Source organism: Anolis carolinensis, chromosome 5 (assembly GCF_035594765.1).
Source record: "Anolis carolinensis isolate JA03-04 chromosome 5, rAnoCar3.1.pri, whole genome shotgun sequence".
NCBI classification, from domain to species: Eukaryota; Metazoa; Chordata; class Lepidosauria; order Squamata; family Dactyloidae; genus Anolis; species Anolis carolinensis.
The window spans coordinates 189,810,577-190,098,934 of record NC_085845.1 but is presented as its reverse complement, the minus strand read 5'-3'; the positions used below and the strand labels follow the sequence as shown (position 1 = coordinate 190,098,934).

The 288,358-nt window shown below is 40.3% G+C and overlaps 3 protein-coding genes and 2 long non-coding RNA genes across 16 annotated transcripts in view; 2 read left to right on the top strand and 3 right to left on the bottom strand.

Annotated features, from left to right (window-relative positions):
* The window catches only part of LOC134299658 (uncharacterized), a 74,348-nt gene extending 63,763 nt beyond the window's left edge, over positions 1-10,585 (bottom strand). For both annotated transcript variants that reach the window (XR_010006915.1, XR_010006914.1), the window contains exon 1: positions 7,711-10,585. This is a non-coding gene — a long non-coding RNA (uncharacterized LOC134299658). The remainder of the gene's footprint in view (positions 1-7,710) is intronic.
* Positions 5,388-93,271, top strand: lmo3 (LIM domain only 3). Of its 4 annotated transcripts, none has more exons than XM_003225955.4 (4): positions 5,388-6,228; positions 30,589-30,802; positions 80,866-80,991; positions 91,542-93,271. In XM_003225955.4, exons 2-4 carry the CDS (start codon positions 30,597-30,599, stop codon positions 91,645-91,647), a joined length of 438 nt encoding a protein of 145 aa, XP_003226003.1. In that variant the 5' UTR covers positions 5,388-6,228; positions 30,589-30,596; the 3' UTR covers positions 91,648-93,271. The 4 variants fall into 4 exon arrangements, with proteins under 4 accessions (XP_003226003.1, XP_008116821.1, XP_008116820.1 ...); XM_008118614.2 differs by lacking the exon at positions 5,388-6,228 and adding an exon at positions 12,477-12,714; XM_008118613.3 differs by lacking the exon at positions 5,388-6,228 and adding an exon at positions 12,815-13,102.
* Positions 93,272-167,169: 73,898 nt separating this feature from the next.
* Positions 167,170-178,690, bottom strand: mgst1 (microsomal glutathione S-transferase 1). 3 transcript variants are annotated; one of them, XM_008118616.3, is made up of 5 exons: positions 178,470-178,685; positions 172,892-173,152; positions 171,192-171,339; positions 169,960-170,054; positions 167,170-168,782 (listed from the first exon to the last, which is right to left on the bottom strand). In XM_008118616.3, exons 3-5 carry the CDS (start codon positions 171,315-171,317, stop codon positions 168,533-168,535), a joined length of 471 nt encoding a protein of 156 aa, XP_008116823.1. In that variant the 5' UTR covers positions 171,318-171,339; positions 172,892-173,152; positions 178,470-178,685; the 3' UTR covers positions 167,170-168,532. The 3 variants fall into 3 exon arrangements, with proteins under 3 accessions (XP_008116823.1, XP_003226004.1, XP_062839206.1); XM_003225956.4 differs by lacking the exon at positions 172,892-173,152 and having other exon boundaries at positions 178,470-178,679; XM_062983136.1 differs by lacking the exons at positions 167,170-168,782; positions 172,892-173,152 and having other exon boundaries at positions 169,956-170,054; positions 178,470-178,690.
* An 18,610-nt stretch (positions 178,691-197,300) lies between these two features.
* Positions 197,301-260,694, top strand: slc15a5 (solute carrier family 15 member 5). 6 transcript variants are annotated; one of them, XM_008118618.3, is made up of 11 exons: positions 197,301-197,556; positions 219,117-219,288; positions 221,551-221,987; positions 223,267-223,489; positions 233,392-233,561; positions 237,459-237,679; positions 239,938-240,124; positions 250,006-250,194; positions 251,560-251,691; positions 259,641-259,749; positions 260,340-260,694. In XM_008118618.3, the coding sequence occupies exons 3-11, from the start codon at positions 221,630-221,632 to the stop codon at positions 260,485-260,487; spliced, it is 1,737 nt and encodes a 578-aa protein (XP_008116825.2). In that variant the 5' UTR covers positions 197,301-197,556; positions 219,117-219,288; positions 221,551-221,629; the 3' UTR covers positions 260,488-260,694. The 6 variants fall into 6 exon arrangements, with proteins under 6 accessions (XP_008116825.2, XP_008116824.2, XP_008116832.2 ...); XM_008118617.3 differs by lacking the exon at positions 197,301-197,556 and adding an exon at positions 197,564-197,742; XM_008118619.3 differs by lacking the exon at positions 197,301-197,556 and adding an exon at positions 216,798-216,912.
* A 4,439-nt stretch (positions 260,695-265,133) lies between these two features.
* On the bottom strand, positions 265,134-285,841 carry LOC134299657 (uncharacterized). The gene is made up of 3 exons (XR_010006913.1): positions 285,729-285,841; positions 267,486-267,654; positions 265,134-267,305 (listed from the first exon to the last, which is right to left on the bottom strand). It is a non-coding gene; the product is annotated as an uncharacterized LOC134299657 (long non-coding RNA).
* Between the last annotated feature and the right edge of the window lie 2,517 nt (positions 285,842-288,358).

Genomic DNA, 288,358 nt, shown 5'->3' with positions numbered 1-288,358 from the left:
GGAATATATAAAGTCAATAAAAACAAGTGAAGAATATAGTTCAGAAGTAGACCTTTCAGGAAAGGTCAAATATAATCCAGGAAAACAATGTCCAATATGAGATATTAAAGTCCAAAGTTATAATCCACTTCACCGAAACACACACTATTTGACAAGCAATAGTGTGGGGAACTGCGCTCCAATTCTGGCTGAAACGGTGGGAAACCCAAGTTTTCCTCTTCATCTGCCTCAATAGTACCAGGAACGGGACTACATGGCCCATGAGTCATCACATTGGTGCACAAAGTCCTTCCTGGCCACCACCGATACCTGGGACTCCAGGTTTAATGCCAAGTCCATAAAAAAAAACCAAACTGTGGACCTATATCTTCAGGGGGAGTGTGACTCCATCCAGCACAGGCTGAATTCCTATTCCCTAGTCTGCCTTCTGACAGACCAGGAGTACCTCTGCATTATCTGGATTAAATTTCAATTTGTTTGCCCTCATCCAGTCCATTACTGATGACAGGCCCTCGTTTAGGGTCAGGACAGCTTCCATGGCATTTTATGGAAAGGAGTAGTAGAGATGGGTGTTGCCCGCATACATGTAGCACTATACTCCAAAACTCTGGATGACTTCTCCCAGCAGTTTCATGTGTGAGTTGAACAGAATGGGGGACAAAATGGAGCCCTGATGAACCCCACAGATAAATGGACAGGGGTTTGAACAAGAGTCCCCCAGCACCACCTTCTGGGTACGGCCCTCCATGAAGGCCCAGAGACTTTATCTCCCAGTCCCATCCTGGCGAGACAACCCAGAAGGATATCATGGCCAATAGTATTGGAAGCCAACAGGGTCAAACTCCCCCTGTCTAGCTCTCTTTGAAGGTCATCCATCAAAGCAACCAAAGCTGTCTCTGTTCCATAGCCAGGCCTGAAGCCAGACTGAAATGGATCTAGATAATCTGTTTAATTCAGAAATCCCTGGAGTTGGTAGGTCACCAAACACTTCAGAATCCTGCTCAGAAATGGAAGGTTGGACACTGGCCGATAGTTGTCCATTATAGAGGGGTTCAGGGATGGCTTTTTAAATATAAGTCTCACAACTGCCTCCTTTAGGCAAGTTGGAACTTTGCCTTGTTCCAAGTAGTCATTGATCACCACCTTCACCCACTCTGCCAGTCCCCCTCTGGCCTGTTTGATCAACCAGGAAGGGCAAGAATCTAGAAAACATGTGGTAGTTCTCACCTCTCTAAGAATCCTGTCCACATCCTCAGACTGCACCAACTGAAAAATATCCATCAACACTGGACAAGCAGGAGCCAAAGTTACATCCATCAGAACTGTGTCAATAACAGCATCCAAGTTGGAATGGATCTGAGTGACTTTATCTGCAAAGTGCCTTACAAATTCTTCACTGCGGGCTCCTGAGTGGACAGGGATTTCTCCTTGAGGACCAGTATGTAATAGCCCCCTGACCACTTGAGACAGCTCAGCTGGACAGTTCCTTGCAGATGCAATGGTAGCAGCAAGGAGCAATTTTTCTGCTGTCTCCATTGACGCGGAGTAGACTTTCAAATATGCTGTAGCCCATGCTTGGTCAGATTCACTTTGAGTTCTCCACCAATGTCACTCTAGTCTCCATCTCACTTGCTTCATTGCCACCAACTCCTTGGAAAACCAAGGGGCTAGTTTGGCTCTACTCAGTGAGTGGGGACATTCAGGGGCTATTGTGTCCACCGACCTGGCCATTTCCCCATTCCAGAGGTCAGCCAGAGCTATGACAGAATCACCTGTCAAGGTGACAGGAAAATCCCCAAGAGTCAGCTTTTAGCATGTGTATTCACATCGATGGGCAATGCATAATCCACCAAAATGAATAGAACTATATGCATGCAATTGTGCATCCGCCAAGCTATTGCTCAACTGAAACATAGAATAAATGGTTTGCAACAGAGAATCTAAATACAGCTGTAAATAGTGCCATCTAAATACATGGTGACACTGGGCAGTTGCCCAGAACCCCCACAAGCATAGAGGCACCGTGCCATAATGTCAAAGCAATTATTTTATTTGAGACACCAATGAATATAAATATATTTTATTGATATAGGTTTATTTTATTGATATTTTAAAATTTTATTCTTGTGTGTGGTTGTGTAGGCAGTGCACTGCTTTGCCCAGGGGCCTATAATGCTGTTATTAAGACAGCCCTAGTTTTAAGTGCAGGTTTATTCTATCTTAAGTAAGGGTCTGGGCCCTCTTTTCTTGACCTCAAGGTGAAGGCACAGGATTTCATGTTGAGGATGTTTAAACTATATGTCTGCATATATTGTCCTCATCAGGAAAACTCAGTATTTTTGTTTCATTAGCCTGCTCCATGCCCACTGCTTCAATGACATCATCAAAGTCTAAAGATTATGAAACCTCAGAGCTACCACCTCGCAATCCAGTACAGTTTGTCAAAGTTGCCAAGTCACTACTGCAAGCCACATGTGGTGGGAAAATCCCACCAAGCTAACAAAATTGATAGACATTTTGACTATAGCCTAGGCATCATTCGTCAAGTATGGGCTCTTTTGAGTCCCTTGGCCTCTAAGAGAATGAGGTATAGTGTTCCCTCACTACTTCGTGGTTCACTTTTCGCGGATTCGCTGTTTCACAGTTTTTCAATAAACTCTAAAAGACTATTATAAATCATATAAAATTACAATTTACAGCCAAAGGAAAGGAGGAAGGAGAAGCCAAAGGGAGAGAAAAGGAGCCCAAGCAGCAAAAGGAGGAGAAAGAGGCGGTTTATCAGCACATGATTGGTTGATAAAGACTTAAAATAGTGCATAACTACTAAAATAATGTATAAATATTAAAATAAATATAGTTTCCCTACTTTGTGGATTTTCACTTATTGCAGGTGGTCCTGGAACCTAACCCCAGTGATAAGTGAGGGAACACTGTATACTATTTAACCTTTACAGTGGCAATTCATTATTTTGGAGGAAGACCAAGGCAATACAGAAGCATTTTTCTGGGTTAGCCCATGAGAAACCACATTATTTTCCTATCAAGAGAGTGGCCAATGCAGGTGATCAAATGGTCAAAACTTCTTCAGTGCTCCAAACCCAGTGAAACTCTCCAGTTTTAGGCTAATGAAGAAAATGCAAGGTAAAATCAGATGGCTGTCTCAGAGCACATCTACACCAGACAGCCTGGTGTAAATCAGCCCTCAGATATACATGCTGAATCCAAAACCATTGTCTAAATGGCCCAGTGCTCATTTGCTTCACTGAACTGTCTCTTCCTCCCTGTCACTGCCTCCGCTAAAGAGCTCCATCCTCTGCTGATGTCTGAATGGGTCACCTGCCAAACTAGCAAGGAGGAGGTGGTCAATCTTCCCTCCTTCTTGCTGATTGCATGTGTTCCGTATCCTGAATTCACAGAAACAACAGAGGATGGTCAGGAGAAAAGGTGGGACTCCATTGCTGGCTAAGTGTGGCAGTGGTGGTGACACAGATATGATCCCTACCCTTTCACTGAGTGGACAGAAGATCTGGCCAAACTGAACCCAATCCAGCTGTCCACTGTTCTGAAGTCCTGAGATACTTTGGAATATTCTCTACCTTTACTTAAAATGGGGGCAAAGTCAGAGTACAAACAAAACATCTGGGATACTTGCTTGAACCACTGTGTACCAGGAAGACTGCCAGCAGTCCAGATATTTTGGTTACTGCAGATAAGCCCTATATCAAACAGATTGCAAATAGCAGACTAATCTGAAGTTGGAGTCATAGTAGTCTCTACAGGGCCACATTAAGGTGTTTGAGACCCTGGAGTGGTGAAATTTGTTGTCAAGATACATTTTTCATGGTGTGGCAGATCATGAATCAGAACACGGTAAGGGTAGGAGGAGACAAGAAAGGAAGGAAAATCTTGCCCTTCCCAGGAGGCTCTGGCAAAAGCAAAGAACTGCAGTTTCTCTTAGCTTGTATGTCCTTTGATCATTTTTGCCATCTTGGCTACATTCTGATGTTGCTTGCAGACATGTGCCCCAGTTTTAATCTCTGAAATCATGGTGTGCATGTGCTAGTAGGCCGCCATATGCTCGCTCAGGTACCATGACCCCAGCCTGCTCTTAATCAAGAGCAGAGCAGAAGCAGAACTCTTTTTTTTCTTCTTTTAACAACAACCGGGTGAATGAAACTTGTTCTATCCGCAAATTTGGTCCCAAGAGCCCTCTTTCTAGCAGAGCCAGTCTGGGTCCAGTTTCCATCTGAAGAGAAATGAAAGTTAGCAAACAGCCCAGAGAAGCAAGGAGGAGGAGGTGCTCTCCAATTCCAAACACAGGCTTCCAAACTTTTGTTTGCCTGATGGCCTTGGGCTTTTTTTTCATGTTGTAGCTTTCAAATCCGTTGGCAAACAGCTCACTGCAGCTCTGCTCACAGTCCTTGGGGGGGTTCAAAATAAAGGTAGCTTGTGAACTCTGTTCTCCTTCAAAACTAATGGACTATTTTTTATTTGCCCCCTTCCACCGTCTCCCCTCTTGCAGAGCCTCCCTGGCTGGTAGGCACATGCACTGGTGTGCCTGTGTGTATTTTACACCCTGGCGGCCCCCTCCCCTCCTTTCTCCCCAAATAGCCCCCTTTGTCCACTTTTATGAATTGAAACATGCACTCCCAATGTGCTCACGCGGGGAATCCTGCCCATTAATTAAAGGACTTGTCAGCCCCAATCCTGGATTCTTACAGTGTAGGCAATGTCTCCCCTTTTAAGTGCAAAACCATAACATTACCATTTCCCCAAGTGCACTCTGTTTTAGGCTGCTTTCCTAATTAGAGGAATGATAACAGCCTTGCTGATTGGCATTATAAAAGCACTAGTTTGGCTTCATCTGTCCCAGGTGTGCTGTGTAATTTTTTTTTCCTCCCCTCTTCTCACCGTACCTCTCTTCTTCATTGTTCCTTAAAGTTTTCATCTGAGGAATTAATTCAGATAAAAAGACATTAGAAAAGAACCTCTACTGCCAAAGCCCATCAGCGAAACCTTTTATCAAAAGTACAAACTATACAAGCTGGAGATTCTTTCTTTTCTTTCCCTTTTCTTTTCTTTTTTCTTCTTTCTTTCTTCCTTTTTACCCTTTTGTTTCTGAGGGTGAAAAAAAGAAGAAGGAGAAAGAGGAGGAGGAAGAAAGAAGGGAGGGAGGGAGGAAAAGTGTGGTGGTGGTGGTGGTGGGGAGGGAGGGGGAGAACCCACTAGAGTTCTGTCAATGGGCTGAATGCGCCATTAAAACTGGCGTCACTACAAAGGTTAGCGTAGATCTAACTGTCAATACAGTGAGTGGAGTGGAGTCCAGTAAAGGGAGGGAGGAGAGCTTTGGTGAGAAAGAGATACTTTGATATTTTGGGATGTTAGAAGGGTGAATGTGAAAAATTGGAGGTTGGGGATCTAATTACCCAACCATAATTGGGGGCTAGGGAATAAGTTGCAGTCCTCTCAACTCACCGCAGATCAATTATGTTAAGAGAACATCTGTAAGTAGAACTTAATGAGGTCCATTAGAGCAACATGTACAGCCTCCTCTAACCGTACTTGTCAGCTTCTTGGATGAGCCAAAGAGAGCTGCTAACTAGGGACCTGGTGGAGGTGTTTAAATACTGAAGGAGGCGAGGCTGGCCCACTCAGGTTTTTGTGTTCAGCTGGGGAAGAAGAAAGTAGAGGGGGAAAGAGGGGGGAGCAGAGAGAGAGGGAGAGAGAGAGAAAGAAAGAGAGAGAGAGAAAGAGCAGACAGGCGGCAGGCAAGCAAAAAACTGGGATTTGCTCCCATTTGATGCTACTGAAACTCAAGCTGGGGAAAGAAGGGAGGTGGTACGAGGATCAAGTACAGTTTTTCCTCTTGAACTGAGGGTGTGTGCCAGGCTCTTGTGTGTTTTGCCACAATTCTTGAAAGGGGACCAATTGGATATATTTTTTTTAAAAAAATTAAAAAAATCAACCTCTTCCTCCCCTTGTATACATTCACTCTCTTATTTATTTTGGGCTCCAAACTCAAACTCTGGGACTATACAGCAATCTTTCTGATCAGAGGGGGGGAGGGCCAAATAGAGAGATCAGACCAGCAACTTCACAAACGGGAGAGCATCTCTCAATTTATTTAATTTTTTCTGGAAAGGACCAAAGTGTCCCATCTGCGAGAAACTTGAAGACTTCTTTGAGCTTCAGCTATTATTTTCTGCAGAAAGCTTTTCTTGCACAAAGGTAAGTCCTTTTTTAAAAGACCTATTTCTTCTTCTCATGAAACCCTTGCAAATATTTAAAACCTTACAAGGAAATTAAATGGAAGGGGAGTGATACTGAGAGAGATCAGGTTCTGATTCGGAGTGGGGTTGAAAAACAGCCCATGTTGTTGAGCCAGTGGAGGAAGTGGAAGTTGCTTCCCTCTTTCCCGCTGTCCAGCAGCTTCGCAAAAAGGGGGACAATAATAGATAATAGTGACATGAATTGCTTTGGCTTGGGGTGAGAACCGGAAAGGGGTTTTGGAGGAACAGAGGCGGAGAATTCGGGTCGGATTTGGGATGCGATGCGAATCCGGAGTGTTGGGAAAAGCGGGAGCAGTGGATTGTATCCCTTTTTGCCCTTGTCTGGAGGGAGGAAACCCCACTTCTTGGCCCCCAAATCCCTTAGATGTCCCTATTCCTTGGTGTCCCGTGGGCTTTTTTTTCCCAGCGGTCTTGAAAGTCCACTTCATCTTCACTTTCGCTGCTTTGGTTCCCCTCTTTCTAACCCTTGTGCCCGAATAACACCTTCCCATGCAAGAAACTGGGTTCCCCCACCATTAGCCTTATTTTATTTTGCAATTGTGTATGTGTGTGTGTGATTGAGATATATATATATCTCACCACACACACACACACACACACACATATATGCTGTAAATTGCATGATTGGGGAAAGAGCCTGCTTTCCAATAATTTAATTCATGGCCAAACCTAATTACTGTCAGGTAATACCCTGTCAGCTTTAATGCATTTCATCAGTCATAATGAAAAGAAGAGCATTTTATGACCCATCTAATTATCATTACATTTTAGGGGGGAAATGAATGGCGTGGCGCTGAATGTTAACTATTCTATTTTATTCCTTGACACATGTGGTTTGGCATATCGTTCACCAAGAACCCCCCCCCTTCCCCCTTTTTCCCCCTTTCTGCCGTTCTTTTTTAAAGCCTTGATTGGTAAGAAGGGGGGGGGGGTAATGATTGCAATGAGGAGGCGCGGGCGCGGTGTGTTCCACGCGCGAAAGTGGCCCAAGTGTCGCGCGTGGCTCTTTCCCTCCCTCTTTCTCTCCCTCGGTTCGGGTCTGACACCGGGTCTCTTCTCCTTCCTTCCTTCCTTCCTTCCTCGCCGGCGTCCAAACACAGGACTAATTACCGCGCATGATGTCACCCTCGGCAGAGGCATCATCCCATCATTTAATTAGTGGAATGATTTAAACAAAGATTTGCATAGATGCACTAATCAGTTGCCATGAATTACGGAGGGAGCCGTTGCCAGCGAGGGGTAACAGATCATACATGGAGAGGTGTTTTTTTTTTTTTTTCCCTTCATCATCATCTTCTTTCTGCGTGGGGGAGAAAGATGGCACGCGAGGATTTCATCTCCTTTCCCCTAATTAATTTAATTGTCCTCATTAGCGGTACCATTTGTTCTGGTTTGATTTCTCCCGTTCTGCGCGCCTCACCTCTCTCCCTCGCAGGCTCTGCTGCTGCTGCTGCTGCTCCTCTCCCTTGCCCCCCTCTCGCTGAACGCGTGGGTTCCGAGGAACACGCGTGACAAGGTCCCTTTGGAGCCGGAGAGGGTAAAGGGCTGCCTGGCTGGAAACAGAAGGAGATGCCACTTTCCTAGACTGGCCCTTTGCCCTGTCTCTTGAGTCCAACCCTGGTTTGGATTGGGAGGGGTCTCTATGTGTACACACCAAGGATGCATCCACATCTACATCCACATTGTAGAACTAATGCAGCTTTGACACCACTTTAACCTCCATGGAATGGAGGTTGCTATGGAATCCTGGGAGTTGTAGTTTCAAAAGGCCTTTAGCCTTCTCTCTACCAAATAATGCTGCTGCCTCAATGAGCTACAACTCCTGCGATTCCATAGCATTGAGGCTTTGCAGTTCAATAGGTCTCGAACTGCATTCATACTCTTGTCGAAGGCTTTCATGGCCGGATCAATGGGTTGTTGTGAGTTTTCAGAGCTTCATGGCCATGTTCCACAAGCATTCTCTCCTGACGTTTCGTCCGCATCTGTGGCAGGCATTCTCAAAGGTTGTGAGGTCTGTTGGAAACTGGGCAAGATTAGCCATTCAATGCGAATCAAAGTGGCCAACTGCTACATTCACACAAACAGACAAGAGTTCTTTATCCCACCCTGGATTTTCCACAGATATATAAACCCCTCTTGCCCAGTTTTCCTCAAAACTTCTGAGGATGCAGGTGAAACGTTAAGACAAAATGTTTCTGGAACATGGCTATAGTAAAGGTAAAGGTTTTCCCCTGACGTTAAGTCCAGTCATGACTGACTGGGGTTGGTGCTCATCTCCATTTCTAAGCCGAAGAGCCGGCGTTGTCCGTAGACACCTCCAAGGTCATGTGGCCGGCATGACTGCATGGAGCACCGTACCTTCCCGCCGGAGCGGTACCTATTGATCTACTCACATTGGCATGTTTTCGAACTGCTAGGTTGGCAGGAGCTGGAGCTAACAGCGGCCGCTCACGCCGTTCCCAGGGTTTGAACCTGGGACCTTTCGGTCTCCAGCTCAGTGCTTTAACGCACTTCGCCACCGGGGTTCGAACATGGCTATACAGCCCGGAAAACTCACAGCAACCCAATGCATTCATACTACAACAACCCAGTGCATTCATACATTCAACCTAGATGCAGCCCTGATGGAAAGGGAACTGGAGGTGGAAGGGTGTGTCACTACTTGCCCTTTCTCTTGAGCCGAACTCGGATAAACAGAGGGGGAGGGAGGTGTTGTGGTGATAGTGTGTGTGTGTGGAATGAATGGCACTGCTTTAACTGCCATGGTTCCATGCTATGCAATCCTGGGAGTTGTAGTTTGGTGGAACACCGGCAGCACTCTTTGGCAAAGAAAACTAAAGAACTTATAAAACTACAACTCCCAAGATTCCATAGCATTGAGAAATGGAGGTTAAAGTGGTCTAGAACTACATTAATTCTGCAGTGTAGATGCACCCCAAGTCCTGCCTGAGTGGCTCAGCCATAGCAGAGCACTTGATGAACCAACCTGGACACAGGATATTATTTGAGAAGACAGAAATGCTGGACCACTCTCACAACCACCACGTCAGGCTACACAGAGAAGCCACTGAAATCCACAAGCATGTGGACAATTTCAACAGAAAGGAGGAAACCATGAAAATGAACACAATCTGGAAACCAGTATTTTTTAAAAAAAAAAAAAAACTCTAAAATCAGGACAGTAAAGAAAGAACACTCTGAAAACAGGGGATTTCCAGACAAGAAACAATCAGGGCCAGCTAATACCTCCCAACAAAGGATTCCCCCAGGCAGAAAGCAGACAGGCTTTGAAGCTGCAAGGCCATTCAATTCTAATCAAGGTGGCCAAATGCAGCATTCACACTTGCCTCCAACAGACAAAAGTTCTTTCTCCCACCCTGGACATTATTCCACAGATATATAAACCTCACTTGCCTAGTTTCCAACACACCTCACAACCTCTGAGGATGCCTGCCATAGATGTGGGCGAAACGTCAGGAGAGAATGCTCCTGGAACATGGCCATACAGCCCGGAAAACTCAAAGCAACCCAGTTATTCCGGCCATGAAATCCTTCGATAACATATTGGCTAATTTATACTGTTTACTCTCAAATTTTCTGGTTTGGTAATGTAAAGTGAGACATCCAAGGGAAGAGGACATTTGGACATTTGGACATGTCCTCTTGGACATTTGTGCCTTCCATTTCTTACTGCTTGTTATTATTGTTATTACTATTATTGTTATGTGATTATTATTATTATTACTATTATTATTATTATTAGGATTGGTGCATTCTCTGGCTTGGGGAGAGCCAGCTGATGTCAAATCCCTCCTAGGCTTCAAAAGCTTTGCAAAGTACCTTCTTCTCATAATGGGTGTCATTCATTTTCTTTTTAAGGGGTGGGGGATTCTGACATCTTGAAAGGGGGGGGGGGAAACCTTTGTGGCAATCTTGGTGTGAGGCTCTTAATGGCAGACAAGCGAGGACGGCTTTGAAGTCTGGCAAACGGCGTTGGCAAATTCTTAATCGGTTTCTTCCCCCTCTTTTTTCTCTCCCAGCTGTAGGTTGACTCTTTTAAAAAGGGATGGCGCCTGGGGGGGGGGGGGGAATGTGGGGGTTATATTTACACCATAAGGAGCCTCGACGTGGGGTCGGAGTGGGGGGAGAGATAGGAAGCCCCATCTCCTAATATTTAGTGAGAGGGAGAGCAAACACTCGAGCAGCCTCCAGCACCGCATTGAAATGTTTATGCTTTCAATACTGGGTCTGAAACTCAACTCAGGTTGAGAGCAGTATATCTAGACCAGGCATGGGCAAACTTCGGCCCTCCAGGTGTTTTGGACTTCAACTCCCACAATTCCTGGCCTCAGGCCCCTTCCTTTCCCCCTCAGCCGCTTAAGTGGCTGAGGGGGGAAAGGAAAGGGCCTGAGGCCAGCAGAGGCTTGGAGGGCCATCTGTCAGGAGTGCTTTGGTTGTGTTTTCCTGAATGGGGGAGAGATGAACTGGGTGATCCTAGTGCCTCTTCCAACTCTGTACTTCTAGTTTTCCAAGGATGGGAGAGTGGGGAACGCCTTAGAATCATACCGTGTTTCCCCGAAAATAAGACAGTGTCTTATATTATTTTTTGCTCTCAAAGATGCGCTAGGTCTTATTTTCAGGGGATGTCTTATTTTTCCATGAAGAAGAATTAACATTTATCGTTGAACAAAAAAAATGAACATTTATTATATACTGTACAGTGGTTTTCATCACAAACCAACATAACCAAACCAGACAAACTGTGACTCCTGTCAAGAATTTCTTATTATTACCATTATTTCCATGTACAACTGGTATGTACATTTACCAATCCTGCATGCTCTGGTGTTTTGTTTGGCGGGCGCTGGGCATACTTCCAAACAAAAACTTTGCTAGGTCTTACTTTTGGGGGAGGCCTTATATTTAGCAATTCAGCAAAAACTCTACTAGGTCTTATTTTTTGGGGATGTCTTATTTTCAGGGAAACAGGGTAGAGTTGGATGAGACCTCATGGGCCATCCAGTCCAACCCCCTGCCAAGAAGCATTCAAAGCACCTCTGACAGATGGCCATCCAGGCTTTGTTTAAAAGAAGGAGCTCCACCACACTCCTGCGCAGAGAGTTCCACTGCTGAGCAGCTCTCACAGTAAGGAAGTTCTTCCTAATGTTCAGGTGGAATCTCCTTTCCTGTAGCTTGAAGCCCTTGTTCCACGTCCTAGTCTGCAGGGCAGCTGAAAACAAGCTTGCTCCCTCCTCCCTATGACTTCTTCTCACATATTTATACATGGCCCTTATCATGTCTCCTCTCAGCCTTCTCTTCTGTAGGCTAAACATGCCTAGCTCTTTAAGCCGCTCCTCATAGGGCTTGCTCTCCATTTGAGTCACCTTCCAGCTTGTGAACATCTCCCTTAAGTTGCAGTGCCCAAAATTGGACATGGTATGATTCCAGGTGTGGTCTGACCAAGGCAGTATAGAGGGGTAGCATGACTTCCCTGGATCTAGAAACCAGACTCCTATTTATGCAGGCCTAAATCCCATTGGCTTTTTTTGCAGCGGCATCACATTGTAGGCTCATGCTTAACTTGTTGTCCACGAGGACTCCAAGATCTTTTTCACACCTACTACTATAGAGCCAGGCATCCCCAGGGATCCCTTTCCACACTCCATTGCCTCCAGCACCCCATCTTCAAGCCTTCCCTTCCTATGAAGCCCAATGATCTCTCTTCCCAAAGGGGAACCCGGCATTCAGTGGTTTCTTGCGCGGGGTGGGGGCTCCACGTGGGAAGGAAGTGACAGGCGCCACGAAGGGGCTCTTGGGCTCCTAACTTTGTGGGGAAAGCGGCCCTCTCGACTCCTGGAAAAGTGGCAGAGAAACGGGGATTTTCTTTGGGGGGGGGGGGGCTTCTGTGTCCTCCTCCATCCCAGCTTGGTGGCTCGTGCCTGGCGCCTGCAGCTGCTTTCCGCTGACTTGAACTCGCCGCCTCGTAAACTGTTCACGGGGGGGATGAGCGACAAAGCCCAATCTGTCTCCGGGCTGCTTTTGCGCGGTGGCGAGCGGGCTTTGCGGCTTACGAGAGGGAGGCGGGGGGGCAAGGAGGAGGGGAAGGAGGCGGGAGGGGGCCGGGGAGAGAGAGAGAGAGGAGGGGGGCTGTGTGTGTGCCTGCTTGGGAGAGAGAGAGAGAGAGAGAGAGAGAGAGAGAGAGAGGAAGGAAGGAGGTAAATAGCCTCCCGCCGGCCGCCAGCCTCAGCTTCTCTCCTCTGCTGCTTCTCCCTCCAAAGCCCACTCCACGCCGTCGCCCCACGAACACGAGTGACCCTTTTCCCTTTGCTGTATTATGTCTGGCTGGCTAAGGGATTGCGTCCTGCAGTTGCTTCAGCCCCTGACTACTTCTTCCAGCTCGGCTCCAAGCACGCTGCTGCTTTAGGTAAGTTCTTTCTCTCCTCCCTCCTTCCTTCCCCCTCTTCTTTCCTTCTCTCTCTCTCTCTCTTTCTCTCTCTAAGCAGCACTTCTGGGGTCTCGCTTTCCAAGGCTTCCCTTGGCTTGAGCCTAAACCCACGGGCATTCTTGTCCCCTCCACCTGTAGCTGTGGCTCCATTTCTTGGCAGGTCTTTAGTTTTTTGGGGGAAAGAGAGGCGAGACCCCTCTTTTTTTTTTTTGCTTGCTTGCTTCCTTCCTTCTTTCCTTTCCTCGCCTCTTTCCCTTCTTTCCCCGCCGACCATGCTGCGCGCAATTTCTGACCTTCCCCAAGGAGAGCACCTCGAGAGTGGCATCTAGGGGTCCCGAAGTGACTTTGCCCGGGTCGCGTGGAGAAGGTAAGTTGGGGGCAAGTGGGCGCTTAAGGCGTGGACTCCGGGTCAGGATGTGGGGCTTGGGGCTTGAGGCTTTCTCTCTTCTCCCTTAGGGTCCCCACCACTCTCTCTTCCTCAGGTTTCCCACCACTCTCTCCTCCTTGCTTCCTCTTTTCTCCCTGCCCTACAACTTTGGGCTTGGAGCGCCTTGCGTGTCCGTGTGCGTGTACCCTTGGCGTTCTTCTCCTCTGGGGCAGGAGCTCCTTGGCTTTGGGCGAGAGTCCCGGCTCGGACTTCGGAGAGGAGCGGCCCGCTCGGCGTGGCTTGGAACCAAGTCAAACAATGGAGCCCAGGCCGGCCTTTTCCTGCCCCGGAGCGGCGTGCGCGCCTCCAACGCCGCTTCCCTTTCCTTTCTTCGCCTTCCTTCCTTCCATCCCTCTCTCCCCTCCTCCATATAGGGTGCCTTTTCCCTTCTTTCTACCCCCCTCCCCTGTTTCTAAAGAGCCTCGAAATGACACTGAGGGACAGTGCTCCCTTGTTAACCCTTCGTGCCCTCTCCAAGCGCGCATTTGTTATCCAAGATCGTTCGGAGCTAGGAAACCAACCTCGCCGGCTTTTGTGACCGAGAGCTCTTCCTACTCTCTACTTGCGCCTCTTCTTTTTCTTAGTTCGCTCTCCACCACCACCACCACCCCCCCTCTCTCTCTCTTCAGCCCCAATCCTGGGATGTTTCCTCCTACTATTGTTGCCTGGCTCGCTTGAATGCTGCCTGTTTCTCCCAAACCCAAGAAGAGAGACCGCAGGGCGGAGAGTTCAGGGAGGGAGCCACCGGGATCTGTCCTTCTTTCGCCGTCCCCACCACACACTCAGGATTTCCCTGAGACGACTCCACGCTGGCAAACGCGTCCTGCGTGTGTGTGTCTGTGTGAGAGAGAGAGAGAGAGGGAGAGAGAGCGCGGCTTTTCCCTCGCAGCCCAAGCATCGCCTTCTTCCCAAGTGCTCTTTCCTGCACAATAGCCCTTCTCTCCCTCCTCTCTCTTCTCTCGCTCTCTCTTCTCTCTCTCTCTCTCGCCTCCTTCCTTCCTCCGTGTCCAGCACTCTCCTCTTCCACTGAACCCAAACAGGGAGGAAGGGGGGTGAGGCTGGCCTTCTTGCCCATTTCCTTGCCTGGGCTCAAAGCGGAGGAGCTCCCCGGGAAGTCCCTGCCATCCCCTCATGCAGAAAAAGGAGAAAAGTTTTGGTAAGGTTGTCAACGCGTCCTCGGGTGTGTGAGTTGTGTGTCCGTCCCTCCCTCTGGCTTCCCTGTTTACAACATCACCGTGTCTTGTATGTGTGTATATAATAATATATATACCTGGGCTATTTGGAGGGAGGAACAGGGGGAAAGTAAAGCCATATCCTTTGGCCAACCAGCCATGCCTGTCCTGAACTGTTAGGCAGGCTAGTGTTTTCTGGAAACGCGTCCTTCCTTGGGTGGAGAATCTCCAAACCCAATTCGTCCTGATCTGATTTTTGTCATATCTCTTGAATTTCTATTGATCCTTTTCTTTCCCCCCTTCTCCCTGCCGCATTACTAATACTAATAACTGGGACAACAAAGCCAAGCCACACGCTGTCCTTGCATGGCTCTGACAGGGGTGAGAAGAGCACTGAATGCCAGAATTGTGTTAGATATACACAAGAGGGGGAGTGTGTCTTTGTTGAAGTGTGTGTTTCCTCTGTCCTGCTCCTGTGTCTGTATGTGTGCATATGTGGGTGAGAGTGTGTGTATTAATTTTCCCCCTTTTTTCTTTTTTTTTGCATGTGAACTGCATCAAAATTGAGCTCACTCTTGCAAATCTCTTGTTGGCCTTTGCCAACCACTAGCACTTTGCTGCCATGGTAACTGTAATTAAACTGATAAGAGTGGAAAAATGTCAGTATCTCTCTGAGTCTTACAGCTGCATTGGAAGAAAGGAGGGGAGGAGAGAATAAAATTGGCTTCCAGCAGCACCGCATTCAGTTTGGGGGGTTGGGGGGAGGTAGAAGGAAAATGAGAGGGGGAAAAGTGTTGTGTTAAACAGTTTATGGGTGATAGACTTTAAAGAAAATAGCCACACTTGAGTTCTTGGTGTGGGATGGAGATATATATATATATATTTATATATATGAGGAAGACAGAGAGAGATGTTTGCACTTCCTATCCCTCAGAGAGCTGGAGGATATAGAGAAGATGTGGGCCAATGAACAGAGAAACAAGCTTTTAGGCCCGAAACCAAATGGCTTTTCAGAAATAGAGGAGGTGACAAGGAGAGGAGGGTGGAAAGTGAGGAGGAAGCCTTTTGTCATTCTTGGCAGCACCAATTTCTTTCTTCTGAGCTGGTGCTAGTTATGTGACAACATATCAAGCTGCCCCCCCTCCAAATAAATACCACCTTACCTTACTCTGTATTAGTCTCCCTCCTTTTTCTTCACCCAAAGTTCCTAGCAAGTATTGCAGAAATGTGGTGGTCTTGTGTTGTCTGTGTGCATGTGTGTGGTTTGTCCTTGTTTGAGGAAGGCAGCAATTAGCGCAAAGGAGACAAAATGTCCCATGTTCCGAATGGCAAAGGTGGCAGGGTGAAGTCCTGGGTGTTACGGAGTTGCAGTCACTTTGTTGTGTTAACTGTAGGATTCGTATCTGGATGTGTGGGGAGGGTATGGGGGGAGATGAATGGCACAGGACAAGGGAACATAATGGAGGCGATCGAGCATTGGGGTGGTACACAATGCAATCCAGGCAATTAAAAACTCACCAGAGTTTTTGAAATGAAATGGCTCCTGCTTCTTCTTTGCTTGCCATGCTGCATGGCTATTATTCCGTATGTGTCTGTCTCCATCTCTCTCCCTCTTTAATTATGATTTCCCTTAACCTGTCAAACAATTCAAATGTAACAGGGGCCTCTGAGGCAATAGGATTTTTTCCCCCACAAAGCAATTTGCATGCCAATCTGAAGGACTCCTGAGGTGTTGGGAGGCATTTAAGAACGTGCCTGTTTATCAAAATGGCTTTTTGTCAAAATAGGCATTCCTTCCTTGAATAACTGTGTGTTACGAGGGAGTTCCAGCAGCTACTTTTTGTGTATTGGATTAGCACTCCCCCTAACTTCAGCGCTCAGATACTTCTGTTGTGTTCTGCACGTCCAACAGCCTTTATGTTGGAGTATCCTAGCTTTAGAAAGAGTCTTAAATTGTTAAGGTTGCTGCCTTATGCACGTTTATGCAGAGAGCCCAAGTCCCTCTGAAATCAATTTTATCCGCTTCTCAGTAAATATGCACAATGTTATGTCTTGTTCATAGATATTTAGCAGGCACTGTGCAGTTTTGTCTCGCAACTCAACCCTATATATTTCTGTTTGCAAGTCAGTCTTACTGGAGATAATGTGATATATTCACAATTCATGGCCACCTTTTGCGTTTCAATGACTAACAGAAGCAAACTTCGAAGGTCTTGGTTGGCGTGGAAATATTATACACCAGGAACTGGGTATGCTCTTTTGCTTATGGATTTTCCTAGGTTGAAAATAATAACTACACTCAGTGGCCCCAATTAAGGTTTCTTGTAATCTGGGATGGGCGTTGTGAAAGGAAGAATTAGGAAATGGAGAAAGAGAGAGCTGTTTTGAATTCTCTACCTGGCTCAAGTGTTTTTTCACCTCTATGGAGATTCATTTTTGAGGAGAAAGATGAAGACATAGTCTGGCCAAACTGAATAAACCTTCATTCTGATTTCCTATGAGCGGCCTTAAATTGACATCAGTGGGTCTGGAACATGCTTGGTTGGAGTGTCTTAACCAAAGTGTCTTTAATCTCTATTTACTAATACATCTGCTTGCAGACTCAGCTTGGCATGCAGGTTCTTCATGCAGTAAGTCCCGAACCCTAAAGACTTGAAGAAGTTTCAGGCTTGCTGCATTGCGAAAGTGAAATAGAGTTGTCTGTGTGCATGGGAGTCCATGTCAGAATATTATTGAAGTGCAAAAGTCCCCCTTAAATTGAGCAACTCTAAAGGTAGTTGTTTCTCGTTTGAAAACTTGGCAAGCTGTTGAACTGCAACTGCATTAGTGTCAAAGCCACAGTCCTCCTTATTTAATGAACACTAGTTCATTTAGGGATATTTAGCTTTGATTTAGAGCATTCTCGTGGCAAATTGGAGGCAATATTGGTGTTTTGCGTTGTTGGCTTCACTTCATGGATGGGATGTCTGTCTGAAAGAGGGGGATGATACATCTGTGCCAGAGCAAGAGAGCATGTACACATTGGCAAAGCTGGGCATTTAAATGTACACTCTATAGTGCTGTGAATTTGCTAAGTGGCCATAAACAATGTTCTTGTGCTCTCGTTCTGTTAGCTCCAACCCCCAGTTCATTATGGGGTTAATAGTAGCATATAGGACCACTGCAAAATGAGATGAGACAATATGCAAAGTTCTTTGAATTATTGAGATGCAATATAGAAAATGCCAGAAACATTTTGCTTGGGATCATTGCTGTTAATGTGCCATTAAGTCAGCTTTGAGTTTGCCTCACCTAATTCTTCTAATATTTGATAGCTTTAGTATACTCAGGAATTGAAGTTTTGTCTATTTTGTAGTAAGTCTCTACTTTTTCGTGCATTCTCCTATTTCAGTTTTGGAGGCCCTATGAATGGGGAACTCCAAGGTTCTTGGTTATCAACTATCCTGTCTTACAAATTAAGGACCATAATTTCTTTGTTTAGTTAAATCTATGTATAATGTCGTTTCACTCTTTTCCTATTGCGATCCTTACATGTGTGCCTTCAAGTTGTCTGTCATCTTTGTGTAACCCCATCAATTTCACATGATTTTCTTAGGCAAGAAATGCTGAAGTGCGGTTTTGCCACTTTCTTTATCTGAAAAAGAGCCTACAGCACCTGGTATTCATTGTCAATCTCCCATCCATGTATTAACCAGGACTGGCTTTGCTTAGCTTCCCAAATCAAACTGAATCAGGTACCTTTAGAATTTTTAGTCTTGCTGAAATAAAGTGATCTGTGATTATTTATGAAATATGAGTGTACCAGAACATTGAAAGTGATTTAAAAAGTAATTCAGGTTTAAATAGTAACAATTTTGAAAAGTAATAATAATAATAATAATAATAATAATAATAATAATAATAATAATGCTTTATTTATATCTCACCTCCTCTCTTTCAATACTACTAAAATAATTTAATATTAAAAAATTTGTTTAACTTCCCCTGACCCGTTGTACAAAACACACTTTTGGTGTCACCTCAACACCCACAACAGAACATAAAGCATAGCATAGGTCAGCAATTGAATCATGTGATATTTCTCCTCAACTATTTAGTTAAGTCACAAGCCCCAGATTTATGAAAGGACAGGATGATCCCCCTTATCCGTGGGTGATACTTTCCCAAAAACCACGGATAATAATAAGCACAATTCTACAGCCCAAGAATACTATAGTGTTACACTGGAAAATCTAGAAGATGCCTGGAGAGCCCATATTTTGTTGGACGTGGATAAATGAAACCAAAAGGTACTGGTTCCAGGTACTATAATGAAAAAGGTATTGAGTCACACGGCAAAGTGGCTGAAGTTCTTAAGTTACTGTTGTAATGTGATTTTGGTCTGGCTTATTTATCATTAGGACACTTCCTGGATAATTAATTAGTTACTTGTAATTAGTTGCTTGCAAAAGGTAGATTTTACTGTAGCATAATGCAGATAATGGCAAGCAGCAGCTGTAAGTTATCACATCAGCCATGCTTCCCTCAATTTCTTCTTTTTTCCCCACACTTTTGGATGCTAAGGCTGCACATGGGAGATCATTTTTATGATTGCCAGAGGGAAAAAATAAATCCTGCTTGATCCTTACCTATCTCATTCATTTCTCAGCAAAACAGTGGTCCCTCTAGCTCAGCTTCAGTACGTAAGCATTAGTTATAAGTCTTATGGATCCTACATTGCTTTACTGCATTTCATTCTGCTCTGCTAGATGCTGCCTGAACCCAGCTGAGAACAGAGATGCAGATCTTGGTAGATTTCATTCTTGTGAGCAGAAACTAATAATTTAAGCATTTTTCTTGAGGACTACTTGTTGTTGGGGGATTTATTCTGGGCGTACACTTTCTGTGCAGAAAATTCTGTCTTCTGTGCAAAATATCCACAATCTTTTTAAAAATGCAGAATACACCCTGAGCTGTGATTCGCCTCATCAACATTTCCCCAAACTCAAAAACCTAGTTTTTCATCTAAAATTCAAATATTCATGAATATTCATTTGAACAATAGTGAGAAGACATTAAAAATGTGGCGAGTTACAAATAAAGTTATTATTATTATTGTTATTATTAAGTATAAGGGGACAACATGACTAATCTATCAATACAATTGGTATATTAAAAATGCACACCACAGATTAATATTAGGGGTGTTAGCACATCTTGCAAAGAAATAGTAAATCGAAGTCAGTAGCTCTTTAGACCACCTCTTTCCATAGAAAGCAGCATATAGAATATTGTGGGAAGAAAGAGCGATACATCTTGTTGTGTTCCTGGATGTTAAAACTAATGTATGTCTGTTTACTTCCACTAGCTTCCCAAAAGTGTGCAGGCTACAAAGAGTTTTCTAAATTGTTTGGAACATCTACTCAAACATTTGTGTTGAGATATGCCCTTCTCAAATTTGCAGATTTATTAAATCTCATTAAAGCATCGATTTGGCCCATCCCTACCTATAGGAAGGTCCCACCATTGTATAGAGCTTCCATTTGGAAAAGTCAACATGTGTTGAAGAGGCATAAGACTGTATGATTTGATGACTATTATGACTTAATTCTTCTTTGGGAGGCATTACAAGCTGTTGTGAAGCACTGACAGGAGAGTCTGTGTTCCATACCACACTTTGCTGACTCCAGTGGCTGAAATAAGTTCTCCACCATTTAGGGATCTCTCTAAGTCCACTGAGATTCAGGATGTAATGCTTTGCTAATTTTGTTCTCAAAGAAAGTAATAAGTAACCCTAACAAATTCCTGCATGCTGCAAGAAAATCTTCGAAAGTGCGGGTTTTGAAGACAATATGCAGTTTGGGATTCAATTCTGTGCAAACTTTGCATGTGGTTTTCCTCTAGAAGAAACAGAATTTTTTGCACACAAATATTATGTGCTCAAAGAATTGTTTTCTGAGCAAAATGAAATGCATATGAATTTTACAGGTAAATCCCAAACTGTGAAGAGTCTCACCATTCAAGAAATCCTGGAGAAAAGGGGTTTATTAAAAATAAAATAAAAATCTTTTAAAATTGGGGTTCCTTCTCTACCCTTCTCACCTAAGAATAGTGCCCTCTGGTGGGTATCGTATTTCAGTATTTAATATGGGTGCATTTACACAGAAGAATTAATGCAGTTTGATGTCACTTTGGATCTCATCATAAAGGCTCATGGATTCGCCCCATATTGTGGTGAAGCCCCATATTGTGGTGAATCCGTGGGCTCCAGGCGGAAGGCATGGAGAACCCATCACTCCATGCCCCACATCACCTACCTTACCATTGCTGCCCAGTTCCCCTCCATTGCTGAGAAGGCAACACAGAAAGTCTCCCAAGTTGCCTCTGCCATGGCATGCACTGCTTCCTCTCCTCTTTCAGCTCAGACCCCAGCCGGAAGTTGATGTGCATGCTGAAAGTGAAGGGGAAAGCAGTGTATGATGGGCAAACCAGCCTGTGTGATAAGGTGGTATAATTGTCATGTTTAAGTGCTATGGTACCATAGAATTGTAGTTTTCAAAGGTCTTTACCCTTTCTGCCTCACCAAACTGCAAATCCCATGATTTCATAGCATTGTGCCATGACAGTTAAAATGGTGTCAAACTGCATTAATTCTGGAATGCAGATGCATCCTCTGAGTATTGTTGGTTTACTAGATAGCAGGAAATGGAGCTCCACAGTAACTCAGTGCAGCTCAATGTGACTTCTCACTCACTGAATCCTTGAAAAAAGAAGATCCAGATCTGTAATGCCCTAACACAATATGGGCAACTGCAATGCTTCGGGAAACTGCATTTTCAGTCACCACCCTGGATCACAAACCCAAAGCCACAAACGTGACTAAAAAGTTGATTTTGGTTTTTTTAAAAAATGTTGTTTCAGGTGGAAGAGGAGCAAGAAATCATTTAAATGAAAAATCACATCCTCCTGAAGTTTTCTAGAGTGGCGCCTCTTCTTTTTAGATCAGGGAGTCTAAAAGACTCATTCTTTATTTATATCCCGCTTTCCACCTGGATGGGATTCAGAACACCTTCATGATTCTTACAATGGCTTATCGGCTTCTGAGAATGTGCAAATATAAGTTGTGTGTATGAGAGAGAAAGTTATGATGACGTGGGTAGGGTTGCTGTGTGGAGCTTTCCTCCCATATTGTGCTCTTCCATTCCAACAAGGTCATTAGTTTGGTAGATAAGACTTGCATGAAATGATCCCCACCAGTGTCTTACTCATGGACTCTTGAACGATAGAACAACTAGGAAATAACTTATTTGCACGACAGAAGAGGCAGGCTGAACTAACTGCTGTGGGAATATCTGACCTAAAAGTTAGTTAGTCCTAACTAGAGTAGAACTGTTGAATCCGTTAGATTTACATATGTGTTGGTTCATTGTTCCATTCTGTATTCAATGAGCCTTTTCTAGTTGGGATTACTCAACAAAATTCCAGGCTCTGCATGCATTTTTTTCTACAAACTGCATCATATCTTCATATCATATCCAAAATATGAAAGACCAGAACTCTAGTTTGTATTGCAGTGTATCTCCAGATGTGGCTGAAAGATGGGGAAGACCTCTCAATAGTTGTTCAGGCAGACTCTGTTAGGCTGGCCTTTGCAGAGCTTGAGACCTTTTGGATCCTGTGGAAGAGCTGCTTTTAGAAATGGATGAATTACATACATTTTCCACTTTCCCATTTTAGAACATTTTTAACCACAAGATACTTTCATGGAATCTATAAACAAATTTTGAAGAAATTTATCATGTTCTTGCAAGATTAAGATCAACAAAATTCACAGCCATTTGTACCATACAAATTCAGTTACTATTTCTATTCCGCATTAGGGTCTTAATATAACCTCTTTTGGGTGTAAAAATGGTTAGATCTGTTCCTAATGTATAAAAGGTAGGTAAAGGTTTTCCCCTGACATTAAGTCGAGTCATGTCCAACTCTGGGGGTTGGTGCTCATCTCATTTCAAAGCCAAAGAGCCGGCATTGTCCGTACACACCTCCAAAGTCATGTGGCTGGCATGACTGCATGGAGCGCCGTTACCTTCCCACTGGAGAAGAACCTATTGATCTACTCAGATTTGCATGTTTTCAAACTGCTAGATTGGCAGAAGCTGGGGCTAAGAGCAAGTGCTCACTCTGCTCCCCAAATTCGAACCTGCGACCTTTTGGTCCACAAGTTCAGTAGCTCAGCGCTTTAACACACTGCACCACCGGAGGCTCCTCCTAATGTATAGCATACTTGAATTTGCTCAACAAGCATTCTCCACATGTCCCAAAAGACAACCAGTAAATTATTACTCTAATTTCCTTGTTGTCAAACCTAGTACGATGCATAACATCGTTCTAGAGTCACCTGTGATCCACAGTGGTACACCACATACTCCACAGCAAAACACCACATTTCCATCAAGACTTTGTGTTATCTATGATACATTCCTACCAGGTGCTATAGATTTTGGTCTTACTGATGTCAAAAGATTTTGCTGCTTTGATTTCAGTAGGACTCTTCTCTTTCAGTATTCTGAATACACACCTTCTCCGAGTTTTCTGTTAAGAGCCATTCAAATGTTACTGTTTTGGTTTCTTTGTATCCTAAGTTGCCCATCGAGGTTCACGAATGATGTACATGGCTGCTGAGCCAGTCAGATGTCTGCCAGTATCGGCATCAGATCCTTCATTTGTGCCTCTTGTAATATCTGTGTCTTTTTAAACAGAGAGCATTGTGAAGTTGTGGTGTTTATGTTGGCTGCTTATTGTTTTATGTTATTGTTATTGAACTTCTTGTATTTTGCATGTTGCACCTTGAGTGCTTTGTGAGCCACCCCAAGTCCCTCTGGGAGATGGTGGTGGGGCATAAATAAAGTTTGTTTGTTTATTTATTTATTTATTTTATTTGCTTGGTCCTTTGTAGACAGAATCAAATAAACAAGCACTTACTGTCCCCACAGTTTTGAGGGAAAGCATTGTTTCTTACCATCATACCACAAATGGCACAGGACACTTCTTTGTCCCTATTCATTACATTATTAAGGGCAAAATGTATGGCAGTGTAAAATACAAGAAATAATTTGGATGTCTTTTGTACTGATGATGATGATGATGGTGATGATTATTATTATTATTATTATTATTATTTAAAAGTATTAATAAGAGGTGGCTGAAAGCTGAAGCCATTGTACAAAACTTATAAAGGGACAATGTCATTAAAATATCAATCTTCTGTGTGAGTTCTGCAACAAAATGTGGTTAATGAAAGCCTTAAACCTTCATCAAAGGCACTGTTTTCTGTTCTACCGGCACCCAAGATGTCTTGGGTAGGAACACAAACAATTCCAACTGGACATGTTTTTTATCTAGAGAAAGAAAGCTATTGTCTTCCCTTTCAGTCTCTTTACGCCCAGCCAAAAATCACTGGACATCATATGTGTGCTTAAACTGACTTATCTGTAATCAATATTTTTTTAAATATATATATATCGGCTAATCATTTCAAACTGCTTTTATTACCTTGATTGCGATTTGGTTGGTTTTTTATATTTTTATTGCAGTTATTAATTGCCCTGAAGCTCCTATTAGGATCATAGATCATGGGGTTTTCTTGGCAAGATTTGTTCAAAGGGGGTTTGCTTTTGGCTTCCTCTGAGGCTGACAAATTGTGACTTGCCAAATCCCCGCTCATCTAATGGGTTTCCACTGCCGAGCAGAGATCCAAACCCTGATTTCCAGAGCTGTAGTCCATGACTCAAACCATGTTACCACACTGGCTCTCAGTGGCAACCATTCTGGACTCAGTTGTCACAAAAGAATACTTATTCATGGATTCAATCACTATCTTTTCACTTATCTATGCTCTAAAACAAATTCCTGCATTGGAAATGTTGTTTGGTCTCTCTCTGGTATGCTTCTGGGCAAAGTATTAATCAAACTACAGAATTCATTATTATAATAAATAATAATGAAATAATAAAAGTTTATTTTTAACCCATCCTATCTCCCCGAAGGGACTCAGGGTGGCTTCCAAATATAAAACATAAAAACTGGCAAACATGCAATGCCATTTCAACATTGTAATACATTTATACAAATAAGTTAAAATAGCTTAAAAATGATGGCTAATAATCTGGCAGCCAGGCATCATGGAACATACAGTCGAGTAGTTAGGTTGTATGAAGTATAAGGTAAAGGTAAAGGTTTCCCCTGACGTTAAATCCAGTCTTGTCTGACTCTGGGGTCTTTCTAAGCCGAAGAGCCGGTGTTGTCCGTAGACACCTCCAAGGTCATGTGGCGGCATGACTGCATGGAGCGCTGTTACCTTCCCGCCGGAGCGGTACCTATTGATCTACTCACATTGGCATGTTTTCGAACTGCTAGGTTGGCAGAAGCTGGAGCTAACAGCGACCGCTCCCGCCGCTCCCGGGGCTTGAACCTGGGACCTTTCGGTCTACAAGTTCAGCAGCTCAGTGCTTTAACGCACTTCGCCACCGGGGCTGAAGTATACAAATATATAAAAATATAGCTCTTCAATAAATTACAGTAAAATCATTATTGTCAACTTCAGTCATCTTAAAGTGTCAGTGGAGTTACTCATCCCTCTCACCATAGGCAAGTGAGCAAAGGTGGGTTTTTAGCTCTTTCTTAAAGGAGAGTAATGTGAGGCTGTTCTAATTTCTTTTGAGAAGGAGTTCCAGAGGGATGGGATAACCACAGAGAAGGCTCCCTCTTTCGTTCCCACCAGCCATACTTGAGATGGGGTCGGGACCAAGAGAAGGGGCTCCTCCGATTATCGCAAAGTCCGAACAGATTTATATGCAGGAATGTGGAATGTCAAATAGTCGGGGCCCGAACTGTTTAGGGCTTTATAGGTAATGACCAGCACTTTTTATTTAGCCCGGAAGCAGACCGGCACCCAGTGGAGCTGCTGCAACATGAGAGTCGTCCTCTCACAGTACAGTGCTCCAGTTAGTAACCTGGCCACCAATCTCTGAACTAGTTGCAGCTTCCAAACTATCTTTAAAGGCAGCCCCACATAGAGAGTGTTGCAGTAGTTCAAGCGGGATGTGACTAAAGTATGGACAACCATGACCAGATCTGGTGTCCCAAGGTACAGGCGCAGCTGGTGCGCAAGCTTTAATTGTCCAAAGGCACTCCTGGCCACCACCAAAACCTGTGGCTCAAGTGTCAGAGCTGAGTCCAGGAGCACCCCCAGACTGCGCATCTGTGTCTTCAAGGGGAGTGTGACCCCATCCAACACAGGCTGTAATCCTGCACCCAGGTCCGCCTTACAATTGACCAAGAGTACCTCTGTCTTGTCTGGATTTAATTTCAACTTCTTGGCCTTCATCCAGTCCATTACTGATGACAGGCACCAATTCAGGACCAGGATGGAATCTGTATTATCCATGATTTTGGATATCTACCAAGGATCTTGGGATATATTCCCTGTGGAAGTGTACTCCAAACCTTTAAAAGCACAAAGCTTTTTAACAATACATCCATTTGTTGTATTCATACTGGTGGTGCACACTAGAACTTTAGCATGTGGAAAGTTGCTTTCGAGGCCAGTTGAAAGTCATATATCCCACACAACCAAGCAACTTCTGAACTCAATTTTATTTGTTGTAATGGCATGCTGCTCTCAAACTACCTTTCTGCTAACAGGCATTTAATATTGTAGACATGGGGTTCAAACTAGCTGCAATTGATTCTCTTACCATAGCAGCTGAAAAAGGATAAATCTTAAATGCTCTCAGACTTAACAGTGGGTGGGAAGGCATTTGTTCTGTAGAAGATTCTTGTCTGAATTCTTTTTTCTCCTCTTTTGCTGTGGCAGATGCCAATCTGACCTTTAGCAAAGCTCATCTATTTTTCCAATACTTTTTTGCCTCTAAGGAATGGGAATAGTAGATGTGGCTAATATTTGAATCATGATAGTCCTTTGTTTTTGGCTACTTTTTTGGCTGTAAGTTGTTACAATACTGTAAGCTTTCTTCTTAAACGAGAACAAAGTTAATTCCTCTTATATAAGTAAAATACCCAGTACCACTCTTACACATTTGAATATTTTTGAGGGATGCAAATCTTACATATTTCAGCTGAATTTTGTTTCTAGTAAATGGACCTTAGGTCAAAAATTAAGTTCTGAAAGACGTAGTTCTAGTTAGCTAAAATACTAGAGCTTTTTTTCAAAAGTAGTCTATTTCTATTGGAATTTTAGAGATATATTTTCCTGATGGAAAGAAAGCCAGTGTGTGTAAATTTCACACATTGGCAAACCCTGTTTCCCACTCCATATTTTTTCTGTTTGTGCGATTCAGTATTTAATCTGTTTGGCACAAAGAGTGTTAACTTTGTTTGCTTTATAAAGCTATGTGTGGTGGGCCTCTATTACTAGATTACACTGAGTGTAATTTTAAATTTGATAAATCATTGCCTTAAAAAAACAAGATCCAAAATCCATTCTGTGGATAATACCTTTATTGGGCTACCCAAAAGGGACAAAAGCCATGCAGCTTTTGAAGTTTCACTGCTTTCTTCATTATGCAATGATAATAAAATAGGATTCAGGAGAAATAAATTAATGGTGTCTTGATCCTAACTGCAGTTACACTCTGCTTTGAATGTTATAGGAAATGTGTTTAGATGACAAGCAATCACCCTCCCTCCTATCACCCTAAACCGATTGGGAAGAAAGGTGGAAAAAAAACCCCCAGAATTTAAAACATGATGCATTGCAATCCTTGGTGCTATTTGACAAATAGATTAAATAATCTAGTCTAGTTGCATCCAAATTTTAGGCTGAGAAATGTGAAAGAACCACTGTTTGTGTATGTATAATGCCAACCCAGTGTGGTATAGTAGTTTGAGCATTGGATTATGATTCTGGAGACCAGTGTTTGAATCCCTGCTTGGCCATGAAAGAGTGTAGGGTGACCTTGGTCAAGACGCAATCCCTCAGCCCTTCTGAAGATATTTAGTCTAGAAAACCCTGTGATAGGTTTGCCTTAGAGTTGCCATAAGTTGGAAATGACTTGAGGGCACACAACAACAATAGCTAAGTTATGAAACTTATAAAGCTGCTTTTTCAGTCAGTCAGTGAGCGCCATTTTATTATCTTGCTATCTGCTCTACTCTAAGGGAGATACTTGCAAATCCCTGTTCTTTCAGGAATAGTTGAAATGGTGGACCATGTTCTGCTATATTGCCTGTATTATAGGGATATCCATTTTCAATTAATTCTCCAAATTATGAAGATTTTGTCAGGCACACATGAAAATTTTTATATCTCACCTCTTTCAAATTCTTCCATAGAATCACTTCTGAAAGCATTTTCTACAAGAAGTAACCCCATTAGAGTGTTCCTCAGCTCTGCGATTCCACTGAACAATATTACTCATGAGTTGATACTGGTTGTTGTATATCTTCCTGTGTATATCAAGGGTTTTTTGTATTTGTGAAGTGTCTTTTCTTTTTCCCCTGGTTTTCTATTGTCTTGCAACCATTTGGCTTGCATCTGACCATAATAGTGTAATTTGTTCTCTCATTCACTCAATCCTGTTATTGCTACATTTAGTTCTGACTGATCGAGGTTTGGATGGATTTCATCCCTTTATGATTTCTAACTGGAATTAAATCTGGGCTCTTTTATCAGCAAAGCAGGATCTCTCCCAAAGAATTCCAGTTGTTTCCATTTCTATGACTGTTTTCCAGATTTTTTTCTTCGCTTGTTGTGAGATACCAATAATTCTATCTCTCTCATGACTGTATGTATGTTGTGAAGAATCATCTTCCACATTGAAACTGAAAATGGTTTGCTCCATTGTCTTTGTCTTCTGCTAAAACAGAGACACAGCAACACAGAATGGTTTTCTTTCATCTTTCCCTCTCTCCTATGCCATTCCTGTTTTTTTGCAGTAGATCATACATTTTCTCCAATGCTCGCTGCCTCTTTAGGGACCCATTCCTAGCAGTCAGAGAATTCTGGCAATATTTCCAGACCAGAGAAAATTGTAATGCCAGGGGTCTGGATGACACATGTATGCTCATCAATTATTTTATTTATTTGAAGAAAGTATATACTGCCATATTGCATTCAGGGCCTCAGGGAGCTGAGACTTGCATGTATATGTGAAATAAAAGCAATCACTCTTAATTATAGCAATCATTTCAGAGAATTACTCCTAACTTGCCTGCGAGAAAGAGCATTGCATTTGTTTTTAGCATATATTGTTGTATTTGGTTTAGACTGTTAAAAACATCCTCCTTCCAAGGAGGCAAACTTGGGAGCCAAACCATTTTAATTTCAAGTGAAGATGGTAAGTTATCTGAAATGAAAGGTTTAGAACAAGTATGTACTGAAGGCAATGTCAACCTTTGTTACTGTGGATATCGTTATTTGCTATTTTTTTTCTTGAAGGAAACAATGAGCAATTTTCACCTTTTTCTTCCTGGTGCTATGAACTATTTGCAGTTCAGGAGTCATTCTGCACAAAATTCATACATGATATCTTTGAGCAGAAAACACAATGCTGTTTTCTGACCAGAAAATATTTTAATTGGACCTATTCTGCCTTGGATCTCATGTGAGGAGAGAGGTGGGGATATAAATTAAATAAATACATTGAGACTGATTCTGTACAAAATGTGCACATTTTTATGTAGTAAATGGCATTTTCTGTGCAGATAATAATATTTCAGCTTATGCATCTAAATACTTTTGAGGGAGCGGTAAAGAGGTCTATTATTTTTCAAAGGAAATAATCACTATATGCCTAACTAGAAGCTAAGCAAACATGGAAATAGTTTTTAGCCAAACCTGCACCGTTTTTGGGGTTTCAATTGGGCTGGATAGTACAGTGAATTAGTTTGGAAAAGGGGTCACTTTTATTTGTACTATAATTTAGATTTATAAAATTATGATTTTTGTCAAGCAGGAATTTCAATTGGTTCAAAATTCTTGATTTAAGTATCTATGTCTTAAGACTATTGCAAGAAAAAGGATAATGTATACCTAAAATCCACGTACTTTGGTTCCAAATTCATGATTTGTGAGGCCTGTTTTGAAGAAATGACATAGGGACAAAATGTGTACGTCTGGAACAATTAAAAGTGCATGCACTTGAAGTATATGGATCAACATGCTTTGGTATAAGGGTAGGGATTATACAGCTTTCCAAATATTGTTAGATGGCAATTCCTATCAGCCCTAGGTAGCTGATGGGAGGTGCACTCAGTGACATCTGAGGGACCACATGACTCCCACCCCTGCTTTAACAAATGGAAAAAATATGCACATTAAAATATGTTAAAAAGGAAAATATTTTTAAAATGCTTGAATTTCCTTACAAGAAAATGGAGCAAAGCCTTGTAGCTTGATACAGTGTGAACCAAGGATAGGACAAGAATACAGGTGTGATTGAGTAGAATGCAACGAAATCCAAGAAATGTTCATGTTTCTTGTGTAGCAAGCAGACAGAGAACAGCAATTCCAAGTCTTGTAACACAAGAACTCAATGCAAATTTATGTGCATTGGATTCAGGAAGAACAAAGAGAAAGATCTGCTTCATAGAACACATAATTAAGCTGTGTGAGATTTATGACTATATGATAAGGTGATGGCTATTGGTTTTGATGGTTTAAACAGGTATTAGGCAAACTACCATAATGTCCCTCAGTAGCCATGATGAATATGTAGAACATCCTAGTTCAGAAGTGTAAAGCCAATGGGCAGAAGTCTGGGGAATGTACAGAGTCAAGTGTAATAATAATAATAATAATAATAATAATAATAATAATAATAACAACAACAACAACAACAACAACAACAACAACTTTATTTTTATACCCCGCCCATCTCCCCGAAGGGACTCGGAGCGGCTTACATGGGGCCTTGCCCGACACAACAATGTCTTTATCTTTAGAAGCTTCTTGGGTACATTAGGTTAGCCACTATGGGAAGATGCTAGTCTGATTTAACTATTGGTCTTCTAAGTTTTGGACACAAACTGTTGCTGAGTCTTACTTTTTTAACTTGGAAATAACTTCCCCACATTCTGGTTGATGGGAGTTGCAGTGCCTCACTGGAGCAAGCTGATCCGAGGAAATACCTTCAAAGAAACCAGAAAGCTTGGTGTTACTACCAACATTCTTCTTGCAGGCAAAGGAACATGCTGTTTCTGCATTCCTAGAGTGAAAACTGAACTTTTTTCCCACCCCTTTGCTTATTCCAGGTATACAAATGCTCTCTGTCCAGCCAGACACCAAACCGAAAGGTTGTGCTGGCTGCAACCGCAAGATCAAAGACCGGTACCTCCTAAAAGCCCTGGACAAATACTGGCATGAAGACTGCCTGAAGTGCGCCTGCTGCGACTGCCGCTTGGGGGAGGTCGGCTCCACCTTGTACACCAAAGCCAACCTTATCCTGTGTCGCAGAGACTACCTGAGGTAGGACTTTTCCCTCCTGCATGTATGGTATATGCACACCCCACACTTCATGTCCCATTTCTTCCCTCTCATAGAGTGTGGTGTAATCCAAACAAAGCAGGTCATATAGGATGGTATCTGCAGATCCCTTGCCACATAGATTCACCAAACAAGAAATAGATGGTGCTTGGAGTCGGTAAAAATGGTACATGGTGAATAAACCAGATCTTAGCCTTTGTACATAATAATAATAATAATAATAATAATAATAATAATAATAATAATAATAATAATCACAAAATCACAAGTCGAACACTTCCCAAGTGTCTAGGACTGTGTGATGTATTTTCGGATGATGCGTGCAGATCCCAGTAGGGTGGCCTTTTGTGATACGAAATCCAGCATATCTATCTTGTTTGCTGTGTCATAATAAAATAATAATTATTATTTTATTTTATACCCCGCCTCCATCTCCCCAGCTTACAAATGTAAGTCCCCAGGGACTCGGGCAGCTTACAAATATAAAACAAGCATACAATGGTATCAAATACAGAAAAACACACAAATAAAATTAAAAGGCATAAAATAAAATCACAATCATCGTAAAACACAGGTTAAAACACAGTGATGAAATCATAAGATGAACTGGGCAAAGTTCACTGAGTGAAACTTGTAAACATGAAGGAAGTTAAGGTGCTATAAGATCATGGGGAGAACCTTAAACTGGGGTGAACCCTGTGGTTATATCAAAGAGTCAACCAACAGATACAACCGGTCAGAAGTAACCGCTAGTATAAGGGTTTAACGTACAAAGGGCGGTACTTATTCAAAAGCCTGTACATCTTCAACTAAATATGGGGCAGTTTTTCTTTATAAGCTTAGTCTTATTCTTTCAGATCTTCTGTTTTCTGGCTCTGTTTAAAATTAAGGTGGCCTGAAACACCTTTCTTCATAAACAAGTGGTTTATCACATAGTGAAGCTGGTTGTGAACTCATTCACACCGAAAAGGGGTGGGTTTTTTTTCCTAGAGGGAAGAATCTGACATATAGAAAATGGGTAGGTGAGAAGACAAAGTTTTAAATCTTTATACTAGTCTGTCTTAGAGGTGCACTGAGCCAAGCTTAATGTGAAACCTCTCATTTAAACTGAAGTACGTGTTTTAAAATAATTGAAGTTTATATTTAAGAAGTTGAGCCTTCTGAAAACTAATTTGGAGCTTTCAATAAAGTGGAGCCTCTTTCTCTTTACCCCTCAACCTCAGTTACAAGTGTTCCAGTATAGTTTTTTTTACTACAACTCTCAGAATTCTGGAGAAATCTGGGATTCATACTCCAAAATATGGGGAGACTATGGGGACTGTATTTCTTGAGAATTCATACCTGTACCAAAATTGATACTGATATTCTTGTCCCTACTCTACTCTTTCTTCCAATAATTCTAACTGATTCAGAGAGCTGTAGATAGAGTTGCCATTGGCCAGTAGAGTTCAGTTCCTAGTAATTCCTACTGAACTTCAGTTGGATCTACTCAGTGTAGTGTCCATACACTACAATGCAATGCACCATTGAAATCAGTGCCTTGCTCAAGCTGTGTTGTATAGGAGTGAGATTATATATTTTTTTCTACACAGCTGCCGTGTGACATCACTTAACAATAAATAAATTGGGTCCATTGGGTTCTGTTGGCTCTTCTTCAGACTTCTTTAATTTCCCATTCCATATTACATCAAGTTTGGCCTTTCCTTATAGTACTTGGTTTCCATAGTAGAAACCCATTGTGGTATAACAGTTAATGGGCTGAACTGCAGTTTAGGACATAATACCAGCACCCAGTGAGCCATAAAACTCTCAGGGTAGACCTAAGCCAGCATTTCTCTTTCTCTCTTTCTCAATGTACCCTACCTCCCAAGCTTGTGAAGATGAAAAAGGAATGAAGTCATGTACACTAGTTTGAGCTCCTGAGAAGGAAAGTTTGATAAAGAAATGTAACCAACTAATGTCCAACCATCTTCACTGTCATTCTCTGAGCCATTTGTCTGCCATCCTGTAGTACTCCAGAAAAAGTCTGACCAGCAGCCAACCTGTTTTGATAAATGGTTTCTAGGTTCAGTTTTCCCTTTTTCCTGATCTTGCTAGGGATTTCCTTCAGTCTGATCTCTTGCTTATCCTTAAATGTGCTATTTATGTTAAACTTCAAGTTGATGCACTTAATGTAATTGCAGACAGTCATTTGCCTCATTGCATCTGTATGTACTTAGCTATGCAGTGAACCTGTAAAAGGAAATCTCAATTTTTATGCTAATTCTGAAGGTAGTTAAATGTGCTCCCTTTTGTAGGCAAATAAGCTTTCATATTTAGCCACTGGCTTGATAGGAATATGAAGAATAAATTGGAAATACGAATAATTAGAGAGTTAATATGGTTGAGGATTGGACTAGGACTTCGGAAAATAGGATTCATATTTTCTTTTGGCCAAGAAAATTTAATTGGTGACCAGTCACACTTTCAATCTCAGAGGAAATCTTTCCAAGAAAACCCTGTGATGTGTACACTTACAGGGTACCCAGAACTCAGAAAAAACTTGAAGGTACACGACATCAGACACAATCAAATTAGGGTTAAGTTGTATCTTCAAGCTCTTTTTAATGGGCTTTATAAGGGCCCATTTCCTTATTTGAAGTATCTTGGAAAATTGTGCTTCAAATAAGGGAATACTTTACAACTTTTCTGTTTGTCGCACTACCCAAAAGATACACCTGTTGAGAGCACAGGAGAAGGCCTTTTCTGTGGCTTATCTCAGAATCTGAAACTCTCTCTTTCTATCTTTCCAAGTGAAGACCTTTTTATTTTAGCAGGCCTTTGAGAATTTACTTTTGTGTGAACCAGGCTGTGTATAACAGTTGGATTTTACTTGATTATTTTGAATGCTTCCTGCTTTAAGTTCCAATTTTAATTTTTTAGATAGCTCAATTTTTTGACATTGTTGTGCTGTGAATTTTTAATGATGTTTATTAACATTGACATTAGCCATTCCATAACAGAAAGGTAAAGGGATTCATTAGCATCTACTCACTGAAAGAAACTGATTAAATTTATTCATTCATTTGTTAAATCCTTCTAAAGAATCAGATGAAGTTGCTAAAAGTGACCCAAGTGTCCCTCAAATTATCTCAAAATTGCTTCTCAAATTACTTCAAGAACAGTAACATACTAAAATAATAAGGAACATTAATTGCTACTCAGAAATAACACTGTTGACATTTAACCTGTGGCAGCTAATAGTTTTCTTTTAAGAGAATGATGAAATCACTTTGGGTTTTACTCTGAACTTTGAAGGAGTTATCCAAGGTGCTTAACTCTAACTCCAAAATAGATTCAGAATCCTGGATAGTTCTTTTGAAGTTCAGATTAAAACATCTCCAATGACATGAAAGCCACCACTGCATCTAACAACTTAAATAACTCATTTCAAAACATTGCTGGATAAATGAGTTTAGGGTAATGAACTGATTTTAAAGGAATCATTGCTATTGCCTGGGAAGGAAAAAAATAGGGTGAATTTGAAAGTTTTTGATACTTTGTGATGAGTTTCTTTTTAAAAAAAATCAATGTGTGTTTATTATTATTATTTGCCATGAGCAACGAATATATCTGCAGAATGAATTCTAATGATAGCACTTTCGTGCTCTACTCGCCAAGAAAGTGTACTCTTTTATCTAACAATTGGGAGGTGTTTTTAAAAAGTTAATTGATGTGTGTTCAAAGTTTTTTGAACCAGAAAGATTTATTTTAAAATATCTGGGTATGATTAATGTGTATGAGAGGAAGGTCTGCCCTTATAACTCATAGTGCTGGGCATATTAGTTGGCTATAAGTCCCTCTACAGCAGTAATTTTATTTTTTTTCTTTGTTTGGGGAAGTGTGTCTAACTAAAAAGTAATACCTACTGTGAAATTTCAATATGTTAACAAAGGGTTCTGAGACAGTATCCTAGATTGAACATTTGTTTAATGTGAATTGATTCTGTTGATCTGTCTTTTTTTATGGAGGAAGACAAGACGACAGAAATCATTCCTGGTCACTGCAGTATTTCTGTGACCGCAATGTCCATGAGCTCTTTTAAGAATATCCAGTGAAGGAAGCCCCACCACCATCCAAGGCACTCTGTTTCCTTTTTGAACAACTGTTACTATTAGGAAGAATCTCCTACGGTCCAACTTACCTCTACTTTTGTGCAATTGCTAGGCATTGTTTAGAGTCCTGCCTTTACATCTCTTCCATCTTTGTCATGGCAGCCATTTGGATGTTTTGAAGGTAGCTTTCATATCCCTCTTTTAATCTTATCTTCTCCAGATACTCAAGGTTTCCAGTCATTCCTCTTTGCTTTGTTTGAGCTTAGAGTGTGATCGGAAATATATGCAGGACTCTCCAATATGTGGCTTTCAGGAACAGCTCTCTTCCAAAAAGTACATCTACCAGCATGATTTTCCCATTGAATGATCTTCCATGATTAGCTTCTCAGAAACTCCAAAATGCATCCGAATATATTTTAAGACATATACATTAGGAGAGGGTAAAGTGTAACCCTGGAGCTGCCTGTGGCCTTCCAAAGCTACTTCTTTGTCACTCAAACCATTCAGAAAAGTCACCCTTTTGGAGAGCAAAGAAATGGCAAATTTCCTTTCCTAGAAACCAGAAGCACAAATTCACCTATTTAATAGACTAGAGGGTTAACAGTCATTATACTTTTAAACATCAAAACCAGGCATAAACTTTGGCGCCCTTCTTTAATGTTTTGTTTGGGAGGTTCTGCAGCAGTTTTGTCAGGCTCCTTAACAATCTCTGACTTAGTCAGTTGAATCCCAGATCCTCTGCAGTTGCTACCTCGATGTATGTGAATCAAGAGCAGATGAGAGGTTAAGCTGTTCCATTATCAGTTAATGCAATGAGAGGGAGTAATGTGTTTGTGTTGCAAAATTCTACATACAATTTACACAGAAGAATTTGGGTAATGTTTCAAATATGGTAAATATAACAACAAATTTGTGAAGATGATGTGTAATTTGGATAGATGTGAGTTGATTTGCTTGTTTCATTCTCATTTCAAAGCTTCCTTCAGTGAGTAGCTAGCAACATTAATTTTGTAAAAACACGTTGAGAAAGAATACACCAAAGTGGCTGTTCTTTATTCAAAAGGTTGATTAGGGAAGGGATATGGCACCACCCTTGCTCTGCAAAATTCCAGTGGTAATCCATTTCTGTGTGCAGACATCATAATATTTAATTTATAAAATGCCATACTAATACCAGTACATCTTTCCCTTAAAGATGAGGAATGGTTGCTTAGCGTGCTGATCTTCTGCAATCATTCAGATTGGCAGCATGCTCTCTTACTAGAATGACATTTTCACTTTGTACAATATGTTACCCCTGACTAATGGTCGGTTATAGTAACAATTCTGCAGGCTGTTGAATGGAAGATTCTTTTGACGTAAAAGAAGTACCGAGAAGCTATATGAGATGTAGCTGTAACTATGTATCATGGGCTGCAAGCATGCCTTCATGTTCCTCTTTTAAATATGTGTATGAAAGTGAAAACTATACATGCAAATGTACACTTGAATGTGAAAGCTATGAATGTGGCAGATAAGATAACTGAAAATAAAGGGGTAGATAAAACAAATGCTTCGCATGGCCCCAGCCATTGTTTTACAACTGCCTGAGTTCCCTAGAAGACCTCAAAGCTAAAAGAACTCCACTGTTTTTTCTCTTCATTTGGGGGTATGATGATGGTGATGATGATTTAATATGTACTTCTAACCCACCTGTCCCTATGGATCAAGACGTGGGACAATAATACTGTAGATTAAACATATCACCTACAAGTTGCTCCCACAAGTTCTAAAAAACACAACAAATTTTGGGGTGAAAATGGCTTCCAGTTTTGTTTCAGTTTTATTTTTGGCATTGGTGTAGCCTACTCAGAGTCAAGATTGGCTTTGGTTCCTTGTTGAGCCTGGTGGAAAATCAGAGTATATTGTTCTGTAATGTTTGGCAGTGGCTCTAATTTCATCCATTCAGTGCCCCTCAAGTGTTCAGTAGCATCTGGCCTTCATACTTTGTGTACTTTAATACCATCAAGCATTGAAAAAGAGAAGAGGGGATGACATTGGGTGGGCAGTGAGCCTAAACCAGGGAATTCTCTTGTATCCATTGCTTACATTTGAACCCTTTCTAGAGAATGCTATTCCCATTTGACATTTTTTTCATGTCACATCTGCAAACAGTAATATACACAGCGTACATATTTTTGCTTAGTAAAATGTAAATCTTCCCCCAGGTTTGAGTTTGTAGGGCCACTTCAATGGTGTGCATTAACCTTGGCTTCCAAGCTGACTGTTGTCATAAATAAAATGTTATGCAATCCCAAAAATCCTAGAGAATTGCTTCCACGCTACAAACTATTGAGCAAGATAAAATAGAAAGCAGCTTCATGTGTCTAGGATCATTTCCAACTACAACAATTGTGATAATTTTGAGTTGGTGAAAGCACTATCTCTCATAAAAATGTCATGTCCAGGGGTTCTTTATAATGAAGGGGAATTCCAATAAGTCTACTTTGAAGGAACATCTAAAGAATTAGCGAACCTTTCTGCATACATCATTCCCTCATAGTTCTCCCAGAAGATAAGGCTTGGAGGAAGACAATCTCATGACATTGGGTGTGTATGTGCCTTAAAGTCGTCTGTCAACTTATGGCAATCCCGTGTACTTCATAGGGATCACTTAGGAATGTAATACTAATAGATACCGTAGAGTCTCACTTATCCAACATAAACGGGCCGGCAGAACATTGGGATAAGCGAATATGTTGGATAATAAGCAGAGATTAAGGAAAAGCCTATTAAACATCAAATTAGGTTATGATTTTACAAATTAAGCATCAAAACATCATGTTATACAACAAATTTGACAGAAAAGGTAGTTCAATACGCAGTAATGCTATGTAGTAATTACTGTATTTACGAATTTAGCACCAAAATATCATGAAGTATTGAAAACATTGACTACAAAAATGCATTGGATAATCCAGAACTTTGGATAAGCAAGTGTTGGATAAGTGACACTCTACTGTAGTTAGAAATAGAGCCTAAAGTACCATCTAATACTAACAAGAGCTGATTCTGCTTAACTTCCAAGATCAGACCAGACCTGGTGCCTCTAAGATATGTGGTCTTTAGCATAAGGACTTGTCAGCACCAACATTCAGCTGAACTGTTTTGTCTGCCTATAGATTGAGAACTGCTCCTGGGACATTCTCCTGTCTATTTCTGTTACATATTCACAGAGCAGGAGCGGATAATATTTCCCAGGCAGCTGCATGGCAAAGTGCTGTGTATCGCTGCTTCTAAAGCTTTGTATCTGGCCATGTGGTGTGAAAAGAAATGAATGCCTGGCAAGTATAGGTAATTCAGTTGCATTAACTAATGAGCTTCATCACATGCCGTGAAAATATGCGAAGTGCAGCTGCACGAATGAAGCTAGTAGCAACGTTAGGTCAATCACCCTTTCACTTTGGGTTTTTAACTAGGCATATCCCGCTGAACACCCAATGACTACAAAGTGCCATTTCGTTTCCGATTTAATTTTGCCAACATTTTACTGAAGACTAGCTATTCACATCTTGCGCTAAATTATCTTTGCTGTTTAAGACTTGAACTCCTCCAACTCTGTGATGCTAAATGTCAGAGCATGTATATCTCAGTAAATGCAAAAATTATGGTGCCTTCATAAAATATTTTGAAAGTCATTTTCTGCATAGAAATTGAATTAGTACGTTTTCTGTAACTGTCAAAATAAATATTCAAGCCAGGCAAATAGCTCGTGTAGAGAGGATTATCAAAATCAATGTGAGAGTTTTAGAACCCTTTAAACACATCTCAGAGCTTAGTGACCTCTTCCTCTCTCTTTTTGCTACTCCTTTTAATTTTTTTTTCTTTTATAGGCTTGGTAATTAGACTTGTAAATTTATTGCATGTCTTAATGGTTTGCCCAGAAAGAATCTTCCCTGTGGCTGATATAGTGCTAAACCTGAAGTCTAGCAATTTTCACCAGAATAGAGAGAATGCGTATAGCTGAATTTCAGGGACACACATTTCACCCTGTCCCACAGCTCATACAGCTCAATATGATGAGATGGATTAAATTTCTTTGAGATGGATTAAATTCCCAAATTAGGTTTTTCCTTTTTCTTGTTTTTCCACCCTAACATTTAATTCACCCAGTTTTCACATCAGTTGGCAGTGTTTTCTTTGAAATACCAGCTGAAAATTTATATGCATTTCCATGCATGCCTTTCAAGTTCTAAAAGTTGATGCTTCAATCTCCTTCTTCTTTTCCCTCTATGTCATACAGCCACCCAGTTGAGCATTTCGCATGGGGTTTTCCCATTCCTTTTTAGTGAGACTTTGTCTGGGAGAAAATATTGAGAAATTAATTCCTGGACTGTTCCAAGCTGTTCTAGTTCAAATGCCCTGAGGGGCCCATACAGTGACACAATGACCTGCTGATACGCAGATTTGACATAGATTCAGCACACGTGACCCCAACATATAAGACTCCAGGAAAGCTCTAGAACCTGTTAGGTTCCTCTTGCCAGAACCCCAAAGTTTAGAATTTTGTATAACCTAGAACATCATCTAGAACAGTTTGTGAAGAGATATGACATGTGGTATGTTCTCCCCTTTTTAAATTTCAATGGATTAGAACTGTATTGGTTTGACATACTTCATTACAGAAAGTCTTGGATTCATTCTAAATCCTCCAGGGTGACTTCATGGTAACTTTCAGCAGAAGTCATTCATTTCAATGTGGTTTGCTATGATCTACAGTTTCATGTTTCCATTGTAAATTTACTCATATATCCCCTGTAGATATGGGGGTCATATGGTATTCTTTTTTTAAAAAAACACTCATTTGGGGTTCCATTAAAACTCTATGCCATTGTTGTTAGTAGTGATCATTTTGCTAGCTCCCTGTATTGTATCAAAGAACTGATTACAAGCACTGCCAAATTTCCCTCTAAGCAGAACATTCCTAAATAGTTTGTAGCTGTAATGGGAGCAGAATGTTCTTTTAGTAGGGCTGTGTGCTACAATCTGTTTGGTATGAATGCTGCAGTTCCCAAATTTAAGCTGTGGGATTTTACTGCAGAATGTAAGCAATTGACAAAAGACAAACCAGTATCTTCTGGCTACTCCCAAAATATGGATGCTCTAAGCAGCCTCTGTCTAGCCACTGCTTATCTTGTGTTTTTCTCTAAACCGATGCTTCAGGCAGCCAACGGGTCCACATTGTACCCTGGTACCTGAAACACACATGCTGCTGCCCACTAATAAAATACAGTAGAGTCTCACTTATCCAACATAAACGGGCAGGCAGAACGTAGGATAAGCGAATATGTTGGATAATAAGGAGAGATTAAGGAGAAGCCTATTAAACATCAAATTAGGTTATGATTTTACAAATTAAGCACCAAAACATCATGTTATATAACAAATTTGACAGAAAAAGTAGTTCAATATGCAGTAATGCTACATAGTAATTACTGTATTTATGAATTTAGCACCAAAATATCAAGATGTATTGAAAACATTGACTACAAAAATGCATTGGATAATCCAGAATGTTGGATAAGTGAATGTTGGATAAGTGAGACTCTACTGTATAGACAACGGTGCATAGAAGATCTCTACAGAGCAGTCATTAATGGACCTGAACTAGTGGGTTTTGTTCACTTATACATTTCTTATATATTCCACTTACAATTTTCCCTTTCTCCTAAGAGGTAAAGAAGAGTGAAAGTCTTACATGAAATCATAGTTAACATTAAAATTGCCTAAAATATCGAAATCCAAAAATCTAAAACCAAATTAATTACATAGGCAAATTACCACCAATACTCACGTATACATCGGCGGCTGGTTTTGAACCAAAATTATGGATTTTAAAATGACCTATGGATAAACCAGGGTCATGTCACAAAGCCCATCAATTCCACACCCAGGTGTTTTAAAAGGCCACCACAGCAGAAAGAGTGGAAAGGCCAGTGTTTATTTTAGGTTCTCCACAGATAGACTAAACCCTCGCCTTTCCCCAATCTACTCAGTGGTTCCTTTCTTATGGGGAGGGGATTAAGAACTAAGGTAAAGTGCTTACGTTGACTCATGGATAAATTGTCCCAGGTTTTTGGAGTCAATGTTTTGCCTAAAATTTCTGTACTTATACATGAGCATTTTTGCCACAAATTTCTAGACTTATACATGAACATATACAATAATCACTTACATTACTCCAGAAAAGCTTTTTACAAGAAATGACAAGAACATCTTTCTAATGTTTGGAGCTATTCAACAATGAAATAAACTGTCTTGGAGGCTCTCATCTGCAGAGAGATTTTCAAACAGAGTTGGTAGGCCATCTCTTGAAGATGCTTAGCCTATGGATTACCTGCATTAGTTGGAAGCTTGATTTGATGATTTTTGGATTACCTTTCAACTCAACAAATCTAAGATTCCAGATAATATAGGTTTAGATCATGGATCTGCACTAACAGGTTCAAAGTTATTTTATGGATGCAAATCATAGAATTGGCAGGAATTTTGTAGACCTTATGAGATTACTCTCCAATGACAGAGGACCTCTTCAATTATTTTCAGTTTAATGATTTCTGATTCTTGACCATGACCTCTGTAGCTGTTGCATCATTTGATAAAAATAAATCTGAACAACAATTTATGCATTTTATTCTGTTACAATCAGCAAAATAATTCCATCCTTATCCTACTTATGAAAGAATTGGCTTTCCTTTCGTGCATGCAAAAATACTGCTTAAAATATGATATGCAATAAAACATTGCTGAATTAGAGTGATTCATGTAATTTCATGTGCTCTGTTTCCTAAAGGGCATATTCAATTATAATGTAAGATGCTATGTATTTAATGGTTAACAGGAAATGTTAATTTAAGGCAACTTTAAAAAATGGCTGTAAATTAGTATGGTGGTGATCTGTTTCTTCTCATAAACACAGTAAAGACTGGATTTTTGCTGTTAGCTGTGTTCACGTTGACTGACATATGGTGACGCTATGAAGGAGACATCCAAAAAGTCCCACTATCCAAACTGGTGCACTTAGGTCTTTCAGACTCAGGGTTGAGGCTTCCCTGATTGAGGGAATCTGGAATGTGGTCTTCCTCTTTTCCTATTATCTTCTACCTTACCAAATGATATTATCTTTTCTTGTGAGTCATGTCTTCTCAATATCGGGCCAAAGTACAACAGCATCTGACCAAAGTACAATAGTCATCTTGGCTTCTAGGGAGAATTCAGGGTTTTCCCCCTTGAAGACCCATTTATTTATCTTTTTAGCCACCCACAGTAGCCTCAAAACTATTCTCCAGCACCACTTCTCAAATTAGTTGTTTTCTTCCTGTTGGCCTTCTTTACTATATAGCTTTTACAACCATACATAGAAATGGGAAATACAATGGCATGGACATTCCTAATTTAGTATTCAGTGATATGTCTTTGCACTCAAGAATTTTGTCTAGTTCTTGCCTAACTGTGTTTTGCACAGCTTAGGCCTTGTTTTTGTTGTGTGAGCTGTTATTATTACTAGAGTTGTATTTAATTTAAATTATTTATAGCTCAGCTTTTCCTCGGAACTGGGATTCAAGATGGCTTACGAAAATTAAACCACGCCAAGATAAAAACATTAATAATTAGTATTAAAATATATTTTATTAACTATAGAACTGAGAACAATTTAAAGCTTATCCCTCAAAAGGGCAAGAAATAATAATAGTATCACACACTATTAAAAGTTCCTTTTTTCTTTAGTCATGGCTGCTTCATAGTGGATAGCACCAGGGTTCTGGAAAAAGCTTCACATAGGAAACTCAGGCCTTATATTAGTTTGAGACACTGGCTGTAAACTTTTTATTTATATAATCTCTTAGCAATTTCCTATTCATAAATGATTATTTTCAAGCTGGTGTCCTGATTTTCTCAAAACCTCTTCTGTGGAGTAAAAATATATCCCTTCAAGGGATTCTGCTTATTGGTTTCTCTTCAATAATAGAAGTTCAGGAGAGCTTGTAATAAAGTTAACCAGTGTTCTTTGGTATCCCCTGAGGTTTGGTTTCAAGATGCCCCATAAATACCAAAATTCTGTGGATGTTTGAGTTACATTATATGATGATGATGATGATGATGATGATGATATAATAACTTTATTTTTATACCCTGCCTCCATCTCCCCAAAGGGCCTCAGGGCGACTTACATGGGGCCAGGCCTGGGTAATTACAATAGTCAGAAAATAAAAACACATCAATTGTACACATTAAACATAATAAAAATAAAACTAGAATCAAAGTATAATTTGACATAATTTAAGAAACCCGAGCAAGTTCATAAAAACGAACTGGGCCAAAGTGTGCAGAGTGTATATTGTAAACTAGAAAGTAAGTAAATGACCAGGGTACTGCAATTAATAAGAGACTTGGGATGAGGTAGATGCTGAAAATATTTCTAACTGATGGAATATATGCAATGGCATAGTAAAATGGTGTCCCTTGTGCAAAACGTTAAAAAAAAACTCAATGGTTTGCTTTGGGGATTGAGTTGTGGCTGGTTGAATCCATTGGTGCAGAACCCATGGATATGGTGGGCCAACTGTATTGATTCATTGTATACCAATGGGTATTAGTCTTGCTCCTCAATGCTATCTAAAATGATATTTTGAGGCAGCTTCTGAGGTTCCTAGTATGGTGAAACATTCAAGGAATGATGAGAACCCCAACATTTCAGTAAAATAAATGAACCTTCATTGTATATTCCTGGAAGAAGAAGGAATACTTCATCTTGGAATCATTTTTGAAGAAATTGTTCTAGTTCTTTTGATAATGAAGCCTAAGTGCTCCAGCTTATGAAATGATGAAATTCATTCTATGAATAGCTCCAAACTAAAGGAATTTGTGAGGGGGGGGGGGGCAGGGCAGAAGGGTGTAGGTCAGATGTGCAGAAATCAGTGAACTTGTAAATCCTATTTTCAGTTTGTTTGGGATCTCTTATCAAATCTAAAGTGAGCAGAAGGGCAAAACATCTCTGGCAAATACATGCCAAGGTTGTATGGAGGAACACGGCAGATTTTGGAGAACTGGAAAAACTGTTTTCTTATGAGCAAGGACTATTATATGTATTGAATTAGGAACCATGATATGGCCTCTTGAGATTAAAGGTGCCAGGTGAAGATCAGCATTGGTGTGTTGTGCCTTTTAGGGGTGTGTGAAAGAAGGAATTCCTGCAGGTGTTACTTATCACCTACACACAGCTCTAGCATAATATGTGGTAAACAGCATGTTGGGATACTTCCAGTTGCCATACATTTTATCTCCTATATAGAAAAAATAATGCAAGGTTGTTGCTGCTTTGGTTTAACTTTTTCAACTTGTAGGGTGCATCTACATCAGAAAATTAAATGCAATTTGGCACTGCTTTAACTGTCATGGAATCATGGGATCTGTAGTTTTACAAGCTCTTTATCCTTCTTTGCTGATTCCTCACCAAACTGCAGCTGCCCAGATTTCAATGCATTGAGCCATGGCAGTTAAAGTGGTTTCATTATACAATGTAATTTTACCCATAGTGACTTAGTCAAAAGGGAAGTCAATAACACAGCTGTTGTCCATAGAGACATATATTAGAAATTGTGAGCTCTTGAGGCTACAGCTGCCAGTATGCTTCTAGAAGTATCTCTAGCAATATTCCCACTACTGATATGATTTCTATTGCTGATAGGATCTTAAATTATACATTTCAAGGTGATTCCGGGATATCCATGGATTTACAACATCTGAAGTGCTTAATCCTTGTTGCCTAGGTATACCTCTATATATTTGGGAGGCTTGGGCCTGGCATGGTTATTTTTAATCGTGTCAGAAGCAAATTGCACTTCTGGTGTGAAAGAATCAGCCGTCTACAAAGACGTTGCCCAGGGAACGCCCGAATGTGTTACCATCCTGCTGGAAGGTTTCTCTCATGTCCCCGCATGGGAAGTTAGGGCTGACAGATGGAAGCTCACCCCATCTCATGGATTCAAATCTTCAACCTTCAGGTCAACAGTCCAGCTAACACAAGAATTTAACCCATTGCACCACCGCAGCCCCTTATTTATTAGTGACAGTGAAAGAAAAGACTTTCAAAAACACTTTTTGGCAATAAATGGAATGGGACTTTTTGGCAATAAATAATGCTACATTGTTTTCTGGTCTCATTGAACTTAAGATTGGTGGACTTTCCATCACAACTCTGCTTCCTATAGTGTTAAGTTGTCAAGTGGTTACACTTTTCAAAGAATCAGACTCCATGTATTTAATTTTTCAGGGTGAGGGGTGTATTCTGTTTTATAAGTCACCTTTGTATTTCAATCAAAGTAAATGTTTTGATTATTGGTCTTTGACTCTTGCATATGTTGAACATTGCAGAAAAGTGCTTTAAAAACAAACAACCAAGGTCCCGAAGAACAAGTGAGATGTCATGGCCAGTGTTGTTAATGTGCAACACCAAAATAGTCGGGCTTGTATAACTTCGTAAGAATGCAGCCTTGTCGCTTTCATTGTAGGTAAAAGCAATCTACAATATGAAAAATGTAATGCGGATATTGTTTTGCTTAAAGAGCGTTAGATGAAATGTTGTGCCTTAAAGCAAGTGATACAAAATCTCAATAATGTTTTATAGTTTAACCAGTGAGGTAAATCATCACTTGCAGAGGACCTCAGCCAAACTGAAGAGGTGCGACATACCAAAAGTGGTTTGCGAATTGAATTCTTGGCTTCAGGGGAGAGAGAAAACTATAAACTTCTTACTTTTACAAATTAGCTGCTTTTGTTGCTTGAAGGGGGAAGGGACTATGAAGCTTGCTTGTTTTTTCTGTCTCTTTTTTCTTTTAGGAAGTATATGTCCTTTGTTCAGTGAAATGATTAAATCATAGAGAGGAAATTTTTTTAAATGTGCCACCAATTTCTTGCATTCAGTACTCTGTATCCAAGGATTCTGCATCCATGGATTCAATCATCCATGACTTGAAAATGAGGAAACCTTGAACTTGCCCTTTTACTGCACCATTGTATATAATTGGGACTTGTACATCCACAAATTTTGGTATCCACGGGGTCCTGGAACCAAACTCCAGCAGACACCCAGGACACCCTGTACTCAGAACAGAGAGCCAATGCAGTGTTGTGTCTTAAGTAATGGGTTAAGATTCTGAATTTCTGCTCAACCATGGACACTAGCAATGGGTGCATCCACATTGGAATTAATGCACTTTGACACAACTTTAACAGCCATGGCTCAATGCTATGGAATTGTGGGATCAGTAGTTTGATGAGGCACTAGCACTCTTTGGCAAAGAAAGTTAAGTCCTTGTAAAACTACAGTTCCCATGTTTTTATATCATTGAACCATGGAAAATTGCTTTAATTCCTACTGTGTAGTTGCACACTATGTGACCTTGTGCAAATCATGCTCTCTCAGTCTCAGAGGAAAGCAGTGGCAAACCCTCTCTGAACAAATCTTGCCAGGAAATGGTTGTGATGGATTTTTCTAAGGGTAACCATAAGTGAGGAATGACTTGAAGGTGCCCAAAAAACTTTGATCCTATTAATACCCATGCTCAATCTGCCAGCATTCTGGGTAGTTGTTTTCCAGAGAGCTAATACCTCTATACAACAAATGAAAGCATTTTACTCTCACTAGCTTAGTACGGATCCATTAAATCAGTGTAAAAATATAAAGCGTTGAGGGAGGGATGCTGTGTTAGTATGCCTGCCATGTCAGTCGGTGTGTTTGTTGGATTGCTACAAGTACATGGAATATTTGTAGGGATCAACCAGTTTGTCCAGGACTAGGTCTGTAACACCACAATACTTCAAAGTCATTCAAACTGAAAATTACACAAGTAAGCATGCTTGGTATCAGACTAGCAAAATTTAACTTGTGAATCTATTGAGTTAGAGGCTGTTGTGAGCATAATGGAAAGCGACAACCTGGACACTGATGGAACTTCTGTTCATTTTAATAGAAATCGTGCTGAGGTATGTTGGCACAACTGGATATACTCATTCGCTGCATGAAACTCTATCTAGAAACGTCAGTAAAATAACATGTTTCATAGCTATAGCTGAAGCAAGAAACCTGTGACCCTTGAGATACTGGTCTGTAATTCCCATCAGCCCTAGCTAGCACTTGGGAGATGTAGTCCAAGAATATTTGGAGAGCTATAGTTGTAAATTCCTGAAACATAAGTAAACATAAGTAAGAGCATATAATAGATATTATATCTTCAGTTTTGAAGACAATTTTCATTTGGTTTCTCAGAAAACCAATCTGATTCATACTTCCTTGACAAATACCCAGATTGAACACTTCTCCAAATTGCATACATTAAGGAAATGGCATACAAAATAAATGTAAATTTGGAAGCATTTTTTCTGGTTACAGACTTGTAATGGAAATTCCACAATATAGTCACATAATTAAATATAAGTGAAGCTGAAACAAGCCCAGAAAGAGGTTGATCTATCCCTGATGTGTGTAGGTTGTTGGTCGAAGACTAATAGTCTCATTATTTAAAACATCTGTATTTTTATCCCTTTCTAAAGAAGGTTACACTAAAGTGAAGCAAACCTTGCAACCATAAACTTGAAACAATAGAAAAAAGAACAAGAGTACGGTTTTACAAGAATATAAGGAACAAAAGCAGATCGCAATAGCTGGAGGCTTTTCAGGAATGAACTCATTCTGAAACACCACAAAGGATAAAGAGCTCCATATATTTCCAGAAAAGAAGCTGACAGCAGAGAAATTCCCACATTGATTGGAGGCACATTGGGTTACAGGACATTTGTCTCAATAGTTTGGATCCAGTAGTTTTGCTGCAGCTCTCCTAAGTCCTAAGACCTTTATGAGCAGGGCCAGCCTTAGACCATAGGAAGACACACAGTGATCCAGAATGTAAGGCTTCACATCAGATCATCCAACCTTGTATTGTCTGCTCTAGCAGAAGTATTTTTGAGTCCCCAGCAAAGAGAGATCTTTCCTGTCATCTGCATAGGACTGGCCTATGATCCCTGTAGGTTCATGGATCTTTTGCATAGTAGAAGAACCTATTTATAGTCTACCCCATTCTTACCGATAAGAAGTAAATGCTTGGGTGGTGGAACTCCCCAAAATTATCTTGGATGATGGAAGCATCAACTCCGTTTTATCTGTGGGCATAGACTCAGGATCATGACAGTCCAAAACTAGAATCTTCCACCATCCCCTTCATTTTGTGTATAACTCTGGCCAAAAAAATTACATCAATATGCTTCTATTCAAACAAATAGTGGTACTGTAATTGGTTGTCTTCAGTGATATACAGTCATATTTAGCGATGTTGTAACCCGCCTTGAGCCACGAGGAGAGGCAGGTAAGAATTATTATTATTATTGTTATTGTTATTAACCCTATTAAGAGCCCCGGTGGCGAAGTGCGTTAAAGCGCTGAGCTGCTGAACTTGGAGACCGAAAGGTCCCAGGTTCAAATCCCAGGAGCAAAGTGAGCACCCGCTATTAGCTCCAGCTCTTGCCAACCTAGCAGTTCGAAAACATGCAAATGGGAGTAGATCAATAGGTACCGCTCCGGCAGGAAGGTAACGGCGCCCCATGCAGTCATGCTGGCCACATGACCTTGGAGATGTCTACGGACAATGCCGGCTCTTCGGCTTAGAAATGGAGATGAGCACCAATCCCCAGAGTCAGACATGACTGGACTTATGTCAGGGGAAACCTTTACCTTTACCTTATTGTTGTTGTTATTATTATTATTATTATTATTATTATTATTATTATTATTATTATTGCATAGACTCTCTAAGCACTTCTGGAAACCTAGAAGAAAGTGATATGGAAATCTGTGTTATATCAGGTGAGACAAAATGTGGCTCAAGGGCTGCATATTGCATCAAAAGTTGGGTTTTTTTGTGACCCCGATCCTCCTCTTTCAGGCAAAAACTAATGCTTGCTTTGTCTCTCTTGAACACTTCCTGATTGATTGTTTCACATTTTTGGCAGCTCACCAGTCCCTGGGTAGAAAAGCTTGCTCTGAAGTATTTGAAATTAAAATACTTTAATTTGAAAGCATTTTAACAAAGTAAACCAATATATCATACCTTCCACCAGTTTTGATTTGGCAGCTACAGTCCCAATTATCCTCTGTTATCCCACCTTTTTAACAGCTTTTGCTCCCTGTAGTTGGGCTTGGTTTAGGCTCCCTGTGTACAATCATATGGTACTCCTGCTAGGTTTGTTAATGCTGTACATTGTTTGAACCTCTTGCAAACCACATTGAGTCCTATAAGATATAAATTTAATTAATTGGTTAATTAATTAAAACTGAGAAGGATCAGAATATTTTTACTCACATTCTATAAACTGGCTGCAGCAGTGGTTAGAAAGTAAAGGTGCCACACTGGGTAGAGTCTGAAAATGGAGAAAGCAAGCAAGCGATATCCAAGAACCCACTTGGATATCTGGGCATAAAGTACCCCAAATAGCTAGCCCCTTTTCTACTCAAGCTGGCTCTTTGAGCTGACCAGTTTGTAAAATCTACTATTTCGTGGTAAATTTCTTATGAATGCATAAGATACTGGATGTGGCAAGGAAACACTCTATATGAGCCCAGGTAGGTTTTTGCTCTCTTAGCACATCAATACACAGAAAGGAGGTAAAGATGCGGAGATCTCCTTTAACTCCATTCCAATTTAAAAAGCATCCTTAGAAAGTACCAAGGCTTTCCCCTCCCCAGCCCAGTCCGCCAACATCTATACATCTGGTTTTCTCAGTCCTTTGACACTCTGTATCCCAGCCACGCAAATTTCTACAGAACAAAGTCGAATGGCTTTCATTCCTATTAAATGTGATGCCATTCCCAAGGCAGCAATTGCGGCCAATTAGAATGGGTAATGCAAGGCACAAGCTCTACTAGCACCGGGCATCTTTGTAGATTGTTAAAACGACTTGCACTGTCAAATTCTTGCCTCCTACCTCGTTCTCCTTTTAGGCTAGCTGGATTGAAGAGGATCTTTAGCTTTACAAACCTCTCTCCTTTCTCAGGTGGAGGGATTTGTGTAAATGCAGGAATTCCACTCTTGGGGAAAATAACTTGATTCATGGTGTGAGAACCTTGGAGAGTTCTTCCCGATCCCCTCGATACCAGGGGTGGGGAACTGTCAGTTGATGGGGGTGCATTTTCCCCATAGGGCTACACCTCTGTTGCACCTTCCACATAAAATCAACATTTTGCCCCACAGATGCCCTCAAACAGCCTTTATGCATTCTGGTTCACCTCCGGTTCACTTCCCATTTTTTTGCGAACACATTTCCTGGGAATAAAAATATGGCACAATATATTCCATTCTTCCTAGAGCCTATTTCAGGGCAACTTTGACAAAAAGGTTTTCGGGGGTCCTAAACCCTATTTAGTCAGTTGTTGCAAGTTGCCCTCTCATCCTCCATCTCTTTCAAGTAAATCAGTCTCCAAACTGTGTTTCCTGTCTTATCTTTATTGTTGCCATTAACTGCCTTCAAAAGTGGATTTCGACTTACGGCAACCCTATGCAAGAGAGACCTGTAAGTCAACCTGTCTTCAAAAGCTCTCTTCGGGTCTTGCAGACTCAGAGCCATGGCTTCCCTGATTGAGTGAGTCTATCCACCCTGAATGTGATCTTCCTTTTTACCTACTTCTCTCCACTTTGCTAAGCATCATCATCCTTTCTAGTGAGTCATCTGTTCTCATGAAACGGCCAAAGTATAACAGCCTCAGTTTTATCATCTTGGCTGCTACAGATAGTTCAGGTCTGATTTGTTCTGGGGAAGGATAACTATGAAGTCACCCTGGATGACCTAGAGATTGCAGATATGTGTTCTCTTGGGTTCTTTTAAAATTAAAAATGCAGTTTTCCCATATTCACAGGGGTCCTGTGGTCCATTTGTTAATTGACAGCCTACTCTACAACAGCTGAGCTGTGTGAGGCCCTGTGTAAGAATATAGCAGGTGTATCCACATGGTAGAATTAATGCAGTTTGATACTACTTTAACAGCCATGATTCAATGCTTTGGAATCATGGAAATTGCAGTTTGTTGAGGCACCAGAATTATTTGGTAGAGGCGGCTAAAGACTGTGTAAAACTACAGTTCCCATGAATCCATAGCATTGAATCTATGAATCTATTAAACCTTTGTTTTAACTTCTGATTTATCATCTTCTTGTGTTTTAAACTGTGTATATTGTTTAATGTATTTGTGCTGTTACTTTTGTAACGTTGTGAGCCGCTCCGAGTCCCCACGGGGAGATGGTGGCGGGGTATAAATAAAGTATTATTATTATTATTATTATTATTATTATTGAGGGTAGGGTAGTTAAAGTGGTGTCAAACTACAATAATTCCATAGTGTACATCAGTGGTTTTCAACCTATGAGTCACCAGATGTTTTGGCCTGCAACTCCCAGAAATCCTAACAGCTGGTAAACTGGCTGGGATTTCTGGGAGTTATAGGCCAAAACACCTGGGGACCCACAGGTTGAGAACCACTGGTGGAGATGCATCCAGCATAAGCCTGTTGTATAAAAGTAGACAGCTACTCAAACTGATTTTCACAACAATAGATCAGATGCCTAGATGGCGAGGGTCCTGGAGGCAACAGCCATCTCAGACTATTTCTCCCCAGCATCTACTCTTCATCAATATGGTTCTTCTGAAGATATGCATTCTCACATCTATTACAGTATCTGTTGATAGAGGAAACATCTGTACATGGAATGAGTTCTTTATCTGGTAGTTCCTATTGCTTCTATCTAACATGGTCAGGGGTGAACCATGATGGGGATTGCAGTCCACACCCCCACCTTTGCTGTATTAACACACATATAAACCCTGTTTTTCTATATGGCTATCGTGAAAAAAAAGGAGTCTGGACAGAAATTGTCTTTAGACAAAAGAGATGGAAATGGCACAGGGGATAGAAAACTTGTTGGGTCATATAATTTAATGACTTTTATTTATTTATTTAGCCTGTACATTTTTAACCACGGCACATTCCTCTTCACTCTTTTTCTACATCAGACATTTCCTCCCCTCCCTTCTTCCCTCTCCCCTTTTTTCCTGGTTTGAATGGTAGAAATACATTTCTAAGAATTACTTGTTCTGTTTATCAGTAAGAAGAAAGTATACTTTTTTGTTTTTTTATTTTAAAACCCACAATATTTTCCCCCTTTTTTCTTTTTTTCCCACCTTCTTTTTTTAAATACACCCTAATCTACCTTGCTTGAGTTTTCGACACTCTCGCATAATAGTCAATCAAGCTCTTGTTTGTGAAAAATGTGACAGTACGTTGTTGGCACTTTACAAAGCTCCAGCCTTCGGCAATCATTAATGAGGCAAGGTTCCCTCCACCCATCCGCCCCCCATCCGGGATGCAATGAGATTTTTTAGACAGATGAATACTTGGAGAACCCTATGTACCAAAGGCAATGTTTACTGCATGTAATACATATCATTGTTTGTCTCCTGTAGTGAAAAATAGTTGTGTCGTGCTGTTAAAATGTACTCCTGACAGAACAGTGCTTGCTGTGATAGGGTCTATTGCTTTTATTTTTTTATTTTTTTAGTGGTGGAAAAATGATATACTGACAGAAAATACAATTTAAGAAAATTTAACGCCAAGGGTAGTCAACCATGTAGGCTACTATTAAGGGGCCAAAAACTCAAGGCCGAGGTTTTTATTGAAAAAGAAAGTGTGTGTACATTTGCTGCTAGCGGTAAAACTTAGTGGGAGAAAAAAAATAAACATCTAAAGAATGGCTAAACTCAAACTTCCACCCATAGGAAATGAGGGGAAATAGCAGTTTTGGGAAGGATTTATTGCAGAAAGCTTTCACGGGAAGGTACAGAACTTCTCTTTAAAAGGGCTATGGTTCAGAGGCTTACATCACTCTTTAATTCTTGAATTGGCGCTTCTGCAAACTGGGCACAGTTTTGTTACAAATGGGGAAATGAGACCTTCCAGTATAAGAGACAGCATGTCACTGAATACCAGTTGCTAAGGAACAAGACCAGGATGGTGCTGTAAGGTTTTTATCCTGGTTGCGGGTTTCCCGTGGGCAACTGGTTGACCATTTTGTGGTCTTTTTAACCTGATTCAGAATGGTTCTTCTTAGGTTTATAAGCTAGGAAAGTCCAATAGCTTAGTGGCTGAGCAAATACTTTCCATGTATAAAATTTTAGATTCAGGTTAGGGTTCTAAATTCAGACTTGCCACACATCTACACTGACCACTTAAGTTGGCTGAGAACTGGTTTGGAAGAAACTAATTTTGCTCTGTAGATGATTAGATTGACAGGTCTGGAACAGAAAGGAGATGCCAGAAAGGAGATTACATTTACCACCAAGAATCCACAGTATTTTTCCCATTTCTGGTCGTGATGTGCACCAGCGCTCTGGAAGCATGAGGTGGGGAAAAGTCAAAGGTAAAGTGCTAGTTAGTAGTAGAATACGTGTCCCAGTGGGTCAGTTATCCCTGGCTGCACATATATGCCCTTGGGACATTTTTGGCAGCCCCCGCCTCCTTGTTCCAGATTTAAAATGTGCTCCAGCACAAGTAGCTGACAACAATGCACTTCACATCTGCGGAGCTGATTTCACTGTGCTATGTGGTTTACATTGAGAGTTTACTGAAGCACATTCAGCAGTTTAATTCAGACTTTCCCTCAGTTTTGCTTGGTGTGCTCTGAGATGCAGTTTGCTTTGATGGGACACATTTTCTAGCAGCTGCTGCAGCTTGGAGTCAAGTTGAAGTGCATTAAATGATCAGTGTAGATGTGCCCTTGGTTTCTTCTGGCTTCTTAGAGATAATACAATTCTAGAGCTCTAGCTCCCTGTCTCTCTGCCTATCTAATCTAATCTTATCTATCTATCATCTCATCACTGTGACATATCTATATAGGCATGTTTGGTCAGGTATTTTGCATGTTTTTTCTGTGACAGTGTTATCTATGTGCACTTCTGTAAAATTGCTTATGTAAGCAAAGATCCAGTGATGACTAGCAACTCTTTGGAGCTCTATGGCCATCTGTTGCAATAGTGGAAAGAGTGACTTGAGTCTGCTCTATCCTCTTTTTCCAGCACCATTGAACAAAGGGAAAAGGGACTGGTGACACCAGCCCATGTGTACAGTGGAGTGGTTTGACATGCAGGGAGTATTTCCTGACTTTGCTTTATTATTATTATTATTATTATTATTATTATTATTATTATTATTATTATTATTATTTTATTTCATGACACAGCAAACAAGATAGATATGCTGGACTTCGTATCACAAAATCACAAGTCGGACACTTCCCAAGCGTCTAGGACTGTGTGATGTATTTTCGGATGATGTGCGCGGATCCCAGTAGGGTGGCCTATTATTATTATTATTATTATTATTATTATTATTAATTAAGCCCAAACTCTGATATTGGCTCTTTTGCCCTATGAAATCTGAGGAGTATGACGAATCTATAGTTTGAAGGCATAAATATGAGATTTAGCTATTGTTTGCCTTACTGGCTCCTGATGAGTCCCCTGTTTCCATAGTTATTTGCTATTTTAAGGAGTACTTGATGTTATTAAACCAGGGGTTTGGGTATCATACATACTCTACGTGTGTGTATGTTTTCAAGTTGTCTGTCAACCTGAATTTCAAAGGCTTTTCTTAGCAAGGAATATTCAGGTGATTTTGCCAGTTCCTTCCTCTGAAATATAGCCTGCAGCCCCAGGTATTCTTTGATGGTCACCTATCCAAATACTGATTAGGGCTGACCCTGCTTAGCTTCCAAGATTAGACAGGATCAGTTGCCTTTAGGGTATTGACTAGGCTGTTTTGTTCATACTCTAGCCTTATGTTAGTTTTAGTAATGTGGAATAATTCAAAATAAAATCAACAAAGCTGTAAGGCTGAGAGAGGGTATGAACTCCAGTCTCTTTTCTAGTGCCAGTGATGGCTACTGCATCACTTTGATCTGTAATTTATAATTGGAGGAACTGGCATCTTATTAGTGTTCCTTCGTTCCTGCTTTTCTTATTCTCATTGTTTTAGCTCTTTGGTTTTTTTTAATTGCAACTCTTTAAAATCCCCTTTTATCTTATTTCTTACATGATTAATATTGCCTTCTGAGCCAAGGTTAATAAAGATCAAGAAATGTACTTTTAAGTAATAGTTTCAACAATAAGATTTTTGTTTTGCTTCGTGTAAAGTTCAGCAAGAAAGCACTTCTGGCAGTGTCACTGCAGGGATGAACCTTTAAGGAGGTTGTACAATTGGTATAGCAAACCTTTGACAACAAAACCTCTTTTTTTCTCCTAATAACTGACTCCAGCTTCTCTATAATTGGCAAATGCAGATTAATTACTAAAGTACTTCCTCCCGTATCCATGGAGGATATGTTCCTGAATGAGAAACGGCAAACTGTGGGTAACAGTGAACTCTTCTGAAGTTCATGACTTCTGCCAGAAGTTACCATAGGTTCACTCTGGAGGACCAAGCAAATTCATAGAGAGGATCCTCCAAGGCAACACTATAGTAATTTCCAAATTTCCATCAGAAACATATCATAAGACCCCCATGTGACGCTATGGGTTATACCCTTGTCCCGGCAAGACTGCTGACTGAATGGTCAGCAGTTCGAATCCAGGAAGCGGGGTAAGCTCTGGTCTGTCAGCTCCAGTTTCCCATGTGAGGACATGAGAGAAGCCTCCCACGGGATGGTAAAACATCTAGGCATCCCTTGGGCAACGTCCTTGCAGACAGCCAATTCTCTCACACCAGAAGCCAATTCTCTCACACCAGAAGAGACTTACAGTTTCTCAATCACCTGGAGGATCTTGGAAATTCCTAGAGAGGAATTTCCAAGATGCAGATGCAGGTAGATAAAACTATGAGTTCTGGTCCTTCAGGTAAATGAACCATACTGTAATAACAAATGTACTGTATGATGGAGATAAAACAAGACATTTCATCACCACCATATAAATCAGCAGGCTACTTGACAGAACATCAAATACAATTATTTCTGTACAAGAAAACTTCACTAAATTCCTATAAAAATAAATATACAAGAAACTAAGCATTTAATTAATTTTTGAAAGGTTGCTAACAGAAAAATTGGATATATAAAACCAAAAAATACATCAAATTAAGACTAACAGAGCATAACCTATCCTTTACTTACCAAATGCTTTCCTATAAGTATATAGACTGTTCTACAGCTTATGATGAATCTGAGAAAATATATTTAACATATATTTTTATAATATAAGTTTTTCCTATATACAGTAACAGTGAACCCTATTGAAGTTAATGACGTCTGCTGGATGTTGCCATAGAGGAGTCATCCTGGAGGACCTATAAATATATATACTACTCTACAGTTTATGATAAATCTGAGAAAATATATTTGCCATATATTTTTATAATATTATAATTTTTATTTTATGACTCTTGATGCCAAGACTTTAACTCTGCAGCTCTGTTTATAGTGCAGTTCTTCTATATGTCAATTCAGACATAAATCATACTGAGTTCAAAGTAGTTTGATAACTGATAAGTTTTTATACAATCACAGCCTCCGTTCCCATTTTTTTATTCATTCCTTCTTTCGCTGCTACTGATGGTATGGAATATTACAGTATTGCAATAAAGCAAAGAGAAGGAAACCTTTTAAGCACAAAACCAATTTCAGTTGCAGAAAAGATCTTGGCGAGGGCTACATTCCAGTCCTTGATTATTAGCCAAACTCCTTAAATGGTCCCCGTTCCCCAGTAAGTGTTTTTCATCCTTTGTTAGCCAACGAATCCCAATTAGCAATAATCATCATCAGTGGGTTATCCTGTGTACAAAGCTATAGTCCGTAGTACATAGCAGCTGCGTTGCAGCAAGCATCTCTTCAGAATCCCAGTGTGCGTTCTTTCGACTCTCCATCATTAGAGAGAATTTTCTTCACCTGGCCTGGCCTTCCAGAATGGTTAGCCAATTTCCGGAGATGAATAAACTTTCACCACAGGAAGAACATGAAGCACAGGCAAAAAACTATCGCAGCACGTTCAGTGACCCAGCCAACCTTTTCTGCCTCCTTCCTGTACATACATACATACATACATACATACGTGTGTGTGTGTGTTAAAGTCTCTCTAGATGTAAATTATTTATATTCCACTTATCTTTCACCCTATATTATAAGGCTAAATGCTTTAGTCTTTTTGGCAAGGGGTAGAGTGTGCAACCCTATTTCCACGTGCAAATGTAATTATTCTGTATCTTGTTATTATTGGGTTCTTTGAACACTGTAAAGCATAAACTTATTTGTTCTGTATGAATGCATGAAAAATTTGCCTGAGTTCCTCCTACCAACCTTCACTATGCTATGAATAAGATGTTGCTGTTGTCGATGATGATGATGATGATTTTGTAAGCATTTTCCTTAATAAAGCTCTTTCCATTGCCAGAATTGCTTAACCTATTTCTGCAGTTCCAGTTAAGACATTATGGGCATTCTTCAATATAAGACACTAACTATCTTGTCAAAAGTGCCATCGGAATAATCACAGATTGGGTTGCTGCAGATCGCTGTGATCCTGGCAGCGCCTGCCCAGGAGATATGGGGACCTATTGCCCCATGCACCACATCCTGGCTCCCTTCCTACCTCATCACATGGGAAGAAGTGTCCACCAACTGGCTTGCTCCATTGAGGGCAATGCAACACGAGAAGCCTCTTGTGTTGCTGGTGGCACCTCTTTGCAGCTGCAACTCCAGTTCTGCACCAGTTTTGCCCCGGAGCCACCCCAGAAGTACTTCTACCATGTGTGGTGGGAGCCAACAGACTACGTGACAAAGCTGGTGCAGAACTGGAATTGCCACTGAAATTTGCCCTGTATTAAGAGGTCATTAATCAAACTTAAAGTCCCATTCAGACTGGTGCAGGAAAGGAAAATTGTACTCATCGAAAACCAGCATGGTGTCGTGGTTTGGGCATTGGACTGTGATTCTGAAGATTAGGGTTTGATTCCATGCTTGGTGATGGGAACCTACTGGGTGACCTTGGTCAAGTGATATATTCTCAGTTCTAGAAAATCAATAGTTTCATTTTAGGGTCTCCATAAGTCAGAAACAACTTGAAGGTCCACGATATCAATAACAACAATGTGGTAAAGTGCTCCCTTGTCTCTGTTTCATTCAGCTTCCCCTTCCAACTGAGCCACTTCTCTTTTAACCCCAATTAAAGCAGACCTGTTGAATCAACTGAGTGTGTTATCAATATATTAAAAAATACTAAAATATTTACATCCCATCTTACATCCAAGAATACGGTAGAATTTGAACAATTTAAAATATAACAGTAGCCAATATTTTATATGACAGCCTATGCTTTGTAATTTTATGAAGCAATAGTTGCGTTGCAGGGTGGCAATAAAAGCCTGTTAATGTATTGAAAAGATGTGCATCTGGATAATGTCTCCTATGTCCATCACAATAGGCACATCTGAGATTCTGATATGATGGTCTTCTAAAGATGGTATAAATGTGAATGAAAAGAAAGTTTGGCACTTCTGGTATAAATTCCCTGTAACTACCACTGAGATGTGTCCACAGAATCAATATATAGTTGGCCCTCCGTATCTGTGGATTCTGCATCCACAGATTCAACCATTCACAGCTTGAAAGTATTTTTTTAAACATTCCCAAAAACATTTTGTATAGGGGACACCATTTTATACATCATAGAAACTGAGCATCCATAGATTTTGATAGTCACGGGTGCTCCTGGTTCCCCAGCAGATACCAACGGCCCACTGTAAATATGTGCACCTTCCATTGCCTGAGTTGTAAAATGTGTGATTTGGAAACCTATCATCAGAGATAATTGTTGATTTTGTTTTTCTATCTTGTATTAATAGCTTCTATATGTTGCATTAATAGCTTCTACATGTTGCATCTTTTGAACATTCTGTGGGGATTACACTGTTTAGGATCATAAATTAAAAAATGCACCTACCATCTTTTCTGTTTGCATCACAGACCTGCTGAAGCAGACTATTGGCTCTGAAACCTCATGCTGTAATAAACCACTTAGTCTGTAAGCAGCCACAGTGCTCTTTGTCCTTGCGACCCTATCAGAAAGGTGCTGCTCCATATCCTTTTGACAATCCATATTAAAGTAATGGAGGTTGCCTCTTGACATGGCAAATGCTAGCCACTCAAGCCTTCTCCCAGTGCATTAGCAATGTAATCCAAGCAGCAGTTTTTGACCTCCTGCTGATGTACGTCAAGGGAAATGCAATGCTGTAATCATGTTGCACTCCCCCTGACCTGCATAAGAGGCAGGTCAAAAACCACTGGTTGGATTATATTTCTGACAGACTTGAATGCAGCCTGTGTGAACTGTTGCTATGTGTTTGCCATGCGCTAGGAGGTAACCTGTCTTATCGAGGACTACTGACAGGCCATGGAAAAGAAGCCAGAAAACTTTATTTTAACAACTCCAGATGGACCTGCTTGGGAATACTTTCAGATACCTCCGTTGTTTTCTCTAATCAGCAATTTATCAAATAGATACTAGCCACTGAATAACTTTGTCACTTTCTTTGCAAGTACATGGACTAAATTAACTTTATTGCTGGATTGATGGTTTCCAAGGCCTATTTCAATATTCCCCACTAGGTTCTTTAACCAGCATCTGATTTGGAAGTGTTTTTCAAGAACAATTGGGTTTTCCACAGCCTTGGTTTGTAAATCTGCAGAAGATAAAGAACTCTCAATTTTCTAGAGAAAAAGGGAATGAGAAAGAAAGACTAAATACATATGAATTCTTGGGATCTTAACTAGTCAACATGTTTCTGAGTTTCTCCCCAAGTCAACTGGTTAGATTATACAGTATGATCCCCATGGTTTTTACCTATCAATATCTGACAAAACATGTCATTTCTAGGAATTATCTAGGTCTTCTAGGTGATTCTATGGTATGCTCCTGCCAAAGTTTACCAAAGAATCACCCTGGGGGATCTTGAAAATTGCTGCAGAAAATAATTCTCTAGGAACTTTCTAGATCCTCCATTGTGACTCCATGGTTACATCATGCAGAAGTCATTCATTTCCATAGGATATGCTTTAGTCACAGTTTCCTATTTCCAGGATAAGTTCAGAAATATATCCACCATGAATATGTGGGGTGTACTGTATTAAGAATGCCTGTCCACCGCTTCCCCTAGAGCCAACCGGCCTTCTAGTTAATGGCATCTTTCTTGAAGCATTTGCTCCGCTGCAATTGGCTTGAGCACTTCAGAGCATTGACATGTATCTTGTCTTTGAATGGTGGCTGATTGTCCTAAATGCTTGTCTGCCCCCTGATTAGGACCTCTTGAGTGGCAATTAAAATCTAGTGTGAGAAGATTCTGCTTCACTTGCTCCCTTTATATGTCTGTGCTCATAATGAACGTGATTCCCTTTTCATCTTGGAAATCAAACCCAATCCAGGCACCAAAATTCACTTTTCTTTTTAATAAGAACAAAACGTTGATTGGGGCAAAAGAATAAAACTTCATAGGTTCCTCTCTGACATTCCTTCCCACTCTCCTGTATATTATATCTTCAGAATAATTAGGGCTTGCATCTGTGAAGTACTCTCAGATAGATGGTTGATCTGTCCTCATTTGTGCAAGAATGCTTGTGTAGTTGCATTGAGAGGGGTGGAAAGTTTGATTTTTACACACAACTGGTAACTGGAGACAAGCTGGGGATTTTAACCAAGCAAATAAGTTGTAGCAAGCCAAACTATTGTCACTTGAACTCTCTTCAAGGCCAATGGTGTTTAATATTTTTTTTAAAAGATTATATCCTGCCTAATGTCATCCAAAAAGACAAATAAGGAAGAACTATAAAATATTGTGAACATAAAGCAACAGCAAGAATTAAATTGTGAGACTTTTTATTGTGTGTATGTACTGTCATCTTTACTAATGATCAGTTCATTCTTCAAATGTGGATCGTTATGCTACCCAATAATAATAATACACTCTATTTATATTCCACTTTATCTCCCCAGAGGGACTCAAAGCAGATTACAAAACACATATGAGGCAAACATTCGATGCCTTGTACACAACAACGTACAATAACACAGACAAAGGTAAAGGTCTTCCCCTTTTTCATTTCTGGCGTCTGGAGGTGATGCTCAACTTCCGGACATGGGGAGGTGCTCTTATTCCATCCTTCCATGCCTAGGCGCCTGTTATACATGGATATCTCCAATTTGTTGTTGGCATGTTTTGCATATCTGAACAGGGCGACCTTTTAACCTACCCAACGAGGCTGTACCTATTGATTTACTCTCATTGCATGCTTTCAGACTGCTAGGTTGGCAGAAGCTAGGGTTGACAGTTGGGAGCGCACCCCGACTCATGGCTTTGAACTGCCAACCCTCCAGTCCACAGATTTTCTGCTGCTAGCATCTTCAGCAACAGCAGGCTTTGAGGACTTTCATGTTTGAAGATGTTCATAAATGTCTTTACGGGGAAGTGTTTCCCTGTACAGTGGGCTCTTGGTATCAACTAGGATTTGGTTCCACATGGGTACCAAAATCTCAAGTCCCATGATATAAAATGGCAAAATCAAGGATTTCATTTTTAATTTTAATTAAAAATATTTTCAAGCCATTGATTGTTGAATCCATGGATACGAAGGGCTGACTGTATGTTCAGTGAGAATTGAACTGATGGTGGTTGGAGAATTAAAGGAATACAATGGCATATACTGAAAAGGATATACCTATGGCTTGAACCCTGCGCTTTCTGTTCTGTAATACTCTGAGTTGGTTCCATGATGTGGTGAGATCTGTGTGTGTTGGGCTATAGTTATCCCCTCCCTCTATGGTTACTGGAATTAAGATATAGAAAACTGATTGGACTGTGGGCTTATTATACTGTATGTATGGGTAAGTGTGTACGTTTTGTATGTTTCACATGTTTTGATATGGTCAAAATTGACTAATCAATAAAGTGTTGTTGTTGTATACCAAGTTTCTCCTTCAAATTGTGAAGTTCTCCTTGCTTGGAGTAAAGGAGTGGAATAGATAATGGCACTATTTTGATGCATGAGTAGGATCTGATACTTCTAAGGGACTTAACGCTCTGGCAATTAAGCTCGTCCAAGGAACGTTCTTAAGGGGCTGGGGCTCCAGTGCTGTAATCCATTCCTTTCTTAATGCAACTTGATGTAGATGGAGTGAAGGTCTATCAGGTGTGAAAAACCCTGCTGCTCCTGGCTTGGAGTGGCCTCCAGACAGCGATTTGGTGGTGTCAATCCGGTCATGCTTGATTTCGACACTTAACGTGGTAAGGCAAGGACCCTTCTCCCTCCGATCAGCTTCTCAATTAGCAAGCTGCCTTGTGTAACAAGCCTTGTTCCACAATCCCTGTGGACTCTGTTGTGTGTGTGTGTGTGTACATGTGTGGGTCATTAGGGTGAGAAAACTGTATCAGCAGACATAGGGTGCATGTGGAAAGAAACTGGGGGAGGCGGGAGACAAGAAGATGAGAGATTTCCTAATAACCCCCTTTCTTTCTTTCAAGTTCTTTGCTTTCATGGGTTTCATTCATTAAGAAGCTTAAGGCATCAGTATCTTCTTTTAAATTGCTCATCTTATCACCTTGGCACCTGACAGTTTTCTTACCGTTTGAATATAAGCAGAGATAACTAGAAGGTTCAGGAGGTGCGGAGGGGGAGAAACTGTCTCTTTGTGTTGTGTGTTTTGCTTGTGTTACTCCAAAGCACCATCCATGTACGGTGCATAAATAACATCATATCTTTAATTCTGGGGGGAGGGGGGATATGTGTGTTGAAGGAGGAAAATGGAATTTACTTCCTTCTAGTTGGTGCTGGCTATTTGGCTATTTATTCCAGAGGTTTGCAAAAAAATGTAGCAGCTGAAAGACATAAGCAGCATAAATAAAAAAAAACACACAAGCAAAGATAGGTGCATAATGTGTATATCTTGAGGTCCAAATTTCCTCTCCCTGTTAGGAAGCCAACTATTGCTGCATTAAATATTCAAGCCATGCTAAATCTCAAGGGTCTTTTCTTTCCTGCAATGTGTTACTAATATTCATACATGTGAAGAATTGCGACGCATATACAAATAGCACCTTTTTTTAATGAGCAATATATGTCAACATGACACCTGCTTTTTTTTAGGTTGTGCCTTTATGGATGTAATAATTGAGATGTTTACTAATGTATGTGCCTGAGGGGGAGGGGGGTTGTTTTTCCAAGACTTCATTTGCACGAGTTTGTTCAACATAACAAAACTTTCAGAAAGAAATCCCTAGCATTTCTTTACGAGTAGCTGTTCCATTAAAGTTCCCAATATCTTGCTATATTTTTTCAAGAACTGTTTTTTTTCCTCCCAAACTATAGAGAAAAGGACTAACCAGATAATATAGGAAAATGTATACATACATGGCTCTGCAACTTTATTTGAACCAAGAAATAAGCTAACCTCTCATTCTAGGTTATGAACAATTTCAATTAATGAAATTGCTGGATCACACATTTAATTATTGCTGTGATCTTTGGTCATATAAATATTTAAAAGAGGAAAGGTTTTAATATTGTTCAATAATATTTTATTTGCAGTGCTATAAAAATAATCCTTGTATGATTAGACTGTATTTATTATTTATTTACTTCTTTACTGTACTTAGTTGTTTACTTATTTATTGTACTCACCCCAAAAGGCGAACTCAGGGCGGCTTACATATCCTGTATAACCTGTTTGGTCCAGAAACTACATCGATATGTCTAGATTTCCCCCAAAAAACTCTCAATTTGGTTAAACAAAGCAAGCTGTGATCCTGTGTACACTTTTCCCAGCAAGTGTGCTGTTGAACTCACTGAGACTTACCGTATTTCTTCTCTCGTAAGACACTATCGACTGTAAAACTCACAGTAATTTTAGCACCACTGACAAAAAATTATATATATATATATATATATATATATCCTGTAATTCTAAGATGGACCCCATTTTTAGAGATGTTTATATGGGGAGTGCATCTTGGAATAGAAAAAATACAATATTTCTCGTTATTAGTACAGGTGAATATCTCAAGAATATGTATTCTTGTTTCCAGCATTTATTCAAATCATTCTATACACTGAGCCTCACCTATTCCTGTTTACATACCATTTTCTTCTTTAAAAGCTGGTTCCAAGTAACATTTTTGTTCTACCGCGTAATTTGGGTCTTTTTATTATTGCTGTTGTTGTTTTCTTTAGAGCCACAGAGTTACTGTACTTCAAGGTTAGCATTGACATTATGTAGATTTAACCGCAATGGCCCTACCAACAGCTTCAAGACATATTGATATGCCTTCCGTACATTATGTGCATAGCGGGTTGAAGTCTTCAGGATAGCCTGATTCTTTGATTGTTGTAACTGTTTAAGTTTTTACTTAAAATTCTGAACACTCAGTGTTGCTGAGCCATTTCAATGCAATACTTCAAAAAGCAAGTCCTAAAGGTGACACAACAAAGGCAAAAACCTTGGATACTTCTTCCTTTTATTTATGAAAGGAAGCATGCGATCACCAGCTGAAGATGGGAGGGAAAAATAACTTAACCTATTTCTTTTTCCTATGAAAAGCACAAGTTGCATTATTATGAAATAGCTTTTCTAGAAGAATTTCTTTCTTTTTGTGTATATTTTGTCAAGCCGTCTAAAGCGACTTTGTATTTATCCAGTGAGGAAATGTTCAAAATCTTGTTTGCTTTATCATTACTACAAGGGAGGCAGTGACGTTTCAGATGCGGTTGAATGTAATTATAGGATGTAGTAATGAATGTGTCTCTTTTCTTCTGTCTTAAATCTATTTTTAATTCTATTCAGCACTCCTCACATCTTCATAGACAAAGCATTGCCCTATTTCTACCTTGGAAAACAACACCTATATGTAAGACATTTTGGATTATTGTGGTTGTATGCCTGAAAGTCAACCTGACACAAATTCACACCGACACACACCCTAAAGAAGGGTTGCAATTCTAAAAGACTTCTCAGTTGGAATGCTTTTAAGAATTTAATATTCAATGTGTTTATAAGTCCATCAAGTGTTCCTTTTTGCTAGGAGATACATCGAAGAATGGAGCTTGAGATCTTCTTCAGGGATGTTCTCAAAGAATAGCATTTTATTAGTGTAGCTAGGTTGAGAACAGTGTGTTAAAATGTAGTGGAGTTGAAAACATTTTAAAAAATTAAATTGAAGCTCCGGGTGATAATTTTGGATGCTACCAAGTGATGTTTGCATTTCCATTTTCTGAAGAAGACCACACACATGGTGGTCCCTCAAGAACAATTATTTGCTTCAAAGCATCTGAATAAACCTGCAGTCTTAAGAAAAGGGGAGAATGGGATAAACCATTTGCAAAAATATACATGTTTCCAAAGGTGATGGTGTTACTGTCACTCTTGTGCAGTACAAAAGAAAAGCCATTTTGACAAATGTTCTTTTAAATTTTCGTTGAAGCTGGAAATCCCAGAATTCTTGCTAATAATCCTGTCACTCTCTCTCCTGAAATAGGAAATTATGCTTCTGGATGCAAAACTTAATTGGAGCTGTTTTGAATTCTGCACCTCCTTTGACACCTGTCAAAATCCTATGTTTGCTGTTTTCAGACACAAGCGGGAAAATAGTAACTTTTGGTAGATATGTGAATCGTTGATTATGAGTGTTACATGATAGCTGTAATTTGCAAAGAAGGCTTCAAACAGTTGCTAGAATCATAACATTGATACTATTGGAAAAGCAATAAGGTTGTGCAGAATCAACCTAGTCGTATGATATAACGCAATGTCTTTTGACAAAATTCATTCTTCAAGACTCATTATCAAATATACAAAAGGATATGCTTGTTTGGGACTTCTGTAATGCAAAAAACAGTGTTAGGCTATTGTGTCTGTGTGTAACAAATATTAAAATATACAATATTAAATAGTAAATTGTTTAGTGATGTCGAGTCAAATCTTACAACTATCATTAAGAGTGAAATTATATATTATAATATTTGCTATACACATCAAATTCATTTTTATATTCAACTTCTATTGATTTTCTGTAGTTTGCTTCTATAGTGTAACACCTTTTTGAAGTCAAGATTCAAGATTCTAAATGTTCTAAGAAAGAAAGATTTGAAAGAACCAGAGATCTTTTAGCAAGTTAATGAAATTAGATATGAAAAAGTTTCCTGACTATAATAATATAAAATACACTTTATTTATATTCCACCCTTCTCCTCTAAGGGACTCAGAATACAGCATTTACATACATAGGCAAACAATCAGTGCCTTTACAATCACAAATGACACACAAACACAAACATAGCCAAGGCTTCTCCTTTCATTTCCGGCATTTGGAGTCGATGCTCATCTCTGGCTCTGAGAGGTACTGGCCTTCATTGTCACCTCCTGATCATGTGGCCGGCAAGATTGCTTGGAGCATCTCTTTCCCTTTTCCCGCTGAAGTGGTACCTATTCATCTACTCACATTTGCATGTTTTTCAACTGCTAGGTTGTCAGGAAGTAGGGCTGACAGATGAGAGCTCACCCTGTCTTGTGGATTTCAACTGCCACCTTCAGGTCAGGAATTCAGCAGCACAAGGGTTTAACCCATTGTGCCACCGCTTAAAGATTTTATAACTTCTGCATATTGCAAGTAAATAGGTCTTCCCCCATGCCCTTTACCTACAACTACAGAAGAATGTGATTTATTTCTCCGAATCACCCCCTCCTTATTCCTTTTCTCCCCTTCCTTCTCCTCCTCCTGCTGTTCCTCTTTTAAAAAAAAAACTTAAAGGAGATGAAGACCGAAAAGCTAGATTTCAGCTTTGTGTTTTTAGGTTGTCCCACTAGATATATTTTCATAGAATCATAGAGTTGGACGAGAGCTCATGGGCCATCCAGTCCAACCCCCTGCCAAGAAGTAGGAAAATCACATTCAAAGCACTCTCCCCCCCCCCCCCCCATAGATGACCATCCAACCTCTGCTTAAAAGCCAGTGAAATTGCATATATCAGTTCCATGGATGTAGGGGAGTCTCATATTATACTTCTCTTACTAAATCTGTTAAATTTCTGGCTCTGGTCTGTCTGCTCTGTGTGCCATTCCTTAATTCAGGCAAGATCGTGGAGGTGTTTCTTCCTATGAATGACCATGACAAATGTCACCTGATGTTTTGGTGTCCTGTTTTGGTCCTTCACTTGCTTACACATTTTGTGCTTTATATGACAATTGGAGCCTTGGAAACTTGATGGGAAACAATTTGTGTCTTTATTCTTCCACTTTGCCTATAAGCTTTGACAAAATTTGTTGGTAACTTCTACATTTCTTTTTGTTAATGGAGGTTATTTTTCAGAATATGCTGAGCACCCTGTAATGACCTATGTATTTGAATTCAAGAGGTCCTCTGAAAGCAATTTCATCCGTGGCACATAGTTTCTTCCTCTTCCCCCACCCTTCTTCCTCCGTCTCGTAAAAGCCCTTTATTAGTGGAGAACTGCTTAAGGCATTCTTCAATTAGCATTTGCTGTATTGTGGCTGAAACAGCTGTTTACCATTTAATAAAGCATTGCATAATTTATTTCAAAGCCTAGCAGCTATCCTGGCTGTTATACCAATGGGAGAGATTCAGCTGCAGCATTATTTGCAGTTGTGCCTGGAATTAGGCTCCTTGAAATAAAATTTAACCTATCTCCTCACTTCCCTCTGTTTCAATATCACATTTGTTTCATAATAATTCTAGATATCTCTCCAGTGGCTTTATACCTGTCTCCTTGTTTTTGATTTTTAATCTGCATGGGGGGAAATGCTATAGTGATCTTCCATTTCTGTTAGGAAATTGTGTAATTTATCTTAATTTCTTTGCTCTAAATGAAGAACAGAATCTATAATTAGCTACTATTCTGTTCCAACTGGGAAACCCTGTTTGTCAGTATCAGAACAAGCCAAGATCTCAAACCATTGTTGGGAATTGGTTTGAGAAGTTGATGTGTTTCAAAGCTGGTAACTAACTATAGTTTTCAGGTTGGGCTTATCTTGGTCTATATTAAGCAGAGATAAGGTTGTCTGAATGCAATCTCTGATTGTCTTCAGCTCATGAAATAACTACACAAATAGCTTAATTTATATGAGCTACTATGATGATGGTATATAAAAGTACATCTGTCTTGAGGCATACATGAAAATGAATGAAGAAATAATAAATATTTGATCCATGACTCTTTGGACCAAATCTAAGTTTCCAATATGTAGACACTATTTACAATGAGTTTTTTCCCCTCTTATTCTGTTTTGTGGTTTTAATGTGTATTTCTCATGCACTCTGTGGTAGTCTAGATATCTGCATTCTTTAGACATAGTGCTTGTATGTCTGTGTGTGATGTTTTGAGTACAACAAAATGAAATCCTTGTTTTGCTTGAACTTAAAAACCTATCCCTCACTCACCCTGCTGCCTTTTAATATAATTATTAAAGCATTACCTGAATATTGTCTAAAGTTTTGAAGTGAATTTGGAGTTTCCTGTATAGGCAAGCTGTTGGGTGCTTTGAAGAAGGCAAAAAGAGAGGACTTGTACCAAGAGGAAACACTTTGTACCATTGGATAAAATAAAATGTAATCCCTGAAAGCTCACAGTATTAATAAATACATTACAATTTTATAAAATGACACAAATCTTAGTTGTTTTCTTTAAAGGTAAAAGGGATTTCTCAGGGAGATTCCACACATCTCTGTTAGAGAACCCCAGAAAACAGAGATGCAGTTTGTTCAAGCTGTGCCTATAACTTACTGCTGTGCCTTCAGGTTTGCTTTGACCTATAGCAAGTGAGCATATTTTAGAGTTTTCTACGGCAAGACTTGTTCAAAGAAAGTTTGGTGTTGCTTTCATCCAAGGTTAATTTATTTCATGTCAAAGCATTACATAAATTAGTATAAAACTGATAAAAAAAATAGAAGGAGCACAAGCAGCTAAACCTATTTTGACCAAAAACAGGCAACAGTGACTGCATTGTCCATAGCCTCAAACAATTCCTCCTCTGTACATGAGGCAGGACATTGCGGACAAGCATCAGATGCAGAGTTGTCTGTTTTGCTCCATAGTCGCATAAGGTGGAGGATGCTTTTAGGTAGTGCTATTTTTCCAGGTTGTCTTTTGATCTGCCCACTCCGCTTCTGAGTCTGTTCAGGGACTTCCAAGTTGCCCATTCTTGGTTTGCCCCTGGAGACAGACCCTCATGGGGGGCCATCCAATTGAGATTTCCTGGTTTAGCTGCCCAGAGGGATACTCTTGCCGTTGCTAAGGGAATGTTAAGAAGAGTAGTGGTTCTCATGAAGCTTTTCCTTGATTTGAGTCTACTGGGAGGAGGCTGGTAGTCATGCAGTGCATGGCTTTCACCATGTTCAACCTTAGTTCTCTCACAGCAGCAACTTCCTGTCGCACATGAGGGTGGGCAATGCCAGCTAGCTTGTAAAGACTATCAACAGATGTAGGTTTGAGACATCCTATGATTATTCTGCATGTTTCATTCAATGCTATGTTTACCTGCTTCACCTGGGCAGACTTAAGGCGAAGGGAGTGGGATTTCCAAATGTCATCTAGAGGATTTCTGTGGTTGAGCAGGGATTCTATAGGTAGCGATGTGTAAATCTGTTAATTTCATTGGTTTTCTCAATTTTACACCGGCATTGTCATTCTATCACATTTTATTAGCTGGTTGCAGGACCTTGTCTTTTTTCTATATAGAAATTCATCTTTTATGCATATTTTTTCCAAAATGGAGACATTTTGTGCAGATGAGCACATTGGAAGCCTTCAGATAAAATGCATTCCAATCTATTATAGCCCAGAGGATTTCTGAACAGTAGCATGAATACAGTTATATTTGCTCCCTCCGTCTAACCAATGAAGATGTTCTCAATATATGGAGACTTCTATGTACGTCATTGCTATGCTCTTTCCTTTTTGTTTCTATTCTATCTTGGATGGCGGACTTAAAAGAAATGGGTCATGAAATGTTAGTGGACCCATCCTCCTATCTAATAGGTGAAGTAGCCAGGAATGATCAGGATTGAAGTCTAATAACATGTGAAGGATTCACCACTAGTAACTGCTAAGTAAGATAATTAATCAGAGGTATTTATTTGTTTGCAGAGCTCCAGTGGCACAGCGGGTTAAACCGCTGAGCTGTTGAACTTGCTGACCAAAAGATCAGCAGTTCGAATCCGGGGAGTGGAGTGAGTTCCCTCTATTAGCCCCGGTTTCTGCCAACTTAGCAGTTCGAAAACATGCAAATGTGAGTAGATCAATAGGTACCGCATCTGTGGGAAGGTGACGGCACTCTATGTAGTCATGCTGGCCACATGACCTAGGAAGTGTCTACAGACAATGCCGGTTCTTCGGCTTAGAAATAGAGATAGACACCAACCCTCAAGAGTCGGACACGACTAGACTTACTGTCAGGGGAAACCTTTGCCTTTACCTTATTTATTTGTTTATATTGTTGTCAGTTGTTTGTTTGCTAAGCTTCTGCTTTGTTTTCTAGAGTCCTGCCTTGGAATACCACTGGATTTATAAATGGGTCTTTTCTTGATTTTCATTTTACTCCCCAGTTTTCTTCTTTATCTTCTCCCTGGCTTTCTTGCTTCAGCCCTAGCATCTGAATAGGAGGAGAAGTGGATGGAGGATAGAAAATCCAAATATTTTTGGAGCTGGAATATTGGGGTCCTGGTTCTTATGCCTTTAAAATCAAACAAGGAACCTGTTCATCTGTGGGCCAAGAGCATGCAGTGGTACTTAATAGGTATTGATGAAAGATATTGAACACACCTTTATCGAACACACAGTTTAATTTGGAGAGGTTGTGAAAGATGCTATTGGTTGCTGCTGCATGCTAAAACCCATATTGGGATAATTTCAGTATTACTGTGAAGTGTGAAGAAAATGCGTGGTATGGATTACTATCTTCTCCTGAAGGTAGAAAAAGCCAGATATGCCCAAGAGCAATATCACATTATCTTAAATTTCAAATTCATTCCTTCATTAATATCATTCTATTACCCAAGAATTCCCATTTGAAATCCAAAATTCTACATGTGTGTAGAGAGTATTTTTATGTGTTCCCAGGCAGACGATAGCATAAAATAATAAAATAATTGTGCCTCTTTTGATTTCAAATACAAAGCTTGACCAAACTGTTGGCTGAATTGTGTTTCACCACTTGAAAAGGAAAATTGTACTCATTTGCAATGGAAGGACAGCACATTAGCTTAGAGGAAACAACACACAACATAAAAAGTGGTTACAATTCTGGCTACTTCCTTCCCAAGTAACCACAACCAGCCTTCATACTCCAGTCTTGGCTTAAAACAGTGATGTTTAAGCACAGTGAGGGACTAACATTTTTACCTGGAGCAGTACCATATTTTTGACCACTTACTACATTTTCTCTTTCCTGGAAGCTCTCTAGGGATAAGTAGGTGGTGTTTTAGGTTCAAACAATGCTTCACTGTCTACCACTTGGAGAAACACCACTTTAAACTCTGTCCTAGTGTGTCATGGCCCTTCCAAATAGGCATACAGGGTTCTTTAAAGGACTTATGGGATGCTTCAACAGCCACAGAATTGACATCCAGGGACTACTTGTGAATTTTCCCTGTCCTAGTGTAACAGTTGTTAAATAGCTTCTAGAGGCATATACAACCTCATTCACAGGCTAACATATGAACCAAATCTGTGTTGTTTCAATCAATGTCTTTGCTGCTGCTACTTTAACCTGAAAAGGGGCCTGGATAGTATTTTTAGTCAGTCCATCAGACTGGTAAAACTGCTTTTGTGGGTAATTGGTATTGGATCTGAAAAGACAATAAACTCTGCATTTCTGCTGTTACCTTCCAGATCCTGCCAGCCTTTTTCACTTAACTTTTGGATTGGCCTGATCTGTCCTCAATTTGCCAAATTCTGTTCCAATTCTACTAACTCTTGTCAACTTCATCTCCAAAGTCCTTCATGAGCAGAATCAAAAGTTGGCAAATCATGGCAGGATGAAAGTGGGGGTTGGACAGTAGTGTAGGAAGGCAAGGGTTGGAACAGAAGTTGTGTCTTTCTACCAGAATATTTCAACTGTGACCATGCCCTTTTGGAGAAACCTATTGTTTCATTTAAAAGAGAGCTGTTACTTTCCTATCAAAACAGAAACTTGCCTACTGTTACTTTGAGCTTCCTGAAGATGTAAAAAGATGTCATCTACTCCCACTCTGGCTTCGAAGTAAGCATTGGTGGTGGCTTGGGCTGAGCTCTTGATCCTTGGACAAAACCAGTGGAGGAAAGTCTAACAAGCGCATCGTTTTGCAGTAAATTAGATCAGATTTCTGCATCTCCACACTCAGTCTGTGAGCTTGACAGTTCAGTAAAATGTTCCCTTGTAAGGTTCGCCCTCTTAGGAAAAGGGGCAATAATTCATCATTAGGATTTCAGAGTCCAGGTGCAGATGAAAACTGATGGAGCCTCCAGCGAGGCAGGGAAAGTGCGCGGAAGAAGAAAATTTTATCTGAAGCCCTAATTCCCTGGTTACGGTAGAGAATAATTAAGATAATATTGCTCCGAGAGTCCTTTAATGATTAAAAATCACATATGTAAAATCCATAAATGGGAGAGTAACAAATTGGGAAAGATATAGTATTGGGAGATGCAATTCTTTCTTACTGTCCTTCTGGCTCCCTTCCTTTTTTTTCTTTTTTTGTTCTTTCTTTAGAAAAATGCACATTATACAGCAAAAGTACACCCATGGCAGAGCATAGCTGGTCGAGGAAGCCACAGGAGACCAGCCCCGTTCCAAGGACTTTGTTTAGATGCAACAAATCATTTGTCTGTTATTAACCTAGAGCTTGTAATTATGCAGATTGCCATAGATTTTCCTGGGCCTGGAAGTGAGATTGAGGGTTGTTCACACTATCGCAGGCAGCTCGGGGCTGGCCATGCATTACTGAACTTGCCACATTTATCATGTTGACTGATGGCAGGAGAAGCAGGTCTCAGGTCCCAGTGGTTAATGTAGTGGGTAATTAACTGTCATTTGCCTAGTAATAGGCTGATGATCAATGGTTTGTGTGGAAACAAATTCTAATCAGGTAGCTGATAAATGCTCAGGGAAAGAAAGCAATTGAAATTGGGGACGGTGGAAGAGAAGAACTCGGTCTAGAATTTCAACATGGCATTGTGGCGTTATATTAATAAATAATATTAGTAACAGTAATAAGGAATCATAGTAGTAGGATGGGAAACTAGGTTTTCTGCATAAACAAAAAGCTAATTTCAGAATGAACACTAGGTATACCTACATTCTGGTCATTTGAGCAGAGGTGGGATCATAACTGCAAAGAATCTCATGCATAGATTAGAACACCTTGGGTTTTAAGCCTCTTAAGGCTTCCAACTTTTGAGCAGGTTGTATGAATATTTGTGGAGTCCTACAATACTGGGCAAAGAGAGGCGGTTCCCTTAATCATCTAAATTTATTATATATTTCCCTGCCTCAGTAAAGAAGAATCTCTGACCATTGGTTTTAAGGTGTTCTGAATAGCTAGGTTCTTTCAGTTTCCTTCTGTTCCTGTTGCACATACTCGTAGAAATTGCTCTGTCAGCAGCCATATCAGCTGGTAGATTCTGAAAGTAGTATTCAATAATAAAACTTCCAAACTCAACTCAGTAAAGCCCCCAGGTTCAAATTCAGTCTACTTTTCAGCACTAACTACCAAGACACACACATGGCAAGGCTAATGCTTTTTTTGTCGACTTACTGAAACTCCCCAAGCCATGTACCCCTCTGTTTGAAAGGTCTGATAGTATCTTAAGACATTCTGAAGAGACTCTCTTGTATCTACTCTTATTAAAGGAAGTCCATTACGTGGCACAAGAGAAAGAGTTTTTTGTCTTATTGGAACTCCAACTTTAGAATATCTCTTCCTTAGGAATGTAATGTTGCCATCTCTTCATTGCCTAGTTAAAGGAAAAATTATTTGATGAGGCACTTTAAAGTGAGTATATTCTGGCATGCGTTCTGATGGTGTCAAATACACATGCTAGTTCTTTTACACAAGTGCATGTACTTTTGAAGCAAGATGAAGTTGCATAGTTATCTGTACCCTTCTCCACGGTACCATTTGATTAACTAGAATTGTAGAAAACAGCCATTACACCTTCCCTATTGCACAATAGGTCAATAAGCAAGCACACTGCCAGATACAGAGGTGGTTGCATAATATCCGTTTTCAGCAGAAGGATTCTTTTCTGGTCATGACAGCAGTTCCACAATTGCAAAGGAGAATATGAAACAATTGCAGTATCCTAAGTCAAATTTGAAATGTCATAACTCACATAATAAGGTACCAGTCATTGTGTTATAGGTAACACTGTTGCTTGTAACATATTAATTCTGGAGTAGAAATAGTTGGCCCTTTGGGTTTTGTTAGACCACAGATTCTAAAAATCCTACCTAATATAGCTAATGATGAGGAATGCTGGGAATTGCAATTCATCCATATATAGAAGGCCACAGAGTTCTTGCCTTGTGGTTCATTCCAATTTCGGAACTTTCTTGGGTAGCTATTTCAAGAACACCTGAATACTTCCTTTCTTTTTTGGATGCTCTTTTGCCTACTTCATTTTTATCAATCAATAAAGGTTTCAACCTTTAAAGAGCTTCCAGGTGATTAAACAAAGTTCCACCTTTACCCAGGGGACAGGGGAAGACCCCCTGTCCCCTGGGTTGGCACCTATTATTTCACTCATCCCAACTGGTTTGGGCAGAGAGGAGAGAAGAGCAAGCCAGTTACCTCTAAGGCCCCTTCTATACTGCCATACAATCCACATTGTCTGCTTTGAACTAGATTATATGAGTCTATAATTCAGATCAAAGCAGATAATCTGAATTTTATATGGCAGTGTAGAAGGAGCCTAAGATTTTTTATGATCAAATGATAATCCATATTCTAGATTGGGAACTGGTGGTGGCGGCAGTTCTGGCTATGTTGTTGATAGCCACCTTTATTTCTTCTTCCTTGATAGGACCTTATCATATTCGCTGCCAGAATTGCCATGGATCATGGCGAATCTGGCAGTGCCTGGTGTGAGGAACCCATCACCCCACAGCCCGCATTGCCCGACTTACCCGAATCCCCATCTCATGGGGGATGTGTCTGCTGCTTGGTTTGCCCACATTTTTGCTGCTGCAGCATGGGAAACCTCCTGCGTTGCCGCCATCACAGCATATACCTGTTCCGCTGTAGTTTAGCCATGGAGCCATTCCAGAAGTAGCTGTATATCATGGGATGGGAGCTGGTGAGCTCTGTGGCTGAACTACAGTGGAACTGGCACATGCCACCGAAAAAAAAGCCTTGTCTGATGAGGTCGTTCTTAGTGATTAAAGGTAAAGGTTTCCCCTGATGTTAAGTCCAGTCGTGACCAAGTCTGGGGGTTGGTGCTCATCTCCATTTCTAAGCCGAAGAGCTGGCGTTGTCCATAGACCTCTCCAAGGTCATGTGGCCAGCATGACTGCATGGAGCGCCATTACCTTCCTGCCGGAGCGGTACCTATTGATCTACTCACATTGGCATGTTTTCGAACTGCTAGGTTGGCAGGAGCTGGAGCTATTAGTGATTACCCTACTCAAATCTCATTATACTTCTTAGAACATAACAATAGTGTGATATTTTGAGTTTACTTCTTGTACCTCAGTGGTTCTCAACCTTTGGTCCCCCTGGAGTTTTGGACCAGTTCCCAAAATTTCTGACAGTTGGCCAAGATGGCTGGGACTTTGGGGGATTGAAATCCCCAAACACTTGGAGGGTAACCACTTGGATATCAAACAAAAAGTTCATCATCAAAAAAAGGTGGATGGGCAAAATAATATATTATCATCTGTTACCAGGCATCTAGCTGTGCTAGCTGAAATCTATAGGTGGAGGCCAACATCCTGTATGATAGATATAGCTATGATGACATAGCTGTGGTCCATCTCCCAATCCAGCTATTCAAGAGTCACATTAATAGCCATGAAGCCATCACATCTACTTGTCTCACCAAAACCCTTTGGCAACAGGGGACAGGACATGCCATCCTATCTCATCATGCTTGTCAGTACTGCAGAACTGGTTGGTTTGGCTGCCAGACTTTTAAGGTGGGTCTTGGGGGGAGGGATTGCAATAATGGCGATGGTTATACAATCATAAATGTGAGTAGCATAATTCCAAAAGTTGTAAGTCTAGTTAACATCATAAAAATTGAATAGGATGCTACTCAAAATGTTGCAACTATTTTTTTTATTCAGTGATTTTATCCATAATGGCAAAATCAGGCCAGATGACCTGTGTGCCTGATCAAGGCTGTGGATAGGCCACTACTGACCTAAGGGATTCTGATTGGACAGCCCTTCAAACAGAGTAGTGTGGTTTTGACTTCAGCTCCCAGAATTCCTAATTGTTGGCAAAGCTAGCTGTGGCATGTGGGAGTTGAAGTCCAAAGTAACTGGAGAACCAAAGTTTGGGAATCATTGTAATGAGGATCAATTTCTGTAGTGTACACCAACTGGCAATTCTAGATAAGTGCAAAGAAGAATCAAAGATGGATGTAAGGATGAACTGAAATCTCCAGTGTTAGATGCAAGTCATATCTTTTCTAGCACTATTTCTGGTTTCTTTATGAGCAACAGTTTCACCTTGTCTTTAATAGAATTGAGTCCTAATGAGGCCTGTTTCAGCACTTTGCTTCTTACCTGGTAGAAGACCATTGGTGAATCTACACAGTAGAATTAATGCAATTCGACATCACTTTGGCTGATATATCTCAATGCTATAGGATCCTGGGATTTGTAGTTTGGTGAGATTCCAGCTGTATTTCTCAGAGAAGGATCTTGTAAAAGTACAACTTCTATGATTCCATAACATCGAGCTACAGCAGTTAAAGTAGTATCAAACTGCATTAATTCTACAGTATGGATGCACCCCATGTCTGAGAACATTTGCAACAAAAATATGGAATAAGAAAGAATTCTCAATTTGAGTCTCTCTCTCTGTGAATGTATGTATAATTTTAATCATCAGTCTTCACAATTAGGAAAATGAAGTTGACATGAGCTTGAATAATAAATCTAACAGGAGAGAATGAATATAGAAACACTGATGATTAAAACTGGTTTTTTTTAGTTTGTCTCTGAACTTTAAAAAAATCAGCACATCACACAATCAGTAGAAAATGGTTCAAAACTTTAAAAAATAAGCATGCCACATGTATTATGAAAACGTGCATATTGAGTTGATATCAGAGCACAACTCTGGTGTAGCTGGTTCAGGTCTACAGAATGGGAAGGTTTGCATTCATTTGTATTTGTTGCCAAACCAAGGTTTCTACTGTAGTACCTTTGGATTCATTAGCTTAGAACTGCTTTTAATTTAGTGTTTCCCTTGAGAGCCATTATATTTTTCTGCTGTCAGCCTGATGTTGAAGAGCAAAGAGGAAAGCAGCAGATGTGGCATTTTCATCTATTTTCTATCATACTTGAAAATGGCATTAACTGCTATACACAGAAAAGAGCATTGCTTTATTTTTTGCAAAAAAAACCCCATTTGCATGTATTAAGAAGCTTACATTAAAGTTGGTTTCAAAGATTGGTAGTGTGTGCAGTTAAAAACACACACACGAAGTTTATAATCCCACCATATTAGAATTATTTCTCTAGATGTATGTAAGATTATTTTATTATGTGTAACAGACCAGTTTAGGGAGGAAATGCCTTAAACAAGTGTGTGGCTGGTGTGGATGTGTGTGCGCGTGTGTGTGTTCAGAGTTATGCACACCTGTTCTGCAAAGAGAAAAAAATGTTAACACCAAAGTTAAAAACATTTTCGAAAAGATTTGAAATTGTTCCTGCAGTATAATGTACTCCTAATGTGGCTATATATAGTTGACTGCCTCATTTACTTTAATAGGCTACTTGAATAACATAATCATAGCTATAACCATGGTGCAGGGTGGTAAGGTGCATGAACCACTAATGCTTTCTGACGCTTTAAATGACTTTTTCATAAAATGTTCTTTAATAATGGTAAAGCTTTTAGCACTAGGTGTCAAAAATGACTAGAATAGTTGCTTCTCTCCACCAGAACCAAAGTATTATTTCCTCTTACACTAAAGCATGTGTGTTATAAATAAATAGCACTGAGGCCAAGGTTTTACATCAGGTGCCTATATTTACAGTAAAATCGGAGGAGCCATTTTCATCATATACAAGCAGACACAGCTACGCTTGAATCCATACCATTTTTGAACAGCTAACACAAATCGAGGTTTTTCTTCATGTTTCTCCCCACATCCAAGGTGAATCATCTTTTCCGCATATGTTGTCACTCAAAGTACAGTACGGCCTCATATCAATGGAGGATATGATCCAAGTCACCCCTTCCATTGATAACTGACACCATGGATAATTTCAAACCCTATATTTTGACTGTAGTTGTATTGGAAGATTAGCAAAGATTCACACTGGAGGAACTAAAGATGTCTACAAATGCTTTGGGTGGGATTTCTTAAAGGGGCGCAGATAAGTGGAACCATTGATATCAAAAACATGGATAAAGAGGCAGTACCATAATTAACAACCAGTTTTGTCTTTTTTTTTCTCAAAATGTGTACACGTTAACCCAATTTTTGAGGAATTGTGTGATTCACCATTGGAGAAACTTATGTGAATGTAGAATTGCCTACAGCAGAGGAGAAAAGAAAGACCTGGGTTGGATGGCCCTCCATCCCTTTCTCGGTCTCTCTCATTCTTCCTCCTTTCCTTTTCTGATGGATTCTGTGTGAGGCCACAACCAATTCGCCTTTTCTCCTCTTCCTTACCTTTTCCTGGAAGTTTGTGTTTCTGTGGCAAAACCAGGAAAGTTTTGGGCTTGCTTCTGCTCCTGCTTTTGTTGTTGCTGAAGAGGGTGGCTGGGAGTGAATCAAAGCACCTGCCAGTTGGCAGAGGGAGAATGCAGCAAGACATCTCATTTTCTGTCCACAAAATACATAGTTTGGTAACCCCAACAACATTTAACTACTTGTTTGAATAAACTGGGGTGAACCAGCTAAGTGGCACCACTGCTAGTACGATAACCATGTTGAGTTTCCTCTCATGACAAGTTTCAGCTCTATCAAAACAGCCAAGGCTACTATTTTGGACAGTTTGACTGTTGAGAGATGTGAAATGCCTTATCACATATCCCTTATCACTGTTGGATCACCTACTCAACTTTTTGTATTATCTCCAGAATTTGAAAATATTCCTTTTTTGAAATCTATTTACCAAGCTCCCTCCTAGTACAGAGGGAAAAGAGAAGAACGAAACCCAGAATGCCATATTCTAGAAGCAGTGGTGATACTTAGCTGGTTCACCCCAGTGAACCAGCTAAGTGAAACCTAGACTTATATGCTAAGAACTTGTTTTATGTATATATTTCATGCTTAGGGAGAAAAGGCACATACCAAATTATGTTTCATAAGGCCTTATTACAAAGCCTGGCATCTGGGAGAAAAGAGAAGGGCAGCGGGACAAATCAGTCACTCTGTGAGCAGCTCCTTCTTAGCAATGTTTTCCCCATCACATGGGGAAAGCATCGCCTTCCAGGCAAGGACTCATCCTGGCTCCATTGGAGCCAGCACACCACGGGAAGCCTCCCATGTTGGTGGGAAAGTGTCCGGTGATGTTTTCACCCCAGTTGGGGGTGGCGCCTTTGTCAGAAGTCATACAATGTTGTATGATGGCCAGCGTGGGGCTCCATCCTGAAGATGGTGTAGAAGCATCCTAGGATGCTGATTTTATTAAGATAGGGTCCATAGACCCATATATTTCAGGTAACTTGTTCAAAGCTTTATGACCGTAGAAGCACTAGGGTGTTTTATTTCTACCTTAACATAGAATTACCTCAATATGTCCAGGGGTACTATATTCTCATCATGAAATCAAATGTTGGGCATCCTGTTAGCGGAACATATGCCCATTAAGTATGATTTATGCATTCATATGCATCTTTTTGAATGGGGCACAAGGACCTATTCCATTGCCTAATGCAGTTTATAATAATAATAATAATAATAATAATAATAATAATAATAATAATAATAATAATAATTTTATTTTTATACCCCACCCCATCTCCCCGAAGGGACTCGGGGCGGCTTACATGGGGCCTAGCCCGATAAAACAATCAATATCAGTAACACGACTATAAAACAATTATACTGTACCAGTAAAACATCAATAGCAATAAAACAATTGTTAAAATCGTTTATCCAAAATCTGCCCTCATACACAGCTGCAAAGTCCTGGGAGGGTGTATAGTTTTCTGACTTATCATTGGGGAGGGGGAGAACAGGAAGGACAAAGAAGTGGAAGCAATTGAAATTATGGAGATGCAACTGCTCTGGTCTCCCAAGAAAAGGGAAAAGAGGCTGCACTCAATCAATGAGTACGTCCTTGTTTCTTTCCTTCTTTAAGCTAAGATCAGCTGCTTCATTGCCTTAATTTCTTCTCTTTCCTCCTTTCTCCACCCCACTAATAGCAGCAGTTTGAAAGATGCTGGTGTGAGGGACACTGAAGACAATAGGCAGAATGTTACACTCTGGGTGCTTGAAGTAGACTCTCAGCTAGTGCTATACATCTTGAAAAGATATAATGTAAGAGTGACTACTGGATGATCTGTTTATGTAAAAAAAAACTATATCTTCAAATAATATGTACATTAATCCCAACCAAACTTCTCTTTCCCCTCTTCTTTGTGTGTGTATGTCTCCCCTTCCCTCCTTTTAGGTTATTTGGTGTTACAGGAAACTGTGCTGCTTGCAGCAAACTCATCCCTGCTTTCGAGATGGTGATGAGAGCCAAGGACAATGTTTACCACCTGGACTGCTTTGCGTGTCAACTTTGTAATCAGAGGTAAGAGGGTTTCTTGGACCCCTTCCATGTGCAAAACCAACTTGGCACAGACCTGGAATAGAGGGCAATGGGCACAATTTCTTGCTCTCATCCTCCAGGTACAACCAGATTGGACTGATAATGGCCCTAAATGGTTTAGGCCATTTGGGGCCAATGTCACATGTGCCATTGTGATCATTACAAAATGTTAAGCTGTATGATTTAATGTAATAAATGTGAACCATGAGTTGTTTGCTCCCTTTTTCTCTTCTCACATGATGCTGAAATACTTTTTGCTCCTGGTTCAAGGAGTAAATCCAACGAACATTGGTTAGCAACAGTTTCACTAAACTATGTTTGAGCCTCATGTAAGCTTGTAATGATGTGTGATCAGTATGTATGGGAGAGTGAAAGAAAATTTGAGCAATAACCATGTTGAGTTTCCTGTCATGGCAACTTTCAGCTTTATCAAAACAGCCGGATCTACTGTTTTGACTGTTGAAAAATGTGAAATATCTTATCACATGTCCCTTATCACTGTTGGATCAGCTATGACTCAGTACTTTTCTCTTACTCAACTTTTTTTATTATCTCCAGAATTTGAAATTTTTGGAAATCTGTTTACCAAGTTCCCTCCCTTTTCCCTCCTAGTACAGAGGGAAAAGGGAAAAACCAAAATTGGAATGCCACATTCTTTAGCAGATAGTGTCAACTTAAAATGTTTGCCTCTTAAAGCAAAATCTGAAGCTTTCCTTGCACTCTCTGTGTTGTACTATCAAGTCAGCTTCACTTTAGGACAACCCTATGAATGAAAGGTCTCCATGACCTCCAGGTATCACTAGCCCTGCTTAGGTCTTGCAAACATGAGTCATATTTCCTCGAATGAGCCAATCCCCTTATAATGCAACTTTCCTTTTCCCCATTTTGCTTTCAGTTTTACTGAATATTGTCATCTTTTTCAGTAAGCCATGCAGTCTTCTGATTTGGTCAATGTAACCATTTTGGCTTCTAGTAAGAATAGCTCTGAATTGATTTGTTCTCAAATCCAGCAGTATCAGTTTCCATCTTCATCTGCTCCACCTTGTTTCATGTCAAAAATGACTGGCCGTGCCTTCCAACTCAATATGGGAAATGCTATTTTCTGCACAAAACACATAACTCTAGACTTTAAGAGTCTTGTGAATTGATCCCATAATACAATTACTGTATATACTCATGTATACGTCTAGAAAGCTTAGTCAAAAATGGACCCTCAAAAATGGATCAGCTTAACAATGGGTCAAGGTAAGCACTGCACCTTTCCATTTATGAAAAAAAGAATCATCCCCTTCTGTAAATAGAAGTGAGAGCTTGGTCTATCCTGGGAGAACCTTAAAAAGTCACTCCTTTTTCTCCACTTTTGGCTTTTTAGGGAAATGGCAGCAGTGGGCAGGAGTAACTGGCATTTGTGCTTTCCTCTCTCCATGGAATGACTCTCAGCTTATCCATGGCTCATATCAAAAATCCATAATTTTGGCCCCAAATCTGCTCTCAACTTTTACATGAGACTACCTTACATACAAGTATATATGGTAACTTGTGAGAGTAGGGATGTTTGAAGAACACCATCTTTGCAAAATCAATGAATCCGCAGTTCTTTGCCTGCTTTATAGGTTCAACAGAACAGTTAGCCCCCTGATTTTACAGTTCTCTAGATAATGCATTTAGGTATTATTTTAAGAAAAAATGAATATTTCAAATAAAGGCAGAGAATAATCAGTTAAACTTGAAAAGAGAACTAAATTAAGGGTGAAAAATATGAACAACTGACAGGGATTAGAAAGATACATATTTGTCCTTCTCCAAAGGGAGTCAGTAAAATAATAGAAGCAGCCCCTGCTGTTCTACTTTGTTCAGCAACAAGATAGTAAGTTTTTTTCATAGTCAAGTGTTCCTCGTGCAATGCGAATTGTGCAGCTGCCATAATTATAGCTTTCTGCAATTACATTCTAAAACAAAGCCAAATTGACCTTTTTCATCACGTTGTGCAGAAAATTAAAATATCAGACAAGTAATAACCACTGTTTAAACTATGTAATAATGCTAAGCAATTAGAAGTTACAGGACCATTTACAGTCGCTATACATCAGTCTTGTTTTGGTGCAGAACTAAAGAGCCTGCATTCAAAATAAGGTCAGTCGTACCCTTCCAGAGGAATCCATTCAAGTAAGAAATAGTTTAACACTCTTTTGAATTGAAACTCGAAAGCTTTTTCTATCCTCATTGCTCCAAACCACTTTTCTAGTGTCATTATTAAAAGTGCCTAATACGTTCTTGTTGTTCGCTTCATTTATTGTATGCCGTAATGGGGCTGCATATCTTTAGCATTGGTTATGCACAATTAGCACTTAGTTATTGTCTTGTCACTTCATCCCGTATAAGACAAACTTCTTTAATGCAAGAAGTCAGCTAATCTTTATCAGTCAACCAAGGCAGGTAATTTTTGTTACCAACAGCACATCAGAAGGTGATAGGAAAGAGATTTAGTTAGAGTGCTGTACTTGTGTGTCTTGAAATTTGCTTCAAAAGCAACCCCTCTTTATAAAGCAGAAGTGGCTACTGTTTCTGTGACTAAGAATGCATCTACATTGGAAAATTAATCAAGTTTGAGACCACTTTAACTGCCATAGCTAAGTGCTGTGGAATCATGGAAGTTATAATTTTGCAAGGTATTCAGCTTTCTCTACCAAAGAGTGCTGATACCTCACCAAACTACAATTCCCAGCATTGAACCAAGTACCAGTATGAATGTATACTCACTAGTAGAGATGATTTTATGGTGCTAATGTAGATGTTTGCCCCATGAAATAATCAGAAATATTGCTAACATCCTAAGCATAATGTTAACAACAATTCAGAAAATATACGTACATAGAGGTGACATATGTATGCCACACTCCGCCTTACCACAACAGGAAATAAGTATGATGAAGGGCAAGGTGTAAGCAGGAAGGACAGAATGCCAAGCAGGGAATGAGAGAGAATGCAGGAGACACAAGCCAAAGAGCAGGGCAACGAAAGTGCCAGATGAAGCTACAAAGCAAAGAGGAGAAAGGAGAGAAATGAGAAACAAGTGGGGACAACATGGAAGAAATCACTATGATGAGATAGGTGTAGGTAAAGGTAAAGGTAAAGGTTTCCCCTGACGTTTAGTCCAGTCATGTCTGACTCTGGGGGTTGGTGCTCATCTCCATTTCTAAGCCGAAGAGCCAACGTCGTCCGTAGACACCTCCAAGGTCATGTGGCTGGCATGACTGCATGGAGCGCCATTACCTTCCCGCTGGAGCGGTATCTATTGATCTACTCACATTGGCATGTTTTTGAACTGTTAGGTTGGCAGAAACTGGAGCTAACATCGGGGCTCACTCTGCTCCCGGGATCTGAACCTGGGACCTTTCGGTCTGCAAGTTCAGCAGCTCGGTGCTTTAACACACTTTGCCACCAGGGCTCCATAGGTGTAGGAAGAGAAGCAAAAAATAGGTAACCAAGTAGGCTGGAATTCACTATTGCAGTTCCAGATGTGTAACCTACAGTTACACATCTGTAACTATTTCATATCAATGGTTCCTACATATTCACAATTGTGGCACTATTGCCAGAATCCAAAAGCCCCCCAATTCTGCTTTACCAGTCAGCAACCACTACAAACAATGCAGATCTTCTGTAATCTCCAATGCAAGCAGGATTGTAACCGGAATCCTGCTTCTGATTATCACACTGGAGATCACTAGGACGAAGGAGTGGAAGTGTCAGTACTCTGCAAATCCTTTTGACAGAAGAACATTACTCTCAATAGCTGCTGCTAAGTAAGGCAAGATTGGGAGCAGAAGTAGAAGATGCTGCATTTAAAGCATAGTTAGTAACTGATCTAGCATCCCAGCTGTGGATTGTAGGGCATATTTGGTAATGTGGAATTATATCTTGGAATTATATCATTACTAGTTACCTGTACTAGTTTTTTTTATTCTCCCCAGCCATGTATATATCCAAATCTAATATAATAGACTGGAGCCCTTGGTGGTGCAATGGGTTAAACCCTTGTGCTGATAGGACTGCTGACTGAAAGGTCGGGGGTTCGAATCTGGGGAGTGGGGTGAGCTCCTGTCTGATAGCTCTAGCTATCCATTCAGGGACGCGAGAAAAGCCTCCCACAAGATGGTAAAACATCAAACATCTGGGCGTCCCCTGGACAACGTCCTTGCAGACAGTCAATTCTCTCACACCAGAAGCAACTAGCAGTTTCTCAAGTTGCTCCTGACACACACTCCTGGATTGTATTTGGATGCAGAATGTGCTGTGTTTCTTTGCCAGTAAATAACCAATTACATGGAGAAGCATGCATAAGGAACCCTGACAAGTGACATGCAGCTTGCAGGTCATAAAGATCCTATCCTACAATAATTGATATGTGTTTACAAGTACCAATTGCCTGTAACTGGACTGGGGGAGAGAGGGAGAGAAAGACTAAAAGAGGTGGTGGAGAGAACAAGAAAAGCTATTGAATACTTCCAAGTCCCTCATTTTTCCCCATTTGGTCCCACCCACCACCAGCTGTAGACACTGATTGACATTTCTCATCCATCTGTAGCCTTTTCAATGGAAAAGTACTACTCACACAAGCTCAGACAAAAAACAAAACCATGGCTTGCAGCATCTCTGTTAGCACTCTTTCCCATTACTGGACTTTGCAATTACCTGGTTTCATTGAGCAGTTGCACCTGCACTGAAAAGGAATGCATGAAGCAATGCTCACACTATTTGCAAGATATATAGGTCCCCCAGCAGCTTCCCCATGGAATTAACATTAATGAGACATGACTCTGGGAATATGGGCAGATCTAGAATGGGCTATAGAATAATCTGTCTTCTTTTCTCTCTCTCCTCCAGCAACAACACTGTACACATAATTATGAATAGTTTTTCCCAGGTTCCCAGGTCAGGACTACCCCAGACCCCAAAGTTTCAGGGTCAACACCTTATAAAGACACCAAGGGGATAGGTTGCAGTGATGTTATAATTTGTGTGTTATGAACACCAAGTCTTGGTAATATCATTATGGATGAGAGCTTTGGTCTCAATCATTTTTGCATGGCAAATTAAAAGGAAAAACACGTTTAAATAGATGACACAAACACACACACATTTCAAGGCCATACTCTTGCACAAATTCCTTCCCATGTAAGAACAACAACAACAACAACAACAACAACAACAACAGCTTTATTTTTGTACCCCACCTCCATCTCCCTGAAGGGACTCGGGGTGACTTACATGGGGACAAGCCCAATCAACACAGTTAAAATAACAGTATCATAAAACAATAAATCAACAACATTATAACAGAGTACAGTAGAGTGTCACTTATCCAAGACTCGCTTATCCAATGCTCTGGATTATCCAACGCATTTTTGTAGTCAATGTTTTCAATACGTCGTGATATTTTGGTGCTAAATTTGTAAATACAGTAATTACTACATAACATTACTGTGTATTGAACTACTTTTTCTGTCAAATTTGTTGTTAAACATGATGCTTTGGTGCTTAATTTGTAAAATCATAACCTAATTTGATGTTTACTAGGCTTTTCCTTAATCCCTCCTTATTATCCAACATATTCGCTTATCCAACGTTCTGCCGGCCCGTTCATGTTGGATAAGTGAGACTCTACTGTATAAGGAAACCATTGAACCAACAACCAATGAACCTGAAATAAATCTTTTTCTGGGTATGGGTGCATGGACTGGTGCAAATCAATTTTGAGGATAGGGCTGATGGAGTGCGTAAGTCAGATGGCAAAATTAGGGATGGAGGGCAATGTAAAATGGAACATAATATCTTTGGGTAGAGAACAGTAGTATAGTGCCAGGGTGAGATTTTATGTCCTAGTTGAGGCCAAGTTATCGAGGGATTGTCTAATCAAAAGCACAGCGGAAGACTGGACAAAAGAAGTCAGGCTCTGATAGCTGATGCCCAAGTTAGCACTGTTTTTTTTACTGTAGATGCCTGACTTATGGCAAATTTAAGATGAACCTTTCTTTGTACAATTTGTTCAGAGGTTTTCCTTGGCCTTCCTCTGAGGCCGGGAGAGTGTGACTTCCCAAGATCACCCAGACTTTCCATGGCTAAAGAAGGATTTCAACCCTGGCCTCCTGGATACTTAGCCCAATACCCAGATCTATGCATTATGCTTCCTCTTTTTAAAATATAACTAATGATATTTATATATGTGGAAAGGAAACATAATATTGTGCAATTCGAGCAAATTCAAACTAAATTGGGATTTTAGGGGGGGGGGGGGAACCTGGAAAAGATATCATTTTCTTCTTCAGCCTTCTATTTCCAAATAATCAATTCAATAAAATGCAGGCAGAATAAAAAGAAATATTTTTTAAAAAAATAAGCTGAGAGTGAGGGGGGGGGGGTCTGGAATTGGAAGCGTTTGAGCATTTTCTATGAAGCTGGCTTGACCATAAATAACATTTTCAAGACCTTTCTATAATCTGCATTTTCAGTCAGACCCCATGAGTGGGCATTAATCCAGAGATGTGGGAGAGAGAGAAAGAGAAAGGAGTGGGGGAGTCCGGGGAGGGTTGCAGCGGAGGAGCGTCCACAAATAAACAGCCCAATTTTCCTTCAGGAGCCAAGCTAATTCTTTTCAATCCACTTTTTTATTACACTATTTTCCCTCACTCTATTTAGTGAACATAAGGATAAATTTCCAAAGCTACCCGGTTGGAAAATAAATGGGTTCGCTGTTTGTCTAGCATTCCAATCTTTACAAATGTAAATCAGTCCAACTGCTGCTCCATTTAAAACCTCACAACTTCACAAAACATTAAAGGCCTCCTTTCAATACACAATTTACTCTGTGACAATTCCCTCCGATTTGGGCTTCAAACGTTGTTAGAAACTGACTGACTGGTGCAGCGGAGGGGGGGCAGCTATCAAAGGTTGGCGAGGTCAACCTGTGTAATTATATGTACTTTTACTGGGTCAACTACACCAGACACTGCTATTTGAAGGTTAAATTGTTACAATTAAGTACATATACAGCCTATTCCCATAGCTACTCTGTTGTTAAATCTACCGTAAACAACGCACGCATTTATTTCTGCTCCTAATTGTGTCCGAGATGTCTCTGCTTGGAAAATTATATGACAAAAAAGAACATTGTAATCCATTACCAAATTAAACAATACTTTCTCGGCGAAAGCGGGCAATTAGCTGGGGGAAACTAGTTTTCATCTATCCGCATCAATGCTAAGAAGTTCATTTGGGTTACTCTGTTTAGGTTTAATTGGAACGCTCTACGTCGCTCCTCCCAAGTATGTTTTTATGGATGGAGCATTTGCCACAAACAGAATATGACCTCCTGCCCAATGGAAAATCATTCATTAGTGAAACACTTCTTTGTGCCCCCGAAGACCAGGAGGAGGCTGTGCTCCCCTCTTTCTCTAAGCTCCATTTAAAGGGGACTCTCATCTTTATTTTCTGAGACCGTTACAGAAGCAGTCCAATATATACTCATGCCACAACTAGTGTGAAATTAGTTTGGTGGTATAAAAAGACTGATTCACATGACCTCTCTAGGGTCTGAAATGTAGACTGGGAGAGCTGTAGATTCAGTTGGGTTCTGTGCTACAACTAACAGCTGCAGCTTTTGTTGTATCTAATATTCTATGGGAAACTACAAGCAGATGGGCACCAGTACCCTGAGCGTATTTATTTTATTTTATTTCATTTATTTTGGTTATTTATATCCCGCCTTTTTCTCAATAATGTGACTCAAGGCGGCTAACAACATATTAAAGCAAAACAAATTAAGAACAATACAGTCAGTAACAGGATGAACATAAAATTTCAAAAACCATTAAACATTGTATAAGTTAAAAGCAGTAAACAATAACAATGAATTAAAATCAACTCTACACAAACCCTTAAAAATTTAATACCAACACCATGCAGCATTACAAGTCCAACCAAAAATGACTTATGGTCAACTTCTGCTGGAACAAAACCATAGAACCATACTGAAAGATCTGCAGACTGCTTAAAGAGAATTTTTTAAAGACATTTGTGAGTGAAACCATGGGTACTGGCCTGTGAATATGTGGGTCAACATTAGTTCATATTACTTGCCTACTATTGTCCCTGGTAAAATGTAGGCTGTAATTCACAGTCGTTCCCACAATGTCACATGGTTTGCATTGCCAAATACTTGGAAGGGTCACCATGCAGTAGAGAAACACACAATGATTCTGGTGCCACAATTGCCAACACTGGTGCCATATTATGAAAATCATATACTCTAAGCCAGGCTACTAAAAGGACCTCTTGAAATCCAGAAAGTTCAAGTACACATCATAAAAGTCTTCTGTCTAAAGATAAAGGGATACTTTTAAAAGCTTAGACCAATGGGGAAAGGTGTCCATCCTCCTCCATCCCACCTTTCCCCTAAGAAAATCCAAGCAAAGGTGGGGGCATTTGTATTTGGAAATAAACATGAATATGGAATGACTTTAGAAACAAAGACTCAAAAGTCGCATTGTCTCATCCTCCATACCCTTCCCTGTACAAAAAACACATTAGGTTCTGCAACTCAAATGCACACAGAACATCTTTATGGAACTGAGTCCAACAAAGTGCACACCGTTAAACCTCTGGAGCAATGGTTCCCAACCTGGTCTGTGGACCACCAGTGGTCCCCAAGAACTAAAATATGGTCCGCAGCCTCACTGTTACTACACTGTTGCAACTAGAGCGACTGGTCTCGTGAAACCCTCTTATAGTGCTGAGGCAATGGGGATGTCGGGAGGGAAGGGGCTGACTACCCATGAAAGGTGCGACACCAAGTCTCCTGACTGCTGTTTCTCCTCCTCCTTCCCTCCTCCTGAGCGGAGCCATTCCATGCAATGCCTCGAAGCAGGGGCACCTTGATGTCTTCATTTTTAGGCTTGTTCCTGGGGTTATTTGGAGTGCTGATTCAGAAAATTGCATTGGATAGATCACACTAGCTCTAAATTATTAATTACGGCTTTCTGTAGGTGAGCAGATGGAGACTACTGGATGGCATATGTTCTGTATCAGAAACTAGACCTGATGTGGTTTATCCAATGCAATTTTCTTAATCAGCACTCCAAATAACCAAACCGAATCTAAAGCTGACCAAAACCTGATTCGTAACCCCTTTGTGTTAAAGCACTGAACTGCTGAACTTTCAGACTGAAAGGTCCCAGGTTCAAACCCCGGGAGTGGTGGGAGCAGCCGCTGTTAGCTCCAGCTTCTGCCAACCTAGCAGTTCGAAAACATGCCAATGTGAGTAGATCAATAGGTACCGCTCCGGCGGGAAGGTAACGGCGCTCCATGCAGTCATGCCGGCCATATGACCTTGGAGGTGTCTACGGACAACACCGGCCCTTCAGCTTAGAAATGGAGATGAGCACCAACCCCCAGAGTCAGACATGACTGGACTTAACGTCAGGGGAAATCTTTACCTTTACCTTAACCCCTTTGATACTAATGTTGGAGAGTGGTCTCTGATCAAAGTGGTCCCTGGTCAAAAAAAGGTTGGGAACCACTGCTCTGGAGTTTGTAAATAGAAGGGATGTTGGCAAAAGCAAGGTTTCTCAAATGTTTATTGTGGGTCTTTTAATTACATGGTTTGTAAGGGTCCATAAGGCCAACCAAAAGTCTGATGATAATACTTTTACCAATCAATACTGAAACATGAACAAAAATGCTATGCAAAATAGCAATCTTGCACTAAATGTAGTAACTTTGTTAATTTTATACAACATTTTTGTTCAATATTGCTATTTTCTATATTTTAAAAAAACTGCCTGAAACTGTGTTCTTTTTTGCTCCAAAAGCTGCATATATTTCAGGGAAGGCTGTACCGTTCTCAGTGAAGTTAAATTATTGCTGGAAAATAAATTTCAAAGTGTCTCAAAGCTACAGGACAAAAACTGTTATATTATCCTAAAATTTTGTAAAGATTTGGGACATTTCTATTTATAATTATAAAAATAAAACTTTATTTATATTCTGCCCTATCTCCCCGGGAGGACTCAGGGTGGTAAATCCACAAAAAAATAAAATAAAATAAAAATAAAAATAAAAATCCAACGGTTTACGGAAATATTAGTTTCTACACTAAAAAATACTATTGGACAGAAAAGTCTGTTTTCTGTACAAAAATGCCCCATTTGAATTTTCCACAGAATAATTCTTGAACTATTAATAGTTTTCAAAACTTCTGTAGTTTCCAAAGACTGTTGCAGCAGGGAGGAACGTGCTAAAATTACTCATTGCTTCCTTCGAGAACAAAATGAGTGAAGCATTACATTTGTAGCTCAAAAACAACATGCTTCGAAGGATCTGCTAATTCATGGCAGTGATTTCCTCCATGAGGAATGATGGAAGTAGTACTCTTTAGAATGCTTTATCTATTTGGGATTTCTTTGATAATATGCACAAAGCAAATTAGTTCCTCTGCTTTTCATTTAATTTCTCTTTCTCCTTTGCATTTCCAGATTTTGTGTGGGAGACAAATTTTTCCTAAAGAACAACATGATTCTCTGCCAGACGGACTATGAGGAGGGTTTAATGAAAGAAGGTTATGCGCCCCAAGTTCGCTGATCCGATCCTCACTCCTAAGAATACTGAAGCACTACATTCTTATCTTTTCTGTTCTTCTCTTTCTGTTCAACATGTATATAAGAAATAATGGCGGAATCTACTGAATAGCATAGATATAGGGAGACAGAAGGATCATGTGGAATAAAAAGCGAACTGCAGATATACGTAGTGGAAATTGCACCAGTTCACAGTTGAATGTTTATTAAAAGATAATGTACATACTGCTGAAAGGGTCTGGGGTTTGGTTTTGGGATTTTTTGGCTTGCTGTTTTGGGGATTTTTTTCTTTTTGTGTCATTGGGCATGAGATGCTTATTTTGGACTAATGTATATAATGCATTGTTATATTTGAAGCACAAATGTAATACAGTTTTATTGTGTTACCATTTGTGTTCCCGTTTGCTTATTTGTATTGTTGCATTTAGTACAATCGGTGTCCAAACTTTATTGTATATTTATTCTTTCTTGTATCTACCAGCTATTTTGAAAAAGCTGTATCTTTGTAGTAAAAACAAAAAAAAGAACAAAAAGAGAATTTTAAGAGCCAATCCCATGCATTATTCTCCATGCTTCAGAGATGCTTATCAACACTTGAACTATTTAACCGAAAAATGTCAGGCAAGATCTCGCCACAGTTAAGTACTTAGTTCCATTGACTTGTATAGTGTGTGCTTAACTCTCCCATTGAAATCAATGGGATTTATGAGTGCTTAACTTCTGACTGGATTATAATGCTAACAACACTGTTAAAGTTGCCACCATTCATGAAGTCACTATTGCATCTTTCTTCATCTTTTTTTGTTGTAACGGAATGAGGCTTAGGGATTTTATTTCACACATTTCATGGGAAAGTATGTTCTGTTTTGCTACAGAAATTGGTGTTTTAATTTTATTGACAGGTGTTTTCAACTTTATGGAGCAGGTGTTTCATTATTTTGGGGGCTACTGTGCTCTGTACCCACCCCGAAGGAAGGAAAAGAAAGATGTTGGAATGCCATGTTTCCAACATAACTGGGAATGAGGAGCTGAGCCCCAATGCAACTCAGTGCCTTTGGGTGTCATATAAAATTTTTATATGTACATATATATATATATATTTCTCTGAAATTATTTTACTGTAGCATAGTGATTTCTGCTCCTGTACAGAAATGTTATTTTAATGAAATGAGTGTTTTTCCTGAACTTTATCTGGTTTGGGTCCGGCATACCTAAGAGACTATCTGGTTTGGGTCCAGCATACCTCTCCCTATGGTCAGTTCCATCCATAACATTGACCAGGAGTGCCCTCTTCAGGTGATCTTCTGCGTACCAACTCAAGACAACGGGGCCTTTCAGCAAGGCATCTTGGGTGGTTCCATGGAAACTCCACCCCAGCGGGACTGTCAAAAGCTGCATAATCTTTCACAAGTGTCCAGCTTTCTGATTGGGAGCTACCATTTGGGAGAATAGAAATGAAGCACTTCCCACAGAGTGCTAAGCATCTGTTAGCATCTGTTACTTTGTAGATGTGATTGATCACAATTTAACTGGCTATTGTATTTTTGTTTTGTTTCTTAATTTATTGTTCTCCATTCCAAATTGTTGGGGTGGGGCAGTATACAAATAAATAAAATCTAAGAATTGGATGGCTGTATCTCTAACTTGCTTCTCAACTGCCACCATTCCTCAAAGGTTGTGAAATGACCAATTGTTAGTAGACCAATAAACCCAACACCATTGCTATGTTCTGAACAACTATAGTTGCTCCTTCTGCTTTATTTATTTATTTATTTATTTCCAGCATTTATACCCCGCCCTTCTCACCCAAGGGGACTCAGGGCGGCTTACAACAGTTGGCAACATTTAATGCCAAGAACATAATAATAAACAAAAACACTACATATAATCTATTAAAACTATAAAAATACATCATTAAAATACATTATAACAATTAAAACATATGTAAATTAGATCCATTTGCCTTCAATCAGACCATGTCAATGTTATTGTATTACTCATTAAAAGCTTGTGCACACAGCCATGTTTTCACAGCCTTTCTGAAACCCAGAAGGGTTGGGGCTTGTTGGATATTTCTGGGGAGGGTGTTCCACAGCCGGGGAGCCACCACCGAGAAGGCCCTGGTTAGATGGTTATTTGAACCATCTAACCAGAAACTGTTATTATGTTTTCCATATCTACCTAGCCAATTAGTGCAAGGGTTATGAAGGAACTAACTAAGATCCTGAAGTATAAAGTTATATCATTGACTACTAAAGTAAAGGTTGTCCATGTTAAGGTGACTTGGAGGTCTCAAATTCATGGGCTCAACATAAGTTAAAGTTGACTTGATGGCAGTTAACAACAAGCAAATGCACCACCATGCATAGATACAAGAGCCCACATTCTATTCTAATATAAAATGAAGAGTTGACTATTAGCACTGAAAGTTACATTCAACTTGTGTATAGAATGACAGACAGTAAGAGAATATTGTTGCTTTTCTACATTCCCTTTGAGCTTGTCTGTCTTCATCCATACCTTGGGAGATTTTTCTCCTTTACATAAGGAATGATTCAGACGATTGGACACTAAACCCACAAGAGCAGCAATTCTATTTTAAATACATTGTAGGGGATTCTGTTCTATGAGGCTTGCAACATCACCTTCTTCCAATGATCATAAAAATCCCTAAGGGGGAAAACTGTGGTTGCCTGGACTCCAAAATCTTGGGAAAAATAGAAACATGTTAAAACAAATAGGGAATGACATGTCAGTGGCACATCTAGATTGGAGTCTGAAAATTGCTATCCTGGTTTAAGTGAAGGTATGTGATTGCATCCTGGACACAAATGGCAAATGTGTCCACAATAAGCTCTGCGTACATCCACCTCTAAAAAGTTTGTCTGCAGCATTAATAATCTATTTACTCTTTGGCATCAATGTGGTGTATTAATGAGTTTTACTATTTCCTCTTAGCATTATTAATATTTCAAGTGTTGACCTGGCATTTGTCACCAGAGGGGTATGGGTGGGAGATGTCTGCTTTACAGACTCAGAACACTATTCAAAGGTGTTAGTGGGCATAGAAAGGGTCAAAATTCACTCACTGTAGAAGTTCAGCCTCTTGATTACTTGTAGAACAGTGGTTCTCAACTTATGAGTCCCCATAAGTTTCAACTCCCAGAAATCTCAACAGCTGGCTGGGATTTCTAAGAGTTGTAGACCAAAACACCTGGAGGCCCACAGGATGTGAACCACTGTTGTAGAAGGTCATGAAAGTCAGCTGGAAGCCTAATCTTTCATGCAAGCTGGTAGGAGCAATCAGACATAATGGTCAGAAGCCTAGCTATATCAATAACCCACAAGGATGTTATGAGAGACTATTCCCTAGAGAGTTGTCACATACAAGGGACCAACATCATTTTGTTCTTATTAGAAGCTTTCCGTACCTTCTGAAAGGTCACACATCGATGAACTGAGAAAAAAAGGCAGATTCTGGGGCACTTCAAGCCATAGAAAGCATACTAACACAACTGGTGGAAGGAGATACAGGGCTTCTAACTCATGGCTTGTAGTATCCTAATATGATGGCATTCAGATATTCCCTTACTCTGCTGCAAATATCATATCCATGAATTGTTGACTATATCTTGTATCCAATGAGATTAGTTCAGTGTAATCATTTCCAAACCTGTTTTGGTGTGGTAACGTTGATCAGACCTCAATCTATGACAGAAGTCTTCCAAATATTGGACAGTGAACCATAGCTTTTTCTCAATTGCCAGTGCTGGCTTGGGCTGATTGGACTGAACGCTTTGTTTTCCCTAACCAAAGCACAAAAAGACTCTCATCCAGAAACCCTGGTGAATGGCTGCTGATCAACTTGGTGTGTTTCAATGTGATATTTTTGTTTTTCCTTGACGAGACAAGGCAAGGTGAGCATTATTTAAAGATCTGTTCTAAATCAAGGAAGTTGGGTTGCAAGTCATTCATCACTCATTAGTATTTTCTAGAAAGGGTGGTGTTTACATAAAGAAAAAGGATTGAAAACCAAGATGTATATATATAATGAATTGCCCAGCAATTATGCATTGGAAATGTCCTTCAGTTGATTTTGCTCTCATGCAACTGCTGCTAAGGAAGAATGCTTACCACCTTCCCTTTCGCTCTCTCTCTCTCTCTTTCGTCAGTATGTCATTGGGATGAAAGCTCTCAGAAAATATCTCATGTAATCAATGTGTTCAGAGAGTTATCCAGCACAAATTACTCATTAACTCAATAGCACATAATAAAAAAGAACAATTAATTAATGAGTCACCCTCAGATCACTTTGATTACAACACTGCTAGTAGGAATGGCAGTTATAAATGAAGCTGCCTCTCTATTCATTGACGTGTGTGTGTGTGTGTGTGTGTGTGTGTGTGTGTGCATGAAATGTGTGCCTTGGCCCATGTCATATTTATTAATACACGTCTGCAGGTAATTGCAAGATTAGGTTAATAAAGGAAGGATTTGCCTGAAAGAGAGGAAAGCAAGTGTTCAGTGCTATTTGATTTTCAAGGAGTTTTACTACATTTATCTTTTTCTCCCTGACATGAACCCCCATCATTGTTATTCCCAATTTACAAATAAGAAGCTGTGTGAAAATGTATTTTAACAAAAATAAAATTAAAAATGCTTTTTTTAAGTACTGTAAATAGCGTCAATGTAATCGGTCACAATTATTGCTATCACGGCAGGCACAGAAGTTAAATTAACCTGACTGGGAATGGGAGGAACTCTACCATCACTACCAAGAAAATACCAGTGGACACATTTCCCCCAGGAACAGGCCAGAAAAAGGGTTAAATTCCTTTGTGATGTCTGCTATGATCCTAATAATTTGACTAGCATTCAGTATCACAGTTACAAAATCGTAACCTAGACTTATACATCCATAACTGTGCTCTAGTCAGTAAAACAACTGAAGACTCTGTAAACTGAACCCCAGACCACATTAAGCTGCAGGATTGGGCAAAGGAGGTTCATTTAGCTTCAGTTGAGTGTAAGGAGGAGGATGTTTGCATGCATTTCCTGCATGTTGCCATGTCAAAAATAAGCCTACACAACCACAGTTCTTCTCCCTGAGCTTTCAACATACAGGATGCTGCCTTTTGTCTAAGCATGTGAACTTACTTTTAGTGCAAAATGGTGCAGCCTCAGATTTGCTAACTCAAAGCTGAAAATAGGGAACATTAGCCTAACAAAAAGCTGTCATTTATCAGAAGAAACTCCCATATAATGAGTCTATTATGGGTTTTGACCCAAATATTTATGGAGCCACCCAAAGTACTGAACTTATTTTAAGGGTAGAGTTCAACACCTTGGGCTTTTAAATACAGACTGAAACACAGAGTAGATTCACTATAATTAGGTTATTAGGACAGATATGATTGGAGTGTATGTGCATTAGAAGGTTCAAAAATGAAATTACCATAGAGGTTTAGCTTTGTAGATATATACGTAAGCTGAGTATCCAAAAATATTTATATAATTTGAGCTAAATACAGGGATTTTTTTTTTGCAAAGAATACATTTCGGCTGAAACGCTGCACAAAAATATTATAGTCATTTTGATCTTACTTTCTCTGATGGTGTCACCTCATGTAGCCCACATGCACACACTTCCGCGCCCCTTAGTGATGCCACTGTTTGGTCAAGATAGCAAAGGTGATTGAAAAGAAAGAACACATAAGCAAGGGCTGGCTGAAGCAGTTTTCTTTTGCCTGAGTCTACAGAGAAAGGCAAGATTATGCCTACTATTCTCCTCTCTCCCTTGCTAAATTAACTGACTCCAAATTGGGTTGTTGTGTGTTTTCCAGGTGGTATGGCCATGTTCCAAAAGTATTCTCTCCTGACGCATCCTTCTGCCATAGATGTGGGTGAAACGTCAGGAGAGAATACTTCTGGAACATGGACATGCAGCCCAGAAAACACACAACGACCCTGTGATTCCGGACATGAAAGCCTTCGATGACTCCAAACTACTTTTGCACTTTGAACTCATTTCATAGCAATTGAGTAAAGCTAAGACTAAAAGGAAAAGTGGGAGGTGTGGAAAGAAACAAAGGCATTTTAAATGCAGCTGAAAGAAATTGGATTCATCTGGACCATCCTTGCCAAATCAGGATAGTTAAAAAGCAAGTGATTATGCCAATACCAACGATTAGTAAAGCCAGCAAGGCATACATTTGGACCACAGGCTGAATGCTTGCCATCCCGAACTTAGTGAATGGAAGGAAATGCATGGTGCACCTACCTTTAAGAGCTAAACCTCAAATGTTTGCAGCACTCCATACAATGATAGGACTAGTGCAACTTGTTCATTGTCATTTTCCAATCCTAGTCCTAAAATGAAACTATCAGGTTATGGCAAGTGAAGTTATCCTACTTAGAGTTGTATTACTGGATCAAACTGGCAAGCTGAGATGATGATGGTGGTTATGGTGATGGTGATGGTGATGATCATGATCATGATCATGATGAAAGATGATAACATCATCACCACCTCCACCACCATCATCTTACACATTGCTAGAAAAGCCATCATGTCTTCAGCAACAGATTCTAAAGCTACAGATTGTGAAATATGGTTGATAGGAACATACTTTTGTAAATTCCTTGCTACCTCACATTTCCCCTCCCCTCCCCCCCAAACCCCCAAGAGAAAAACCTAATAAAAGAACACAAAGTCACCACCTAAAGTTCTTACTCTACCTTGGTTAAATGCCATTCCACAAAGCTTATAGTGTAATTATAACAGTTCCCTTAGGTAAGTAAGAAACATCTGTTAGTAACACATAGCAGGTGTTAGCAATTACACATACTGATTTTTTAAACCAAAAAAATGGTTTTAATTAAAAAGAATTCTGTTGTCTGAAAAGCAGGGCATGCTAAGTCCAAACACACGTTTGTCAGTGTGTCTCCACATAATATGATCTGCAAAATTTAGATAAAGGTGTGGGGGTTTTCCTAAAAAGAGATGCAAAGAAAGAGGAAGAAATCACATGAAACTAGGAAGGCGCTTACATTTTATACTGGATGCCAATTCACTGAAATCCAAATGGCATTGAGATTCAGTGCAGTTCATTCCTCCTTTCATCTAAAAACCCATGCCCAATCTGTATTCCAGGATGGAGCTTGGCTGAATTCCTAAAATCTATACCGTTCATCCGATCAGTGAATATCCAAGCAAATATATTTGATCACAAGGAGCATGAAATATACACTTTAGAAACAAATGTAAAAAAACAGGATGTTAAAAACAGGCACCAATGATGTGACTGCTTATTTTGTGAAGGATCAAGGGCTATAAAGCTTATTGTCTTCTGCAATGTTCACCAGAAATATTCAAACTGGGTTTTTAATTACTAGCATCCTCACAGTGATGGAACATTGATCTTTACTAAGCCTGTTTAAGTGCTAATATAGGCACAGTAAGATCCACCACCACCCCATATCCATGGGACCAGTGCCCTCGGTCTCACCTCCACACATACAGCCAAGTATGTCCTCTCTAGGAATTTTCTAAGTCCTCCCAGGTGACTCTATAGTAACTGCTGGCAGAGTTTATTTTGATAGCACTGCATCCAAGATGAGGTATTCTGGAGAATAGAAAAATATCACTATTGTCCATGCTTTCTTGTTTCCTCGGTAAATTCAAGCATGCATCTGGATATGAAGGTTATACTATATCTCAGATTGTCATTGTTCTCCAGTTTATCATAGAAGATAAGGAGATCTCTGCTCAATCAAGCAGACCATCTTATCATAGAAGTAGAAATTGTTTCAGGGAAGCCCATGCATGAAGCATGAATGCTACCATTATTTCCACCCTCATCTGCTATTTTTAGTCAGAGACTTCCAATAAGGTTACTGGTTATAGTGTACTGAGCAGATGCCATGGAGCTAATCCTATAGTTTGATCAAACAGGGAGCTGCAGCAACAATAAGGATGAGATGCAGATCAATAATGCTATTTTATACGATCCTAACAGTGACATTGGAAACGAAGGCCCAAATCGTACATTGCCTACTTCTGGCCTGGCGTCCCCAAACCAACTTAACAGCCAGCAGCTGCTCACAGCAATAGAAGTCTGTTCTGTTGCAATCATGGCACAGCAAGAAGACATTTACACACACCACCAGTGATCTGTGGTGAGGTTAAGAACTGTGACAGGGGTCCTGCTTCTGATTGTTACAGGCCGATTCTCTGTTGGGAAGGAGACAACTACATCATCCTGCAGTGCCCCTTGATGTTTCTACTCAAATGTCGTATTATGTGCAACTACAGTTAATGCTAAAGCATCATGCTTAAAGACAGCACCAAGGGCTTCCTCTTGCAACATCAGTCTTATAGTATCACCAGTGCCCAAGCCCATGACATCCCATGGAATTGTTCCTCGGAGCCTGAGATAGTCCTGGCCTAGCAATTCATTTTCTTTACTAGTCTCACATACTAGCAATGAGTTATTGAATACCTGCAGAGGGCAATGACACTTACAACGCAACTTCCATAACAATCTGTATCAGTGCTTTGGGGAGTCAGATAGAAGTCCATAGGTAATGCTCTATACAACCATCCCCCTGAGATACTGCTGATCTAATCAATACTGTTTTTCCATCAAATTTTGTTTCAACCAAGCAAGAATAATCTCAAATTGCTTCTCACGGCACATCAGGAGTGATGTTTTAAGTGTGTTACTGTTTGCCAGCTCTCTCTCTCTCTCTCTCTCTCTCTCTCTCTCTCTCTCTCTCTCTCCCTCCCTCTCTCTCTCTCTAAGTTTTCAAATGATACAAGGAGTAGGATTTAGGTAAAGTGGAACACACATAAATTGGCATCCTGTTGTTGACATAAATTATGATGTCATAAATGTCACACGTGTGGAGTATAGGGAGGGGGCAAGACAGTGTGTAATAGTGATCCATTACAGATTGCTCTGCCCCCTCTTCATCACTGCTGTAAGCATACTTTTCATTATTTATGCAACATAGCTGGGGAGGGAATGGTCTTTTTTATTTATCTCTGGGTTGGATACAGCAGTGGTCAATGGGATCGCTCTGGACACATCCTCACGATCCAGCTTCGCCATGTTGTCACCATTGGCTGGAAGGAACATGGAAATGTCTGAGATATTTGATATTTGCAGCTGGCAGCAAACAAAGAAAAATCGGTTTCAGTAGTATTTCAGATTTTGGTTTTCCAATAAGTGAGACGCACCCTGTACTACCAAACATATCAATAAAGATTCAGATATAGTCTATATCAGGCACAGGCAAACTTTGGCCCTCCAGGTGTTTTGGACTTCAACTCTCACAATTCCTGACAGCCAGTAAGCTGGCTGAGATTTCTGGGAGTTGAAGTCCGAAACGCTTGGAAAGCCAAAGTTTTCCCATGCCTGGTCTATATCCATGGATTGAGTGATCCAGGGCTTGAAAAAATACGTCATGTAAAAACCAAAAGCAAACTTTTATTTTGCCATTTTATAAAAAGGACACTATTTCAGTTATTAACAGTGCCTGGAAAGTGTTTAAGTAAATTATAATTTTTAAATAAATATGAGTTGTGTTATATATTTTTGAACTGATTTTATATTGTTCAAAGTATCAGTTAAAAGTATCAATTTATATTTTTTAATCTAGTAATTTGTTTTTTAAAAACAAGGTTCCCGTATCCACAGAATAGAGCCGGCCCTAGGTATTTTTCAAGTGTAGGCGAACAGAATTTTGCCCCCCCCCCCAAACCAATCACTGAAAAATAAAAGCGTTGGATAAGCGAAAATGTTGGATAATAAGGAGGGATTAAGGAAAGCCTATTAAACATCAAATTACATTAAGCACCAAAACATCATGTTTTACAAGAAATCAATAGAAAAAGCAGTCTCAACTGCGCCTCCGTATGTTTTGCGCCCCAAGCTACCGCTTAATTCGCCTCATTGTTGGACCGGCTCTGCCATGGAAGATATGTTTCTGGTCAGACTGCAGTTACTTAAAACCACAAATACATTCAAATACCCTTAAATTACCTAATTTCTGATCCCAGAATATCATAGAGTCACTTTAGAGGGCCTAGAAAATCCTACAGAAGTATTTTTCCTAGGAATTCAGGGCACTCTTAGAGTAACTTTTGTGTGAAACATATTGTAGTATCATCTGGAGGACCAAGTGAATTCCTAAGTTGACCATAGATTTGGGTACCATTATTATGGGGTTCTACCATTTTGTGCATCAGCTTAGTTATGTATGTGCAATTAAGAAATATCTCCTGGCCTGACTTCCCCACATGCTCATTTGAACAGCCAGCAGCTGCACTGAACAAAAGAAATCTATTCAGCTGCCAATTGGGATGCAAGGAGAATGACATTTCCAAACTACTCCCATCAGCAAGAGAGACAGCAACAAGGAATTGCAACAGAGGTCTTGCTTCCGATTATTTCAGCCTCACCTTCTCATGAGAAGAGGATGGAAATGTCATTCTTCTTGTGTGCTGAGCCAGCCTCCTTGGCCTGATGTGGCTGCTGGCTGTTAAGGTGGGCTTGAAAGCACGTTTATGTTGTTTTACTGAATTTGGAACAGTAACACATCCCCAATTCTCCACAACACTAATCTACAAAATCGTAGCAGCAAGACAGAATGTCAACCTTTTAATATTAGGTTTTGATTCTTGTTTTGAGTTACCATGAACCCCTTTGGGAGAAAGGCATATTATCTACTGTTGACTATCCAGTTATCTGGCACTCATATGGATTGGAAGATGCCAGATAAAGGTAGTTTCAGGTTGCTTGTGAGTTACTATTAAAAATAGGCCTAACTAATAATATATCCCATACTATATTTTCCCATAAAGCAGAGGTCCCCAAACTAAGACCCGTGGGCTGGATACAGCCCTCCAAGGTTATTTACTTGCCTCCCTTTAAATTTTAGTCTTAGGATCATCCTAAATCTGAAACGACTTGAAGGCACATGGCAACAATAATCCTAATCAACTTGACTATCTCATTAACCAAAAACAGGCCCACATTTCCCATTGAAATATTGGTAAGTTTATGTTGGTTAACATTGTCCTTCATTTTTAAAATTGCATTGCTCTTTCATTTTTTGTACTAGAAATAGGTTTCATAGTGTTCACAGAAATTTGTTCATGTTTTTTTCAAACTATAGCTCGCCCCTCCAACAGTCTGAGGGGCTGTGAACCAGCCCTCTGCTTAAAAGGTTTGAGGACCCCTGCCATAAAGTCTGCATTGAGAATCTCTCTCTGTGTGTACATAGCAACTTTTAGCTGCTCAACATTCTTTCCATTTCTCTCCTTTAATTTCACAAGATTATCAAATATTTGCCAATTGTTTGTTTCAACCAGATTCTTTCTTTATTGTCTCCTTTGATGAACTCAACATTTCTGGATATAAAGTCCACTTCACTTACTAGTGCAAACTTGTGTACACAGCTCGCTTCTTTCCTCTACAGGTATGAAAATAAGTCAGCAGGGAACCCACACAGCCTGTCTGAACTCAATAATTTTAAAGGTGAAGCTAGGGTATTATTCAGCATTTACTAGCCTCGGAGCATCTTAGGCTTGGTGTGAGAGATCCAGCAAGGCAGCCTAAGATTACTGCTCCCTCTGTATTGAATAAGAGGCCTTCTCCGCTTTTCTTAAGCCTCCAGGGGTTTCTACTTACAAAACAACAACAGTACTTTCTTGAGAGAGGTTGGAGAGGGGGGTTGCAGAAGAGAAATTTCAGTAAACAAGTATTTCTTTTAGTGCTGTCAGAAGTCAGATAACAAGCAACTCCCCACTCCCCTTTTTGCAGAGTTGATTTCAATTCGTCCAGGATTTTTCAGATCAACTCTTTAAAAACCACATGCTGAGGAAAAGTCCAAATATCTGTCAAAAGGCAGTTTAAAAACCTCAGCTATGCTAGTTTTATTACAACCCATTCTTGTTCAAAAGGTTGTATTTTTGCCACACTAAAAATCTGAATCCTTCAAAATAGTAACATATTGTACAAAGGTAACATTTTTTTCTTTTAATATATGTTTGAAATTAAATGTTTTTGATAGTTTCGTTACAATTCAATGATAATATTTTGTATAATGTTTTGATATTTTGTCATTTTAAATTCCCCTGAATCTGGGGAAGAAAGTGACTAACAAGAACAACACAAAACACACTCTTCTCCCACTCACAATACATAATCTCCAAAATTTCAAAGAGGAAAATGAAGACATATGTGGCCAAAAAACACGAAGGTGTGCCTAGTGTAAATGAAGTCCTCTTCTCCCTCTTTTCTTTCCCTTGTAAGGGCTCCTTTAGGAAAAAAATAGTGGGTGCAACACTGAAAGAGATGCCCAAAGTCCTTCATTTCCTAAGGCTCTGGCCCCAGGAGGCCTTTTTGTGGCATGGCATGGCATGGCATGGCATGGCATGGCATGGCATGGCATGGCATGGCATGGCAGCCAACCCTGATCTGTCACATCATGAAACTGGAACTCCAACGGCAGAATTCAGCTTGGTTTGGGGATTGTCCCAGGAACTTATTAATTTGGTCATGAAGTGAACCAAAATCCTTTGAATTTGCACCTCTATGAATTTTGCAATATTAGTCCCTCAATCAATTCCTGAAGAAGTAATTTTTAAATTACTGTAAAAGCTTCATGCAAGAGGATTAATGGTGTGAGAAAGAACATTGAGGCACATTTTGAGACCGCCTATAGCAGTGGTTCTCAACCTGTGGGTCCCCAGATGTTTTGGCCTTCAACTCCCAGAAATCTTAACAGCTGGTAAACTGGCTGGGACTTCTGGGAGTTGTAGGCCAAAACATCTGAGGACCCACAGGTTGAGAACCACTGGCTTTGATAAATCCCTACAATGGATGACTGAGCAAATGGGGGAAAGATTTAGACAATGTATATAGAGTGGAGGTATGCAGGGAACCATTATTGTCTAAAGCAGTGCTTCTCAACTTGTGGGTCCCTAGATGTTTTGGCCTTCAAGTCCCAGAAATCCTAACAGCTGGTAAACTGGCTGGGACTTCTGGGAGTTGTAGGCCAAAACACCTGGGGACCCACAGGTTGAAAACTACTGGCCTATAGGAACAGCCAAACTTTAATGTAACTACAGCGATCTAACAAGAGGGAATATGACCATTCCCATCCCACATTAAAATAAGCACTTTAGCCATTTTTGTGCGAATCTGAAACTCTGAAGACTATTACTCCCTGACTCTTAAACCTCCATTTCTACACACTTTAAAAACAGTTTAAAGATGGAGCTCCATGGGGAACTGCTGAAAGTAGTCTTGTGTCATATAATGGGCTCCATGGGACTCTTTAAACAGTTTTTAAAGTATGTAGAAAGAGGAGGGTGTCCCTGTATCTGATGAGGTCCAGTGATGAACAATTTGCTAATTTTAAAAGTAGCATCTGGTAGCTACCAGCCAACATAGGTTTTTAAGAAGAATAAAAAGATAGTATTTGCATTAAATTTCTTCTCGCAAATAGTACTTGTTCTATGGTGTGAGCTTAAAACATGGATCTAGTTATACCATGTTTCTTATTACCGAGAGATTCATCGTCTCCCAGCCTCAAGAAACTTATGTTAAGATTGAGGTCTTTTTAAAGAAATCAAAATAAATATGGCTCTTATTGATTAGTGGTACTGATAAGTAATTCTAGCTTTTACATTTCATAGCCTTGAGAGGGTGCTTTAAAGTTTCTTGTGTACTACTTCATTTATTTCCAAGTCTTGAATCTTGATGGTGTCATGCATCTGTGTGTGTTCCCTTGTACTTTCCTGGCCATTGCACATATTGAGTTCATGGTTGCATAAGCAGAATTTCACAAGTTAATCATTTCATGTAGTCCCAAATCCTATTGCTAGTCTTGACTACAGTAGAAACATTAAATCAAATGGATTTACCTGCCTGTTGATTCAACAATTATCAATCATGTCTATTCTAGTTGAAACTAATCATAACAGCCATGCAATTGAGCATTATGTAATTGTTTATAACTATTTGTCATTGCCTTTGATATACCACTGGATTAACACGAATTGTAGGAAGTATGTACTCTCCATTGCATGATCGGATAATAATCAGGGACACTGATAAATATACAATGGGTTGACCATCATCAGCATTCATCAATAGAGTGCTGGGGAACAATCAACATGTGAAGATTTACAATACTTACAATATGCAGTCTCAGCCAACGTGTCTTAAACAAGCTTTTCTGTCTTTGGGGACATTTCTGCTCATGCTTTCAAGTTACCATATGCCCTACTTTACAGAGGTCAGTTCTCTCTTTAAAAGATAGTGAAAGGACAGCCCTTTTTTTGGCTGGCTACTCAGTCTAAGTCTTGTTTAACGGTTCAAAATACTTCAAGAAGAAAGAGTTGAACTTTCAGTAGAGTGGAACCATCAATAGTTAGAAATTGAAAAGGCAGTTTTCGACAGTGTGAGACACACATTTTGATTTCAGTTCTACTAATTTTTTTCTAAATTTTTCATGTGGCCTGCCCTGGTTTTTATTGCTTTTTCTGAATTTTGGGTTGTAATGTATGTTATTATTTATTGTATTGTTAAATTGTGTTATGATATGTTGTTTTATATTCTGTCATATTGTATGGTTTTGGGCATGGCCCCATATAAGCCGCCCCGAGTCCCCGTTGGGGAGATGGTGGCGGGATATAAATAAAGTATTATTATTATTATTATTATTATTATTATTATTATTATTATTATATGTGCCATATCTAGGCAATTGTATGCATGTACCCTCTTTTGTAGGAAATTGTATGCATGTACCCTCTTTTGTTACTGATGTGTTGTTCTTGTTTTTGTGATGTATAATTAACTATACTATTTCTACTGCTGAGTGAGACCGTGGACTTCTGTCTCCCAGTCTACCATATCTATATGCCACAGGATGCACCATATAACAAATGACCCATGTCATTACCTTGTATATGGATATGAAAAGGTATATGCAACCACACCCTGCAGTGCTGTGTGGAATTGTATTTTGTTCCTAATGCCTAGATACGCATCCAATTCCTTATCTCCATCTACTCTGCTTTCAATTCCCAGTCCTGCAATTAGTTCTGTTACTAGGTCGGAATGTCAGTCAACCAGCCAGCCAATTATTGTGTTTAGCCAATGGCCATTAGAATAAAAATCACAATATATATGATAGCTAACAAAAAATAACCTCAGAACAATTAATTGCCCCCCTAAGTGAACACAAAAATCCAGAAATACAAGTCACCTTTAAAAAACAACATTTATTTGATAACAGTTAAAACTACACTGAATCAAATCATAGTTTTGAAATTTATCTGTTGGTGCATGTAAAACTATCCTATATTGGGATTGAAATCTTGCCTGCACCATAATTTCAAATACTTACAACTGTAACAACTGGCTTTCCACTTTGCTGGTTTTTCATACTTTGGGGCTCTTTTGCACAATATTCCTTTGAATAAAAAATTGTGTAGAAAATAGTATTTTGTAAAAATAATTGTTTCGGTACAAATGTATTCTTTACATAAATGACATTGAGCAACACCCTTTATCCCCAAAGTGGAAAAAAGTATATATCACAGTGTTTAGTCATTTTGTCAATGAAGTATCTTGATTCAAATAATCAAAGATAAAAAAATTAGTGAGTGTTCTGTTAATTCCTCTCTGTAAGTGTCAGATTTATTTATATTGGACTAAAAACAGGAAGTCAGGAAGTAAATGTAATAAATAAATAAATGGGATACAAAACAGTGTAATTTTCAAGTCGTATTTTGTTTTACGTTCAAAAATATCTGGAATAGAAAAAAGTTCTGAAAAGAAAACAGACACCAGTATTATTGTTCTTCTTGTTATTGTTTTTAGAAGATCAACACTGATGACTTAATCATGAGTGTGTAACTTCAGTATCATAAGGTAAAGGTAAAGGTTTCCCCTGACGTTAAGTCCAGTCGTGACTGACTCTGGGGGTTGGTGCTCATCTCCATTTCTAAGCCGAAGAGCCGGCATTGTCCATAGACACCTCCAAGGTCATGTGGCTGGCATGACTGCATGGAGCGCCGTTACCTTCCCGCCGGAGCGGTACCTATTGATCTACTCACATTTGCATCTCCAGGTCTAAATCCCCCATCTACCTTAACAACCAGCGGTCATTCATTGAAATAGAGTCCTGTCCTGCTGGTGATCAGGGTATACCACAGGATCACCACAGTGATCTACAGTGCAATTAAATGCAATGGGGCCATGCTTCTAATTATCGCAGCCTCACTTACTGGCAGGAGGAACTTGAAACAACATCCTTCTGCACCCTGATCAACAACAAAACAGGCCTTTGTTGCTCAGAGCAACTTCCTGGAGTTTGTGGGATTGGGAGACATTTAAAATCATGGTATTAGTGCCATAATCCTGAATAGATAGTATAACTAAAAATGGAACAGTTACAGATATATATACATATATCTAGGTTTTTAGTTTGTCACTCTAATATAGGGGTCACCAAACTAAGGCCCGTGGGCCAGATATGTCCATCCAAGGTAATTAACTTTCCCTCCATCCTAAACTTCAGACTTAGGGTTGTCCAAAGTCTAAAATAACTTGAGGACACAAAGCAACAACAATCCTAATAAACATGACTATGTCATCAGACCAAAGCAAGCCCAAACTTCCCATTGAAATACTGGTAAGTTTATGTTGGTTAAAATTGTTCTTCATTGTAAATATTTCATGATTTTTTTGCACTATAAATAAGATATATGCAATGGAATTCATTCTTGGGGGGGGGGTTCAAACATCTGCCCCCCAATAATCTGAAAGACCGTGAACTGGCCCTGTTTAAAAAGTTTGAGGACCCCTGCTCTAATAAAGGCTGCTACCCATGATTGTGTTGTTGATATTGTTGTTGTTGTTGTCGTTGTCATTGTCTCCATATATATCTTGACTTTTCACCAATATGCTCGAACACTATATGAAAGGCAGTGCAAAATGTAACATACAAAATCTTTTGACATGAGTCATTCAGTGAGATCCAAGGGACTTGATGACTAGTCAAGTCTTCACTTGATGCTTAGATGAAATAATTTTCAGTGCTAATCAGATCCGAGGAGAGGACATTTCACAGTTGAGATGCCATGATTGTGAAGGCACATTCCCAAAAAGTGTATCGACTTCATTGATGGGTCACAGAGGAGCCAGGCCATTAGCAGACCTCAATCTTTGAGCAAGCTCATATAAGGAGAGGTGCATGATTAGGGGCATAAATATAACAAAAATGCTTACTGAAACAATATAGAATCCAAACTGGCCTGGTTCACATACAAGTTTAGAATGTCAGAATATGATCCACTCCTCCAAAGGGCTTTGTAGTTTGCACTAGTGCCAAAAAGTGCATCAACCAAACCTATGTGCTTTCTATGTGACAAATCAGTACTGCACTGCTTCCTTGCAGTTTTAAAAATGTATCATTGACTGTTAACAAATGCAACTACATATTGGAGCACGGAAGACGACATTTCAGCAATAACAGCTTTGAAAACCAGACACGTAGTGGATGAGTTCTCAAAGGGGGGGAGGGGGGAGAGGAGAAAAGGAAAAAAGTGATGGCAGGCAATCCAGAAAGGGTTAATGGCAAGGCCCTGAGTTAAAGGTGTCCTCACATCTCGGCAGTTCATCAAGCAATGGAGTCAGGAAACAAGGGAGAATAGATGAAGGTGCTCGGGATAATAATAATGGCAAGTAATGATTTCCCTAGAGATAATCTGATCTATGGCCACAAGCAAAGAAAAAGAGGCTAGAAAGTGCTGTAACACTACCTCAAAGTGCTTAACAGACTCTGAAGCAGCCAGCCGGTGTCGGAGGGAGGGGAGGGCGAGAGGGAGCCCATCAACCCGCTCATTTTCAGGGGGAAAGAGTTATGCCAAGTGCAGGAGGGGAGTGCAAAAATCACCTCCAAAATTAAACAGCTGAAAGGTATGATTTAACAATGCTCAAAACTCAATAAGCCAAAGATAAACAGCAAATTAGATGGCTCAATGTCAGGAGGTAAGGGTGGAGGGAATCATCTTCCATCGATCCCGTCGTCAAAAATTAATCTGCTTGCGAATGCCCTCTGCTCCAATCGCAGTCCTGATGGCAAGTGCAGGAAGAGAAGGAGGGGTGTGTGTGTGTGTGTGTGTGTGTGTGTGTGTGTGTGTGTGTGTGTGTATATATATATATATATTAAAAAAACCCTCTTCTGTATCTGTGCTTCACCTTCAGGCTAGAGGCTGATTACAATCTCCTGCGAGACACTTCAGCGGGAAGCACTACTCATGTCGGGACTGCAAAATTAAATTGCAATCAATACTTTACAAAAATAATTGGGGGGAAAATGTTTCAGAAGTCAGAGATGTACTATGCAGCCGACAAACATATGAAAGTTGGGGCCTTTTCCCCCCTCTGCCTTCCCCCATTAACCCCCCCTCCCTTGCCTCTGCTGCTTACTGCTTACCTTTCTGGAGGTTATTCTTCAGGACAGATGAGTTCAAAGGTGTCTCTTGATAATATGGTTCTTAGACTGGTTTCACTCACCTTGTTAGGGAATTGCCAGGGCAGGTGATCATATACAGTGTTCCAAATAAATCACATGCTGTATATCTTCGTCTTTTTCTCCGTAAGCTCCCATAACCAGATATATGCATTATTGTGTGGCTGTCACCGTATACAGGTTTGGTTTTATTTGCTAGTTCAGGCAGGGAATTTTTTTAATGTGCAAATCTATCCATCTTAAAAAAGGAAGACAGAATGGTGGATGGATACTTTGTTTTGATTTGAGTTTGGTTTGAATTGCAAAGAGCAACTGCATTCAAAACTTTTGAAGGCTTAAAATGAGAGGCCTCTTATTAAATTCAAAGCAAAAGTTTTTTTAAAAAATACAATCCCCCTTTTTGCCTTCAGCCACACTATTCTGCCACAATGGTTCTGCTGAATTTCCTGATTTAAAATAGCTCACTGGGTTAAAGAGCTTTGTATAATTCACATTCAGACAAACTGCAGGGAACCAGAGGGGAGTCATCTCCTACTTTATAGTCAATTAGAAATAATACCATGTGTTAAGCCTTGTATACACTGGCCTAAATCCTAGTCCCCACTGGAGGAAAACTTTGCATCAGATGGATTTGCTCATGTGTTTACTCGCTATTTGACCATTAATTTAATGGCTCTACTCCACTTGGAATTGGCCCAAAGGATTCCAGATACATCCATGTGTAAGTTCAAAAGGTGGGATCACAATTATGAATGTAATTTTCTACTAATTTTCTTCTTCAAAGAAGAAATGAGTAATTTTAATAATTTTTCCCACTGTAAGAGAGAGTGTTTGAAAACTATTTGATTTTTTTTTGAAATACTATTTAAATTTCAAGTCTTCGACAAAACAAAAATATTGCATATTGTGTTTTTGTACAGAAAAAAACATTGTCCTATGCAGAATATGATTTTCTATGCTGAATTAGCTGCTTGCTGATTCTGTTCAATATCACACATTTTAACGGCAAAAAACGGCAGTTTCTACACAAGTGACAATATTTTATGCATAGAAAATGTTGTTCTCTCCACAAAACTATTATATGTTAATTTTGCACATAGTAAGTCCTAAATTGTGAAGATTCTCATCACAGCAAAATTCTTCTTATTGGGGATTTTCACGATTTGATACTCCAATACTTGTGTAGAATTGTCACTAGTTATTGACCATGTCAGTGAGACGGTCAAGCAAGATAAATAATATTTGAGCTGTATGCCTATTTACTGATGGTTAGTATCTTATTTCTATATACAAAATACAATATTCATGCTTTGTTACCTTTCTATTTTGCAAGCACTCTTGTGTTATTTAATGTTACTTATGTGCATTTTTGGCATTTTGGCATGGTGTTATTTATATAATAGTCCTGCTTGTGAGAAAATTGTTCCCATTAAATGATTAGTGGAGGTTTATGCATTACTGAGATAAAAGTTTGCTGTAAATTTTTTCCATACTTTGAAGAAGATATTTTGGGTTGAAACAGATATTATCTAGAAATCCATCTGTATATCATATTATTATTATTATTTTATTATACACAGCAAACAAGATAGATATGCTGGATTTCGTATCAAAAATCACAAGTCGAACACTTCCCAAGTGTCTAGGACTGTGTGATGTATTTTTGGATGATGCGTGCAGATCCCAGCAGGGTGGCCTTTTGCAGGTGGCAGATAGTAATTTTGTCAATGTCTATTGTTTCCAAATGCCGGCTGAGATCTTTTGGCACCGCACCCAATGTGCCAATCACCACCAGGACCACCTGCACTGGTTTCTGCCAGAGTCTTTGAAGTTCAATAATAATAATAATAATAATAATAATAATAATTAGAATTCCTGTTATTGCACCCCACCTATCTCCCACCAAGGTGACCAAAGGCAGATAAAAAATATTTAAGAACAGTAAGATCAAAAACTATACTAAATATTTAGGAAAAATAGAAATATAAAATTATTTAAAACTTGTTAAAATTTTAAACATTAAAACATTAACATTCATTAGAAAACAATATAAAGCATAACACAGGGCCAGATATCATTGAAAGCTCATTTGATTAACATTTTAAGTTTAGTGGCACAAGAATGTTTTCAGCTGTTGATCAGAGGAGTACAAGGATGGGACCATACTGGATTCTCTAGGGAGGGAATTTCAAATACTAAGGGCAGCCACCAAGAAGGCCCTTTCCTTTGTTCCCACTAAACAAACCTGAGAAGTTGGTGGGGCAAAGAAAGAGTACCTCCAGGTGGTCTTAGAGCTCTAATAGTTTCATAAAGGTAAACATGATCCTTCAAATAGCCTGGACCCAAGCCATATAGACCATCCTCATCAGAAATTGTTCTCAGAAACAGACTGGTAACCTCTGGAGGGCTTGCAACAAGAGAGGTGTATATTTTCTAGAACCAGCCCCAGTTAACAATCTGGCTACAGTTCGTTGTATTAATTGAAATGCCACTTTTCAAAGGCAGACCTAGACAACATGGATTGCAGTACTCCAAATGGGATGCAATAAAGGCATCTGTTACCATACCCTGATCTAGCTTGTCTAGAAATAGGTATACCTAGTACGCTAGCTTTAACTGTTCAAATTGACTCCTGGTTACCACTCACCTAGGTCTCCAAATTCAAGGCTGAGATCAGAAGTATCCCTCCATTTTGACCCTCTCTTTTCATGAGGATTGCAACCCCAAGTAACACAGGCTGAATCTCAATCTCCATTTTGAGATCTGTCTTTCTAATGTCTAGGAGCATCTCTGTCTTTGTCTAAATTTAAAGTGCATCTACAGGTGGAATTAATACAGCTTGACAGCATGCTAAAGCTGTATTTTAATGATAAAACATGTGCTTGACATGGAAATCATCTTATGTTCAGTCCTTAGGATCTCCAGTAAAAGAACCTCAGTGAAAGAATGCCATTTTGCCTGAAACAATCAGTGCTGGATTTAGGACAAATGAGGCCCCATACTGGTTAAGTTATGAGGCCCTTTCTTTGGGCCTTGAAGGAAGTAAGCTCAGTAGGCCTACACTACCTACTTTGTGGCACACTCCCATAGTCTATCAACTCTATCATTATGTCTGGAATTGTGTTGAAACAAAACACTTTCAAATTTAGAATTGCACCCCATAAGCAAAACCCATCATTAAAAAATTGCAGGAAGATGGCTAACAGAACCCTGTGCTTAAGGACACCTAGGTACAATGGTATATCTGGCACCAGGACCAATGCAACTTCTGTTTTAATTACACACACTGGCATACTGTATACATATGGGCAAGTGTGTGTTGCAGATGCAAAGGTTATAAAAGTTACATTTTTCACCCCACAAGTCCAATTTTAAACTGTTTTAGTGATTCTAGAAGCTGTAGTCCAAGGATGCGACTGTTCCATATTCTGTACTGGTTTATTTATTTATCATGTCAGAAGCGAACCTTGTTTGTTTGGTTGCATGTTGCAAGTCGCTTCTAGTTGTGAGAGAATCAGCTGTCTACAAAGACATTGCCCAGGGGACGCCCGGATGTGTCACAATCCTGTGTGGGGGCTTCTCTCATGTCCCCCTTCTGTACTGGTGATTTGGGAGGAGAGGCAGAAAATACATCTTTGCTCTGTGCCTTTGACATTCTCATGCATGTTTTGTCAGCTATTATTATTATTATTATTATTATTATTATTATTATTATTATTATTGTATGACACAGCAAACAAGATAGATATGCTGGATTTCGTATCACAAAATCACAAGTCGAACACTTCCCAAGTGTCTAGGACTGTGTAAAGTATTTTCGGATGATGCGTGCAGATCCCAGTAGGGTGGCCTTTATTATTATTATTATTATTATTATTATTATTATTATTATTATTATTATTATTATGTTGTTGTTGTTGTTGTTGTTGTTGTTGTTGTTGTTGTTTGTTTATACCTTGCTTTTTCTCTCCACAAAGGAGACTATGACATTTAAAACACTGTAACATGCTGAGAAAATCTCCATATTTCTTTGGTAATCCATTAAGTAGATGAAGGTAGTATTGCGACTCTAGCTTGGGGCCTTCATCCATCACTAGAATGACCAGTAATATACTTCAGAAAACCCGCTTGGTGTGGTAGTTTGAGCACTGGACTATCCAATGGGCAGCTCTGGGCAAACCTTAGATGAATCTTGCCAAGAAAACCAACTACAATGATTATGTTTCAATCACATGCTGTAGACAACTGTGCCCTCCAATCTCAAAAGCCTATTGGAACATGCCTGGGGAAGGCCTGCAGCTCAATTTTGGAAGGGCTTCACTTTGCATGCAGATGGTCCCAAGTTCAATGCTTGGTGCATCCACATAGGACTGCAGGGTCTGCCTGAATAGGGAGCTTATCGCAATCAACAAAGGCAGTGCTGAAAAAAAGAAAGAAATATATGTGTTACATACAACAATGTATAGTTTACATCAGACATGGCATGTATCACCAGACAAGTTGAATTCACCTCTGTGAAGTTTCTCTATATGAAAAGGAAAGGTCAGACTACTTCATTTGTGTTGGGGACAGAAAAGGATACTGGGACACTAAGGAATAAGCAGCAGTAATGCACTTCTTTTTATATGTTGTTGGAAATGAGTATTCCTTTAAATCTGAGCCCCAGCAATCCATTTGTTAGTTAAAACATTCAATGAGGTGAAGTAAAATAAAGCCCAAAGTGTAAATGGTGTTTGTACGCAGTAACGGCATAGATTGTATTTTCCAAATCATAAAACACAGCAGGGGAGTATGGTTATCTTTAAGTGGGGGAGGGAAAAAAATCAATCCTTTGGGATCTTATAAATCATAGCCAGATGCCTATAATCCCCCAGAGGTGTGATTATCTCATGACAGCCACTTTCATTGAAGCTGTCTTATTGCAAGCACTAACAGAAAAAAGAATCTTTATTGTGCGGGAGCCATGAATTGTCTGCTGTAAGGTGGCAGTGGGGAATGAATTCAGAATAGTCAGCAGTTATACTAACCAGACCTTTCCACATTCACAGAGTGATCTGTCCCCTTTCTGTCAGTAACCCAAACATTGCAAAAATGCAACACATCTTGACAGTTGTCCGCATACAGAATTTTGAGCAAGAGAACCAACAGCTCAGGCATTTTGTGATATACACATACAGTGGGGAAAGCTGCATCATTTTAACTGCAGAAGAGATGGGTTGAAAGCTGCCTTGAATAACACATGTACACACTTCAATCGTAGTACAGACTCTGAGAAAATAACCATGTCAATCTGGAAAGGTTCCAGGATGTTGGAGGAAACCCAGCATTTCAAGCAACCCCCTCAAAAGTAAAGCTTCTTCAGCTACAGGAATGCATGGAAAATAAACCTTTCTCATATACATTTCCTCTTAAATAGCACAAACGGTCAATTGGCGGAATAAGGAGGTCAGTTCAGGCAACAAATACTGGAGAGGAAAATCATAGCATCCCCTTGGTTATTCCCTACTTTTGTGGGACAGAGATGAGTCTGCCTCTGAGCCTACGTAGGGAAGAAGCAGGGCTTCAAAATAGTTACCTTTTGGATGCAGTCTTTCAGAACACTCCAATCAGGATAGCTCATAAGCATATTGTCTGGGGATTCTGGGAGTTGTCATTCAAAAAGTAACTTTTTTTCAACTTGTGAGAAAATGACACAATCCCATCACTTTAACTAAAGTAAGCATCACCTACAAGTCCTCCAGTTGTAGTGGTAGTAAGATGGCAAATCCATTCAGGGATCTTGCCTGAACTTTGAAGGAACTAGTCAAAGTGATGAACCTCTTTGCAGAATATGGTTCAGCACTTTGGGTAACTCCTTTAACAGTAGAGACTAAAAGTGAATTCACAGATGGTAGTCACCAGATGCCACTGTGCAGGTGGAACAGCAGGTGGACCTATGCAAGTGGCTTGTCATTTGTCTCTTAGGCAGCAGGGCATCATGGACCAACCCTAACATTTCTCCCCTCCTTGCAACCCTTATAAGAAAGTGATGAGTGAGTGAATGTACCAGAAGACACCTTCAAAATCAGACTCAAAAAGAACCCTTAGATAGGACACCATCCAAGTCCTGCATCACAGATGGAATTATGAACGTGTAACCATGTATCATCTCCCGACCCAACTCCTCAAACCTACCATAACAGCCAACAGCTGTCTTGAGCAATGGGTTGTTCTGCTGGTGATCAGGATGCTCCAAGATTATGTTTCCAACCCTCTCTTGACAGCAAGCTGTGATGGTTCAAGCCCAGGCTATTGGGCTGACTGCATCCCTTTCCATGAACCTGCTTGAGCCCTGAGATCTTCAGGAGAGTCCCTTCTCTCAGTCCCACCTCCATCTCAAGCTCAGTTGGTGGGAATGAGAGAACAGGCCTCTTTGGTGGCTACTCCACGACTCTGGAACTCCCTGCCCAAGGAAGCCAGAATGGCCCCCTCCCTGCTGTCTTTCCAATGATAGGCTAAAACCTTTTTATTCAGACAAGCTTTAAAAGATTAATGTGTTTAAGATCTAGTCAGGGGGTGCTGTGGTTTTTAACTGTTTTGATGGATTTTAACTGGGAATTTTTTAGTGCTGGTTGTGTTTAATTCTATTTTAATTTTCACATATTTTAATATTTAAAATTGTATACTAATGCTTTTATATCCAGCCGGTTTGAGTCCCCTTTGGGGAGATAAAATGGAGTAATAATAATAACAATAGCAATAATGATAATAATGATAATAATATAGGTAAAAGGTAAAGGTTTCCCCTGACGTTAAGTCCAGTCGTAACCGACTCTGGGGGTTGGTGCTCATCTCCATTTCTAAGCTGAAGAGCCGGCATTGTCCATAGACATCTCCAGGTCATGTGACCGGCATGACTGCATGAAGTGCCGTTACCTATACACAATATTATATATACACAATATACACAATATTATTGTGTATATTGACTTTTATGACTGTTTTTAATCATGTTGAAGTTTTACTGCTCGGTTTAATGTTTTATCTGATTTGTGCTGTCGTGTCTGGGCATGGCCCCATGTAAGCCGCCCCGAGTCCCTCCGGGGAGATGGGGCGGGATATAAGAATAAAATTATTATTATTATTATTATTATTATTACCTTCCTACTGGAGCGGTACCTATTGATCTACTCACATTTGCATGTTTTCGAACTTCTAGGTTGGCAGGAGCTGGAGCTAACAGCGGGTGCTCATTCTGCTCCCAGGATTTGAACCTAGGACCTTTTGATCCACAAGTTCAGCAGCTCAGCGCTTTAACACACTGTGCCACCAGAGGCCCCAATAATATAATGACAAGGGAAAAAACATGGATGTGGCTCACAAATTGAACTTTGAAAAAAAGGAGACTGAGGTTCTGATCTTTGTAGCCCAAGTACAAGCAATTAGAACAAATGCCATAAAAGCCAGAATTGAAAAGTCAACTACAGATTCCAAATGTAGACTCTGCAAGGAAGCGGATGAAACTATGGATCATATCCTCAGCTGCTGCAAGAAGATTGCACAGACGGACTACAAGCAGAGGCATAATACCATTGCTAAGATGATCCATTGGAACTTATGCCACAAATACCATCTGCCTGTGACAAAGAACTAGTGGGATCACAAGCCTGAAAAGGTTACAGAAAATGAACACTTCAAACTACTCTGAGACTTCCAAATTCAGACAGACAGAGTTTTGGAGCACAATACTCATGATTTCATAATTATAGGAAAAAAAAAACCAAAGTATGGATTGTCAATATTGCAATCCCAGGTGACAGCAGAACTGCTGAGAAGCACTGGAAAAGCTTACATGATATGGGGATTTAAAGATCAAACTGCAAAGACTCTGCCACAAGCTAGTAAAGCTGGTCCCAGTGGTAATCGGCACACTGAGTACAGTGCCTAAAGTCCTTGGCCAGTACTTGAAAACAATTGGCGCTGACAAAATTACCATCTGTCAGCTGCAAAAGGCCACCCTACTCCGATCTGCACACATTATCCACCGATACATCACATAGTCCTAGACACTTGGGAAGTATCCGACGTGTGATCCAATACAGAAGCCAGTATAGTGTTGTTGTTGGCTGTGTACTAATCTTGTTGTGTATCGAATAATAATAATAATAATAATAATAATAATTATTATTATTATTATTATTATTATTTTTAAAAAATTAATAAATTTCTTAAATAATAATAATTATTATTATTATTATTATTATTATTATTTAAGAAATTTATTAATTTTTTTATATTACACCGAAAGAGTGAGAACAACCAAGGTATAGAAAAGTAGGAAAAAGAGAGAAGATAAAAGTCTACATTCTCCAAAACTATACCAACACACACTAAAAAAAAATGTGGAGAGAAAAAAAAGACTTCCATTCCATCTTCTTGGATAATATTTTCTTATTATTCAGTAATATTTTTTCTTGCTAAGAGAAAAAAAAATAGCAAAATTGTCTCCCGTAATCTTCATTTTCTCAAATTATCCAGATAGTCCTGAAGATCATCCCAATTTGTTCTTTTCATTATCTTGCCTATATTTTTCTTCAACAAAAAAGTCAATTCATCCATGTCCTTTATTTCTCTTATCTTCTCCACCCACTCCTCAATTGGTGGGGCTGATTGCTGTTTCCATTCTCTAGCGAAAACAATTCTGGCGGAAGTTGTAATATAATAAAAAGTTTATCTTCTTGTTCCGTCAATTGTAAGTCTAAATCTGTAAATCCTAATAGATAATACTCTGGTTTTCTTATAAATGTTCTTTTTAAAATCTTTTGTGATTCTTCATGAATCTTCATCCAAAACTTTGTTGCTTCTTTGCAAGTCCACCACATGTGATAGAAGGAGCCAACTTGTTCTTTACATTTCCAGCACTTATCAGAAAGTGTATTATACATTTTAGCTAATTGTTTTGGTGTAGTATACCATCTGTGGAACATTTTTATCCAATTCTCTTTCAAATCCATTGCATATGTATATTTTAATTTTTTGTTCCACATTTGTTCCCATTCTTTCATTTGAACTGGTCTTCTTAAATTTTGGGCCCATTTTATCATACAATTTTTAACCTGTTCCATTTCAGTCCGCCAGGTAAGTAATATATTATAAATATTTGATATTACTTTCTTTTCTAATTTTAAAATCCTATCCCAAGTCACCTCTTCCCAACTAAAACCTAATTTTTTATCTTGATTATAATAATCTTTGATTTGCAAATAATGTAACCAAGTTATATTAGGGAATTTTTGTTTTAGTTCCTCATACGTTTTAATATTATTTGTACTTTTATTTAACAAATCTCTATAGGTTGGCCATTTTCTCCATCCTAAAAGTCTTCTTTGGTGCGCTTCCATAGGGGAGATCCATAAAGATGTTTTAGAATAAAGTCGTTTTTTATATTTTTGCCAAACTCTTAATAGGGATGCTCTCACAAAATGATTGCCATTTTTTTTTCCTTTTTTTCTCTTTCATACCATAAATAGGCATGCCATCCTACTCTTAAGTCATTCCCTTCTATATTTAAAAAGTCTTCTTTATTCAATAATATCCAATCTTTTATCCATGTCATAGCACATGCATCGTGATATGCATTAAAGTCTTGTTATTATTATTATTATTATTATTATTATTATTATTATTATTATTACCCAGACTTTAATGAATAATAATAATAATAATAATAATAATAATAATAATAATAATAATAATAATAATAATAATATGACTAGGAATTGCCAGAGGGGTCCTGCTTCTGATTGTCATGCTGCAGCTTGCTGTCAAGAGAGGGTTGGAAACATTATCCTGCAGCAGCCCATTCACCAGCAGAACAGACCTCTATTGCTCAAGGCAGCTGTTGGTTGTTATGGTAGGTTTGGGGAGCTGGGTCAGGAGATGATACATAGTTAAAGGTAAAGGTTTCCCCTTACGTTAACTCCAGTCATGTCTGATTCTGGGGGTTGGTGCTCATCTACATTTCTAAGCTGAAGAGCCGGCGTTTTCCATAGACACCTCCAAGCTAATGTGGCCAGCATGACTGCATGGAGCGCCGTTATCTTCCCGCCGGAGCGGTACCAATTGATCCACTCACATTGGCATGTTTTCCAACTGCTAGGTTGGCAGAAGCTGGAGCTAACAGCGACGGCTCATGCCGCTCCCGGGGTTTGAACCTGGAACCTTTCGATCTGCAAGTTCAGCTCAGTGCTTTAACACACTTTGCCACCGCATTCATAATTCCATCTGTGATGCAGAACAGGGCTGTGTTGCTTGCTACCAGCTCTTAAAGTAGATTCAAGGGGGCATTTCTGATTACAGCAATACTAACCCAATCATATAACCATGAATATCAAGCAACTACAAATTCTTAAGCCTCACACATTCATAACTTCTCAACAAGACGCCACCTTACATCAGAAACTTCATTAAATGAAAAATAGATTCTTGAATTTTAATTTTAACTGTTTTTTTACTTTAACCACAAGCTTTTCTCCATCTCCTGACTTCAGCAAAGTGCCCGTTGACAAATCATCAATGTTTAGTATAGACCTAATTGTCAAATCAGCCAGGTCACAGGTTAATACCAAATAGTCTGCATTTTTGCCTCTTAAGCTATCTATCTTCCAGTTGTGTCTGACCTGTGAAGTGCTTTGAAATGCTGCTCAAAGTGATACTAAGGAAAAAGAAGGCGGAGGTAGGAGCGCTGCACTATGTTTTTTCCTAAGAATTACCTCAGAGTCAAATATTAGCCATTAACTCCCTTGACCTGATCATCTTTGAAAGACAGGTGAAAAGCGGAAGGCAGACCTAAGACTCTCTTTATCTTCAGTTCTGACATAATCTTAATTGTTTTTTTCAGCATTTTTATTAAGAAAAAATGAGAGAGAAGACATAAGTGGATTGTAAGGTGTATGCTGCAGAGAAAATGATAGTTTTAGGATAAGCTTAGTGAATGGCCAAGCATCAAAAATCCATCTGTGAGTAAAAATGATTTTCAAATGGAACAATCTTTTTTTTTTCACTTTAATCTCTGAGAAGAACCACACAAACTAGAATCTCAAATACATAAATGGACCAGTTGGCAGAACAAGTCTTCATATCTTCATTTAGGAAGGAAAATGCCGGTGTTGATATAAGAATTTATGAAACCAAAGCTAGGGTGTATAACTGTATACCATCCTTGGGAGAATACAAAACCCTGGAGGCATATCAAAGAAAGAATGAGTTATTATACTTCAAAAATATTGCCCCTCCACTTCAGAAAGAATTAGTCTGTATCAACATGGGGCAAGTTATTCTGGGGTATTTCTGTCTCAGAGCTATCCCAGATCCAACATACTCCAAGCTGACCAATACGCTGATAAGCTCAGAGAAAAGATGATGGTGAAGTTTATCTGGACAATGCATTGGGCTAAAATGAGCTGGATCCAACTGTCCAGATGGTGATAAAATCCCAGGACACTACAGAGTTTCCTGCAAACTCTGAGGTATCTCCAAATTTTGCCTAAAACAGAAAAAAGTCGGGTTGAAAGGGCAGAATTTGTTGATGACAGGGTATCCTGATATAATTCTCAGCTGTGTGAACCAGCTTGGAATTGAAAAAGACTAGGATTGTCAGGTAAAGATCTTGTGGTACCTTTCTGGTCTATGGAGAAGATCTTTTCACTCACATCTCTCTCAACAATCTACTGACCTTTCCTCAGCAGCTGTTTATTATCTATAAATATGTTTAATAGGTCTGGTAGAGATTGGGGTGTGTGAGAGAGAGAGCAAATGCTTTTACTTGCAGGAATAAAAGTTTCCCTTAAATGGCTTGATTTGATATTTTTAAAGAAAAAACCATTTTCTATACAGCGGGGTTCATATATTAATTCCTTTTATCAGGGATAACTGATGCTATCTTCCCCTTTGCTACAAAAATTAAAGCCATTCTTAAAGTGACCCGAGTCACTGCATAGCGGAAAGGCATCTATTAGATAAAGTTAAAATGAAAAGCAAGAAAGAGTCCTCCGTCTAATCCTTCCTCTTACCAATGACTCAGATAGATCTTTTCAAACAGAAAAATGAAAGGACCTGCGGTTTCTGAGGTTTTTCTTCTTCTTCGTCGTCTTCTTCTTTTTTAAAGGTTCAAGCTGCAGTACCTGGGAGAGAGAGAGAGAAAAAGCCAAAGTCGAAGGGTATCTAAAAAGGAGAAAGACTCAGAATTTATTGTCTGACACAATGACTCTTTTTTTATATTTTATTTGCTATTGGCCATAAAAGCAAAAGAAACAAAATTCCAACAAAATATCTAAAGGCTTCATAAACTGTTCCTTCATTTCAGAAGATTCTTTTTTTTCCTGTTGTTTCTCGGTTGCTCTCATTTCTTAAAGAAGACAAATTGAAACCGGTTAGACCATGCTGCCTAAAGTGAACAGCTGAATGTGAATTTGGGGCTGGTTTCTCTTTTTAAAAATCTGTTACAATTTGATTTGTGGACACGTCTGTTCCTCTTTCCCCTCCTTACACCAGGAGAGCATTTTTCTGCTAACCTCATTTAGCTGAATCCTATCTCAGCCGTGACTTTAAGAAGTTTCATTTTCCCACTTGATCCGCAGAAAGACAAATCAAATGAACATTGCAATTCTGGAATAAAATTTGACCCTGATATGAAACACAAAAACTGAATTATGTTATGTGTAGAGCATCCAAAAAACCCAGCCCTTCATTTATCTGCTATTTGAACAGACAAAACCTTAATATATGCAGTATTACGATGCTGCACATGAAGTTACCTTGCATTTGTTGATAGCTACTATTTAGATGATTGATTTATCTATTTTTTTAGGTTTATGGTATCTACAAGCAGATGTAGAAAGTAGAAAAGGAAACCAAGTTTCGGAACGTTACAGTTCTGAGGGACTTTTAAAATGCAACAGTGGAGCAATTGTGGAGCAATAAGTAGAATTCAAGGACATAGCTGTGTTAGTCTGAATCAATATGCAAAAGCAATATTCAAACTGAGAAAGTGCTTCATAGCATAAGCTGTCATAGAATTAGGTTGTACTCGTACTACAGAAAGACAGCAGTTTGACACCACATTGATTGCCATGGGACAATGCTATGGAATTCTGGGAGTTGTAGTTTGGGATGATATTTATTCTTCTGTGTCTGAGAACTCTGGTGCTACAACAAACTAGAAATCCCGGGATTACATAGGATGGAGCTATGGCAGTTAAAGTGGTATTAACTGCATTAATTCTGCAGTACATAATGAAACATACTAAGGCTGTGATGTAAACCTGTCGTCTTCAAAATGTCCAGGAACTTCAAAATTGTCCAGGGTAAACAATCCAGTTCAAAAACATGCAAGTGTGAGTAGATCAATAGGTACTGCTCCGGCGGGAAGATGCAGTCATGCCGGCCACATGACCTTGGAGGTGTCTACGGACAATGCCGGATTTTCAGTTTAGAAATGGAGATGAGCACCAACCCTCAGAGTCAGACACGACTAGACTTAACGTCAGGGGAAAACCTTTACCTTTTAAACTGGGTGGATCCAATTTAGCTCTATGCAAAGGATAGTTGATGAATGCTCTAGAGCAGTGGTTCTCAACCTGGGATCCCCAGATGTTTTTGGCCTTCAACTCCCAGGAATCCCAGCAAGTTTACCAGCTGCTAGGATTTCTGGGAGTTGGAGGCCAAAAACATCTGGGGACTCATAGGCTGAGAACCACTGCTCTAGAGATTTGGTGAAACTCCAAAGCAGCCTCACACTTCAGGGAGAATATGCACAGCAGACTGGTTATGATATGAAATGGTCATACAGGCCAGCACTACCATCCCTTCTTATTTCTTACACATTACAGTAAAGGTATGCCCAAATTCAACAGCCTCCTAATAGAACTGGTTGTGTATATAAAATATTAGCATTTATTCAGTTCTGCTAGAGACACGGGGCCCCAAAGGCATTCTAGTGCAACTGTGCACATGCTCACACACTTTTAAAAACAGTAACATCTTGCCTTAAAATGTGTATCCAAATGTCTCTCAGGATCAAAACAGGAACATTGATTTATCTGAGACAAGTAGTCAAAAATCAAGATGATTCTAAACAGGAATACTCAAGGTGATATGAAATATGGTTTCTACTAGTGGTCACCATCATATATTAGGGGCCGTCTTACCTAACCTTTACCCATTTTTAAACATCATCTAGCACATACCTTTGATATGGCCATGTGTCCTGCCAGGTTTCATGATTTTCAGTTACAGGAAAATAGATTTCAATTGAACCTTAGAAGAAACTTCTTGACAGCAGTTCAGTAATGGAACCAATTGCCTAGGGAGATGGTGGGGTCTTCTTCTCTGGATGTATAGACTCATAGAATCATAGAGTTGGAAGAGACCTCATAGGCCATCCTGTCCAACCCCCTGCCAAGAAGCAGGAAAAAAGAGGAATGTCTTCAAAATGATGCTGGATAAAGCTCTAGCTGGAGATCATGCATTGAGCAGCAAGTTGAACTAGATGCTGCATCGAACCCTCTCCAACTCTATGCTTCTATGATTTTAAGTCCTCTTTTCAACCAGGTGGCTTTTTACATCATTATTTGCCAACTTGCAAGGTTCTCTTCTTTACAGGTGACTACAGGTGACTTCTTTACAGGTGACTACAAGTCCACACACTCTTTCATCTCATCTTTCCAGCAGTTTCTTCATAAGATCTTTGCCTGAGATGATAAAAAAACAACAACTTGACAACAGAACCAATTGCCAGAGAAGCAGTGGAGTCGCCTTCTCTGGGTGTCTTCAAAAAGAGACTGAGGACTTTCTAGTTGGAGACCCTGTATTGAGCAATGGGTTCACAGTACCCTGTAAAATCAATAAGACCATTAAACATGAGATATAAGCAACATTAAGACATTAAAACAAGAATTAAAACACCTAATATAAACATTAAAATCGTATGATCCGAAATTGTAGACCGGGGCCATTCTAATTGTCAATTACACATATTCCCTATTTATTTCTTGAACTGCATTACTTTACTGGCCAAAAGCTTGGTCCCACAACCATATATTTGTTTTTTTTTTCTGAAAGCCAGGAGGGAGGACACTGTTCTAATCTCACTGGGGAGAGAATTCCAGAGCCAAGGAGCCATCTCTGAGAAGGCCCTGTCTCCCATCCCCACCAACCACACTTGCAAAGAAGGTGGGATTGAGAGCAGGGTCTCCCCAGAAGATCTTAACCTCCATGATGGTTCATGGAGGGAGATACTTTCAGATAGGTAAGCTGGGCCAGAACCATTTAGGACTTTATAGGCTAAAGCCAGCACTTTGAATTGTGCTCGGTAGCAGACCATTCGGCCATTTGTGGGCATGGCGGGGGAAGAAAAGGATTGCATTTATTGACGGGAGCAATGACATATTCCCATAGGCAGCTATTTTTGAAGAGCAACAAAGATTGGTAACACCCAAAGAAAGTAATGTAGACAAAAGGCAAATATTGTGTCTACAATTCCCAGACTAATCCAAGTAAAAGTGCTTCAAAGCTGGCCACCACCTCACCACCATCAAACAGCTCCCTGATAGCTTTTCTGATCACATGAGTGGGTACCCTGGACATCACCAGAAATGTGGTGTTGCCAGTAAGTCTCTGCCATGGAGCTGTTTGCTGTTGGCAGCAATAGAGCAGTGGATCCATTGGAGGTGTAGGCAGTAAATCAGGCCAGCCCCAGCCCAATCCAACTGTCCATACCTCCAGAATGCCTGCATTATTCCAGAGCTTCCTGAAAGCTGTGAAGCAAACCATGTGTTCCCTTGACCTAAATTAATGGCTGGGTTCAGTTTTTCTGCAGCAAATCTAGCTGGACATTGTGTGCTCAACTGCAGTGGTCTTCCTTATTTTGTCTGTATAAACACTGACAAAGTCGCAAAGATGCTGACGCTGGCAAAGATCATTTTATTCTTCTTATTTGCCCAACACGTTTCAGCATAGTACTATTCAATAGACTTCTTCAGGGGTTAATAAACAATAAAAAAGGGAACAATACATAAAACAAGAAATATTATAACAAGAGACAAGTCACAATCTGCTTTATTGATTATACATACATATATCTTACATCAAAATGCATGTAAAATGGCTCAGTTTTAAAAAACACCTACTAACTCAGATAAATTTATACAAGAGCAAAATATAACTTACAATGCAACTTTAAACTGCCTGCAGGGTTTTTTAAAAAGTGTTTTCCAAGCTTATGCCTGGCAACTGATAGTTTGAGAAGTGGGAGGCAGTGCATTATACTGTTCCATCTGAGTTAATAAGTGTTTTCAAAATTGAACCATTTTACATGCATTTTGATATAAGATATATATACATCTAGTTGAAATAGGAGATTGTAACTTCTCTCTTGTTATATATATATATTTGCTGTTTACATCTTGCCCCCTTTCTTTCTTTTATTTGCCACGAAATAAGTTCACTAAATATTAGTAGGTTAATCAAAAGAATGAAATCATAGTTTTCAACACTCTGAGGTCCCTTCCACACAGTTGAATAAAATCCTACATTTTCTGCTTTCAACTGTAATATATGACAGTGTGGACTCAGATAACCCAGTTCAAAGCAGATATCGTGGGATTTTCTGCCCTGATATTCTGGGTTATATGGTTGTCTGGAAGAGCTGTGAGACCTTGGGCCTTTCCACAAGCCCAATATCCCAGAATATCAAGGAAGAAAATCCCACAATATCTGCTTTGAACTGGGTTATCTGAGTCCACACTCAGATAATGTGGGATTTTCTACCTTGATATTCTGGGATATAGGGATGTGTAGAAGGGCCCCCAGTCTCTTTTCTAAATCCCTGCTATTTTTAAAGAACTTAAATTTTCCTACAGAGTTATAAAAAGGTAAAAGTTTCCCCTGATGTTAAGTCCAGTCATGTCTGGCGGTTGGTGCTCATCTCCATTTCTAAGCCGAAGAGCCGGCGTTGTCCGTAGACACCTCCAAGGTCATGTGGCCGGCATGACTGCATGGAGCGCCATTACCTTCCCGCCGGAGCGGTGTGCATATTAGTATGTTTTCAAACTGCTAGGTTGGCAGAAGCTGGAGTAACAGCAGGTGCTCACTCCGCTTGCGGGATTTGAACCTGGGACCTTTCGGTCTGCAAGTTCAGCAGCTCAGTGCTTTAACACACTTCTCCATCAGGGCTCCATATACAGAGTTATAGATTTTGCTTATTTACTTTGACAATGTATATGCTGCCTGCTATTAAAAAAAAGAAAGAGAAAAGGGAAAAAAGAAAGGTGGCAACACTTGTATGACTGTTTTTGTTTTGAATTTTAGTTTTTCACTTTGTGAGATGCAGGCTCTGGGTTGGTAATATGAAGTTAGATAAATCACTTTTCCACTATGGAACAACTCTTCCAGTCAGGAGGTTCTTCTTACTGTTTACTCTGGATCTCCCTTCTAGTCATTTGAATCCATTACTTTGGACCCTATCCACTGGAGCAGCTGAAAACTAGCCTGTGCAATCTTCCACCTAACAGCTTATCAGATGCCTAAAGATAGCTATTCAATCACCCCGGGGGACCTAGAGATACCTAGAAGAGTGTTCCCTCAGGTTAAAAAATGTGGGGGGTTTATATGTGGTCTTCCCACTTTCACAATGGTTCTGTGCCCCTAACCCCAGCAAATGCACTTGTTCAAATGTAAGCTAACACGCTACAAACGTCAGAGCCCGTTGTTACTATTGTTGATGTTGATGCTTATTTTACTGTTCCAAATAGGGTACATCATTGTTCTAGATGGCACAGTACACCCCATTACCAACACCATGGCCCTGTTACACAACTGCTTTTTGCCCTGTTGCTTAAAGAAGAACAAATAAGGCAGCCTTTTTTCTCAGCCACCTTCATTGAGCTTCATTGTTGTCTCTGCGATCCGCCAAGCTCTTATTGCCGTGCTCTTTGTTCCCTCTTTACAGTAGCAACTCCTCAAGTGAATTGTTTTCAAATTTAGACTAGTTTTGAGGCGCTTGTTCTCCGAGTGCATTAGCTCTCTGCCCAGCTTGATTAGCAAAGCTCTCTCTCTCCTTCCCTCTCTCGCTCTGAGTGGTATATTTACTCCCATGGGGACATTATCATTTATCATACTTATGTTCATTTTACCCTTATTCTAATCACAGCCGCTTTCATGTAAGACGAAAAGTGGAGGGAGGGAGGAATACAAGATTAATACCTCGTTAGCACACCTTTATTGCTGCACACGCTCTCTTTCAGAAGCAAACACGGTGCCCTATATTCCTTTTTCTTTTTTCAATGTCTGGCCTCTTCAGCCTCTTCGTCAGCATTATCTGAATGTAAATATTAGACAGAGCTGTGGGGAAATAGAAAGCAACCCATAAATCTGCATATTCACCAGAGAAGCAAAAAATGAGGAATGAAAATGCAAGCCAACCATCTGGCTTTAAACAATGCTCCATTTCAAAGGTAACTATTTATAAAACAACATATACTGATGGTTTGGTAGATTAGCATAAGCCCTTGTTAAGAATGCCATGGCTTTGGGCGCATGCCATACACCCACATGATTACTGCAAAAACAAAGCAGGATTCCTTCTTGCCTCCATCCTCCTTTCCATTTAGCCATTCCTCTGTGTTCATGTCAGAAAGGATATTACCAGGCCTCTAGGAGTTACATCCTGAGTGGGCAACGTACCCACTACATGCTGGAGATAGGCCTTGACCACCATTTTTGTGGCACACAGAGCTTCTAGCATGTTCCGCATAGGACTTCCTGCTCAGGCTGAAAAAAGGGGGTACTTTGAAATCATAGGTCCTTTCCACCACCATAGGGTGGCCATTTGACACCACTTCATCTGTCATAGCTCAATGCTATGGAATCATGGGAGTTGCAGTTTTACAAGGTCTTTAGCCTTCCCTGCCAAAGAGTGCTGGTGCCTTATTAAACTATATGTCTCACAATTCCATAGCATTGAGCCATAACAATTACAATGGTGTCAAATTGCATTGTAGATGCATCATGGTTGATGTAGTACTGAAAGTTGCTGAGTTGGGCCACCAGAACCAAAAGTGGCATACTGCCTGGTTACATTCCCAGTGTAGATGACCAAAGTTAGAATCATACAATCATTGAGGTGGAAGAGACCTTGTGGGCCATCCAGTCCAACCCCCCGCCAAGAAGCAAGAAAATCACATTCAAACCACCCCCGTTAGATGGCCATCCAGCCTCAGTTTAAAAGCCTCCAAAGAAGGAACCTCCACAAGACTCTGGGGTAGAGTTCCACTGCCGAATAGCTCTCATGGTTAGGAAGGTCTTCCTAATGTTCCTTTCCTGTAGCTTGAAGCCATTGCTCCACGTCCTGGTCTCCAGGGTAGCAGAAAACAAGCATGCTCCCTCCTCTTTATGACTTTCCCTCACATCTTGATGTATGGCCCTCATCATGTCTCCCCTCAGCCTTCTCTTCTGCAGGATAAACATGCCATTCCCAGAACTGGACACAATATTCCAAGGCAGAAAAGAGGGGTAGCATGACTTCCCTGGATCTTGACACTACTTACCTCTGGCTCATAGTGAGACCTGAACCCAGAAGGAAATGGATGTACATAATCCATCTCATCCAAAACCCCTGGAGTTTGGAGGTTGCAGTGTACTCCAGAACCTTGCCCAAAGAAGGGATATTGGGTGCACTGTCCCCTCAACCAGGCAAGAAGGGTTATCAGTTTAGAGAAGTGAATGCATAACCCTGAAATGTTCCGCAGAAGAATCCAAACAGCAGAAAACTCTAGTATCATGACAAAATGCCTACAATGACCTTCAGGTACCTAAAAATGGGAAAGAATGGTGCAGTATGCATATTTAAATAAATAAGGATAACACATCTGCCTAAATACCCTAAAGGCACCAGATTCTGTCTGATCTTAGAATCTGAGCAAGGTCAGCCCTGGGTTGTACTTGGATGGGAAGCTGCCAATAAACACTAGGTGCTGTTTGCTATATTTCAGAAGGAACTTACAAAACCATCTCTGAGTATTTCTTGCCTAAGAAAATTCTATGAAATTCATGGGGTCACCATAAGTCTACAGGTAACCTGAAGCGTGGATAAACCAGACATCAGTTTCATTTTTGCCATTGCAGCAGACAAGTTAAAATTATATGCTGGGAAGTCTCACTGAATCAAACACCATGTGTTGTATATCTGCATTGAATTTACTCTCGGGCTGGATTTAAGAAACTCAAGCTGTTTTTATGATTTGCAGTAGGCCCCAAAGGTTATGTGGATGTTGTTTTTTTTGTCCCTGATTTGATGAGTGGATAGAAATTTAAGAGTCAAGGTTGTTGTTGGGTGTTTTTCCCTGCCTCATGCAAATACTTACATGAGCAAATTCCTATTTGCTTTCTGAGAATATTCCTTCGCTTCTGCTTGAGCATTCAATGCCAGTAAACACAATCACGGGAATCATTGCTGAAAACAAACACAAAAGGAATGCAAGTGAAGGCAAAGGGAGTGATTTTATTTTATTTCAAAAGAGGGAAGGAGGGAGGGAAGGAGGGAGAATAAATATGTGCTGAGATTGTGTTGCAATTTGTACTTTATTCATGTCACATAAAGCATGTTGAGAGACAGCAAAACCCAACTGAAGAAAAGTTAGTAGGGACTTGATTAAGGTATTCAAATGCATAAAAAGGCACAGTGAAAACTAATCAGTCACTCTTCCTCCCTCCTCCTTCCCCTGACTTTCGCATCTGAGGGTATGGTCACTCCAAATGAAAGGGCAATAACAACAGTGGAAATTAGAGCTGCTTCTTTATGCCACTTTACTCAGCCAAAAGAATTCATGTGCACACAGTATTATCCAGTTGAGTGCATTGGCTTGATTGAAAGGAAAAATCTGGCTGATTTTCTGAATACAGTTATTAAAGATAGGCTAAGAATCCTTCTTTCAAATCCCTTGATCGGCATCTCCTCCTGTTGTTTTGGTTATGCGCTGAATCTGCATGCAAGAAGGAGCCTGATTGGTGCGTCCAAATCAGAGGAGGCAACAGACTCTGGGAAAAAAGGGCTCCTGATGAAATAATTTCAGACTGCGAGGGAATAATTTCAGACTCCTATATGGGCAGGCTGAGCCACGTGATGATGGTTGGACTCGGTTTTCAATGTTGTGGAGTCAGCCCAAGTTCAACTGGGGAAGTTAACACAATCAGGAAAAAGGCAATCGTTACATGCCATAGAGACCATTCCACTGAATATACAATTGAAAAAACAGCCACAAGTCATGGGAAACATAAAGATGAACAAATTTATAGTATGAACACATGCTAAATTAATACATTTTATCCTATGATATATCTATGCTGTAGAATAAATGCAATTTGATATATTTTAACTGCCTAGGCCCTAGGCTCAATGCTATGCAATCATGGAAGTTGTGTTTTTTTTTAACAAGATCACTCCTTGGTCATTTCTTTTGACCAAGGAATGTTGGGCCTTACCAAACTACAATTCCTAGGATTTCTTAGCCATGGCAGCTCAAGTGATGTCAAGCTGCATTAATTTTACAGTGTAGGTGCACCCTCACTCTGAGATTTCAACATCTATAGCTCATTTCATCAGATGTGTATAATATTATTTTAAAAATCATTTATATAAGTAATACACATGAATGGTGATTGTAGATGGGAAGGTCAAAGGAAATTAGCATGTACACCACTACATATATGATTGAAATTCTGCACAATATTCCTTGCATCTGATTTTTTTTCCTTGTCAGGAGCGACTTGAGAAACTGCAAGTCACTTCTGGTGTGAGAAAATTGGCCGTCTGCAAGACATTGTCCAGGGGACGCCCGGATGTTTTGATGTTTTTACCATCCTTGTATTTGAACTGGCAACATTCAGATCAGCAACCAAACCTTTAAGTCATCAGTCCTGCCGGCACAAGGATTTAACCCACTGTGCTCCGGGGGGCTCCTACCTTGCATCTGATGAAGCGGACTTATAGTCAAATCAGCATCTATACTAGAATGCTTTCATTTTAGTTGCCAGAAAGCTTTCCTCCCAGTAGTACAACAATATTTGGAAAACAGAAGGCAATTGTTCAAATTCTCAGCAGTTCCATTTCTGAGTTAGCTCAATTTAGTTCAGTTCAGTTCAAGAATTTTAGATGGTGGAGCTGGGAAAGGCCTTTGCTTGAAGTCTTGGAAAGAACTTCCAGGTGAAACATTCACTCAATCATGAATTCACTCACCAAGAATTTTGCTATCAACAAAATTAATCTTGGGAACCATAGTATGACGTGATGCTATGCCTTACGATAACATTTGATGTTACATTAGGTTAATGATTGGATGTTTTCACTTGCCCTAACATTTACACTTTGTACGTGTAATGGAGACTGTGCCCAAACGCTAATGCTACAAGAGCTGTAAGTTGGAGCTGTCGGAAAGGCAGCAAACATGATGGCGATAATTGTCAAATATAATTAGCTAGTTAGAAGACATGAAATCCAAACTTCTACCTTGATTGATTTGGAAAAGAATTACTGAAAGCTTAAAGTAACAGAAAACCAGAGCCACTTCACAAGTATGGACACTGCAAACAGAACACTGCCTTTCTTCAGCATGAGAAGTGCAGAACTCTACCGAAATAATCAAGTTCAGGTACTTAGGGTTCATATAGACTGTAGAATTAGTGTAGTTTGACACCACTTTAACTGCCATGGCATAGAGCTATGAAACAATGAAAATTGTAGTTTTACAAGATCTGTAGCCTTTTCTGCCAAATAATGCTGGTATAAGTTGAAAAACCAGCATTATTTGACAACAACAACAAAGAGTCCAGTGGAACTGTCAGAATCCTTCCCAAATTTCGCAATTTCGGGAAGGAAGAAGAATGGCAAGAAGGGCCAAAGTTTCATTGTTGTGGCTGTGATACAAACCTCACAGGCACAGCTGGAGCTTATAACATGTTTTTTTTTAAGGCAGAGGAGGAGAAGTAAAAGAAAAGAACAAAAGATGGTGCTGGGAAGACCATCTTGCCAAAACGGCAAAGTCCATACCCTCCCTTGAATTGTTTTAGCCTATCCACTCCCCATCACCCCAATCATCCTGTCTCACTCCTACTCGAGAGGTCAGACAAAATACCCCTTTCTCCAAACGCCAAGACAAAATGAAAAACGACAAGCCTTAGTTGACAGCAACTGTTGGGAAGCTGAGAGAGGCTGGTAATTTGCCAGAATGACTCACTGCCCGGTTTATCAGCAATTATCAGTGGGTGTAAATTTTTATGTGTTATGGGGTTTGTATTGTTTTTAATGAATTCCTGCCTTCTGTTACAATTTGATTTCGGGTGAGCAATAAGCATTTCAATCAATTGAATAGCTAGTTTCCGGTGGGTGACTGTACAGTCCCGGTTAACAATCTACATTTGTTTTCCTGGTGAAAAAAACTGGCTGATAAAAAATAAGGATGAATGCACACAATTGTTGTGTGCAACCAAGGTGCTACTTCTTGATATAAACACATATATAAACCCCACTCGCTATATGCAAACAGATCTTTTGAATTGTTTGTCAGTAGTACAAACAATCCACAATTGCACATCCTGCTGCTTAATCCACATGTAGGCAGTTGGTAAAAACCTCTCCTGTTTTGTTGTGTGCATGGAGATTGCCTTTGAGCATTCAAGAAGTTGCATGTACCTATCTGAAATGAGTGAAGGTTACATTTTGTCATTGCTGAAGTCTTCTCTCTTTTCCATTCCATCAAAAGCAAGAACCAGGCAGTACATGGACTGAATGTGACTGCAAATAATTTTTCTTGGCCCAAATGATGTTGCCAGGTCACGACTGATACAGGATCTGAGATTTCAGAGCCAAAACCCGACATCTAGAGATGATCCCTTGTGTTATTACAGGTGGTAGGTCCTGTTAAGCCATTAAGTGTGAAACAATAAGCATCTTCCACAGTTGCAATTCAAGGGGATGCCATTCAAATTAAAAACACAGAGTCTCAAAAAATGAAAGAGTTATACACACATATTTTTCAGTTATAGATACACACTTTTCAATTTTTACGCACACACCTTGAGATTATTTGACTTCACCCTGGGAACTGGAGGAGAGGATCCATGACCTGAGACTTGCATACAGCCTCTGAGACCTGGGAACTCTAGGCCTGGGTCATTGTCTTCTTAGACAGACAGTGTGACCTGTCCAATGTTACTTAGTAGGTTTCTGTGGCTGAGAAAGACAATAGCTAACGTCCTCTGAATAAATCTTGCCAAGAAAATGTCAGTTTGAAGGAGCATAACAAAATCAGTTACAACAAGAAGTGTCAAATACAATTATTTAGGTAAAAAGAAATATTACCAAGGCTTATCTCTTCCCCATTTGGTTCTGCCTGGGTTTCTCATAACAACCAGTTAGCACACTAAAAACTTTATTACTCAAAACTGCTATTCCACTGCAGTCGCTCAAGCAGCAGTGGCCTGTACATATCAGCATCAGCACCCTTTTTATGGCACCTCTCATCATTCACATAATATCAGTGATTCGCTGATGTGTGGCCCCACAGCTATAGTTTGAAAACATGCAAATGTGAGTAGATAAATAGGTACCACTTTAGGCAGGAAAAGGCCAGAGACACTCCAAGAAATCTTGCCAGCCACACAATCAGAAAGTAACAATGCAGGCTCCTTGGCTTGAAAATGGAGAAAAGCACATCCCAGAAGCTAGAAATGAGCACCGCCACCAGAAGCCGGAAATGAAAGGAGAAGCCTTGCCTGTGTTTGTGTGTCTCACTGTATCTGTGATTGTAAGGGCACTGAATGTTTGCCTATGTATGTAGATACTGTAATCTGTTTTGAGAAGGGCGGAATATAAATAAAGTGTATTATTATTATTATTTTATTATGACACAGCAAACAAGATAGATATGCTGGATTTCGTATCACAAAATCACAAGTCGAACACTTCCCAAGGACTGTGTGATGTATTTTCGGATGATGCGTGCAGATCCCAGTAGGGTGGCCTTTTGCAGTTGGCAGATTGTGATTTTGTCAATGTCTATTGTTTCCAAATGCCGGCTGAGATCTTTTGGCATGGCACCCAATGTGCCGATCACCACCGGGACCACCTGCAGTGGTTTCTGCCAGAGTCTTTGCAGTTCAATCTTGAGGTTCTGATAGTGGCTGAGTTTTTCCTGTTGTTTTTCGTCAATGTGACTGTCACCTGGGATGGTGACATCAATGATCCAAACCTTTTTCTTTTCCACAACTGTGATGTCTGGTGTGTTGTGTTCCAGAACTTTGTCAGTCTAGATTCGGAAGTCCCACAGTATCTTTGCGTGCTCATTTTCCAATACTTTTGCAGGTTTGTGATTATTATTATTATTACTATTATACCTCAGGAGTGGAATGGCCCCAATGCCCATAGAATGGCAGCATTGTGTGAAAGGGACCATCACCAGAAGTGTGCAATTATTGCACACATGTGCAATAATGTCCTATATATATATATATATATATATATATATATATCTTTTACCAAATGGCCAATCAAATTCAATTGATCAGCAAGCACTTTTACTATCAGAAATGTTGATAGAAATATATAATGTTACTCTTTTTTTCTTTTTGTAGTATCTAAAATCTGACAAACAATCCGGACTGCCCTGAGTTATTTGCTTCCCAAGGCAAAAAAGCAGATAGAACTACACATAACCCCACATCAATTCAAGATGCATAAGACCCAAGGCCAGCCAAGTTATTTTGCTACCTGTGATAGAAAAGTCACAGGTAGCTCTAAAAGATACAATAATCAATTAGCAGCTAAGCATTCTCTGACTCTTCGCATAAAAATGCCTTAGGTAGCCACATGACTGCTTAAACAGTAGGGATGGCCCTGAAAACAATAGAAAAAGACTCAAGGATTTTACAGTTTCACTTTGCTTCTGCAGTTCTTTTCACAGATCAAAATGATGGTCGTAATTAAAGTGAGAAGGCCAAGAAAGTACAGGCGGCTGGTTGGTGCCATTCTTGAAAGTAACATGTTCCTACAGTGAAATGACAGCAGTTATATAGAACGTACCTTTTTAACTGTGCTCTTCCATTATAACGATAAATGGCTATTTAAATACCTGCAAGTTTAAATTACTCTGCTGGAAAATGTAGCCGGGAGAAGTATCAAAGACAAAGAACTTTAAAATAAATCTCCACCTGCAATCTGAAGCAATTTTTGTGCCAGATGGCAGATGTTTATGATGGTGCTTAAAACAAGTAAAAATTAAATGGATCTCAAAACTTAATTGTTTCAGTGTAAAAGAGCTCCCAATAAAAGCTTTTGGGGGAGTTTCCCCTTCCCCCACTCCATTTGGTTAGAACTCCATTTAGAAATGTCCTAAAAAACTAGTAGAGAGAAAAATCTCTAAAAATACAGAAGGAAGTGTTTTGCCTCTATTTAATTCAGTATACAGGGAGTTTCATGAAGTCATAATTCCAAGGAATCCAAAAAAGGCTTGGAATGTAGATTCCAGAAATTCAGCCTATATTTTCAGCCAAAGCACCAAATATCTGGCCCATATTGGAAGTAAAGACATGCCAGCTAGAACACTGGCCTTCCCAGATAAAGGCTATGTTGAAAGACTAGTTTAAATTTTAACCATTACTACCAACCTGAAGTAGCCAGAGGTCTATTTCTGGTTTTGAAATAGCCCTAATTGAAGAGCTGCTAGTTTGAAACTATGCAATTGGGGCATCATAGTTTAGAACAGTGGTTCCCAACCTTTTTTTGACCAGGGGCCACTTGACCAGAGATCACTTTGACCAGGGACCACATGACCAGGGACCACTTTGACCTAGGACCACTTGATCAGGTACCACTTTGACCAGGGACCACTTTGACCAGGGACCACTCTCCAATATTAGTACCAAAAGGGTTAAGAATCAGATGTTGGTCAACTTTAGATTGGTTTGGTTATTTGGGGTGCTGATTCAGAAAATTGCTTTGGATAGACCACATCAGTTCTAGTTTCTGAAACAGAACATATACTATCCAGTTGTCGCCATCTGCTCGCCCACAGAAAACCATATTTAATAATCTAGAGCTGATGTGGTCTATCCAGTGCAATTTTCTAAATCAGCACCCCAAAAAAAACCCAGGAACAGGCCTAAAAACAAAGACACCAAGACGCCCCCGCTTCCAGGTGCCACATGGAACGGCTCCGCACAGGGGGAGGGAGGAGGAGGAGAAGCAGCAGTCAGGAGGCTTGTTGTCGCACCTTTCGTGGGTAGTCAGCCTGTCGCCTCCCAACATCCCTGTTGTCAAAGCACAGTCGCTCTTGTTGCAATGGTATAGTAATGGTGAAGCCGCGGACCATATTTTAGTTGTTGAGGACCACTGGTGGTCCATGGACCACAGGTTGGAAACCAACATCATGTTAGTTCTCAAGCTAGTGCTTTAGTGATAGATTCCAGCACAGACGGACTACATGGCCCTGGGAGTTCCTCCTGTTCCATAATTCAGTTATTCAAATTTACCCACTTCATGTTAAGGGACTTGGTATTGGTATGGAGTTCTCATCGTGTTGGGCAGCATCTTCAGTGAAGCCATGGATAAGGAGAAGCAGCAGGCCCCACAAAATGATATATGAGCAACTGGCTGCTATTGGCTTGCCGAAAATCACTTAAATTGCAGCCCCTGAGCAATCGATGGTCCTGCAGAGGTGAAGGCTGAATTAGGGCAAACCTTAATGCTAAGAGTTTACACTGAAAGTCTTGAATTATTTCCAAGGCAATAGGAGGGGGCAAGCCATAACCACAAGCAGCAAGGTCAATCGGTACTACCACCATTGTGCTTTCCTCCCCCGCCTAAAGATTTTTACAATATAAAGTTAGTTTTCCAGATCATAGTTTGTGAGGAAGAGGAGGACTAGACCAATTCATTAGACAAACAAAAGCAATGCTTTTGCCCCCGACAACAGAGAGTCATTGATAAAACAATGAAGTGAACGCAACACCCTTCCTAAATAAAGTTTCACCAATAGTGCTGTATGTTAATGGAGCTATTTCATTGTTAACGTGACTGACTGCTTATTGATTCTCCCAGTAATCCAGCAAGGGCTTCAGAGTACAATTTAGTTTGGAGAGCCATGGGCCCAACATCTAGGCTCAATTACAACTTTCAGAAGGTGGGATCGATAAAATTTAAATTGCTTATGGTAATCACAACTTCAAATCATTGCGATCAGCATAAGCAATCTGCTGACCCCAGCCAAGCTCCTAAATTGAAACTTGTAATGAGTGGTCATTTAGTTTGGGTCCATTCATATTATTTGGGAGGCAGGTGATGAACAATTAAAGATCAGCCCGCGCCTCCGCCTATCCAGCATTCCCATCTGAGTTTCCAAAGTACTAATATACATTTACCCGGAGGTACAAGCCTTTACACTTCCTTAATGGGTATTCTGTATGAATAAGCAATTATATTTTCTATTAAACTATTTCAGTGTAATTGAATTAGCAACTATAATATTGCTAGGGCAAGCGGAAACCTTTCCTAGGGAAAAATTAAACAAGATTGGGTAATTCAAATTAAAATATAAGATAGGAGAAGGAAGGTGGGGGGGAGAAACACGAAACCATTAAAGAGAATTGCAGAGCCCAGATGACAATTAGGAAGAGTATTGCTTCGCAACAGCCTAATACTTTGGGGAGCTTGGTGGTGGGGTGGGTCATAACAGACATTTCCTATTTCATTATCAAATTCCATACTAATGAAGATTTAATCATTTGTTTTCTTTGACAAAGTAGGTTGCACATTTAAGCCAAGATAGCCCACAGATTTCATTTTATGATACAGACTCACCCGCAGATTACATTTTAATAAATCATTGACAATAAATCTTCAGTGATGTTACACAAGGTTTTTACGTGGGAGGTGAAGAGGGGGGAGAAAGGGTGAATACATTAAAGGAAATGATCAATGAAAATCTCCTTATGCCAATAGGAGAACAGGCTGCCCATCCCAAATGCAAACTTTGCTTCAAAGAAAAAGAGCCCCAAACCTTAATTTAAAGTAGATGCAGGCAAGACAAATATCAATAAAATCGTTAGACAGAAATGGGATGGAATCACAGTTATTTATATTCACGCAAGACCTTTGGCAAACAGAGGAGGCCCTTCTGCAATTTAAAATTGTTGGGCTAAATCCTAAAGTCCTCCTTATTCAAGATTAGACTTGGCTGCGAATTGTTAAAACATTGATTTTCTGAATATTTTCATTAATAAAAGTGCCAAGTTAGTTTCCCCTTAGTATCTATAACTGACTATCCATGAATATTTGGATTCCATAAAGGTGTTATGGTAAAATGTTGAAGAGTCACAAAAAATGCAATTTGAATTACAATATAAATACAACTTTTTTCATTTTTCAAAAGTGTCAGTCTGTTTGATTCATTTTTGCTCTTGTTATAAAATGTCTCTGGCAAGTAAGCATCAGAGGTGAACTTAGTCCAGACATGCCCTTCTTACAGATGGAAATACTTAAGAATTTTGGGATTTTTAGTTTTGGGAGCTATTTAGCTTTCTCTGTCACAGAGCTTTCTGACATAAATATCTCCCAAATCTACAAGCCTCAGAATTCTATAGAATTGAGCCACTGCCATTCAAGTAGTGCAGTGGTTCTCAACCTGTAGGTCCCCAGGTGTTTTGGCCTTCAACTCCCAGAAATCCCAACAGCTGGTAAACTGGCTGGGATGTCTGGGAGTTGTAGGCCAAAACACATGGGAACCCACAGGTTGAGAACTACTACATACATCCTACAACCCTGGAGACCTGCAATCCCTGCTCACCATGAAAATTCATTAGGTGATTGTGAATAGGTCACACACTCTCACCATAAGTTGGAAATGACGAGCAGGCATCCAACAGCAGCAACAACAAATTTGGGTCTTCTTGACTCCCAGCTGCCATCTTTGGACAGAGATGCACATGTTTGTTCACACCACATTCCAGAATTGTTTTAATGACAAAACTTCAAAATACTTTGATGTCTCATAATCACCAAGAACATATACAAAGCTGTCATCAGAGTCTTAAGGTCCCCAGGGGAGGAATTTCTTGTGGTCCCACCATGATGACATGCTCATCTAGTGAGGACAGAGGAGAAAGCCTTCATAGTGACTGATCCCAGGCTGTGGCATTCAATTCCACAGGAGACTGGGCTGGCTGCCTCTCTGCTCTCTTCTTGCCAGCTGGAAAAAAATTTAACCATTCAGACAGGCATGTAATGATTAATTGATTGGAGAGAGTCATTTTTGTGGGAGAGAGGTTGCTATATTTGTAACTTTGACATGTTTCCATTGTGGTTGTTCTGGCCTCTGAGGGAGAGAAGAGTAGCAAGACACAGCTCCATTGTACCTTAGCACAGTGAAAGTACCTTCATTTCCCAAGTATCATTGTTCTGGTCTTAGAGGGAGAGAAGAGCAGCCAGGCACAGCTCTATTGTGCTTTGACCCAACAGGTAATGAGACACCCTCTCTCTTCCTCCAAGGACAGGGCAGTGGCAGTTGGGATGGAACAAGGGCCTTTCATCAGCTTCTGCACCTAGGCATGGTCGAACCCTTAGGATTACAACCCTGCCTCTTCTTCATTCTCTCCAAGACCAACTGCAGTAGCAGTTGGGGTGTAGGTAGGTCCTTTCATCTACAACAGGGATCCTCAAACTTTTTAAGTGGAGGGCCGATTCACAGCCCCTCAGACTACTGGGGGGCTAGACTATGATGAAATAGTCCAAAATTAGGATTGTTTTTGTGTGCCTTCAAGTCATTTCAGACTTAGGTCAACCCTAAGTCTAAAGTTTAGGACAGAGGCCAGGTAAGTGACCTTGGAGGGCCGCATCTGGCCCATGGGCTTAGTTTGGGGACCCCTGATCTAGACGATATCATAAGACCATAGGTAAGCAAAGAGACATCCAAAGACCATTGGTAAGGAAAGGGACCTTCAAAGGCCATCTAGATGATCTCATAAAGCCATCAGAAGACCATAGATAAGGAAAGGGACCCTCAAAGACCATCCAGGTGGTTTCATAAGACCGTAGATAAGGAAAGGGACCCTCAAATACCATCTAGATGATCTCATCAGGCCATCAAAAGACCATAGATAAGGAAAGGGACCCTCAAAGACCATCCAGATGGTTTCATAAGACCCTAGGTAAGGAAAGGGGTCCCCAAAGGCCATCTAGACAATCTCATAAAACCATAGATAAGGAAGGGGACCCTCAAAAGCCATCTAGATGGTCTCATAGGACCATAGGTAAGGAAAGTGACCTCCAAAAGCCATCTAGATGGTCTCATATGGCTGTAGCTAAGCAAAGAGACCTTCAAAGAACATCTAGATGATCTCATGAGGCCATAAGTAAGCAAAGAAACCTCCAAAGACCAGGTAGACTTAGGTCAACCCTAAGTCTGAAGTTTAGGACAGGGGCCAGGTAAATGACCTTGGAGGGCTGCATCTGGCCCCCGGGCCTTAGTCTGGGGACCCCTGATCTACAAAAACAGTTCAGTTCCAGTTCCAAGGCTTTTAAATAGGGCACTCAGTTATTTTCATAGATGCTACATTTTTCAAAAACCAATCTTTGTTGAGAACTAATTAGATTACCCTTTTGAATTAAAATTGGAAAAATGCTACAAGATTCTGCTTTATTGGGAGGGCATAGTTAAATATGGAAGTCATTTACACAGTAACTCTACGAGGCTTCAGTTAACAAGAAAGCTAATAATAATAAGAAACAGATTAGAAACTAGGGGTTGTCATGTAGGAGACAAATCAAGCTTGTTTTCTGTTTCTACAAAGGATAGGACTTACACCAATGGATTCAAATTATGAGAAAGGAGATTCTAACTAAATATTAAGTCTTGCTGGTTGTTAGATCTGTTTAACAGTGGAAGACGCTACCTCAGAAGAAGGCGGATTCTCCTTTTTCCTACAATGAACTCGATGGTCCTTGGATACTCTCCAAATTTATGATTCTATAGCCCTAAATTGAAAACACTGCCCTAAAAACAAATTTCTCCTCAAATTGATACAAGGATACAGTGAAAGCACTAAGAGAAGAAATCAATAGTTAAAAGGCTTAGATTAGTTACTGTATATTTCCAGAGAAAACAAGATGTTTTATCTCTAGCTTTTAACCAAAGGACAGACTGAATCAAGTTACTGTTTTGAAGAAGGCCATGTAAGTTTTGGGATTCTGGAAGTTATAGTCCAAAAAAGTAACTTTTCCAAGTTATGCATATGAAAACTTAATTCTTTTGAACTTGATAAAAGAAAGGAACAAGCGCAGAAATTAAAATCTAATTCAAATCTTGATTAAGCTACACACAACCATAAAACAGGGCTTCTTTCTGCTCACGTTTCCAAAAACCTTATGTGCCAACCTAGCTAGTTTATTCCTCCTGCTGTGCTTGTCATTTCACATGTAATGTAAGATTGCTTTGGAATATCAATCTTTTATCTTCCCTCCTCCCTCCAAGTAGGACGATGTTTTATAGCCACTCTTGCTTTGCAATACAAATGACATAATTACTTGTTTTTGTCTGGAGGCGGTCCAACCCTCGAGTTCATTTTTTAAATGCAAATATTTTAAGTATTTTATCCTAAAATGGGAAATGCAAAAAGGAAAGCCTGAGACTAAGATGGACAACCTATCACCCAAAATAAATATGGTGCAAGTAATGGAACTTGCATTCCAATAGCATACTGCAAGCCAAATTGATTACTTATTGAAATATGTTAACATAGTGTAATGGGGAACTGCCAGAGTCAGACGGACAATAATCGTACATGAATCATTGGAAGGAACCTGCCCAGCTTTATAAATAACAAATAATGAAGCAATAAAACATCTTGTTTTCTCTGGAAATATACAGTAACTAATCTGTGACCACCTAGGAGTTTACACACAATATTTTTAGGCTCTGGTGAGCAGTTAACATGGAAGACCCAATGGAATTTCGCTGTTTAGAAATATCCAACAGCATTGCAATTTAGGCAAAACAATCTTTAAAAAGAAGAACATGCTTCTAGTCCTCATTGCTATCATTTCATGCAAAAGCTTCTAAGAGAATCAGGAAAGTATTTCTCCACCAATGTGGTGCTTTCTGTTATATTTGTAGACTTTGTATTGAAATGCTTTTAATGTAAGATGCTTTGAATCTCCTTGTTGGAGAGAAATGTAGGATATAAATAAAAACAACAACAACAACAACAACAACAACAACAACAACAACAACAAGATTTGTGTTAGTAGCATAGCAAATTTGATGTGTGATGTTAGGCATGCAGGTGCTCCTTTTGCCAAATATGCACATGAAAGACCCAGTGATCAAACTACTGAATGACTTCCCATTGACCAACCATGGAGAAATGCAATCATATAAGATGGTCTAACCTCTTCATTCCTGCCTTGAGTTGCTGAAACAAATTCAGGCACCTGGATGATCAGGAGGGAGGGAGAAGACAATGGGCTGCATTTGGGTAGCAATTTGAACAGGATCAAGATGGATGATTAGGACAGCACTTCCCAGCCAGGTGCTTCTTGATGAGTTGGACTACAGCTATGAAAACAGTGTGATGGCTATCTTGGCTAGGAATGATGTGGGTTCAGTTTCTATGAAAAGCACCCAGATAGAGAAGGCAGAATTTGGATGAAGTGCAGGCAGACCAAATCAGGCTCTGAAAAAGCCATTCAAGTTCTGCTAAGACTAGATGTTTTTATTCTAGGGAACTCTGAGTTAGGATCTTCAAAGTCTGCATCCCATCCAGAAGTTGTACATCACCAAGGATGTGCCATGCCCTTCCAGAAGAAGGCCTCTTCATAAAAGGAAAAGGAAGAGACAAGCTAAGAAACAATTGGAAACAGAATTTAGTCCTTGCCATGTAGTATTGAGGACCAAGAGCCATATACTGGACCCTTTCATTCCTCTGAATGCTGAAGACTAATCAAACTCTGATCCCCAAAGTCTCCAGAACTACATTGGTTCTAACTCTTCCCCCAGATGATTACACCCCAAGTACAAATATCCAGGTTCATTTTCAATTTTTACTCTAAATCAAAAGTATGTGGACTATTTTCATCAAAACTCTTTACCAGGCTGCTGTCCCATGCAATGCTGCCATACAAAATGTGCTTGCAGGTTGCAGGAAGCATCCCAATCTGAGCACAACCTTGCTCACTCTCGCACTACAATTGTCCCCTTTTGAATAACAAGTGGTTTTGAATATTTGAAATACTTAAACGATTAGATGAAGCCACAAATAACATGCCTTCTCTCCCCCAGATAAATATTTATGGCATTTCTGAGTTGAAAAGCAACCTGACAATTTATAAATTTGTGATGTTCTTGAAAGAAATCTGCAAAATTGGTTTGACAAATCCCTAATCCATTTATCCATAAAACGCAAACATTACCTGACTGCTCTTAAAGAACTGTGCATAAGTTATCAGTCTCTTCGGGTGTGATTGAAACACTGATACTGGAAGGCAGCTTCGAATCTCAATGATGCTGGTAAAAGTTTATAGAGTATTTGTTGTGTAGCCACTTTGGATTTCGCTTACTGCAGTTCAGAAGTCTAGCTTCAGTATGGATGTTGTTTACACACATAACTAGGAATGCTGGTGAAATCTGCCATAGAAACTACTGATACCAGCTTTTCCCATTCCTATGATCCAGCAACTTTGTGATGCTAAACTGCGCTGTCTCAATGGGATCTCTGCCTGGGTGGGAATGATTTGCTGTCCTTGACATTTACAGAGATATTTATGTATATAAAAGACCACTGAACCAATGCGATTTCCATGCATGTTATTGCAGCAATTGATCCACTGGGCAATTAGGACTAACCAATAGGATTCAGTCCATTTGAAAATTATAGATGTTTATTTATTGTGTCAGAAGCAAATTTGAGAAGACAGTTAAAAACTTGGCATTATACTAAATTTCCTTGGACCGGAAGCTGACCACTTGCCTCTGATATCACTGTGAGAAGGTCCTCCATTGTGCATGTGGTAGGGCTCAGGCTGAGTTGTAGTAAGTGGTCTGTGATTTGCTCTTCTCTTGTCATAGACTCCACTTTGTGGCCCCATTTCCAAAGATTGGCTCTGCTTCTTGTCGTGCCAGAGTGCAGTCTGTCCAGCACCTTCCAAGTTTCCCTGTCTTCTGTGTGCCTAGGAGAGCGTCTCTCATCCTGTCTCACCCACTGATTGAGGTTCCGGGTTTTAGCCTGCCACTTTTGGACTCTTGTTTGCTGAGGTGTTCCGGCAAGCATCTCTGTAGATCTTAGGAAGCTGTTTCTTGATTTAAGGCATTAGCATGCTGACTGATATTTGAACAGAAGATGGGCCATAGGTTGTCAATGCCGTGGTTCTTTCATTACAGGCTGCTACTTTCAGACAGATGTCAGGTGGTGCAATACCAGCTAAACAGTATAATTTCTCCAGTGGTGTAGGGCGTAGACATCCTGTGATAATGAAGCATGTCTCATTAAGGGCTACATCCACTGTTTTGACATGGTGAGATGTATTCCACACTGGGCATGCATATTCAACAGCAGACTAGCAAAGCATAAGGGTAGATGTCTTCACTGTATCTGGTATGAAAAGGATGCAAATAAAAGAAGTTTGAAGCAGGACAATTTTGCATATACTGCTGCACAGAAATGAGTTTGGATGGGCCCACCTTGTGAAAAAAATTGTATTCTATTTTATATTATTTTCAACCTCAAGTCTGCCTAGCAGGAACACAAAATCCAGAAAAAAGAACCTGTGAGAGGTGGGGTTGCCAAGAAAAATGTGACCTGGAACACATGCAGTGAAACACTACTTAGAACTTCTTCAGGGCACGCAATTTTTTCATGACATGTTACATGAAACACAGTTCTCTGCATCAAAGTACCTTTTTAAAGACAAGGGTCTAAAAGTTTACACTGAACACAACGAGTGGGAGCAAAATGACTTTACTGGTTTAACAAGCTTCATTTTGTAGTTGCTCGCCTCTCAACACTGCATTTAAAGTGCATTCACAAAAGCTTTTCAACCAATTTTTTTTTGTTCTAGTCTATCTATTCTCAGGTGTGCATTTTGTTCAAAAGTGATAAAAAGTCATGAAGCAACAACACTGGAATGAAGGGGTGATCTACTTTTTCAAAAGCCCTATAACAAGCAATGGCAACAGAGCACTTTCTTAGACATTATAATGAATGATAGGAATGCCATAGGGGAGAAAAGTAACTTTTTCCAGGTTGTATATTTGCCCAGCTGTGTTAAGTGCTCTATGATGTCTGTTATCTTAAACCAGAACAAGGAAGAGCAAGTGTGGGTTGTGTCCAACTTGTGGCCCCAAAGCTATTTTGGGATTCCCATGGGCTCCCAGATTCCCAATTTCCAGTTTACTTCCTGGTTTTTAAAAAAGCCCTCTCCAGGAATTAAAAAAAATATTTCAGAAAGGGCAAAACTCTGCAGCAAAATTGACTCTCCTTAACCATTTGGCTGAACTATCCAAACTCTTAATATCTGCCACAATCCTCCTCTATTTCTAGAGACAGGAGGTGTCACTGGGGGTAGTATGGGACTTTGGGGTACATTTAGGGCCATGGAGATAGTTTCATAGTTTGCATTTGGGGACTTTGTGGATAGTTTGGGATGGTCAGTGCTCTAAAAGCATGCTGAATTTTTAAAAACCAAATTTGGGGAGGTGGGGGCATTGGAGTTTTGGTGGGGCTTAGTGGGATTTGGGGGTCATACGTGGGCCATGGGTCACATTTTTCCCACCTTTGCCTATGGGTCAAAATATCAGTAATTGATAGGTAAATAGATATTGAGAAGGTGGAGCCCTACCATGTTAGAACAAGTCCTCCACATTCTATCCATAATCCACAGTTCTAACCACACAGGTAAATAACAAGCTTTTATTTGTTATATTTTATATATTTGTTTTATTTGTTTTAAATGCATGCTATTCCTGCTGGAACCCAGCAGCTTCTGTCACTTAACATTCTTTTATTCTCACCAATGTCCCTGGTCCAGATATGAAGATAAAAAGAAAACTTGGCAGATTTGCCGTAAAGTGGCAAAATCTGAATACTGCCTTACAAGAGAGCCTGGGGGAGAGAGAAAACACACTGGGTTGCTGTGAGTTTTCTGGGCTCTATGGCCATGTTCCAGAAGCATTCTCTCCTGACGTTTCACCCGCATCTATGGCAGGCATCCTCAGAGATTGTGAGGTCTCTTGGAAACTAGGCAAGTGAGGTGTATATATCTGTGGAATGTCCAGGGTGGGAGAAAGAATGTTGCAATTGGCCACCTTGATTAGCATTGAATGTCCTTGCAGCTTCAGAGCCTGGCTCCTTCCTGCCTGGATGAATCCTTTGTTGGGAGGTGTTAGCTGGCCCTTCAACAACACAAAATACACACTCTTTTTTGGACTACAGATCCCAGACTTACTCAAGGACCAGGTTAGCTGTGGGATTCTAGGAGATGTAGTCCAAAAAAAGAATTTTGGGGAAGCTGCAAAACAAAAATAATATCTCTGCCTCTCCAAGGTGTGGGTCTTACCACTTCAACTGTTCTGTGTCTGTGTGTCTGAGAGAAAGAGACCTGCAAGCGCAAAATACAACGCACATACCACCTAAACATTCCATTGAAACAAGGTCCTGGATCAACAACTCTTCTGGCTTTCCAAGCAGTGGCTTTCCCAATTACTTTCAGCCTTGACACCCTCTTGTTGCATTTGACAAAGCTGAACTGGATGTGCCACCGTTAAATATGGGCAGCGTAAATTGAAGAAGCAAACCTGCTCAGAAGGATCAGTTAAGAGATTACCCCCAAACCTTTATTCTTCTTTTGTGCACAGAAAGTAATCAACAGCCAGCATTTTAAGAGAGGCATCAAAGCACATCTGTTGCTTCATGTGGATGTAGCTCCCTCTCTTTTGAGCATTGCATTTTCTTAGTTCAGAGATAAGCTGTTCAAACAGCCCCACTCCTTTTTCTTTAGCCCTTTGGCCCCATAAAGGAGTAGAAATGTGGAAAGCACGATGCACTATAAGAAGATGAATAGATAGCACAGAAATCCATGTAAGATTTAATAACCAAACTGCAGGAGGGCGGGGGAACTTTTAATATTTTCATGGTGGAGAAGGTATGGATTTACCCTTTTGTGACTATTTAAACTTTTATTTTAAGTGCAACATACAAACATATTAAAGAAAAGGTAAAATGTACCCGTTGGGTTGAGAGAGCGTTGTTAAAGATCCCAAGACTCCCCAATGCTTTAAAAGAAAAAAAATATTATTTTAATGTCAAATGTTCATCTAGCATGGTGAGCGATTTTGCCTTGTTTTAGGGACAGGGCAACATTACTTCAAAATGAGGCTGATTGTTATCTTGCTTTCTAGACAGAGAAAAGAGAACAAGGCCGCACATACTGCTTAAGGACAAAGAATCAAAGGGCTTGAGAGATATTTTGAAAGGGCTTAATTGACTGAGGTCACATAAGGTCCACAAGCTATTCTTTCTCATCATTTGCCCTGAAGTATGATACCTTTCAATTGTCCTAATGTAGCAAGGACAGCAACAAGTAATCTTCTGTCTCCCTAGTTGTTTGGCTGAGCTGGTCATTGACCATAATAAAAGTTTACATTACATTACATTACATTACTAGTTGTTTGGCAGATCTTAAAATGCTGCAGTTTCTCACTCTTCCTTCCCTTTGTCCCCAGCTTACTTCAATTGCTTCAAATTGAATTCAAAGTGTAAAAGTGCTTGCACTCAATTAAGTCAGCTGGGCGGCGGAGGGTAGGACGAGGTAGAATTGTGTCTTTCCCTGTAGACAAGTATGTTGTTGTAGCCATCTTGTTGCTTGGCCACACACACATCCTCTTAACTGCAAACAAGGTTCATAGTTCCTGATTTAGTAAGCCGTGAAAGCAAGAGATCTCCAGTGTCAAAAGGAATTACAGTAGTCAAGCCATTAAAGAGTCAAGGGCACATAAACGCAATGAGTTGTCAGGAGAAAGACTGAAGCTGTACTCAGCAAGGTAGGTGGTGGTTGTAACTTCCTTTCATAAGTAGCATGTTCAGCCAACATTCAGATTCCAGACAGAATTTTAGAAGAATGTTCCATAGCTATTCTTCTCCAAATGCTTTTATTACAGCCTCTTGCCTCGTCTATAGGTAATGGTCTTGGACAGATGTCGGAACCAACACCTTTCTCTAGGACTGGAGAGTTTGTCCTCTATCTCCTCTTCCTATTCTGAACTCAACCCAATCTGCTGAGTAAAAAAAAAAAAAAACATGGCTGGCTATCAGGTGTCTGTTGTGACTCATTCAATTCTAAGTCTGGTTCATCTTCTAATGGGGACAAACCTTCAAGGTGGGTCACAACAACATATGCCACTCTTGGGAGACATAACAGCACATCTGATTTTTCATCTGTGAAAATATTGAAATGTGCTGTAGATCATTTTCATTATGAAGAAATAAGCTTTTAGAATTATGGATAATGTCAGACTTTTGGACCCCTGGATGGAGAGCCATCCAACTCTGATCTGCCCAATAGTTCACAGGTAAAGGTGAAGGTTTCCCCTGACATTAATGTCTGACTCTGGGGGTTGGTGCTCATCTCCATTTCTAAGCCGAAGAGCCGGTGTTGTCCATAGACACGGCAAGGTCATGTGGCCAGCATGACTGCATGGAGCGCCGTTACCTTCCCGCCGGAGCGGTACCTATTGATCTACTCACATTGGCATGTTTTCGAACTACTAGGTTGGCAGAAGCTGGAGCAATTGCGGGCCCTCATTCCGCTCCCGGGATTTGAACCTGGTACCTTTTGGTCTGCAAGTTCAGCAGCTCAGTGCTTTAACACACTTCGCCACCGGGGCTCCTCAATAGTGCATAGCCCTCAGTTTTTCTGCTTCATTCTTTGCATGGTTCCAGTTCCCTTCCTGTGGTCTTTATTTCCTGTCTGAACCTCTGTACTGAAATCGGGAATTGGTGACTTCCAGCTCAGAGCATGCTCTGACAGAGAGCCTTCTTGGAGAAGGCTTCATACATTACACAGCATCTCACCACCTTGTAGTGCCCGCATTTTGAACGCTTAAAGGAAGAAGATCTTCCAGCGCTGAGGATATATTCCCCGTCTCTTCTACAAAAATGATATGTTGTCCAGGAGAATTGTCTGCTAATTCTTCATATTGCAGATCTTGCCTGCCCGCCATAAGCCTCTGCTAACTACCCTGTAAGCCACTCAATTCATTTCAGAAGTCCCCCTCCCTTTCCCCTAGGACAAGAAGTACCTCCTTCAAACTGATAACCTCTTTTTGGAGAGATCATTCGGAAAGCTAATTCTTCCTTTTGATTGTGAATAATGAATAGTTGGAGAAGAAGGGGGGAAGAGAAAGAGAGAGCATGCACGCTTGTGTGTCATTTTCCTTTTTGTAGAAGATGTTCCTTCCAATTGCCATTCTCATTAAGAAAATTACCACAAGGGTGGGCTTGTAAAGGAGCATGTGTGTCACCAATACTCAAAGCGAGTAATGAAAAAAGAAGCCCAGGCACTCCAACGGCCGTTCATCAAAGCATTTAAGCACAGTCCTAATTTGCAACAACAGCAGCAACTGCTAAGATGGCACGCACGGGGGAAAGTACCAGCTTGAGAGAGAGTTTAAGAGTCACCATCCCTGAAGCATGTGTGCTCAACCCCTCTAGAAGCAAGTTGCTCCTCCATTAGGCTTAGTTCTACCATCTGAGGCAGAAGAGAACAAGTCTGCCCAATATCCTTCAGAGCAGCCCTTGAAGTGTTCAAAGAGGATCTTCTCTTTATCAAGCTGAATATGCCCAGCTCCTCCAACCTTTCTGTTGAGTTCTCCATACTTCTTTTCATCCTTCTTGCCCTTCTATGAACCTGCTCCAATGTGTATAGGTAAAGGTAAAGGTTTCCCCTGACGTTAAGTCCAGTCATGTCTGACTCTGGGGGTTGGTGCTCATCACCATTTCTAAGCTGAAGAGCCGGCGTTGTCCGTAGACACCTCCAAGGACACGTGGCCGGCATGACTGCATGGAGCGCCGTTACCTTCCCGCTGGAGCGGTACCTATTGATCTACTCACATTTGCATGTTTTTGAACTGCTAGGTTGGTAGGAGCTGGAGCGAACAGCGGGCGCTCAAGCTGTTCCTGGGATTTGAACCTGGGACCTTTCAGTCTGCAAGTTCAGCAGCTCAGTATAGCCATCTTAAAAAGATCCACCCACAACTGAATGCAGTACTCCACGTGAAGCCTGACCAGCACAGAATATAGGCGGTAGAGATCTGCACGAAAAATTTTCCTTCGTTTCCTTCGTGCTGTCATTTTGTTTTGACCGTTCATCTACACAAAATGAAGGGCGACATTTTCGTAGGAAACGAGGAAATGACACGAAAATGAAAGCCACAATAATCGTGTTTGCTTTCGTTTTTCTTTCGTACTGACAGAGGGCTGCTGCTTTCCCACTATAGCTGATGTGTACCAATGGTCTTAATAATGTGCATTGCCCGACTTACTGGGCAAGGGCTGTTGTGGCTCATCATAGCGCTGCAGGGGGCTTCTTCTTCCCAGAAGCACCCTGTGTGGCGGGAAATTCTCCCACCGCCTGGCCTCCTGGCCAATCCATGCTGGGCTGGCCCAGGCAGCCCTCTTTAAGGTCACCCGGAGGGCCAGAGCAGGCATCAGGTCTGCTTTTTGTTGTTGGGACAGAGGCAGCGGAACCAAGCAGCGGTGGATCCAAGCGGTGGTGGAACAAGCGGCGGCATCTCCGGCGCGGTATTTCTGTGGCTCCAGGAGAGTGCTTTGCCCTTCCGGGGCCTTGCTCAAGCCTTTTTTTCCTTTTTTTCTTTAGGCTACTTTGGGACCTACCTCCCCTTCTCAAGGGCCGCTTGGGTCTTCCCGGGCTTTGAGTGGGCCCCCCTTTTTGTTAGCGGGCTTCCTCCCACCCCCGGCCCTTTCTAGGGCACTTCCTGCCTTCCAGCTACATTGGGAGGGTTGATTTGGCCTTACAGGGCTTTTAAAATAAATAAATAATAAAATATTAATATATAAATAAATAATAAATAAGCCTTGCTTTTCTCTTGAGGCCTATTCGGAGCCTCTGGCCCAGGCCTCCTCTCTCTCCCGGTGGGAGGGCTTCACCCAGCCCCCGTTAGGGCTCTTGCCCCTGAGGCCTGCTTTGGCATCCTCCGACTCGAGGCCTCACTTCCCCAGGCCTTCTATTGCCCCACTTGCCCTTGGCGTGGGCCTAAATGCCCTCTATGTGTGGTGATTTTCACCCCTCTAGCCCAAAAACTTTGTGGGGAGGGGGGATGAGCCGAAGAAGCCCTCCCATTGCAGCCAATGGTCTGAAAATTTTCGGTTTTTTCGTTAGCCAGACAAACATTTGTGTCGTATAGGCGGCCCATTTTCGAGCTGGACACGAATACGAAAATGAGACGACACAAATGAAACTACATAAAACAAACACCAATTCCACACAAATGCACAACTTTAATAGGTGGACTGTTTTATCCTTTGATGTGGAAACAATGCTTCTATTAATGCAGGCTGAGGTGGAGTCTCACGGCAAGAGAGCTGCCTTGAAAAGTGTTTGTGTACATGTATATTTCTCATTGGTTACATCTGGTGGATTCTTATTATTTTAATAGGCTACTGTAACCAACTATCCTTGATATTGGTTACAGGGACTTCAACTTGTACCATCGCCTTGAATGTAACATAGATTCAGAAGAGTTGGAAGAGATAGTATGGACCATGTAGTCCAATCCCATTCTGCCATGCAGGAAAATCATATTCAAAGCACCCACGACAGATGGCCACCCAGCCTCTGTTTAAAAGCTTCCAAAGAAGGAGCCTCCACCACATTCCAGAGCAGAGAGTTCCACTGCTGAACAGCTCTTACAGTCAGGAAGTTCTTCCTAATGTTCAGGTGGAATCTCCTTTCCTGTAATTTGAACTCATTGCTCTGAGTTCTATTATCCAGGGCAGCAGTAAACAGGCCTGCTCCCTCTTCCTTATGACAGCATTTCACATATTTATACATGGTGATCATATCTCATTTCAACCTTCTCTCCTGGAGGTTAAGCATCACCAGCTCTTTAAGCTGCTCCTCATAGGACATGGTCTCCAGGCCCTTGATCATTTTAGTCACCCTCCTCTGGACACTTTCCAGCTTGTCAATAACCTGGGATTGTTCCTCTCTGTGACATCACAAACCGTCAGAACTAAGTCTCAAGATTGGGCCCTTAAAATCCAGATTCTGGAATAAACCTATCTTAATAACATTTTCAAAGTCTCTAAAAAAGTGGAATGGAAGAAGAATAGAGACTGACTGTCCTTTCCAAACTGGATAAGTACTGTACGATTGCCCCAAGAGAATGGAGTCAATTTTGCCCTCCCATAAACAGTTTTATGGCACAGAAAGGCCTTTAAAAATAAAAACCAGGAGGTAAACTGGTTTGCAAAAAGGTAAAGGTTTCCCTGACGTTAAGTCCAGTCATGTCTGACTCTGGGGGTTGGTGCTCATCTCCATTTCTAAGCCAAAGAGCCGGCATTGTCCGTAGACACCTCCAAGGTCATGTGGCTGGCATGATTGCATGGAGTGCCGTTACCTTCTCGCCGGAGCAGTACCTATTGATCTACTCACATTGGCATGTTTTCGAACTGCTAGGTTGGCAAGAGATGGAGCAACAATGGGCGCTCACTCTGCTCCTGGGATTTGAACCTGGTACCTTTTGGTCTGCAAGTTCAGCAGCTCAGCGCTTTAACACACTTCGCCACCGGGGCTGGTTTGTAGGGCACTTAAAACCAGTCCTAGAGCCACATGTGGCTCTGAGACCACATGACCCCTAAAGCTATATTTGAGTGAGAGCATGGGCAATTTTTCATTCACACAGTCCATTTGGCTCACTTTATGCCCAGGAAAGAGTGCCCCCCATACAGTCTGAGTGATTCTTGGTTCACTTCCTGTTGCCAATAAAAAGCCTCTTCTTAAAAGCCTCCTTCTTTGGAGGCTTTTAAGCAGAGGCTGGATGGCCATCTGTCAGGGGTGCTTTGAATGTGATTTCCTGCTTCTTAGCAGGGGGTTGGACTGGATGGCCCATGAGGTCTCTTCCAACTCTATGATTCTATGATCCTATGAAACCTCTCTTCTGGGACTAAAATGGCATTAAGGCATTCCAAAATGGAGCAGAATTCCCCCTTTCTGTATTGGGGATGTTAGAGGGCATATTTTCCAAAGGTTTATCTTCCAGGGATGTGGGGTAACTAGAGTTATATGGCCCTCCAACATCCCCTGGGGGCTCATTATAATAATAATATAATAATAATAACAACTTTATTTTTATACCCCGCCCCATCTCCCCGAAGGGACTCGGGGCGGCTCACATGGGGCCATGCCCAATACAACAATCAAATATCAATCACAAAGCCATAACACAATTAACCCAATAAAAACATCAACATCAGTAAAAACAATCATTAAAATGAACATGAATCATGCAATATTAAAATCAGGGGACTAAATTCATAGATCCCGGGCAAAGTGCAGAAAATACCAAAATGGAGAAAGGTAATTTCACAGTTAAAATGGGCAATAAAGTGCAGTGTAATAATGGTAAGACATCAGGGATGGGTCAATTATAGAACGGGCAGACAGGTCAATCCAACAACAATTAAATGTCAAAGGCCTTTTGGAAGACCCCCTAACCCTGACCGTTAACAGCCCTTGCCTTAAAAGTTGAGTTGCCCACACTGAATGAGGCCTAGACCCTCAATATAAGCCACCAGCCCACATCTATTTGTTATTCAAACAAGACTTGGACAAAATAAATGTTCTCAGAAGACCATTATCATGAAAAACTTATGAACACATTGCTTGGATAAGACCCAGGGAACGCCAAGTCCACCAAGGTCAAGGAGGTCCAGTGCCACCTAGTGATTAAACTGCATAATGACACTATCCACGGGGATGGAGCTCCAGCTAGCGTCCAATGTGGCCTTTGTAAAACAACGTCAGGAGAGATTATTTTTTTTTTAAAGGCTTCAATTAGCATACTGCCAAATTGTTCTACTGTAACAGTTCTTTGAAGTCTGGCTTGCTGAGTGATTCCCCAAAGGAAGTCAAGCACTCTGAAAACAATTAAGAACAAAGAGGGAGGAGGAGGGTGAGGCAGAAAGCGAGAGAATACTGTAGTTAAATTAAGCAGAGCGCGAGCAAGTGTGTGTGTTGAAATAGTCTGGGGATTAAACACACCATTGAATCATTTAACAGCACTTCCTCGGAACTGGAGATAGCAAATACCAACCAGATTGTTAAATTGGGGCGGTGGGGGGGGGGGGATTTAAGACTGAGAATAATAAATAAAAATAAATAACTGAAAGGAAATGACTTTGGAATGTAATCAAAGGTAATAATACCCCAGACCTGCCACTTAGAGTAGTTTATTCTGTGTGTATATAAAATGTATCTATTTCTATTGCCCCCTTCCCCATTTATACATTTTAAAAACGATAAACATAACAATTGCTTCTGCTTTAAACGATATACTGATCTGATGTTAAAAGCCATTTTTTCTTCTCTGATAAATATCAAAATGTTTAAATCCCAAGGATATTATTTATTATGATACAGGAGAATATGTATTTTAAATGGATTATTATAACATATTTATTTCAGTTACATTATACTTTAATATGTTTAGGCAGGAATGACTGAATAGCTGCTGGCAGGTATAGCTTCCACAAGCAGGGCATCTATTGATTCTTTGTTCCCATAACGTTTTGACACAGCCCAACATCTTCTGTACTGAGCTGGAAAAGGCATCCTTAGATGGCCATAGACAAAAGACGAGACCTCCATAAAGCCCTACATAAATATAGGTTGGCCCCAAATTTGGGATGCATCGCCAAACTGTGAATCATTTTGCCCGGTGGCGAAAGTGTGTTAAAGCACTGAACTGCTGAACTTATGGACCGAAAGGTCCCAGGTTCAAATCCTGGGAGCGGAATGAGCACCTGCTGTTAGCCCCAGCTCCTGCCAACCTCGCAGTTCGAAAACATGCAAATGTGAGTAGATCAATAGGTACCGCTCCGGCAGGAAGGTAACAGCGCTCCGTGCAGTCATGCCGGCCACATGACCTTGGAGGTGTCTATGGACAACGCCGGCTCTTCGGCTTAGAAATGGAGATGAGCACCAACCCCCAGAGTCAGACATGACTGGACTTAACGTCAAGGGAAAACCTTTACCTTTTTTACTATAGGACTACTGCAGAATTGGGGACCCTGCTGAATGGGGTGGATTGTGGAGGGATGGGGTACGTTCCCAAACTGGATTTTGGCAAGAGAGGGCCTTCTGCAACTTTAGCAAAATAAAGCCCTCCAGAAAGTACTGGGTGCAGCTACTAGCAATCCTCATCATAGTCTGATAGGAGCTTTAATCCTACAAAATCTGAGCAAAGGGTCAAACAGGAATTTCCCACAACCACCTTTTGGGCTCTCTTTGATAGAAAGAACAATGTCACTATAAAACAATGCATCCACGTCCCATCTCACTGAGGCAGACCAGAAGAATGCCTTAGTCAATAGTACTGAAAGCCTTTCAGAGATTTACGACCTTGTCCCAGGCCCATGGATTAGCCATGCATCACGGCAAGGGGTGTGGAGAACCTGTTGCTCCACACCCTGCATCACCCACCTTACTCAGCCCCCATCCCACTGGGGGGAGTGTTGCCGCCCGGTTTCCTCCATTGTTCATAAGGCAACACAGGAAGTGTCCTGTGTTGCCGCTATATGCCTCTTGCTTTCCTCTTTCAGCACAGAGCCCAGCCAGAAGTACACATGTGTCGTGTAATGGGCTCCGTGCTGAAAGGGACGTACAATGGGGAAAGTAGCCTGTATGATGAGGTTGTTAGCAGAATCAACAAGGACACACTCCCCCATCTGATTCCCAGTGCAGCTTATCCAACACGACAGCCCAAGTCATCTCTATCCATTAACCAGTTCTAAGGTAAAGGTAAAGGTTTCTCCTGACGTTTCCAGTCATGTCTGACTCTGGGGGTTGGTGCTCATCTCCATTTCTAAGCCGAAGAGCCAGCGTTGTCCGTAGGCACCTCCAAGGTCATGTGGCCGGCATGACTGCATGGAGCGCCGTTACCTTCCCGCCAGAGCGGTACCTATTGATCTACTCACATTGGCATGTTTTCACTAGGTTGGCAGAAGCTGGAGCTAACAGCGGGTGCTCACTCCGCTCCTGGGATTTGAACCTGGGACCTTTCGGTCTGCAAGTTCAGCAGCTCAGAGCTTTAACACACTTCGCCACCGGGGCTCCTTCAACCAGTTCTAAAGCCAGGGTGAGATGGACGTAGTAATCAATCTCGTCTAGGAAACCTTGGCTATCAGATGCCACCACAAACTCCATGGGAAAATAGAATATTGGAGACCAGCCAATATATCAGTATCCAGGGAAGGATTTGTTGTGAGGGAAGAGTGGTCTTACAACAGGGATTTACTACTTTCCAATTGGCCAGCCCCTCTGTGGCGGTAAGAATTAAGGGTCTAAAACATATGTGGTGGTTTTCTCCTCTCCTGTTCCCATAATGAGCTGCACAAAGTGGAAAATATCAATTAGCATTGTATAGTTAGGGACTAAAGTTATACCCTATATACTAGACCTTTCTAGCATCCAGACTGAAATGAATCCAAATGATTTCATTCACAAAGTGTTGGACCAGTTCTTGTTGTGTCCAGGTTCTGTTGTAAACCAGGCTGTAAAAGAACCACAGTTACTTGCACAGATTTTCAAAGTGGATTTAGTTCAGTGATCCCCTAAACTAGTCCTCTGGGTGCTTTGGACTTCAGCTTTCAGAAATCTCAGCTACTTTGGTCAACAATCATAGTCCTGAAGTTCAGTGGAACTGAAGTTCAAAGGGCAGGAGGAACAGAGTTTGGGATACTTATTTGAATGTTAAAACCCCTGCTTGGCCATGGAAGCTTGCTTTGGACCTTGAGCAAGTCACATTCTCTCAGGTTCACAGGAAGGCAGGGGCAAACTCCCTCTGAGCAATATTTTTGCAGGAAAACCCCATGATAGATTAGCCTTAGGGTCACCATAACTCAGAAATAATTTTCCCATGCAGGACCTCCAGAAGCAGTAACTTAGGGCAAGTTCATTTCAAGCATACCCCAAATTAGAGTAAGTGAGAACTGGAGACTTAGGAGGGCAGACAGATAGATGAGAGAGAAGAGAGAGAAAAAGAGAGGATTGAAGCTGAGGTTTTAATTTGTAGGGTGAGTAGGGAAACCAACAGAGTTTAAATAAAAGTTTTGGAAAGCCAAAACAAATAGTTTCATAGTCCGTGTTTGTAAAACTGTTTCTCTTCTGCCATGAAAATATAGGAGATTTTGAACACTTTCTTTCAAGCAGACAGGAATAAAATGCCCTTTAAGTAATCAAGCCTCCCTGCGCAAATTAAAAATACCTTTTCCATATGTTCCTGTCTCAAAGCAAAGTCATACTAAATACCTACTAGAAAGTTCAGGTAGGAACAGCAAATGATTAAAACAATGTCCCTTGGGTTGCAACTCAACCGAGGAGGACATAGATAAAGTAGCAAGGAAAGGAGATGAAAAATAAATAGGGATGAGCTGGAGTGTCCAAATGAGAAACATTACTTTTAAAAGGGAGCTGCATCATTAACAATTCCATCACTGGGCTGCGCCATGGACTCTTGATTGCTTACTCAAGCCCTCCTTAAACTATGATCTAATCTCCAGTGTGTGCCGGCCTTTTCAACAAAACTTCAAACTGCAACAAAAATAACAGATGATAATGCTGAAGAGCCTCATGTTTCTTTCACTAAGGCCACACTGCAAGCTTAAATCAGTTATTTTGGCAGGTTTAGAGTGCCTTTTAGGCAATGAAGCATTCTTTACCTATGCTGCATTGATGTCCTGAAACAAGAAAATACAGTGAGTCCTTGGTATCTACCGAAGTTTGGTTTCCGAGCCTTCTTATCAACACCAAAATCAGTGGGTGCTCAAGACCCATTATAAACAATGACATAGTAAAATGAATGAAATGGATGGTTAAATCCATGAATCTATGGACATGGAGGGCCGACTGTATGATAGTAGCATGGATCTTTGATATGGGGTCAAAAACACATTTGTGTAATTTTCAGCATCTACAGGCATGTAACTCCTAGAGCCATTTCACACTATGAAGTTGTAGTACTATGACTACACATGAACTGCCATAGCAACAACCTATGGCATCCTAGGATTTATAGTTTAGGTAGGGATAAGCCCAAAAGGCACCAAATCCCATCTCAGATCTAAAGCCATAGCAACATCCTATGGCATCCTAGGATTTATAGTTTAGGTAGGGATAACCCAAAAGGCACCAAATCCCAACTCAGATCTAAAGCAGTGCCAGACTGGGATGGAGGGCTTCCAGGGAATACTAGGGAATAAGCTAGAGAGCTCCTATGCTTCCTAAATTCAAAAATCAAGATCCCATAAGATGCTGCCACGGCACTTAGAGTATTGTCATGATGTAGTGTGAAAAGACCCAAAGTATTCTCAAGCTTGGCTCCATTACAGTATTTAAAATATGGCAAATTTAAGTATCTCACCTTGCTAAGCAGAATAGCAAATCAGACTGGGCACCAAGCAAGAGCTTGAAAGTAATTTGTCAAAAAAAATCTCTATAGTTTTAAGGAGATTTAAAGCTGCCATTTTGGAGCCATCAAAGGTTTTGTGGAGAAGTAGCTTCTTATTTTCCATCATGGATAATCCAAGGGCTAGATGGATCCACACAATATTAGGAGTGCAAAATGATTAAGGGTTAGTCAAGGAAACAGACTTTGGACCCTGTGGGGATGTGATCCAGAAATCAAGACAGAAACTAATTAAAAAGGAAATTTATTTATTTGAATTAACTAGTTATGAGGGCTGAGCTATGTGCAATAGCCAAATGTGAAGAAAAGAAGAATTGAAGGAAAAAGCCCTTCTCTTTGACCAATCTGAGATGCCAGGTGAGATAAGGGACAAGCCTAGTACAGAAGAAGGAATTTCGGCAACTGAAATTCCCTCTTCTTTGCAACCATTAAGCCAGACTCTCCAACATTTCACGGATGAAAACTGGAACATGTATGGCCAAACAAAATACGAGTGTGATCAAGATGACAAAAGCTATCAATGAGGAAGAGCACATAAGCTAAGAGAGGCTGCATAAGTTCACTTTTGCCTGAATCTACAAAGAAGGGAAAGATTTTGCCCAGCTCTTTAAGCCGCTCCTCATAGGGCTTGTTCTCCAGACCCTTAATCATTTTAGTCGCCCTCCTCTGGACGCTTTCCAGCTTGTCAACATCTCCCTTCAACTGCGGTGCCCAAAATTGGGCACAGTATTCCAGGTGTGGTCTGATCAAGGCAGAATAGAGGGGGAGCATAACTTCCCTGGATCTAGACGCTATTCCCCTATTGATGCAGGCCAGAATCCCAAAAAGCCAATGGGATTCTGGCCTGCATCAATAGGGTAATAGCGTCTAGATCCAGGGAAGTCATGCTCCCCCTCTATTCTGCCTTGGTCAGACCACACCTGGAATACTGTGTCCAATTTTGGGCACCGCAGTTGAAGGGAGATGTTGACAAGCTGGAAAGCGTCCAGAGGAGGGCAACTAAAATGATCAAAGGTCTGGAGAACAAGCCCTATGAGGAGAGGCTTAAAGAACTGGGCATGTTTAGCCTGCAGAAGAGAAGGCTGAGAGGAGACATGATAGCCATGTACAAATATGTGAGGGGAAGTCATAGGGAGGAGGGAGCAAGCTTGTTTTCTGCTGCCCTGCAGACTAGGACACGGAACAATGGCTTCAAACTATAGGAAAGGAGATTCCACCTGAACATTAGGAAGAACTTCCTCACTGTGAGAGCTGTTCGACAGTGGAACTTCCTCCCCGGGGCCGTGGTGGAGGCTCCTTCTTTGGAGGCTTTTAAGCAGAGGCTGGATGGCCATCTGTCGGGGGTGCTTTGAATGCGATTTCCTGCTTCTTAGCAGGGGGTTGGACTGGATGGCCCATGTGGTCTCTTCCAACTCTACTATTCTATGATTCTATGATTCTATGATTCCTCTTCTCACTGCCGAATTAAATGGGTGTGAACTACGTTTGCATTTTAAACTCAATTTGCAGCTACTGAAGTAAGCTGAGGACAAAGGGAGAAAAAATAGGAGGGAGAAACCGGGACATTATAAAAGCAACTGAGACAACAGGACAGCAGAGGATTAAACAGCAGGATTGGAGAGTATGTTAAGGGGATAGAAACCCTGCCTGTACATCAAATGGAAATTGAGAACAAATAGAAAGAAGGATCACAAAATACTTAGTACATGGAAAGACATAATTATTTTAAAAAGACTTAACCGAAAATAGGAAAGCCTCTTGCACATCTTCCTGTCCAGGAGGGTCCAATAATCAGGCCAAACAGACAAAATCAAATGAGGACTGGAAGGGAAAGCAAAGAAAGAAAATGGAGGAAAGGGCAGATGGATAGACAGAAAGATAGACAAAAAAAAGGCATGCAGGCACAAAGGGAGGGAAGAAAGAGAAAGTAAAGAAAGGATTCTCTGTCTCAGGACTCATTCAACTCCTGTTCTCCAAAAGACTTGTGAAATGTGGTTAGTGAGCTCAAACTCCAGTTGTCTTGATGCGACATTGGGAAGCCAAAGTGTAGTTTGCTCTGCTCACAATAGTTCGGAGAAATGTTGGCGCTTCACCTTCTTAAAAAGAAAAAGCCAAAGGAGGACATCTAGTGGTGACTCTAAATCATTCTTTTGAACACAAAGCAATGGTGTAATTAGCCGGTAAAGGTGGGCAGGCAGGAGGTGGAGGTGGCGTTGAGCGGTGGCAGCTGGTTAACATCCTACAACAACTATGAGTAATAAAAGCTAAGAGTGTGCGATATTTGAATATTGTAGTAAGTGCAACTAACAGGGATAAAAGTGTGTTACATAACACACATAGGGAGAAAATTAGGATTTACAGTTGCTGTTCAGGCTCAAGAAATTGTTATTTTTGTCGCCCTGTTTAGTGGACAAAGTGCTTTACAAGGTTTAGCACCACATCACCATTGTCAGCACTCTGACCTGCAGCAGCTCTCCACAATTTTGGATAGGGCTGGCCCTGCTACTACCCTGTTTCCCTGAAAATAAGACATCCCCAAAAAATAAGACCTAGTAGAGGTTTTACTGAATTGCTAAATATAAGGCCTCCCCCAAAAGTAAGACCTAGCAAAGTTTTTGTTTGGAAGCATGCCCGGCGTCTGCCAAACAAACCACCATAGCATGCAGGATTGGTAAATGTACATACCACTTGTATATGGAAATAATGGTAGTAACAAGAAATTCTTGACAGGAGTCACAGTTTGTGTTGGTTTGTGATGACAACTAATGTACAGTATAGAATAAATGTTCATTTTTTTTTGTTCAACAATAAATGTGAATTCTTCTTCATGGAAAAATAAGACATTCCCTGAAAATACGACCTAGTGCATCTTTGGGAGTAAAAAATAATATAAGACACTCTCTTATTTTCGGGGAAACACGGTAGGCAGAGAGAGGCAGCGGATTCAAGCAGCAGGTGATAGGAGGCAGCAGTGACATCCTCTTGGCTATTTCCATGAACAGCATCTAATGAGGTTTGGTTTCAAGATCCCCATGAACACCAAAATCTGTGGATACTCAAGTCCCCTTATATACAATAATATAGTAAAATAATATGTCTTATCTAAAATGGAAAAATCAGAGTTTACAGAATCCATAGGCATAGAGGCCAGTTGTACTCAACTTAGGAAAATAGAACTATGTATCTCTTGCCCTGGGCCCATGAAATCAGCCTGCTGCCTCAGATGTGCTGAATTCAATGTGCACTGTAATCAACTACAGACTTGGAAGTGCTATCTTCTTAATACTAGTCAACAAAATGTGTTCAACCAAACCCAATCAGGGATCTTCTCCTACCTGGACATTCCAGGGCAAGTACTTTCTACATGCAAAGCATGTCCATGATCATTAACTCATTCCCAAAAGGTAGCAAAGAATCAAACACACACTTCATTACACATCCACACCCTTCTGCTGTATTTAACTTACACGTGGTCACAAGAAGAGTGTATGGCGATATAGCACATGCTTGGCATGGAAGCCACCACAGGTTCAATCCCTAGCATCTCTTAAGTAGCGCTGCAAAAGATTACTGCCAGAAATTGTAGAGATGTCATTGACAATATTATTTATTAGGCAGCTTCATGCACATGAATCTTCAGTTAAATAAATATGTTAACACTAAATCCCAGACTGCAAACAAGAGTCACCTACTAAAGCTGTGCTGAATTCAAACTGCTTAGGCTAGGAGTGTTGGAAATGGCATAGGAGTACCATAGGCCTGGCCTAACTCTATGTCTGTACTATAGGAGAGGTTTTCCTCTAGTGTAATCCTGCTGCTTGTTTGCCTTACCCCTTCTCCTCCTCTTCCATAGCACAGCAGTTCTAGTAATTCTTACGCTCGAATTACATTTTTAGAGGATTGCACTGCCCATCTTGAAGGTGCCATGGGATTTGTTTCATGTAACACTCTTGCAATGGAATGTCATGACCACATCTTGGGAGCACCAGTTTATACCTTCCTGCTTGGATATGTGTGACAAGCTTGGTGATACAATGGTCATTGGTCTAATGAAAACTGTTTTATGTTACAGGGTTTGTAAAAAAAAAATGTAGGTAATAACTTTTTAGATGATGGCCCACATAATCAGATGATTTTCCTTCCTTCTTCCTGGTTCTCCTCTGATCTTCCACATGATCAGAGGCGGAAATAAAGTGTCCACTGCTCCAGGCTGGGCTCCCTGGACATGTAAATAATGGTCAGGGAGTACAGCCTTTAGCACAAAGGTTGTTCTGGAGCACATTTATGTGGTCTGACTCAAAAGAAATGAGAATTGTTTTATTGTGCAACACAGAAGCACCAGGAAAGTGGAGCGGGAACCTAGACATATAGTTTGATCTTCCTCAGTTGAGTCCACACTTTTATAACAGTCAATATATTAGCAAAGTGCATAGTGGTTTTTGTAGGTTGTCACGGGCAAAAGCGCAGGAGTTTGGAGCAGTGTCCTTCAACTTCAAGAACTGAGAACAATGTGGCTCATGTGAAAGCTGTTCTGAATGCTTCCACAACCACCATACAGCCCTGACTTGGCTTTGTGCAATTTCTTTCCTGAAACTCAAAACCCATCACAAAGGACATCATTTTGGGACAGCTGAGAACATCTAGGCAGCTGGAATGAGAGCTTTGAACATCTCAAGTGAAAGCTTCCTACACTATGAAAAATGGCAGCAACACTGGAACGCTATATTCAGTCACAAGTAGACTACTTTCAAGGGGATAAATTGTAATTGCATGTATGTATGTCTAATAATTTTTTAAAAATAATAATAATTCTCATTACTTTTGAGACAGATTAAATTTCCTGGTGTTGCCGAGTCTAGCTTCATCTAGTAAAACAAGATTTTTAAAAGAACACTGAATACAAACAACAGGAGTTCTGTGTAGATGTCTACTAAGTTAGTAGAATAATTTAGATCAGGCATGGACAAATTTCGCCCCTCCAGGTGTTTTGGACTTCAACTCCCACAATTCTAAACAGCCGGGAGTTGAAGTCCAAAACACCTGAAGGGTTGAGGTTTGCCCATGCCTGGTTTAGATGCATCTGCTAACATCTGAACTCCAATTATTCCGATCTTCTCAAGAACTTGGGTTACAGAAGCAATGTCCCTTACATCAAGGTTATCACAAAGGCTAAGGATGATAGGAGTTAATAACCAACACATCGGAAAGCAGGTTGGCTTCCTTTATCAACCAGAGCTCTGCAGATCCTTAATGACTCCACTGGGAGCAAGTGTGGCCTTGCAAACTTCGAACATTAATGATTCAGCTTGATAACCATGTTCCCTTCACTTCAAAGCTTTGCTTTTTCCTGACACAAAAGGTAGATGCTAAGAGTTGCCCCAGCAGGAACTTTAGGCATGTTGTGAAATGTAGTTTTTCAAATCTTGCTATGAATATAGACTATAGTACACATGCTTGCAAATTAAATTATTAAATCTTGCTTTTCCTCTTGTGCATCAGGTGGTCTTTTTAAGGAATACTTTAAAAGTCACTGTTCTACATGTTTGTGCACATGCTCATTTTAAACATTACCAAAAATTGTACAAAACCTTTCTGTCCTTCAGACTGAAATGAAGGTGTGTTCACAACAGCACAAACTCTTGCCAGGACTTCTAGCTCTTACCTGTTCAGACTGAACAATGTTAAAAAAATCTGCCAACTGTTTCTTTTATCAGCGCTATCTTGATCACTCATAAATTAAATCTCTCGTTGCCCTCACTTTTAATGAAAACTACTAGAGGAGAACTATCCAAATAACTTGGGGACAACCCAAAGGCATTTAAATTCCTGATCTTACAAAGCAAGTCATCTCCAACCTAAAACGGAACACTATATCTCATCATCATTGTTTTTAAGTTAGGACTTTAATTTAAAAAGAGAGAAAGCCAAACTATTGCTGAATGGTAGAGAAAAAGAGAATGGATATACAGGTTTTTAATATAGTCTAAAATAAAGTCTTAGACTGTATTAAAAACCATTCCCTTTTCTAAAATAGTCTGGAGCCCCTGATGGTGCAGCGGATTAAACTACTGAGCTGCTGAACTTGACCGAAAGGTTGGCGGTTTAAATTCAGGGAGCAAAGTGAGCTCCCACTGTTAGCCCCAGCTTCTGCCAACCTAGCAGTTCAAAAACATGCAAATCTGAGATCAATAGGTACCACTTTGGTGGGAAGGTAAGGGCGCTCCATGCCAGCCATGTGACCTTGGAGGTGTCTATGGATAACACCAGCTCTTCAGTTTAGAAATGGAGATCAGCACCAACCCCCAGAGTCAGACACAACTAGACTTATTGTCAAGGGAAAACCTGTACCTTTACTAAAATACAGTCTAAACTATGAGTTGGATTAAAAGCAAGTCTCTGATTTGAAGACTGCTAAGTGTATTCCATAAGTCATCACGGAGGGAGCAGGGGGATATTTTAAAAACCTTCCACGTTCACATGCTTAACTTCTGTGGATTTGACAATTTGTGAAGTCTCTCTAGAAATATCTACGTTCTCCAGTGGAATTCTATGATCAATTTGTGGGATAAGCAAAACTGTCATTTCCTAGGAATATTCTGATATGCATATTCCCATCTGTTGCCCACCTGATATACAAAAGTGAAGTCCCTCCAACACACTTCTATTTGAAAACAAATAGGACACCTACAATGGAGTATAAAATGTTGTTGTTGTGCAACCAAGGAAACATATAAACACAGGCAGCATGTCTAAGCAATTTGGAAGACAATTACAGTATATATGTTAATTGTAAAAACTTCAGGCAGAGCTGTTTTGGACATGTATTAAGTCAGTACTGCAATGAGATTTGAATAACACAGAGCATCATAATGCCAATTTGACTTTATAAAAAAGAAAATCGTTCCACAGGCAAAATCTTCTAATTCTGTGATAAATGTTACTCAAAACATTCATTTTTAAAAGAAAAATTGTGCTCCCTGTGTTTTTTCTAGCAGTTGGTTACAAACACCTATTTGCATCAAAGTCTCCTTTACAACCAGGCTTGGCATTGTTCGAGATACCTTATTATTTAGGTAAATATTCTTCAAAGAATTCCATGATTTGAAACACTGATTCATTGTGACATCCTATTTGCTGACTGCAGATATGGAAAGGGAAAGGGAGGGCAAAACAGCCCCAAAAATTCAAACACATTTCTTCTTCTTTTTGCTGTTGTCTTTATTATATGGGCTTCAAAAAGAGATATCCCAAAATAACATCCATAGAAAAAAAAATCACATACATGCCATCAATAGACAGTTGTTGGATTGCTGCACATTACAATTCTTGAAAGCTTGTACAAATCGCTCCAAACGTGTGGAGCTTAGCCTATAGGTGAAGGTAACAGGGAAACATTTTGTCTCTTCAACAGGATTATACAAAATGGTTCATAATATCCAAAGTTAACAACCAGAAACTAGAATAAGATCCAACCTAAATTCAGCCTAAACACCTGGAAAGCTAAATGGGAGGCAAGGAATGTAACAAAGCGAAGACCTTAACATTTTTATACTTTTCTGAATTGTTTTTACTTGTTTATCTCTGAGTGACTTTTGCAATCACCTCAAAAGTGCACATCGACCCAAGTTGGACTTAATAAAATGAGTTTGACACCATTTGTTCAACAAGTTTGAGGAGCTCATACTCTAAAAGCATGGGTTTTGAGCTTTGTTAAGAGGATGATTGTGAACACGTGAAGTGGAAAGGGCCACAGATCTGGAATCAAGAGCATGCCCTGCATCCATCCAATGTGTTCATTCCCAAATATCATCCATTGAACCATCTCAGGAATCATGTAACCACACCATTAGATGTAAGCCATAATAACATATTTGTTATCATGGCCTAAATCCCAATGAGTCCATTGTATATGAATCCAGTCTAGCTGGGATGAGCAATTGAATCAGAGTCCATACTTGCACGTTTGTTATAGATATTAGATTTTCTCTATACAGTTGGCCCTTCACATTTGGAGGTTTAACTTCTGCATACGTCAGGGATCAAATCTGGGATCTTCTGTATGAAAGGTAAGTGTTCCACCCAGTGATAGATTATAAGGAAACACCAGTGAATAAATTGTCCTGGAAGGCCATTTGCTTTCCATTTACCAATCTATTTTTGGAATGTGCTGCTACAGTGTGGTTTCAGATGTGTTCTGGTTCACACGTTCAGCTCAAGTGAGGAATAGTGAGGTCCAAAATGGTTGACCAGCACTGAGCATGCTCCTCAAAACTACAGTATCCCCAACTGTGTGTTCCCCAGTTGTTGATGGAATTCAGCTCCCAGAATTCCTATTCATTCCCCATGCTAATAAGGGCTTCTGAGATCAGAAGTCCATCAAGACCTGGGGACCTAGGATTGAGGACCCCTGATCTAGAATATGTTTCACAACGCTTAGCACGCCTTTGGCGGATCTGACACAATAATCAGTAAGAAAGGTTTTCCCAAGGGTAGAAAGTTTGAAAATCACAGTGAAATGATCATTTGTATAGGTTGGTTTGAGGTTTCTTCGTTTTTTTATGACATGCTCAGACTCACCATCACCAGCTTGTACACCATTGAAAAGGTAGCTAAGTACCCTACAAACCAAGCCAAACCCCTGCTGGGTTGGGGAAGGGGGATAAGGTAGGAAACAGTGTGGAAGATCCTAGAAGCAAAGAATATTCTATAATGCAGCAAGGCAGTGGAGAGGGAAACGCCACTGAAGGAGTAGAAGAATCCAATGAAAAGGAACGGGACAATGTTTTCAAGGTCGTTGAGATGGATTCTGGAGAAATAAGGAAAGATGAATCAGACCATGACGTTATCCATTGCTACATAAAACAAAATGCTCATATTATTGCATCTCTGCACAAAGCATGCAAATACAACTTCAGGCAAAGAGTGGGCACTGGATGGACCACCAGATGATGTTGAATTGTAACTTCCTCTAGCGCCAGCCAGCACAGACTAAAGTGAGGAACACTGGGAGCTGCATTTAGCAGCATTTGGAGGGCTGAATAAGTTTGGAATGATGCAAACCCTTCTTATCTAAATCATTGGTTCATCTTTATCACTGATTCTAACCATATTGATACCAACTGAACTTGGAAATGTTACTTTTTAGACTAGTGCTCCCAGAATCCTTAAGAATATGGTCACAGACTGTGGTCCAAAAAAAGCATTTTCCCCAGGTTCTCTCTGCCTTTATCAATGCTGACTCTATCACACCCCACCTCACAATGCTCAGCCCTAGAAAGATGTTTCCTATGTTCTGGTGTATTTCCAGTTCATTTCCCCTCCTACATAGGAGTAAGAAAAGAAAAGAAGGGTGCTCTCAAGGATGCTTTACCCCATGCCTTTTTTTCCTGTATTAGGATGTTTAAAATTATAATGCAAAGATGAGAGAAGATAAAGAAATGGGAAATACACAGAACATAAACATGGTCTATAAGTAGACCATATGGCTTCTAAAACACACTTCTAGAAGTTTTTGGCCTTGCACTTAAAACATGGTATGGTTTTTGTGATCTGACCCTCTTTCCCATTTCATGGCATGTACACTGGGCGCTTGACTCATGGCTTCACCTAACTGCATGTTGTTACTGCCCATGTTTAAAATGGTGGCAATGTGCACATGGAAATGCTAACACGGGACATATCTAAACTGCCATATAATGCAGTTTCATAATGTGGTTTAACTGAATTGAACTGCATTATATGAGTTTACACTGCCATATATTACAGTTCAATACAGCTAAACACCTTGTAAAACTACAACTCTCAAGATTCCATAGCAGAGCTATGTGTCAAACTACATTATTTCTATAGTATATATGCACTCATAGCCACAAAATGCAGCAAACATGATTCTGCAGCAAACATGAGCCAGTGGCATTAAGATATCCTGCCCCGATGAATGAGTTTGAAAGCAAGTAAATTACTCAGGAAATGCTTTCAGTTACCTGCGCACACGCTCCACATCTGGATCAGTTCTCAAGAACTTTTTTGCATTATCCCCTTTGCCAAATCCAACTGCATCTTCGGGGTTAGCAAAGGCCTATTCGAGACAAGAGTACACAGAACAAAAGACATGAATAGACATGATCCTCAGACTGAAGTCAGGACCACAAATCATGCATCAAAAAACAAAACAAATAACATGTTAACATTGTAATTCATAGGTTTGACTTTTGCGGATTTGATTATTCAGTTTTGATTTCTATGTCCTCTGTACAAATCTCCAGGTCCTCCAATGGAAGTTGACCACAGAGTTGCATGGGAGGACCTAGAGATTTCTAGAGAGAATACCTCTCTAGGCATTTGTAGGTCACCCAGTGTTATTCTATAGTCAACTCCCAGCAGCAAGAACTAGATTTCTAGAGAGCTTTTCTCTAGAGTAAAAAAAATATTGTTTTTAATTTTGCAGTTTTTCACTATTGTGGGTGCTCTGCACTACGAACCTCAGTGAACGTGGAGGGTCCACGTCACAGTTATCTATAAGGAATTACCATCATATGCAATATAAGTCAAGACACCAAGATATGCTTGAAGGGCATAATTTGTGATGGATTTGGCAATAGCACCACATAAAATCGCACTACATTGAATAGACTGCATATAACATGCATAAAAAAGTGCAGTGTCACTTGGATGAATTTTCTGCACAACTCTCAGAGAAGGGAAAGTGTCCTAGATTCAACTAAGTGAAAGACAGCTGCACCACTGGCAACCACTTCCAATCTTGTCACCTTCTAAACCAGCGTTTCCCAACCTTTTTACTCTGGAGGAATGCTTGAAACACTCCTTCTGGTCTCTGGAAACCCCTGCATAATAATAATTATATTGACGACTTAAAAAAATCCTCTCCTGACCATCATCTTCTGCAAAACCCCTAACAGTCTCATTCAGAAAACAGGTTTCCAGGAACCCTGGTTGAGAAATTTTGCTCATCTTCTCATGATGGCTAGGACTACTGAGAGCTATAGTCCAACATATGGAAGGAGACAGAATCTCATACCAAACTGGAGAAAAGAACCTTGTAGTACAAAAAAAGGGGGAAAGAGTTCTGGTTCTGGTTTCACAGACCCCTTTTCCCCCTCCTGTCACAATGATGGGTAATTTTCTAGCTCAGGTCTCTGAAACCACAACTGGGGAGAGGGGTCCATCTCCAGACAGTCCTTTTCTCACTTCTTACCTTTTTCGACACTCTGTAGAGTCCCGTTAAGGGGCTCAGTAGCATCATTTTTACAATGAGGAGGACTGCATACCAGACATATGCTACAGTCACTTCAATATCCACTAATTCAGTAAGATCCAACATTTTGGCTGCTATCTGCTGGGTCCTGAGAGAAAAAGACAGAAAAAATGTTGTAAAACCCTGACATTGGACTACAGAGGAAATAAGGACACTCCTGTGTAGTGTGGTATTTGTGTGTGTGTTTTAACTACAATAGGGATTCCACATTCACTGAGGTCAGGGGCATGGGACACCCCCACAAAAGTAGGGGGGAAAAATCTCAAGAGTGAATCCTATGTTCCCTTGACCTATATGAATGCCTGGACTTCCCACAACAGATGAGCAGCGAATTTGCTTTATTTTGGCACAGCCATACTAACTGCATTCCTGGATTGCTCATTTTTAAAAATCATTTATTTAATGATATAATAATAATAATAATAATAATAATAATAATAATAATAATAATAATAATCAGGGTGGTTTCCAACAAAAGTAACAACATGGCAAATATTCAATGCCGAAAACAAACAATGATCACTCAAAGCAAAACAATGGATAAAACAAACTCAAAATAAATGTATAAAACTAAATAAAAAATAATACATAATTAAACTTAAATAAACGTAATATAATCCACCACATAACAATTTCCACAGGCTGAAGTAGGTGTCCAATATTTAGGTAAGGATATATATAAGCCCTGGTGGCGAAGTGTGTTAAAGCACTGAGCTGCTGAACTTGCAGACCGAAAGGTCCCAGGTTCAAATCCCGGGAGCGGAGTGAGCGCCCGCTGTTAGCTCCAGCTTCTGCCAACCTAGCAGTTCGAAAACATGCCAATGTGAGTAGATCAATAGGTACCGCTCCGGCGGGAAGGTAACGGCACTCCATGCAGTCATGCCGGCCACATGACCTTGGAGATGTCTACGGACAATGCCGGCTCTTCGGCTTAGAAATGGAGATGAGCACCAACCCCCAGGGTAAGACATGACTGGACTTAACGTCAGGGGAAAACCTTTACCTTTACCTTATATATAAAGGTGTAGTGTTCCCTCACTTATCACGGGGGTTACATTCCAGGACCACCTACAATAAGTGAAAATCCACAAAGTAGGGACACTATATATACATTATTTTAGTAGTTATACACTATTTTAAGTCTTTATCAACCAATCGTGTGTTGATAAATTGCCCCCTTCTCCTCCAGTTGCCACTTGGGCTCCTTTTCTCTCCCATCAGCTTCTCCTTCCTCCCTTCCTTAGGCTGTAAATTGTAATTTTTTATGATTTATAATATTCTTTTAGTTTATTGAAACACTGCAAAACAGTGAATCTGCAAAAAGCGAACCGCGAAGTAGTGAGGGAACACTGTACTAGTTTTCCTCCTCTCTATATGCTAAAGTGCATAAATGAGTTTTTAAAAGAGAGGAGAGAGGGGGCTGTTTTTATTTCTTTAGAGAGGGAGTTTGAGAGGAGGGGGGCGACCATAAAGAAAGTCCCCTCTCTCGTCCCCACCAGCCATACTTGAGATGGGGGTGGGACCAAGAGGAGGGTGTCTTCCGTCAACCACAGTGCTCAAGCTGGTTTGTATACGGAGATGCGGTTCTTCAAATTGTCTGAGCCTAAACTGTTTAGAGATTTATAGGGAATAACCAGCACCTTGTATTTAGCCGGGAAGCAGATGGACAGCCAGTGGAGCTGCCGCAACACAGGAGTGGTTCTCTCCCTGTACGAGGCTCCAGGTAGTAACCTGGCTACCGATCTCTGAACAAGTTGAAGCTCCCGAACTATCTTCAAAGACAGCCCCACGTAGAGAGTGTTGCAGCAGTCCAAACAGGATGTGAGTAAGGCATGGACTACCATGGCCAGATCAGGTATGTGCCATCTTGGAAGGGTTCAAGACTCATAACATGCCTAAAACTTTTGAATAGAAAAAATAATTATTCTACAACCTTGTGAAGAAGCTAACAAGAGTAACTAGTTTGCAAAAATATATAGAAGCCTGCTAAGAGGTGTGACACAGGAAAGAGAGATTCCTTTCTTTATTTGATTTTTATAGCAGGATTATTATTATTATTATTATTATTATTATTGACACAACGACATTGTATGACACAGCAAACAAGACAGATATGCTGGATTTCGTATCACAAAATCACAAGTCGAACACTTCCCAAGTGTTTAGGACTGTGTGATGTATTTTCGGATGATGCGCACAGATCTCAGTAGGGTGGCCTTTTGCAGTAACAATATTATTATTATTATTATTATTATCATTATTATTATTATTATTATTATTCACTTTTATGCTGCTTTTTCCCATGGGTGGGATACAAAGCGGCGTGCAAAGGTTTAAAAAACACCAATACATAAAATACATAATCAATGAAAAACATCATACGCCAATTTAGAAAATAACCCAATATGAACACCCCATATAAACAATTAATAACTTACAACAAATAGATAGGTATTATGTTGTACTTCTGCACCTGTCTGCTCTCTCACCGATATGGAATTCCTGTGGCAACTTAATGCTTAAACATGTGGCAGGTATTATATAAAAAATTTAAGCTTTCCTGCTTTCCACTCTGTGTGTGCAGTGTAGAACTTTGGAGCCTAGATTAGCAAACGGAGTATAGGTGGAAAGGGTGCGGTTCTTCTGAGATCAAAACCTATCTGAGATTTCTCCAGAGATCAAACAGGTTGCACAACTATTTTCAGAGAACAAAAAAGGCTGAACTTTGAGACAACTAAACTAATCCCCAGGAAAGGTGTGGAAATCTCTGTTGTGCAAGTATTTGCAAGAATGTGTTCAAGAGGCCACAGCTACCTGTGGAACACTAAGGTGCACGTTCAAAAGAGTGCAACAAAGATAGCAAAGAAGGAAAACAATAAAAGAAAATTGGGAATGGGCATTCCAAGTCTGTTAAGAGTACTCTCGCCTAAATCATGCTATCTCATGCTGCACACTTGGCCCTCCTCATCTGTAGGTTTGAGTGTTACAGATCTGATTATTCACAAGTTTGACTAAAAGGTTATCTCTAAGAATCCCTAGATCATCCACAAGTCTGGCAGAAGTTGATCACAGGATGGAGAAACAGGTTCAGCAAAATCTGGGGCCAATTCAGACCAGCCTGATTTCACAAATGCGCATCAGGAGCTCAGAACATTCAATTAGCCCAAAACCAGTTTCCCCCCCACTGGACAGACACGTTTACCTGGCCTGTTGTTTTTGTCAGCACAGCAACAGACCAAAGAGTACCGGAGAACTGCTGGCCATCGCTGATGTCAGCAAAGGCTCTTGCATGACCAAAGCTGCCTGCACTTTATGGAAGGAAAGTGAACATGACCGGATCTTCTCCTCTGCAATGAAAAGGGGATGATACCACCTGCTGTGTAGACCCTAGATGGGTTAAAGTTGATCCAGGTATCAACACTAACTCCATGGAGTTTTGCCAAAACTCTGAAGCAATACCCAACTTTTCACAATGCAAGGTAAAGTCAGTTTAACCCTGTGTTATGGACCAAAGGTCTATTGATGTCATCTGGACATCCAGGGCTGACTTCTGATCAAATCTGGATTTGGAGGCCAGTGAAAACAGGCTTGTAGAGATCCTTAGAGAATTCTCTCAGGTTATAAAAAAGTGTTATGTTTGTTAGTGTTTTCACTTTCATGGCAGACCTGTGCCCCTAAACCCAGTATGGGCAAACTTTTTTGTCTTGGGGCCACATTGTGGGCCCAGCTGAGAGGGCCAGGACAGAGGGCGGCCAGGCCAGGCACGTGCTGGGTGGGATGGGCCCTTGAGAGGGAGGGCCTGGGAGAAAGCGGGGCTGGAAGAGGGTAGGGCAGAGCCCAGGTCATCCTCAAGCTGTCCTTCTCGCATTACGATAGGGTGCTTGCCCCATCCTTATCCTGGGAGGAAAGCGAAACATGCAACGACTGCCCCGATCCTCCTCCCCTGATCTTCGGACTGTCCTTTCGGCATTATGCTGGGACGAGAGCGAGACAGGCGATGGCCAAGAGCACTCCGGAGCGCTCTTAAGTCGCTGCGTGCTTTCCTCAGGCTGTCCTTTCATCATAAGGATGGGACCCGCTTGCACAATCCTTATTCTGGGGGGTGGGATGAGACATGTGGTGGCTGAGAGCACTCCAGAGGGTTCTCGACTGCTGCATGCCTTTCTCACCCATCCTTTCTGCATAAGGATGCAGTGAACCACCACGTCCTTATGCCGAGAAGACGAAGAAAATAAGGGGGGCCTGAGGTAAGCACCCAGGGTGCCGCCCTTACCTGCCCTAAACCCAATGTATGTGGAGGACTAGTAAAGGTAAAGGTTTCCCCTGACGTTAAGTCCAGTCATGTCTGACTCTGGGTGTTGGTGCTCATCTCCATTTCTAAGCTGAAGAGCCGGCGTGGTCCGTAGACATCTCCAAGGTCATGTGGCCGGCATGATTGCATGGAGCGCCGTTACCTTCCCGCCGGAGCGGTACCTACTGATTTACTCACATTTGCATGTTTTCAAACTGCTAGGTTGGCAGAAGCTGGAGCTGACAGCGGCCGCTCACGCCGCTCCTGGGGTTTGAACCTGGGACCTTTCGGTCTGCAAGTTCAGCAGCTCAGTGCTTTGACACACTGAGCCACCGGGGCTCCAATTTAGTTTGCCCATACCTGCCCTAAACCCAATGTATGTGGAGGATTAGCTGTGCTCTTTTACAAGACATCTACAACATGCTTGTTTCCTTTCAAATAAAATGGCCACACAAGACAAGCTTTGTATCCACATTCACCTTTTTTCACATTTCGCAATAGTTCAGCAAGTCAATCACGTCTACAAACCTTTGAAATCCATCTGGTCAAAGAGCATCCCCAAGCTTGATTTGATAGAAAAGTTCAGAAAAGAAGAGCTTGTGAAAGCTAGTGTTTGCACAGCAACTCCCAGAATTCTGAAAGTCCCAGAAGTGCTCCCTGGCAATGTTCACTGGGGATTCTGGGAGCTATAGTCCAAAAGGTAACGTGCAGAAGTTCTTTGATAGAACTTTGCACCTTTCATTATTTTTATTCAGAGTGGAGCAAATGCAGTAGATGTTGGGTTAGTATTGGAGAACAACAAACTTTTGGTTGATAGTTATTACAGTTATTAGAAGGACCACATTTCGAAGATTCTGACTCAGCTACTTCTGGGCCTTTTGGAGAAGGGCTGCCTGTCTAAATGACTTGGCAATGACTCCTATTGTACCACCCACAAAGTCCCTGTTCTGCAAATGCACCACTTCATTTACTAAAGGTCACCACAAACAGCCTTGCGAACTAGGAAAACTTTTTATCTTGTCAGCTTCCTCTCCCCAATGCAGGGGAGTGCAGCTACAGAAGGAACTCAAGGCATGTGGGGAGAAGAGGCCAAAAAATTTACATTTAGTCAGACTTGATTGAAGTGTGCTTATAAAAATAAATGCAATTCACCCAATCCTACTCACGTCAAAGGAGAAAGATGTCTTTTCCCCCACCCCTCTCCAGCAAATGCATGCTTTAAAAAAAGATTAACAGCATTTGCTGCTGAAATGTAATTGATTTAAAAGGGGGAATTAATGAATCTTCAGAACTTCGAAAGTCAATCATTTGCTACTTTGAAGAAACAAGTATTAATGTTAACGTTATTAATGGTAATCAACCCAACACAGACACCTCTGCTAGACTCAAATAAATACACTACTACCTGGCCTATGAGCATGTCAAGTGGAAAGAACTGGTCCAGGTTTACATTATCGGCAGCAAAAGAAAAGGATAATAAAACAGAGTTTGGTAAGGCACCTCTCTGCTCTCAGGTCAAAACATGCTCATTTTTTTTCTCTTAGAAGAGCAGAACAACATTTAGCACTTTCACAATTTAGAGTTGGAGAAGTACTCACACACAATCACTGGAAAAATGAACAACTTGGTGTCCTAGAATCTCCCTCACAAGTATAGAGAGCTGAAGCTGAAAAGTACTTTAATTTAAAGCAGCAAAGGTCAGATCTGAAAGGTCAGGTTTCTGGTTCCGAAAAAGTCACAGACTGCTTCCCACAATTGGAGCAGTCTGGTGCTCGCCTAACCAAATGCTCATCTGTGCAATTAAGTATATAAATATAAACCACTTTTAACCCGAGTGGCCTGTTTTCTACATGCAGGGATGGCGAACAAAAAGCTTATTTGGTCATGTAACCTGTCATCAAAGATACCAGTTTACCTTGAATAACACTGAACACACCTACCTGTATTTTATAATGTGTTTTATGAATACTGATGTAAATTAATAATAATTTTTAACTGATTTATATTGCACTGTATAATTTTTATATATGCGTTTTATTATAAGCCGCCTTGAGTCCCCTGTTGGGTGAAAAGGGCAGGATATAAATATTGTAATAAATAAATAAATAAATAAATAAAAGCCTTGCAGCTTCAAGGCCTGGCTGAATCCTGCCTGGGGGAATCCTTTGTTGGTCGGTGTTACCTGGCCCTGATTGTTTCATGTCTGGAATTCCTGTTTTCAGAGTGTTGTTCTTTACTGTCCTGATTTTAGAGGGTTTTTTCTTTAAAAAAATACTGGGCAGTAAATAAAAAAACAACACTCTGAAAACAAGGGAATTCCATACATGGAACAATCAGGGCCTGCTAACACCTCCCAACAAAGGATTTCCCCAGGCAGGAATCAGCCAGGCCTTGATGCTGCAAGGCTTTGCAATGGTAATCAAGGTGATTAATTGCACCATTCACAATTGCCTCAAACAGACAAGAAGAGTTCTTTCTCCCACCCTGGACATCATTCCACAGATAAATAAACCCCACTTGCTTAGTTTCCAAAAGACCTCACAACCTCTGAGGAGGCCTGCCATAGATGTGGGCGAAACGTCAGGAAAGAATGCTTCTGGAACATGGCCATACAGCCCGGAAAATCCACAGCAACGCAGTGATTCCGGCCATGGAAGCTTTCGACAACACATTTCATGGATAGTTTTGACTTTGGGTATGGCCATGCACAAAGAAGTAACAAATACATATATTAATATTACTGTATTGATATACGATTGCAAGAAAGGAAAGGGCCTCTTTTGCATGGACACACACAAACCCTGCACCCTGCCCCTCCGAAAGCGTTTTGAAATGTGTTGTCGAAGGTTTTCATGGCCGGAATCCCTGGGTGGCTGCGAGTTTGCAAAGCTGCTCTTTTCCCAAACGCACAGAGAAACCGAACCAACCTTTGCGCGCAGGCTCTGCTCGGCTCGGCTTCCTCTCTCTCCCTTTGCGCGCCAGTCAGGCCAAAAAGGGGCTGTTTTTACGCCTCGCTCTTGATCCTGGTCTTGATCCTTGGGGCCCTGCTTCATCCACACCCCTCGCCTCTCCCTGCAAAGTTTCCTCCCTCCCGCCCTCCTGGCTTTGGAGATACTTTGGACTCACGCCCAAGTTCTCTTGCAACAAACATGCCCAAAGTCGCCTTTGCTCTACTTTCGCTTTCCATTATCCTCCTCTCGCCTTTCTTCCTTGCCTTTTTGTATTCTGTCTCTCGCACCACGAAGCTTGCCAATGCCTGAAATAGTACAGTCGAGTCTCACTTATCCAAGCTAAACGGGCCGGCAGAAGCTTGGGTAAGCGAATATCTTGGATAATAAGGAGGAATTAAGGAAAAGCCTATTAAACATCAAATTAGGTTATGATTTTGCAAATTAAGCACCAAAACATCATGTTATACAACAAATTTGACAGGAAAAGTAGTTCAATATGCAGTAATGTGATGTTGTAATTACTGTATTTACGAATTTAGCACCAAAATATCATGATATAATAATAATAACTTTATTCTTATACCTCGCCCCATCTCCCCAAAGGGACTCGGGGCGGCTTACATGGGGCCTTGCCCAACACAACAATATAACAAAAACAGCAAAACAATAAAACAAATATCCCAACAATAAAACATCAGCATCAATAAAACAGTCATAAAAAACCAACATACAAAATAAAATGTTAAAAACAGGAGACGAATACACGGATCTGGGCCAAAGTGCAGAATATTGAAAACATTGACTACAAAAATGGCTAGGATAATCCAGAAGTTTGGGTAAGTGAGGCTTGGATGATAATAATAATAATAATAATAATAATAACAACAACAACTTTATTTTTATACCCCAACCCCATCTCCCCGAAGGGACTCGGGGCGGCTTACAGGGGGCCTTGCCCGATATAACAGTATAATAACAATAACAGAACAATAACACAATTATCCCAACAATAAAAACATCAGCATCAATAAAACAGTCATTAAAATCAACATGCAGCATAAAATGTTAAAAACAGGAGACTAATTCATAGATCTAGGCCAAAGTGCAGAATATTCCGAAATGGGGAGAGGTAATTTCACAGCTAAAATGGACAATAAAGTGCAATGTAATAATGGCAATGCATCAACAATGGAGCTATTTTAGAATGGGCAGATAAATCAAACCCACAACAATTAAACATCAAAGGCCTTTTGGAAGAGCCAGGTTTTTAGGCCCTGCGGAAGAGTTCTTTTCCTGTATTTCCAGGTTTACTGTTTTTTTCCTTCCACTGGCTGCTTTAATTCCAGCAACTTATGTAATACAGTAGAGTCTCACTTATCCAACATTCTGGATTATCCAACGCATTCTTGTAGTCAATGTTTTCAATACATCGTGATATTTTGGTGCTAAATTCGTAAATACAGTAATTACTACATAGCATTACTGCGTATTGAACTACTTTTTCTGTCAAATTTGTTGTATAACATGATGTTTTGGTGCTTAATTTGTAAAATCATAACCTAATTTGATGTGTAATAGGCCTTTTCTTAATCCCTCCTTATTATCCAAAATATTCACTTATCCAACGTTCTGCCGGCCCGTTTATGTTGGATAAGTGAGACTCTACTGTATGTTGTCGAAGGCTCTCATAGCCAGAATCACCAGGTTGCTGTGAGTTTTCCAGGCTGTATGGCCATGTTCCAAAAGCATTCTCTCCTGACGTTTCGCCCACATCTATGGCAGGCATCCTCAGAGGTTGTAAGGTCTGTTGGAAGCTAAGCAATTGTTGAAATTATGAATGTGGAACTAAATGTAAAAACGAATGAAAATAGAACAAGAGAAATGGAAGAAAGATGGACAAGGGTAAAGAACTATATCATGAATCAATCTGGAGACCAAGCCATAAGAAATAAGATACAAATGTTATATAGTATATAGGATGAAAATGGATAAAGATATAAAGATTGTCTCACAAAGAAATGACGCATATGGCTGGCATGATTGCATGGATCATCGTTACCTTCCTGCCGGAGTGGTACCTATTGATCTACTCACATTTGCATGTTTGCAAACTGCTAGGTTGGCAGAAGCTGGGGCTAACACCGGGTGCTCACTCCACTCCCCGGATTCGAACCTGCAACCTTTTGGTCTAAAGTTCAGCAGCTCAGCACTTTAACACGCTGTGCCACCGGGGGCTCCTATTTATTTATTTACAGTATTTATATTCCACCCTTCTCACCCCAAAGGGGACTCAGGGCGCATCACAATGCACATATACATGGCAAACATTCACTGCCATTAGACATACGACATATAGGCAGACACAGAAGTAAGTTAGCATTTTCCAGCTTCATGAGGGTATGTTCGATTATGGACACAGGGGGAGCTGCCTCTTCATTGTCCATTTGTGACACCGAATCCTTGATGGAGTACTTCCTCATTCCTTTCCGGGAGCTGCTGGAAGTTTTTATGATGTCGTAAAGTAGTTATATTAGCCTCCCCGCATAAAGCAGTACCTACATTTTCTATTTGACAGATGTAACTGTCTTTCGAACTGCTTAGGTCAACAGCGAGCTAGGTTCTTAATGGTCAGGAGCTTAAACTGACCTGGGCTTCGATCTCATGACATCTTGTTCAGTAGTGATTTATTGCAGCTGGCTACTAACCAGCTGCACCACAGCCCAGTTGTTAGAGTGGTCCAGCATGTCTGTGTTCTCAAATAATATGCTTTGCCCAGCTTGGTTCATCAAGTGCTCTGCTATGGCTGACTTCTCTGGTTGGATTAGTCTCCAACTTAAAGTTCCCAGGATTTTATTACATTGAGCCATGGCAGCTAAAGTCTCAAGCTGCATTCATTCAAATCATATTAGACTTAATTTCGCATCATTCCTCATTACTTGGCACTTCCATACAGGACTTTAGCCAACAGTAATTGAACGTCCCTTAATTTTGTAAAGGTTCTATGTAATTATGTGTTTATTTCTTCTGAAAAGGGAGCAAGCAGTGTCTGAGAATGTGAAGAGTTATTTTTCACTGACAAGAAATACCCCTTATCTGGAATGCTTGGGACCAGAAGTGTTTTTCAGATCCTTCTGCGTTTTAAAACACAGTATCTGTATTTGCAGATACGGTATGTACATAGTGAGGTAAGGAGCCCCTGCTGGCGCAGCGTGTTAAAGCACTGAGCTGCTGAACTTGCGGACCAAAATGTCACAGGCTCAAATTTGGGGAGTGGGGTGAGCACCCGCTGTTAGCCCCAGCTTCTGCCAACCTAGCAGTTCGAAAACATGCAGATGTGAGTAGATCAAGGAGTACCACTCTGATGGGAAGGTAATGGCACTCCAGGCAGTCATGCCAGCCACATGACCTTGGAGGTGTCTATGGACAACTCCAGCTCTTCGGCTTAGAAATGGAGATGAGCACCAACCCCCAGAGTCAGACACAACTGGACTTAATATCAGGGGAAAGCTTTTACAGTAGAGTCTCACCTATCCAACATAAACGGGCCGGCAGAACGTTGGATAAGCGAATATGGATAATAAGAAGGCATTAAGGAAAAGCCTATTAAACATCAAATTAGGTTATGATTTTACAAATTAAGCACCAAAACATCATGTTATACAACAAATTTGACAGAAAAGGTAGTTTAATACGCAGTAATGCTATGTAGTACTTGCTGTATTTACTAATTTAGCACCAAAATATCACGATGTATTGAAAACATTGACTACAAAAATGCATTGGATAATCCAGAACGTTGGATAAGTGAGTGTTGGATAAGTGAGACTCTACTGTACCTTTGCTTCCACAGTGAGGTATCTTGAAAAGAGGCACCTTATACATAGCCCGAAGATAACAGTTATGAAACCATGCCATGAGTGCAACTCAGGCTGAAGCAATGCAAAATATCGGGAAAGAGACTAATAATTCGAGTCTAGCCTGAGAACCAGCTCAGACTAGAACGAGAAGCTGCCCGAAGAATTTTTGTGAACCGAGGGGGTGAGGGTTCAGGTGGGAATTGAACTGAATGTTTGCCCGTGTTTTCTATTGTCTTAACTTTGCTGTAGTGCTGTAACCTGGCATTAAAAGTATTTCCTTTGACTTCTAACAAGGTTCTACCATCAATCACAGTAACTTTATACAAGGCTTGTGTATGAAACAAAGTCTGTGTAAACTGAACTGTCAGAAAAGCAAAGTTGAACAGGTTTGGAATTTGGAGTATTTTGGGCTCTGGAATTCCGGACAAGGAGTGCTTAACTTGTATTGAGTAGGATCGTGGCCCCACCTACACTGACCATTTAATGTAGTTTCAAACTGGTATTAAAGAACGTTGTGTCACTGTGCAGATGATTATACAGGAAATTCTGGAACCAGTTTGAGGCCCAGATGGTGATTACTAGGGGTGTGCGGAATTCTGGAGATCGAGTCGGAATTTGGATAATTTCAGAGATTTGGCAGCCAAACTACTGAATGCAGACTGGGAAGACAGGAACGAAACATGAGCCACTGAAGCTTTCAGCTAAATTCGGGAAAGATTCGTTGATTCTGGCTTATTTTTCATCATTAGTATTCTGACCGTTTGTTTCTTTTGCAAGCAAAAGCAGCAATCTCTCCATGGTAGGGGCGATGGCGCTTGCTGCATCATATTTCTCAGCCAATCACAGATCTGGTTCTGTCTATTTTAAAGGGCTGGGCTTTAACCAAGCTGAAATAAATCTTGCCAACCAGAAGGTTGAGAGTTCAAAGCCCAGGTCAGGGTGAGTTCCAGACCTTTAGCTCAGCTACTGCCTATCTAGCAGTTCAAAAACAAATGTGAGTAGATAAATAGGAACCGCATTAAAGCAAGTAGGTATTTAGGCTCTGCATTTTGATCAGAAAAAAGAGGAGGTTTACAAAGAAAGCTCTTTGGCAGGAAGATGGAGCGACAGCATCCCTCAAAGGCTGGAACTGAACACAGCCTCCAAAGATGCCGAAAAATGGAAAAGCCTATAGATACCTCTATCCATTGTCTGTTTTGTCATTGTTATAATCAGTATTGAATGTTTGCTGTATATGTGGAATATAAATACTGTAAATAAATAAAATAAATAAATTCTCCTCCCCTCTTGTGGCAAGCGCTGGTTTGGACTTCAAATCCAAGAACTCCTCTTGTAGGTTTTTAATAAATACGTTATTGGTAAACATCAGTGAATTAGCAAAAGAATCTGAAATTTGGAAGGTTTGCCATCGTAAATGTGTCCTGCAATTGTGGCAAGTTTCATCCTGATAGCCATAAAATGACGGGAAAATGAGCCTTGCCAGTTTCCCCATTGCCGCCAATGGACTGAATCTTAGCGGAATGAAAACAGAACTCCGTATATCGAATTACAGACCCCCTCCCGAATCTCCTGAATTTTCCAGAGAACGGAACAGGATGGGGGCATCCAAAAATGGAACGGATTTCTGCCATTTTGCACACACCTAGTGATTACACAAATCACAGAGCACTGAGTTTCATTAAGGGCTTTCTTTCATATACGTACATTTTGGGGGATTTGTTTGGCCACCGCAATACAAAGCTAGCTTTGTATTAAATGGTCAGTGTAGATGGCGATGGTGTAAAGACACAGTTTTGGGGGGGGGGGAGCCTTTCATCTTACAGAGAGCAGAGAAGCCATACTGAGTTTAGCAATCACACTTACATTTTGAAAGGAGGATGAAAATTTGGCTATGTCAGTAAACTTCTGGCACAGCCATCTGGCAACCCAGCAGAAGGCTATGCCGCACAAGCAGCTGGTAAGTTAAAAGTGTGTGGATTGTGCACATCCCCGTGTCAGGTTTGGCACATGACAACCTGATTGACAGATTACTTCATCCGCCAAGAAGCATCCAAGTCACAGCTCTCCTCGACACATGTTTTTGGTATCGGCATCAAGCTGTTGAGAGTGAGTTGAGGAATGGCACAATAATCAAGAGCTAAGTTCTCTCCACTCACGAAGCCAATGAGACCCAGCAAGAAACTGCCCCGAGTATATACTGCTGGAAGGAAGGATTTATATCAGGTCACCGGTCCCGGGATATTTCTACACAGACAGAAATTTAGCAGGGGGAAATGGGCTTCAGTAAAAATCAGAGATTAGGAAAGAAATACCTGTTGAGTTTCTGCCTGGGGCTAAACGAAAGGCATGAGATTTGAGAGCATTAAAACTCACAGTGTTCCAACCCGTCAGTTTGATGGAGAGCCAAGGAAAACTTATTTTGAACAATTTACTCACTTTTCATGAGTGTGTGTGTGTTCCTTAAGCATTTGCTACCAGACACAGTAAATTGCTGTTCTTTTAAAGATTGGGATTGCAGATTGCAACTTCCCACCAGTGGAAGAGAAAGAGGATTTTGCAGCTGCCTGGAAAGAATAAAACTTCAGGGAGCAGCACTTTCTTTGGAAATATAATAGCTGATGTAACTAATAATAATAATAATAATAATAATAATAATAATAATAATAATAATAATAATAATAATAATAATAATAACTTTATTTTTATACCCCGCCCCATCTCCCCGAAGGGACTCAGGGCGGCTTACATGGGGCCAGGCCCGATAAAACAAACAAAACAGTAACAAAGCAATAAAACAATAAAACTAGGACTAGCAGTATCTTGTTTTGGGTGTTGAGCTGATGCAATCGATTGATTAATATATTAACAACAACAATAATTGTTACCCATTTCTCTCTATGGCTTGAGGCAGGGTACAACATGGTTAAAACAAACAAATACTACATCACTGAAATGCATATATCAAACCACACAAAGGTTGAAACCAATACTCATAAAACAAAGGTTAGAATTGATTAGGTAGGCCTGCTTTCTCCCAATGTGGGATCCAAAGTGGCCTGTGACGTAGAATAAAAATAAACAATATGTTAAAAAAAATTAGGCAACAATTTTGGGATTATTGAAAATGCACAAAAGATGAGACATAAGGAGAATAGGTTCTTGGTATCTGCTGAGGTTTGGTTCTGAAGATGCTCAAGTCCAATTATATAAAATACATGGTAAAATGCTGGTCCTTATATAAAATGGTAAAATCGAGGTTTGCATTTTAAATTTTGTAAAAAATATATTTTTCAAGCTGTGGATGGTGGAAAGTATGGATGTGGGGGGACGTGATTGTACAATATATCCTATTAATAGACCTTGTGTCATTTCTTGTTAAAATTGAAGACCTGTTTAATTTTATTTTTAAGGACCTTCTGCATTACAGTGAGATCAAGAAAGGGCCAACCTTGCCTCCAGTTGGTGGGAGTTCCAGTGCATGAAATGACTACCAAGCAAATTGAACACAATTAGTAATTACGTTCACCCTTCTTTTAGTAAATAATGGATAAGAGGATCTGATCCAGAGCAGAAACCTTTTGGGGAGGAAGAGGAGGTGAATCTGAGAGTTTATCATTAATTCCATCAAGTCCAGTCCAGAACAGACCCTCAAAGAGAAGAAGCATTCCAAAAGAGGATTGCCTTCTGTAAAGTAGGCTGCATAGTCTCCCTGTATGTTTCCTTTTTTTTTTAAAAAAAAGGAAGTATTGCTTTCAGTTTCTTTCCTATGATATTTTATACTGTTTTTAACACTCAATTATAAATTGCCTTGGAGGGGCCAGCGTGATGAAAATTATTTTTAATTAAATTTAAATAATTAAATTCAATAATTAAATTAAATTAAATTTTTAAAAAACCATGAATCCACACGAAGTCATTGCTGCATATATGAAATTATGAGTCTGTTGCAGACAGTAGGCGTCTGGAACTTTGCAATGATGATTCAGATACACATTGAAGTTGTTATGGTCCTTTAAGTTGACTCCAATTTATGGAGCCGCTGTCCTAGGTTGTCCTTGGCAGCCAGATCCTGTGTGATCTTGGAAGTCAAGCAGAATCAGCTCTGGTAATAATTGGATGGGAGACTAAAAACGGATACCAGATGCTCTATACTTTATTTCAGAGGACAGAACTGGAAAAACCACCTCTAAGTACTCCTTTCAGTAAGAAAACCCTATGAAACTCACGGGTTTGCCATAAGTCTCTCCTAGCTTGCCGGTTCTCTCTCATCAATCATCTTTGTGCCCTACTTTTTAATCTGTGAAATGTTAGAGGATATGTAATCATGGATTCATCTACTTCAGTATTGTGTACACAAGAGAAACACATTCTACAACCTTCTAAAAGTTTTTGCACTGCAAGCTCCAGAAACTTACATCAGTCATCCCAATAGTTAGAAATGTTGTTGTTTATTCATTCAGTTGCTTCTGTCTCTTTGTGACCTCGTGGACAAGCCCACGTCAGAGCTCTCTGTTGGCTGTTGCTACTCCCAGCTCCTTCAAAGTCAAGCCAGTCACTTCAATGATACCATCCATCCATCTTATCCTTGGTCGGCCCCTCTTCCATTTTCCTTCCATTTTCCCCAGCATCATTCTCTTCTCCAAGCTTTCCTGTCTTCTCATTATGTGGCCAAAGTACTTCATCTTTGCCTCTAATATCCTTTCCTCCAGTGAGCAGCCGGGCATTATTTCCTAGATGATGGACTGGTTGAATCTTCCTGCAGTCCAAGGCGCTCAGAGTTTTCCTCCAACACCAGAGTTCAAAAGCATCTGTCTTCCTTCGCTCACCCTTCCTTATAGTCCAGCTCTCACATCCATAGGTTACTACAGGGAATTCTATTGCTTTAACTATGCGGACATTCGTTGCCAGTGTGATGTCTCTACTCTTTGCTATTTTAACAAGATTGGTTGTTGCTCTCCTCCCAACAAGGAAACGTCTTCTGATTTCCTGCTGCAGTATGCACACTGCACACTGCCTACACAGTAGTTAGAAATTGTGCTGGTATAAATGAAATTAGATGTGCAATTGGGAAAGCTAGTTGCTCTCCTAGGTCTCATTTTTGAAGCCTGGACTGCAGTGAGTGTTGTTTCAATGTAGGATTCAGAAGGCAGCTCTTCAGCTTCATTCAGTCCCATGGTTGAATGAACAGATCTCAAAAGTACTCCAAGCCTTACTCATGAGAAGCAACTTTTTGATTATTGATTATCATTGTGCCGGTACCTTGAATAGAATAGTAATTGGCATCAAGTTCAGTATGTATGTTCAAAACAGTGATTGTTAACATGTATTTCAAAAATATGTGTAAACCCTAACTCATGTTCCAAAATCCAAAATACTGCAGAATCCACATGTCTAGGGTAGTAGAATCTTTGCTTTCTAATGACTTTCAAAAATGTTGTTTTATGCACATAATTATTAAAAATAATGTATAAAATTAGCTTCAGGTCATTACAGAAGATGCATATGAATTGTAAACAATTTTTATGTTTAGGCTTTGGTCCCAGCTCCAAAATATCTCATTATGTATGTATATGCATATACAAGGATTCCAAAATCCAAAACAAAATTCTGAAATCTATCAGACTTTTGGCCCCAAGCATTTCGAATAAGGGATATTCAACCTGCACTGTACTATGTTAATGAGAGCGGAATCAACCTAAGAAGTCATTCTTTTCCCCAGAGAGAAAATTATATAGAATGGAGATAAATTATGTTACACAGGGGGGCCGTTCTCCTAAGGGCTGGTACAAATGCTACTCAGGCATTTTTCAAGTTCAAATGCTACCCAGGCAAATATGCAAGACAGGAATACACATTTTTGCTTGCTTTTATCGTCACACACAAGAACAAAACATTTCGAAATGCTTCACGTCACTGGCAAAAATTAGAGTTTTTTAAATTTCACCAGCCTTCACTTTTGTTCTCATTTCCATTACAGGTTTTTAAGGAAGAGTTGGTTAGAGAATATAAGGTAATGTCTCTACATCATATCTTTCCAAACATTTCATACTGGTGACACACTTTTAGACATGTATCATTTTACGACACAGTAATTCAGTTTTGCCAGCAAACTGGAGGTTAAATCAACCCTTTATAGGATATGGACATGTTCATAAATTCCAATAATGAAATGTATGGGTATACAACATATCTCATGAAAAAATTTCATTTATACTCTTAAAATATGTAATATATTGCTTATTTCACATAGACTCGGAGGTTTCTTGTTATGTTCGCGTGACACACCTTCACACTGCAGGCAACACACAAACATCGTGACACAGAGAGACAGAATGAGGAACCTACTTCAGACAGCAGATTTTGGATGTCACAAAAGGGTAATAAATTAATATTTGTGGCTGTTAATTGCCATCACTTTTTTGGCCCAGTTCTTTTTTAGAGCCGACCCAGGATTTTATCATAGTGTATTTATTGTATGTTGACCCATGACTTGTTTTATTGTTGATTGATTGTTTTATTGTTATGTTTTTACATTGTTTGTGACCTGGGCTTGGCCCCATGTAAGCCGCCCCGAGTCCCTTCGGGGAAATGGGGCGGGGTATAAAAATAAAATTATTATTATTATTATTATTATTATTATTATTATTATTATTATTATTATTATTATTATTATTATCAAGTCAGCTTTGATTGTCATGACCTTCTGAATGAGAGACCTCTAAGGCCCCTTCCACACAGCTGAATAAAATCCCACATTATCTGCTTTGAACTGGAATATATGACAGTGCGGATAACCCAATTCAAAACAGATATTGTGAGATTTTGTGCCTTAATATTCTAAGTTATATGGGCCCTAAGACACCTTGTTATTACCATTCCTGCTCAGGTATGGCAAACCCATGGCCATGGCTTCCTCAGTTGAGTCTATCTTCCTGTAATGTAGACTTACTCCTTTCCTACAATGTAATGGTTATTTACTAACAAGTGTTGAGATTTTACTGTCAGGAATGAAGTTTTGATGTTTGTGGTTTTTCTGTTTCATGAATCCAAGTAACTTGATTTTGTGGGTGCTCTCAACATGGGTGAGATGTGGGTGTCATTTGCTGCTTGCCTTGGGACAGCCTCAATGGGCTGCAGATTTCCTTGAAAGATAAAACAATTCTGAGGAGGCCTTTCCTCCCCTTATCGTTTTTTACCAGAACTTCCCATGGCCTCCTCCAGGCCCCCAGCTAAACCCATAAATTAAGGAACCAAGTAATCAGAGCAACTAATCAAAATCATTTCTCACAGATTATGACTGGGGCTTCCTAATTGGATTTTAATAGGCATTGTGTCCCCTGCGCTGCCAAAGGGTGTTTGGTGCTGATAGCGGTATCAAGATCTGTGTACATCTGCTTACAGGAGCAACGGATCTGGGACGGTTTGCCTGTGATTAAGTGGTTTTTGTGCTCTGTAATCACAAAGACGTGCCATCTTAATTAGATGTCCTCATAAAGGCAACTGTCAAGCCGTTATACGGTCACACTCCCAGCTCTTTGTTCTTCCAGGTCTTTCGAGGAAACTCTGGGTCAGCTGTCAGCTCTTGATGTCAGCAATTGATAGTCTGAATTACTTAGTCACTGATTAGTGGAATCAGCACCTGTGATGCAGCCAGAAACCGGAAGGATGGGACTTGCAAAGCTCCCTGCTTCGTGCATAAGACAAACCAATGTATAGGTTGGTAACGATAATCTGCCCTGTGTTCTTGTTGCCTAAGAATTATCATTTTTATTTATACAGTATGGATCTCATATACCTAGAGGACATGTTCTTGGACTTTGCATGGATACACAGAACCATGGATTTTTTAAATCGTGTCAGAAGCTAATTAAGAGCATACTGCAAGTTTATTCTGGTGTGAGAGAATCAGCCATCTACAAAGATATTGCCAAGGGGACGCCAAGATGTGTTAATATCCTGTGGGAGGCTTCTCTCATGTCCCAGCATAGGAAACTGGGGCTGACAGACAGGAGCTCACCCCGTCTCACGGATTCAAACTGCTGACCTTCATGAATAAAAGTGAACCCTATTGAAATAAAGGACTTCTGGCATAAAAATACAACAGATTTGAGCTGGAGGGCCTCATAAATGCCTAGAGAGGGCATATTTTGTTGGATGTGGATAAATGAAACTGTAGAAATCTGTCTCATGTATATGAAAGGTTATACTGTCTGTTTAAATATATTATTAGATGTCCTCCAGAGTTTAAATTATATATATAACAGCGTTTTTGATGCTCCCATTTGTTTTTTTGGCAATTCCTTGCACCAGCTGCAACATTTTATTCCCGCCTCTTGAGTGAGTTTCATCTAAATCTCAAGACTTATCAAAGCAAATCTTTTATCTCCTTTTTTCTTAGCACTGTAGTGTAGCAGGGAAACAGTGAAATGGCAGTCTGCAAATTAAGAAAGAAGGGAAAAAGAGAAAAAAATAGTTTCTACAGCTCACAGCAAACTACATTCCTTAATTTTTAAAAAAATGGGAAGACTGTTAGCACAGAACCAGGAAATCACTGCAAACGCAACATATATATATATACACACACACACACTGTGGAGGTAACAACAACCAATAAAACTTTTGGAGCTACATTATAAGACTTCATGCTCTTTTAAACCAGTCTGGAAGCTGTCTCAGGCTCTTCCAATCTTCTATAAGTGGCCACGTATGTTCACTAGTGTTTGTATTATTCCTTGGTGCTTTTTATATTTCTTTTACATCTTTTTTAATAACAATGGCAAGTCACTTTGAGGGACATTTGACTGGCAGAAAAATTGCACATAAATGCTCAAATAAAGGAATCCTATTATCAGAATTGTTTAACTTCCCTCAAAACTCCTACAAATATTTCACCATCCTAATTTGCTTCTGAAAAGCTTTCTAGACTCAGTCTAACTTTACCAAGAGTTTAGAGAAAATTCAGAAGGTCAAATGCACTACTTTTTCCTAACTTTTTGTTTTTCAGTGGGTTTGAATTTTACGAGCTCCCTGATGTTCCTGTTTGCACGGCTAACAGGTATTTTAGGTGCTGAAGTTCAGAAGGCTGGAAAACGTTGGTGTAACATACACAGAAACACGTGTGTTCACATTATATTAGGACAAATGTGTTTTCAGAAGTACCTGCAACTGAATCCAAGAACATTATCTGTGTGCAGTGTAAGTCACCTGTCAACTGGTAGTGATTCCATGAATTTCATAGGGTTTTCTTAGGCCGGTTCCTTCCTTTGAAATATAGCCTACAGCATCTGATATTCATTGTCAGTCTCCCATCAAAGCACTAAAAAGTGCTGGCCCTGCTTAGTTTCCAAGATCAGACAAGATCTGATAAATACCCCAGCATAAAAGAGATGGATCCGTCCTACTATGCCTGAGAGTTTATGCCTCTTGGCTCCTTGGTGGGTGCCAGTACATCCATTGGTTTTACCCGTTTTAATGTTTATCTCTAAAATCTTGTGGACTAACAGAAACAAATAAAGCAAAACAAAAGCTGTGATCCTCCTGAATTGAGTGAATGTATGTGATTCCATAGGTCATGATGAAAACGATAGTTGAGTGTTTTGCATTCTCACTGTTTCTCCAAGGGCCTTCATAGCTAATTTTGGCTTCACAGGGGTTATGTAAAGCAAAACCGTGGCTTGAAACCTTGCTAGTCATGGATTTCAGCTGCCGTTTTGCCCACACAAGCCCAATTCTCACGCAAACACCAGCCCACCTTCTCACGATTTTGTTTAAAGGGATGTTCTGAAGTTACTCCTTTCCAAATGGGTGAATGTAACTTTAAAGTGGAGTGAAACCGAATATGACGAGAAGGTGGAAGATTTATCCCAGACAGCTATTAACAAGAATTCATTTATCCCTTGTGTGGTTCTGTTCTCCTCCTCCTTTTCCTCCAAGGACCGAGGATCTGCATAACCAATTTAAAGTCATCATAATAATCACAATCTGCTTCGCCAGCAAAGGCAGAGACTGCTTAAAAGTTCAAGATTTTACCTCTTCCCCTCCTCACTCCCAACCATTCCTCATCACCCTGAACTTTTCTGCTGGCTTGCAGTAGCCCTTGTCCTCTACTGAAGGCAATAAGCCTCTGCAGGGTCGTCCGACAAAGATTTTCTGCAGCAGTGCACTATTGTTCCTAATGATTTTATAGGACTCCGCTAGACATTAATAGCCACCTGGGACAACTATTTCAAAGGAAGCATTGTGCTGTCACACACTTGCTTCTTCAGAACCAATGCACAAATGCTGAGCAAGAAGCACACATCCATGCAACAAATCTTCCTGCTTTACCTCATTTGTTTGTTTGTATTTATTCTAAAGCGTGGTTTACAGCCCTTGTTCAATCAATTTCAAAGTGGTTTACAATGGGTTCAGTTTTTTTCCTTTTACATTTTAGCCTTTTTTGTTTTTGTTTGGGTTGTCGTTGTTGTTGTTTTTGGTTTAAGATGCCATAGGCACATCTACTCTGAGCCATTATCCCAAAGGAAAAGTGAATCAGCTCTGTGGTGGCTGCATGACACACCATGAAGCTTATTTAAGTTAAGAAAGTCTTGAACTGCAAAAAAAATCATGTTGCTCCAAATTGTCCCCAAAAATCCTGAGCAAACTGTTGACTTTAGACTCATGTAAGAAGTTGGGGTGGCTCCAAAATGAAGTTGGCCAAACTGTTTCCATGGCCATCCTGTATTCCCTGGGCTTGGACAGCCCAAAGACATAGCACGATACTCACTGCCCTTCTCCTATTCCCATTATAATAGAAGCCAGTGAGTACAACATGGCTACTGTCTGTCTCCTGTTTCCCATCAACTATGTTATTGAAAAACTGGACCCTAAATTATGAAATATATGATTTGTGAGACACAGTTCCATTGAGACATACAGCAAGCCCATCTTTCCCTTTGTCTTGTAGTAACCCTTCATGAAATGCTTTGGAAGCAATTCCTCAAATTACCATATTCCTAGGGAGACTTGGGGAAAAAACACCCAATAGGCTCATGTCAGAGCTATGGGTCCTTTTTCCTATTTTGCCTGATACGATCTGAGAATGTTTCCTCTTCCATACCCCAAGCTTGACCCATGCTTGAGACACCCACTGAGATGGCCATCATCCTAATGAACCCATTGTTTATCTGGACTAACACCACTGTATCCACCAGAGCCAGGGCAATAAGCCCATTATCGATTGCCACACCACATTCCTTTCTAACCACATCCTCTGAGGGACAAATCAATAAACAGACATAGTCTTCTCCAATGACAGTATATTGAAGTTTCTCACCAAAGCAAGATCCATCCAGCAGTGATGTCAGATGGAGTCCTGGACTACTCAGGGAATGGATCCTCTGTGGACAATTGTTTAGCCAATCAGGAGCCAGCGAGTTAACTTGAATAGCTGTCAAAATGTAATAAATATGCCCTTTATTCACAATTGCAATATGTCAGGTTTTTTGGAGTGCTTTCTCCACTGACATCCTCTCTAGCCATTGAGAAGAAACCTCTGATTTTGCCTTCAACCTATTTACGTCTCATTGAGCCTTCTGGGAAGCTAGACACACCGGGCCCCCAAACCCGCGATTCCTGCAGATGTTGGAATCACAAAACAACAATTTAACAGTTATTCAATGGGTGTCCTCTAGTTGGGATTAATAAACAAAGTTCAAGCCAATGACATGTCAAAACCATCCACAACTGAGTAGAGTTGGGATGCACAGTCTTATGCTTCTACTTAGTTGTGGATTATCTCATCCATTTGTCTGTTTAAAAAATGTGAAAGCCCAAACTCTTTAAACTAGTAAGGCAGGAAAAATAGCTTTTCTTTTGTTCCCAGAAATGTGTTCTGATAACAGGAATTATGCAGAATGTCAAGCTTGAGGTTAGTTAGGACTATTGACTATCCAAAGCCTGAGAGGAAAAAGCCATTCCCTGATGGTTGAATGCTAATATGCCTTCCAGAACATGTTTTTCTATCCACTTGATAGCCTATTAAGTTTATACAAGAGATTATACTAGAACAAGCCCAGTAACACTCATGCAGTCCTCACAAACTCAAGCAGGAAAATGTCCACCTTAAATATTCAGTGTCCTTGTTCGGAATTAAATGATGTTGTCATTAAGAAAAAAAATAAGAAAGGAGGCCCTTATTGGTTTATTTTCTAGTCAGCAAGAGCAATAAAAGTGTATGTATCAAATCATTTGGTAAAAGTCCCATTTACTTCACTAACATTGCATAAATTGAATAATTTCAATATTTGGGTTCTTGTGCATTTTCCGGGCTGTATGGCCATGTCCCAGAAGATTCTCTCCTGACGTTTCACCACATCTAAACGCCAGTAGAGAATGCTTCTGGAAAATGGCCATGCAGCTCAGAAAATGCACAACAACCCAATGATCCTGGCCATGAAAGCCTTCAACAAAAAATTTCAGTCTTTGTTGCATTTAATCAAAAGCTGTTTTAAACTTAGTGGAGAATGCAGCAAGAACCCATAGGAATATTGTTTGATTTTGAACCATGTTTGAAATCCAAATGAACTCGTGACATTCCAATTCATTTAAAATTTTCAAAACTATTAAAATGTCTGTGTGTACACACACACACACACATATATTTCTTTCAAATAATTATGAAAACATGGCTCCAGTTAGTATGAATCAACTTTTGGGAAGGAAGGAAGGTAGGCAAGCAATTTATTCCCCAAAATCTCTTTGGATTAAGTTTTTTCTTCTTTTTTTAAAATTTAACAATATTGTACACTGCTGTCCAACTCTAACAGAGCAATTGCATTCACATCTAGTCAGAAATAAGTCCTATTGCATTCAGAAGCATATATACACAATGGGTTACAGCCCTTGAAATGCAAAATGCACTTGGAAGATTTCTTTTCCTGGGAAATAAGCTGGTAAAAATATTTTGTGTTACCAATATCTCAGTAAGGTACTGGGAAAACTTTCTATTTTTTTCAAAGCATCTTTTAGATTTATGATAGTAAGCTCTTCAATAGGAACCAATCCTGTGTTCAGGTTCTAGCATTCTGGTAAATGACAGCAAAGGCTCTCGTATATCAGACAAACATTATTTTTAGAATTTTCTGCAAACAAGTTTGACTTCACATTTAGCACAGTCACGTCACTTTTAACATACTGTGACTGGCTGCTTTGAAGTGATTCAGAACAGAGATGTGAAAGATGTTGAGCCATTCACCCTCTCAATGGACCTGATGGTTTACAAGGTGGCAACAGGTGCTGCCAGTTGACTGGAGCTACGCAGCAACCATGTTAATTTCTCATAGACCAAAGGTGGAAATTCTACATCTCTCAACATTCCTTGTCATCTAATATCCTAGCAAGGAGTTCCACGATTAGCAGTCCTATAAAATTTATACCCTCCCACAATTCCAATTTTGTAGGACGAATCTCAGTTAATCATCTGTCATCCCACTTTTTCAACTGCTTTAAAAATGTCCCAGTTTCTCTCTTGTCCTTTGGATTTCCCTTTGAATTAAGTCAATTCCTGGAAACTGAACTGAAAGTGCAATGTAGTTTTCACTCAATTAACTCAGCGGTGGAAAGAGAAGAGAAGGGTGCAGAAACTTCCCTTTCCTTCAAAGAATGGTAATCATGGTTTCACAGGCTTGTGTACTCAGAACCTATCTTACAATGGAGTTATCTTTGTTCAACAAGGGGTAGAACAGAGTTATCAGAATGAATAGTAAGAGGTTCAAAGTTTTTGGTTGGGAAACCCAACCTTGGCAATATCTAAGTCATCTGGGCATGCTTTCTCAGCATAATCTAAGTTTATTTTTAGATGTCGTATCTCAGTGTGAAAGTTTTTTCTGTGTTGTGTCAGTGTTGTTAAAATTCTAGTGTAAGTGCCTTCAAGCACAAATTCTTCTATGCAGAAAGATGTAACATTGTAGCTTAGAGTGTAACAGAGCAAACACATTCACATGGAAGTAAACTAGCCCCACTGAACTCATTGGGACTTGATTTAAAGGGACAATGTTTACTTTAATAGAATTGTATTAATAGAATAGTAGTTATAACGTAAGAGAAGAAATTTTGTTGTTGTGTGCCTTCAAGTAATTTCCAAATTATGGTGACTCTAAAACGAACCTAACAAGGGGCTTTTTGGCAAAAGATTTCAGAGAGGAGTTGCCTTTGCTTTCCTCTAGATTAAGTGTGACTTGCCCAAGGACACCCAATGAGTTTATATGGCTACGTGGGAACTTGAACCTTGGTCTCCAAAGTCAGACGACTCATCACATTGACTTCTTGCTCCGTCCTAGGACACATCTGGAACAGAGCCAGGATGGAGACTGCCAAAGCCCTTCTCATTAGGGCAACTTCGAGCAGGGCTTCATCCTGGAAGAGTCACAGAGAACACTGGAGGCTGTGTTCTCATTACTTAGAATGGGCCAGTATGAGAGGAAGCCATGTGGCGACATTTTCCCCCGTGTGATGGGGAAAGCAGCGATGTGGGGTGCAGGGCAACAGTTTCCCCCACGCTCACGGATTCGCCATGCTGCCCAGCAAATCCCCCCACTATCGCCTACATTTGGGACCTCAGTGTGATGAGGTTCATAGTCTTGTACCATATTGGCTCTCAAGGGAAGTAATAGTCCTGCAATGTTGTATACCACACAGCTCTAAACTGGAGTATTGCATTCAGTTCTGGGCATATTATTTCAGGAAAGATATAGAAAAGCTTACGCAGATTGAGAAAAGCCCAACAAAGATAGTAAGAGATATGAAGAGCAAAACCTATGAAGAGAGGTCGAGGGACCTGGGCATGTTTGTCCTGGTGAAGAGAAGACTAAGGAGTGACATGAATGCGCTCTTTAAATATCTAAGGGACTGTCACAGGCAGGAGAGTGGAGGCTTATTCTTTGCTTCCCCAGAGTATAGGACCAGGTCTAATGATTTGATGTTACAAAAGAGTAAATTTCAGTTGAGCACTAGAAGGAACTTCTTAAGAGTAAGAGATGTACCTAGGAATGTGGTGGGGTCACTTTCTCTGTCTCTCTCTGTCCCTATCTAGGTAGTGTTGGGGATTTGTCTATCACACATGCTCAGAACAATTAACCAAAGGAATGCTTATTGCACCTTTTCTTGCACGTGGATTCCCTTTCATGTTTAAAAAAGGGGAACATTCTCCTTTGTTGAAGATAGCCAGGGTAAGTTGTCCTTTCTCTCAGCATTTGAGTGTTCATTTCTTTTTGCTATGAGAGGAATTGAGTTCTCTCTCTCTTCTTTGACTTTTGAGAGAACCTTTACTCCTATTTTTGCCAGGATTTATCTTTCTACTTGGATTTATTCTGTCTAAGGAAGTTCCAACCTGTATGACAAGTTTGCACTAGTTTGTAAGTAAAATACCATTCTGGTTTGTTGTTTAGTTTAGTTTTGTTGGGGGTTTTTTTTGGTCCCTTATTTTTACTAATGAATGCATGGATGGAAAAAATGGGGACTGGGATTTCAAACTTTCCCTAAAGTTTACTCCTTATTTGTTCATCCAGCTACTTTGCTACTTTATGAAAAGAGACATACGGCTTGTATATTTTAAGAGTGTTTAATCTTAACAAGTTAAACAGCCTGGTCAAATGGCCAGATAGTCCCATCTGTTAGGTATTTTATCATGAAAGCATTTGGTCCAATGTTAAAATTGGGAGGCAGGAATAAATTGTTAATTATTCTGAACTAAACCTTTCATGGTGACCACTTTGCAAGGTCAGTGTTCCATTTATGACAGTATTTGGGTGGTAGGAGAAAGGAGAAGGATGTAATAGATTGTATTCTTCCAGTGCTTTCAGGGTTTCTAAAAAGGCAGGGGGTTGTCAATTCCAAGTGCCATACCTTTTGAAACAAACATGACTCACAGCCCAGAGGAGATGGTATGTGTGGGTTGGAAACCCCATTAAACTATTCAGCTTCAGAGTGCACTCTTTATTGCTTCTAGAAAGTGCACTTTTGTGTTGTTAAACTTAGGTTGGGAGATAATTGTGGAAAATAATAGGATGAACAGTCAGGCCTTTCCCTCAAATAGGTAAAGATGAAAAGGAAAATCATGTAGGAAAAAAGATGTTGCACACAAATGGCAGGATGATTTTCAGATACAGTACAATCTCTGTATCCGTGGCAGATGCATTCCTGAATTTACCATGAAAGCAGAAAAACCATAGGTAATAATGAACTTGACTGCAATGAATAACTTCTGCTCAACTTTATGGTGATTTCCAATGGAAGCACATCATAGCATTGTCTGGAAAACTTAGACAATTTCTAGAGGATGCTGGCAGCAGAATGTGCATTGCATCGTTGATTATGGCCCAGGTTCATTGCCAGTTTGTTTGCTTAATGTAATAAAGTCCTTAGCATGTGCATGTATGTATGGTAATTTTTCTTAATTAATATAAGTCTTCTTGGGAGGGTGTTTTACCCAAAGAGGCAGATTCAGATATTCAAAAGAAATTGTAAACTTATAAGATGCCTTTAATTAGATGTCATTCCTACACCACCACTACCCTGTCTGGTTTCTGTGCATTCTGAGGTACGTAGGATGCTGGCTGTGCCAGGGATGAGGCTGTTGTTGGTACATCAGATGCAGCTCATAGAATCATAGAATCATAGAATCATAGAATAGTAGAGTTGGAAGAGACCTCAAGGGCCATCTAGTCCAACCCCCCGCTAAGAAGCAGGAAATCGCATTCAAAGCACCCCCGACAGATGGCCATCCAGCCTCTGCTTAAAAGCCTCCAAAGAAGGAGCCTCCACCACAGTCCGGGGGAGAGAGTTCCACTGCCGAACAGCCCTCACAGTGAGGAAGTTCTTCCTGATGTTCAGGTGGAATCTCCTTTCCTGTAGTTTGAAGCCATTGTTCCGTGTCCTAGTCTGCAGGGCAGCAGAAAATAAGCTTGCTCCCTCCTCCCTATGACTTCCCCTCACATATTTGTACATGGCTATCATGTCTCCTCTCAGCCTTCTCTTCTGCAGGCTAAACATGCCCAGCTCTTTAAGCCTCTCCTCATAGGGCTTGTTCTCCAGACCCTTAATCATTTTAGTTGCCCTCCTCTGGATGCTTTCCAGCTTGTCAGCATCTCCCTTCATCTGCGGTGCCCAAAACTGGACACAGTATTCCAGGTGTGGTCTGACCAAGGCAGAATAGAGGGGGAGCATGACTTCCCTGGATCTAGACGTTATTCCCCTATTGATGCAGGCCAAAATCCCATTGGCTTTTTTAGCTGCCGCGTCACATTGTAGGCTCATGTTTAACTTGTTGTCCACGAGGACTCCAAGATCTTTTTCGCACACACTGCTGTCAAGCCAGGCGTCCCCCATTCTGTATCTTTGATTTCCATTTTTTCTGCCGAAGTGAAGTATCTTGCATTTGTCCCTGTTGAACTTCATTTTGTTAGTTTCGGCCCATCTCTCTAGTCTGTCAAGATCGTTTTGAATTCTGCTCCTGTCTTCTGGAGTGTTAGCTATCCCTCCGAGTTTGGTGTCATCTGCAAACTTGATGATCGTGCCTTCTAACCCTTCGTCTAAGTCGTTAATAAAGATGTTGAACAGAACCGGGCCCAGGACGGAGCCCTGCGGCACTCCACTTGTCACTTCTTTCCATGATGAAGACGACGCATTGGTGAGCACCCTTTGGGTTCGTTCGCTTAGCCAATTACAGATCCACCTAACCGTAGTTTTGTCTAGCCCACATTTTACTAGTTTGTTTGCCAGAAGGTCGTGGGGGACTTTGTCGAAGGCCTTACTGAAATCTAGATATGCTACATCCACGGCATTCCCTGTATCGACCCAACTCGTAACTCTATCGAAAAAAGAGATCAGATTAGTCTGGCATGACTTGTTTTTGGTAAATCCGTGTTGACTATTAGCAATGACCGCATTTGTTTCTAAGTGTTTGCAGACCACTTCCTTAATGATCTTTTCCAGAATCTTGCCTGGTATTGATGTGAGGCTGACCGGACGGTAATTGTTTGGGTCGTTCTTTTTTTCCCTTCTTGAAGATAGGGACCACATTCGCCCTCCTCCAATCTGCTGGGACTTCTCCTGTTCTCCAAGAACTCTCGAAGATGATTGCCAGTGGTTCTGAAATAACTTCCGCTAGTTCCTTCAATACTCTTGGATGTAGCTGATCTGGCCCTGAGGACTTGAATTCGTTTAGAGTGGCCAGGTGTTCCTGGACAACTTGTTTCCCTATTTGGGGTTGGATTTCCCCCAATCCTTCGTCCATTCCATGTTGCTGAGGTTGAAGATGGCTTTCTTTTTGTGAGAAGACCGAGGCAAAGAAGGCATTAAGCAGTTCTGCCTTTTCCCTATCCCCTGTCACCATCACCCCATCTACTCCTTGCAGTGGCCCTATCGCCTCCTTTTTCTTCCTTTTTCTACCAACATAAGCAAAAAAACCTTTTTTGTTGTTTTTTATGTCCCTGGCAAGCCTGAGCTCATTTTGCGCTTTAGCCTTGCGAACCTTTTCCCTACAGGAGTTGGCTATACGTTTGAATTCTTCTTTGGTGATTTCTCCCCTTTTCCACTTCTTGTGCATGTCACTTTTGAGCTTTAGCTCAGTTAGAAGTTCTTTGGACATCCATTCTGGCTTCTTTGCACTTGTCTTATTTTTCTTCTTTGTTGGCACTGTTTGCATTTGCGCCTTGAGTATTTCACTTTTGAAAAACTCCCATCCATCCTTAACTCCCTTGTTTTTTAATATCGGCGTCCATGGAATGCCGCTCAGTAATTCCTTCATTTTTTGGAAGTCAGCTCTCTTAAAGTCCAGAATGCGTGTTTGACTTGTCTTAGTTTCAGCATTCCTTTGTATTGCAAACTGCAGGAGCACATGGTCACTTGCCCCTAAGGATCCAACCACTTCAACTGTATTGATCAGGTCTTCCACATTTGTTAAGATTAGATCAAGAGTTGCTGATCCCCTTGTTGCCTCTTCTACCTTCTGGACCATAAAATTATCTGCAAGGCAAGTGAGGAATTTGTTGGACTTTGTACTCTTGGCTGAGTTTGTTTTCCAGCAGATATCGGGATAATTGAAATCGCCCATGACTACTATATCTCTTCTTTGTGCCTGTTTGGTCAGCTGTTGACAGAAGGCTTCATCAAGTCCTTCATCCTGACTCGGAGGTCTGTAGTAGACACCCACGACAAGATCTTTTTGAGTCCCGGTTCCCTTGATTCTTATCCAGATGCTTTCAAGCTGGTTTCCCGGATTACAGTCTTGCATTTCTTCTGCAACGTAACTGTTTTTGACATATAAAGCTACTCCCCCTCCTCTCCCCTTTGTTCTATTTATGTGAAAGAGGTTATAGCCCTCAATGGTTAAATTCCAGTGATGGGAGTCATCCCACCAGGTTTCAGTGATGCCTATGACATCGTATGTGTGGTGCTGTGCTAGGAGTTGGAGTTCGTCTTGCTTATTTCCCATGCTCTGAGCATTAGTGTAAAGACATGTAAGCCCCTGTGACCTCCCCTCGAACTGTTTATTTGGGATTATTGTGCTCTCTGTACTTGGTCCTTGCTGTGTTTGTGCAGCCCTCCGTTTAGCCTTACGGCGGTTCCCTGTGGTCGTGGGTAATATAGTGTTCGCCAGGCTGTTGTTCCCCTCCCCCAGTGGATTTAGTTTAAAGTGCGCCTGATGAGGTTTGTGAGTCTGTGTGCAAAAAGATGTTTTCCTACTTGTGTGAGATGCACCCCATCGCTTGCCAGTAGTCCATCCTCTTGGAAGAGTAGACCATGGTCAAGGAAGCCAAAATGCTCCTCTTGACACCATTTTCTGAGCCAGTTATTGACCTGTACTATTTTTCCGGCCCTTGTAGAGCCATGTCCTACAACGGGGAGGAGGGATGAAAAGATCACATGTACATTATACAGTTTTAGCTTTGTTCCCAGAGCTCGAAAATCATTTGTGATCTTTTGAAAAGTATGCCTAGCGGTGTCATTGGTACCTACATGAATCAACATAAGGTGGGGAGGGTGATGGGGCTTTAGGAGCCTGCTGAGCCTCTGAGTGATATGGTGTATTTTTGCCCCCGGGAGGCAGCATGTTTCTCGAGCCATCCCATCCGGTCTGGAAATGATGGCTTCCGTTCCTCTAAGGAGGGAGTCACCTACTACCAAGACCTGTTTCCTTTGAGGATTGACAGGGTCCCTTTTGTGCAAGACAGTGTGTATGTCCCCTGAAGAGTGTTCCTGTTGAAGTGAATCATGTAGGTGTAAAGTGTTGTCCTCCTCCTCAACATCCCCAGTGCATTCATCAATGACAATCCATTGAGATACATCCGAGAGCCCATTACTCTCCCAAGGATGTTCCTGTTGCTCCTGGTCTATGATTGGGGATGGAGCATTTGCATGATTACATAAGTGTGACTGTGGTGATGCACTGTCCCTGTCAGGGCTATCCCCTGCGCATTGATCCAGGATGGTCCACTGAGTGGTATCTAAGAAACTGTGGTCCTCCACAAGATGTGTTTCCTGATTGTATGTTAATGATGTAAGAATTTCAAATCTGTTGTGTAAATGCAGCTGAGCAGAGGAGTTCTGCGGAGGCTGCCTGGTCCTGCGTCTCCTTCTATGGGTGACCTCCTTCCAAGCCTGAGGGTTGTCTACCCTTGAGTTGATCTCCCCATAAGGTTCCTGATCATGGTCTTGGTGGTGTTGGTGTGATGCAGGCTGCTGATCTACAGCAGCGTGTTGTGCAGTGTCCAAGAAGAGCTCGAGTGCCTGAATGTCCTTAAGGGTCTTAATACGGTGCTCGAGCTGTTGGATCCTCTGCTCCATCAGAGTCATCTGTTTGCATTTGGAGCAGATGTAGTTGTCTAGTTTTTGTGTGAAAAAGCGGAACATGCCACAGCTGGTGCATGTGATGGGAATGTTTTGCTTTTGTTGCATCTCTTGGTGAGCGTGGTGGCCAAGTGGGATCTTTGTACAGTTAAGTAATATGCACACACTTTATGTGCAGACTGCAACAAACCACGTCTTTGTGTATTTGTTTATGTTGCTTTGTTTCCTGTATGTACTGCAAAGGATAGTTAGTAAAGGTGCCTTTTCTGCCCTTCTGGGATCAGGCTCTGGCAGAAACTCACACTGGCAAATAAAGCTTTCCCAGAAACTCAATTAACAGGGGACAATGCCTGCTGTCAATCAACTTAAGTACCTGGCTCTCTTTCAACACAACAGTCACACAACAGTTAGACTTTGACCACAGGAGCCAAGCCCAAACTCAGTTTAAAATCTTAGCCAAATCTTAGCCAAATCCTACCTGAAGCCAGGGAGCAAAAATGTCCTCCTGCTTCCTCTGCTTCTGCGAGAACCAACTGCCCTTCTGGGATCAGGCTCTGGCAGAAACTCACACTGGCAAATAAAGCTTTCCCAGAAACTCAATTAACAGGGGACAATGCCTGCTGTCAATCAACTTAAGTACCTGGCTCTCTTTCAACACAACAGTCACACAACAGTTAGACTTTGACCACAGGAGCCAAGCCCAAACTCAGTTTAAAATCTTAGCCAAATCTTAGCCAAATCCTACCTGAAGCCAGGGAGCAAAAATGTCCTCCTGCTTCCTCTGCTTCTGCGAGAACCAACTGCCAAGAACAAGAGGCATTAAATGGATGCCAGAGCATTATCACCAAGATTGCTATCATTACCGATATCTTACTTATCAGCACATTGTCTGATGCACTCCTGTTATATTTCTATGCCTAGGAACAGTAGGTGTTGGGACTGAAAAAAGAACATGTACAATTCTATGCATGTCCAATTGAAATTAAGGCTCAATATTTTAATGAAGCTTATGGCCAGTCAATTATGGATGTATTTGGATCTTTTTATAGTGTTTAATAGCAGGTAAGGCAAGGGAGGGGTTCTTAAGAAGAACTGAATTGTAGAGGAAGAGTTTATTCCTTAATCCCTTGACTATATCATTTTCCCTCATTGATGTTCCCATGGAACATCATCCTCTAGCTCAGTGGTTCTCAATTTATGGGTCCCCAGATTTTTTGGCCTTCAACTCCCAAAAATCCTAATAGCTGGTAAACTGGCTGGGATTTCTGGAAGTTGTAAGCTAAATCACCTGGGAACCCACAGGTTGAGAACCACTTCTCCAGCTTTTTGCCCTAGGGAAGAACTCAGACAAATAGCCAAAGGAGCAATTCATATCTTAAATATGACAATACCAGTGATGACCTTTATATGTTCTCTCAAAAGTCAAATAGCAGTTCAGGGGGACAAAGGAGGTAATTGAAAACATGGTGTAAGTGGGACAAAATGAACATTCCTCTTCTGAGAGTACTCTTCTTTGGCTTCTAGTTCATAGTAGTAGCTTTTGACCTCTTACAACTATGTTAAAATGAACTAGATATTAGACTGAAAAAATGAGTCCAAAAAGTGAAGATGTTTTATGTCCTATTCTCTGACCTAAATGGGTAGAAGATAGAAAAGTACATTGGGGGGGGGGGCAAAATGAGGTCTTTCACCTTCAAATAAGAATTTCCCTTTTCCCTCCATGAGATTTTCTTTCAGCCCCAAAGTCTTGCATTGCAAAGAGGAAGACACTGAAATCTTACATTTGCTGTGCTTGCATTATCTTAGTGACTTTGTCCTCGCCTTTTCTTTGGACACTTAAACTGTATTTCTAAAAACTTTCACTGAAGGTTAAAGTTTTCATCATGCGTGAAATTAAGAAACTGAAGAAAACTTTCATGGCCATTGTAACAACTGTCCCAGATGTTACAACTTTAATACTAAAGCTTCACTTTAGTGATGTTGGATTTTTTCCTGGAATTTTGGAGTTGAACTGGGTGGCCCTTGTGCTCTTCTTCAACTCTAGATTCGATAAGTAACGGAAGTTTGGTTGAGACACACCAAATTCAATTAGGCACAGAAGGATAAAAAAAATCATACACATGTTACAGAAAGGGGGTGATACAAATAACATTAGGAGTAATGTCAACTTCTCTCCTGACACTGTGCTTTTTAAAAAAGAAAGAGAGAGAGATGTCAGCTTGGGGAAAAAATAGGAAGCTTTGGGACGGAAGTAGCAAATGATCTTTATCGAAATGAACATCCTGCTGTCAAATGGATGGTTTCAGCATTCTGCCTTGATGTTTAAAAAATATTATTTTCAAAAGCATTCACTCATACCACAATTACCAGTTAAGATAGTGACGTGACAGTGCTGAACATTTATTGTCTCAATTTAAAAGAAAAGAGAGCAGCAGACAAATTTAGCCTAACTAATGAGGCTTAATTCTTTCCCTCTCCATTCTTTCGAACCCAATTCTGGCTAGGAAAAAAAGTTTCATCACTTTGAGTCTGCTTCCATTCCTCCAGTTATGCTGTTAAATTAGTGGAGTAAGGAAGTGCCCTGAGAGCCAGCTTGGTGTAGCATTGTAAGTGTTGAACTATGATTCTTTAGACCGGGGTTTGAATCCCTGCTTGGCCATGGAAACCCACTGGTTCACCTTTAAACAAGTCACACTTGATTGTTATAAGCTGGAAATGATCTGAAGGCACACAACAGCAGCAACAAATGCTCTTGGTTAGGGCCTTCATTGTAGATGTTTCTCCACTATGTATACTTTAGATTATTCTAACAAATCCTTCATTTATTTGTCAACAAGAAAGAACATGCCTTCAATGCCAACCATTCAATGCGTCTTTAGGCCTATGATTTCCAAATATGGCAGAAGACTTTGGGCTCAGCATCATAGTGACTAATGCTTTAGCAACCATAGAATCACAACACATTTGTTTATTTAATTACTTATTAACGTAATTGTTGCATATTTGAGAGATGGTACCAGTCATGCTCCTATTGGATTTTTCCCCAACCATTTAATTTACACACCCAAGGTCCATTTTCTGGTATTGTGGCTAACAAGGGACATTCTTCGTCTTCTTCACCCAGCTGGCACCAACAGCAGAGCCTTTCATCACAAGATTCGCATGGACTTTTTGGATTCTGATGAAATTTCTCATGGGAGACCTGATATATCGCAGGAGGTCCTCCCCATGTGAGACCTGTGGTGATCCACCTGGCCTGGCCATACTGAGATCCAGAAATCTAAAATCTAAGTTCCAGATGATAATCAAAGCACTGGAGGAGGGAGTGGGAGGACATGTGCCCTTGAAATAAATAACTGTTGTATTCATTAACTGGCAAACCTTGGACTAAATTAAAATGGGTTGCTTCTGTGTATTCAGAAGTATCATTGGTAAAATGGTCTACATTAGCAGCCTCGGATAAATCCCAATTAGACTACAAGACATCTCCTCCTCCAGGGAAGCGAGCAGCAGTAAAAGACAATCAGCACATTTTGGAAGTGTTAAACACTTTGCAGAATTGCACATCATCTGAGTCTGCCAAAAAAGTGTGTGTGTGGTGGGAATCACCAGTTGTCCTTGTACAAGTAGTTTCTGCAAACCGAGAAACATAAAGGTGTTACTATCCAAACACCTAAGTTGTGAAACCTTTTCCTTTCTTCAAATATTTTCATTTCTGCATTTACTGGTTTCAGATAGACAAATATATGCAGAGAGATTTACACATCTGTGCATGTTTTCAGAACCTGTAAACCACTTTAATCCCAATTTTGGGAGAAGGGTGGGAACATAAATAATGCTAATAAGAATGGTTTGGTTTTTTTCGTGACAGGAGTGACTTGAGAAACTGCAAGTCATTTCTGGTGTGAGAGAATTGGCCGTCTGCAAAGATGTTGCCTAGGGGATGCCCAAATGTTTTGATGTTTTTACCATCCCGTGGAAGGCTTCTCTCATGTCTCTGCATGGGAAGCTGGAGCTGACAGAGGGAGCTCACCCGTTGTCCTCAGATTCGAACTGCCGGTCAGCAGCCCTGCTGGCACAAGGGTTTAAAAAAATTAGAAGAATAAAAATCAGCGTGTTGTCCTTCTAGGTTACCAGCTGTAAGATATCTGCTTGAAAAGACTCACTAGATGTTACTTGGTAATGCTTTATGGTTGTATTAATATATTCTTAATCTTTAATATTGTAGTGGTTTGAGAGTCAGACTATGGCTCCGGAGATGAGTGTTCAAATCCCACTTGGTTATGGAAACCCACAGGGTGACTTTGGGAGGTCACACCCTCTCAACCTCAAAATCCCCTCTGAACAATCTTACCAGGAAACCCTAGGGTTTGCATAGGGTTGTCATACATTGGAAATGCTTTCAGGGCACACAACAGAAAATGATGTTTCATAAATTCTTAAAGTCAGAACAGACCTCGGACTATTTAGTCCCAATTCTGTGCCACATAATGATGGATTAGGGGCCGGGCTGTGGCACAGCTGTTGAACAGCTGCCTTAAATCACTCTGACCATGAGGTCATGAGTTCGAGGCCAGCCTGTGGCGGGGTGAGCACCCGTCAATTAAAAATAAAAAATAGCCCCTGCTCGTTGCTGACCTAGCAACCCGAAAGATAGTTGCATCTATCAAGTAGCAGATAAGGTACCACTTATAAAGTGGGGAGGCAAGATTAACTAATTTACGACCTGGAATGAGGAAGTGCCGTCAGTGTGGATGATGAAGCAGCTGCTCCCCCTGTAGCCAGAATCTAACATCCCCTCAGAAGAAGGTTAACTTGGCTCTGCGTGTGTCTCTCAGTCTCTGTTTGATGTGTTTATGGGCATTGAATGTTTGCCCTATGTGTGTTATAATGTGATCCGCCCTGAGTCCCCTTCGGGGTGAGAAGGGCGGAATATAAATACTGTAAATAAATAAATAAATAAATAAATAAATAAATTAGTGAGGATTCAAATCCTGTTCTTCAGAGCTGTAATCCAATCCTGAAACCAGTACACCAGGCTTGTTCTCATACTTAATAGTACGTAAAAGTAAACCCCTAAGCAGTGTAGAGCTGACCTCTGCTGTGGGAAACCATGCATTTTAGGATGTGAGACTAATATGAAGGATACAGACAAAGCTCTGAACAACCCCCAGCCATACACACATGAAAAAAGACTGATAATAATTCCAGCTCAATGACATAACTAAGATAAATGCCCCAAAATACCAATATATACTATTTGCATTGATATCTGAATAGCTTGGATATCATAGTATTTGTAACACACCATTAAATCCAGAGCCTGGGAGAAAAGTTAGTTACAACTCTCCGAATTCGCTACAGTCAGTAGTCATGCAGCATTTGGAGTCATGCAGACTCCAAAAAACCCAATGTTTCCAAATTCTACTTAAATTTCAAGGCCAATAAAACTAACTAAAATAGCAATATGTAAATGAAAATATGAGCTATTTCTGTCCTTAAAATTAGGCAGCAGCAGGGTATGTTTCACTTTTGGTTCTTCTGACATGACATGACTCACTGCAAAAGCAGTACCCACCATTACAAGAAATGCACAGATTATGGTTGAAAAGCACCAGATATTCCTTAACAAATATTGGGATGTTATCACATTATAAACCAGGGGAAATATACATTTTTTTTACTTGTAAAAAAAATCATTTCGGTGACAGCTGGGGTTTTCTATGCCAGGGCTGTGGTAGATCTTATCTAGGTTTTACAGTTATTCGCCATCTTGGTCAAAGAGACAGCTCCATACAGTTACGGAAACTTTCATCTAGTTAGTTAGGAGTTAACTAATAAATTAGAAGCTAAGATTTAAATAAAATACAATGTAAAATAAAATACAAATGACCTTGTCAAGCAGATCACTGAAATGTTGCTTGGCCACCTCTTGCTTATCAAAAAGGCGGGTCTTAGTAGGACATGGTAGAGATTTGATTTACTTTGGTGCCAAAGCTCTTACAGAACCAGTCTCCTTCCTTTGCTGTAAGGGTCCAACATCCCAAAAAACTCTACTACCAACCCAATATTCACAAGCTGGCATGCTTCCTTTTTACAAGGCAACAGAGTCCGACACTAGTTTTTATTGTTGATCTTCTGCATATATTAACCATTATTGGAATACGCATTTGGATTCTCTCAGAATTGATGGGATACAATCATATTACTGAAACGTGAACGCCAGATGCCGTTGTCATATTGGGGATGAGTTTTGAAATAATCAATTACCTCTTTCTGTCTGAATTGGGAAATTGTGCTAATTGCTCTCTGCCTTGGTTGGCTGCATCATAATAATGAGCTGCAGAAATAATACAAACAAACTCACAAATCCCATTCGAGTATCTTACTCTTGTGGAAATTGGCTAGTATTTTTCTTTGAAAGGTACCACATAAACTATCTAAAATGCAGAATGTTGTGATGATGTATGCTTTACTCAAATACAATACATTATTTGTGAGTTTATGTCTATGTTTACTTAGCTTGAGCTTATTAATTGATTATTTAATTAGCAGCTGTTATGTGTCTATTCAAAAGAGGTTTGCCATTGCCTTCTTCTGATGCTGAGAGAGAGTGGCTGCCCAAGGTCTCCCAGTGGGTTTCCATGGCTAAGTGGGGTTTACAACTGAGTGGTGGAAACTCAAGCTACTCAGATGTCAACGTGAATAATATTATTTTGACTGCCTTCTCTGCAATGATGGGACCAGCTTGACTTCCCTTGGGAGCGAATTCCATGATTGAAATGCTGCTATGCAGGAAACCCAGTCTTAGGCCGCATCTACACTGTAGAATTAATGCCGTTTTACACCACTTTAGCTGCCATAACTAAATGCTATGGAATCCTGGGAGTTATAGATCAGTGAGACACCAAAACTATTCATAAAGAAAACTGAAAACCCTTTAAAGCTGCAAATTCCAGGATTCCATAGCATTGAGTCATGGCAGTGAAAGTGATGAGAAACTGCACTAATTCGGCAATGTAGATGTATCCCTAGTCCCTTGGGTGTACATATACTATAGAGTAGTGGTTCTCATCCTGGGGCCCCCAGATGTTTTTGGCCTACAACCTGGGGAAATCCCAGCCAGTTTACTAGCTGTTAGGATTTCTGAGAGTTGAAGGCCAAAAACATCTGGGGACCCCAGGTTGAGAACCACTGCTATTGAGACTTTAATGTTGTATAGGTGCACATACGGTGCCAAGGAAGATCATGGTTTAAAGTCCTATGACAGAGCAACCTTGTGAAAGCTAAGCAGCATTGGGCACCTTGGTTGAGGGATACTGGGAGTTGTAATCCCTAAGGTCGCCTCTCCCAAGCTCTGGTGGAATATAAGCCCTATTCAAATCAATTGGATTTAGTTTGGAGTAAACATGGTAAGGATCAGGCTGATTACATGGTGCAAGGACTGGTAAATAAATATGCATCTATCCATTTCATTCAATCACAGAGCTGACAAGAATATAACCAATTATAAAGCATTTGTGCTAAAAGCAATAAATTGCTCTTGTGTTTTATCTATGCTTCAATTGCTTTGGATTGTTTGAAAAAAATGCACATTTCAGATGAACACATATCTTTTATTTATTTATTATTTTGGAAATCATACCCATCAAAAAATAAAACACAGCCTTCAAAAACAATGGTATGATATTTCGTATCTTTAAACACAAACCTGAAGATAATACTGTTAACTTGAAAGTCTTCCTTTGGACCAGAGCTATCAGAACAGCTTGGAAAGCTCCTTAAGAATTTTATTTATTTTACTTGTTGTATTTGAAGAGTAGCCCATTAGCAATACAGGTTGATTGTCCCTTATACAAAATGCCTGGAACCAGATGTGTTGTGGATTTGGAGGATTTGGGAATATTGACATTTATGTACATATAATAATATACTTTATTTATATTCCGCTCTATCTTCCTGAGGGGACTCAGGGCGGATTACAAGGTGCATATATGGCAAACATTCAATGCCGTTACACAATTAACCACAAAGACAGACAGTACATAAACAGAGGCAAGGCTTCCCTCTTTTTTTCATCTCTGGCATCTGGAGGCTGTGCTCGACTTGGCCATGGAGAAGTGCTGTTGTTTCATTTTTCTATGCCAAGGAGCCTGTTGTTCATGGATGCCTTCCTGATCGAATTGCCGGCATGTTTTCAGAGGTGCCTTTTTACCTCCCTGGCAAAGCAATACCTATTTATTCACATGTCTGTTTTTGAACTGCTAGGTAAGCAGAAGCTAGGGCTGACGGTGGGAGCTCACCTCAACCAGCGGCTTGAACTGCCAACCCTCTGGTCGACAAGATCTTCTGTAGCTGGCAGTTTAACCTGCTGTGCTAGCTTTCAAAGCACTTTTGAAAGTAATTAGAAATAGTTTTTCAGTAATCCTTTCTCAATTATCTTAACTCTTAACTTGTGCTGGTTTTCAAATATGGTTTCATTGCACTCTCATTAGTCCCAAAAAGTAATTAGTTGTTGATATCTACATTACGTGTAACTCGTTACTCTTAAATGCTGACTAAGGCCAGGTGTTTTCTGGAAATTGTAGACAGAAGACATCTGGAATTGAACACTGAAAGCTGTAGACCCTCCTAGATCATCTAATTACTTTTTTTCCTTTTTTGCAGGTAAGGGGAAAATATTCTTAAGTGCTTTCTCCAATCTATAGTTGTCATAGGAGTGTCTAAAAAGCCATCTTTCTATATGATAGAACTAGGTCTAATTTACCCATTAGACAAAACAACGTCATAAAGAATATCTGCCAACTACGCAATATAAAATTCACCATGCATCATGAAAAATAATTGCAATGCAATTACCTCCGAATTATAAAACCGTCAAATAGGTGCAATAAGACAAGAGCCTGGGAACATATGAAAAACTGCCTGCGCAGATATAATTATATACATTTGGGCTGAGGCTTTAAGAGAAAGAGAGAGTGACAGAAGAAATAGAAGAATAAAGCAGGTGCCAGTGAAAAGGACAGGCAAAATACGGCCAAAAACATTCATTGGGTGTTTTAATAGGCTTTAAACATTTGTTGAATGTGGATATATGCCAGATTGTAATTTTCTATTGCATAGCCTCCAACATTTCACAGATGAAAACTGGGACACATGTTATCTGGCAACATCAAAATATGGTCAAAATGGCAAAAGTTATTAATAAGGAGGGACAGACAAGTTGAGAGAGATTGCAGCAGTTTGCTTCTGCCTGAGCCTTCTGGGAAGCGCATGAGCCCGTTTTCCCTCCCTTATTCTAATAGTCAACTTCTTTTTGGACTTGTTTGCAGCAATTCAAGGAAGCAGAGAATAAGGGGAATGCAGGAGAAGAGAGAAACTGGGAAACTTTTAGTAGCAGCTGGAAAATGTGAAATGATAGAGATATAATCAGCACTATCCCTGCCAAACTGGGAGAGTTGGAGAGTTTAGAAGTCTTGAAAGTGGTTTGTGGATGCTGTGTGCTTTCAAGTCATTTCCAACCTATGGTGACTCTAAAGCAGATCTATTGCAAGGATTTCTTGATAAGCTTTTCTTCTTCAGAAGTCTGCCATTGACTTCCACTGAGAGAGTGTAACTTGCTCAAAGTCCCCTAGTGAGTTTGATTACTGAATGTGGATCTGAAGTCTCGTTCCTAGAATTTAAGGGGTGCATCTACATTATATAATTAATGCAGTTTGACACCACTTTAACTGGCATGGCTCAATGATAAGGAACCCTAGGAGTTGTAGTTTTACAAGGTCTTTAACTTTCTCTGTCAAAGAGTGTTGGAGCCTCATAGAATTACAGATCCCTGGATTCCAGAGCACTGAGCAAGGGCAGTTAAAACAGTGTCAATCTACATTCATTCTACATTGTAGATGCACCCATGGTCTCAGACATTACACCAGACTGACTCTAGAAAGTAGTTTAAGGCATTCAGAGTAGCAGTGTAGACAGGGATGGATTATAAATGGTCCAATTGCTCCTGGCCCCTCACTGATGGACCTTTGAAATGTGGATTACAAAGACTCCTATGTAGTTGAGCATTCTCAAGAATGATCAGTCAGAGGTCTGCTACTTCCACTTTCCCCTTTTGTCCTCAACTTATTTCTACTGCTGCAAACTGAGTCCAAATTTCAGAAGCAGTTAGTACTCCATTAACTCAACAAGGGGAAAAAAGAAGGCTCGGGCAAAAGGAAACTGCTGCAACCTTCACATTTAACCTGTAGGTTCTCTTTTTTCATTCCAATTATTGTTCTCTTTCTTTATAAAAAGCAAACTACATCAGCTGGGGAGGCTAATATGAAATTAAAGTAGACATGGGATGCATTTAACCTTCTGCTGCCTTCATTCAGTCCTGAATAAAATCACTTCTCTCAAAGGAGAACTTTGCATTGGAAGTTAGCTCAACTCTTCCTGAACAAAGCCTAAACAGTCTCCAATTGCGCCACTGTTTGTTTGCTTTCTAAGGGGTTTTCAATTTCAGCTGGAAATTGAGAGTTCTAATTACCATTAAGCCACGCACCACAGATCCTTCCTATGTGTGGTTACTTTAAAGTATCAAAAATATAAGTCTCAACTGCACGCTGGGCATTTAATGTAGTGTAAGTTAGTCTGAGCCAGCCAAAGGAAGAAACAACAGGGAATCTGTGAATCCAAAGATTGTTCCTTCGTACATGGATATCAATCTTTGGATATATTAAAGAAAAAATCCATTTCAAAATGCAGATTATTTTGCATTCTCAGAAATAAAAGGAAAAAATGAGATTTTTTAAAGTACTGGTAGACCTCTTCAATAGGTTCAGGCAAAAGCAAACAGCTACGGCATACCTGATCTTTCTGGTTTCCTCAGTAGTATCTTTTGCAATCTTGACCACACTTTGACCTTTTCTGGTCACGTATGCCCCAGTTTTCATCTTGGAAACAGCAGAAGGCATGAGAACTTTGGCTCTGTGTGTGTATGTATGGTTCACAATTTCTCCCCTTTTCTGCAGAAAGGTCCGCCAGCTGCAGCTGTCCCTCTACATTGAGGCTTTTGACATTAGTGGTTTTAATTATTCATGGATTTGATTTAAAATGTTCTCTTTAGGAATCTGTTGGTCACACTATGATCAACTTCCTCCAGTCATGCAAGAGGATGTAGAGATTTCTGGAGAGAACATTCTTCCAGGAATCTCTAGGTCCTCCACTCTGCTTATATGGTCAGCTTTTGGCTGAAGAACAGCATGGAGCAGATGTGGAAATTCCCAGAAATGTGTTATCTAAGATAAAAAGTAGCAATTTCTTTCTTTGAAGTTTTTCCACTTTTACATGGGACCTATACCCCTAACCCCAGTGAATGTGGAGGGCGGACTGTACTTCTTTTACTACAGTGGTTCTCAACCTGTGGGTCTCCAGATGTTTTGGCCTTCAACTCCCAGAAATCCTAACAGCTGGTAAACTGCCTGGGATTTCTGGGAGTTGTAGGCCAAAACACCTGGGAACTCACAGGTTAAGAACCACTGTCTACCAGAACTTCTGTGACTTTTATAGTAGTGCAGTAACATTTTTAACATCAACCAGAATGTCACCAAGGAGGGAACAATATTTCAGGATCCGTCAGGGCTCTCTGTCCACCTCAAGAAAGAAAAAGCCACAATTATTGTCTTTGGTCTTAATATAGTACCCTTCTGTAGATTTGGTTTGCCTTCTTTTGCGGACCCTCACAGCTATCATACATTGTGTCTGCCTCCTGTAATAAGATAGCTGTTATGGAGAAATCTTTTCACTAGCTGCCTGTCAAGAGAGGTGTTAAAGGTACAGGAGATTTGCCAAATAAATAAATAAATAAAAATAAAATAAAAAATGTCTGGCAGCTCTGTGCCTACACATGATTGATAGAAAAAATATGCTGCTATATGATTTTGGCTGCTAAACAATCTTCACTGCAGAGAGGTTGCTAATCGAAAAATATGATTTGTTTACATGGCCTTCAAATGTGTGAAACACTGAGCTGTTCGCCAGCACTAACTAGTAGGGAGCAAGCCCCCTTGAACTCACTAGACCATACTTTTGAGTAAATGCCCATAAAGTCAAATTGTAGGAAGTAGCTTGCCGGCTCCAGATACCTCCATTTCTCTGCCCTCCTTAGAGCAACTGGTATAATTAAGGCAGGGAAGAAACTGTATATACTCGAGAACAAGCCTAGTTTTTCAGCCCTTTTTTTAAGACTGAAAAAGCCCCCCTCAGCTTATACTCGGGTGAGGGTCCTGGTTGGCTTATATCTGGGTCAGCTTATACTCGAGAATATATGGTAGATTTGTTATTTTTCTCTATTATTGTTGCTACTATTACATTTATTTTACTCTATTTTTATTATTACTCTTAATACATTTATTATTTCACTCTGATATTATTATTATTATTATTATTATTATTATTATTATTATTACATTTACTATTTTACTGTATTTATTATTACATGTATTATTTTCCTGTATTTATTATTATTATTATTATTATTATTATTATTATTATTATTACTACATATATTACTTTATTATTATTAAAAGGATACATAAGCACATTGACATTGAAGAAGATGAGAATAATGATTTGATCAGAGTTGGACAGTCTTATCTTAAATTTGAGCTTTATGTAAATATTCAAAAACATTTAACCTACTGATGCCTCAATTAATGTAATTTTATTGGTATCTATTTTTATTTCTGAAATTTACCATCCTCGGCTTATCCTGGAGTCAATGTTTTCCCAGGTTTTTTGTGGTAAAATTAGGTGCCTCGGCTTATATTCGGGTCGGCTTATACTTAAGTATATACGGTACTTTAAAAATCTGGGTGCAAGCTTTTCTTTTAATTGTGCATTGGGAGGAAGAGAGATAAAATCATAGAATTGGAAGAGACCTCAAGGGGCATCCAGCCCAACCTCCTGCCAAGAAGCAGGAAAATCGCATTCAAAGTCCCCCCGACAGATGGCCATCCAGCCTCTGCTCCTTATTAGTAGTGAAAGCACCATTTAAGATGGGGAATTTCCTAATGCTTTGTTGCCAATATAAAGCATGAGCATCCAGACTAGAACCAGGAGTTATATTTGACTTGGGACTTATCTACACCTCAAATCCCAGACTCACCCCAAATTGACTGCTGGTGATTTCCGTGATGCACAGTGGCTTCCAGTGAGTGCCTCGGGTTTTTAAATTTTATTTAATCTGTCTTTGCCCCACTTTTAACAAAATATGGAGATACTCCAGAGTGTGATATCTAGCTAACAGGCTTGCTCAAAAAATTCGATTTCCCCGTTTATCGTTAGTAATTCGTTTGTTTTGTCGCTTTTGAAGCGATATTCGAATCGCATTATCCCGTCGTGTGGATCTCGCGGTTTCGAACCGCGATAGGCAATTTTTCTGATGTCGTCGGGTTTTTTTCGTTAGGTAAGCAAGCATTTGCAAATCACCCAAACTTGTTTCAGTGCACTGGGGCAACTTAGCATGTTGTTTCCACCTTGTGGCCAATCGGAGAGCACGTTTAACTCAGGGGAGGGGCTTGTACGTCCTGAATGAAAACTGCAGGGAGCCTCGTGGCTCATTCGGCCCAGGGATCTGGAGAGAGAGGGTTTCTTTCTCACTAGCTCATCCCTCAGTACCAGCAGAACTACTTGTAATGAGTACAGAGCAAGTAACATGAATACAACACTGCAGATAATTTCAAGAGCCACAGGTAAAAAATCACTTCTGTAGCCCTTTTATTTTCTTGCACTGCACAAATGGCTGGCTCTCTTAAGCTTATCAATGCTTGCAAAGTCTGGCAAACGGTGCAATTCCCATAATCCACACAAATAGAACTTGGGCAAAAGGGAGGCTGTATTTTTCCCTTTTATTTTCTTGCACATTAGTGCAGTAAGTGCACATTGGCTGGGTATCTTACTCCTATCAATGCTTGCAAAGTCTGGCAAACGGTGCAATTCCCATAATCCACACAAATAGAACTTGGGCAAAGGGGAGGCTGTATTTTCCCCTTTTATTTTCTTGCACATTAGTGCAGTAAGTGCACATTGGCTGGGTATCTTACTCCTATCAATGCTTGCAAAGTCTGGCAAACGGTGCAATTCCCATAATCCACACAAATAGAACTTGGGCAAAGGGGAGGCTGTATTTTCCCCTTTTATTTTCTTGCACATTAGTGCAGTAAGTGCACATTGGCTGGGTATCTTACTCCTATCAATGCTTGCAAAGTCTGGCAAACGGTGCAATTCCCATAATCCACACAAATAGAACTTGGGCAAAGGGGGGGCTGTATTTTTCCCTTTTATTTTCTTGCACATTAGTGCAGTAAGTGCACATTGGCTGGGTATCTTACTCCCCCCCCTCCTGGGCTGTTTTGGGCCACAGCGCATGTGCGTCCGCCATTAACGAATTACTTTTGAAACTAACGAATTTTCGTTAAATTCGGAAATTACATCAGAAACGAAACGCTAGCGCCCCCTACGTTTGAAGCAAGTTTAGAATCAATTTTTACGTGGATTGCTCAAGCCTACTAGCTAAGTGCAGCAGAGAAATGGAGGAAATGAGATTTAAGACACCCTAGCAGTGCAGATGTGTTCCAGGCCCATTTGGTATATGGGGTTACTACAGGGCAGATTTACAATAGGCTAACCTTAGTCTTCTGCTGTTGACCCAGCAGCGATTCAAATTCCCTTCCTTACCTTTATTCAAATGTATAAAGAAGCATGTTGGTTGATTTGCTCTGTTGTTTTTGCTCTGATTTTATACTGTTGTGTCCAGGCATGGCCCCATGTAAGCCTCCCCGAGTCCCTTCGGGGAGATGGGGCGGGGTATAAGAATAAAGTTATTATTATTATTATTATTATTATTATTATTATTATTATTATTATTATAAAATTTGAAACATTCATTGTCCTGTGGTCACCTAGAAATGGTCAAATCTTGGGAAAGTTATGTTTTGGACAGTAGTTCTCCAAATCCCTTAGCAATCATGGTCAGAGTTTTTCAAAAAACGCAACTTTTCCAAGTTCCCGAAACAGTCTTACATCTCTTTTTTGCCATCTTTATTTTTTGCTAGCACTTAGAAAAATCCCAGGACTGAAAAAAAAACCCCCGAGTTGAAATGTATAGCTACACTATACACTTTTATGCCACTTTAACTGCCATGGCTTAATCCCGTGGAATTTATAGTTCGATGAGATATTTGGAAGTCTCTACCAGACTGCTCTTCAGGGAAGTGCACTAGAAAATCCTAAGTATCTCATTGAACTGCAAATCCCAGAATTCCCATAGGAGCCATGACATTTTAACTGGCATCAAACTGCTATAATTATGTGAGATGGATACACCTGGGTTGGAAGAAGAGAAATGTGACCATCATTACATACCTGTTTGTGAAACTGGTGTCATGAGACTCAGCTCCTATATCTTTGGGTGTCTAGTCCTAAAGATTACAAAGAAGCACAAAAAAACCCATATGAGATATTTTCTTAGTGAGTAAAATCAATGTTGCCCAAAAGATTTCCCATAACCAAACAAGAAGACCTTAGTGCATATCTATCTCTTTCCGGCATTTACTATCTTGTCTCTTCTGACTGACCTATACCCCATTTGTATACTTTCTTCAGCTCATGTGGACCTTTCAAGAACATAGCAACACAGAGATAATCCTTCTTCCTGAAAGCACAATAAATCCAACAAATACATGCAGATTCACTTTAAAAAATGTAAACCCCACTTTCCTCAAATTGTTTGGCTTTCCAATAAATGTGAATGGTTTTAAGATGCGGGATTACCATAGAGACCGTGGGCTACAAATGGGAAATGTACCTCTTGAGGGTTATTCAGCCCAGCCCTCTGACTGCAGGGTCTTCATGCTGTGTGTTTGGTGACTATGCTCTGACCTTTGCATGTTGACAGGGAAGCAGACACCAACGGATTTACTCCCAAAAAAGCATATATTGGATTTCTCCTTAAATCTCCCCCACTCCTGGGCCATAGAATAAGTCATCTCAAGGCTCGGTGTCTTGCAGTACTCCTTTAAGAATAGAAGCCTCCCTTTTGCAGAAGCAAGAAAAGGGAAAGAAGACAGGTAAGAAAGGTTATAGTTATAACTACTATTTGAGACTGCTACTTGAAATCTGCAGAAGCAGCTATCTGTCCCAGCCCCAGGTTTCTAAACATGCTCTAAATTGACTTCTATCTCTTCTTATAAGCTCCAGGTTAATGCCAGAAAAGTACTTTGGGGCTGGGTTCTCTATAATGGAGTCATCTTTTTGTAAAAGCTACAAAGGATAAAAAGGAGAGGTATTGCCATTCCTATTTCTTACTGTTGGCTGTTAGAGATTAACCTAAAATGCTATTTAAAATTGGAGAGGTCAGTGAGCCTTCTAGATTCCTTGAATCACTTCACTTTGTGTATATATGTATATATCTCCCTGTGTGTATGTGTGCCTATTGAATTATGCTGACCCCATGAATTTTATAGTGTTTTCTTAGGTAAGGAATACCCCAGAGGTAGCTTTGCCAGCTCTTTCCTAGGGAATGAGAGTAGGGACGCAATTGTCTTATTGTGAGGATATTTGGAGTTGCTTAAATATGCCTTTTTGTCCTTTCCTTACTTTGCAAAGTCCTGGGAGAGAGCACAAGAGCATACAATTAGAACTGCAGTTCCCAAAGGGGCATCCACACTACATAATTATAGAAATTTAATGCCACTCTAACTGCCATGCCTTTATCCTATGGAATACTAGAGTCTGTAGTTGATGGTGGTGCTTAGCATTCTCTGCTCCATAATTGTGATGAAGTCCTCTGCACCCAGGATGCCCTAAGAAGAAAGAGGTTGAGTATTAAATCAAGGAGCTATCGTTCAAAGGAAATGGGCCTAGAGTTCTCTAGGAGAGAATTCTATGTATCTCAGCAAACTATAAACTCCAGGTAGAGTACCCAGTCAGAGCAGATGCTTAAAAGTCAGACTGAGAAAGCAGGGCTGGGTAGACATGAGAATCTAGTGTTTGTGAAACCCTCATTCCTCCACCTTGGGGTTGGGAAATGTATAGCCCTCTAAGTACTGTTGGAGCCTCTGGTAGCTCAGTGTGTTAAAGCGCTGAGCTGCTGAACTTGCAGACCGAAAAGTCCCCAGTTCAAATCCGGGGAGCGGAGTGAGCACCTGCTGTTAGCTCCAGCTTCTGCCAACCTAGCAGTTCAAAAACATGCAAAAGTGAGTAGATGAATAGGTACCGCTCCGGCGGGAAGGTAACAGCGTTCCATGCAGTCATGCCAACCACATGACCTTGGAGGTGTCTATGGACAACGTCGGCTCTTCGGCTTAGAAATGGAGATGAGCATCAACCCCCAGAGTCAGACATGACTCTGATGAGGTGTGCCATTGACTTCCTGAGATTGAAAGAGTGTGACCTGCACAAGACAAGTCAAGATTTTCCATGGCTGAGTGGGGACTCCAACTGTGTTCTATTGGATTGCTATTTGACACCCAGCTAATACCTTTTGCTACTACACCACATTAGTTCACTGCTGGACTGCCTCTCCATTATACTAGACAGCATGGTCAATGCTGAGGAATGCTGGAAGTTGCAGTTCAACACCATCTGGAAGTTCACCCCATTCCAACCTAGTCTACCCGCTTCCCATTCTTAGGTAGTCCAGGTAAATTCCCAGAAAGGCCCTCAAATTCAGTTACAAGCAAGGGAAAAAAACTTGGCTTGGAATATCCCCTGAACATTTTCCTCATCTCCGCTCCCAACTTTTTCATGAATACATTGTAATTATAAGGAAGAAGGTGAATTGATGGGGATACTACTTATTAAACTTAAATCTAGTGGCCCATATTTCCCTCTCTAATTAACTTCTTTATCTGAATTGAACTCCAGAATAACCAAAAATGTAATAATGATAAGCTATTGTTCATCTGCTAACATGTATCCTTTGCGTCTTTATCTCTTTGCTTCCAGTTTTATTTGCGGTTGCTTAATTAAAACATTGGAATATTAGCCCCGCATCATTTTCTGGATCCTCATACTAGAATTTTGCTGAGGTGCTTTAGACTTCATCGGTATTTAAACCTTTATCTGTAAGAGGCAGATAAAGTTTGTTGCACATGGTATTGGATTCACATCATTTTAATAGGCAATTGTTTGCCGGTGGGAAGGAGCCAAGATTGCATTTGCCACATAGCAAGCTAATTAAACAGATTGGTTGCCACCCAAGTTGTGCTCTCACATAAGTTACCATTGAGGTCTTGGATCTGAAAGCAGAAATATAAGAGAAGTTCTGAGAATTGTCACAGCAATGTGTGGAATTTAACACAAATGTCTCACTTGTGGGTTAATTGCAGGAGAGGGTCGCTGCTGAAGTGTACAGCTCACAAAACCTGTGTCGCTCTAAGCTTGGCTTATCTGGTTGATCGAATTGTCATGCCTCCCTCAGGCATCAGTTTCATTCAGGACCCACAACATCTGAACAACAGTCCCAGGAAGGAGAGGAGAAAGTCTCAAACCCAACAAGTTTGCTCAAAGTTTCAGAAAGAGATCCAGGTGATGCTCTATGCTGTCCTAGTGGACTTGTGTGAAAAATTCACTTTTTTTGGCATTGTCTGCAACATGATCCTTTTCTGCACCATCAAACTTGGCTACCACAACTACCAGGCAGCCATGATCAACCTTTGCTTTTCAGGTGCCTGTATGGTGACCCCTTCTCTGATCGGCTGGTTGGCTGAAAGTCCAGGGGGACGGATCAAATTGGTATATATCTGTGTGTTGTTGCATTTTATAGGTAAGTTATACCTTATTGTGCTGTTCTCTGATAGTTGTTTGTAATGCAAAGTGTATTCAGACCATGGCTTCCTAAAATCTGGTGCTCCTATATCAAAATGGAAGTGCCTGCAAGTAACAAAGCACTTATAGCGCCATGGGCAGTATGCACTGCAGAATCATAGCAGTTTGTCACCACATTAACTGTCATAGCTCTATGCAATAAAATTCTGGGATTTGTAGTTTAAATTCCAGGATTTCATAGGATTAAGCTACAGCGGTCAAAGTGGTGTCAATTACTGCTGTAATTCTGCAGTATGGTTGGGAGGATGGTCTATTTCCGGCTAGAGAAACAATAATGTGAGGTTGAAACTATCGCTTCATAGAAACAGGTAGAGATTTAACAAGCTTTGGGTTAAATCATATGTGAGAATCATGCAGCTTTTTGGAGATTGTTGAACTACAAGTCTGAGGATTCCTCACTATGGGGCAGTGGGACTTAAAGGCCAATTGTATTTGGAGAGTTTCAGACAGAGAACAGACCTTTTGACTGAAATGAATGGTACTTATTAGGGTTGGCAAATGGAGGTCCCATTAATTTCACTGAGTCCACTTTTATTGTGACCAAAACTGGATTTAGCCTTTTATATGGTTAGTAGGTGTACATCTGCCCCCTTCATAGAGTTGCCAGACTGTAAACTAGAGAGGGCTCCTGTATTTTTAATATTTGTGAAGAAGTGGATGTCAGTAGGTGCTGTTTACTCCCTCTTCTACACAAACATTAGATCTCATTTGTGAAATGCCACATCATTTTATGTAGCCCTCAAGACTTTCAATGCCAGGGCAACATTTTTACATGTATACAATTTTAAAATGTCCCTTTGAAGGCAACCATAAATGTAATGTGGTGATGTGGCGAAAATGAATTTCCCTGCATTAGAGCTACAAGAGCTTTCTCCAGTTTTTAGTTTGGTAACCCTATGAAAAAAAATACATTCTTTTTTAGGACAGTGATTGCAAACCTATAGCCCTCAAAGGGTTTGGTACTTTAACTCCCAAAAGCCCCAGAGAACTTTGCTATCTGTCAGGAATTCTGAGAGCTGAAATCCATGACACCTAGATGACCAAAGGTTGGGAACTGCTGCATTAAAGTTTGTAAATGCTATTTTTTTGACTACAACTTTGCTGCCATGGGATTCTGGGATTTTTACTCCAAAGTAACTTTTCCAAAATCTGGTTTCATTTATAACATTTAATGCTGCCCTTCTTTCAGTCTCATGTGCCCATCTCTCCTGTTGCAGGTACAGCCCTGTTGCCTGTTGTTGCCTTCCCATTTGAAGACTTTTTCATAGACAAACGCTATGTGCTTCACACCTTGCCAAAGAGGGAACAAAAGGCACTGTTTTACATTGGACTGCTTGCCACCTGTCTTGGTTCAGGAGGAATAAGGGCCCTAGTGTGTCCTCTCCGCCTGTATAATTTTGATGAAACGGGTCAAAAGGAGCGCCTGTCATTTTTCAACTGGTCAGTATCTGTTGCAATGGAGGAATAAGCATGGGTTAGGGTATCATAGGGAATATCTTGGTCGTTGAATATGCCATATTTCATCTAAAGAAATGTTACTCTGACTGCTGATACTTCTGAAATTTCAAAGAACATCCAGCAGTGTCTGATAGAATTTCACACACATCTCTTCTCAATAGATCATAATCAAAATACTTGATGTTAAGGAATATATCTCCCATTTCTCTCTCCTCCTAACATTTCAGCCCTTTGTAGATGGTGTATTTTGTGCACACACATGTATACAAATGTGTGTATGTGAATGCTATGGAAAATTACATACACACACGTCTTTTGGCAGTCCTTCAAATAGAGGACCATCCTCTGATTCATGCTAAATTTTGTTTTAAGCTAAAGAGGAAAAATTAATGGCATGTGTGTGGGTTCTGATTTTCCTGGAGAGCACAAAGGCTGGAAGAAGAAGTTTGATATTTTCCTGCCCTGCTGCAGTCCTGATTAAAATCACATTCCCATTTATATATACCAGTTATTAACCCCAGGAGAAAATTCTCCATGGGCAACAGGAAGAGTTTCCATTCTGATATTAACAACAGGCAATGAGCAATCAGAAAGGACATGGGCAATTAATTACAATCCATGGATATATTAAATCATCATTAGCACCCCCTCTTTGCAAGAACTTGTGCAAGTTTTCTTTTTTTCTGTCCCTTTTTATTTGCTTCTTAAAGATGAAGTATTTAGGCGAGTGGCTCTTAATCAAGGTTGTTAGGACATTCCTCAGAAATGCTAATCAGCATGGCCAGTGGTAAAGGATCCAGCAAATGAAGTCCAGCAATATCTGGGAATCAACTACTGGATGGAAGCAGATCTTTAACATTGTAGTTCAAGAACAGGAGTGCCAAACTCATTTTCACTGAGGGCCACAACAGTCTTATGGTTGCCTCCAAAGGACTATTTGTAATTGTAAGACTGTATACATGTAACTATGTTACCCTGGCATTGAAAGCCTCATGGGCCACATAAAATAATGGGCCGGAATTGGCATGTGTGTTCTAGATACTGAAAAAATATGCCCCATTTATTTCTGTGGGGCCTACATCCTACATCCAAATATGAGTCAGCATGGTGTAGAGATTTAAATACTGGATTATGACTCTGGAGACCTAGGTTCAAATCCCTGTATGGCCATGAAAACCCACTAATAGATGACTCTGGGCAATTCACATGCTCTCAGTTCCAGAAAATCCCATGATAAGTTCAATTTGGGGTCACCATAGGTTGGAAACAATTTGAAGATCAACAACAACAACAACAACAACAACCACAACCGATTGAGCATAGGAGTGTAGTTTAAATCTGTAACAAGTACAATTGAATGTCACAAAGAATTTGGATTGTAAATGTTGAGCTACTCAGTAAGGTCCATAGCTAAATGTAGGGTAGACACATGGACCTTTATTGTCATTTGTCAAAAGAGTTATTTTATTTATAAGTTTACTGTCCAAAAAGCTACTCTATAAGTTGTCTGTTACTAATGTTACAATTACTTTTACTATTTATTAATGTGTGCCTTCAAGTTATTTCTGATAGTTGAATGCTCAAATCACTTCGGCATGCTGGATCACCTACTTTTAATATTATGGAATTGAGAAAAGAAGGGAAATGTCCTCTAGTTTCATTCAAGTGGCTAATTCACATAATACACATGAGGAATTTTGAGAAAAATGAAGAGCAGCCCTTTCCCAGGTCCAGCATAAAGCAGCAACCCACTTGAAACTACTTCTCTCGCTCATAAGTCAGCAAATACTCCCAGCAATGAGTAACAGGCAAGCAACCTATTCCCAGTTCTCTGAAAAATAGTGAATTATGGCCCATGATTAACAAAAAAGTCACCCTGCTCTAGGTCACTGATTACAAATATCTTCATTTGTCCACTAAACATCACTCCTTTTCCAACTGTTTTCTTATCTTCATCATAGGGAAGAGATGCTAGAACATGAATGAGCTCTGTTAGTTTGTTACAAATGTTTCTGTACACTCAACTCACATGCAGGTGTAACTATATCCAAGGTGGTTTCCCACATATCACTTTTACTCACTACATTTGATCCTCAATGAAATACTAGGGAATGATGAAGGTTTTCAGGGATTCCACCAATGTGTAATCAGCATGCACATAACATGTAAGAGGGAATCTATGTTAATTAACAACTAACTGTTACTGAGCGTGAAAGACAGATCCAGAGCTCCACACAGACAGCAAGCTGATTCAAGTTGCTTCTACCACTTGAGTTACCCCTAATTGAAATACTTTCCTGGAGAGATTACAGTCTGTATATATTTATTTTTAAGTATATTGACAGCCTCGTATCTCTGATCTGTCAGCTTTCCCACATCCTGAAAAACATAGAGAAAACAGTGGTAATCTACTTAGAGCCTTGTCATGCAGAAAAGCAGAAGGGTGGGATACTTTCGTGGTAGCTCTCATTGGACATGTGACACTATACACACTATACAGTTAGAGCATTATGACTCCACTTTAACTGCTATGAGTTCATGCTATGGTATCCTGTTGTCAATTGGTAAGGCATTGGAACTCCCTGGTTAAGAATTCTAAATTGTTGTGTACTTTCAAGTCATTTCCAACTTATGGTGACCCTAAAGTGAACTTATCATGAGCCATAATGGGGCTGAGAGTGTATGACTTGGTCAGTCATCCAATGGACTTTCAGGACCAAGTGAGGATTCGAACTCAAATCACTGTGTCACACTGACGTGTCCCTCCCTAAACTGCCAATTCCAGGATTCCATAGGATGGACCATGTCGGTTAAACTGGAATAACAGCAGTACAATTCTGTTGTGTGAATGGGTTTCTGATCTTGGCATAGGCCTCAATGTGCTATTTCCTGAAAGATACTACTATAGATTTACATGGAAAGGTGTACATGGTATGAAAATACAGTAGGTATAGTATAAAATTGCTATGGAAATACATCACACTGCACTCCTATGGGAACAATTTCCTCTTTCCAACCTTCTCTGGCACATTTTGGATCATATCTGAGCTCATTCCTAAATATTGCTGCTTCTAACTGAAGGTGAAAAGATTGTTTAGTTCCTTGAAGCAAATTCTTCCTCATTGACCTACCCAAAGGAGTAAAGGAAAGAGGGGGAAAATCCCTCTTTAAACGTTCAATTCTGGGTTTTAATCCTTAATTAGCAACATCATTTTGATTAAATAAGACTCCGGAGAATAAAGGCAGAAGACGGAGCTGAACAGTTGCTCAGGAGAATTTATAGCGCCAGAGTTCTTGCAATTCAGACAGAGAGGTTTTTTCTTAAAATCAAAGCGACACTTTCTGGTGTTGATGACAAAGGGGGAAAGATGAATGCATATCAAAAGTTTCTTTGGGACAATTCACACAGGACATTGCTTTGGGCTTTTTGGGTACATGAAGAAAGGCAGGTGATGAAAAACTAGTTTTTATAGTTGTAGATGAACTTGAAAATGAAATGTGTGGTCTACATCATTAATCTAATCTTTGATAAAATGTAATTATGGCTGATTATACAAGATGATTTAATTGAAGCCATTGTGTTTTGGACATATCATGAGATGGCAGTCATTCATTTGAAAAAGGTGATAATTAGGAGAAAATTGGGAAGCATTGTTTTCCATATTGTTGGTGGATTTTAGTTCAAACTAGATTAGATTCTATCTCTCTCTAGCTTGAAGCAGCTGTTCTAATATGCCATCTAATTTTTCATGTGCCTTGAGTGCAGTGCCCACTTCACTTTCTAAAATTGTAGGTTCATCTCCAAATAGTTCTTCCTAGAATGAATTGGTCACACAATTCTTTAATATAGTTCTTTGGTTTTTTGTTTCCATCATATGTTTATTTCTATTTGATTATGTAATAGGTCCTTCTACTGCAGTGTAGAATAACCTCACTCTTGTGTATTTTGGTACAAAATTTTTTTTAGTGGCCAACTCCCTGCCACTCTTCTTTAGTTTTATTCCATTTTTTGTTTGTTTTGCATCAGCAGTTTATTTTCTGTGCTACACTCTGCTTCCGGTCTAGTTTTTGCAGAGAGATAACGCAGCTTCTCTTTATTGTGCTTCTGATTTGAGTTCTATTCACTGTCTATATTGGTTATCAGGTTTGATTTGAGTTCTATTTGCTTTCTATATTGCCCCCAGTGGCGCAATGGGTTAAACCCTTGTGGTAGCAAGACTGCTGACTTAAAGGTTGGGTTGCTGACCTTAAGGTTGCTGGTTCGAATCCAACCCAGGGAGAGTGCAGATGGGCTCTTTCTGTCAGCTCCAGTTCCCCATGTGGGGACATGAGAGAAGCCTCCCACAAGGATGGTAAAAACATCAAAACATCTGGGCATCCCCTGGGCAACGTCCTTGCAGACAGCCAATTCTCTCACACCAGAAATGACTTGCAGTTCTCAAGTTGCTCCTGACACGAAAAAATATCAGGTGATAACCATGTATTCTGTCATCTTTTTGGTAGCTTGAAAAATATGTTTGCACTGAACAAACACTTAGTCTCACAACATTCAATCAGTCACTCTCATTCGTTTTTTGATCCTAGAACAAATTTCCCTACTATCTATTATTCTGCTCTGTTTCCTACTTTTCTCTTATGATTAACAAGAAGTCCTACTTTGGCAGGTGTACATTTTCCCCTTGGATTCCAGCAAAGCATCTTTCCATTTCTTCTTCTTCTGTGTCTGTAATTGAGGCATAAACTTGGATTGTGGTTATGTCACTAGGGTTTTCCCTAATGTCCTTATGATATTATTTGGTCAGACCTTACATTATAACTTTTGACTTTTTTTGTGTGTGTGTGTCAGGAGTAACTTGAGTCGCTTCTGGAGTGAGAGAATTGGCCGTCTGCAAGGACGTTGCCCAGGGGACGCCCTGATTTTTTGATGTTTTACCATCCTTGTGGGAGGCTTCTCTCATGTCCCCGCATGGAACTGGAGCTGATAGAGGGAGCTCATCCGCACGCTCTCCAGGTGGGATTTGAACCTGGAAGCTTTCAGGTCAGCAACCCAACCTTCAAGTCACTTAGTCCACTATGCCATCTGGGTGCTCCATAACATTTGACTGCTTTCACTACATCTCTTTTCACTATTAATTCTACTGCTGCTGTTAGCATGGTCTCTTGCTTCGCTCAAGAACACTATGTTTAAATACCCTGAAATGCTACAAGTAACTAAATTCCAGGAACAGTGCAAAACGTTTGGGAAAAAACACAAGAGTGATTTTCTCCTCTAATATGCCTGACCTTACTGAAAGCTATAAATACTTAGGCAATTCAGTTTGCAGATCCTACAATTGCCTTGGGAAGGTCATACTTTCCCATATGAATGTTACATCTGGGTTTTCCACCAGATGTCTTGGGTGAGTCACATCCTCAAATTGCAAAGGATATTAAAATGAAGGGAATTCTTGTCAAGAGTAGATAACATGCCTTTTCATGTATTGGAATTGGGTTTGCAAAGTTTTGAGTGGTTTAAAGTTGATTTAAACATTTCGACTGACCAAAAATTGTCTTCAAATAATTGAGAAACAATTAAAAGCATTTAAAAAACACACACACAGCATGACCCCATTATCCTCAGGCTCGGCATCTCCATTTTTTCTTGTCCATACTCCAAATATTTGTGAGCCTCTCTAGGTCCTCCAGTACAATTCCACAGTTAGCTTCCAGTTCAAGTACAGTAGAGTCTCACTTATCCAACACTCGCTTATCCAACATTCTGGATTATCCAACACATTTTTGTAGTCAATGTTTTCAATGTATCGTGATATTTTGGTGCTAAATTCGTAAATACAGTAATTACTACATAGCATTACTGCATGTTGAACTACTTTTTCTGTCAAATTTGTTGTATAACATGATGTTTTGGAGCATAACCTAATTTGATGTTTAATAGGCTTTTCCATAATGCCTCCTTATTATCCAACATATTCGCTTATCCAACATTCTGCCGGCCTGTTTATGTTGGATAAGTGAGACTCTACTGTATATCAAGAATCGTGATTATCCAGTTTTGCACATCCGTGGTGGATCTTGGAATATTCCCCCCTAGCAAATATGGGACTCATACAGTATTTTTAAAATAAAAGGTTTTATAAAAACCATTATAGAAAGAGCTCTCTTTTCTTAAAAGATAATGTGTCTTGATGGTTTAAAGTTTATTGCATTGGTTTACAGCCATAGTATAAAAATGAATGGTTGTTCTTAATCATCCTCAAACTTTAGCATCAAGACTCTTAGTCTATACCTCTGGGGTGTGCGGGCAATATTTTATCTCCACACTAGATCAGGGGTTCTTAACCTATGGCTCATGATCCCCAAGAAGAGCTTGGATGAGCCTGAAGGGATTCTGACCCAAGGACTATATCTATATTGGCTTCCCTACTAACATCTTTAAAATTGTGTTGAAATGCATTTTTCCTGGGGAGTGGAAGGGGCCATGGCTTTCCTCAGATTTTTAAAGCAGTCCATGACCTGCCCAAAAGGTTAAGAACCCGTAGACTCTGATTTTGGCAATTTCTGTGTGATTTTTACTTCTCTTCCCCTCCTTTTTTTTAAAAAAAAGCTGAGTCACTGTGAGAAGTACAGATTCCAGCTGTGCTAAATAAATCTCAGGCTTTGACCTCTGTGTTATCATTTTCCTATTAATGTTTAACCTTTGGAAGTGTTGCTATAGAAAAAGAAGAATCTTTGTATAATGGAACTGTGGTGTTCCTAGGTTGCAAATGCCTGGATGTTCTTGTGCCTATGGCCTTTGTTTTGATCCAGCTGGGCTTTTCTTATCACATAATCGTGTTGTCAGATATACTCCCTGACTATATCTGCTTTTCAAGGTTATAGCAGTTTGATAGCACTTTAACTATCACGACTTCATCCTATGTAATTCTGGAATTGGTGTGCGTGTTGGACTATAAATCTGGAGATCAGGGTTCAATTCTCTGATCAGCCATTGGAAACCTACTAGTTAACCTTGGGTAAATCATGCAATCAAAGCCCCTGAAAACTTTGTGATAAGTTTGTCATAAGTTGGAAATGACCTTTAAGGACATTTGTAAGTTTTCAGCAGAGTTTTGGCTGGGATTTTTCAGATTTTATGCTATTCTTATTGGTCCTGCCTTTTCCTGTAAAGGAACCAAAGTATCCAACATGAATGAGTGGGTTAGTGAATTATAGTTTTGACATTTAAACAAGATAAGAAAATGAATAATTTTGTAAACAATAACATGAATAGCATGGAAATCTTTTTTTAAAAAAATAGCTTTCTAAGCTCTAGAACAAAACATGCAGCTCAGTATTTCATGGGATGGGGAAGAGGATGCAAAAAAAGGTATCAAGAAAAGGTTTTTGGCAATGGGATGGTACTTTTTGTAAAGTCTTCTTGGAAAGGGTTTTTTTTGTTTTTGTTTCCAGAGACAAGAGAAAACTAAAATGATTCTTTACTGCAAGCACAGTAATCCTTTCAGGGCAAGCATCACCAAATCACTCTTACAAATATTTTATAGATGTTTTAAACGGATCTGAAATGGGCCACATTTCTTTTTTTGTTTTTCATGAAAAGTTGGAATTTTCTGGGCTTTTGAGGGTGACCTTGGTGGATGGGAATTGTGGATCCCTGGTGCTTGGATGCTTTGCTAGCACCCTTGATAGCTGCCAAAGGGTTCTCAGCAGCACTAAATTCACTCAAATTGGAGCTGTCATTGTTCTTTCCTTTGGCTGCCGTCTGTATTCCGCTCTGCAGGCTACCTCTGCGAATCATCCACTGTCATTCTTAAAGAGATGAAAGATTATTTTGTTCAGAGTTAACTCCAACTAGGGGATTCTTCTGTTTTCCAGGCTTCTGACATACAAAGAGTGTGCCCTGACCTTTTGAGTCCTTCGAAGATATTCCTGATCTTAAATTACCTGGCTTTAAAAACATTTTAGAATGATGGTAGTCAGTGTGATTGAAGAAATCTGGCAAAGCAATCCTATGCAGGTCAGGGAGGGGGGAGTCTATGGACGAGACTTGGGCTCATGCCAACCAACGCAGAAGGGAGAATTCATTCCCACTGTTTCTAGCAATAGAGTTTGGAAAGAATTAGGTATAAATAGTGAATTATTTGTAATTAGTGTCTTTTTCCAAATAAAGAAAAAAACATTGTGAGTGGAGATCAAGGAGAAAGACTGTCTTTCAGATCCATGTGTATGTATATCTGTACCACAAATGCTGTTGCTAGGTGAAGTTCCCCTCTATGATGTCATTGTACTGACTGTTGATAGGTGAAGTGGCCCTCTGTGAGGTCACTAGGACAAACGGTGACATCCGTATGAGGGGAAGGAAGGAGGGAGGGAAGGAGAGAGGGGAAGGGGGAAAGAAAGAAGGCAGGAAAGAAGAGAAAGGAATTGGGAGAAGGGAGAAAGTAGGTAGGCAGCAGTCCCAACGAAACCCATGTAATGCCTGGGTATATACAATAGCATGGTATAATTGTAACTTTTAGTTCCTTTTAGAGCAATGTTTCTCAAACTCTGCTCCTCCTGGGCTTCAGTTCCCACAACTCTTAACAGCTGGTAAGATGGCTGGGATTTCTGGGAGCTGAAGTCCAAAACACCTGGTGGAACAGAGTTTGAGAAACACTGTTTTAGAATGTGCAGCTTCATGTTTCAAATATTGGTTCATGCTGTGCCTTCTGCCAGTGTTCAAACCACTATACCACACAGGCTCTGTGAAACAAATGTACCACCTGCCAAATTCCTAAGTGACCATGTATCCAACTGATAAGGATGCCATGTCCAACATTCTTTTAAGTAACTAAAAGGTAATGATATGGCACTGAGAAGCAGGAAAATAAAGGATTAAAAAATAATAATTTTAACAATAACTGCTTGCCGGGCTTTGAAATTCTTCTAATTCTTCTAAAAATGTCATGCGCTATTTTCAGTTCTTTTATTATCAAAACAATTTAAAATGTGCTCCCTATCTGGGATATACTTCTAAGTTAGCACTATTTGAGTGAATCATCCTCAATCACTCTAAGAGCAAATGTGGACAATTGGATATTGTCCCCTCAGGGAGAAGGGCGGGGTAGAAATCTCGGAAATAAATAAATAAATATGTGTCCAGTGAGCCTTGGGTGGCCAAAATATACACCTGTGATTTCTATAGACTAGAGATAGTCCCAAAGAGAAGGTTTTGGACAGCTCTGGAAGTCCAACAAAGGATGTATACACATTCTGAATATATGGGACCTTGACATAGCAAGAAACAGGAGAATAATAATAATAATAATAATAATAATAATAATAATAATAATAATAATAATAATAATAATAATTTATTTGTACCCGAGGGAACTCAGGGCGGTTTCCAACAAAAGTAACAAAAGTAACAAAATGGCAAACATTCAGTGCCAAAAACAGACAATAAATCAAATTAAAACAGTGGATAAAGCAATCTCAAAATAAACTTATACAACTAAATAAAAATAATACATACTTGAACTTAAATAAGCATAATATAACCAATCACCCACAATTATATCTTCCCAATATGAATTCTGGACCCTCACAATGAATTTCCCCTTCAGTCCTCAAATTTCTAGCATTGTTCCAAGATAGGAAAGTTACTCAATATGCTGATCTGTTTTCATTCTGGGAAGAACTGATATCAAAGTGGGGTCGGGATAGGTAGACAAGAAGAGTTGACGCTTTGGAACAATAAGACTATCTAATCCTATTGCTTCTGCAGTCTGGGACATTCTTGACTTTTCACTGATAAGTACTAACGTAAATTCCGTGAATTATGATAGATGGCTATTGTTCTTCATATCCCTTCCCAAATTGACTGCTTTTGGCACTTTCCCTTTCAGGTTTTATTGGCTGGTAAATTTAAGTTCAGCCATTGTCTTTGTCAGTATTTCATACATCCAGCAGTCCGTGGCCAAAAACCTTGGTTTTCTTATTCCTTTTGTCTCTGTCCTGATGGCTCTGATCACAATTCACATGGCACACAATGAAATGATTTACCAGCCACCAAAAGGTAAGCATTATGTGATAAATCCATGTGGGTGTGTGTATTTAAACCAAACCTGTTGGTGGGGAAACATTCTAGCTTTAAAAATTGTAATCTGAAACCTACTAAATTTGCAGACAAGTAGCCTTAGAAATTGTGTACATGGCAAAGTTATTCTCTGACATACCATGATCAAATCAGACAATTCATCACTCTCTTGATTGCTGGCCATCAGGACAACGTATTCTTCATCATCAAGATAGCAAACATCATGAATGAGGGAGGACACACAAGCTTGGAAAGGCTGCAGAAATAGGGTCAGGCAAAAGAAATCTGCTGCAGCTTCTCCTAGTTTATTATTTTCATTACTTTAATATTCCAGCTTTCTGTGGTTGTGGGATTCTGTTCTTTTTTATGAATAACTAGTCCCATTTGATGTTGATTAGCTAGATAAGTCCCATTTTTTATTTAGGAAATGTTGGTAGATATGGCATTGTTTTTTGGGGGACACAGCAAATCTAGGGTGTTTTTAAATATATTCTTTATTTTTGGATCTATCATGAATGCCATTCCAAGAGGACACTTCCCACTCCTCCTTAATAAATATTTAGATAACTTTGTTTTGACTTTTCCCAATAGATGAGTCTTCTAGAATTCTCACCCAAGTCAATAATTCAAGTCCATAGGTGACCTTAAAGAAATGATTGGATTTTATTTGAAGGAAGCGAGCAACCCCAACCCGCTGCCAGAAAATGCATATGTCAGGCAAGGATTTCATTTGCGTTTTTTATCCCACTATAATTTTGACAATTGGAAGTTGACGAAAGATTGGGAGAAGAGAAGAAATCATCTAGAGAGCCATGTAGAGTTTTAAAGAACTGTAATTGAATAGCATATATTAGCTCAAGGTCAGAGGAGAAGAACACTAGAGGCAAGATTTTAAGTCAAGATGGATGGATGGGAAAGGAATATTGCTTGTAAAATATGTTCTCAATTCTTTCAGTGATTTTGTTGCCAGATTCCAGCAGGGACATATAAATATGTGCATAGAGGTGTGTGTATTATATATGTCCTGATGTGGAGCCAAACAGAAATTGCACATATACATAGCCAGGAAAGGAGTATGCATCTTATACTAAAGCATTGTGATATACATATGATATTTAACAGGTCTTCATTTTGAAAATATAGTAAGCCACAGAACCCATATCCATGTTTCACTTCCTCGCACTGGGGGAAAATGGTCTCTAGGCATTTCCTAAGGTCCAACAGGCAATTCTATGGTATGTCTGGTGGAATCTATGGAAGTTACAATAGAGTTGCGTTGGAGAAACTAGCAATGTCCTCTCCACAGCTTCACATAACTGCAGTCTGATGAAGAATGTATTCCCTATGTATTCCCTATGAACCTGCACAGCCTCTAAGATCTTCTGGGGAGGCCCTCTTCCCACTCCCACCTTCCTCTCAAGTACGACTGGTGGGGACAAGAGAGAGGGCTTTCTCGTTCTTGGCCCCCCGACTCTGGAACTCCTTCCCCAGGGAGATTAGGCTAGCACCCTCCTTGCCCACCTTCTGAAAAGAATCAAAGACCTGGATGTTCAGCCATGCCTTTGAATAGACAGTCTCTTACTTAACCAGCCCCAAATGGGATTAAAAATCTATCCTGCACTTTATTACAGTCATCATCTCCTGTCATATGATTACGCACTTTAATTCTCAACCTATCATGTATTGCTGCACTTAGTCCACCCACCCATGAAGACAACAGAAACTGTGTCTGGTAGTCGGTTGATGTCATTATTTATTGTTTACAATGTTGTTGTTTTTATTCTGTTTTTACACTGTGAATTGCATTTTTATGTAATTTTCATTTTAATCTGTGTTGTTGCACTTTGCCCCATGTGAGCCGCCCCGAGTACCCTAGAGGAGATGGTGGCAGGTTATAAAAATAAAGTAGGCATTATTATTATTATTATTATTATTATTATTATTATTATTATTATTATTGACACAACGACATACTATGACACAGAACAAGATAGATATGCTGGATTTTGTAAGACAAAATCACAAGTTGAACACTTCCCAAGTGTCTAGAACTGCGTGATGTATTTTCGGATGATGTGCGCAGATCCCAGTAAGGTGGCCTCTTGCAGTTGGCAGATCATAATTTTGTCAGTGTCTATTGTTTCCAAATGCCAGCTGAGATCTTTTTGCACGGCACCCAATGAGCCGATCACCACCGGGACCACCTGTACTGGTTTCTGCCAGAGTCTTTGAAGGTCAATCTTGAGGTCCTGATAGCGGCTGAGTTTTTCCTGTTTTTTTGTTTTTTGTTTTTTTTGTCAATGCGACTGTCACCTGGGATGGTAACATCAATTATCCAAACCTTTTTCTTTTCCACAACTGTGATGTCTGGTGTGTTGTGTCCCAGAACTTTGTCAGTCTGGATTCGGAAGTCTCACAGTATCTTTGCGTGCTCATTTTCCAATACTTTTGCAGGTTTGTGATCCCACCAGTTCTTTACTGCTGGGAGGTGGTACTTGAGGCATACGTTCCAATGAATCACTTGGGCCACAGAGTTGTGCCTCTGTTTATTATTATTATTATTATTATTATTATTATTATTATTATTATTATTTGGCGATCTTACTATAAACAAGTTTGAAGAAGATTATGCCAGTTCTTCTAAGATGCAGTTATACCTCAGTAATTGAGGTAGATGGGTTCCTTCAACATAACTTTTTTATACCAGGGGCACAAATAACATGGAAAAAATAAACATGGTTCTCTGAACCTCAAATAGAAAAGGTAACTCAACATCTTTCAATAAACTTTTTGTGCAAAACAATAAGCACACATGAAATGAAAGGATTAGACCTTGCATAAGGGGATAATGAATGGTTTTAATGTAAGCTGCTTTGAGTCTCCACTGTGTAGAGAAAAAGTGTGGTATAAATAAATATCATTATCATCATCACTATCATCATCCTTGAACCTTCTAGAGCAATGATTCTCAATCTGTGGGTCCTCAGGTGTTTTGGCCTACTATTCTCAGAAATCCCAGCCAGTTTACCAACTGTTAGGATTTCTGAAAGTTAAAGGCCAAAACATTTGGGGACCCACAGGTTGAGAAACACTGTTCTAGAGACACATTAAAACCTTCTTCCAAACTGCATGCAATGAGAAAGGAAAGACACTTGCTATTCCCAATGGGCAAAAGCAAACTACTGCAGCATCTCTTAGCTTCCTTAATGTTAAATTTTGCTATCTTGAACACATTCTGATATTGATTGGCCACACATGCCCTAGTTTTAATCTGTGAAATGTTAGATCATTTGAAATACGTAAAAATAACAGTGAGATTTGTTCCATCATTCAGCTCAAGCCAGGGGTGGATACTTCATTATGCTGAGAGGCGAATTTATGAATGTATTTTCCCTATATAGAGAAAAAACTGAAAGAGAGAGAAATCTGAAAGTGTCCTGAAGTAATCTTCTATTTTGAAAAAATGAATTTATGTAGCTACTTCCGGATACTTCTAGGACACGGGAATCTATTCTTTGTTATGGACAAAAATAATTTGGTCCAGATCCTAGAAGGGATCAAGAGCTTTAAAAGCAGCCTTACTGGGTGTAATGAAGCCCCATGATCAAACTTTGGCTGCATCTACACTATAGAATTAATGCAGTTTGACAACACTTTAATTGTTGACCGCTGTGCCTTCTTCTTGTTGGTACTGACTCGTTCCATGTCTCCACCCTTTAAAACCTAGAAATGGCAGCAATGGCTACCTGTCTAAGCTACTATCCCTATCCCAATCAATCTCCTTCTTGTTTCTTCATGCAGTTTGACCATTGTCTACTTTATACTATATTCAACACTGTAAATACTATGTTGTGGTTTGTTGATCTTTTTCTCCAGGGAGTTGTCCATTTACAGTCTGTGGTGTGGCCACTAATGCATTGAAGGTGTGTTGTGTCAAATGCCGCTACTTCAGGGAGAACATGGCAAACTGGCTAGACCATGCCAAGGAAAACTATGGTGGCCAATACAGCGAAACACAAGTAGAAAGCACCAAGATGCTTCTTCATCTCTTTCCCTTCTTTGCCTTCCAAGTCCTCTATCGCATGTGTGTTATGCAGGTGAGTGAATGGTTCCTTGGATTCTTCTTACATTTTGAAGTTCAGTCCAGACAAAATTATACCCGAGATTATAATGCAAGAGTAGACTATATCAGCAGTCCAAATGTTTTGGACTACAACTACAAACAGCCTAGCCTTTTGGGAGTTGTGGTTCATGATACTTGTAGAGAACAAGATGTAACATATCTGACAGTCTTTGACCAATTAACTGATAATTATCGATAGTGATGATGGTATCATAGGATCCTGCAATACCTCAATGTCATGTCCAATCCCCGTAGATAAATGAGATGGCAACCTTTTTCTCTCCGCCTTCTCCATTCATAATGCCAAGAGTGGAGATCTCAAAGTGAAGGAGAAGGGCAGTTCCTTCAGATCTGAGAAAAGTATTTGCTTCTTCACAAAATACATAATTTATTTATCGAATTCACCTTCATGGAATGAGGTGACGGCCCATAGCTTCAGAGAATTTTTTAAAGAATTAAATTAATTAGCAGAGGCTAGGTCTACCTGTGCAGAGAATTCAAACTAAAGCCTGTGTTTTTTTATTAACCTCCTAACCTTGTGCCCACTGTGATTTCCCTATTAATTTTTGTTAAATCCCCAAATTGGCACCATAAGCTGCTGCCACCATTCCAGATGGGCCTTAATTATTTCTTCCTTCCACGTTGGCCTTTGTGACTTCCCCGGTCTCTATCCTATAATGTGCATATGGACCCTAGAGCTGGGGGCTCGAAAGCTGGGTCGGACAAAATTAGACCATGTAGTTGTGCACCTTTACAAATTAGAAATCAGAAGTGCCGTAAATGATCAAGCACTGAGAAATGGTAAGACGGCTGTTATTATTGAGGCCACAAAAATAACAAGGGCTGCCTGCAATCTCTTCCACACACACTTACTTCGGAATTGGCTCCACTGAACACATGGAAGACATTTCTGCTTGTAAGGGACTTCATATTTAAGGATTTCAGAATGATAACAGATGAGGAAAATAACTGGATCCTCCCTTGCAAATACAGTACCTTAATGTAGGTAAAATTACTAATATCCTGCCTGCCAATATTGAGCCTCCTCCTCAAAAACATTTCTGAGGGCCCTGAATGTGCAATTATCTCAGTTTTATATATCAATTTAAATTTGAAGAGTTTGGGAGATTTTGGTAATAAGAATTTTTAAACTGTGTACATAATCATGTATTTTATTATGATGATGGTTCACCCCCCCCCCCCCACACACACACACTTATAAACTGTTTTGCACAAATTATATGTTTAAGTATGTTATGAATTGTTGCAACAAACACTTTGCCTGTTCCTTTCATCTCAATCAAGACTGATTTCTGCTTCTATCCCAGTGGTTCCCAACCTGGGCCACAAGAACGAAAATCCAGTCTACAAATCTCCTTCCTATTTATTTATTTTATTTCCACTGCAGAGCTGACCATTGAAATGGATAGACTACATCAGCTCTAGATTATTAAGTATGGTTTTCTTTGGGCAAGCAGATGGTGACTACTAGATGGCATATGTTTTGTATCAGACACTAGAGCTGATGTAGTCTGTCCAATGCAATTTTCTGAATCAGCACCCCAAATAACCAAACTGAATCTAAAATTGACAAATAACTGATTCGTAACCCTTTCAGTACTAATGTTGGAAAGTGAGCCCTGGTCAAAGGGGTCCCTGTTCAAGTGGACCCTAGTCAAAGTGGCCCCTGGTCAAAAAAAAGGTTGGGAACCACTGTTCTATTTCATTTGCAGTACATCATCCATGTATTAATACAGATTTAAACAACACAAGCCAGTCAAAGGACAGCCAGCTCACCACATATGCTGGGGTTATGAGCTCATGACCCCCATGAAAGTGGGGAAAATGCCATTTTTTAAAAAAAATTAACCTGAGTAAACATCTCTATTGTAATCTCTAGGCCCTCTGAAATTACTCTGTGGTCCATATCTGATGGACATGGACCTTGGAGCCACACTGGGAGACCTAGAGATTCCTGAAAATATCATATTACTAAAATCCATGTGTAATAAATGCTGCAAAAGTTGAATCTGCACATTCAGAGTGGCAACTATACACTATTATAGCCTTGTGATTCCAGTTTAAGAGCCTGTGTTAGAACTTTCATCTTCGTTCATCTTTGTCTCAAAGTTGGTACTGGATCAATTCCAAACTTTTTAATGCTGAAATAGACTAGCATGTTTTTCTTTTTGAACACAAAATTAAAACCAAGTTTTTCTCCTTTCAAACCAGATCCCTTCTGGATATTATCTTCAAGCCATAAATTCAAATCTCAATTTGAATGGCTTTTTCATACCAATAGCAGTCATGAATCTGATCAGCATCCTGCCGTTGTTGATTCTAGCTCCCATTCTGGAGTGTCTCAGCACTTGTCTGTTCAGTGCAAAAACTAGTGGATGGTCCCATACTATGTACATTGGTGAGTTTCATATTTTTTTTTAAAGTAACTTCCATGGGAACAGCTCTGTTTTAGTTATTGGGAAGGAAGTAGTGTTTCTAAATACAGTACTGTGGGAGATATGTTTCTGGATTTCACATGGATATGCAAAACTGTGAATAACAGCAAACTATTGAAACGAAGGACTTCTTGCCTAAGAAGAGCCACAGTAGAGGACCTTGACAATGTCTAGAGATTACATATTTTGTTGAATGTAGATAAATGAAACTGAAGATACCAGTTCCATGGATGCGTGGGTCATACTGTAGAAAAATGTTTTGGGTGAGGGATCTCTACACAAATATTACCGGGCTTGGCCTCTCCTTCAATGTCCATTGCATGATGGTGGATGTTGGCCTCTAGTTCAAGGGTGAATCCACATTAGGATTTATTCCAAAAGTGTTGGATAGCTTCTTCACATCTTTTGGAACAATAAGTATATTCTCCTGTGTTTATGTATACTGTCCCTACATAGCGAAAAGACTCTAGTTTTGTACCAAGACATTTGGCCAAACCAAACAAATTCATCTTATGCAATTCTAGCTCTCTGATAGCACTTGAATGGCCATGGTACCATCCTTTGGCATCCTGGGATTTATAGTTTCATGAGGCATTTAGAATTCTATGTCTGAGAGCTCTGGTGCTTTGTTATTGTTGTACGCCTTCAAGGTGTTTGGCTTAATATTACTCTAAAGAGAATCTATCATGGGAGCTTTCTTGGCAAAATTACCTTCATCTGAGGCTACAAGAGCAAGGCCACCCAGTGGGTTTCTATGGTTGAGCAAGGGTTCAAACCAGAGTCCTGCAACCAGTACACCACACTGGTTCTCTTCATAAAACTACCATCCTAGGATTCTGTACAATGGAGCCCCCACAGTTAAAGCACTACCAAAATGGTATAACAGTGTGCTGTGAAAGAGGCCAGTGAGAATTCTTCACATCCCTGTCCTGTAGCAATTTTACACGTTCAGATTGCAACCTCAAGCTGTGCTTTCAAATATTTTGCAGATTGAATGACTTCCTATTTGGAGGATAAGAACTCCCAGGCTCCTCTGTTACTGACTGATTAGCTGCAGCTGTTCACTTGCAATAAGCAGAACAGATTCTGGAACATTTGGAGAAGAATGGATTGTTTGACTGTTCAAATGCTGAATGTGCTTTCTCTCTCTTCCTCTCAATCTCATTTAAAATCTTTTTACTTATGTTGAACTAAACATGATCCTGAATCCTTTTGGTTAATCCTAACTAGAGTAAACACATTGAGTCAACACCTAGGCAAATCCTATTGATCCAATAGCTATCTCACTAGTTGTAACCTGTTGTTGCTACTGCTGTTTCTCCTCATGGATAAAGGCAGGGACAATAATATCTTAAAATACGATATACAATCAGTTAACCCAGTTAAAACATCTGTTTAAACGAAAATATAAATCAAATGTATATTTAAAAAATCCAGTACATAATTGAAAATTCATGGTATTTCTTGGTGGTTTCCAAGTACTAATCAGTTCTGATTAGTTTAGCTTCCATAATCAAATGGGAACCAGTGCTTTAAGGTATTTAGTCTTTCCACAGTAGGGCACTGTAACTAGAAGTTCGGGGAGATGGGGCGGGGTATAATAATAATACACAACCTCTGAGGATGCCTGCCATAGATGTGGGCAAAACGTCAGGAGAGAATGCTTCTGGAACATGGCCACACAGCCCGAAAGACATACAACAACCCTGTGATCCCGGCCATGAAAGCCTTCGACAACACAATTATTATTATTATTATTATTATTATTATTATTATTGATGGGTGGAAGCCAAATGACTTTTAAAAGAGATTCCAGTTGGAAAAACCAGAGTAATCTACAAGAAAACAACATTTAGGTTTTTCGAGAACTACTGCTTCATCCATTGTAAGACAATCATCCTTCTCTAAAAGAAACACCAGTCTTGCAAAAGGATAATCAAATTATTCCTTGTGTCATTTCAACCCACAGAACCCACATGATGTATTTTACAAAGACTTGGAACCATCTTAAATATTTAAGTATATTTGACTAAAATATGTTGGTGGCATACCCTCCAACTTTTCACAGTGATAAATATGGCACAATGTGGCACTTTAAACGCAGACTACCCTTAAGGAAGTAGAAAGAGGAGAAATAAATTGGTACATTTTTGAAGTTTGAAGCAGTGTTGATGAAAAAATGAGGTTTAAACTAGTAATGCTTTGGCAATTCAGAGGCAAATGCCTCCAGAGCAGATGCTGTAGCTAAAAACACTAGAGACTACTGTTGTCAGACTGAAAAGTATAGAGACGTGCTACACTTTCAATAGTTGCGTGGAACTGCTTGTTACACAACTAAGGAGCACATTCCTATTAAAATTCTTTCAACCATTAAAGCAGTGGTTCTCAACCTTTGGGTCCCCAGGTATTTTGGCTTACAACTCCCAGAAATCCCAGACCATCTGTTAGGATTTCTGGGAGTTGAAGGCCAAAACATTTGGGGACCCACAGGTTGAGAACCACTGTGTTAAAGGTACAGGATTCCTCTAATTTTTTTCACTCTGGTAGCCATATGTTGTTGTGTGCCTTCAAGATGTTCCCGACTTATGGCAACCCTTAGTTGACCCTGTCATGGAGTTTAGTTGGCATGATTTGTTCAGAGGGTGTTTGCCTTTGCCTTGCCCTGAGGCTGAGAGAACATGACCTGCCCAAGCACAACCAGTGGGTTTCTATGGCTAAGTGGGGATTTGAACCCTGGTCTTCAGAGTCCTATCCAGCACTCAAACCACACTGACTCTCTCTATTAGCCATATCTGGTCAAATGTTGCCTCTAGGATAGAATAGCCCGGTGACTTATGTCAGCACTCCATGCAGATAATATTGGCCTACTAAGCAGAGTTGTATGATTCATTGAAATAATTTGAAATGCTTTAACAAATAGTTGTATTGTCTGACTGGTGCCTGTATTAGACTCTGGTATCCAGCACGGTGAAGTGCTGAGAATCTCCTCGATTCTAGCTGATGTGTATTTTTAGAATAAAAGAGCAGTCTTTTCTTAAATTTAGAAATCAATTCCCATTTGCATGAATGAAGCAACTGGAGTGCTCTTCCAATTTAAGCTATTCCCCATCCTGCAGTGCCATTTAAAACACATGCGCGGTTAGAAATCAACATTTCCTGTTCTCCTAGTATTTAATGCGGGACCCCTGTAGCATGTGGCGCAGCCGGTGCCAAAAGACAGGAAGTATTAATCTGACTAGAATTAGCCTAATTAAGTTTGTTGTTAAGCTTTGTGCAAAGGAGAAGTGCATGAAACAGCAGGTGGCAATTACTCAGGATTTAAAATAAAATGATGTTTCAATTGAGCGAGAGGAAAAGAACACTTGGATAGCAGTGCTGACAATTCTTCAGGTTACATCTGAAATCCTGAAATCCTAATGATGCTGCAAATGTTCAAAAGGTTAAATATTTCACTTGGTGCCATGCTGAGAACTCTCTTGATATTTTAAAGCCTCATTCACTGACATCGTGTGTGTAGAAGCATGCAATACTGAACCAATTTAATAAACTGTCCCAAGACTATGTCCCTTTTCTCAATGCAATTAACTTATTGGCCAGTTTAGTTCCTGAAAAAACAGCCACATTCTCATAGCACAGGAAACCATGGTTGATGTGAACCATAGTTTGCACCTTTAGCCATTTATTGCATCACAGATGAGCAAACCATGCAAAATTTGTTTTCCTCATTTCTTTCCCACCTATTTTCCCAGCTCACGTTTCAGGGTTGGAAATTGAGGAAACAAACCATAGTTTTACTTTTGGACAAAGTGTGACTCAAACAAGCCAGAATCTTTAAGCACCAAGCCATGGATTGTAACTCTGTTTTGGGGCAGGCTAACAAATCTTGTCAGTATAACAAAGAACAGAAAAGAACCCTTAAAAGTAGTTCTCTTGAGAGAAATAAGATGTGGGTTACAATTATTCATTTCCCTATGTCCAGGGAACTTTTTAAATTTTACACTGCACACAACTCCACTGTGATTTAATTCAGGTTTCCTAAATCGTGCTGAAGACTGAACCATGAAACATTATTACTTCACAGTTAAACAAAAAATATTGCTTACAAATTGATGAACTGGTAGGTCTCTGGGAGATTTGCAGTGGGTCAACAGGGCTTTCTGGTTCTCAGTTTTTAATTATTGCAGCAATAGTATGATGACTTCTATCTTAAATTGTACTGCCAATACAAAAAAAGTTTGGATTTCATCAGAAGTGGATTTTTGTGGGAAGAGACCAGAGGTTGGGGTTTTTCTTAAAGTAATTTGTTCAACTTATTCATTATGGCACTGGACAGTTATTCATTGCTATTACTCAATGTTTAATGCAAGAATGAGCCCAAAGCAGCATGTAAATCCGATCTTCACCTTTGAGTCTTCTAAACTCAATGCTCCAGTGGCCCTGCCAAACAATTCAAAAGATAAAAGGCCCATTTTGGGGTGATTTTTCAGTTGATAGCCACAAATGCAGCTGTGTGTTTACGTGTGCCTTTGAGCAGCCTGTCAATTTATGTTGACCTCATGGATTTTATAGGGTTTTGTTGGGCAAAAAATACTCAGATATTGTTTTGCCAAGTCCTTCCTTTGAAACACAGCTTTTTGCACCAGGTATTTGCTTAAAATCTCCCATCCAAGTTGGCCCCTGGCATCCACACAGTTGCCCACACTTATGGAATCATAGAATCGTAGAGTTGGAAGAGACCTCATGGGCCATCCTGTCCAAACCCCTGCAAGAAGAAGGAAAATCTAATTCAAAGCACCCCCGACAGATGGCCATCCAGCCTCTGCTTAAAAGCCTCCAAAGAAGCAGCCTCCATCACAGTTCGGGGCAGAGAGTTCCACTGCTGAACAGCCCTCACAGTGAGAAAGTTCTTCCTGATGTTCAGGTGGAATCTCCTTTCCTGTAGTTTGAAGCCATTGTTCTGCGTCCTAGTCTCCAGGGCAGCAGAAAACAAGCTTGCTCCCTCCTCCCTATGACTTCCCCTCACATATTTGTATATGGTTATCATGTCTCCTCTCTTGTTGCAAAGCTTTCAGAGAGGTTGTATTGAAATACCAGTTGGCCTAGCTCAGACGGAAGAAACATATATCTTTTACTTCTCCAGGATTCACCACTTTAATAACTTGGTTTTGAAATGCTGGTGTGCCCTTTAAACACAGTTGCTTCCTACTTTTTACAGGGTCATGAACTCCTTTGAAAGTTTTATTAAAATTGTCCTCCTCCCCAGAAATTTCGTAAGCAACTTCTTTCAAGCATTGGAAATCAATGTCTTTCATGTAAGAAAAAAATTGACAATGCCCACATGAAAAGACTAAACATTTCCCTTAAAACTGACTGTGGTGGTGGGGGAGGGGGAACAAATTACCAGGAAGGTAATTAAAGAAATAATAATTTTAGCAGCATGGTTCATGGAGTTCCTGAAGCACATTCCTTGGGGGTCTATGAACTACAATGTGAATAATCTGTCCCTAAATGCAATGCCTCTTGCCAGTCCATAGGAATCGTTTTATTAAATCTCTCCATGGCATTGCTGGAAAATCTTGCCCATGTTGGATGGGATTTTGATGTCATTTTTATTCATTGTTCAAAATGTCTAAAACCTGCTCCATATTCCCAGAATTTTCTCAAATTTGTCTGGTCTCTGAAGTCATCAAAGAGTTACACCAAAAAGACCAAGAGCTACATGCCAGTTATAGTTATTCAATTCTAACTGAAGAAAAAGAACTATGTCTTGTCCTGATTCCACTGGTTTAAGAATGTATAGTGTTATCCTTGTTATCCACTGGGGTTTGTGCCCCCCCCCCCCCCCCCGGCATGGATAACAACATTTGTGGCTGCTCAAGTCCCATTACATACAATGACATAGTAAAATTGTGTTGTGTTTTTTTATATATATATAAAATGGCAAAATCAAAGATTGCTTGTGGGTTTGTAAATATATATTTTCAAGCTATGGATATTTGAATCAATTAATTAATGCAGAATACGTTGATATAATAATAATAATCATCATCATCATCATCCCCCCCGCAGGTGCCACCTTGACGTGGTGGTGAGGCTTAGCCATTCCGAGGATGCTGAGGGCTGTGCTGGCGGTAGTGTAACTACCGGCAGGTCCAACCAAGCCAGAGAGGCCTCAGCGGAGGAATGCAACCAAGTGCACCTAACCCATTAGCATTATGGAGAATCAAACCAAAACGAAGTCTATACTGGCTCGGTCGTCGCCCAGGATAAAAAGGACCGCAGTGGATGCTGCTGATTCTGGACATCCATCGACAAGTGGGCTACGGAATCATCAAAACCCAAATGAACAGTCACAGAAGCGGCAGAAATATACAATGCCAGAAAACCGCACAGTCATGAAATGCTATTACAACTCTGAACCTGAAAAGTGTGGCTACCAAAAAGGATGCATGGAAACAAGAGTACCCTCACTCACAGATAACAGAACCCCGACTGGCTGACCAACGAAGATTCATAATCAGAAACAAAGTGTTCAGTGAAGTTGAACTTGAAGAAATCCAGAAAATCTGCAAAGCAAATTACCATCAGACCACAGCACAGACAGCAGCAGAGACTCCAGCAACACTTGGAATGGTGGAACAGATTGAACCAGAAGAAAGTGTGGAGCTTTTGCAAGAATTTGATGAACCAGCACTTGAAACACCTGCTGAACCACCAGGAACCTTGACAGCAAGACAACAAGAGCTCAAGAATAAGATCATGGCTCATGCTGCAGCAAATGCAATAAGACAGCGGCTCCCAACTCTAAAAACAGTGCCCAAGAGACACCTGGCGCCTCTCATGAAAGATGTGAATGCAGTACTCTCCACTGTCCAAATAACATCAATTGAACAAACAAACCAGTTTGCCTACAGTGCAGCAGTGATAGTAACAGAAGAGCTTGGGCTCCTACAACCAAGGCACCCCCAAATAAAATCGACTGGAAAACCAAAGTGGAAGGTCAGGCTAGAGTTGAAAATCAAGAAACTTAGATCAGATGCAAGTAACATGAAAAATATGAAAGAGAAGAAACTGAAAAATGACAAAATCAAGCAATACCTGATCAGAAAGTACTGGCTGAACATCAGAAAAATTGAAGAAGCCTTGGAAATTGTGAAAGAACAAATTACAGCAACAGCCAGAAAAATTGAAAGATATGAAGCCAGAATCATCCAGTACAGACAAAATCAACTATTTCAATCAGACCAAAGACAGTTCTACCAGAGCCTGAACCAAACAACAGACACAGTAACCATAAAGCCAGAGAAAACTGCAACAATGAAGTTCTGGAAAGAGCTTTGGGAAAATAATAAGAACTACAACAAAAACGCTGGGTGGATAAAGGAGTTTGAAGGAAAATTCTCACAGAACAAAATGGAACAGATGGAAATAACAACTGAAATGATCAGCAAACAAGTGCAAAAAGTCAAGAACTGGACATCGCCTGGCAGTGATCAACTCCATGGATTTTGGCTCAAACATCTGATTAGTTTAGATGGAAAAATGGCCCAACAATTCAATGAGATGCTGCAGAAAGGAAGTATCAGTGAATGGCTAACGGCTGGAAGAACTTACCTGATACAAAAGGATCCAGCAAAAGGAGCAGCACCAGGAAACTACAGGCCAATAACGTGTCTGCCCACTATGTTTAAACTACTGACTGGCATCATAGCTGACAGAATTCAAGACTATCTTGAAGAAAAAAACATCTTGCCAGATGAACAGAAAGGCAACAAACGGAAAAGCAGGGGCACAAAAGACCAGTTATTGATTGACAAAATGATTCTGGAGAACTGTAAAAGCCGAAAAGCTAATCTTCACATGACGTGGATTGACTACTAAAAGGCCTTTGACTCACTCCCACACAGCTGGATCATCAAGTGCCTGGATGCCATCGGGATTAGTAAAAACGTTGGCACCTTCATTGAAAACATGATGGAGCACTGGAAAACTGAACTGTTTGTTGGAAATGAAAGCTATGTACTTGTCAACATCAGGAAAGAATTTTCCAGGGAGACTCATTGTCCCCTCTGCTTTTCATTATTGCCATGATCCCTCTGTCAACAATCTTACAAAAAACAAATCTCGGCTATCAAACATCTAAGAATTCTAACAAAATTTCGCATCTGATGTACATGGATGACCTGAAGCTGTATGGGAAAACGGAAACTGAAATCCAGTCTCTGACTAACACTGTCCGAATTTTTAGCACTGATATCAGCATGGAGTTTGGCTTGGACAAATGTTCGACAGTGGCATTGAAGAAGGGAAAAATCATTGAAAGTGAGGGCATAAATATGCCTAATGGCCAAACAATAAAGTGTCACCAGCCAGAGGCCTATAAATATCTGGGCATATTACAGCTGGACAACATCAAGCATGAACATGTGAAGACTGTGGTCAGTAAAGAATACACACAAAGGGTCAGAAAAATTCTCAAAAGCAAGCTCAATGGAGGCAACACCATCAAGGCCATAAATACCTGGGCCATACCTGTCATAAGATATACTGCTGGCATCATAAACTGGACACAAATGGAACTGGACAATTTGGACAGAAAAACAAGAAAACTCATGACCATTCATCATTCACTGCACCCTCGCAGTGATGTTGACCAGCTATATCTGCCTAGAAGATCAGGGGGCAGAGGACTCTTACAAGTCAAACAAGCAGTCAAAGAAGAAGAACATGCCCTGGCAGAATATATAAAGCAAAGTGAAGAACCTGCTTTGATTGAAGTCAAAAATCAGAAACTCCTCAAAGCACAGCAGACAAAAAACCAGTACAAGAAAGCCACACTACAAACTAGAGCTGACAGCTGGCACAACAAAACATTGCATGGGAAGTTCCTTGACAAAATTGAAGGAAAAGCTGATAAGGAGAAGACCTGGCTGTGGCTCACAAATGGGACCCTGAAGAAGGAGACAGAAGGCCTGATCCTTGCAGCCCAGGAGCAAGCCATCAGAACAAATGCAATTAAGGCCAAGATCGAAAAATCAGCTGTTGACCCAAAATGCAGACTGTGCAAGGAAACCGATGAAACCATTGATCATATCCTCAGCTGCTGTAAGAAAATTGCACAGACAGACTACAAACAGAGGCACAACTATGTGGCCCAAATGATCCATTGGAACTTATGCCTCAAGTACCACCTCCCAGCAGCAAAGAACTGGTGGGATCACAAACCTGCAAAAGTATTTAAAGGTCAAAACGCACACTTTGTACTTTGCCCCAGAAACTAATTGGTAGCCAGCGGAGTGACTACCAATATGCTATATAATATAAGATAGGCATAATATGCTCACTCCTAGATGTCCCTGTAACTAATCTGGCTGCCATATTTTGAACCAGCTGGAGTGTCCAAGCTTGGTACAAAGGTAGCCCAATGTAAAGCACATTGCAGAAGTCCAACCTTGAGGTTACCGGTGTGTGCACTACTATCTTCAGGTCCTCCAAATCTAGAAAGGGGCTCAGCTGGTATATCAGCCAAAGCTGATTTTAAGTACTGATATGGAAATCCAACTGGCTGTGGCAGAATAAAAGTTGACAAGGCTTGTTACCATAAGTGTGTGAAAAACTGGCTGTATTCTAGAAAATGTGGTTGTTAAAAATCAGCAAAAATGAGCAGCTCTTTGGAAGTGACAAACGAGATGGCCTTTTAAGAGCTGGAAATCAAACATCTTGAAAGCTCCACTGAATTCAAAGCTATGACAAAAGTTCTTACTTTTGTTTCCAGTGTAATAGGTGCAATTCAGAAAAAATGTCTATAATTATTAATAATTATTATTTTGCCTCTTGTATCCAGTTGTAGGTTACACATTTGCCACCTTGTCAGTGATAGTTGCTGGGTTGTTTGAGGTGCACAGGAAACATTTCCCTTCAGTGGAACAGTCTGTTTCGGGCAAAATGCTCCTTGTTTCCTCCATGCCGTGTGTCCATCTGGCCCCTCAATACATCTTGCTTGGCGTAGCAGAAGCTCTGGTGACTCCCACCTGTAAGAAAACCATTTTATTTCATTTTCTAGTCTTAAAACCAACTGACTTGAGCACAGAATGACATCTGTTTGAACAGGGGCGGCTTGAGTACCTTTAATCAGAATCTTCACCCCTGGCGTTCTTCCACCGCTTTTCTGAGCAGGCTCATTCATCATTCGAACAGAAAGCTTCATTTGTCATTGTGGTTGTTACCGCTGTGTAGTGAACACTAATGTTCTTTGTGGTTAGGAGAAATGTCTAATTGGCCACCTCTGGTGGGGCTTTCCATTCATTACATCTGGTAAATGTGCTGAAGATAAGATGAGGAAGATAAGAAGTGGAGATGCCAGCAGTAGAGTTTCCAAAATTTCACAGATGAAAATGAGGATGAGAATCAGTAGCGTGTCTCCTATCTGAAATGCTTGGGACCAGAAGGCTTTGGGAATATCTGTATTTGCATATTTGTACATAATGAGATATCCTAGAGATCCAGCCCCAGTTTAAACATGAAAATAATTTATGTTTCATAAACACCTTATATACAAATTAATTAAAGGTAATTTTGTACCATAGTTTTTAAATAATTATGTACATAAAGCAAAGTTAGTTGAACTTTCAAAAAGCAAAGGTGCCACAATTTCAGCCACTCATGTGAACAATTTTGGAGTATTTTGGGATTTCCCATAAGGAATTATTTATTTATTTATTCATTTACAGTGTTTATATTCCGCCCTTCTCACCCCGAAGGGGACTCAGGGCGGATCACATTATGTACATATAGGGCAAACATTCAATGCCCATAAACATATCGAACCGAGACAGAGACAACAGACAGACAGACGCAGAGGCAATTTAACCTTCTCTTGAGGGGATGTTCGATTCTGGCCACAGGGGGGAGCAGCTGCTTCATCATCCACTCTGATGGCACTTCCTTACTTCCTCATTCCAACGTTGTAAATTAGTTAAACTTGCCTCCCCACTTTTATAAGTGGTACCTTATTTCCTACTTGATAGATGCAACTATCTTTCAGGTTGCTAGGTCAGCAACGAGCAGGGGCTATATTTTATTTTTAATTGACGGGTGCTCACCCCGCCACGGGCTGGCCTCGAACTCATGACCTCATGGTCAGAGTGATTTATTGTAGCAGCTGTTTACCAGCCTGCGCCACAGCCCGGCCCTATCCTCAATCTGTTTGGCCAAACAGTGTCAGAGTTTGATTAAGATGACAAAAGTAATGAATAAGGAAAATAGATAAGCTAAGAGGTGTTGCAGAAATTGGATTTTGCCCGAGTCTGTTGGGAAGAGCACAATTATGCAATAAAGAGTGTGGTATGACATTCTTGTTATACTTTTCAAGTCATTTTCTTGTGTTTTTTTTATTAAGGTTCCTTCATTATATTCAAATTTGTGCCAGACAGAATTAGAGGGATCGCCATGCAAGTTTCAACTTTCTTCAGTGGAGTTGGCTGCATTACGGGAGCGCTTTTCATCCAAGCAGTTTACTATGGCTCACAAGGTGAAGCAATCCTTATGCATAGGAAAATCTCTCTGTCTCTCTCTTTGGAGATTTTTACCCTCTTTCTATTGGTTATTGACTTTGGTTAGCAGCGTATTAAAAAAATCCAGATGCCAGCAGTTTATTGATCTCTTTTTTGTGATTAAGATAGGTCACTAAGATGCAGCCAGATTCATCAAAATGTAATAAATCATTCCTTTTCTGAAAGACACAATAATTAGCGTGCGGTGTCTTAATAGGGCTTCCTTCCATCCTCCAAAATTGAACATTAGTTCTTTAACAGAAAACTGCTACTAACATCGGAGATATGCCTTTGAGCATAGATATTCTTCTGACATGGAATGTTAAGGGAATGTCGTACTTCCACCTAGCACTTGCAGCAAGGGATTGACTTCTATTTATATGTTTTCCACCTTTTAAAGTAGATATGAATGAAGCTTGAATCATCTATTTTGAGTTTCTCTTAAATCACCCACTAGACCTTCTCTAAAACAACACTGCAAGCTGGAGTAGGTTCATTTGCAGGATGGTTGGTTCTCCAGCTTTGAAAGCCTTCAAACAGAAATTGGATGGACATCTTTCAGAGGTGCATTAGTTGTGCATTCCTGTATGGCAATAATTGGATTAGGTGGCCTTTGTGGTTCCTTCCTAGTCTAAGATCATGTGATTCCTTGTATCTTGAAGTTCCAGAGCACATCAGAGCATAGGGTTAGGATTCCATCTAGATTTAAAAACCATTTAATGCAGTGTCAAGCCAGTGTTGAAGAAAGTGGTTTCAATGTGCCGAATGATTATACAGGAAATCCTGGAACCAGTTTGAGTCCTCGATGGTGTTTACACAAACCACAGAACATTAAAGAACATTAAAGAACATGCACTTTTGTGTATGTGCACTTTTGTAGGAGTTTATTGTCTGGCTGCCACAGGTTCAAACTAATTTCAAACTGCATTAAATGGACAATGTAGATAGGACCTTAAAAAGCAAGAACATTTTAAAATAGAAGTATATGGCTGCCGAGCCTTGAAGAATTAGTAACTGTGGGTAAGAATTGTCTTTGAATCTACTTTATGGCAGACTTTTTAAATATTTGAGAATTTATGTCAAGCTGCCCACTCTCAGTTCACCTTCTTATTTTCCACCTCTTATTTTTTGAAAGATACCTGGTTGGCTGGAGACTCTCTTAACTCCCCCTAAATTAATTTATCATTTTTACTGCTATCCTTTTTGCTAAATGTTAAGGTCAAAAATCTCCCCGAGGTGCCAAGCAATCGTAATGCATTCTGCCAGGAGGTGTGAGCAGGTGCGTGAATTGCGATAATTTAACTATGAGGTCGGGTGGTTCCATTTTGCTGCACTGGAAATATGCAGTCATAAGATTTCTTTTTTCTTTTCAGTTTGATACAATTAGATGTTATGATTCCTAACCCTCTTGAGGCACTTGAAGGGAGGGAAAAAAATAGAGATGGAGCAAAAGCTGTTCCACTGTTCTTGTCCCCATCACGGTAGTTGTTTGTGTATTTATTTAATTTTATTACAATACAGTCAGCCGACTCTTTCCATGATTCTCCAAAGAATCTCCAAAGAAAATTCCAAAAAGCAAGCCTTGATTTTGAACTCCTGCATAATACTTTTATGAAAACCAAAGAAATCCATGATAACCACTAAGATGTTACTATGGTTAGACCACTGAAATAATCTGTTACAGTCTATAATTATAGACTAATTCCTCATTAAATGAACCCCAAAATAATTTATTGCTAAGGGGAAAATGGCACCAATTAATGGTGGCATTTGGTTTCTAAAGATTCCCAGTTGTAGTCATAAAATATTGGAATTGGAAGCGACTACCAGGGCCTTCAAGTCTAACTCCACCACAAAACCATGATGAAAAACAGCATTCATGAAAGATGCCCATCCAACCCCTATTTAAAGACCTTCAAAGGAAAATCTACCACCATCTCTGAGGCAGTCTAGTCCACGGTCAAACAGTTCTAACAATGAAGTTCTTCCTAATTTTTAGGAGGAATAGCTTTTTTGTCATTTGAACCCATTGGTTCTTTTTCTAGCCTCTGGAGCCACAGAAAACAAGTTCCCTCCATCTTCTACTTGGCATCCCTTCAGATATTTAAAGATGACTAACGGCGCTCCATGCAGTCATGCCGGCCACATGACCTTGGAGGTGTCTATGGACAATGCCGGCTCTTTGGCTTAGAAATGGAGATGAGCACCAACTCCCAGAGTCAGACATGACTGGACTTAATGTCAGAGGAAACCTTTACCTTATCATATGATATGATTACAGGCTGTGGTGGCACAATGGGCTAAACCACTGAGCTGCTGAACTTGCTGACTGGAAGGTTGGTGGTTCAAATCTGCAGGACAGGGTGAGCTCCCACTGTTAGCCCCAGCTTCTGCCAACCTAGCAGTTCGAAAACATGCAAGTATGATCAATAGGTACCGCCTCGGAGGGAAGATAAATGGCACTCCATGCAGTCATGCCAACCACATGACCTAGGAGGTGTCTATGGACAGCATCCCTCAGAGCCGGAAGGGGAAGCTTTTAGCTTTATCTGTGTTTTGTTGTTTCTAGGCATTGAATGTTTGCCTTGTGTTTGTGTATGTTGGAATCCACCCTGAGTTCCCTCGGGGAGATAAGGTGCAATAAATTATTATTATCATTATTATGATTATTATGATTATGATGATGATGATTATTATTATTTTATTATGACACAGCAAACAAGATAGATATGCTGGATTTCGTATCACAAAATCACAAGTCGAACACTTCCCAAGTGTCTAGGACTGTGTGATGTATTTTCGGATGATGCGTGCAGATCCCAGTAGGGTGGCCTTTTGCAGTTGGCAGATCGTGATTTTGTCAATGTCTATTGTTTCCAAATGCCAGCTGAGATCTTTTGGCACGGCACCCAATGCACTGATCACCACCGGGACCACCTGCACTGGTTTCTGCCAGAGTCTTTGAAGTTCAATCTTGAGGTCCTGATAGCGGCTGAGTTTTTCCTGTTGTTTTTCGTCAATGCGACTGTCACCTGGGATGGCGACATCAATGATCCAAACCTTTTTCTTTTCCACAACTGTGATGTCTGGTGTGTTGTGTCCCAGAACTTTGTCAGTCTGGATTCGGAAGTCCCACAGTATCTTTGCATGCTCATTTTCCAATACTTTTGCAGGTTTGTGATCCCACCAGTTCTTTGCTGCTGGCAGGTGGTACTTGAGGCATAAGTTCCAATGAATCATTTGGGCCACATAGTTGTGCCTCTGTTTGTAATCTGTCTGTGCGATTATTATTATTATTATTATTATTATTATTATTATTATTATTATTATTATTAATCTCTTAGTTTTCTCCAAGCTACACACACTCAACTCTCTAGGTTGTTTCTCATAAGAATGGATTCCACACTTTTGATCATCTTGGAGTACATCCAGATTGAAGTCTGATTTTGTTCTTGTTCTTTCTGATTTTCCATTCAGACTTTGTTTTAATTCCATCCCTTTACTCTGGTTCATTTAAACTCAGTATAAAATTGCAAAGAAGAGGAACAAAATCTAGGATTTTTCTAATAGTCTGGATGCCACAATTCTGTGATACATTCAAGTTTTCAATATTTTTCTTGAACTAAGGTGCCCATAACATGAAAGTCCATAACTGAGATTATTTCAGTAGTCTAGATATAGTTTCACCTTGTTAACTATCACTGATTCTTTGGTGTTGTGTATAGTCTTTCATACAGAGATCCAGCATGATGTGATGGTTTGACCATTGGATTATCACTCTGGAGACCACGGTTTGAATCTCTGCTCAGCCATGGAAACCCACTGGGTGGCCATGAGCAATTCACACTCTCTCAGCCACAGAAGGCAAGCTCCCTCGGAACAAATCTTGCCAAGAAACGCCATGATAGTTTTACTTTAGGGTCACCATTAGTCAGCAGTGACTTGAAGGCACAGAACAAGAACAAAACATTTTCTTATTTATCTGATAGTTCCTTCTAAAATATCACTAATTAAAACGATTATGTATTACATAACCTCTTAACACTTTCTGCTGACCTCATCATTTTCTTCTTTCCTGTTCTGATATTTTATAGTATTTTTGCTTTATGTATTTTTGCATTCTGTGGTTTTGACGTTGTAAGCCACCCTGATACATTTTTTTAGGTGAACACCAGCATATGAATCCTTTGGTTTCAAGTTTCAAGTCCAGACAAAGATAATAGTGCCCTCAATCCCTATGAAATCAATACGACAAATTAATTAATTGCAATTAATTTGGGTTCCCCTTACTTCCATGAAACATTAGTGTGATGAACTTTAGACAGAATAGATTAATAATAAATTTAATGTATTAAATTTAATAACAGTTAATTAATTAAATTTAATAACATTTAATTAATTAAATTTAATAGTTTCCCAGGTGGGGATTGCTAGAAGACAATGGCTTGCCTCATGCCTTTGTTCATTGTAGAATTTCATTTAACTGTGGGCTGAATGTGACACTAGTATATAGCAATGGATCCACATCTTCCCATTGCAATTGAGATGGGAGGGGTAGGACCACATTTTTCAAATCTACAGTGACACAGACTTTCAAAAATTGTATCTGCTAGGATACTTATGGCATATTTGCATCTGGTAGCATCTTGTTTGTCTCAAGTTGTGTTTTTCTGGCACAGTAGATAAGATAGTCACCCGGAGCCTTAAGTGGCGTTAATCAATTCTTCAAAAATGCATCTATGAAGGATGGTGTGAATGTGATAAAATAAGACTCCTTGGAAATTTGATGAGTGCAAACAGATGACGGGTGACAGTGATATTTTCAGTACAAGCCGAGGGAACTGATTTCTTAAGGCTCTTTATACCTCCCTTGACATTTTAATGAGACACATGACAAAACCTATCTCCCCCACCCCCCACATGTTACTTGTTAAGGAAATAAGTTTCCCTAAAAGTTGTAATGCAAATATGTACAGTAGAGTTTGGATTAGTGACTAAGAGTGAAGGACATTGGCTTCCACACATTTTCCTTTGACTCCATTTTTTCAGTAACATTGTGCTCTCATTCTTCATGAGATTGATCCTATCTCCCAACTTTTCTACAGAGCTTGAAAAAGGCTTTACTTCTTCTCATTTTGTAGTGATGACACCTACTTTCTAAGAAGTGAGATCTTAGTGGAACATGGGTGCCTATCTGAAGATCCAGCACTATTTATTCCATGATCTCATGACTCCTTCACCCTAATATACACTGTGACATGTTCCAATATGTTTAAAATATAGGGCTCTCATCTGATGACCTCTGGAAGCTTTTCTCTGTTGTTGGTGCTTCATATGATGAATTATCATTGATGGTTATGATGAATATTCTTTCTAACAAATATTGTGTTATATTGGTGTTGGGAGAATATAACTTTACTGAAACAGCTTCACAGACTGCCAGTTCATTTCAGACACAATTCTAAAAGTACTGTACTGACCTATAAAGTACTCTACACCTTAGGTCCAGACTATGTAAAAAACCCCTATCTTCCCATATGAGCCTGTTTGAATTTTATAACCTTAAAAGAAGGACATACTTTCCAGCTCTCTGACCCCCCAGTCTTATGTGGATAGTACAAGGGAGAGAGTGTTCTCAGTGGCTGTTCCTAAACTGTGAAACTCCCTTCACTGAAAAGCAAAGTAAGAAAAAAATAGGGTTAGGCCTCAATCCTAAACTGATTTAGGTAGATCAGTGGTTCCCAACCTTTTTTTGATCAGGGACCACTTGACTAGGGACCACTTTGGCCGGGGACCACTCTCCAACATTAGTACCAAAAGGGTTATAAATCACTTTTTGGTCAACTTTAGATTCAGTTTGGTTATTTGGGGTGCTGATTCAGAAAATTGCATTGGATAGATCACATCAGCTCTAGTTTCTGATACAGAACATATGCCATCCATTAGTCGCCATCTGCTCACCCACATAAAACCATAATAATTGAGAGCTGATGTGGTCTATACAATGCAATTTTCTAAATCAGCACCCAGATAACCTCAGGAACAGGCCTAAAAACGAAGGCACCAAGGCGCCCCTGCTTCCAGGCGCCACATAGAATGGCTCTGTTCAGGGAGGGAGGAGGAGGAGAAGCAGCAGTCAGGAGGCTTGTTGTCATGCCTTTCGTGGGTAGTCAGCCTCTCCCCTCTCGATATCCCCGTTGCCTCAGCACTATAAGAGGGTTTTGCGAGACCAGTCACTCCTGTTGCGAGGGTGTGGTAATGGTGAGGCTGCGGACCATATTTTAGTTCTTGGGGACCACTGGTTGGGAACCACTGGGGTAGATGAAGATGCAATTTATGGAGTCAAAAGTGACTCAGGATCTGAAGCAGATAGAGCAGTAGAAGAAGGGTGAAGCTCTGTTCCCAAGAGATGAATTTAGACCTTTGGCAAAAGTAACCAGTTTTTCTCCTGGTAACTTCTTAAAGGCGGGGGGAGAAAAGGTGTTAAAAAGAAAGTTTGCAGTCCTACCCTCTAGCAGCTGATCTGTACACACAGATATATACACACTGATTTTGTTTTTTGAGATACACTTACTTTCTCCTTGCATTCTTACGGCTCCAGGAATTCTTAAAATGAAAGACTGATTGATTGTGAGCAATAGGTCTAAAAGCTTACGAGGTACTAAAATGGATGTGTATAGTACCTAAGGGTTCAGTCGGCTCACAGTGTTAAATGGCATGTTTTAAACTCAGCCTTGGGAGTATATGCCACAGACTGAACCATACTTGAGAAGTGTGACTGGGAGTGTGTTGTGGGAGAAGGGGTATTATTGAGAGGAGGCCTATTTCAAACATTAAAAGGTGAGGCTTTAAAACTTTCCCAAGACATGAAAGTGCCTGGTAGCACCCCAGAGAGGCTTTTGGGGAACCAATGGCTATTAGAGAGGAGAAATACAAGCAAATATTTTCACCCTCACAAGTTTTGATGTGTATCAACCCGATGTAGCTTCAAAATGGCCTTGGGCACTTTTCTCACTACTCTGGTCAAATTTTTTTCTTATTATCCAAACTGGAGAAAGAGTGTATAGTGGGTGTGTGTGTGTGCTTTCCATGTTAACAGAGGCCTGTGCCCCGACCCCAGTAAATGGAGAGGGCTGGCTATACTGGACAGATTGTTTGCATAGATAGCATACACTTTCCAGTCAGCAGAAATTCCCACAATTTCTCCTGGTTCTGAGAGGCAATTCCCAATTTAGACAAGCGCATTATTGAGTGTACAAAAGGTACCTTTCTTAATATTTGAAGATAATGGAAGCATCTCCAAACAGTTTGGGAAACATAGAATGTCTGCTGTATATCTGCTGACAGATGCTGAATTATCCTACATATATTTATATTCATTAGAACTGTAAATGCCGGGGTGTATATATAAGACTTTATTCACACTATGTAGGGAATGGTCCTACTTCTCTTTTCTTGTTACTATATACAGTAGAGTCTCACTTATCCATGCTAAACGGGCCGGCAGAAGCTTGGATAAGCGACTATCTTGGATAATAAGGAGGGATTAAGGGAAAGCCTATTAAACATCAAATTAGGTTATGATTTTACAAATTAAGCACGTTATACAACAAATTTGTCAGAAAAAGTAGTTCAATACGCAGTAATGTTATGTTGTAATTACTGTATTTACGAATTTAGCACCAAAATATCACGATATATTGAAAACATTGACTACAAAAATGGCTTGGATTATCCAGAAGCTTGGATAAGCGAGGCTTGGATAAGTGAGACTCTACTGTATTATGCTTTGTATTCTTGATAAGTAGAAGGGTTTAAAAGATCTCCATCCCATATTTAAGGCTCCTATGAGGAAGTTCAGACTTCGTCAACTGATTAAATGTATTACTTGAAATGCCTGTAACGTCTTTATTTATTTTTCATACAGGTGACTGGTTTCCAAATATTCTAAATGAGGGCAAGTTGGAGAGATTTTACTTTTTCTTAGCTTCGTTAATGATGATTAATACTTTGGGCTTCTGGACTATTTCACATAGGTAAATCCTTGAACAATCAGTATTAACTTCTGCTTCTACTAGGAGAAACCTTTTCCACTTAAAAGGAGTTTTGCTTGCTTCCAGTAGTATTGACTCCAAGGGCATGGGGATGACCATAATTCTGCAGAGGCTTCTGACCTGGTCTCAAATCTGGAGTACGACAGTAATGCCAACAAATTGTGTCAAAGGAAGTTCCTAATGCCAAAGAGGAGATATCCCCTCAGAAAATAAGACTGGTTAGGGTTGGCTTACTCCAGTACCTTCTCTCAGTCTATAGCTTTTCATTCAGTATAAAAGCATTCAATCTATCCCCTTTTCTCATTCTTCCCAAATAGTTTTGATTGGATTTAAACACTAAATATAGTTGACACACCCAAATAATAGATTGCACTGTACTGACAGCATTGTGCAGTGGTTTGAGTATCGGTGGCCATGAAAACCCACTGGAGGACCTTTGATGAGTCACGTTCTCTCAGCCCCAGAAATAAGTCATGGGTCCACCTTAGAGTAGCCAGAAGTCAGAACCAAATGGAAGACACTCAACAACAAACTGTATAGTAAAAGAGATTTAATTTATTTTTGTTGTTCAGATACAATAACCTCTGGCAAGACTATGGCGAAGGATTCAGAGGGAGTCTTCTTCAAGAACAACTTTTACAGCATGAGAAATCACTTGAATTTTATGACAGTATCCTAGATTGTCCCTCTCCATTGTCTCCTGTGGAGATTATCCTGTGAAATCTTGCTCAGAAAACATCTGGTTGAGCATTCCATGCAGTTAGTTAGTCATCAGAGTAGTGTCTGTCAAATTTTTAACAATGCATTGTATTCTATGTTTATGAATAGGCTTAATAATAGATTGCTGTTTGGCTTATTCATGGGTGTGTGTGTGTGATTGATATATATGGGACCTCCTTAACCATCAAGGCAGCAAGTTGCATAGAATAGCTGAAGATCAGGATATACAGCCGAGTAAACTAGCAACATATACATATATATATACACACACACACACACACACATATATATGTATGTATGTATGTATGTATATGTATATGCATATGTATATGCTGCTAGTTTACTCGGCTGTATATCCTGATCTTCAGCTATTCTATGCAACTTGCTGCCTTGACGATTAAGGAGGTCTCTCAACTGACAGAGACTTTCAATTGTCCAGTCGCAATATTTATCACTTCATGTACTGTATATGTGACTTCATGCCCAAGTTTGACATTTCATATTTAATAAAGTTTCCTATAACACAATATTGAACCATACTGCCAAGTCTCTTGTTTATGCTAAATGGGTTTTAGTAGGGGGGCTGGGAAAGAGAATATGAGCAGTGACAAGAAACAGTACCAATAATAGTAATGCATATGATGCAAAAATGCAGAGAAGCATCTGGCTGTCTCCCTATGACCAGATGGGAAGTGATAGCATCATCTACTGCGGTCTCCTTCCCTTTATTTGCCAGTCCACAGGATCTGTAGAACTCTTCTCTGGCACATCTCAAAAGTATTGATTTTCTTCCTTTCACAACCATACATAAAAATGAAAAATACAATGTCACGGACCACCTTAACTTTAGTGTTCAATGATATATCTTGACATTTCAAGATCTTCTCTAGTTCCTTCATAGCTACCCTTCCAAATCTTAGTTTTCTTCTGATTTCTTGACTGCAGCCTCCATTCTGAGCCAAGGTATGAAAACCCCATTTCAATGTCCTCATTGTCTTCCTAAATGTTATGTTAATGATCTATGGTCATTAAGTGTGTTTTCTGAACGTTCAGCTATAAACCTGCCTTTGCACTTTAGTCCTTAAATGTCTTCAGTAACACCAGCCAACACACATTTTGGTGCCTCAAATGTTCTGGGTATATCTGAACTGCTGATTCCAAAAATGGCAATAGTTTTCCCCTACCAGCTCTATGTTTTGAGATATAGAACAAATGGTTACTTACTACCAGTTGCTATCTACTCACCCACAGAAAACCATAATAACCATATCTAAGAAACTAGAGCTGATGGGGTCCATCCGATGCAATTTTCTGAATCAGTGCCCCAAATAACCCCAGGAACAGGCCTAAAAATCAATACACCAAGAAAACACTTTTTGTTAGGCTGTGTAATTGCTCTTAGTTTTTGTTGTTCTACAGCACAGATCTATTACTCATCATCTCAGCCCACTAACTAGTTGTTAAGCCTTTTCAGTCTGCACAGCAACAGACAAAACAAACTTCCGTTTATATCTCAGCAGATGACCAAACATGCTGTGAATGAGTTAAATGGACCTGATGAAATACATTACATGTGGCTTTTTAAAAAAGAAAATTGAATCAGTTCCAAATACTACAAGCAAGACAAAGCATGTGGGACATTGTCTCAGGTAGAATGTGAGGGAGAGGGGGGTAGCAAAAAGGGGTGTAGAGAGAGAGATCAGTGGCAGGGATTAAGCTATCCATCTGTTGAGTTTGCACTGATGATGGAGCACATGTTCTCCATTGCAATGAGATGCGTTAAAAGAGCATTTTTCATTTCCAGTGCCTAGCAACAAAGTCATTCAGCACCTGCAATAGTTTAAACATTAAGTATAATTGGCTTTGCTTGACATAAATCTGCAGTTTTGTAAATAAGAACAGGGTAGTCTTAGCGTCATACCAATTAGCAGAAAGGAATGCTTGCTTTACTGATGCCTGCTGTTTTTGGAGAGGATAGATGGGTCTCTTCATTTATTTATTTTCAAGTCTTCTAAACTAGTCTTTCTTTAATCCTCAAAAGTGATCTCAGGGTGGTGCACATAAAACAGAGTGGCTGCTATCCTACATTATGATTGTGTAGCATAAATCCAGACTTGCATAGTGATGTCGTGATTGCCACTGGACCATCCTTTTGAGTTGGGAAAACTATTATTTATCTGGCAGTGTTCCTGGTTATTGTTCCACTGTGCAATGGGCAATTCACAGCGGCTATGTCTGCAATTTTAGAGAATCAAGTGCTCAATTGAAGACACTGATGAATAATCATGGACAAGAAGGTAGAAGAGGCAACAAGAGGATCAGCAACTCTTGATCTAATCTTAACAAATGTGGAAGACCTGATCAATACAGTTGAAGTGGTTGGATCCTTAGGGGCAAGTGACCATGTGCTCCTGGAGTTTGCAATACAAAGGAATGCTGAAACTAAGACAAGTCAAACACGCATTCTCGACTTTAAGAGAGCTGACTTCCAAAAAATGAAGGAATTACTGAGCGGCATTCCATGGACACCAATATTAAAAAACAAGGGAGTTAAGGATGGATGGGAGTTTTTCAAAAGTGAAATACTCGAGGCGCAAATGCAAACAGTGCCAACAAAGAAGAAAAATAAGACAAGTGCAAAGAAGCCAGAATGGATGTCCAAAGAACTTCTAACTGAGCTAAAGCTCAAAAGTGACATGCACAAGAAGTGGAAAAGGGGAGAAATCACCAAAGAAGAATTCAAACGTATAGCCAACACCTGTAGGGAAAAGGTTCGCAAGGCTAAAGCACAAAATGAGCTCAGGCTTGCCAGGGACATAAAAAACAACAAAAAAGGCTTTTTTGCTTACGTTGGTAGAAAAAGGAAGAAAAAGGAGGCGATAGGGCCTCTGCAAGGAGAAGATGGGGTGATGGCGACAGGGGACAGGGAAAAGGCAGAACTGCTCAATACCTTCTTTGCCTCGGTCTTCTCACAAAAAGAAAGCCATCTTCAACCTCAGCAACATGGAATGGGCGAAGGATTGGGGGAACTCCAACCCCAAATAGGGAAACAAGTTGTCCAGGAACACCTGGCCTCTCTAAACGAATTCAAGTCCCCAGGGCCAGATCAGCTACATCCAAGAGTATTGAAGGAATTAGCGGAAGTTATTTCAGAACCACTAGCAATTATCTTCGAGAGTTCTTGGAGAACGGGAGAAGTCCCAGCAGATTGGAGGAGGGCGAATGTGGTCCCTATCTTCAAGAAGGGAAAAAAGAACGACCCAAACAATTACCGTCCAGTCAGCCTCACATCGATACCAGGCAAGATTCTGGAAAAGATCATCAAGGAAGTGGTCTGCGAACACTTAGAAACAAATGCGGTCATTGCTAATAGTCAACACGGATTTACCAAAAACAAGTCATGCCAGACTAATCTGATCTCTTTTTTCGATAGAGTTACGAGTTGGGTCGATACAGGGAATGCTGTGGATGTAGCCTACCTGGATTTCAGTAAGGCCTTCGACAAAGTCCCCCACGACCTTCTGGCAAATAAACTAGTAAAATGTGGACTAGACAAAACTACGGTTAGGTGGATCTGCAATTGGCTAAGCGAACGAACCCAAAGGGTGCTCACCAATGCGTCATCTTCATCATGGAAAGAAGTGACAAGTGGAGTGCCGCAGGGTTCCGTCCTGGGCCCGGTTCTGTTCAACATCTTTATTAACGACTTAGACGAAGGGTTAGAAGGCACGATCATCAAGTTTGCAGACGACACAAAACTGGGAGGGATAGCTAACACTCCAGAAGACAGGAGCAGAATTCAAAATGATCTTGACAGACTAGAGAGATGGGCCGAAACTAACAAAATGAAGTTCAACAGGGACAAATGCAAGATACTTCATTTCGGCAGAAAAAATGGAAATCAAAGATACAGAATGGGGGACGCCTGGCTTGACAGCAGTGTGTGCGAAAAAGACCTTGGAGTCCTCGTGGACAACAAGTTAAACATGAGCCAACAATGTGATGCAGCAGCTAAAAAAGCCAACGGGATTCTGGCCTGCATCAATAGGGGAATAGCGTCTAGATCCAGGGAAGTCCTGCTCCCCCTCTATTCTGCCTTGGTCAGACCACAACTGGAATACTGTGTCCAATTTTGGGCACCACAGTTGAAGGGAGATGTTGACAAGCTGGAAAGCGTCCAGAGGAGGGCGACTAAAATGATTAAGGGTCTGGAGAACAAGCCCTATGAGGAGCGGCTTAAAGAGCTTGGCATGTTTAGCCTGCAGAAGAGAAGGCTGAGAGGAGACATGATAGCCATGTACAAATACGTGAAGGGAAGTCATAGGGAAGAGGGAGCAAGCTTGTTTTCTGCTGCCCTGCAGACTAGGACACGGAACAATGGCTTCAAACTACAGGAAAGGAGATTCCACCTGAACATCAGGAAGAACTTCCTCACTGTGAGGGCTGTTCGACAGTGGAACTCTCTCCCCCGGGCTGTGGTGGAGGCTCCTTCCTTGGAGGCTTTTAAGCAGAGGCTGGATGGCCATCTGTCGGGGGTGCTTTGAATGCGATTTCCTGCTTCTTGGCAGGGGGTTGGACTGGATGGCCCATGAGGTCTCTTCCAACTCTACTATTCTATGATTCTATGATTCTATGAATTCAAAATGTACAACTCCTTGTGAATTTATTACACTTGTGTAACTTGGTTTACACAACCATAAAGACCCATCACTCAGAGGTAAGAATATCTGATTGTGTAAGGGAACTTATACATGTGTATGACATCAATTGAGTTTCAGCCAACATGACACAGCAATGATAAAAATCAGGAAGAGGTGTACAAAATCTTAAAAGAACAAATGAACACAATCACTCAACCTAGTTAGGGTCTTTTAGATTTACAAATACTGAAGTCGTCTCCAAAACAGAATTTGGGCAACTGCTCCGAAGTCAAGACACACATTTCTTTTGTAGATGGATAGAGAACTCCCGATGGTGATACAAATAGAATGGTGTTCTTTGAATTCCTTGACAGGATGTCATGGGATGATGTCTTCTGAGGCTCTTTTAGAAATTTAATGGTGATCACCAGACCTTTGATCTTGGCAGGAACTTAATCAGGAAATCAATGCAATTTTTTTAAATGAGTCAATGCAATGCCTCTTCATTTGCACAAAGTTCTCTGAGTCATATTTTGAGCAAATTTAAGCAATCTTCTTCACCAATTTCAAGGGGAGGTGAATGTATAACATCATAGCAATACAACATGGAGATGATCTTACCAGCAAGGCCTCAGCAAACCTGATGCAGTTAGTAAAATGTGTTCCATGTCAATAAAGTCACCTTAATCTAAAAGTAAAAGTCTCTGCCAACTGTGGTTGGTAGCTCCCATTTCTGAGACACAATGACCCCTCTCCAGGTTTTGAAGGAACCATCCAAGCTACTGGACCAACTGGGGGAACATGATTCACCACCTTGGATAGCTATTTTTATGTCTCAATTAAGATTTGAAATGATTTAACTGTCCGACCAACACTGTCCCCACAACACTGCTTTGAATTAAAAAGTGATCCAAAATGTGGCCTAAATCTAGAATAGGAATCATGAAGCTCTCCAGATCTTGGTGTGTGTGTGTGTGTGTGTGTGTGTGTGTGTACAATATAACCCTCATGAGACCTTTACCATGTAGCCACTTTTGACAAAATATAGTCTCTCGAAGCACTTTCTAAGTCATCCAGGCACGGGCAAACTTCAGCCCTCCAGGTATTTTGGACTTCAACTACCACAATTCCTAACAGACAGTGAGCTGGCTGGGAATTTTGGGAGTTGCAGAGAGATATTAACGCATGCAATAATAGATAGATTTTTTTTTATTATGTCAGACGCAACTTCAGAACATACTGCAAGTTGCTTCTGGTGTAAGGAAATTGTCCAGGGGACACTCAGATGTTTTAGCCGGGAGGCTTCTCTCATGTCCTTGTAAGCTAGAGCTAACAGATGGGAGCTCACCCCATCTCACAGGTTCTAACTGGCAACCTTCAGGTCAGCAACATGACCTTCAAGTCAGCAGTTCAGTCAACACAAGGGTTGAACCCATTGCGCCATCACAATTGATAGATCATAATAAATAATAAATAGGCAGATGAGAGAGAGAATAGGCAGGTATTTTCAACAGACAGGATTCAGGTGATTTTCATGAGGTGTGTATAGCTGCATAATTTTAAGAATTATGAGAATATTGCATTCTTTAAAAAGGTAAACTACTCCATGCAGATTATATGCCCACCTTCAATTTCCTTCTTAATATCTTCTTCATGCTTATGCTGACTTAATGCTCATAATGGTGGATTTCCTACAAAAGTGTAATAACACTAAGTAACACGATTTTTGTTCCTGGGCTATAAATGTCATTTCCTAATTGGTTCTATCATAAAAAAAATGGGAAAAAGTTTATTAAACTGCAAAACTTTGTTTCTGCAGGACATCCTGCAGCACATTTTGCTATGGTTTTTTCAATGACTATCTCATCGAGTCTCAACCAATTTAACACAGTTTGTGGCAGTTTTTGGAGTATAACAACTACTTCCTAAGTAAGTGGCATGCAATCAAACAGGAAATAATACTTTCAAACTAGGAACAGAAAAAAATCAATTTTTGTTACATAGTGTAATTGCTTCTCTTAATCTTTTGTTGTTTACAAGAAATGAAGAAGAAATGGTAGTCCTTTTCCTAAGTGTGATTTCAGCCAACCATTGCAAAGGTAAAATTCACTCTTGAACAAAGCGTCAGGCTCATGGGGATAGGGATAGGGTCTCTCTCCACCTCTCTCCCGCCCCATGCTATAAAAAAAGAAAGAAGAAAGAAAGGAGCACACTAAGAATGAGTCCCAATTTAAATTCTGCATCAAACTTGACGACACAAATTGGGAGCTAAATCTCAAAGCTTCTGGTGTAGGTCCCTGGCAGGTCACCCAAATCCAGTCAGTCAAACATTTTGTTTTTGCTTCCCCCTGCACTTACGTAAGTGATGCTGTTTGACACCTCTGAGACAATTTCTCATGTGAGATGGGTTGTAAACGAGCACATGGTCCAGAATAATTAACGGTAACACTTCAGTCCTTTTCTGACAAGAGTGGTGTTTCTCGTATGCTTTGCGCTGGTCTGTCTCCTTAGCTGCAACCAGCCATGCCTGAAAGACAAGAAAGAACAAGATGGACAAGTGTGTCACTGATCAAACCTCTTTTGCTGTAATTAGAAGTGTACAGGGAATAAAATATTCTCACACTCAAGCTGTCCAGCTTGCACTAATAATAACACAACCCAAGAACAATCTGCTTATGCTGAGGCTGGACTGCATTTGCAACCAAATGCTTTCTGCCGCCCAACTAGCTTTTGTTGAGCTTATCTGAAGAAAACGTCTTTCCCAGTACATTTTGGGATTGTCCTTCTTGGTTTTCTTTCCCTTTTGCTAAAATAATGGATTTCACAGGTAACATTTATTGTAACTTGGTAATACATTATTTCTTGCCTCTCTCAGTTAGAAGTCTCCTAGGTTAGCCTACACCTGCCTTTAGGCAAAGTGGAAAACGCTTTCCTTTACAGGTATTTAAACCTATAAGCACCAGATCCTATCTGATCTTGGAAGCTAAGAAAGGTTAGTCCAGATGAATACTACTGATGATGATGATGATGATGATGATGATGATAACCTTTATTTCTATCCCACCCTATCTCCCCATGGGGACTCTGCGGTTTCCAACAAAACAGGCAAACATTCAATGCATATAAAACAGAAACACGAGAGATAATTTAAACATTAAAGAACACTAATACAACAAATTAAAATATGCAATTTACACCCAATAAAAACAATTAAAAAGCTAGCCTAGGCTAGCTTTTTCATACCAGTTCCATTTCCATTCCACTTAGTCCATACTACTAGTTTTATACCGCCTCCTCATTGTATGCTTGCAAGTTTTAAGCTGTTTTTTAAAGGAGAGTGAGGAGGGGGCCATTTTGATCTCCCTGGGGAGGGGGCTCCTCTCTCGTTCCCACCAGCCATGCTTGAGACGAGGGTGGGATTGAGTGCAGGGCCTACTCTTCTGATAGATAGATGGGCCCGGGCAAGCTTCTACAAGGAGAAAGTCTGGGCCCAAACCGTTATAGACCTTCATGTCTCCTGTCAACTGATGACAACCTCATTAATTTCATAGGGTTTTAATAGGAAAACAAAACTTAGGTGTGGCTTTGCCAGTTGCTTCCTCTGAAGTAATGAGTAGTTTTAACAATTTTCTTTCCCAATTTAAAAAAGTCTTTGGAAAATCACACAGTTTTCCAAGCATATTCACAATTTGGGATTTATTATGCAAAAAATGCACATTGTTGGTTTATCCAGAAAAAAATGTTCTTCTTAGGAAACAGCATTTTCTGTGTGGAAGCTAATATTTCTATGCACGGAAAGTGCTGTTTTCTTCACAAAACAATAAAACAACCCAGTGGGTTTCATAGCCAAGCATGGATTCAAACCCCGGTCTCTAGTGTCATAGGGCCATTTCACACAGCCTTATATCCCAGAATATCAAGGCAGAAAATCCCACAATGTCTGCTTTGAACTGGGTTATCTGAGTCCACACTGCCGTATATTTCAGTTCAAAAGAGATAATGTGGGATTTTATTCACCTGTGCGGAAGGGGCCACAGATTCAAACCACTGCACCGCACTGGCTCCAAAAGATGTGTTAGTTTTACATGCCACACAGAAGGGGCTATGTAGTGGGGTTGTGGAGGGGTAGGTGTGTTGCTTTGTGGTGTGTGTGTGGGAAGGCATGTAATTCCGTTGTGCAATATTCTATTCTATAAGGCATAGCTATTCTGTTTCTCATGTTGGATCTAACTCTGTGTAGTGCTAACCAAGTCTGATGAATTTCAGACAACTGCAAATAGAAATCATTCAGAGGACAAGTTGTTTGGCATCTTGCAAATTGTCTGACAATCTAGGCATGTGTTCTTGACTTCTTACTTTCCTCCCCAGTCCCCTGGCTTTCTGACTTTATATTATTTTGTTTCAATTACACTGGAAAATAAGTCATAACCACAAAGCAGATTACAATGCTGTTTAACATGGGATTTCTGATTATTCCTCCTGCAGCTGTTTTGGGTTTGATTTTTTTCCCCTAGCCTGGTATCTCCTAAGAGTTCTTTGGGATGTAATGAGAGGTAATGCAGCAAAAAAGGACTATGATATTTTGGTCCTGTCTATACAAAGAGATGGGAGATGGATGAATCTGTACCTTTAACTTCTATTCATCTGACACATTTATTTATTTGTAGAGAAGAAGAAAGCATAATTCATCATGTGTAGGTTCACAAGCAAAATCTTTCTTGAATCCCAACAGTCAATACCCTGGCCTTAGAGGGAGAGAAGAAGAGGCAGGCACATCTTCACCATGCCTAGGTCCAGATACAAATGGTAGGGCTTCCCTCATTCTCAACTGCCACTGCCCTAGTCATGGAGCAAGAGACAAAGAAGCATGTATTGTGACCTGGATGCAGACACTCTGAAGTGTCCATGTTCATATGACCACTGTTTAATAATATGAGCAGTGCTTGCTCATGGGTTTTTTTTTGTTGGGGTTTTTTTTTTTTGTATCTACAGTGGGTCCTGGAACCAAACCCACATGGATATGGTGGGTCCATTGAATTTATTCTTTTTTGCAGGAATCAAATTAGCAAAGGTACACTCTCTAATCCAGATTCAATACTCTGTTAGCAGAAGCACTGTCTCTATTGAGGGTCCAGTGAAAGCTCCTCACTGTCCAAGGAGGCCATCTTTGCCGATTCCCCTTCCCTTCTAAAGATTTCACCACTGTATCTCATGCTGTTTTGGACAGTTCCACCAGTCTTTTAGAATCATTTTCTAGGAATCACAGAAGCATCAGGTGGAAGGTTGGAGAAGATTTCTTCTCCAACTCTTTCCTTCAATACAAACGCAACTTTTTAAAGCCTACCCTGACTCCTTCTCCCTACAAATTCTGATAGCTGAAACTACACCGGAGGAACTGTGGGGACATCCAGTGGTCACATGGGTTAATTAAGAACCACTGAATTCTCCAGTAAGAGCTAAAATATCATTTTCCAAAGGAATGAGTCTTTCACCAAGTCCATGATACATCAGCATCAGGACCTGCTTGTTTGCTGGCACATCGAATCATTCAATTCAACCTTTTAGGCAAGATGGTGGGGCAGGCATTTCAATTTATAATGTAAGTGTTGACTGAAACACAAAGGGAGCAGAAAGAGGGAAGTGCTTTACAATGAGTGAATGATTGCTTTTTTTGGTGTCTGTGAAATATGTTACATTTTTAAAGGGACAGTTGGTTTGGACAAGTTACTGCCTGCTGGCAATGTGACAGGTTACTTGGTAGTGCTAAAAAAAGTATATCCAAATTGGCATTCATTGGCACATGCCTGTCTGATCCAACGGCAAGCTTTCAAAGCTGACCTGTTTCATTGACTCTGGTGGGGTGGGTTTTGACAGGGTGTGGACAGGCATTAGTGCTATATTTTATCAGTTTCAGTGAGACTTTACAGGGCAAGACAAGCAAGCAGAAGCTCCCTTGTCTTGATTGGAGAATACAGACAAATTTAAGGTCTAGTAACACTAGGAGAGAGAGGCGGAAAAATATGTAAATAACCAAAGTAGAGAATACAAATGTGACAATTAAAATACACGCAGACGCTGACAATATTGGGCATGATTCACACTCATTAGCAATGCTATCTAGTCTGGGATAATGAACACAAATTTAATATATTCCTAAATTCAAGCTTGGACATGTTAATTGTTTTGGACTACAGTTCCAATTTTCCCCCCAAACAATACAATAAAAAAGTAATGTTTTAGAACCCTTATTTATTTATAAATGGACCATTCTCCCAGTGACAACTGCTAGTTTTCAGGTCAGTAAATCAGTGTTTTAATCCAAACTTTAAATCAGCTATCCAGGTATTGAGTCCTGTCCCCCAAATGTGTTTAATACCTTGGATAGCTCCATTAATATTCATCCTGACACGTGATGGAAATTCACCATGCCACGGACATGGAAGCCACCAATGCTTACCCTTCAATCCCTTTGGAATGCAGTAGACCCTCCATTTTTGTGTGGATTAAGGACACAGGGACCCTCTAAATGTGGGGAAATAATTTACGGCATGCTAATTTTTTTAATCTGAGGAAACACCTATCTAGGAATCTCTAGGGCCTTCTACATGACACTATGATCAACCTCTATCAGACATAGACCACAGAATATTGCCTAAAATTCCTAGAAAAGGGTCCTGTGAAGCAATCTCTAGGTCCTCCGATGTGAATCTATGATCAACTTCTGGCAAAAATTGACCATAGAGTCACCCTGGAGGACCTAGCATTTCAAAGAGATAATATATTAATCACATTCATGAATGATCAAATCTGCAAATGGGGAAGGCTAACTGTAGTTACAAGACTCAGTTACTGATCACCTTATTTAAAAGAATTCAGCGGTACCAAAGAATTCTTGCTCACGTTTTTCTTTGCACATTCGGGCTGAGCCTAATTCCAGTGTATTTATAAAAAAATGAGTTGTACTAATCCAGTTGCTAGTTCAAATCGCTATCAACATGCATGTACTCACCCAGTTCCCAACTCAAACCTCTATAAAATGCATTTAAATTTTGGGGAGAGAACATGTATTTTAAAATGAGCATGGGGAGGGGGGATAATGTGTTTCACTATCAGATTTCTGTGCCCTGGAGGCTATCACTGCAGGTTTGCTTAGACTTAAGGCAATACCTGGCTAAAGACTCAAATTTAGCAAAGTGATATTAATAGCTCAGGATTTTCAGATGTTGGATCATTGTAGATTTCTGCTCTGGATAGCTAATTCTTGCTTGAGGCTCTTGAATAGGGCAAAGACAGGGTTTTCCGTGCCCTCAAGCTACAGGCGACATAATTTTCATGCCCTCTAAAAGGGGACAGACTGAAACTTCAAACTGGACAGGAAAAGACAGAAAGGGGGGATTTTTGAGATCTCTAAATTAGCCACCTTTCTATGGTGTGAGCTTCAGATCCCTAGTGAAATAATATATAGGGACTAGCTGTGCCCGGCCACACGTTGCTGTGGCGAAGTCTGGTGGTATGGGAAATGAAGTATTGAGGAATTGGTGGTAGTTAAGGTACAAGGTGAAGGTTTTCTCCTGACGTTAAGTCCAGTCATGTCTGACTCTGGGGGTTGGTGCTCATCTCCATTTCTAAGCCGAAGAGCTGGCGTTGTCCGTAGACTCCTCCAAGGTCATGTGGGATGACTACATGGAGCGGCGTTACCTTCCCGCCGGAGCAGTACCTATTGATGCACTCACATTTGCATGTTTTCGAACTTCTGGGTTGGCAGAAGCTGGGGCTAACAGTGGGGGCTCTCTCCGCTCCCCCAATTCCAACCTGTGGCCTTTCGGTCCAGAAGTTCAGCAGCTCAGCGCTTTAACACACTGCGCCATCAGGGGATATTATTTCCTAAAGGTTGTGAATATACAATATTTCTGATTGGTTTTTTTATTGTTGGAGGCAAGTATGAATGCTGCAATTAGGAAAAATGATTAGGATGTAATGGCCTTGCAGCTTTAAAGCCTGGCTGTTTCCTCCCTGAGTGAATTTTTTGTTGGGAGGTGTTAGCTGGCCCTGATTGTTTCCTGTCTGGAATTCCCTTGTTTTCAGAGTGGTGTTGTTTGCGATATTTTATGTGCTTCTACTGTCTGTGGCCCTGAGAAAACGGAGAATTTTCCAGACTTTGATGATGGGAATACTTTGTTGGGAGGTGTTAGCTGGCCCCGATTGTTTCCTGTGTGGAATTCCCCTGTTTATTTACTGTCCTGGTTTTAGAGATTATATTGTTCTGCATTATTCTATCCCAGTAATTATTTCATATTAAAGAAGAATCTCACTTATCCAACATTCGCTTATACAATGTTCTGGATTATCCAACGCAGTCTGCCTTTTCATAATCAATGTTTTTGTAGTCAGTGTTTTCAATTCATTGTGATATTTTAGTGGTAAATTTGTAAATACAGTACAGTAGAGTCTCACTTATCCAACATAAACGGGCCGGCAGAACGTTGGATAAGCGAATATGTTAGATAATGAGGAATTAAGGATAACCCTATTAAACATCAAATTAAGTTATGATTTTACAAATTAAGCACCAAAACATCATGTTAGACAACAAATTTGTCAGAAAAAGTAGTTCAGTACACAGTAATGCTATATAGTAATTACTGTATTTATGAATTTAGCACCAAAATATCACGATATATTGAAAGCATTGACTACAAAAATGCGTTGGATAATCCAGAACGTTGGATAAGCGAGTGTTGGATAAGTGAGACTCTACTGTAAATACTACATAGCATTACTGCGCATGGGACTACTTTTTCTGTCAAATGTGTTGTATAATATATTTTGGTGCTTAATTTGTATAACGATTACCTAATTTGATGTTTAATTGGCTTTTCCTGAATCCCTTCTTATTATCCAACATATTCACTTATCCTGCCGGCCTGTTTACGTTGGATAAGTGAGACTCTACTGTATATTGATAATCTTAAATTATCTGCTTAGAACTGGATTATATGAGGCCCCTTCTTCACAGCTGTATAAAATGCACACTGAAGTGGATTATATGGTAGTGTGGAGTCAAGATAATCCAGTGCAAAGCAGATAATATAAGATTATAAATGGGTTATATAGCTGTGTGGAAGGGCCTTGAGTCTACACTGCCATATAATCCAGTGCAAATTAGATAATCTGTGGAAGAAGCCTAAGTGAGGCCTAAATCGGCCTGTCCCCTAACTGAAACCTGGCTGTCCCTTGGTTGCTAGGCAACCAAGTGGGCAGAGATTAGCCCTCTAAACTGGCAGCAATTGGATAAAAAAAATTATTGCTCTCCCTCTAATTAGGACTTTATTTTTCTTTTCGTTGTATCAACCTTGAGGCGTGGATGATGGGTTGTATTGTCAAATTTTGAGGTTGGGGGGCCTGTACTTTTGTTGTTTTGTGAATTGCCGTGATGCCATCACTCTTTTATATATATAGATGAACTGGTTATCATACACTCCATTAAGTGTGAAACAGGGGCAGGGCAAAGGGTGTTTTTATGGCTCTCTGCCCTCAACATAGCACAGACTGCCCTTTTCCTGGCCAAAATGGAGTGTATATATGGGATTGTCACTCTAGGAAAGGTAATTCACCTTTCAAATACAATTTAGATCTATCAATGTAAAGCAGAAATGGACTTCAGGTTTACCTAAATTGGACTAAAACATCCATGATGATTCTCTTACAATGTGCTTCTTTGTGTTTTAGTTCATTTTTAAAAAATAAACCTTTTCTTTTACCCTGAGATTTTGCAGGAAATCCAGACTTTTAAACACCCTCAGGGTGACATTGCTTCACTGGGTCTTTAGAGAAATAAAGTTAATCGCGGGAGGTGAGCATTCCCATTGGGAAGTGGTCTTTCCCAGGCCGATTTTTTAAAAGTTTATTTTGTGCCGATACTTGCATATCAATTTTATTGCAACTTAACAGAAAACACGTTTATTCAGATGCATGAAAGGAGTCAAGGGCAGCACAAAGCATCCACGGCCATGTAGCCAAAAATAATGTGAAGGATTAGAAATGTGGACCACCCATAACAAGAAGGTGAGTATGAGGCTGGTTATGGTGATCTCACCACAATGTTGTGTGGCATTGAAGGGGCCACTGTGGTCCAGAAAAATGTATGTTGGGTATTTTAAAAACAGTGTTGTCAAGCCCTTAAAAACCACTTTCTTTTTTGTTGTTTGGATTCTTTGACAATCAGGGTGTCCCCCAAAGAGTGTCCCCAGGTCCCGTTCTTAACCCCTGCTTATTCCTTTGCCACTAGATTGTGGTCTCATTACTCTTTGCACTTTCAAAATTGTGATTTCATGACATCACCAGGTCCTGTCATATGACATAATTTGGCCCTGCTTTGTGCCATTTGTTTAATCCACCCTGTGACATCGTCAATTTCCACCCTTTGAATTCAAGCTTGAGCCTTGGACTGAGGATACGGGTGACCCGGTGAACCTAGTTTGAGGCGTAATCATAATCAATGTCACCATTGGCAATATGGCTGCTTCTTTTAGCATCTCCTTCCACAATTTTTCCAAATTACCTTGTGTTTCCCAAAAGCAATTCTTCTTCTCTGATATCTCTAAATGGCAGGCATTTGGTGGCCTTCCTGTTTCTCCCTTTGTGCCAAAAGAAGACTGGGAGGAGGCAGATCTTTCTGAGATATCATCCCAAGCCCTCCCCTTTCACTACTCCATTTTTTTTTCTTTTTGCTTTTCTTTTTTCCCTCTTGAAGCATAACTTGATTATGCATTCGTTATAAAGACGAGGGAAGGCAATGATTAAACAAAAACATCTTTGGAATGCAGAGTTCATTTCAACCTATTTGGTTTTGTTACACACAAATTGGATTTGCATTGGAACCTGCACAGCAGGAATTCCACTTGAAATCAAAGACAGATGCTTTTATGGGATTAGAAAGAAATATCTTTGGGAATAGAAGGAGCACCTTATTTTTATGTGTAATAATGGCACCCAAATGAATTCTCATCTCTTTTTTATTATTTTATCCTTCTGGAATATTTTAACTTGTTTATCGGTTTGGGGGTTTGGAGTTGTTTTTTCGGCAATTAAAAGAAATTGAGCGTCTCTCTGGTTATCAAGCTTGTTGACATGGCAAAAAAAATTAATTTAAGATTCATTCTTTGCTATAAATAACAGATAACCTATTTGAATTTTAACTGTAAATCGGTTAGAGGGAAAATATTTGTGAAATCATTTCAAGTGGTGATGTTGAGTTATTTGTTTGAAAGCACCCATTAATTCAAGCAATGCTTTGCAAAGTGCTGCTGTGTTTTTACAGACTTAGATTTAGCTTTGTGGAAAGGGAAACTCTTCATGTTTTATACATTATAGTTGTCTAATATACTTTTTCCTGCCCAATGTGGACTTAAGGCATTTTGTGACCTGGGACTATAGCAGTACATGAAACTCTTCATTCACAGAGTCCAAAGTGCCTAGAAACATCCTGGCAATAACTCATCAATAGGTTGCTGTCCTTTTAAAAAAAAATCAGGCTGTGTCTACACTGGTTGCTTAATATGTGGCCAGTCTAGACCATGACTGCAACCACCATACACTGGGGCGAAAGTGGTGACCATCCAATTGGGCCAAGATCCTACTGCCCTGTCCCCTTGTCCTCATATCACCACTGCGGCTCCTCTCCAACTATAGAGCCCTCTGCAAGAATCTGCTGAGATTATAACAGGGTCCCCTGTTATCAGCAAGGAGACCCCCTCCTTTTTATTGATCACATGGGTGCCCCATTGTGACCTCAGAAGACACACCCACAATGGCCATGCTCTCGTAGGAAGCTCCTTAGCCAGCATGAAGTAGTAGCAGCAACAAACAGACAACCCATTCCCTTCCTTGCACTGATCTGCACAGAGAAAGGGTCATGTAGAGTGGTGGTATGTGGACAATGTATCAGGCCCAGTGGAATCTGATATAGTTATTCACACCATCACAAGCCCTGAAGATACGCCAGAGTTTCCTGCAAATTTCAGAGTATCAAGTTAAGGCTGAAAGGTACAGATTCATGCTTTTCTCTTGCACTGATCTGCACAGAGAAAGTGTCATGTAGAGTGGTGATATATGGACAATGGATCAGGCCCAATGGAACCTGATCTAGTTATCCACATTGTCACAAGTCCTGAAGATACACCAGAGTTTCCTGCAAATTTCAGAGTATCAAATTAAGGCTGAAAGGTACATATTCTTGCTTGAAATTATCATGCGTGATGTAGATGACCAGTGCTATTTCTGGGGTGAGTATGGGGTTTTGTTCTGTATTTATTCATGTAGACATAGCCTTAAAAATTGGCATCTTGGTCGCAACATCCACACATGTAAGTGGCCCTAGTGGTCTTATCCTGTGATTCCAAGTAAACATAAACATAGGTAACTCTGGGAAAATTCTCCCCCCCCCCCCCCCACACACACACTTTTACTCCCTGCTGCTAATCAAACTAGTATTGCACTCTGAACTCAGCTTGCAGCAACTGAAGTAAGCCAAAGACAAAAGGAAGAAATAGGAGGAGAAAAGAGAAACTGGAACATTTTAAAAGCAACTGAAAAAGTAGTATGGCAAAGGATTCATTGGAACTTTTTCTGACAAACCAGGACACTTGGAGAGCATGGAGTTTTTTACAGTGCTCCATTCCTCTCCTCTCATACTTGTTGTGTAAACTGAGTGCAAACTACTTTTGCCCACAGTATAAGAAGTAAACTAAGAACAATGGGAAGATCTTAGGAAGCTAAAATAACATTTTAAAACAGATGAAAAAGTGAGGTGGCAGAGTTAATGAGACTGTCCTTGTCTAATTGCATTAGTTGGAGAATATACCCTAAATATTTCCGCACTCCCTAATACTTTCCTCAACCAAAATATCAGCCTCTCCCCATAGACTGCACTTAAATCAGGAGTGGGGAACCTCTCATTGTCTTCATGTTTTGGATATCAAATCTGTAATTTTTTTTCCATGGGTCATACTGAGTAGAGCTGGTGGAATTCTAAAATACCTTGATAGCTGAAAATCCCCCTTCCCTTGATCTGCTTAACAAAGAAAAAAAGTCAGATTGTCTCTCCCAGTCTGTTGGTGCGTTATTTTAACACAGACTATGTACGTGCTCAAGAATAAGCCGGCTGAATTCTTTAGTCTTGCATCTGAGTTGATTTTCTTAGTATTGTGCATCATGAAAGAGTAGGTGACGATGTACAAGTTAACTGTATTATTTTGTAGCATTGTGAATTTTTAATCACCTTTTGGATGTATTTTGGAACAAAACATAGCAAAGAGAAAAATGATAGGAAGGGCAGGCAGGGCCATAAATATTTTACACGTTCTCCTAAAAATAAAAGGAATAGTGTGGGCTGTTCCATGAATTTATGGGCTTTTGTAGCTTAGGATGATTGGATGTATTCATGAATGATGAAATACGAAGAGAAGAAAAGTTGCAAACAACTGTTTTAAAAGGGCTGGAGATGCCAGTGTCACTTATATTCATTTGAATTGCACTTGTGTTTTTGCAAGGGAAGAAAACTATGAAGTCTCTTTCTCAAACTGGGGCAAAGAGTGTGTTTGGAATGGATAAGAAACAACTGGTGAATAATTCTGCACCTTTCATCTCTGAAAGCAATGGCTCTTTTTTTTCCCAGGCCTGCTTCAGGTTGAGGAGGCTCTCATTACAGTGCAGTCCATAGCTGCTCTTACCCTCTGGCACATTTCACTATCTGCAGAGGCTCCAGCAGCTATTTCAGGATGTCCAAGTGTGAGGCTAGATATAGTTGGACCTTCTTTCTTAAGAATCAGTGTAGTATGGCAGAGGAGTGGACTAGATGGCCCATGTGGTCCCTTCCAACTCTATTATTCTGTGATTCTATGGAGGTTACAGCCTTGGACCTGAATGCTGGGGAAGTAATAGTCACACTCTATTCTTCTTTGGTCAGGCCTCACCTGGAATATTGTGTTCAGATCTGGGCACCTTAATTAGGAAGCCGGAACATGTCTAGAGGAGGGTGAATAGATGGTAAAAGGTCTGGAAATCAAGTCTTTTGATGAGCCATTTAGGAAACTGGATATGTTTAGCTAGGTGAAGGTATGAGCTGACATGATAGCCATGTTTGAATATTTGAAAGGATATCATGTTGAAGATGGAGCCAGTTTTTTGCTGCTCCAGAGCCTAGGACATGGAGCAACAGTGTCAAACTGCAGGGAAACTTGAATATTAGAAAGAATCTCCTGATGCTAAGACCTGTTTGATGGTGGATTAGGTGGTCTCAGAGTGTGGTGGAGTCTCCTTTTTTGTATGTTTTTAAGCATAGGCTGGGTGCCCATCTGTCAGGAGTGCTCTGACAACATGGTACATGTTACAATGGCTGTGAAGGCAGAAGAAGGCTACAACAGATTGAGATGCCACTGTCGTCGTGTTAATCACGCCACTGGTTGAAACCCTCACTCTGTGAAAACTGTGTGTTGATCGGCTGTGCACCAACCTCCACACATTAAAAAACCTCACACACAGGCATCTTCCAAGACAATGAGGGATCACCCAAAAAGAAGACCATGTATAATCCTACATGGCAGGAGGATTGATTGGATGGCACTCAGGGTCTCTTCCAACTCTATGATTCTATGAAATCCTGATCCCTTCCTTTTAGAAAACAGGAAGGAGATGATCATTGTTGTCAACTGCCATCATCTATTTGAGGGTGTTATTGACATAGCAGTTGTTCACACTTGCATGCACGCATGTGCACACACATTTACCAGCTCATGATACACAAATTTACTAAGTTCAATATTCATTTCACTTGATATGCATGTACACAACTTGCAGTCTCTAGATATGGCTGTTTGCCTCCTTAAAACCATCCAAGTGGCGAAATTTCCACTGTGCTAATTCGTGACGGCTTTACCTGATGAGTTGAAGCCATTTTTATTCTGAAAAGTGAAACAAGAAAAAAGCTGGCAGTGTCAACATAAATCATGCTATCCATTTTCATGCTGAGATCAGGATTCCTAAAGGGAAATCCATTGGGATGCTTCCTAGCTCAATAAAAGAACACCGGGGGTGAGGGAGAAGAGGAGCCGAAAGGAACCTTTTTGAAGAAGAAGGTTGATCAATTTTGCAACACGGCTTTGATTAACGCACAGATCTAGGGCAGCTATCATATTTTATTTCAAAGATTTGGCCCATGATCTTCTTTTAAGGCTTAAGGAAAAATGAAAATGGGGATGCGAGGGCTGGAGGAAGAGAATGCTTTCTTTTCCACCAGCATACAAAGGCAGGACCTTAGAGAAAGTTTTACGGTGCCCTTGAGCTAAAAGGGAAATTCTTGTCCTACTTTCTGTCCTTATGGCCCATATCTAGGTGATGTATTCTCTCTGTGTGTGTGTGTGTGTGTAGGCATATGTACATTCCAATTGGCTCTTAAAATTATGGCAACCTCATGAATTCCACAAGGTTTTTAGGCAAGCTAGACTCAGGGGTAGTTTTGCCAGTTTCTTCCTTTAGCCTACAGCGTGTGACATTTACTGGTGGTCACACATCAAAGAAGAAGAAGAAGAAGAAGAAGAAGAAGAAGAAGAAGAAGAGGAGGAGGAGGAGGAGGAGGAGGAGGAGGAGGAGGAGGAGGAGGAGGAGGAGATATTTAATTAGTTACCTGCCTCCACTTGTAGCTTGAGGTGGGGTACAATATGGTTAAAACAGACTGATAAAACACAACACTACAGGAGGGCTGACCCTGCTTAGCTTCCAAGCTCAGTTGAGACCCAGTGCCTTTGGAGTATTTAGGCCTTAGGTATGTGGTTCACTACATCTTCAAAAATCCAGCAGCAGGTTTCAAAAGTGCTGGCAGGGTATAGCTTACCAAGGGAGGGTGCAAATGTGGGCACTGAAATTTTCTGTCAGTTCCCAAATTCCTAGCATTGCTATAGAGCAATAAGCATTGAGGGGAGGAAAAACAGGCTGAAATCCTGCTTATTAGTTATGAGCTCATAGGCTGGACCTATGATCTTGTAATTATGCTCTAATTATCTCCTGATTAGACTACTGTAATATGCTGTGCATGGGGCTGTTCTTAAAATGTGTTTGGAAATTACAGCTAGTACAAAATTGGAATCTGTCAAAATTTGAGATTTTCAGAGGAAGCATGTCCCAACATATGAATTTTTGTTGGTGGGTGCACATAATAGTTTTGTTCTTTGTAGCAGTGCCTCAATTATGGAACTCTGTTCCCAAGGACACTAGGATGCCCCATCTCCAGCAGACAGCCAATGCTGCACTGTTCTGCATGGCACTTGGTGTTTGATATTACTCTTTAAGCTGTTTCAGACCTGGATTCTAGGATTGTTTAAAACATCTTTAAAACTTAAAAGTTTTTAAGATGTCAGTTGGCCCCATGTATCCTTGTTTTCATCTGTGAAATGTTAGAGGATCTGCAAAAGTAACTTTTCAGAGCCCTGCTTTTTCTTCCTCTCCAAATCCCAAGCCAAAAGCACTAAGGACTTACAAAAGGCAATCATAAGAATTACCATCTGCATAATGGCAGGTAATCATTGCCAGCTTCTAGAGATATTCACATTTACGTATTTTATGCATTCCTTTTTATTTTATTTTATTTTTTGTATTTTTGTTTCTGTTCCTTTGAGGGGCTGTTGTTGCATTTTCCATTTTCTTTTCACCTTAAACACATAAGATTTCTCTCCCCCGCATCACTTCCGAAACACACACTTTAAGTAAGGTGATTAGTCTCTTCAGGTGGTTGGATGCAAGGTCTTTTCGTCTTTTGATAACTACATGAAAACTTTTGGTATCTGCTACAAAGTATTTGCTTCCTCTTTTTCCAATAACATAGGTTGGAAACATGACTAGAAACATAACATAACCTGGAGTTATGTTTCCCTAACAGATCATTATTCATGATCCCTATGTATGTAGTCATGATTGTGGTACTTTTGATCACTTAGGCATCACCTGCACTGAGAAAAGGAGGTCCATTCTGCTGTCAGTCGGGGCACAGATATATCCATCCCTCCTACAGCAAATGAAGTTGCAATAATTGGAAGAGGACCCTTCTTGCACTTCCATATTGCAGCTTCCCTGGTTGTCAGAAAGGAGTAGAAAGTTCACCCACCAGTGCCCCAATCACCAGCAGGACAGATCTTCCTCTTTTAGTGCCACTGATGTCTGGTAAATCAAATTTAGGAGGGCTTGATGTAGGAGGTTCTATTTAGAGCAGTGGTTCTCAACCTGTGGATCTCCATATGTTTTGGCCTACAACTCCCAGAAATCCCAGACAGTTTACCAGATATTAGGATTTTTGGGAGTTGAAGGCCAAAACATCTGCGGACTCACATGCTGAGAACCACTAGCCTAGGGCTTTATCTCATCTGCCTGTTGTTTCATCACAATTGTGTTGTTTAAACAAATTAAAACATACAATTTCTGAAACAATCACTTTCACACCTTGCTGCAATGACACAATGCTAGCACTTTATTGATGTCAATCCCCGTGATCGGTCTTCCACACAGCCTTAATTCCTCCCCGTATTTGCCCCATCCCCTCTTTTCTTTTTCCACAACTGCATAATCATGCAGCTTCAGCATTTTAGCAGTACCTTCCTTCACTTTACAATATTGGGAATGCAACAAAAGGACATTACTGTACAAGGAAGAGTGGCCAAACAACCACATTGGATTCACTTGTAGGTTTTTACTGTCAATGAAAAGATATGATACAAGCAGAATGAAACTGTGGGAGAGACACAATATCATGCTACCTTGAGAAACTTTTGGAGCTAAGAAAGACTTTCTGTATATATTTCAGATTTCAATATTAATGTCAAAAATATGTAATATGATTTTACATAGGATTTGTGCTACATTAGGTAAACGTAAAGATTTCCCCTGACGTTAGGTCCAGTCGTGTCTGACTCTAGGGGTTGGTGCTCATCTCCATTTCTAAGCCGAAGAGCCAGCGTCGTCCGTAGACACCTCCAAGGTCATGTGGTCAGCATGACTGCCTGGAGCACCGTTAATGTGCTACATTAGAACAGTAAAAACAGTAAGCCTCATCCAAAGGCTCTTTTATCCTGCTATAATTGCACTTTATCAATCTCATGTGATAAAGTCCTTAGTTGCACATACATAACTAAGTAAGTCCATGTATAATTTGAGTGAGGACCTTTTTGACAACTATTTTGAGTCCTCTTTGGCAAAATAAAGTGGGATATACATAAATAAAAACGATAATAATACTCCCAGAATCCTCCAAACTAACATGGGCACCATTGTACTCCATCAAATTAACTTTTCCAAGATCTCATGGATAGCTAGATGACAAACAGACAGATACAGAACAGAACAGAATGTTATAATGAAATGAAATATTTATCACAGGTTACTCAGAGTGAAGGAAGAAGGATCTGAGAACATTCCCTTCAGCTATGGTTTGGTTGTGGTGCTCCACACATACATATCTCCTCATCCATTTCGGCTTTGGCACAGTGAGGGAACTGTGATCCCTTGCAATGGGAAGCAATGAGGCCAAGAATGCTTGCTCTGCTTACCCACTGGCCATGTTGATAAAACCGAGTGTGATGGGAGAGAACAACCCATACAGGCGAAAACACCTAGTTATCTCCAAACACTGCAAAAGAAAGAAACTTTCCCAGCAGCTAAACTTCCTTCTCCAATTATTTGGAGTACCTAGTAAATCAAAGTTGTAGCAGCTGGGCCACTTCTTCTCAGCTCCAAAAGTCTCTCAAGGGAGCATAAAGAGACTGGACTTATCAAAGAGTATGGCAATGTAATCCCACAACTAGTTCCATTTAAATAGTCTTTGCTATTCTTTCTACCCTCATCTTTTTTACCCTGTTTCTGGATGCAAATAATTGACTAGATCAGGAGCGGGAATCATGTCCCCAGGAATTTTTGCCCATCCCCTGAGTTTTCTCTAGATGTCAAAAATGTTCTTTTATTCACCAAAACCAAGTGCTATGAGGAGTATCTTTAGGGAGATGTGTATGTCTAGCCTCGAGCAGATAGGAATAATATGGGGCATGATAGTTATGTCTAAATGTTTGAAAAGATGCCTTATTGAACAGGGAACAAGCTTGTTTTCTCCTGCTCCTAAGACTAGGGCCCCTTCCACACAGCTGAATAAAATCCCACACTTTCTGCTTTGAACTAGAATATATGGCAGTGTGGACTCAGATAATCCAGTTCAAAGCAGATATTGTGGGATTTTCTTCTGTGATATTCTGGGTTATATGGCCGTGTGGAAGGGTCCTAGAATGCAGAGCAATGGATTCAAACTACAACCCCCCCCCCCCCGCAAATCCACAGATTCTGTATCTGTACAAATAACCATCCAGATTTGAGAAATATTCCCTCGCTCTGCCTCAAAGGAAAACAAAAACAAAAAGCAGACCTTGATTTTCTTTTTTTATATCCAGGATACCATTTTACCATTTCATTGTATACAATGGGACTTGAGCATCCACAGATTTTGCGATCCATGGGTGGTAGATACAATGATGTGATGAAATGGTGTCACCTATATTAAATTACAAATCCAATGTTTTCTTTTTGGATTTTTAAAAAATATGTTCAATATGGTTGAATCCATCGATGCATAATACATGGATACAAATGCCTGACTGTACAGCTGATATTTTCTACCCCATTCTGGTGTATGCGTAGACATTGGAAGCATCCTCCAAGGGCTCCAGCTTCCCACTGCCAATGCAAATAGGGGGACAGCATAACTTACCTGCCTACCCAAACCCCATGCTTGCCCCACTTTCTTAAGGCTAGAATTTGCCAGCATCTGTCTTGATTGCTCCGAGTGCTAAATAAAGTGGAGAGGAGGAAAGGGGGAGTATAAATAACAACAACATATGCACCAAGCCTCCCCAAGACACCTGGGGAGGGGGGATTGTCACACGCACCACCTGTGCTATGAGCTGATGTGACTTTTTCCTTATTCCACGGAGCTGACGTTGGTAGAAGCCAGCTGTGGGATTTAGCACTAAATAGGTAGTTTACTGTTGTAAGTGTGCTCTGTTAGCCTGCTGCATGTTGTTAGCGTTTCCCTTCTCTCTTGCCTTAATTAGATTTATAAATACATTTTAGGAGAAGAATCAGAGGCGTTGAAACACGTGAGTCCCAGAGATCTGAGCTGAAAACTCAGAAAACTCCACTCAAAATACATAGTTCTGCAACGGGTGGAGAAGGCTACAATGAGGTTCTTCCAGAGCTTGTTGGGACATTCTACTCTGCCATATAACCCAGAATTATCTAGGGTCCCTTCCACACAGCTGAATAAAATCCCACATTATCTGGTTTGGAATATATGGCAGTGTGGACTCAAATATCCCAGTTCAAAGCAAATATTGTGGGATTTTCTGCCTTGATAGTCTGGGTTATATAGCTGTGTGGTAGGGCCCTTTGTTTACACTGCTATATAACCTAGTTCAATGTGGACTTTATACATCTGCGTGGAAGGGGCCTGTAACAAAATGCCTATTTATAATGCAGAGTTTTAAATATGTTTGTTGATGTTGAGACTTCACCTACCTTATAGAGCTGGCGTGCGAGCAGCCATTTTGTGGTTCTCAGGGAGCAACAGCACCAGGAGAGGAGCTATTTTGCATAGGAGCGACCTGATTGGCTGTATGCAAATGAGCGGGTGCCAAGATTTGAAAGATGAGAGAATCAAGGATGGCTTTTGAAGAAAAAAAAGAAAAACCCAACTGAACATTCTATGGGAGTTGAAGTCAGTAAGTGAGGGAGTTAGCTGGAGAATCATGATATTTTGTTAGTAAGTAAGAGTAAGGGAGGACGTTAATGAAAGGTGGTTAGAGAAGTAGTCAGAAGAAAAAGTTAAAGAACGCTATAAATAAACTAAGTTACTGTTACTCTTTAAAAGTATCCTGAATATAATTCAAGAAGTCACAAAAGGTGGAAGAAAGATTAAACAGTCATTTACTTCTTTGGTGGTATATTCGCATGAGCGGATAACCTGACTTCTTCCTGACTGTTTTACATTTTTGATGAGATAATTAAGTAAAGGGACTCTTCTACTATGCAACAAGTTGGAAGTGCCTCACATATTTGAATGTTGGTGTGGTGAAGTGTGAATTTTAATCAACAGTCATGTAGAATTATAGGTAGGTGTTTAAAGAGGTAAGTATTTAAAGTGGCATGACTAAGGAGATAGTGGCCAACTCAGCTCATTCTGAGATGGGTTGCCATAGAAAAGTGGAGGAGCCAACTGCCACTTGGCAAGAGAGGCATTTTAAAAATAGTAAGTCTGTGGTCAGAGGGCTGCAGGAAAAGCCAGTTCTACTGTGTTGAGAATCAAGAAGGTTTAGGCTTTTAGCCTGTGTGGTTTAGATAGGTCAAGTTGACTTATTTAGGTTAGTAGTTAGAGGTTGAAAAAAGGGAAGAGAAACCCAGTAAGAGTCTTTAGTGTAACAGAAATAACAGAGGGAAAGAATAAGCTAGTACCTGGAGTGAACTGTTAAAGAAAGAAACACATTTTAAGGTAAATAAGTTTAAAGTTTGCCTAGTGGAAAGAACAGTCCTCTTAAGAGTTGTTTTATGAGAAGTTATAAAGGTAACCACTAAAGGAATGTACCTCTAGAAGATAAGAAACATTGAAACCATTAAGCTTCTATACTTCAATAAACTTATTACAGTTTTTCTTAAATCTAAGTCTCTGTTTCTTATACTTTCGAGTCAAGCCGCGCTACACATCAAAGGAAGATAAACATATTACAGGCTAGTGGCTGTATTATCAATTTTATAGATTCATTACAAATTGTAGGAGACCCTAACAAATTGTCCCTTCAAACAGTGGCGTTGTTACAGTTGGCAGCGATGGGATAGCCAACAAAAGACTTCCTTGCCTGAAGGTTTCTGCAGGCGTCACTTAGGAGTGGGTGGGTGTCCCAGGGCCATACGGGGTCTCGGGTAGTTTCCCTTGTGTCCACCAACATGATGAATAGGTAAGCTATTCGTTATTAATTTTGTGGCCAAGTGGACATTGTAGGAACCACACAAACCAGAAGGAATGCTTTATAAAAATAATAAAGAGATCTCAATAAACAGTATCAGAAAAAAAATTGAGAGCAGGAGCATCACTAAGAGGGTGCAAACTACACCAGGTTAAAACAACAGGCTTGGGACCCTGAAATGACTATTTCAGTGAAGGGGCAAAGATGTAAAAATACTCCTCTTAATCCAAAGTCAAAAGCAGGAGGCCCCTTTTTCTGTGGAGAGGGCGAGGAAGGACACCACGAACGTTGGATCTTCAAACTGCAAAAAAACTATTTATTGCGAGCTTAGCAATAACGACAAAAACACGCATACATCAATGCAATCAATAAAAGGATTTGTGGCCCTTTCAAAATGGTTGCAAGGGTTTGTATCACTTCTACAAAAAATAGTAAGCATATCCTTATTGGCTTACAAAGATCATTTACCCCATTTGTTTAATGTTGGCTACATCACAAGCATCTTAACCATCATGCAATTCCATTGGTTTTCTATGCTGTAACAACATGTGACTCTTTAGACAACGGTGCTTTTCATGTTACTGACCCTGATCTCAGCACCAGCTTATCTTCCTCTTGTTGCAAGTATAGGTTCGAAACCGTATGGGAATCCTAGGGAGTAGTGGGTAACCGGTTCTGACTTGATGTATTGTTATTATTGAAAGTAACTTCTTTTTCTCTGGAACAACTCTTTTCCCAAACATCAGCATTTTCTCTCAAGCGCAGGCCTTTCTCAAACATAGGCCTTTTGCAACTTAGGTCAATCAAAACATATGGGATTTATAGTCATTGGAAGTATCTTTGAAAATTCTCTTTTTAAACCCACGTCCTCCTCATCAGCAGAAATGTCTCATTTGTAAAATAGAAATATCTCAGCTTTCATTTACATGTACCATACCTACATACCTACAAGGCTAAACTGCAATGCTCATTTATTTTTTGAACCTTCTAATGCTCATGCCCTCTGGTCATAGCTCTCATTATTACCCAATTACACCAATGCTTCAAATCATGTAGTTTCATCTGCATGGACTATTGTTGTTTTCATTGCTGCTAGTATTTTTCAGATATTACCATGTTTTAGTATTTTGACAGTGTCCCTGCACGGCAGGGATTGGACTAGATGACCCTTGTGGTCCTTTACAACCT

What these genes read in the sequence shown, in the direction of transcription:
- lmo3 (XM_062983137.1), top strand. Translation starts at nt 14,294, where the DNA reads ATGCAGAAAAAGGAGAAAAGTTTTG. An exon ending in TGTCGCAGAGACTACCTGAG is followed by an intron (nt 30,803 to 80,865) that starts GTAGGACTTTTC and finishes CCCTCCTTTTAG; the next exon opens with GTTATTTGGTGTTACAGGAA. An exon ending in TGTCAACTTTGTAATCAGAG is followed by an intron (nt 80,992 to 91,541) that starts GTAAGAGGGTTT and finishes TTGCATTTCCAG; the next exon opens with ATTTTGTGTGGGAGACAAAT.
- mgst1 (XM_008118616.3), bottom strand. Translation starts at nt 171,317, where the DNA reads ATGTTGGATCTTACTGAATTAGTGGATATTGAAGTGACTGTAGCATAT. An exon ending in TCTACAGAGTGTCGAAAAAG is followed by an intron (nt 170,055 to 171,191) that starts GTAAGAAGTGAG and finishes TGTCTCGAATAG; the next exon opens with GCCTTTGCTAACCCCGAAGA. An exon ending in GATGTGGAGCGTGTGCGCAG is followed by an intron (nt 168,783 to 169,959) that starts GTAACTGAAAGC and finishes TTATTTCTCCAG; the next exon opens with AATCCATCTCAACGACCTTG.
- slc15a5 (XM_008118618.3), top strand. Translation starts at nt 221,630, where the DNA reads ATGCCTCCCTCAGGCATCAGTTTCATTCAGGACCCACAACATCTGAAC. An exon ending in GATTTACCAGCCACCAAAAG is followed by an intron (nt 233,562 to 237,458) that starts GTAAGCATTATG and finishes CTTTTTCTCCAG; the next exon opens with GGAGTTGTCCATTTACAGTC. An exon ending in TTCTGGACTATTTCACATAG is followed by an intron (nt 259,750 to 260,339) that starts GTAAATCCTTGA and finishes TTTGTTGTTCAG; the next exon opens with ATACAATAACCTCTGGCAAG.